General features: G+C 39.4%; 18 protein-coding genes across 26 annotated transcripts; 11 read left to right on the top strand and 7 right to left on the bottom strand.

Annotated features, from left to right (window-relative positions):
- Positions 1–6,117: 6,117 nt before the first annotated feature.
- On the bottom strand, positions 6,118–8,039 carry rps28 (ribosomal protein S28). The gene is made up of 4 exons (XM_030775532.1): positions 7,981–8,039; positions 7,589–7,636; positions 6,737–6,859; positions 6,118–6,242 (listed from the first exon to the last, which is right to left on the bottom strand). Exons 1-3 carry the CDS (start codon positions 8,017–8,019, stop codon positions 6,737–6,739), a joined length of 210 nt encoding a protein of 69 aa, XP_030631392.1. The 5' UTR covers positions 8,020–8,039; the 3' UTR covers positions 6,118–6,242.
- A 2,543-nt stretch (positions 8,040–10,582) lies between these two features.
- Positions 10,583–13,187, top strand: LOC115813238 (potassium voltage-gated channel subfamily V member 2). The gene is made up of 2 exons (XM_030775854.1): positions 10,583–11,899; positions 12,888–13,187. Exons 1-2 carry the CDS (start codon positions 10,583–10,585, stop codon positions 13,185–13,187), a joined length of 1,617 nt encoding a protein of 538 aa, XP_030631714.1.
- Positions 13,188–16,360: 3,173 nt separating this feature from the next.
- Positions 16,361–17,067, top strand: insl3 (insulin-like 3 (Leydig cell)). Its single transcript, XM_030774698.1, has 2 exons — positions 16,361–16,547; positions 16,796–17,067. Exons 1-2 carry the CDS (start codon positions 16,361–16,363, stop codon positions 17,065–17,067), a joined length of 459 nt encoding a protein of 152 aa, XP_030630558.1.
- A 12,288-nt stretch (positions 17,068–29,355) lies between these two features.
- kcnn1a (potassium intermediate/small conductance calcium-activated channel, subfamily N, member 1a) lies at positions 29,356–50,841 on the top strand. Its single transcript, XM_030774697.1, has 9 exons — positions 29,356–30,627; positions 37,567–38,034; positions 40,093–40,188; positions 40,325–40,743; positions 46,915–47,056; positions 47,207–47,317; positions 47,779–47,906; positions 50,014–50,083; positions 50,557–50,841. Exons 1-9 carry the CDS (start codon positions 29,356–29,358, stop codon positions 50,839–50,841), a joined length of 2,991 nt encoding a protein of 996 aa, XP_030630557.1.
- A 6,467-nt stretch (positions 50,842–57,308) lies between these two features.
- LOC115813054 (MARVEL domain-containing protein 2-like) lies at positions 57,309–61,266 on the top strand. Its single transcript, XM_030775644.1, has 6 exons — positions 57,309–57,394; positions 57,849–59,012; positions 59,567–59,766; positions 59,882–60,053; positions 60,496–60,546; positions 60,747–61,266. The coding sequence occupies exons 2-6, from the start codon at positions 57,927–57,929 to the stop codon at positions 60,855–60,857; spliced, it is 1,620 nt and encodes a 539-aa protein (XP_030631504.1). The 5' UTR covers positions 57,309–57,394; positions 57,849–57,926; the 3' UTR covers positions 60,858–61,266.
- Positions 61,267–61,579: 313 nt separating this feature from the next.
- zgc:154006 (occludin) lies at positions 61,580–66,898 on the top strand. Its single transcript, XM_030774072.1, has 8 exons — positions 61,580–61,696; positions 62,500–63,266; positions 63,359–63,523; positions 64,903–65,042; positions 65,147–65,353; positions 65,545–65,716; positions 65,910–65,951; positions 66,138–66,898. The coding sequence occupies exons 2-8, from the start codon at positions 62,520–62,522 to the stop codon at positions 66,237–66,239; spliced, it is 1,575 nt and encodes a 524-aa protein (XP_030629932.1). The 5' UTR covers positions 61,580–61,696; positions 62,500–62,519; the 3' UTR covers positions 66,240–66,898.
- A 582-nt stretch (positions 66,899–67,480) lies between these two features.
- nr2f6a (nuclear receptor subfamily 2, group F, member 6a) lies at positions 67,481–73,963 on the bottom strand. 4 transcript variants are annotated; one of them, XM_030774059.1, is made up of 5 exons: positions 73,876–73,963; positions 72,204–72,845; positions 71,568–71,662; positions 70,284–70,850; positions 67,481–69,719 (listed from the first exon to the last, which is right to left on the bottom strand). In XM_030774059.1, exons 2-5 carry the CDS (start codon positions 72,470–72,472, stop codon positions 69,445–69,447), a joined length of 1,206 nt encoding a protein of 401 aa, XP_030629919.1. In that variant the 5' UTR covers positions 72,473–72,845; positions 73,876–73,963; the 3' UTR covers positions 67,481–69,444. The 4 variants fall into 4 exon arrangements, with proteins under 4 accessions (XP_030629919.1, XP_030629922.1, XP_030629921.1 ...); XM_030774062.1 differs by having other exon boundaries at positions 70,284–70,847; XM_030774061.1 differs by lacking the exon at positions 73,876–73,963 and adding an exon at positions 73,606–73,863.
- A 7,251-nt stretch (positions 73,964–81,214) lies between these two features.
- On the top strand, positions 81,215–85,371 carry plvapa (plasmalemma vesicle associated protein a). Of its 4 annotated transcripts, none has more exons than XM_030774180.1 (5): positions 81,215–81,681; positions 82,151–82,208; positions 82,806–83,509; positions 84,022–84,472; positions 84,577–85,371. In XM_030774180.1, exons 1-5 carry the CDS (start codon positions 81,295–81,297, stop codon positions 84,627–84,629), a joined length of 1,653 nt encoding a protein of 550 aa, XP_030630040.1. In that variant the 5' UTR covers positions 81,215–81,294; the 3' UTR covers positions 84,630–85,371. The 4 variants fall into 4 exon arrangements, with proteins under 4 accessions (XP_030630040.1, XP_030630039.1, XP_030630037.1 ...); XM_030774179.1 differs by having other exon boundaries at positions 82,803–83,509; XM_030774177.1 differs by having other exon boundaries at positions 82,148–82,208.
- Positions 85,372–92,561: 7,190 nt separating this feature from the next.
- ano8a (anoctamin 8a) lies at positions 92,562–98,282 on the top strand. The gene is made up of 16 exons (XM_030774696.1): positions 92,562–92,727; positions 92,946–93,078; positions 93,285–93,423; positions 93,519–93,615; positions 93,899–94,015; positions 94,403–94,530; positions 94,668–94,829; positions 94,955–95,107; positions 95,416–95,542; positions 95,639–95,694; positions 95,803–95,877; positions 95,955–96,587; positions 96,746–96,937; positions 97,079–97,210; positions 97,366–97,476; positions 97,644–98,282. The coding sequence occupies exons 1-16, from the start codon at positions 92,562–92,564 to the stop codon at positions 98,280–98,282; spliced, it is 3,060 nt and encodes a 1,019-aa protein (XP_030630556.1).
- Positions 98,283–99,341: 1,059 nt separating this feature from the next.
- On the bottom strand, positions 99,342–101,932 carry LOC115812903 (DET1- and DDB1-associated protein 1). The gene is made up of 5 exons (XM_030775462.1): positions 101,553–101,932; positions 101,037–101,117; positions 100,617–100,668; positions 100,372–100,433; positions 99,342–100,139 (listed from the first exon to the last, which is right to left on the bottom strand). The coding sequence occupies exons 1-5, from the start codon at positions 101,559–101,561 to the stop codon at positions 100,035–100,037; spliced, it is 309 nt and encodes a 102-aa protein (XP_030631322.1). The 5' UTR covers positions 101,562–101,932; the 3' UTR covers positions 99,342–100,034.
- A 1,035-nt stretch (positions 101,933–102,967) lies between these two features.
- mrpl34 (mitochondrial ribosomal protein L34) lies at positions 102,968–104,311 on the bottom strand. The gene is made up of 2 exons (XM_030775663.1): positions 104,004–104,311; positions 102,968–103,425 (listed from the first exon to the last, which is right to left on the bottom strand). Exons 1-2 carry the CDS (start codon positions 104,057–104,059, stop codon positions 103,107–103,109), a joined length of 375 nt encoding a protein of 124 aa, XP_030631523.1. The 5' UTR covers positions 104,060–104,311; the 3' UTR covers positions 102,968–103,106.
- A 310-nt stretch (positions 104,312–104,621) lies between these two features.
- Positions 104,622–108,911, top strand: trnau1apb (tRNA selenocysteine 1 associated protein 1b). Of its 2 annotated transcripts, none has more exons than XM_030774272.1 (9): positions 104,622–104,845; positions 105,634–105,731; positions 105,978–106,077; positions 106,524–106,576; positions 106,908–107,039; positions 107,518–107,637; positions 107,804–108,038; positions 108,217–108,259; positions 108,516–108,911. In XM_030774272.1, exons 1-9 carry the CDS (start codon positions 104,810–104,812, stop codon positions 108,656–108,658), a joined length of 960 nt encoding a protein of 319 aa, XP_030630132.1. In that variant the 5' UTR covers positions 104,622–104,809; the 3' UTR covers positions 108,659–108,911. The 2 variants fall into 2 exon arrangements, with proteins under 2 accessions (XP_030630132.1, XP_030630131.1); XM_030774271.1 differs by having other exon boundaries at positions 104,623–104,845; positions 108,214–108,259.
- Positions 108,912–109,791: 880 nt separating this feature from the next.
- Positions 109,792–111,329, bottom strand: fitm1l (fat storage inducing transmembrane protein 1, like). The gene is made up of 2 exons (XM_030774695.1): positions 111,148–111,329; positions 109,792–110,479 (listed from the first exon to the last, which is right to left on the bottom strand). Exons 1-2 carry the CDS (start codon positions 111,324–111,326, stop codon positions 109,792–109,794), a joined length of 867 nt encoding a protein of 288 aa, XP_030630555.1. The 5' UTR covers positions 111,327–111,329.
- A 7,397-nt stretch (positions 111,330–118,726) lies between these two features.
- myh7l (myosin heavy chain 7-like) lies at positions 118,727–129,911 on the top strand. The gene is made up of 37 exons (XM_030775824.1): positions 118,727–118,927; positions 119,448–119,591; positions 119,680–119,836; positions 119,946–119,973; positions 120,283–120,388; positions 120,536–120,628; positions 120,719–120,782; positions 120,904–121,002; positions 121,137–121,240; positions 121,366–121,504; positions 121,620–121,738; positions 122,001–122,150; positions 122,289–122,459; positions 122,726–123,035; positions 123,183–123,262; positions 123,390–123,595; positions 123,763–123,886; positions 123,975–124,111; positions 124,210–124,465; positions 124,548–124,790; positions 124,876–125,052; positions 125,152–125,297; positions 125,453–125,543; positions 125,625–126,014; positions 126,240–126,366; positions 126,460–126,578; positions 126,666–126,862; positions 127,021–127,204; positions 127,287–127,452; positions 127,572–127,696; positions 127,785–128,093; positions 128,186–128,389; positions 128,493–128,789; positions 128,911–129,015; positions 129,099–129,194; positions 129,292–129,426; positions 129,785–129,911. Exons 1-37 carry the CDS (start codon positions 118,727–118,729, stop codon positions 129,803–129,805), a joined length of 5,820 nt encoding a protein of 1,939 aa, XP_030631684.1. The 3' UTR covers positions 129,806–129,911.
- A 4,561-nt stretch (positions 129,912–134,472) lies between these two features.
- LOC115813209 (myosin-7) lies at positions 134,473–146,870 on the top strand. Of its 2 annotated transcripts, none has more exons than XM_030775823.1 (37): positions 134,473–134,673; positions 135,164–135,307; positions 135,389–135,545; positions 135,695–135,722; positions 135,990–136,098; positions 136,218–136,310; positions 136,716–136,779; positions 136,888–136,986; positions 137,083–137,186; positions 137,277–137,415; positions 137,555–137,673; positions 137,764–137,913; positions 137,998–138,168; positions 138,275–138,584; positions 138,712–138,782; positions 138,901–139,106; positions 139,201–139,324; positions 139,565–139,701; positions 139,834–140,089; positions 140,209–140,451; positions 140,536–140,712; positions 140,824–140,969; positions 141,072–141,162; positions 141,257–141,646; positions 141,735–141,861; positions 141,957–142,075; positions 142,169–142,365; positions 142,612–142,795; positions 143,326–143,491; positions 143,581–143,705; positions 143,887–144,195; positions 144,437–144,640; positions 144,792–145,088; positions 145,171–145,275; positions 145,403–145,498; positions 145,589–145,723; positions 146,850–146,870. In XM_030775823.1, the coding sequence occupies exons 1-37, from the start codon at positions 134,473–134,475 to the stop codon at positions 146,868–146,870; spliced, it is 5,814 nt and encodes a 1,937-aa protein (XP_030631683.1). The 2 variants fall into 2 exon arrangements, with proteins under 2 accessions (XP_030631683.1, XP_030631682.1); XM_030775822.1 differs by having other exon boundaries at positions 138,697–138,782.
- A 6,075-nt stretch (positions 146,871–152,945) lies between these two features.
- On the bottom strand, positions 152,946–186,339 carry map4l (microtubule associated protein 4 like). The gene is made up of 17 exons (XM_030773090.1): positions 186,274–186,339; positions 179,896–180,079; positions 174,576–174,686; positions 174,302–174,391; positions 173,637–173,849; positions 169,840–171,285; positions 160,478–161,175; positions 159,973–160,167; positions 159,363–159,495; positions 159,046–159,105; positions 158,361–158,617; positions 157,450–157,521; positions 155,546–155,638; positions 155,017–155,098; positions 154,817–154,923; positions 153,399–153,576; positions 152,946–153,042 (listed from the first exon to the last, which is right to left on the bottom strand). Exons 2-17 carry the CDS (start codon positions 180,074–180,076, stop codon positions 153,038–153,040), a joined length of 3,921 nt encoding a protein of 1,306 aa, XP_030628950.1. The 5' UTR covers positions 180,077–180,079; positions 186,274–186,339; the 3' UTR covers positions 152,946–153,037.
- Positions 186,340–188,385: 2,046 nt separating this feature from the next.
- On the bottom strand, positions 188,386–219,498 carry kcnh2a (potassium voltage-gated channel, subfamily H (eag-related), member 2a). Its single transcript, XM_030774694.1, has 15 exons — positions 219,423–219,498; positions 218,031–218,261; positions 208,904–209,071; positions 208,236–208,670; positions 207,684–207,895; positions 193,575–193,997; positions 193,023–193,413; positions 192,671–192,870; positions 192,152–192,404; positions 190,590–190,783; positions 190,298–190,403; positions 189,864–190,091; positions 189,456–189,654; positions 189,022–189,214; positions 188,386–188,760 (listed from the first exon to the last, which is right to left on the bottom strand). Exons 1-15 carry the CDS (start codon positions 219,496–219,498, stop codon positions 188,386–188,388), a joined length of 3,684 nt encoding a protein of 1,227 aa, XP_030630554.1.
- A 3,900-nt stretch (positions 219,499–223,398) lies between these two features.
- LOC115811225 (solute carrier family 12 member 7-like) lies at positions 223,399–240,445 on the top strand. The gene is made up of 26 exons (XM_030773341.1): positions 223,399–223,584; positions 228,686–228,789; positions 228,979–229,110; positions 229,814–229,960; positions 230,164–230,218; positions 230,339–230,469; positions 230,652–230,869; positions 231,008–231,219; positions 231,415–231,582; positions 232,197–232,295; positions 232,417–232,474; positions 232,826–233,000; positions 233,273–233,391; positions 233,518–233,616; positions 233,957–234,076; positions 234,221–234,325; positions 234,504–234,672; positions 235,400–235,595; positions 235,980–236,149; positions 236,308–236,439; positions 236,565–236,672; positions 236,987–237,100; positions 238,035–238,204; positions 238,353–238,367; positions 239,850–239,983; positions 240,122–240,445. The coding sequence occupies exons 1-26, from the start codon at positions 223,479–223,481 to the stop codon at positions 240,211–240,213; spliced, it is 3,348 nt and encodes a 1,115-aa protein (XP_030629201.1). The 5' UTR covers positions 223,399–223,478; the 3' UTR covers positions 240,214–240,445.
- The last annotated feature ends 16,125 nt before the right edge of the window (positions 240,446–256,570 follow it).

The raw sequence follows: 256,570 nt of genomic DNA, 5'->3' as shown, positions 1-256,570 counted from the left end.
ACCTTGAATCCGATAACAAAACGTCCTTTTATGGACCTTTGTCAGTCATAAGGTGGGACGTGTTTGTCAGTGTTTGAACAAAACTCTGTTAATGTATATGTACTGTGTTTTTTTACAAATGGGTATTTTATGATTTGAGCACTCTTACAGTACAAACTGATTACAGTCTCACTTCTATGAGAGGATCGAAAGATTTTTAACAAATAAGGCCTCTCACTGTGCCACTTAAACATTTTTTTCACATTCTGTCATTAGCTGTAGGTCTAGAACATGTCATCCTCAGAAAACGATTATAAAAAATAACTAGAAAATATTTGCAAAATAAGAAGCAATTGTGTCTCTGGAGCATATTGATTAGTTAAGATACGGGTGTCAAAATCCAGTCCTGGAGGGCCATGGTCCTGCTGTTTTTCTTGTAGACCAACTAAATAGAATCCCTGATTGGCTGGAGAGTGTCCACACCTGTTTTCAAGGTGAAAATCAACAGGTAACTAAGAGGTGAAAACAAAAATCAGCAGGACCCTGGCCCTCCAGGACCGGATTTTGACACTCCTGAGTTAAGGAATGTGTTTATTTTTGTGATCTCAAAAGCACAAAGTACCATTTCTGTGACTTAGCCCTGCTAAATTTATTTTGACAACACTTTTAACATTACTTGCCTTGTTTTTACACACTGTCATGATAATCATAACGGGTCATTTTATTTATTTCATCAACTTTTATGTACATAACCCTCACGTTCAAAAGTGCCTGTACATACTTTTTGTGAAACGAGAGATTTAATAAATCTCTATATATTTTATTATATACATTCTGTATATTTAGTTTTTCAATACAAAACGAAACGAAACAAAACAAAACAAAAACACTTGAAAAACAAGTGTCAAAAAAACACTTGATCATAACATTAGCATTTGATTGAGCCATTTATGTTTAGTGAAACCTGAGTTTCAGAATACGCATTCATTTTGAATTTTAAGCATGATAAAATGAATGTTTCACATGATCTTGTGGTAATTGTTCCAGACCCAAAATTGGAGACTCGTTTCAAATGCAAAATCTTCCAAACTGAGAAATAATTGTCTTTAACATTATTTATTTTTTTTTAAACGGAACATAAATAAAACCAGGCTCATATTCAGCCAAAAATATCCATGCGCTCTGGAGAATCACCCAAAAACAGGTTAACAGCTCCTTTGGGATATCTCATCTCACTTCTGGAAAACTAGACCAAAAATCTCAGATGCATGTTAATGTAGTCTGCGTAAAAGATCATGCCTCGAACAATAAATACCTCAAATCCTCGAAGGTCAAGTTGTTTACAACCAAAGCAAATGACTTCCCACATAGCAAATGAACACTGTGCCAGATCTGTTCCAAATGTAGCGGCAAATCCGGCCCAGATACGTAGAACAGATATGGCCCATTATCCTTTTGCACGGCAGGCCAACACTGGCAGGGGTCCGTTTGATTATCAGCTGTTCACATCTGTAGCATCAGCTGGTCACATCTGTAAATCTGTTCACATCTGTCCCAAATATGGCACAAACTCATTTTTTTCCACACTGACACAGACCCCCCCTCTGCCCTAGACACCGCCATAGACACTGCTGCCTTAGGCCTCTGCACCTTGCATTAAAAAACAGGGAGGGCACAGTCTCCTACGTGTTTCCTCTAGAATATATGGAGGCAACTGCCACTTGTTTTCATCATGAAACCCAGACGCATGCAGACATTCAACTATGCCCCTCAGATCTGCTCGCCACTAATCTGGTCACAACCAACCAATGGGAGTGACACAGTAACAATCCCCAGCTGACTTCTCACCCACCAACATCATCAGTCTCGTTTGTGTGGATGCCCAGCCAAGCCAGAAGCACTACAGAGACTTGGATTCAAAACCCAGACCCCTGCGGTTGTGAGTTAGCGCTTTTTCCACTGCGCCATCCAACCACCCTTACTTGCTTGCTCACAAACTACAAAGCAACTCACAACCCGAACACATGTGTGATGGATTCACTGTAGGCTCCTTCTACAATTGGCATGAATGCAGTCTGGGGAGCCAGAGCACATGTGTTCCACAATTGGCACGAACTCGCTCTGCGGGGCTGGCACGCATTTGTTCCGCGGTCAGCAGAGATGCACTCTGTGGAGCCGATCGAACGCGTACGTGAGTGGAGGTGTGAGGAGTGAACGCGCTCTGGTTCCACAGAGTGATCCACGTTATGACTGCGTGGACCAGCTCTGGCCCAAATCCAAAGCATGGGTGTGACCGTCACCCGGATTTGCAGAGACAAAAACGGATCAGGCGCAGAGTCGGCCGCTCTGTGGACGTCCGGATGCGCTTTAGAGCCCGTGTATCGTGTTTCTTTCTTTGCAATTTTTTTAAAAATTTCTTTCTTTTTAGATGTCCATCTATCTTGCAGGGAGTTATTAAACCAGGATTGTGTGGTAATACATGTACAAAACCAGGCCTTAAAATGAGATGCTCTCTTCAGTTCATCAGTCAGCGAAAGACCTATAGTAACCTCGGATTGGTTATTTCTGTTGAATGTGCCCGCAGGGACTCCATAATTTATCATGAGCACTGTAAGGAGGGGTCAGTTACAAGGCCAGGGGGCTGTAAATCACAGTGGTCTTCCTCAGTGTGCTACCATTACAATCTAACTCCCACCGGTGGAGTGGATCCTGGGGAAGGTCAAACCCCTAATAACCCTTTGTGCAGAATGAACTAAATGATCCAACAGCACGGCGTCCTAATTCAGCGGATGTGGAGTGTTGGCACAGCTGGCCTTCTTTATCCAAACAACGGGTGGGCGACATGATGTAACAAGGAGAGCAAGAGTCGCCCTTAAGGAAGAAATCGTCTTATGTTAGACTATTCTGTTTCGGACGTATACAATCACTGACTAAAAATATCAAATAAAAACACGTGAGAATTTGACTTTTAATGCAGTTTCACAGTTTTGTGCATTTACTCTGGTCTTAACCAAGAAATGCATTTTTTACATCAAAACCTACGAGGCACTGAATGACAGAAGAGTTCTATATGGTTTAATTTTCAAAATGTCGTAATATTTTCGAGAGATAATTAAACTCATCCTTTGAATGCCTATTCCTGTAACCCACTCAGTGTTGTAAAAATAGAAGTTTCATGGGGCTATTTCAGGAGGGCCCCTGCTTTTGCTCTCGAAAACTATGTCACACTATTTCTATCACTTAACAGCCTGTGGTGTGTCAGACGTGGCTATATGATACAGTTATACAATGAATAAAATGATTGAGAAAAGCACATACCTGTTTTTTTTTTATTATTGGCAACAACAAGACACAAATACTCTGTTTATCGCTGCCTACACATTTTTTATTACATGGGCTAAACAACAATCATTTCACATAGTTTCCTAAAAATATCACAAAATTTTGGATTTACAACTAAAAATGTATCTACCTTTAATACTCGTAAAGACTGTTTTGCACCCTAGCATGTGGCTGATTACAGATAAAACACACTCGGTTGAGCCTTCCTGAAAGTCACCCCTGCTGTTTTTCCCTCACCGTAAGAGGAGACCTTGAAGGCTTGCAGACTGGGGGGAGGAGAATTACAGTGAGAGATACTCTATCTCTGTAAACATGTATGCTGTTCACTTATCTGCACTGAAGGAACTAGATTGTTCTAGACACCAGATAACATCTGATATTAAAATGAACAAACAGGGTATTGTTCAAATACCACCGTGAGACCCGCCTTTCTCTCCCACTTGTTTTTATGTGTTGTTAAGATGGAGGTTTGGCACTTGTTTGTCAGGAATCTTGTTGTTTAGAGTCAGGTGCCAACCTCCTCCCCCTTCACCAGCATAGTGTGGCAGTCAGTCAGCAGCAGTGTTGTTGTGCTGAGGGGTGGAAATTTGAGAATTTATTTTTACAAGAATATGTTTCCTGGTTTACAACTATACACACTTAAAATTAATACATCGATTGGGTATTTGGGCATACCACACTTTCTACAAATTTTATGTATGTGTACGTCATCAATAAGTATAGTATTGATCGAAGTCTGAACATACCATATTTAGGTATTAAATGTTATGTACACTTTATATCTTCTTCAAATATTTACTGAGCATATAATGGTTTGGATAGGAGATATCACGCAGTAAATCAACTGCTTAATTCAGTAAAAAACATGTCTAAGTACCTTTGACAAGGAGCAAACCAGTTTAACGCCAAGGCCACTGTTAGGACTTGCCCTACTTTCAGTCAGCCAGAAATTTCTTGGCAATGGAAATCTATGAAAGTGCTGAGTGTAAGGAAGGATTTGTTTACTTCTAGTAAACATACAATGAGTGGAGGGCGACCTAAAGATTATTTTATCAAGCTCCCCAGTGTTCAGTGTTTGTGTGCAAGTGAGTAAGCCTATTAAATGATTCAAAGTTTTGGGACAACTTAATTTGTAGGTCTGTATAATGTTTAAAACAAGATTTTGCAATAGCACCTGAAAGCAAATTGCCAGACTTGTAATTGAAAAACAAGAACTTTTCTTAGACCAATAGCGCCCTCTCATGGATCTTAAGCATACAGCCAGGTGTTATGTAGTTACATTCACTTATTCATGAGTGGAGCATTCAGACACGTTAACATTATTTCAGAAAAAAAAAGAAAAAAAATCAACTGAGGCATCGCTTACATCTCTGCAACCAGCATTAAATTTGGATTGGAACATCACAACTGAATTAAAACTCACTTTGTTTTATGCCACATTATATTTCACTAAACTGATGTTAACTAGTGAAGCTATTGCCTTTAACAATGTTTCATGTCCACAGGGCATCTATACTATCACACAGTGGTCTGCGACAGGTATGACTCACTCTATCTTTCAGGAAGAAAAATAGCTAGAACACGTGCTCATTTCCACACTTCACCTAACACCAAAATAACAATTTGCCTCCAAAACTTTGTTAACTATCATGACATCAGTATTTTTCCAGTCAGTGGATGTTTATGTGTGCAAAGGTGTCAACACTATAAACCAGGGAACAATCCTTCCAATTTGTGTGGTTCACTTAAACATGCTGTTCTCTACACTGTTAAACAGCTTCATACTTATTCATTTATTAGCCTTTCACTCTTTCTTTTTCATTACAGTTGATCAAACGTAGGAATTGGAACTTATGGAAATGAGAGGTCAGTAATGTAAAAGCAATTGCATTAAAATCCTTTTGGAAGTGACATCCTTATATGACAATCAGTACATGTCAGTATATCTATGGATTTTAGATCAATATAATGTGATTTACATAGATGAAAGTAGAAAATTGTTTGTCCCGCTGATTTCAACTTTCTTACATACTGGAGAAAACACAGAGTGTGTCAACAGTGATGTGCTTGGCTTGTCCAAGTTATATTACATTTCAGTGATCCTCTACGGTTTTGTTAAAGAGTTAAAAAAAACCCTGGTTTCATTAAAATGCTGTCATTAACTAGATTAACATTGTTACCACACATACATTTTTAATGGCTTTTCAAATTGCTAAGACACTTTGGACCAATACTGGGTCTGTAGATGGTTTATTACCTTCCTGTTTTACCAGGGAAAACATTCTCATCCTTCATGATAACAGAAGCTTTGAAAGTGACAAGCACAAGGAAGGTCAAACATTGGATTAAAACCACCTAAATCTCCAGAAAACCTTCAGTCATCACTACATTGCATCTCAGCCTATGTTTAAATGTTACAAACAGCAAGGTAACCATAGCAAGACTACACAAAATATTAAACGATTGGTTTTAAATTTGCTAAACACTTAAGCAATTCATTAGGCTGAAATCTGACCCAATTTTTATTCTTGTTCAGGTACTCAAACTGTATAATTTCCAATAATTTTCATGGAATAGATTCAGTAGAGAAGTTCTTTGTAGTTAAAATTTGACACAAACTAAATTATATCAAATTATAAACCGGACTACCTTATATCAGTCCTGTACAAAAATGTCTTATTCTGAAACTATTTCCAAATGTAAATATTTATGGTGATGTCACACCAACTGAAGGCTTGTGTCAACTATAAAAGAGTTTCATCTTTCAACAATACATCTCAGAACCCACGCAGACAATGACATGTAATGTCAAAAGGATTTTATTTGAAACAGAACATGTGTCATTGAATGATCATGTTATGCATGAGCTGTTGTTATTTGCTCCACGAGAACTGGTTTGGCATCCGATTTTCACAAATCCACTGCAAAAAGAGAAAAAAAAAATTCATATTATTTTGAGATATAACATTCATGATGTCATATCCCTACAAGAATTTACATAAGAAACACAGGGGCGCACGTAACATTTAGTAAGATCTGTTAGGCCCCCACCTTTATCAATCGCATTCAAAGAAATTCTTTAACCTCACTTGAACTTCAGGAGAGAAATCTGTTTTTCACTTCAGTAGCAACAAAACTATGCTCAAACCACATCATGAACATCAATACTGTGCTAACAATAAGTAACCATACAAATCTTGCACAATACAGTTGCACCCCACTCCAAATTTGGCCAGTACATGAAAGACACAGGTTGGACATGACCTAGCCACGGTAACCCTCTGTGCACAACAGCCACAAAGGTCAGGACCATGAGTTAAAAATGGCTATGATCTATTTCACAAAACTGATCAAGTCTAAACATTCATTAGCTGTGCGTTAACGCTCTTAGAGAGCATCTCTTTTGTTTCCTTACCTAGCGAAGCCTCCTGGCCTCTCTTTCAGACTCTAGCAGTGTCAGTACATCGCCTTCCCTCACAGGGCCCTTCACGTTCCTGATGATGGAGCGATTGCTGTCGTCCATGAACTCAACTCGCACCTGGGGGGGGTGGGAATCAGAAATCATTCATCTTGTTCTAAACAACTTAAGGACTGTTGCAGGTTCTACCATTTTCATTCTAAAAATCTGGGACATGAGAGACTTTGCTACATCCAGTGCTTTCTTGGGATCCCTGGATCAGTACTTTCTCAGTTGATCCCAAAAATCCTGTAAATTTTCACTGTATCATGTTGTGGATACTTCATTACCATAATGCTAAAAATCATTCCTGTCTGCATGGAGCAATATACATCTCATTTTTCTTCAAACCAAGCCTGAAAATGCAACATCCACATTGCTGCCTGTATTCTCATAATATTGCTAAAATAACATTTGAAAATAAATTAATTCATTTAATGCCAAGTTGATAAAATCATTCATCAATTCCTCATGCTGCTGACCAATAAGTTTGAATCACCAGAATGAATTCTAGGTTTTATAAAGTATGGAAGCCAGATATACTATGGTCATGTTTGTGGCTGACTATAGTCTGCCTATATGTGTATACATATGCGTATTTACACGCGCACACACACTATGTATTAAGAGGTAGAGAACAAAAGCAATTATTTGATTAATTTCGGCGTTTGAAGGCTTGAATATAGTATAAAGATACTTGGGGTGCTGTCGAAGCATCAATCAAATTTTAAACGAAGAAAACGTAATTGGATAGATTTCATATCAGCCCATGTTAAAAAATAAAGAACTATAACCGCATTTCAATCTTACTTGAGTACACTGTCCCTGGGATCCAGTTCTTCCCAGCACCTTGGTTACCTAAAATGACACAAACACGGATAGAAGTAAGATACTTAAGTTTCAAACAAGGGTTTAAGTCAGAACCACTGGCAATGGTGTTAATACAGCAAATTGTTTACAACGTTACACGTTATGGAGCGAAGCCAAATGTGCTAACATAGTGAAGGGAGAAAGCTGTCTCGCTAACAGATAAGGTTCCATGCTTGTTTGTCGTGTTAGCGATTTGAAAATTTCACCCTTAACTACGACAGTAAACTTAGATCAAAAACACCAGAAGGGAAGCTATAATATTAAGTATCCCGTAATCAAACATTTTAGAGAAACATCTGGCAATTAAACTCGACAATTAATTGTTTTCTTACTCTTGCTAGCTTGATGGGTTGCACGCGGCTGGCGTCCATGATGGCAGCTTGATTCGGAAAGGAAGTCACGTGGTTTCGGAGGCGTTTTATATACGTTTTCCAAATCTATGTTATATTTAATTTTGCATATTTTTGAAGTTATAAATGTTACATTTTATTCATATTCCACTGTCGCACACTAAATTTATTGATAAAAGAATCATTTTAATATTCTGTTTCCGTAGTATTTCCGGTTCCGGTTTCAGTCCTTATAGATGTTCCGCTCTTTATGCGCTTCTCGGGGCGGCTTATCCACTGAAATTCTACCTTCACTGTCGAAATGTAGAGGCAAAGGCAAACCCGATATGAAACGAGGGTAACGGGGTAACTTGTTCCAAGTTCAACAGGACGTGACTAGGTGATCAATGACTGTTGTGAAACTGATTGACTATCAACTTTGATATCAATGTCTCCCAACCTTTCTTAAACTTCACAATCAAAAGCAACAGATTGCCGATGAGAGGGCTTTTCTTCAGGAGGAATTTTTCAGTTAGATTTCTCGCTGGACAAGAAAAGCTTGACTGTACAATAAGAATCTTCCAACGTCTGCTCAGTCTTGACTTTTAATTCAATCCAGCCAGCTGATTAAATATACCCTTAGTATACCCTTGATTTAATTCTAGCGTGCGCGTAAAGAAATACTTCCAGATAACCACAGGGCGGCAGCACAGTGCAGTGTTGTGCAATCAAATAAGATAAACGCTGTACTCTGATAAACCTGACTGGATGTGTTGCGTTAATGAACTATGGGACTCATGGAGTTCGAAACTTCATTTGTCATCTGGAAACAGCCTGTGTGTTACTTCCAGTGAGAAAACCTATGTCAGACTGCATCCCATAATCTAATCATAGCTATAATGAAGACATTTTCTGGGTAGTATTGACAGGCCTTCATAAAATGGAGGAGTTTCAAGAATGTGTGGTCAGTATGACACAGTGGGATTTTTGATACTACTTGCCATTTCTCTTGGAAAATTCCGCTCACAAAATAACAATGACAAATATGTACATGTCTTGGCATAACGATCACATGCTTATTAAATGTTGAAAATGCTTAATTACTAAATGGTGAAATACTTAAAAAAAATTCACACTTTTCTTTGATGTTGGAAAATGCTCCTCATGTTTATTACCTCTGTGAACTTTACCAATTAATTTTCATTTTTAAAAAGAGAGTTTTAGTTATGAGAACATGCCTTCATTACTGGCATGGATGTGCAATCAATTTCGGCCCTTAGTATAAATAGGGGAACATTTGAAATTGCATCTCACAATATGAACTATTGAGAAATTTATAGAACTTTTAAATAATAAATATTACTTTTCACCAGAAGCATAATAGTATTATTGTAAATATTATTATATTTAGGTTACAGTTACCTGAATGTAACTGTAATCACAATATATAAGTCACTGAGCCTTGAGTAACTAGTTTGAAGAGCATAAGGTGATTAGCCACTTTGTTGAAGCACAAAGCCAAAGTTCTCTTGCCTGTCCCACTTCCTTTTCTCTGTGGGATTATGCCAGGTTTGATTTGGGATCCTGAAATTCTTAGTCATCTCATTTTTTAATATTTGTGCTCAGAATCACTTTCACCTTTCCCCAGTGTACACTTATAGTAACCTTGGAACAGCCAACTCAGAACCTATTAATGATAGACAATGCGATCCATAGTGTAGTGATTTTACAGACGCACTTCTTGTGTGATTATAACAGCCTTCCAAAAAATGTGCTTGTATAATTGTATAATTCTCATAACTTGTATAATTCTCATGTCCTTGTGTCCTTTCTGATGTATTCTGATTGAGTTCTGTCATTACCATCATATCATTTTCTTGGATTTATACAGTGGGAAAGAGCGTTTGAAAATATTAGTGTACTTTATTGCCTTTGCAGATTTTATCTTTGAGTAAATGGAATTAAAAGGAAAAAAAAGGAGGCATGCTGTTTAAGATTGAGTCACTCCAGGATTAAAGGATGACAGTACAGGTCTTTGAAAGTAATTTGTTTACATTCGTCAGATTAGACAACAGATGGGATTCATAGCTATCCTAGAGTCAACATAAACTAAAGTCTCCTGGAAAATTTCTGATGACTTGGTCACAAGCCCATAACTACTGCTTCCACTTTGCCATTCCTCCTCCAAGGACCCAATCCTTAAATCACAACACTAATCTCCATGACAGTATTTTTAACTCTGTTCAGACAGAAAGAACAGCAATGAGATTAAGACAAGAGTGAGGTGGGGTGAAATCCCCAGCTCATGCTCTTGATCTTCCCGGGAAGCTGAAACAAATACACTTGCTTTTTCTCTCCCCCTTGTTAACTAATGTGTCTGTAAAATACTACCAGGGAAAGGAAAAGAGGCTGATTTTAGTTCATTTGTACTTCGTTTGGACTACAAACAGGGAAACAACTCCAAGGAAAATGGAACAAGAACACTTGAGATACAGAATTGACTTTTTTCCAGTGTTCAGATACTGACACGGCTTACTGCAGACCGATATAGTCTAAGGAGGGATGTCCTAACGCTTAATTAATTTTTCTTTGAGGAACTACAATAATGGATCCCCCAAGAGAACATCTCAAAAAGCTGAAGAAAAGGCGCTCAAGCCTTTTTGCCAGTATTAAAATTGGAAGCTTTTCGCAGAGCATTGACGAAGAGGAAAGTGCCTTTCCTTTTTCACAAGACAGTTCTGTGAAACCATGGACGTCCATGGACAACTTGGACAGCCCAGCAAACAAATTAGAGGGATCGCAAAATGCGGAAAATGAGAAAAACAAGGAGAGAGAAAAACCAAAGTTTCCCAACAGACACTCGCGCACTATCAACATTAATGTAGGTGGTAAGGTCTTTAATATTCCGAAGCATCTTGCTATCCGATATCCTAAAACCAGGATAGGCTCCTTAGCTTTATGTACTGATCCTGTCAAGCAGCTGACACTTTGCGATGACTACTGTGTGCTTACCAATGAGTTTTTCTTTGACCGGGACCCCACCTTCTTTCATTACATCTTTCACTTCTACTATAGCAATGCACTTTGGGTTATGGAGAGTCTGTGCCCTATCAATTTTGAGGAAGAGATGGAGTTCTGGGGCCTGAGTTTGAAGGATACTCCGCGCTGCTGCCGCATTCTCTATGAGGAGAAAGTGGATGAACTGAGGGAACAGTTGAAAGTGAATAGGGAGCTGATGGCTGAAATAGAGCCCATGCACAATGAGGAACGTTTCAAGACCATGTTTTTAGGTGGCCTCCGGAAGTCTCTCTGGGACCTGATGGAGAACCCATACTCTTCACTGTCAGCCAAGGCCTTTGCTGTATTCTCCAGCCTCTTTGTCCTAATCTCTATTGTGGCAATGACTCTCAACACTGTAAGCGAGTTGAAAACCTACAAAATCTATGGTAGAACCTACATGGAATGTATAGAGATCACTTCGATTCTTTTCTTTACCTTCGAGTACTTCCTCCGTCTCTTGACCACATGTGATATTTTGCATTTTCTGAAGAGTGCACTTAACTTTGTAGACTTAGTGGCTGTCATGCCCTATTTCATCCAACTGATATTTGAGGCTTTTGCCGACCAGGAAGACCTCAACGTCCAAGATGACCTCAAGACAATGGCCAGAGTCAGTAAGGTCAGCAAAGTGCTCAAAGTCGTTAAACTCATGAGAATCTTTCGAATCCTGAAGCTGGCAAGGCATTCGACAGGCATGCGGGCATTTGGATTCACTCTACGGCAATGTTTTGAGCAAGTGTGCTGCCTTTTCCTCTTTATCACTATGGGTATCTTCACATTCTCTGCCCTGATGCATTCTGTGGAGCATGACGTAGCTGGCACTCCCTTCAGCAGTATACCTGATGCCTGGTGGTGGGCTGCGGTGAGTGAATATGATTTCATTTAATGTAATTTTTTTTTCATTATTACAGACAGTATCAAAGGCATTCTTGCTGGTGAAATTTGCAGAATTTTCACTCATTTGTTTTAGTTTAAATAAAATAAAGTAAAATAACTAGGATCCCATAAATATTTTCTGTGATGATTAGACATAAACAAACAAATAAGCTGTGTTTAGATATCTTCTTTGATCCCTTTTAACCTCAGGTTTAGCTTTGTATAATAGTATTTTAAATTCATACAAATCTGATCTCAATGTATTTTGTCCGTGTTTATTTACTTGTGTGCTACTGTGCATTTTGAACTTGATGTGTGAAGGCATTTAGCTTCCATTTCCATTTTAGGAAATTTAGACTTCATCCTCTGGCAGCTGTGTTTAATCTTCTGTAATGCCACATAATGCCTTTCAGTTGAAGGCGTCTACATTAACTGGGAAAGTTAGATTATTTCTCAGATTCCTGGAGATTTGTTAAAATCCCAAGACATGTTATCAAATACTTGAAAATTCATTGTTGTAATTAATGACAGAAATGAACATATTTCTTACAGTTGTCTAATATTTGTTTTCTCCCAGGTTTCAGCCAGGTTTATACTTGCCAGCATGATAATTATTTTCTATGTAATATATAGCTTGTGTTAATGACTACATGGCATAAGAAACATGTTAAAATTTGTTGAATAGGTTTATGAACAACTGAGCACTTTTCTCAGTGTCTTTCTCAGTCCAAGTTTAAATTCAAAGTATTGAATTTAGTATTAAAAAATCCGAGACACACATACCCCTCTACATATCCTTGCTGATTTCTTAGAATACTCTGTAGATTTCAATGACATCAGTATAGATTTCTGAGATAGATAACATATTCCATGAGACTGAAAACAGATAAATTGAAGATTTTGATCTTTATTCTGACAGAGCAAACGCTCCTAACTCTAAACCAAGCAATCATATGTTTTTTGCCCCCTTATAGGTAAGCATCTCAACTGTTGGCTACGGCGATGTGGTGCCTATCTCCTACCTTGGTCGTATTGTTGCATTTGGCTGCATTTCATTTGGGATCATTTTGAATGGCATGCCTATTTCTATTCTCTTTAACAAGTTCTCTGACTATTATGCCAAGCTGAAGGCCCAGGAGTGCACACACACCAATGTCCAGCGAACCCTGCAGCTTAAGAAACGCCTCCGACGGAAGTTTGAAAATTGCTTTGAACCCACTGCTGAGGACTCTGATGAGGAAAATGGACACCGTACACGCCAGTGTCAGCACTGAGCGCCAGAGACGTCCCCCTCGCCTTGTTAAGATGGCTTTTCTTCCCTTGCTGCGATGAATTAAATAGGGCATCAAGAGGCACTGCTAACAAGAGACAAGCAAACCTTCCGCCCGGATAAGGGAAGTTAAGTCATTAGCTTTAATCTAGCTTACAAATGGCACATCGTCAATGATCCCCGTTGGATTGATCTCTAAAAATAAACGCTAAGACAGCATGCATGGACTGAATAATTCACTCACGCCGGGAACCTTGACCGCTAACTGTCAAGGCACGTGAACCTTGGCTGTCATGATGTAGGCCTGTCTACAACTCTAAAGAAACCTTCAGACAACCTTTGAAATCTTTCATCACAACGGTGAAACAACAGTCTGCCCAACAGACAGTAACAACAGTAAAGGAAGATGGAAGTCAGACATTTCTTAATAAAGTGTTGACATTTTGTTCCTCAGGCCCCAGCTTGCAGTTATAAGAATTCAAGGTCTTAATATTTTGATTGATGCTGTAGAGAAAAATGAACCCTTGTGTGGCCTTTCAAAACCATATAAAGACTGGACCTAATCATGTTGCGGTTGGATTCTCATTGATCAACCTGAAAGTGATGACACTTGCAAGATTTTCTGATATTCTTTTTTTTTGTTTTTAATGGGACACATCCTTTAATATAGAGAACATTTTAATTAGTTGAAAAACCTGTACAGTACATTTGCACAGGCCTGAAAGCAATAGTGACTTCAAGAAGGTTTCAAACACTTGCATTTAAAATTACATGGCAACTCAGAGGATCACAATTATTTGATTATCTTTCTCTTCTATACTTTTATCAATCACTGGACAAATTATTACTTCAAAGGACAAACAACAAGACATTCTCTTTACAGGTACAACAATCTGGAATGCATTGATTGAGAACTATCTAAGATTGTCATAGGATGTAATGTAGATTTAAAGAACTGAAAAAAAGTTTCAGGGTGCATGTTTTCCATATTGTACATATTTACTGCACACGAAATCATGTCTAACACCTTAGGAAAGACCCAGCAACACACTTAATAAAATCCTCCAAAAGTCTTCCAAGACTGGAGCAGTAATTTTGCATAGAATTAAATGATATTGCTATTTGGTTAATGAATTAATTCATTCATTTATCATGTTCAGGGTTTACAAGTCTTACAGGTCCTTTATGGTATGTCTTTTCACCTTATATGTCAGACTGTAGAGGCTTTTTCACAGCAGCCAATGTGTAACAGTACATATAAACACAAAGTATACCTTTCAAATCTCAGAAACATTTGTTTTTCTGAGATGTTTTATTTACATGTTGCTATACTGTAGCTGTTTGAAAAAAAAGGGTCCATCACATCCTTTGTGAGAGTCCTTTCTGTCAGTGCAAATAATTAATCCTAAAATCGTCTTTACCGGCATAAAATACATCATTGTGTAAAATGCATTGTATTTGTATGAGCAGTTAATCAGAGAGGAGATTAAGTCTTGTATCTGTAATATAAACATGTCCGTTACATAAATATTCTTTAAATACTGTCATGTGCATGAAAGTCAGTGTGGGATGTGACGGAAGTCTAGCGATCCGACTTAATGTCTAATAGGATTTAAGGATAAGAAAGCTCCAGGACACTTGTGTCTTGGATAGTGAGTTCAACATCAATTAAATACATGGGCCATAGGGACGTGAACTCCTGACAGTTGCGTGCTGTTGGATTCTGACTCGTTTAAAACGCAGCCTCAGCCTCATGGCATTAACAGCAGGGAATCAGGAGTTGGGATTTCATGACAGATACGACTGCAATCATTTCACAGCTGGATTTACGCAGTAGCTCAACTTCTTATTTCGCTGAGACAATCTGTTTGTTTATGTTTCCCTCAAGGAAGTACAGTTTTAGAATTCAGAAATTGACATAAACATCGTAATTAATGTGAAGTGATGAGACATGGTGTGGTGACATGATTCAGGTTTTGCATTACAGTACCCAGGAGTAAAGATAGCAGCACTTTTGAAACAACAGCCATGACTGTGCAGCGTTACAGCATCCGTCACTAAATTTTTAAAATTCTACATTCAGTGTCCTGATCACTTTTTAGATGTATGAAACTGAAAAGGAGTGCATCTGTGCATGGTCAAATGCCACCGATCTTAACTGATAATCCAGTCATTATCGTACATGACTTGAAATTTCTCGAGTTGGTAGACAGCACTTGTTACGATGTATTTAAAATGATCAGTTGAAAGCCTTTTCAGAGAGGGTTATAGCTTTGTCTCACTAAATGTGCATATCATGTCTTGATATCTGTGTTTACGACTTTGTCAAAATGCCTTAAATTGTGAAACTATGAAACAAAGCCAGTTCAGAATTTCAGTTTTTACGAGCTTTTGAAACAGTCAACTGTCAGTCATAACTGTGCACCGTCACTTTCTCCGTCTGAATGCTACGTAAAGTGTCCTGGTCATATTTTAGACGTATGAGAATCTGAGAGGATTGCGTCAGTGCATGCGCAAATCTTTACCCTTGAACGTAATGATTATACAATGATTATACAACATTCAGCTACTATTGCATTTGTGAGGATAAATTATGGCATAGCTGCAACAAAGGGTTATTATTACTGAGAATACTAACCAAAGAAAAGTTGTCCAGCGTCCTAAAAATTCAGCATTGGTTTAACAAAGAGAACATTAATAAACAGACAAAGTACATAACTGTGATTTATTCATAATAAACATAAAGATGTAAATGAATCCCAAAAGATATGGAACTACAGAGTCAGCCAAACACATTGACAGCTTCTCATTCACCACTGCTTTATGAAACCCCCCTTTATAAATAAGAAAGAAATAAGTTTTAGATTGTCAAACTTTCCTTGACCTCGCTCCATGCAGTATATCACCATTTGACATGTCTTTATCTGAAGAGAGTTCCAACCTTGAGGGGGTCTGTGACATTCTGAGATCAGAACGTGTTTTTCTATACTCAAGGCCTTTCTGGATCTTCACAGATATCTTTGCCAAGGCCCAGTGTCCGCCATCAGATACTATACATGTATGAAGGGGTATATAAACTCTCCACAGGTAGTATGAGGCATCTTAGGACACGACCACAGAGTGTATTCAGCAAGGCATCTGCTTGGATTATTTTAGTTTCTCTTCAGATAACACAACATGAACTCAAAATGGCTTGTGCCTCTCACAATTCTTCTTATCTTTGAGAATTATGAGACTCACGGTCAGAACGTGAGGGTCAAGCTGTGTGGTCGAGAGTTCATTCGAATGATGGTCGCGTCGTGTGGCAGTTCCAGACTGAGGCGTCACGCACCTCAGTTTGTGGAACCTCAGATCAACCATAACAGTAAGTGCAATTTCTACAGGCCTTTGACAAACATTGGGTTTATCCTCACTTAATACAGTCTACAATCATCTCTGCTTGCTGTTTACTACAGATACAGGCAGCAAAAAGCACCTGAATTTTGACAGTGGTTTTGACAGATAGTTATCTGTCTATACTGCTTGTTACTGTAAACTGTAACAGTACACTATAGTACTTCTTGTTGTGCACTGTAACAGTACACTGTAATGCTTGTTGTTGTTGTTCTGCAGATGAGCTGTTGGGTTGGTTCAACAGTGTCCCCTCTGACCACCTGAGAGGCACAGAGAGAAGTGAGAACGAACCACACCTGGACCAAGTGGTAGCTTGGATGAGCGTGACAGAGAATTCAGCCTCTAATCATCACAGGCTTAAAGATGAGATGGAGCATTCAACCGCCTCAGAGGGGCTCAGTGCCTCCCCTCGATCCCGACGAGATGTGGGACCTGCTGGGGTATGCTGCCGATCGGGGTGTACCATGAGTGAACTGATACAGTATTGCTAAACGTCCACTCTCTCAACCACTGGGAGAGCTTATGTAGCTCCAACCACCACTTCTGTGAATGGATTGACCACAGTTGGATTTAATATCCAAATATTTAAATTATTTCTGCTTAAATTATTAAAAATGTACATCACTCTTATTCACTCCTAGGTTAACTGAATTATGCTTTTAGCCGCAGAAAAATCAGCAGTTTGGATTAATGTAAGACTATTTATTTATGATTAAGTATTTGTAATGGAGATAGTGTTCATTCTCCCTGACGTAATAAAAACTTGCTGTAAGCATGTTTGAGTGATTAGTGGTCATGCTTGAGTGATAACTGGAGGGAAATTAATCTTCTATGGATGCAAGAGGACAAAAGAACCAATTTTACAGGAGATCGTTCATAAAAATATTAATCAGATCAATTCACTGATTACTGATTAATAATAATTAATGCTTTTTTGAAAAATAAGATAAATTTGGTCTTTTTAATTACTTTAACAGAAATATTTGCCTTGGAGATTACAGATATTGTTTATTTAAGGAAGACATATCGATTGTACTGAGAACTTCAGCAGATTGTTTTGCAGAGCAAAGTTTTAGCTCATGATCACAGCAAAGAAACTTCATCACATTAAGTGAGTTCAGAGCAGTGAGTATAGAGACAAGTTTCTTAAAACACCATATCTGTGGGTTCTGTGGAAAATCCAGGAGCCATTCAAGGTTCAGATACAAACATCATCCTATAGTACTTTCACACAATTGCCTTTGTTCAGATACCTTAACTGAGCATTGTCAAAGTAAATGGTTATCATTATGGTTTACATTTTAGCCAAATGTTATGTGGAGAGGAAAGATCACTGAGATCAAATATAAGAGATCTCTGTGAGAGATCAAATACCAAATATGGTTCACAACAGTTTTACAGCAGTCACAGTGGGTTTCAGAGACATTTTTTATTCAGATTCTCAGATTCTCTTACAAGATATATTATTGAAACTTCAATCTAAAATTCACTGATGTCAGTTTTAAAATGTTGGAGACTAAAATACCATGCAATACAAGGCCAGTTTTTAAGACTGTGTCTGGGATCTATCAGAATGTGTCTGTGTTTGGGGTTTATAAAAATAGAAAAGTCTTCTTGACATGCAATGCTGGTAATGAACAGCTATAATCAGTGGATGGTGCTGGTGGGCCGAAAAGCAAAAACTTTTAGGGTGCAATTCTATTTTTATACCACTAGAGGGAGATAGATAAGTATTTTCTTTTTTGAGCTAATGCAAAGATTACACAGTATGGTATGTGCATGGGCTTGTGTGTATGCGTGGAGTAGACAGAGAGAGAGAGAGAAAAAAAACCCATATATATATATATATATATACACATAGATAGATAGATAGATAGACAGACAGACAAACAGACAGACAGACAGACAGATAGATAGATAGATAGATAGATAGATAGATAGATAGATAGATAGATAGATAGATAGATAGAGAGAGGGAGAGAGAGAGATGGAAATTAAGTTCAATCACAGAAAAGACTGGCTTGTGATTGCCAGAATATGATGCTACTATATAATAAATTCTTAATTTGCAGTAAGTACCAGAGCAGCTGCTATCTGCAACTAAATTAAAACTTGGACTGTGTATTGACAGTAACAGAATTTTCTTATGTCTTTGTCCTGTCACCGTGATAATGCCACACATATCTTTTTTTTTTTTTGCATAGACATCAGTTTATCAGCCTTGAAGATTACTGTTATAAGGTAGTTGTTCAGTGTGTGTTTATAGCCGGCTGTTGAAGTTGATTAGAATGGGCATGTATACCTGTTCCTGTGTCTGGGCTGGGATCTCTAGGCTGTGTTCAGGAGATACCTATTTTCCACACACACAAACAAATACACACACATATGCATGCACACACGCACGTACGTGCACACACACACACACACACACACACACACACACATAAACACACACACACATACACACACACACAAAGTGTATTCAGGCCTTAGACACATAATTATAGCAGCTGCGAACCCCAGCTGCTCCAGACGACTCGTCTATGTCTCCATTGTGTGAGTATGTGCTGCCTGCTGCCACATATTGTACACACTCACTGCTCTTGGGTGTAAGACACCACAAACAACATTATTTACATTTACAAAAAACTGCAAAGGGAATATAGTGTATCCATGTGTGATCTCCTACAGATCCTACCTTTTCATGTCACTGATTGTACAGACTGGTTATCAGATAACTTGCATAGGGAATGAGAGAAAACAACTATGTGCATGTTTTTTGCATCAGTGCAATTAACATTGGCGATGAATCATGACTTCAAGACTGTCATGGTGATTATTGATCACTAGCTTTTTTAGGTCAGCATATTGATTTTAACTGAAATGTTTGAGCCTAGTATAGTGGAAATCATAATGATGGTAATAATAATGATGTTGTCAAGGGTGTAGTGAATGGCTGCACTGTTGTTATAGTTCCTTTGAACCTAGAGTTGAAAATAACTATCTGTAATTATGCCCATTTTGAGCATATATATGGCATTTTGAACTGAAATCTGAGCTGCCATATGTGGGCACACAACAGATCAAAGAGAGCTGTATTTTGATTAGTCTTCTTCAGGTTAAAAAAAAAAAATCTGTCTGATCTTCACCACAAAAATGTTATGTCATTGAACTCTCACACTTGCAGGGTACAAATCCAGATGCCCTTCCTTAAGAGTGGCGCTCTTACCTCATCATTAGTTTTCTGAATCACATGTGACATCAAAGCCTGAACAAGAGGATGAGACTGAATAAACTTGAGGGACAACCGCTAAATTCGCCAGAGGCAGATTTCAAAACCATCAGCTCTGATTAACCAATCAGTTATCATCTAAGTCTCTTCCTTGTGTCCCAGCTCAGTTTAAGAGGGATAGAGCATTTTGGAGAGATCTGCTGGTTTCTGTGAAAGTCTCTCAGCGTCGATCTTCTCTGAGAGACATAAACAATCTTCACCCTCACCTCCTCTACTCCTCTTCTCTAGTTTCCCCTGCCCCTGCACTTCCCCAGTGAATGCGTGGGTGTTCTCACTACAGCTGCCATGCATAATTAAGACTGCAGTGGAGGTGTTTCTGCAGTGGTGCTGAGCTGCAACACCGTTCCGGGGCCCCTGCAACGCCTGCTGGTCAAAAGCCTGTGCTAAACGGTATGCCCCCTTGCCGGAGATTCCCGTTACACACACCAGATCCAAGCTTTACTTTTCAGCTCACGAATAGAAGACACCAGAGAAGGGATCTACGTATTGAGGTACACGGTGAGAAAGAACTGAGAGGCGCAAAACCTAATATATCTAAGTAGCTCAATGCTTTTTAAAGTTCATCAGCTGTTGTAAATAAAGCTTTTTTTTTTTTTTTCCTGTGTTCATGTTGTATGATAGTTCTGTTGCTGCAAGCTTATCTACCAGTGATGAATTATCTGTCATACCAAGTCAGTATATGTCCATGACATATTCAGAAAGATTGCTCCACCTCACAATTATTCAGTGTTCACACTGTGAAGGATATCTTGGTAGGAGATCTCATACTAGGTGGTGCCACGCTGCTGAGACTGGATCACCACATGTGGTCCCTTAGGGCAATCTGAAGAGAACAATCAATTAATATTAATTGGATCCTGAGAGACATGCATATGCTACACTCACTGCACCGGGTTACATTAATTCTAGACGTAACCTAATGTTTGTCTTCAATGTAAGACTATGCCCTGCTCACTCTCAGTGAACTACGCTGTCATCCCATAAGAAGCTGAACTCTTCCCTGACAGGCCTGGTGGATATCACCTTCTTTGGAAGTGGGCATATCAAACAATAATTCTTCTTATTGTAATTTTCACTTGGTAAAAATTACAGTAAATTATTAATTGTTGTTGTGTATAGTGACAAAGAGACCATGTAATTTCACTGGCTTCGAATCAAAGATTTTATCAGCAATGCAGCTATTTTAAAGGCACAGATAGTCTTCAAAACAAAGCCTGGGAAGCACTAGAACTCTGTTATAGTTTTGGCAGGGATGAGTTACATTTTTGTTTGCGGTGAGTAGCTCAATATGGAGCCATTCTGCATCTTTTCCAAAAAGGCTGTCCATCTACAGGAAATGTGTCCTTAAAATTTATAAGTGATCACGGCTTAAAGAACAAAATGACATAAACCATAAAATGGACTTTGTTTAAAATTGTTTGATTTACTTGGCAATCCTCATGAGATGAGCAGAGAACAGAGGTCACGTGTAAGCTATATAACATCATAAGCTGAAGTTTATGAATCAGTAAATGTATTTGCTGTCAGAGAACAATAAATATCACTGAGCATTTTGAACTGGGGAGAAGATGTACAGTAGCTGAAATCAATAAACAAGGATTCAGTCACACACATACATCAGCCTTCAATAACTGATTGACTCACAATTCACACCCTTTTACCTGCCAATGGAATGTATTTAGCTATTGCTACAAACCATAACCTCATGCTTCAACTTTTCCTGGCCAAAGGCCCAGATCCAAACAACCTGTTACTGTTCCTGAAAATTATTATTATTATTATTATTATTATTAAAATTTAGTTGAAATTGCTGTTCCTTGAGCAAATAACCTGTATAAAAGAAGAAACTAACATAATTTTATTTCTTTGACTGATGAGATCACTGTGAGATTGGATGATGGTGCTACACACTCATTTTTTTCTAATATAGGAATAAATATTCGTAATGTATTACTATATTTAGCATTGGTTTGACTGATTGAGGCCTAATGTGGATTTTGAGTTGAGTGACTCTCTCACTGCCCTTCATGTTTGCAGTGAAAGTCAGTCACTCATTAGATGAGCTTAATAAGGGCAGATCAAAGCCCCAACAGAATGCATGGACTAATGTACTGTGAAATCATATTTCACTCCTGAAGAACGAAGATAGACACCAAAATGTTGACATTGACTTTTCAAAATTAATCTAGAGTTAAGATAAGAGCATAAATTAGCATGAGAAAAAAGCAAAAATAATTATGGCTATTATGCACTAGTTCACAATAGTTTCATTTTATGTTATAACCTCATTAACAGCAAAAAAGCAGTACCATTATTCTTTATTACAGCTCGGTTTGAAGAGTTTTCCTTTTCAAAGAAAATAAGCATGGAAGACAGAGGCATCCTAAGAAGATGAAATCTAAACTTGAATTACAATATTATCAACCTGGACATCAGCAGATCTCTCTCTCTTTCTCTGTCTCTCTCTCTCTCTCTCTCTCTCTCTGTCTCTCTCTCTCTGTCTCTCTCTCTCTCTCTGTCTCTCTCTCTGTGTCTCTCTCTGAGTCTTATCCATTTCAGAGTCAGACAACTCTTCTCTTTTTCACTGTTTCTCTTGCCTTACTATGACCTTCAGTAGCAGAAACAATAAAATTTAATCAGAACAAGTTTAGCTCATATACTTGAACATCAAAATATGGTCCCTAAGCTTAAGACTGATGCACAAAATCCCACAATGTTAAGAAACGTTGTTGGATATGAAACGAACAGTTGTCTCCTAACATTGATTCAGCAGTCATCACTGTATCCTGTCAGTACCAATCACTGCATAACATGACCTGACAAACTGTCCTCACAGGAATGTACCTCATCCCATGTCCTACACTTAACTACGTATCCTCAGTCAAATCAAATATAGTGATATGTAACTAACTATACAAATTTTGGGCACGACTTGCCTATAAAGGACACCTTGTTTCCATTTTGTAATTCTGATCTGTAGGCTTTTTTTCTTTTAACTCTGTCAAGGACCACGTGTATTGACAATGACAAAACAGCAGAAACTATTCACTACAGTCACCTTGGACAGCAGATGGACCTATTCGGGAGTGACCTTGACTTGATGAAACCCTTGATAGATTATTACAATGGTTGTCTCTGAGAAGAATGACCACCATACAAACTATTTACTGATCTGGGTAAGTCAGCTGAATTCATTAATCACTCTGAGCTGTCCACGTGCCTAAATGCCTATTGTTAACTTGGTGGATGCTTTCTTATGCATGTCTTTCTAGATTTTGCACCTGGCAAGCTTTCTGTGCCATATTCCTCTTGATTGCACATTTCCCCAGTCTCCTGTATGAAAAATAGAGCAAAACCATCATGAATATTGAATGTTGTCTGTTCTCTTTCTGTCTCATGGTGTCTGTCTATTTCTCGTCTTTGTCCTTGACCAGTCAGCTTACATAACTGAAGCGTATCAACAAGCTGTACTTTGGCGATACTTCTTGTACCTGTCAAAAATTTCTGTCCTGTGATTGAGGCATAGAGCCAACACAGATGAAAAAAAGCATGCAGACCACCTGAGCTTGTACAAACATTAATTAGGAACAGTTGAGGCAGCAAATTGCTGGTTCCAAGAATGACTCTCACATGTTTTGGACAAGAGCTTTCAGATACCCTTATACCCTTGCTCCCAACAGCCAGACGGCACCAGCCTAGCTCCATGCTTTACACTTGAGTCTCATCCCTTGGGTTTAGGAGTGATTCCAAGCTCAATTGAAAATGTTCTGCTTAATCCCCGCACAGGTTTCACAATGGTATGATGATAAGATGCAATGAGACTAATCCAAGTTACAAATTACAATTACAAATGATTGGGACATCCTTTATCAATTCATTACCTTCCTGTAGGATGTCAGTCAATATGTTCTTTTTCATCCCATAAGCAAATGTGTTTTTGGTGTAAAATAAAATAATGATAATAAAAATAATAATAAAAATAATAATAATAAAGCCATTTTCACACTGAAGAGCTGACGGTGGTGATTGCTCAAACAGTCATTTCCAGAGAGGGTAAGAGCTGTAATTACCTTTATGAAGTGGCATGTGGGGCCGCCATCACAGATCCTTGAAACACTCTTTCCGCATGAGGATACACACACTGGTGCATCCTCTGCAGGAGGAGATTCTTAAGGAGCTCTCATGCTCTCTTATGTGTCCTCTACAGAATGAGAACCTCCTTCAACACAGTGACCTGTTATTAATTTCTAGGTTGTGAAACATACAAGGACACTATGTCCAAGAAAAGGATACAGTTTAAAACTATCAGAATTCAGCTATTGTGCGTGATATCATGTCACATGACAAGGAAAACAGTAAGCAGTTGGTTCTTTTTAATTTTTTCTGCTTATAACTGTGCTCTACCAGCAGTTTTAGCTCATGCATAAACTAACCAAATAAATGAAATCGCAGGATTGCAGACAGTACTCTTGGGTGCGACAGACTAAGGTAATAGGTCTAATAAAAGACGCAGGGATGTGCTTCACCTATATTTGGTTAAGCTTACCAAAGCAAAAACACAAGACCCCTTCAGAGCCAGCGTCCCAAAAATTTCATACATGAAAAAACGTTTGCTGAACGTCTGTATTTTTATTTCGTTATGGATGTTTATTGTCTGCGTTGGAAAAATTGCTTTTTAATCTTGCATAAATCGCTGATTGTATTGTCTGCATAACGCTTGTCTTTATGTTATACGTTGGTTATGTTTCATCAGCCTAGTTTTACGCAAAGAAGCAAAGTAACGCATATAACACAACGATTGCAATCTATAATTTTCTATGGCAACACAAAGGTGGTGGTTGACTGATAGACTGCAAATTGTCTATATTGCTATATATGATATACAGCCTGAACCTTTAAAGTAAACGACCGTGATTGTTTGAGCACGATTAGTTTTTGCTGCAGCTGAAGGATGCACGGGAACCCCCGAGCCCCCACCCTTTTCATCCACCCCCGCTAGTCTCACGACAACCAAGATCTAAAAATAGAAAAGGAATCCCCCCATCAATTTAGAACACGTCACAAGGTCATATACTCCTCCTCTCTCAATCCTCGATCAATACTCCAGCGGCAGGTATTGTGTGGATCATATAGCTACCGCAACTCACCAATTGAATTCTCACACTGAAACCTCGCATGTTAAAACCGTTAAAATAATGCGAGCAGTAGCCAACATTAGCCAATGCCGTTCGATGTCTTACCCTACTATTATCCATGCAGTTTTTCACAAGCTGTATCTTAGTAATATTTGACATCTGGATATTATAGTCAAAGAAGACAGCTACAGAAGCTTGAAGCGGTATCACCCACAAGCACATTCACGCGCCGGAGGGCATGTCCGTCCCTTGGACCGCGGAAAACCTCACCCCTCAGACCAGTCCAGGATTTCTGGTGAATTTCGATTTTGCTCAAAGAACTCCACTAGAACTCTGCCAGATTCTTTTCGATTTCTGTCAACACTCACGACTCGATCTTTTGACAAGCTCAGTTTTCTAATTTTTATTGGACTTGTATTTATTTGTTCTTCAAAGGAGGACTGCAGAAATTTCAGAGTTAAAGGTAAGAAAGTATTGATGTATTTGTAAATATCGCTAACTTTTCTGAACAATTAGGCCCACTTTATTCCCAATTATGTGTTATATTTCCCTTTGAATCTGGTGTTTTGTTTCGTCCTAAAACGTTGTCTCCCTGAAGGATCTTTGATGTTATAGATATACATTATGATGTAATGTAGCAGAAAGGCTGTAGGTGTATGGGCACAACATGTACCACAGTTGTCCATATTAAGGAGAAGGTTGACAAGTGCGTCCCTCCTTTTGTGCTACTCTGTAAACTATCCAATGGCAGAGCAGAGGTGATGAAAGAGGCTATTTCTGGGCCTTTGAACCGTTTCTCTGTGATGTTTTATTCTAACCTCTTATCTTTCAGTGCAACTAGCATTCAGGTCGACTCACTCGGTTTCTGCAGATGTGAGACGGCTAATGCGGTTTGTCATTCGCTGAGTATATATCAAGCCTTTGACACGTTCGTGTCTGGCACTGGCAAAATTGTAACCCCTGGCATCAGTTTTTCCTGCAAATATGCAATCTTTCAAATAAGCAAAAAATACATGTTTTGTGCATTTGAAGATATTAAATGAATTAATGAAATGTTTGCCTGAAAGAAAGAAAGAAAGAAAGAAAGAAAGAAAGAAAGAAAGTACATATGCTGGTATAGTGTCGCGTCAGCAGTCCATTCTCCGCGCGCCCCCGTGTTGGCTTCTTCTCATGTCGGATCTCCATTCATAGCAAATTACATTTAGTCCTTAAATTCCAGTTTGTCTATTCCTTGACAACATAGCGCTGCACCTTTTTATGGGCAAATTTTGTTAGGACTAGCACATTACGCAAATAAAGAAACAAAGACGATGTAGGCCTACGCAGGTCTGCCCACACCCCCATGGTTCAATATTGCTGTGGTTCTTCGTGTTATAATCGAGATCTATACGGTAGTTTGGTTGAGTTTGATGTCAAGCGTCAAACGCGCCTGACAAGACTAGTTAACCAGTGTTTTGTTGTTTCAGTAGGTGTGCATGGTGTGCTGCAGGCAGAATAAAACACGTAGGCCTATGCCCATTGTTCTCTTATACGTCCGACGTGTTTGGTGGTTTAGGGATGTGTAAATGATGTCGTAGAACAAGGAACAAAATATATGCTGCCAGTATCCTACAAAACGTTTTAACCTAAGTTGCATCATTGTTAACGCTGAATATTAGACTACTGACGCAGACACCTCATTGCCTCAGACATAAAGATATACCCATCAGAGCGCTAGTTTGTAACTTAACAAGCGATTTTTTTTTGCTATGTGTTGTTACCTATTTGCGAGTCTATCTATCTATCTAACCTCGAACCCCTACATATAGCTCAGAGATTAGACCTATAAATGCAATGTGGGCACCCAATTAAATTCAGTAATATTAATCAGATTTTGTCTGTCTCTGATTTTTTGCATGATCACATTCTTAAATGGTGTCAAATCACAATGTTATCATTTGTGAAGTGCTTGAACACAATTTAGTCCCTATGGAACATTGACTCACTTAACAGATGCTCTTTTCCATATCAGTTAGCAAAAGGTGTGCACACTGGGTTCGGCACTTGTGCAAGATGTCTCCTTATTATCATATTTGTCCAAAATAGTTTGGACATATTTTTTCTCTGTCATCCACTGAAACTAGTGGTAAAGAAATGATTGGAGGCTGTAGCATCACACCTATGTGATATATATCTTTTGAAAATTTTAACTCCCGAGTTGTCTGTCCACTAGGCGTATATAACCGTAACACCACACATGACCTCAGTCATCTTCAGAATTTCTGCTTAAGGCTGCCTACAGTTTTTTTTTAAACTCATTTACTCAGCTAACCAAAGTAACTCCATAAAGACAGATAAAAAAAATGATGATTTTTTCATGCTGTGTTACAAACAAATTTAATTTTACTGTCTTAATGCAGTACTCATACTAGTCGATACTGATAAAGGACATATCAGATAACTGAGACCCTAGAATCACTTTCATTTGGTGAGATATTTCCATGGCAATCATTTATTGTCTTTGGCTTTGACTGATATTTGTTCATCTTGCTATAGTGGTACATGCCTTACATGTTTTTGCTCAGCTGTCCTCACTCACCATTAACCTTGCATGTACTATTTTGTCTGCAGGAAAATGAATGGAAAATACAATCAGAAATATGATGAAAGCTTGGTGTTGGAACAGTTACTTATTGTTTTGGACAGCTAAATTAATGTGTCTAGGTAATAATTAGGAGGAATTTAACAGTGCAACCCTTCAGTAACTGGATATACAACCCAGGAAAGAGAGGGTAACAGATACCGAGTGTGGTTAGTGTGTGTTAAGGTTGTAAACTCAGATTCAATTATTGATGTAACATTGCTGTCCAAACCAGCAAAGGAAACTTCATCTTGTTGAGGGCCCACTCAGTACACAGGAGCAAATTAATTCATTAAAATATCAGATTAACATTGTCATTGCATCTAGTGGGAAAATTCCTACACTTCATCAGTAACTTTTAAGAATACCCATAAAATCGTAATGGTTAGAATTTTTTCATTTATGGATATACTTGCAATGCACGCAGCTATGAAAATACACTGTAGAAACAGTGTCTTTCCTTTTTTGATGTAGGAAATGTTTGTGTTTGTGTGTATGCACGTACGTCATGGAACTGTTTATGACAGTCGTGAAAGTTTGCATGTCATTATTAAGACATCCCCAGAGATTCAACGAGATACATTTGAACGGGTCGTTGGGTCCATTTCGGACATTTTTCTTTCACGACCCTGTACCATGCTCTCTCTCTCTCTCGCTTGCTCTCTCTCTCTCTCGCTCGTCAGTGAATTGGGCGTTGGGTCCATTTCGGATTTTTTTCTTTTACGACCCCGTGCCTTACTCTCTCTCTCTCTCGTCAGTCTTTTGCCTCTTTTCAGGACCATGGAGAGATCGCTGATTAATTCATTCATTTTGCTTGCTTTCTTTGCACTCCGCTCAGTTCCTTTGTGCGTTAAAATCTGCGTAGAATCAACCAGCTGTTTCAATATTACTTGCTATTATTAGTGTTCGCATTGGGGACAGTGTTATATTTAGAGTTAAATGCATCCTGAGGTAGGAGATCGCTTTAAATGTTTGCCTTGGTAACTCAAAACCTCGTCTACATGTGATGAAATATTTAAGTATCACCCTCAAGTCAAATAAACACTACTGGCGGCCAAACATCTTGCCAATGGTGCGACACGTTGAGGCAACAACTGATAGGCTTAATTTCCTTAATGTATTGTCCACCTCACGTCTTTTATTAGACGACTCACGGATGTTTTTATTGCTGCTGTCATTTCTTCGGCTATAATTACAGCAATCAGAAACCCTCAAACAAATGCAAATCCACTGAGCAAATCATTCTTTAAATCGTATTATTATACAGCTTGTTCCCAGAAAGCTTTGGTTTATTAAATTATCCTTTTTCACGAGCTTTATCTTAACACCCCCCCCCCCCAGCTGCTGCTCATTTTCGTCGTCCTGCAGATCTCTATTTTGCCACCTGTGTTCAAGGCTACACAAGTGGAATAGTTTTGCCTTTATCTTCCTTTACATTCCTGTTTCTTCTTGAACTACAGACTACCTCTATCGTTTCCCCAGGTACTTTCAACTTCTGGAGACTTATTGTTTAATGGGCTTAAATCTGTAATGTAATGAAAAATGGGGAATGTATTTAAAAACAGAGTGGACTGTAAATTATTATTAGTTACTATCTCACACTCCATTAAAAACATCAGACTCCGTATTTGATCCAGTTTATTAGCTGTATTTGCATGACAAGTTCAGGGTAACCTGTAAACATGAGGAGAAATGTTCACACGAGGGCGGTGTTCAGCCTGACAGTGACGTTATGAGGCTGGTCCTAATCAAACCTACCAATGAGACGAGTCGGCTCGATTCTTCTGGGGCTGATCGCAATGAATGGGTGTCGGTGCTTTACAACGCAAAGGAGCAGCCACAACAAGACACGGCTATTGAGGGGATGCGGCATCGATACGCGGGAGCTGTCTGCCAGCACCAAATCCCTGACGCGGAACATCGCAAAACTCAGAGCATTTCAACGCGTATTCAGAAAGGAGAGCAGAGTCCAGTCGCTCCACTCTTTAGTTTACCGCCCCCACCTCCATCGCTGAAGGAGCGTTTCACCGCCTCATATCATCAGAGCCACCGTGAACTGCCTTGTCCGGACCGCGCTAAGAAAGGTGTCCATGACTGTCAGTCGCAACACAGCAAGCCCCCACCTTTGACAAACCACGGCATAGTCCAGCGACCTTTACACCAGGACTGCCAATCTGGTAACCAACAGTTACATCAAAAGGAGATTGTTGGGCCCTCAACCGGCTGTCAGTCTGAGTCGGAGGTGTTCTCTCAGAGCCGCCACTGCAGTTTTTTTACGGAGGCGAACCATTCTCCTCAGCACAAACTCTTCATTTACCCGCAGCCCTCCCCATCTGAGCTGCTGCCGCCGCCTCTGTCTTCGCAGATTTCCAATCGGGGGGATAATTTCCAAAAGAGTGCTAATTATCGACAAGACATTGTGCAACGGTGCAGTGGAGAAGGCGGGCGTCGAGACCAAAACCAGTTGCTGCAGCAACACTGTTATAATAAAATAAGGCTTCAACAAAAGAACCCCTCTTCGAAGTCAGCTCTATCAAACTCCCGTCAAGGACAGATAAATGATTGTGTGGAAATCGAAGAGGGACGGAGATTAATTGAGTCTCAGGCTCAATTACCACAATTGCGGGCTCAACGACAATTACTTGTGGGGAGCAGCCTGCCTATCAACTACTGCACCAACGGATCAGGAGAGCTGTGTAGGAATAACCAGGCTCTGCTGCTGCATCAGCGTCGAGAGCAAGACGCACACGGGCACAGCCTCCAGTGGCAGCAACAAGGTCCGCAGCAGGGTGACCGAGACAGTGGTAAACTAGGGAGGAAAAACATATGTGATCAGCAGCAGCAGCGCGATATAAAAAACGATATAAAACATGTACGCCCTTTAGTGAGAAATCCTTCGGTCTCCAGCAGCGACAATAGCAGCCCCCCTTACGGCTCCAGCAACCAACTGTGGCCAGAAACCCACGACCAGGAAGCAAAGCGGATTCGAACTAACAAACATAAGGTAAACTTATCCATTTTCAGTAAGCCTTAAATGTGATTTCACGGGGAACCATATTAAATGTGGTATGCTGCAATCCATTAATGACCACGCCTGTCACATGGTTTTATTCTGTTTCTTAACAATGCGCTGTGTTGGCTCCATAAATTGACCCAGTCTCTATCATATGACAGCACTACGCACACAGTGTTTTGGAACATCAGTTAATGAAATCGTTTATTCGTGAACCCCATAAAGCATCATGACACCAACCATATGCATACCACGCAGGCACACGCACACAAGCACGCACATACAAATCCTGTTTCCTTCATACTGAGGTGCGCGCTCTCTCTCTCTCTCTCTCTCTCTCGCTCCCTCGTTCTGTCGTTATATATATATATGGATAGATAGATATGTAGATAGATAGATAGTTAGAAATAGATACGCACCATTAAGATATATATGCAGTTTTTTTTAATTATAATTTGCAAAATGAAAATTTATATTTCTTCTGACAAGCAAGAAATACCCTTTTCCTACCATTTGAGGACTCTCTGTCTGTTTCAAGATGTGAAAGAAGTGATGGTGCCATGGTCTCTGTTTACGTTACAGATGTTTGCCCAATTGACTAAACAGTTAAATAAGGGATCATTGTTGTATCACTTGCAAAACAATATCATATTTATCATATGTAGCCTAAGCTCTTCAAATGTTTAATAGATTTGTTCTGTTAGTTTATTTAGTCAAAAAATGGTTGCAGTGTAACAACATTACTTCAGCAAAAGATATGAAATTGCAGAATTTGTCACCTTTGTTACTATGAAAAAAGGGAGAAAAATGCACAATTTTCCTTCACTGAAGTTACACACTAATTGCTAAATTAAAAAGAGGATGGCAAGAAATCATGTACAGTAAGGATCTGAGACACACACACACACACACACACACACACACACAATTTATATATGTGGGTAGGCATACGCAAGTGCAACTTTTTCAAACAATTTGTGTTCTCTTCTAGCAAATAACTTTTCTGTTAGTCACTGGTTTAGACATAATATATACCTTATGTGAACTGTTCATTATATCAACATTCATTATCCTTTGTAGTGGGCAGTTTGACATTTATTGTGCTGCCAAACAAATCTTCTTGCCAAAATGGCCCTTAGACTGCGTTTAAATGCTTGTCTCAATGTCCTTAGTTTTGTTCTTATGCAGATGACTTTGACCTTGGTTTTAGCTTTTACTGCATGAATGAGAACAGTTGGCAAGGGTATATCTTTTTAGATAGCTCTCCTTCACCAAAGGCAATACATAAAAGTAATATCCTGAATTACACTGTACTCTTGTTGCATTGCTTATGTGTGTATCTTCACATCCTTATCAGTGTCCTCTGAGACCCCATCATGTATCACTCCTCACACAAACAGGCAGACACACAGACACACACACACACAGACACACACACACACACACACACACACATGCGCGCGGACACACACACACGCACACACAAAAAGCACACACACTGAAAGTCAGGATCTTGATGAATTTCAACAAGTTCCATCAGTCTCTTTTTCTTTTTCGCCCTGTTAGAGCACTTGCTCTATTTTTCACTGTCCCTAGACATTTTGTCCTGGTACAGACACCAGTGCACAACCTCTTTGAGACAGCTCCTCATTAGAATTCTGGTCATGCTATCTTTGAATGGTGCCTCTAAGTTCTATAGCATTACAGGGCTTTGGATAATGTCATAATAGAATTGATTTTTGATCAGCCTGACTGCCTGTGCTGGTTCAACACCACACTTCTGTTTTGGTGTAGAGTGTCCCTTTCTCTCAGTCACATGCACTGGTATTGACAAGGAGTTCACAGTGAAGTGAAGGCATACAGATAATGATATCAATTCACCATCAGTTTACATTATTTCTCCAAAATGTGTCTCTCTACTTGCTCCTATGCACGGAATTCTGTCTAAATATCCCAAAGTCAAAAGCCAGTACAAGACCAGCTTTTTTAGCGTCTTCCACTTATTGACCTTGAGCTGATTCTCTAGGGAACATAACCTATTGCCTCTGACAAGCTTGTCATTTCACCAACTTCAACACGATGAAAATAGCTTCAGTAATATTTGTATAGCATTTGATTTTCCAAAAGACATTGTTTCAGAGAAATCCAGGGCACAATTTGCTTGAGAGCAACTGTGACAGGAAAACTTGGCTAGGAGGGGAAAAAACTGACCTTTTCCCTGAAAAAGCAAAAAGAGAAAAGCCCAGCTTTTAATGGCAGGTACTGGGCAGTCTTAATGGAATGGGAGGGGTGATTACAATGGTGGGCAGTCAACGGAAAGGAGACAATGGGCCAAGGAGTCTTATCAGTTGGGCGGTTAGTCAGTACACTGAGTAGAGTCAGTGACATTTTTGCCCTTAAGAAAACTTATTGTGCTAAATTGGTAAAAGGGACCTCTGTGGGTTGTAAGACTGATGTTTCTGAATCTTGTGTGTTAGCTGTTTTGGTAGGATTCAGGCCCTTAATAACTGCCTCAGAGGCAATGGAGGGGGCAATGAGATTCAGAGAATAATGAGACATTGTATTTCTGAAAGCAAGTGACCCTTTGGGTTTATTATTAGCACAAAAAAGGTTAGATTCTTGTCTTCTTTTGAAACAAACCATCAAACTGTGTGGTATGTTACCTGAATTTATAGGTATATTTTCACTCATTATTGTTTATAAATGTTTATGGCGTACTCTTGTCTTCTATAATATTTTTGACAATATCATGCGTTACAGTTTGAAAACTATAGGTAGATACAATTCAGTTACTATATTCATGTTTCTCTTCTCTTTGCATACGAAGGACACTTCATGTAGACTGGAGTCACAAGATTGTTCATGTTTGTTATTTTAGCATGATCTCACCTTAACCTGTGCATAGTTAGTGTTGGTTTAAACACCAGAGTAGTGAACAAGTTCTAAACTACACTCATTCAGTTATTATTAAACATGATTTTCTTTCTTTTAGTTCTGGTGAAAATCTACTTACAAAGTGTGTTTTCTTTTTTTTCTTTTCAGTGCCCAGCTCTGTTAAAACTTTTGAAGAAACACATCTATTTTTATCAGTATACAGATTTTTTTTTTTTTTTACTTACAGAAATGCCTGTTAAAGATGAACATTTCTATTGTTCCATATTTTGCCATTTTATGTAATTTTCAGATTGTACAGTGACATATATAATTGTTAACTGTTAACCATATCCTAACAGAAACAATGCTAATTTATTTAATAGCTGAGAACTTCTTAAGGTATTTCATATACCATTACAATACAATGAATTCAAACAGTGTCTTACTAAAAATAGTAACTATGAGATGGAGAAGGCATTGTTATTCAGTCTTTGTCCTGTCTAATAGATCATTTTTCTTCCAGGTTGGTATGTGATCTTGGCAGAGTCTCTTAGCAGGTTAAGCATGCACTCAGTACACTGTGCACTGACTTTTCTCATCCACTGAAACCGACTCTGATTAAAAACACAGGGGCATGTGACACTTGTTTGCTTTACGGTGAGCAAATCAATTTCAAACTATTTTCACATTCAGTTTTATTTATATACATCGGTTTCAGCTAATGGTAATTGCATTGATCTAAGCAAATGTATCAACATGAGACCAATGTAGTGTATATTATTACAGTGTCCTATGACACAGCTAGAAACTTGATAGTGCTTGAGGATTCTTGGGCTGTGTGGTAATGTGTCCTGCCACAGGAACATGGTGCTGTGAAAGGTACATTGCTGATGCCATTGTGATTCACATGTAAATACTCTTTAATTCTACCCACTTGCTGGTAGAGATCTTTCCGTTCTCTTGTAACTGACTGTCATCGCCCTCTTTACTGACAGCTCTCACAGTGGAATGCTTGGAAAGAGCGTTGTCACAATAAGAGTGACAGAAGTTTTTTCTCATCTCTTTGAATTCCTCCTGAGAGGTTAAACACTGGCTGAGCAAGGTCTAGGCATTACCACAGATACCAATATAAACAATGTATTTTTTTTCTACAAGCATAGAAAATAATTGACCAGTGTATTCAATGATATTGCTTTAATGTTCAGTGCATTCTTTTAACATACCGTAGTATTGCCTTCACTGCATTCTTTTAACATAGTTGCTTCTTTTTTGACTTTACTTGAAATGAAATATTGCTGTAGCAGAGATAGGTTTACACAATTTAAACACAGAATATGCCAAAGCATGTTTTCCTAGCACAGGGAAGATATATACTGATATAAGAGTTCAAACAATTTTACTTAACTCCGCATTAGATTTAAAATGACTGTTACCAGTCCTGACAAGAGCATATGTGTGTATGTACAGTTATTTACGTTACAGTAGAAATGGTAATAACAGTTTCATGAATATCACTTACTTCATGTAGTGTTTGTATTAGTTCAAAAACATTCAGTGTAGATTCTCAAGATGAGCCTTATTTCTCAACAATTAGGTCAGAGCAGCATATAGTTGTGGTCACTGGTCACTGGTCAAAGGCCCTGAGGGCTCAGTGCTACTTTGACAGTATGTCAATACATGGAGACTACTCTGCCAAGTAACACAAGGCATGATGTCATTATCATTCATCTTTAACCCTTTGTATTTTTTTTATCCTTCATGCACTTCTGCTTTTTCTTTCTCTCCTTGGGTACCTCATTTCCTCTCAGGGAGAGAGGCCTATTCAAATAACATCAGTTTTCTCTAAAGACCCCTCTGAGGACATTCAACACAGCATTTCATCTTCGAGAAAACGATCAGACACACAAACTGTATCTGGGGGCTATAAGCGTATTCTCCACTGCTTCTTTATTGTGGGACATGGTAAAGCCAGGCATCAGATAATATGGTTATGCTATGGAACAAGCTATAACGGTGCCATTACTCATAGGTCAATGAACACGCAACATGAGATCAGCGAGAGTACGGTCATCTTTGTGTTTTAATTGTTCGCTCATACTAAGGCCTTCAATCACAATGAATTGTGAAAAAGCACGAGATAGGTCAGCGAGAAGGCATGTTACGCAAGACGTTTCTTCAATAAAATGTAGGAGAAATCAAGATGTGGACATATGAGAATGAATTAACATGTTTTGTTAACTTGAAATATTACTACTGCCATTTCTTTGAATAATTTATTGATCTAATGGGACATGGTTGTGGTAAAGGTGGTAAATGTGGTACATGTAGAGACACTTGTTTAATGCGGTTATGAAATCAAGAAACGGTGGGAAATGAATGAGATACAACACAACTTTGATTTGCATTTGTACTCCCCTGAACTTGATTATTAATCTATCTGTTGGGTGCATGATCTTTTGTACTGAAGACTGCTTTTAAAGCAGAGCCTACATGGGAAGGAAACCAATAGAGGTTGTAGGACCAGTGGGGAAAATGTGTTTGTGTTTACGTGTGTCTATATTCTTCCATCCAGATATGTTTTCTTTGTGTGTTGGCTATTGATTCATCATACAGAAAAGAAAAGACAGAGAAAGACAGTGGGTTTTTTTTGTATGATTCAATAGAAGTAGAGAATGGAGTCTGATTACTTTGCACCGCATTCTAAATATTAGTTCCTGTAATAAGATTAAAATGTCATCGTGCATGGCCTTTGTGCAGGATCTGACTCAAAGGATCCTGTGCATCCTTTCCATATCCCTGCATCCTTTGTTCCTTTTCAAATCTGCTGTTGCAGTCCATCTCGCTTGTGCTTACTTGTACTGTACTACATGATATATTCCTCTGAAAAATGTTAAAATCAGAATATGAAGAACAAATGAAACAGCTTGTTTGCTTAGGGTTATTTAGTCTGATAGGACACAATTTCACGTACTTGTACGAGTGTAGCAAATAGTAAAGTTGCCTTAGTCATGGATGATTTTGTTTTTAGTAGGAGACTGTTTCTACATTTCCTTCTATAGAAAGGATAAAGTCTCCAAGATGCACCTGAACCATCTCCATCAACTCTTGGTTTTGTCTTTGCTGTTTAGTAACCCTCACCTGATATATTTCCATAGCCATTGTTAATGGTTTGAATTATCTGTTTATTTAACACAGTGAAGGGATTATAGCACTATGGTGACCTCTAATCCTGAACCTTTAGTATCATTCTTACCAAACAACTCAGTGTCAGGTGATTCCTTATGTTGGCTCTTGAAATTTCTGGTATGGCGTTGCATTTAAAAACTAAATAATGTCTTTCCAACACAGTTTTACTCTGATAAACAATATCTCTTTTTCAGACCAGCCTGTTCTGTGTGGTCAGATTTTGCATCGTCATACTATCACCATTTTGAGTTTAAACTTGTGCTGCATTGCTGAACTGTGACAGTGTTGCTCCCCAAGCTATTACCAAAGATAGTGCACAGACTTGTCTGCAGCTATTTCCAAAGCTCTGCTACATTTCTCTGATAAAAAACAACAAAACAACAACAATAAAAACAACAGCAACAACAAAAATAAAATAGTGGCACATGTTTAAGAAAAATGCAGTGACAATGACCATATTTTTAGGTTTCAGAGTAACCAATCTGAGAATGTTGTGTTTAGTACAGGGCGTTCAGAAGCCATTGTCTCTGCCCCAGCTGTGTGCCAGGCCTCTTATACTAAGCAAGTGGAATATTCCCTTTTTTCTAATTTTCTCCTCAGTAATATTGGCATGACTAACAGGATACAATTTGCCAAAGCTGAATAAAGAGCAATCAGGTTATACTATTAGATCTTGTCAAGATATTACATAGGATATATTAATATGTTACATATGGTATATACTTCATGCACTAGTGTATTGAAATAGAGCATGAATTTTATGTTTCTCGGTAGAGCGCATGGCCGGTCATGTTTTCAAAGAAAATAGCTTTAATTTCTAAGAATGCACATGAATCTTACACTTCTTCTCTCTGTGTTTTTTGTTGAAAGGCCCATGCTGAGCAGACAAAGCTGAGCCATGCTGGATCCAAGCCCTGCCTCTCCGAGAGCAGTCACTCACTCCCTGAGATAGCCATGAACAGCTGCAAGTTCAATGGGGGAGTGGTAAGACCACTGGGCAGCCTGGCGGCATCACGACGCAACCTAGCAGAGCATGACTCTGAGACACAGCCACTCCAGACCCTACAGAGCTCAGGCCTGGAGGTGGTGGTCTCCAAGGGCAACGGAGAAGACCCCAGCAAGGCGTCCAATGAGAGCCTGGTCAGGGAAGGCAGCGGTGGTGGCGGCGGCAGTGCTGCGCCACATAAAAAGAACAAAGATATTGGCTACAAGTTGGGCCACAGGAGGGCCCTGTTTGAGAAACGCAAGCGGCTCAGCGACTATGCCTTGATATTTGGTATGTTTGGGATTGTCGTCATGGTGACTGAGACTGAACTCTCCTGGGGGGTTTACACTAAGGTAGGTGTGTCTGCTCTTTTCCCAAGTGTATCATGGTATAATATTAGTAATGGGCTAAAGCACGTATATGTTTGCTTCATGAGTTTGTTGTGAACATCTTGACTTAGCATTTTAGGATAGTCTGAAACTCTGAGAACAAGTACTCAATTTGATATAGATTTGAATTCTTTATTATTATGATGTTTTCTGAAAGTTGAACATTTGAGTGGATATTTTTAGAATTTATGAGTGAGGTATGGCATTAACATTACAGTCTAATGGACAACTCTATCATCTATGTGATTTAAATACTTTATTTACTGTTAAATTGCCCTTTGGGTCTCACACAAATTGTATAAAAACAGAGAAATGTATGTAGGAAAGTGCTTTTCAAATTTTCAGTCTGTTGGGCATAATCATACACAGAAATGGGTACATTAAGATTTCCGTTGCACATGAGCATTCCAGATGTGATGATATAAATTAACACATTGACATTTAGGAAAGCAGCCTTCAGAGTAATGACAGGTACATTAATTAGTTTACTCATTATGATGTCACAGGGGATTCTCAAAACAATTTCAGAAATAATTTTGACTAGAAAGGCCTTCTGCGCCTGTGGGAAGAGTTAGAGGGGCGAAAGCAATCTAATTTCATTATTAAAATACATTTTAATTGGTTTACTGTTACTATATAAGGACCCCTCTGAATTTACTCATTTATTTGCCTGATAGCCCATTTTACTGAGAAAGTTCTAGTTTTCACTGCTTATACTTTCAAACTTCAAACAGTGTGAAATTTAATTATATAGCTAGTGTCACCATGGAGCAATGCAGTGGTGTGAGGGTATTTGAATGGAAGATGCTTAAATCAGCTTATACCAGTTGTGATTGCTATGAATCGACAACCATCCATATATGACAACTAATATGTGCTGTATTGTCAAAAACAGTTATACATGGAACAGTTGTGACACCTTTCTCAATTTTCATTTTGGCATCATAATGTTTTGGAACACTATAACAATTCACAGTTGTAATTTTGTCTGTTTGGTTTAAACCACATTAGTTTCCAATGGTTTAGCCTCCAGAGAATTCCCTTATTTTTTCCCAAATGGAATATTTCTAAAATCATTCCCTATAATCAAATATTTGTGTGCATGAAATTTTATTGTTATGTGTGCATCAAGAATACAGTGTGCAAATCCAAGCTAGTCTCATATTTAAAAATCACCTCTTAGTATGATAATTATGCAGCTTGATGAGTTTGGCTAATATTGGTACAATGGCTTTAGACACATTTTTTTCCCTCTGTTATTACTTCAGAGTTCTAAACTAAACTTTAAACTAACTCTAAGCTATAACAACCGTTTTGTCCTGGTCCCACCTCCACAGCCCACACATTGCTCAACTGCACTGACATATTAACCAACTGTTTTATCACATCTGCCATCTGTCACCAGGAGTGGTATGCAGATTTTATTAAGATAACAGGCTAGAGGTGGCGAAACTATGTGTACATTCTGAATTTGTGGTTTATTACCACACATTACCGTTGTTCTCAGTTCTACAAGATACGTAACATTTTTACTCAAACCAATTTTTACCTTATCTTCGAAAATGAATAACATACATTCAGCATTTTTTAAAAATAGTTTAGGCATTATATTTTTGTAATTACAGATCATGAGAGGGTTCTTTTTTTTTTTGTTCGTTTTGGCTGCTTGTATGAAACCCAAATGGTTCATGTTGTTCTGTTGCTATGGGGAAGACGGTGGACAGTAGGCCAATGTCTAGCCACAGTAGGGCTCTCAGGCTCCTTTACCCTGAGTGAGTGCTGAGCAGAGTACTGCAGATGGTTTAGACAGCATGCATTCAATTTTACAAAATGTATCATTTATTGAATGTCTCACCCAAACATAAGACAAACCCTATTATAGAACGATGATCTAATATGAATGCGTAATCATAGAATTATGGAAGCATGGAATTGCTGTAAAAAGTCAAGACATTCTAACTTGAACTGTGCAAACTCTAAATATTTTTGTCTGTTTTTCTTTTTTTTTTTGTCACATTGCAGGAATCTTCATATTCATTTGCACTGAAATGCCTTATCAGCCTTTCCACTGTTATTTTGCTTGGTCTTATAATAATGTACCATGCCCGGGAAATCCAGGTGAGACTCAACAACAGCGGAAAGACCACTACTTAAAAAATGATGAGATAATGAAATAATAGTGCGTTTTAATGAAAATTGCGCTGTGGAACATGTTTGTCAAGGAACTCAACTTTGCCCTCTTCTCTTGTTTTAGCTGTTCATGGTCGACAATGGAGCAGATGACTGGAGGATAGCCATGACATATGAGCGGATCTTCTTCATTGTGCTGGAGCTTCTGGTGTGTGCCATCCACCCAATCCCGGGCCACTATGTCTTCACCTGGACTGCGCGGCTGGCCTTCACCTATGTGCCGTCGGTGGCAGATGCTGATGTGGACATCATCTTGTCCATCCCCATGTTCCTACGCCTCTATCTGATCGGCCGAGTCATGCTGTTACACAGCAAGCTCTTCACCGACGCCTCCTCGCGCAGTATAGGTGCCCTCAACAAGATAAACTTCAACACGCGCTTTGTCATGAAGACTCTCATGACCATCTGCCCTGGCACTGTGCTGCTGGTTTTCAGTATCTCCTCCTGGATCATCGCTGCCTGGACCGTGCGCGTCTGTGAGAGGTAGGCCCAAGCATAGTACCTACCATCCTGACCACAGCTCCATCACACTCCCTCTCTCTTTCTCTCTCTTCCTCTTTCTCTCCCTCTCTTTCCCATTCCTCTTGTCTCTGCTCTGCATCAAGTCTTGCTCACTCCCTATGCCCCGAGGAACAGTCACAAGGAGATTCCGATGCATCAGCCCTTGCGATTGCATCACAAATCCCAGTCCGTATTTGCGTGCTGTATTAGCAGTCTTTAAATAATTCATGGTTTTCTAATTGTTTGTTTGCTGAATGGTTTGTTTGGGTAATGCTGAGAAGCCCCTAGGATGCCCACATCTCAAAAACCGCATCATATTGCCTCATCCCAAGGGGCACTGCAGATTTTTAACATATTTTAGCACTGTTGACAAAGGAAACAGATCTACACTTTTCACCCTGAACACTGCCTTGCATGGTACCTAAAGAGTGGTTCTTAAACTGTGTATATTTAGACTGCTACAGTGTTAGCTCCTCAAGAGTATAATACATGAATATTTAAGTAACTATCTAGTACTGTTTGTTCATTTATTTTTTTTTCCATTTGTCTTTTCCTCAGTCTTGCCTGCTTTAACTCCTCTTGTTCACCGTCACATTTCCAGCTCCTCAAGATTTGACACACTCCTCTTAAAACCCCACAGGCCACCACATACAAGCTTCTCTCAGGACCTTCCACAGCAAATGTTGCATTAGAATTAGGTCTACACCATTTTCCTTTTGATGTAAAATTAAACTGTAATGTCTTATAATAGAACGTAGGGCACAAAGAGATGCACAAGTCCTCATAGTTTTCTCATTCTTGTGGCACACTGAGGGGTTCACCCTCAAAAAATGTACATGTTGTCACGTAAATGTATGACATCGTAAGCAGAGTTGGCTTTACTGCTATCATGAAGGAGGCTGGTTTTCAGGACGGGTTTTCAGGTTAGGTATTGTCCTGGGTGGTCTTGCTATTATGAAGACACAGTGTACTCTTTGTGTGAACCTGTGCTACTATGCACTCTTTGTTCTCAGCATGGCTTAAAAGAATCTGAGTTTAACAGGGAGTAGTGCAATAAATATGAGAGGAATGTTTGGAGTGGTGAGTGAGATGAGGTTTTATAGTACACTCTGTCCACCATACACTCTGCACCCAAGTTTCATCATTTGCAGTGCACGATACGATTCCGCCCACCCCTGGTTTAATTGCGTGAACAGTTTTTGTTAGTGTGCGTGTGAATGTGGGCTAGAGAGAGTGAGAGAGAGAGAGAGAGAGAGGGAGGGAGGGAGAGAGAGAGAGAAAAGAGAGAGTGTTTTGTGTATGTATGGCTGTGTGAGTGATGATAATTCACTGTTGTACTTTCTATTTTCCCTCTATGCTGCTCCATAGGGATGCCATGTGAGTCCTCGTTCTCTAGCCGTGGAAAGCCTATCATTGTTCATTGAGCTGGTGCCACTGCTGCTCTGATGGGGGGGGGGGGGGGAGTGGGCGTGGGCAGCTCTGACCGCCAAAAAAAGAAAAAAAAAACCACACATATACTCACACATGCACAACCTTGTGTCAATGTGGCACCATCCTCAAAAAGAGAAAGATGTCAACAGATAAATCCACAAATGGTTTCGGTCGCTTTGAGCATAAGGCAAACCTATGATTTGAGCAGCACTGCGAATCACGCGTCTCTTTCAGAACTGTGGTGGAGTAGGAGTAGGAGGAGGAGTTTGTGCTAAAATGGAGCAGCTCCTTCAAATCACCTTCACAAGCAGGCCTGAGGGCAACTCTTTTTCTCTATTATTCGTCTTCACCAGCACTTATAGAACTCTGAAATACCTTTTCTAACAAAAAAACAAAAAAAATCTTCTTCAAGAACCAAAAGGCTCTCAATCTTTTGCCAGATGCCACATAATGTCCCCCCTCATTCTGCTTCCATTTAGGACTGATTAGAGGTATTGGGTAAGACTGTTGCTTTTTGTAGTTTCTCACAAAAGATTTAAACTCCTGATCTATGACGAAAAAAAAGTTCATTTGAACTCGAACCAGTGCAACTTGCCATTGACATAGAATTTTATATGGAGAGTTATGTTTACAATGCGAGGGTATTGCTGTCCATTCTAGCACAGTCTCTTAAAAAGGAAAAGCATTCAACCCTGCGTTAGAGGTTGGAAGATAAACTTGGTGCCCACTGATGGTAAACAATGAAACAGCATGGTAGTCTTCATGTTTACTGCTCTCTCATCATTTTAAAGAGGCGCCTGTTTCTCAAAGTGCTGTAGAATTGGGTACTTACGAATGCATCATAAGCACACTGGCCAGCCCAAAGGGCAGAACGGTGTGAGACTGGACGAGCACGGAGTCCATCTGGAAAATGGCTGAAGGGTGGGAGGGTGAAAGATGGAAATGGGGAGGAGGGGGTGGGGGGGTGTTTGGTAGTGCCCTGACTCTAGTCACTAAACTACCCTTTGTATTTCACACCTGAGTTCATAGCCCCCACCTTTCAGTAGCTCTGACCCTCTGAACTCCTCCCATTTCATTACACCTCAAGGCAAAACAAAAGAAAAAAAGAAAGTCGCATGCTTCTGACATTTTTCGTGGTTCCCTTTTTTTCCAGACTACCTGTACCAGCTAGTTCACATCCACCCACCCCTTCTCCTAGCACACACCATTTTGTCCATCTGTTTGACTTGCTTACAACAAATGATAATGTTTTTTTTTCTTCGACTTAGCTCACAATGGGCTAAGAGTTTTAGGTTTTGCCACTTAAAAATCTTTTCGCTGCTTCAAATGGTAGGATAGTAGAGACAAACGTGTAACGGTGTACAATGTTCGTCAGAGTATGACATTCCAAGGTTCCTATTTGCTATTCTTGAACTCCCCCACAGACATGGTCAGTGATAAAGTGTTACATATATTGTGTTTTTCACTGTCAAATTCATTCATTTGGGAGGAACAGCCAGCAGAGTGAGTGAATTGAGAATGTAGTGCCCTGCAGGATGAAGCCCTTTCACCCTCAATATTCAGACATAGAGATATCACATAGGAGGTGGTGCCCCGTGTTAGCTTGGGGGAGTTAGATTTTAGTACTTATACACAATTGTGCAGCTGTTGCAGAAAAAAAGCGAGGCCTTGGAAGGTAATTCCACTCTGGGTAGTTTGCTTTGTTGTGATTTTTTTTTTGTTTTGTCAAATTACCATGCATTTTTCTTTTAATTTTCTTGTTCACACACAAAAAAGGTTTTAGTATTTGGAACACTTTTCAGCCTATGCAAAAGTGGCAGTGTGAACAGTCAACAATCAGAATTTTTTCAATGTCATCTTTATAGGTTATGGTATTATTTTTACTCAGGTATACCATTGGGGGGAAAATGAATTTGACCCAGAGTGTGAGGAGATGAGAAAGCAGGCTGACTGAAGGAATGGCAAGGGTTAAAAGCCTGCATGAGCCTCAAATAATTAATCTGGACTCAAGTAGGCAACTGTCGCTCTTTTAGGGGATACATCAATTCATCAATTAAAATCTGTCAGAGGTATTCTCTCTGCGGCTGAGTATGGATGCCTGTGGTCCTACTGAATGGTAGCAAGAAATTTTGAAATATTTTAACAGAATAAATCTTTCATCATTGCATCCTAAAACCATGCTTCTCAGGGTTGTTATTTGGGTTAATGTTATTAGGGAATCGTCATTTCTGGGTCGTCTTGAATAGATTTGCTAACAACAAATGTGAGATAACAGAGGTTTCAAGGCAACGCCTTGAGCAGAGCAGATTTGGGGATATATTCTTGCTTTAGATAGATTCCTTGATCTAAGTTGAAGGTGGTGCCAGCTCTTCTCCATTTTATGCCAGTACTGCATACAGTATATTGAGAGCTTCAAAATGCCAACATACAGTACAGCTCTTATGCTATAGATTTGTTATGGGGAAATGCCATTTTTAAATGTGTGTGGGTTCAACTATGTCTAGCATTCCAGGCAAGCTCATGGCCAGCTGTAGTAAGAGTCTTAATATCATGACAGATTACAGTTTTGATCTACTCTGTAACATTTTCCAGTACCATCATTAAATACACCCTCTTTGGGCATGCAGACATACTAATGTCTTACCATGATGGGTTACATAACCTTGGATTCGTAGACTCATTGTTAATCGACAGCCTTGTATGATGTGAACACTCAGGACGTCGCCTTGATTACTGTAATTGGCTCTTTAGAGAATCTTTATGATTGTAACAGTTCCAGTATGTAAACCTGAAATGGAAGAGGTTGACGAAAAGAGCTCATTATCAGAATCTTATGATCCATCCAGCAATTAACAGGAGGGAAACACGTTTCACCTTTGAGATCTGACACCAGCTTCAAACAGATCAGTAGAAAATGACTGAATTGCTGTATGGTATGTGTGGGAGCACTGTGCTTTGAGTGTTGTTCCACAGTGGTGATACATGAAGAGATGTTGCTCATTGGGGACAAGTTCTCCATAGCCCCATACATTTTCTAATAACAAGCCTTACATCAATAACTAACTCACCCAAATAACCACAAACAATACCTAACATGGTGATGTAAAGATTAACTGCTTAGTTTATCTTGTTTTTCCATTACTGATATTTTATTCAGATTCATGTGCAAATTGAAGGCTTCTACTATCACTTATTTTAAATAGATAACACTTGGACCCTGCTGAAAATGGCTAACAGTTTGACCCATATTTTAAACCGCTAACACTTTGAGTTTGTCCTTTCTTTATCTGCTCTCAATATACTGGCTTATATCTCAGCATGCAGGATATGAACATCTTTTTTTCAATGCCTGCATGGTATCTACTGCTTTTTCGCATGATTAAACAGGGCTTTCCCACCACTCTCTGTACTGATAAGGACAATGAGACTTGTTCCTGCTCCCAGAGCATGATCACAGACTTGGATTCGATCAGAAACAGACAGGTGCACCTTATGGTGACATGATATCACTTGTGATTAGAGGTAAGCTGTCTTGGAGGTATAGTTTTTCAGGGACAATTCTTCAACTTTTAATGCAAACCATCTGTTCCAGGTGCTCCTAGCACCATTTCACACTTCATTAAATTCAATTTGGTGGACAATTCTAATTTACATGAGGGGTCACTGATGGTCATCCTGACCACCAAAAAGCCATGGCTTATCAACTTACTGGCAAACATCTCAAAAATTTTGGTTTGAAATTCCTCCTCCACGTTCACAATACAATCATATTGCCCATAAATTGTGCCTGTTCTATACTTCTTTACGTCGTTAAATGACCAAAAGTGACCTTTTATCGCTCCTTTGCTCCTCCTTGACAGATAATTTAAAAAAAACAAAAAACAGACCCCTTCCACCCATGAGGAGGGGATGATAGGGGCAGAGTTGCCTGTCTGTCTCTATCTTGGGCCTTCTTCACTTTTTCACCTTAATTTTGTTAGTATTTTCTTCCGTTCTGATGCCCAACAAAGAGAGATCATTATAAACTTTGTTTGGCTGATATGAGTATTTTGGGGAAATTTTGGGGGGATGTATTCAAACTGAAGGTGACCCTCATATCTTACCGTGTCAGTAGTGCTGATCTTAAAATGATTTAGGAATCATACTGTAGGTTTGAGGAGTAGACACTGTCCTTTTGATTAGGTATTATTTTAATAATAAAGGCACCTCCATCTTGTTCTATTCAAAATGTAAAAGCAATTAAAATGTGAATGTGAATATGGTAGAAGAACATATTTTGCTAAGGAAAAGGTTAGATACCTGCATATCTTTTGGGAAAAGCATTCCCACAACACAAAGTCCAATGTCCAGTCCATTATTTGATAATCATGTTGATACAAGGATTATTGAATTGTAGCTGTATTTCAATGAATTTTAATTTCTGTGCAAACTTTTGTTTATTTGTTTTTTTTCATTGATTTATTTAGGTTGCCATGACAAGCACATTTTATATATTCTGTTTTGTCTGGTATTCTGTTTTGTCTGGTATATAGCAGATATGTCTTTTACCACAGATGTTGGTGGCAAATTAGTCTTTTTTTTTTTGTTTTACAGAAACACTGTTTTGGATTCTGCTTTACCAAATTGTTCAAAATTGAGTCCTTAAATGCCCAGTCACTGCTAGCACAGTCTGATCAGAGATTTTTTTTTTTTTTTTTTTTGCATATTTTCTCATCATTTTAGGTACCATGACAAACAGGAAGTCACTAGTAACTTCCTGGGAGCTATGTGGCTTATATCCATAACTTTCCTGTCTATTGGCTATGGAGATATGGTCCCTCACACATATTGTGGGAAAGGCGTCTGTCTGCTCACAGGGATCATGGTATGTTTCACCTCTAGACCTGTGCATTGTCTTTTTTTGACAGAGCTACAATGTAATTGCAAACAACCAAATATATTTTCCTTGTGTGTCTTTCATTGCAATTCATGTGTTCTCATAATTCTTTCAATTTGGCTGCCCCTTCATTCATAGGGAGCTGGCTGCACTGCACTTGTAGTTGCTGTGGTGGCCAGAAAGCTAGAGCTGACCAAGGCTGAGAAGCATGTCCACAACTTCATGATGGACACACAACTCTGCAAACGAGTAAGTTGCTCCTGCATGTAAATGCCTCTAGAGCTCTCCCTTACCTGAAATGCAGTCAAACCCTTGGTTACTGGCTCTGCTCATTTGAAATAACTTAGCTGCAACTTCTGATCAGTTACTGACCAGTTCTTTAAAAAATGTGCTCTGTTTTAACATTTTACTTGACCTTTTGGCAATAACCATGGCAACAATGTAATAACAACATTATTTGAGGGACATCTGAAAGCACAGTGCTAAAGGAACACAGTATAGTGTTTCATGTCAGATATCATGAAATTGTTCATAAGTTCATGCTCGCTCATCATAGGGTTAGTGCTGTTTTGCAGTCTTATGGCATTGTAACATTAACCTGCTTCATTAAAATTGTGCCTCGATTTATTCTTTTTTCCCCCAGATTTAATATTGCCATTCTCTGTGGCTACTGCCTAAATCTTAATTAGCTTCTCTGGTTTTCATTCTAGGTAAAGAACACAGCTGCCAATGTACTCAGGGAAACATGGCTTATCTACAAACACACAAAGCTAGTGAAGAAGATTGATCATGCCAAAGTGCGCAAACACCAGCGCAAGTTCCTACAGGCCATTCATCAGTAAGTACAGTGTGTTTGAAGTCTGTGTATGGCTTTAGATGGCAATGATAGTAACCTACTAAGTAATATTGACATAATATAAATGACACAAAATTTTCTTGGAATCCAAAGAACAGTGAAAGTTATCATACATTAATATTTTTCAACAACTTAATAGGTAGGTAGGGACCCTATATTTACTATATTGTAGGAACAGTTACCAGCTTGTTCTGTTTTGTTGTTGTGTTTTGTTTATTTGTTTACCTGTATTTATTTACGTCAGAAAACACTGTAGAAAAAGTGATATGATGAAACAGCGCTCTTCCGGGTCTGCATGATGTTTCCCGCACATTTTAACGAGTGAAACGCCAGAAGTAATGTAACATGTTCAGTGTTGCTGTGTTGTCCCATTCACAGATGAACAAAATAATACACTCTCTTCCTTCATTCAGCTAGAAAGCCTGATTGTCAGCTATGCTGTTTGACTGCCAGCTTTCGCTTTCAAAATGTAATTGCTAATAGTTAAAATTAGGCTTTTACAGATTCTCCTAGCAGGTTCTTATTGTAATCCAGCATGAACAACATCCTGTTTTATTCAATGTGATGTGATAATTGTCCTTTTCCCCTTCCCCCCTCCCCAATTCCTGACCTCGTGCTGATAGTGTAATGGTTCACATGTTGTGTGAATGTTGTGGGTTCTAAACTTGAACTGTGTTTTGTCTTCGTTTTGCTCTATCACCGCAGAGCTCAGAAGTAAGTTGTGTCCTTAGTGTTGTTCATGACCCTCCCCCCTCACCCCCAACATTCTCCTTGTCTATGTTACACATGCATGACTTTTGAAGCTGAATGCTGATTTTGGTTACAAATATCTTGCTTTTTTCCATTCTCAGTATGGAATGAAAAAGCCACGACATTACTACTGCTGTATGGTTATACATTACCTTATGAAAGAGAAGCATCTTTGGAACTATTGATTTGTTCATTTGCACCGAATCCATTTATCAGTGAAGTTGCCACAATCTCTGTATTAACTTGCATTACAGCCCCACCATCAGTGTTCTCAATCGACTAGATCACCAGTGTTATTCAAGGTTTTTTTTTTAATGGTGGCATGCTTTTCTCGAAATGGACGGAAACCCATCAAAGAAATTAAAGCAGCAAATCAGCACAAAGCAAATTATCTCACTTTTTCACTGACACAAATGCTTTTGTTGATTTGCTTCATGCAATGTTCAAATGTACAAGCTGCATTTAAAATTAGATATTGTGGAATATTGCAGTAGTAGATGCAACCCTTGTTGGGTAGAATACGTCTGATTTGAGATAAAGCCTCACGACAAGAGATCTTTAGGATCAGACAGGGGTTTGATGCAAGGTGATATGGAGTTTCTGGATTTGAAAGAATGCTGACCATGTCCTGCATCTCAAAATTTTTGCCCATTATACGATCTAATGGATGTCTTGGGTACAAGCCTATATCTGTGATGGAAAAAATACGGATGTCGTTAAATAAGCTAATCAGGAGATTAGAGCGATGGAGCGATTCAGGTTCACTTCTGTAGATTTGCTTCTGTTAAAGAACATGCATGAGTTTCATGAGAGTACGCAAAAGGCAGGATATCAAGGCAGCCTTTCTCACAAATTCTCTTCATGGTTAGTCCATCCCTGTTCTCTTTCATAGTTGCTCTGGCACAATGAAAAGACATTAACACGTTTTCTTTAAATATTCTGTTCAGAACCAAGCCCTCCGCAAGCAATGCCATTCTCACAAGCATTTTCCTCCTCCGGTCTCACATATACCTCTACCTCAGCTGTTTGCCACATTGACCTCATCCACAAACGAGGCTCTCGGATGGCTTTTTTTGTGAATGGTTGGCGCGTGCCTGCAGGGCCAAAGGGAGATGTGTCATTTTTGAACGTAAAGTTAAGCGTTTTTCTTCTTTACATTTCATAGATTGGGTTTGCATGTTTGGTATGGCAAACAGGTCTGTGAATGCTTGCATGCAGGCCACTCTCTCTCTCTCTCCTCTGTCCTCTTAGAGCCCTCCTCCTGACTGGAATGTGTTACTCTTCCCCAATGCCCCTCCCCTCCAACCCCCTGCCCCTTCACTCCCCTACCTCCTACCAGGCTACGCAGTGTGAAAATGGAGCAGAGGAAACTCAATGACCAGGCTAACACACTCGTGGACTTGGCCAAGGTAGAGACACAGTCAGAAGATTCCATTGCTGAATTGTTACAACTCTGCATATTTCATTGTGCACTTTTAAGACTGTTGATTTGGCTCCTTGTTACTATTCAAGTTCTAGGCAAAAACTATGGTTGTGGATGATTATTTTGTCTATATCAGACATTTTCTGGATTCCTCTTATTATAATTTCTCATAGAATGTATAATTAAAAGTAGCTGAGAACTGATAATTGACCATTGATATTTAGTGTAATGTATTGATGGAGTACCCGCTCTCTGTATATGATATCAGCTCTTGATGTTACTGTGTGGTTCAAAATATTTTGAGGTTTTTTTTACTGCTGTGCAGCTCATTACCACTGATCAGTTTTTGCTGTCTTTTCTGTCAGACCCAGAGGCTAATTTGATATGAATTTCAGTTCAAGCAGATGTCAGAGTTTTGATGTTCAGATTGCTATAACCTGTCTCTGTTTCCTCTTTCAGACACAAAATGTGATGTATGACCTGGTGTCGGAGCTTCAGGAGCGGAGCGAGGAACTGGACAAGCGCATTGGCACACTGGAAGACAAACTGGATGCTGTGACAGGCAGCTTGCAAGCTCTGCCTTGTCTCATATCCCAAGCCATAACACAGCAGCAGCAGGACCTCCTGGACGGCTTTGTGCACCGCTTTCGGCCCGGCTCGTTGGGCTCTGAGCGTTCCTGGACCCCCTCCAGACGGCGGCGCTCTCCTTCCACTGCACCACACACCTCCTCCGACAGTGGCTAGCCTTCACCCCAGCATGGCTCAGCCTGGCCCAGCCCACCGGCCCCCCAAAGCGCTCCCTGCTGTGACTCCACCTCCACCACCATAGACTCAGCTGAGTTGATCAAGCAAAGATTTCAAGACTTGCTCGAAAAAAAAAAAAAAAATAGAGATGAATTATCAAAAATAGTAGATATATGGTTTATGTTTAGCCATTGTATGGCTGTTCAAGTTAGCTTTTTTGTAAAGCCCTCGTATACTTAAAAGACTGAGTCTGGGATGCCGGGGTGAGACAAGCCACAGCGCCGGGGAGTCCCTCAAAGCGGAGAGCATGAAGTCCATGGAAGCTTATGTCCAAGCTACACCTGCCAGAGAGGATCTCCCAATTTAACAGAGAGAAGAAAACCTGCCTACAGCATGGAAAGAAAGAACTGTGCATGTGAGACTTTACCCCCTTGCCAAGGGGACAGCTGGGAGGGCCTCGGAAAGCTCTGAAATCACTTCAGTGTCGAGCTGGAGAGGAGGGGGAGCACATGACATTACTACTGAGTAGAATATTTTACAGGAATGCCAACTTTAAGGATTCAGTTCCCTTCTTCTTTTTAAGGGAAATTGGGTGCAACTAACCTTTTTTAGTTACATATTTGGCATGTTATTTTTTCAGTGCCTGAATGTATAGATTGTTGAGGGTTGTTCATTTACAAATTTTGGAGCGGGTTTTTTTGTACAATGTTAATACAAACATTGCATTCCTTTTTCAGATACATTCCTCTTCAGAATATTTTAAGTAATCTGTCTAAAAATAACGAATACCATTACCTCCATCACTGTTTCCTCTTATGTTTTGAAACTTTTTGTACTTAAACAAATAATTAACATATAAAATATCCCCTATAGAAAGAAAGAGGGACAGAAAGAAAGCAAGAAAGATAGAAAGAAAGGGGTAACATAATATTTTTGAGATAAAGCGCTACTCAAACTAGGATATTACGCTTTTTCATTCTAACAAATCAGAGCTTCCATAGGTCTTCAGATAATGGGAAGGTCGCATTTTCATGTGGAGGTGACAGCACAGAGTGCTTAACCTTGTAGTTGGCACAAGTGAATGACAGAACTGAGAGACAAACCCCACCCTCTTGCATGTTTCATTGCAAAATGTGATGAATGGCTTTTGGATGGTTTTTGAAATGTATGTGTTAATTTTCTTTAATTTATTTGTTTTATACAGAGATTCCTTTTTTAAACGTTAGGTAGGATTTTTAGGGTTGCAAATCTAGAGGTGCAGTAATGTGATGATGTTTGTTCAATGCATTCCTTGTTCTACCTACCTTCTGAAATTAACAAGTGGAAAATTCAGAGAATATACAAGTAGTAAAATATACCAACAAAATAATTCCATGGTTATAGAAAGTAAACCGAAGGCCTACTGTAAGTCTGAGTATCTTTTTATAGAGTATACGTAGATGTTCATAGACATTATTCTGACTCACATTTGCACTTTTAAGACGTTTGAAGTAAAGAGGCAGCTTAGTTCAGTAAGTTTAATGTAACATGGGAGGTAAAAGCTGTTTGTTCAACTACACCCTTTGTCCAGTACTTTCTCTTTACCAAATACCACTCCAGTATTTTGGTGACATTTCAATATCACATGGTTTTCAGATCTTTATCCATTTTGTGGTGTTTGGGTGACTCTGTAATGTAACTGGAGCAGAATGTAATTCAGGTTGCAAATAGCCCACCTGTTTACTGAGGCTGGTGTCTCACAATTGTTACTCATCTCACTTTAGCCACAAATTATCATCAGTCATTTTGGACATGCTTTTCCTATGGGTCTGAACAAAACTCAAATCTGAAAGCTAAAACTTGGCAGGCCATATCATGGTGGCTGAGGACTAAGGTTTTTTTTTTAATCAGTGCTTTTGAAACAGGCAAAATATCATAGACAAAATAATGACAACAGCCTCACTGTTTCTCTCTGCATCACATCACAAAAACGTACAAGTGAAGATCCTCTTTTTAATCATTCAGCTGTAAAATACCATCAGAAATCTAAAAATGCCTATGAGGATATGACACTGACTAAAGCAAAAATGACTGTCGCTTTAACCTTAGACATAGATATTGTTCTTGTTCATCTACAGACATTCAGCCATACATATTCCATCATGAACATTCTCATTACATTGCTACTTCAATTATCATACATCAACAGAAGGTTGTATCTTGTAAGTGAAATATCAGGATAATTGCTCTGACCTCCAAAAAGGTGTTAATGCATGACTTCTAAATTACACAGATTAATGCTGAAAGAGGCATAGCTTGTTGCTTTACTTTAAAAGGCCCTGTTCACCACTCAGCATAACGAGACACAAGAATTTTCTGCCTTGGAAGTAGTACACATGATGTTAGTATTTTTACTTCACCATGTTTGGACTTGAGAGATAAAACTGGGTGACAGTTCAGAGACAGTGTGAACGTTATAATATACTGGATAAATCATTCCCAGCAATTTCTGGGTTTTACTGTTACTGTTCACTGCTTTAAATATTATCATTTTATATATCAATTATCAGTTAAATTATTTTGTGGTAATACCGGTGTACAGAATGCTGGTCCCATTAAATTTAGCCAAAAATGCACACATTCAGAAATTCAATCTATTGTGATAGAAAAAGAACAGTGGATGTACCCACCAACGGCAATGTACTTGTGAGGTTAGGATGTATTTGTTGACAGACCTGAATTAGTAGAGAGGCCCATGAAATGAAAATGTGTAGGAAAAAAAATGTCAAAGTTGTATTGTTGTTCATTTCACATTTTGATAAAGAGTGGTGTCACAACCAGACTCCTGACGACCCAGACTGTGATCAATACCAGATCTTAAACTGAATCCTGGCCCTGATAAAGACTAAGCTCAAGACCGTGCTTATGTGATCCTGAGGGATCGGATGACTAAGACCACTATATAGGTAACTCCCATATTTCTACAAAATAGGTCATTTTGGAATTAACAGCTATTTGGATCAATCCACTTCCACAACCTTTCTCTATTACAGACTAATTCATTTTAGCTTTCGAAGCTAATTCATTTGAGACATGAAGTAACTGAATTTACAGCAGCCGTTCATATGCCATCAAAACATCAAAATTCTCCTTAGATCAGCTATTGCTGTGCATTCGCATTGCCATGAGCACATTTGTGATCATTTAAATGCTGCCCATAGAGTTATAGAGTTACCTATTATACTGTAATATGGTGACCCAGAGTTTACAATGGAGGATAAATGGGACTCAAGAAACAACTAAATACTTCAACAATGGATACCAAATTATTAGAGAATGTTTAATGGCCTGTGTTGCTCAATATATTTTTATTTTTTGATCAACCATATTTGTGACATTCCTATGAATGAATCTAAAAAGTGGTAAGGAGAGTTTGCATTTTGTATTTTCCCAGGGTGACTGTATATAATGGCATGGGTTCTTGTGCTAGGGTCTCATATCTTGAGATCTTAGAATTTTGTTTACATGGAAATAGTTTGCCCAAGGAGCTCCTGTGTGGAAAAAAAAAAAAACTTGCCCATGTTTCAAGAAAATGAATATAAATAAAAAAAAAATATGAATATATGAATATACAACTATGATTTTGTGAAATTCTGAATGAAAAACAGTTTTCATACCCAAGATTTTTTTTTTTTTTTTTTGGTGGTGTTGGTGGTGGTGGTGGTAGTGTGTGTGTGTGTGTGTGTGTGGGGGGGGGGGGGGGGGGGGCTCTTATATAAACACTTAGTTATTATTTTTGCACTTACTTATTATTTTCACCACTGTTCAGCATCTCGTGTGTCCGTAATTACAGCTGACAAAGTGAGTAATAAATGAATGGATGTATGAATGAACGAATGAGTGAATAAATAAATAAAATAGCAATGCTTTAAGCAGGTAGAATCTGTTACTGCCAGAGGGTTTTTAGAAAGCCGTGCCATGATCGGACTTAATAGTGCTCGCAGCACTGCTTAAGACACAATCCCGAAAAGTCCCTGAACCAAAAAGAGATGCCCGTAGTAAGAGCTGCAGAGAGCATGGGGGAAAAAACATTCACTAAGCTGCACACTGCTGCCAAGGCACTTTCTGTCCTCTCTAATCAAATATATAGCTCTTTTAATGCCCAACCGTTACAGTGCTGAGACCAGAACATATACGCCTGATGAATGATGGCTAAGGAATTCAATTACAACAAAGAGGTTCTTGTGTAGATTAAAACAGACATAGTGTCTGAATAGCATCATTAGACTGTATTTTAAACGGAACACTATCAATGAATCATTCAACTGAAATGTATTACTGCAGTTTTGTGTATGCACTGGAATAAATTGACTTCAATAGATGGATCAGTTTGGCTTACCTATCTGTATTTTGGTTGTATCCTTGTTCTTATTTTGTGTTACCATGTAAAATATATAACCTTATCGTATATTCACAAATAATTCAGATAATGCCACTGCACTGATACATATGGCAAAATTGTGGTCTTGGCAAAGATATTACCTTGTTTGCAAGATTCTGATCAGAGCACTCAGTTCAGTCACCCAGAAACCTGTTATGGCAAGTACAGCTGGCGAAAATCTATAGCCAGTCTACTAAATGATTATAAGTCGGCAGGACGTCAGTTGTGTTTTGATCAGTAATGTTTGTGCTTTCATGATAAAAATGGAATTTTCCATAACAAGAAGGAAAGCATCTTTTGGGGAAAAAGAAAACACTCATGCTTGTACTTCATGAAATCATTTATCAAAGAGATGATTTTTGACACCTTTACTCTGTTGTCCCCATGAAATTGACAAGAAATACAGATAATTTACAGATAACTAAGGCATCCTTAATATTTTTGATCATTTTGAAGCAACAGACCTACATCCTGATGTATAAGATGTTCACAGTTCTTACCCAGGAGAGATATCTTTGAGTGAATCTCAAAGGACTAGCAAAAGTGGAACACATCAATGGATGGTGACAGCATTTGAGAGTTAGACATATGCCCATAAAGGCACACAGAGGAGCAAGCCTCATAAACATTTAATTGAGAGAGAATTAAGATAAACCAAGACCAGTCCATCGGGGGACAGACAGAGCCTTGGGCTTCTTTCCAAGGTGAATCTCAGCACTCATGCGGGCTAAGGATAACATGAACTGAGGCTTATTATAACACCTGTGCACCAGTTAATGGCTAAGTTATTTATTTTTTTCACACCAATGTGGGCCAGCTAATTACACAGGAAGGAAACCACGGGGGAGGGGCTGAAATGAAATGACCCCTCTCCCTGTGCGCTACAAACCTGCAGCCTGGTCATGCTGGCACTTGATACATAAAAGCTTCCAAGGGGACAGCATAGCTCAGGGGGAATGGCCATTTATTAAATTACGTGCACACAGTGCCCAGAAGAGTGCTACTAGAGGCAATAGCATAATGGCCTTCCAATCACTTCCTAATAACATTGCTGAGCACTCTCCTGGTAATACTAATGAAGATCATATTGGATCTCTGTCTTCTGTAAGAAATCAAGACGAAGATCCAAAAAAGCGTGAGTTTGTCAATAATTCATTCTGTAGTTATTACAGAGCTCAGTATGTGTCAGATCATGTTCCTATTGTTTAATCCTTGATTTGCTGTAGTGAAATGAACTGTACATATATATCTTTTTTTAACCTATCTTCCTTTGAGAAAATGTAAATCAAAAGAGGGGCAAAGTGACAAACTTTGTCGTGGACACCACCGCATGAACTCTTGGAGTTGAGACTCTCTTCTCTCACTGTCCCGCATCAGTGGAGAGAGAGGAAACTGACTAGAGAGTGCTTATGTATTTATCCATGCACAGTTCAGAATGGAGAAACCGAGACAATTTTTTTTACACTCGTGTAAGACTACACGGGCGAACATGGCGGCTGGACTGTTCACACAGAGGTGAAAAGGAGACAATAATGAGGTTGAGGGGGAAACATAAGACAAAAATTTATGGTGGATGTCTGCTGCCCTCTAGTGAAAATGCCCTTAAAACATGAATTCCTTGGAAATCTGTTTTAATCCAGTTAAGTTAAACACTAGCATATTCAGAGCTCTTTACATAACTTTTACAAATTCTTGAACCGTAAATGTTACCAAACAAACAACTCCTTTGTGGAATTAAAATGTTGAATGTGATGGATTTCAAGTTGAAAAAGAGATTTTTTAAAGATATTTGATAAAACACAATAGGTACATGAGCTTAAGAACCAAAAACTAAGCAAAGCAGATTCCTCTGGTTTGTGATAAGTAGTCCTGGGAAGTGAGAGCTGAAACCCTGCCAATGAACATAAACACACACTGAAACTACTCCACAGATATGCCAGGCAGTGACTGTCACCAACAGCACCAGAACAAGCGGCCTGAAGGTTTAATGTTTAAACCACGTTTCAGCTTCCTGTTATAACGCCTGTGAGTCACCTGAGAGGGGTTTGTCTGGCCTGTGGACAGTGCACCCATTTTGAGTTCCGGGTCTTTTAAGCTCACAACTAAACAGCAACTATCCAAACTGGCAACCAGGTAAAAAGATTTGAGAATCCATTTTTCCTTGTCAGTCCACTGTTTTTTGATATAATTGTTAGCATGATTACCTCGCTAGTATTTTTAGCTCTTGCTGGGATGGGCTTAAAAGAGCAAAGTCCAAATCAGTTTCTCTCCGAAACGGACAGAAACTCTGAGCACCCAATGATTTGTTTTTATCAGAATACTCCACAAGGGAACAAAAACTGTGTTTATTCAAAACCTAACAGTTTTCTAAATTGTGAAAAAGATAAACAACTAAATAGTTTGCTTGTTTTATATCTAAATATTTATTCAATAGCTCACCATCGTCACAGCAGTCAAATGTTTATCACAGTTATTGACAGGAATTTAATATGGTCGTATCTGTTGTTTTTTTTGTTGTTGTTGTTATTGTTGTTGTTATTATTTATGGTTAAAATCTTAATCATTTTCCTTTTTCTTGTATTTTCAGTGTTTGTGATCACAGTAATCATCAACATGAACATCATTATCATAGACTAGCTTTTGAATTCCTGCATCACAGATCAATATGAAAGGCTGGAACAAGAAAGCATCCAGAGAAGAAGCCTATGATGACGATGGTATATCCTCACGCAGTGGAGATCTGAACACTGACCACAGTCAGAGGCATTCCCTCGAGTCCCAAGGCAACGATGACCCTGGAAATTTAAACGACTGTGTTTATTTATCAAGCAGTACTCCAGCCAAGGCCAATGACAGTGAGGAGGATGAGGAAGAACAACCGCTACGGAAAAAAACTCTCCTTCCAACGTCATGGAGAAGTATGTTCAAAAAATGGCAGAGGAGGAGTGATTCTAATTCTCCACCTCCTTCCTCAGGAATTAAAATTTTGCCAAATGGAACCAGAGTTAGTCCACCTGTGAGTCCGTTATTGAATAGGAGGTACTTGGACTCTCACGACTCACTGAAATCTGATAGGCCCCTTTTTAATACTGGCTCCTATGATGTTCTTGAAGGGTCAGAACTGACTAGTATCCATCCAACTGAGTATTATGCTGAGAAAGTGGAGGTCTATAAGCTTAAATACTCTTACCTGAAATCATGGCCCGGACTACTGAGGCTACTGGCTGGTCTCCAGCTTCTGTTTGGGGGAATGGTGTTTGCATGTGTTTGTGCCTACATTCAGAAGGACAGTGAATGGTCCAACTTGTATAATTACCAGTTTGGCGGATATGACACATCAGGATATTATTACAATGGTCCCATGACACCCTTTGTGTTGGCTGTGATTGGCCTTGCGTGGATTGTGACTGTCATTCTCTTGGTTTTGGGGATGACCATGTATTATAGAACAATTCTTCTGGATTCCCAGTGGTGGCCTGTAACAGAGGCCATTATGAATTTGGTCATGTTCCTGCTTTACATGTCAGCAGGTATTGTCTACATCAATGACCTCAATCGAGGTGGGCTCTGCTACATGACGATAGGCTTCAGTCCCATCATGTCCAGACTGTGCCGTGTCGATGGGGGCCAAATGGCTGGAACAGCCTTCATCTTCATCAATACGGTCATGTACCTTGTGAGCTTTCTCGTGTGTCTGAGGATGTGGAGGCATGAGGCTGCCCGCAGAGCAAGGGAAGTTCTTGAGAGTCAGGTGTGACTTTTTAACTGTCTGCTACCATAGGTTGTTACAGCTGAGATGAGAAGCAGTGACAACTATCAAAATGTTATGAAAGAGCTTGAAATGTCCCTTTTCTAGGAAGGTGTAACTTTTTTACAAAGGACTTCATAAATATTTAGGAATATCTCTCAATAATTAGTCTTCTAGTTCATTATGTGAGAATTGTTTTGTATTTGTGAAAACAACCATTGCTGCTCATAGCCAGCAGGGCAGCGGGCTGGTATTGGCAAGGTTACTACTTATGCCATCTTACTAGCTTACATAAAGTTTAAAATAAATTATTTAATGTGGAGTAAGATCTGTAAGTAGTTGTAGCAAACACAAAAAATAATAATAACATTATTTTACCAGTGTTGCAAAATAACTAATTTCGCCATTTGACATATCTGTACTATTGGCTACAGTCACTTCAACTTTAAATCAACCTATTTTTACTGGGCCTATGGCTTTGGGCTAGTGTGTTTGTTCAGATAATGCAAAACATAATCAGAGAGTTCTGGGTGGGTTTTCTCCCTCTTTGAATCCAGGCTCCTCCACCTCCCCCGGCCATTGGCATGGCTCCCATCAAATCCAAGAAAATAGCCTTTAGAGATGAACAGGATCACCAACCTATCAGGGAGCACAAGCTGACCAGTAAGTCAGAGGCAGCTGAGGGACCAGTGACCCTGACCGGGGCTATTCCTACTGGGCACATACCTAAACCAAGAGTCATTCCAGATTATGTTCTGTAAGTGTCAGCTTGTTATACTTATACCATAGATGATAACATACACCCATAATCTGTCTAAAAGGCCTTCATAACAACATTAACAGTGATGAAAATTCTGGCTGTGTGTCTATAGGAAGTATCCAGAAATCTACTCAGTGGAGGACAGAGAGCAATACAAAGCTGTTTTTAATGATCAGTATCAGGAATACAAGGAACTTCACAAAGACATCAGCGACACACTGAAGAAGTTCTACGAGTTAGAAGTTATGATGAACAAACTCCTCAAAGACGTCAACAACCCAGAGGTGAGGCAGAACATTAGTGCCTTTAGCATATGCAGTATCTGTCTGTTGTGCCATTTCATCATGATTAATGCATTTCTTTTATGTGGCCTAGCATGCAGAGTTTGTTGACTTTCCTGAGGTTTCTGTGTGTGTTGCAATGACTGAATCATGATGAATTATACTACCTGTGTATCATAGCAGGAAAAAGACTTTAAAATGAAGAAAACATTTTGTTCAAAATTATGCACCTAAAACTGTAATATGGCATCATGTAACACAATTCTGATTGTCACCATGATTTAAAGTCAGGATCTAACATCGTTCCAAGGTCAAACTATATAAAGTCAAGGCATAAAATGCAATCTGGACAGCAGAACCTCTGAAAGCTCATTCACAGAAACTCATTCTGACTTCCATGCCTTACCGCTGAACCTGTTTTTATGTATGTTATCTCCATAATTAGGAGAAAAAGAGAATTAATCAAATGCTGAAGCAGTATGAGAAAAAAAAGAACGTAAGTATCTCATAGATTTCCTTGTCTTTTTTTCGTATCCCTCAGGCAAGTTAATAGAGAAAAGTTTTTAATAGAAAAATATTACTGTTGATGTGACTGCAGAATAATGTGGACCACTGAAAGATTATATTACAGTTGGTGCTGTTCTTGGATCCTTCATTGTAAGTGGTCCTGATTCCTTGTCATGTGTGTTTCCACAGGATCCCACGTTTTTAGAGAGAAAGGAACGTTGTGAATACTTGAAGGGTAAACTAAGTCACATCAAAATGAGGATTCGGAATTTTGACCAAAGCAATCAAGCAAAGGGATAAGCGTGAATTCAAGAAAAGCCTTTGTAACCCAAAATTAAAGTACGAGTTGTTTTTCTTTTTATTATATCAAGTTATAAATGGCTGTCAAATATTCTCTAGGGGTTCACCTGATGGGTTTTGTGAACATATTCCGACATAATTCTCTTTTGTATGTTAATTCTATTGCACCAAACTTTGCAAACTGTATAGTACCTGCATAGCCTGTTTTAAGTCTTAATTTGTTCAATGCTGTTGCTTTAATTGTGGCATTATTGTAAGGTTGATGCTGATTCGCATATATTGATGCTATTATTGTGATTCCTGTATCTGAGACAAAATGACTGAACAGCTGCACTGACTGGCTAACTTCGAGCCCTTCTCATAAGCACTCATTCAATATTCAGTCCCCCTGTAACGAAGCGTTGTCCATTTTATGAAGGAAATAAACTACTTTAATCTTATGTTGGTTGTAAAAGTCTCTTTTTTTTGTCTACATCATAACCATTTCATATGTACAGGAGTTCTTTAAAAAGAACGGATGACACCAACAAGCTGTAAAGAATGAATAATCATTAACTGCAGTATTCTCGGTAACATACACTCCTCATCCCTGCGCACACAAGCATGCGGTCACCTGCTAGTCATAGATATCGAGCAGGCTCGAAGCACTTTCAGAAAACAGGGCCCGGCCTTTGGGTCGAAACTTTATACACGTGTCTACATGGGTATAACAAGGTTCTGGCACCTGACTGTCTCAATGGAATAGCTAAAAAAACCGTGATTTATTCTTGGAATTAAGTCATTTTCACGAGCCTACGGAAAAACATTCGAAAACTGATCGTGCGGTTTTTTGGGGATAGGTAAGTTGACGGGTTCTTCCTGTTATACCTTGTAACATAGAGCTTCAGAACATATTCATATTGTGGTAAATGTGGAATAAGGATGAGGGGCTTTCAGTATTAAATATGTAGGCTAAATTAGAAGGCCGTGTTGTAATTGTAATTTAGTGACTCTTTGGAATAATTTAGTGTTATCGTAATATAACTGTGTTCGATCTAATCAGGTTTAGGTAAATGCAAAACTAAATAAATAAAGCAAAAAACCGTTTACCATAAGCTGGGTAGCTCGACATTAACAGTGACAGTTTAGTTTTCATTCCTTCATCGATCAAGAATTGAATCCTTAAAATAACGAATTTTTTATGCTCTCATGTACTAATCATATTAGGTTTAGAGCAATGCAGATGTTTGATACAATGTAACAAATATCTAAATGAGAATTCTGTGACAGGCTTTCTGTTGTACTGTCCTATCTACCAGTGAAAATAGTGGGTATTCAGGGCTGTATAGAATGACTGCATCTACTCAGATGACTGTGTCTGCTGGTTTTCAGTTGCCTTTAATTATTTAGAATAATTGGTTTGAGATGTAGTAGAGTGATGAGAGCTAAACCAAAGCGTCAGACTGAAAGGTTACCTTCTATCTCTCACTGAGCTTTTTCATATTTTAGAATCATTTAATAATATACACTGCTATACATTTACACAGAGCTTCATAGGCTGAAGTACTGGTAAAAAAAAAAAATCCTGCATTGATTGATTTCAGCCTCAGTCCTTCAACATGAAATTGTCTTACACATGCATCATCCTGATTGTCGTGTACAGGTTTCCTTCGTGTTTGAACCATGTATGAGCCAAGACACTATGATAGGCCTCCCACATACAGTGCACATTACACTGCTCCATCAAATGTGTACCCATCCAGAAGTTACTACTCTCAACGGAGTGAATATGGTCCTTCCTCACCTGTTCCTCAAGATTTTTACACGAATGGAACCCCCCAGAACTTCTACAGGTTACTCTCTCCTCCAGGAATAGTGAAATCAATGGAGGGCCTAGTTGTGTTGCTATGTTTCGTGATTTTTGCTTGTGTCGCCTCCACGTTAGTTTGGGACATGCATGGCTTTGATGCCAACATTAGTGGTTATTTATCAGCATCTGGAAGCTTTGGTGCGGGTGTAGGCTCAGGCTATTACGGAGGAAGCTACGGATACCAGACCTCATACATGACCCCGTACTCTGCGAAGTCTGCAATGATCTCAATGGCTGCCATAAACTTCATAATATCCTTAGGTTTCCTTGTGGCCAGTTTCTCCAAGGCCCGGGGACTGCGTGGCCGCAGGTTCTACCTGACTGTGTTGGTGGCAGACATTATCCTAAGCATCCTTCAGGGCATAATTGACATTATATTTGTTATCGGTGTCAATCCCATGGCCCAGAGCTCCCAAAGCATGCTGTATAATCCTATACTAATGATGTGCCAGACTTATCAAGGAACCACCATCAGTGGTGGAGTAGGAACTGGTTTTCCAGGCGCATACCCAATGTTCACCCAGTACCTCTATCACTACTGCTACATGGACCCTGAGGAGGTTAGTGGAACATAATTCCGTGTCCTGTCAGTTGAAATAAAATTTTTTCATTGATATGAATATTTGCTTCAAATATTCTTTCTTGATTTCAGGCTGTGGCACTGGTGTGTGGCATCTTTGTGGTGATCGCTCTTGCTGTTGCTGCTTATTTTTCTTACAAGACTCGGAGTAAGATATGGCGTCATGGCAAACATAATATTTACTGGGAGGAACCTCCACTACTCAATAGTTCTCGAAGTCAAGATTTGCAGGACTGGGTATGTAAACATAAGCCATTTTCTATCTTTCGTCTGTATTGAAATTGAACTGAAATGCATGTCGGGAGGTGATGTGTTATTCGGTCAGTTATTAATGCTGTCTCGGTGACACACCTAGTTTCAGTCTGTATAATCATTGATCAGGGAAGTTGAAAGTGTTTTCAGTCACTGGTTGGCTGTAAATATAATGGCAGCATAACTTATTGTCTGGCTGAAAATATATCACTCCAACTTTACTGTAACACCAGTTGTGTCACAATCATTTTAGGGCCAGTTGTGAAAGTTTCTATTGTGTTCCTTTGCAACATATGACACTCTGCCACCTCTCGTGATAACACATTACCTTATTGTAAAGCATGCTTTGTATTTAAAAGACATTTTAAGGTTTTTTTTTTCCACTGGAGTATGCCAGTGAGCTATCAACAAATTACAATCTTTCAAAATACTGGTTAGTTTCTTTGAAAAACTGATCCAGTTCTCTCAGACACAATTTACCTCAAACTCAGTTATCATAGAAATTTTTGGAAGGCATACACAGCTAAAAATAGATGTTCCTGGAAATCAATCCTAAATGTTGTAATCTGTTGTCAGAATGCTGTTTGATGGTGAAAAAAGAAGAGAAAGGCCCCTGTTTGGATTGAATTTGTCTTGCTGATTGCCCTACGTGGTGCTTTTATAGTTGTTTATATATAAAGGAGCTCCCTGAGAACTGAGCCTCGTGTGAATTGATTTCAGGCTCTGTTTTTATGAATACTGACCAGAATTAAAATAGTCCAGAACTACTGTGGAATTTTTGAACACAGGATGTAGCGAATATATAACTCCCGATGCCAGTAACATCCACTAGAAGGCAGCTGCCAAATAGTTGGTGTACGTGCTCCAAAGACGTCGTCCTTTTGTCATCTCACACACTGAACACTCAGGTTCAGGAAAAGGGGATTTCAATTGGAAGTTTCCGAATGCTATTCACTATTAAAAACATTTCCTGTACTTTGCTTAGGCAGGCAAAAGAAAGGTCAAGAGGAAATTCACTTATCTTTGATGACAGGTGCTGGAACAGTGGCTAACGTCAAGCTTCTCTTTTTTCCCCACTGAGGGATACACCATGACTCCAGTTGAAATAATTCATTATGTACCGATCACTCAAGAATGTGTTGGTACAGAGGACATTTCCAAACTGCTGACTTTGATTGTCTTTGCTCCAGGATGCTCTCACAGATAAAGAGTTCAGATGAGGCCTAAAAGTTATCTGGGCTGTTGAAGAATGCAGAAGTGTTTTGCTGTCTATTTCACTGTCTCACTCCAAAACAATGTGCTTTAAGGTGTCTTTACTGGACTCTCAATTAACACCCAGCATTGCTGCTCTTGGTTTGTTTCAGACGAGCAATTTAAGAAGCACTCATATGACCTCAACTCTGGTTCTGTCAGAAAAAGCTGCTCCGGATTTAAGAGGGGAGAACAGTGTCCTCTCTTACCCTGTTGGAACTGTGAGCGTTGTCAGTCGGGGAACTTACAACGAGTGAGTTACAAAGAGCTAAGACCGTCAAATGATGTTCTGGCATTTTCCAAATGAATGTTTTCAGTTCATAGAGCAGTCTTTCTCTCACTTCTCTTTACTTGAAGATATCGTGAAAATGTGAAGAGAGGTCCTCCTGAGCCTCTGTACCGGGACAACTCGGACAGCTCCAGCATTGTGGAGGAGATTGAAGTCCAGAGTGCATCGCTAGAGCAAGAGAAGAACAGGGGCCAGGTTGAGGAATCCCAATATGAGACAGGGTATACCACTGGTGCTGAGACTAGTGCTGAACTGGATATTGACAAACTGGAAGAGTACGTACCATAAGTAAATTATCCTCCCATGTAGAATGTGGTTAAACTCAAGATTATGACACGCTCAGCTCTCTGAACTGGACTCTGAGATTATTATGTCAATCTATTACATAACAATCTGTCTGTATATTTTTGGGGTGTATATTAAAGGTTCACACATTTTTTTTTTTCCAAAAAAAATGTTTTATCAGCCTATACCCAGAAATTACTTCAGATGCACAGCGTCACGAGTATAAGAGAGATTTTGACCTCAGTCTCTCCGAGTATAAGCAACTGTGTGCGGAAATGGACGACATCAATGACCAAATGAACAAACTTAGCCGAGAGCTTGACACACTAGAGGAGGGATCCATGAAGTTTCAGGTGAGAACAGGAAAGAAATACGGGCGAGAAAGAAAAAGGAAATAATGTTAAACATTATCGTTTGTTTGAATTGCCTGGAAATGAGGCTTTAGTGGTTGCACTTGATTTCATGATCATATTAGGAACTTTGTTCATTTTGGTTCACGTGATTCGCATGACCATAATGTTCACTGTTTTGTCCCGTTTATTTCAGGCTGTTGCTGATGAATACAATCGACTGAAGGATATCAAACAGGTATATTGATTTTTGAGTCAGAATTACTGCAACTCTTGGATTTCCAATCATAGCTTAACAGTTACATAGTATACAATGTGTGCAATGTATAACTGAACTTTACTTGTCTTCAAATTACCCCCCCCCCCCTTTTTTTTAAATTGTTGTGGGTGTGTCTTACAGTGGTTTTCTCTTTTTCCTCTTTAGACCCCTGACTACAAGACCAAAAAGTTGCAGTGCAAAGAGATACGACAAAAACTTTTTCACATCAAGAGATTAGTTAAGAGCTATGACAGAGGTTACTCGTAGACAAAGAGCTCTTTGCGCTTTCTGCAGGACTGCCTCTGAAGTCATGCCCTCAGTGTGGTTAGTATGTGACAAACTGCCAACTTTTCAGGAAACAAAATGTTATCGCCTTTACATGTTTGATATCTTATATCAGTTTTGAATTCTCAGACTTAAAATGTATTTGAAGCTTTGTATTTAGCATCGAGGAAGCTAGCTCTAGTGTGGACAGACAGAGCTAGTTGCATTTGGTTAATAGACATCAAAACTTATTCTCTATCAGTTGAAATTTAAAACTTTCAGAAATAATGTTTTTAGGTCTTTTTCTCCCATTAGTGATTACTGTAGGTTTACATGACATATTAGTCAGCTTGCATGTGTGTGTGCTATCACAGTTCAACCATGTCAGTACCTGAAGTAAAATGGCATTATCCTCCTAAGTTTGAACTTTTTCTGGTTATTCTAATGTAACAGAGGCGATAGTCAGTTTCAGATGTTTTCAGAAGCACCTTCCAGTGCTATATGAGTGGGCCTTTTGAATATTGATACTGTGTTTAAACCCAACGCTTAATCAAACTGTATTACATACCACGACTACCATACCAAACAAATCAAAAGGGCGGTAAAACAACATCAACAAAAAAAATTCAAATTCTGTTGTACCAAAACTGCTCTTCTCATTTGAAGCTTTTGAGGAAGGCATTTTTGCAATGCAAAAATAAAATATTTTAAAATTTGATTCAAGATAACTAAACTATTTTGTCTGTTTTGTTTTTACTCTGAATTACCATGTCCAGAGGTAATTCTTCTTGACTGTGGTAGAATGTGATAGTCTTCCGTGCTAAACAGTAGTGTGACAGTAAATATCCATTCAGTAAGAAACTGAAAGAAAAGCACTTTATTTTAGAACACTTACTAGCTCATCTTATCCTGTTAGCACACTACTTTGCTCCAGTTATGCCATGTTCCGCCAACACAAAGCGCAACTTCCTCAAATAATTTTTTTCTGATCCTTCCTCACCTTAGGGTATAGTACATATATTTGTGGGCAAACTAGAGAGACATTCTCTCTCTTACCGGTGAGAAACGTCAACATCTTGTACGGAACAGTAGGATATTTCAAAGCTGATGCAGTGTTTCTCTTCCCTTGACAAGCACAGCAATGTAGCAGTGTTCTGTTTTTGAGTGGTGCTGTGACCCTCTTTGGTTTCATACAGAACGTCAGTGCAACAAAAAGAAAATAATTCGACAGAAATGCTGAAAAGCACACTTGTGTTTAATTATGCTGTCATACACAAGAATTTAGAAAGACAAAGATATTAAAATGAAAACTGTACATGTTTAAGTAGAATTCAGATATGATTCTGTGTGAGAGTTAGACCATCCAACATCTCTGACAGTCTAGACATGAGGTAATTTTAAGTCATTCATAAGATGTATGGTAAGGCTAGGCAGAAACAAAAATACACTGCACAAAAACAAGCCTTAGGGTATCACAAGCCCTCTTGTGTAGAACACCAAGTCCAGGACAGTTTAATCTCACATAGATGACAACGGTAGTGTAGGAGTTTTGCTGCTATTCTCCATGAGCATTAGCTCTCTTTCCCTGTCATTCTCTCTCTCTCTCTCACACACACACACGCACAAACATACGGACACACAGACACACAAACCAAGGCAAACCCAGATAAATTCATTTTAGTGTAAAGCAAACAGCTGGGCTGAGTTGGTATGATACAGCTGAGGATGACTGAGTTAGTTCATTTGTGTCTCAAAGGACAAAGGAGGTATTTTGGTCATCAGCAAAGTAATGAGCAACCAACATTAACAAAAGTTAACTAGTTAGAAAATTTTTTATAACACACTGAGCAGGCGGAAACCATACTTAAAACTATATAACACAAGTCACACTAGTGCATGCTCTCTTTTTATGTGTAGCCAGACATTTCAGTGTCAAAACAGTTGTTCAGAATCTAAGTAGCACTTTTTTCCCCTTCAAAACAGATGTCCATGTATATAATATCAAATTAAACACATAAGACTACATCTAATTCCTTGCATCACCATTTTACAGTACCTGTAATGTACCATGTGTTTGATATTGGAGAGAAAATGCTGAATGTGGTAGAAGGTGATTTTATGGCAGATGATACTGATCACATATACAGTATGTGATTTTTAGATACAGATTTTGGTGTACAAATATATTTAGACAATACGCAAACATTTTGAGCACGTGTTCTCAAAATGATAATATAAAAAGTACTTTTTCCAGTTTTTCATATTCATGGGAGTTGTTGTCTTTCTATACCTGAAAAATATTGTTATGGAGAGCAAATATTTCAGCATGTCAAGAACTTAAGGAACAAGTACCAAAACAAATGTATATTACTGTGGCACAAAGATCAACATCTGAAATGTGAAACCCAACCATGTCCTCATACATATGAGCAGCAGGAAATAGTTCATCAGAGAAAAACAATGTGTGCCTTAGTTCCATTTGGCAGATCAATGGCAGGAATAAGGACAAAGTTCCGATCTTTATTCAGTATTCGGCATAACTAATTATTAAAGGGCAGATGTTTAAAAGATTTAATTTTGTGAAGGCCAATTAAAATACTGAAGGTAGTATGATTCTACTGCACTGATTTTCCCACATTATTCTAATATAACTAAGGTGACAAAATCGATTACAGATAAATAACTAGAGCTTTGAAAAGCACCTTCTGCCATTACATGACTGCGCTTTTTTAGTATTCATATTTCCTTTAAACAAAATGGTTAACTACACTTTATGACATATCTTGGATATAATTCCAAATGCGTCAACTACGGCAGAAAGAAAAAAAGAAAGAAAGAAAAGGGAAAAAAAATAATAAACAGTACCTAGCCTCTTCCCATTACCTTTGGCTAAAACAGTTTTCAAATAATTAATGTTACTCTTCCTTGCATTATACTGCACGCTTTAGTGGGAGGGCAGATATTTGGTTCATAACATTTCTCTTTCCTTGTGTGCATCAAACCATCTGATGGAAATTCGCAGAATAATCCAAGAAACACACACATTCTTCTGCAGCTGTTGAGTCACCATAGCCAATATCAGACCTGAAAACATTACTGCAGACGATGAATTCAAGATCCAGACATCTCCAGTGTCTAGCCAAACACAAGACTGGTGCCTGGCCAGCACTGTGATCACCTCATATGATGGAGAAGCAGCACCCTTATATTACTGTCCAGGGGCGTAGGGCCAGCTGATGGAGTTGCCGGAGAGCTGCATGTCACGGATGAGTGTTTCAATGGGCGTCTTCCCAATGAGCCGCATAAAGAAGAGCTGAGAGATGAGGGAAGCAGGGACCGCCCTGAGAGCGGGCAGTCGGAGCAGCAGCCGGCCGAAGCGCTGAGGCTGCCCGGGGTACTGCATGCGCTCATACTCAGTCAGTGCCACCTGGGCCTTCTCCTGCAGGCTCTCCACATGTGCCGGGTCTGTCAGACCGCATGCATCTGAAGACAAAAACAGAACACGTCAGCTGTCACACTCCCTTAAATATACAGTGAATTCAAACAGGAGTGTTCCTAAATCCCAATCTTAAGAAAAAGAATGGCTTACTACTTACAACTGTACTATGATGGCAGTAATATAAAAAAAAAATATTCTGACAAGATCCAAGATCTTCATTTTATGCACTGACACCACTTGAATGGTCGAGAAAAAGAAATCCACTGCAGGTGTTCTACAAATACATCATTAATGCCACTATACACTTCAGAACTATCCAGCCTCAGTTTCAGAATTGTATTTTCCTGGACACTCGTGCTATGTGCTTAAAAAAACAGTAGTGTGCTATACGTAGTTCAGTCTTGTTTTATCAGTCCAGCAGAGGGAGCAGTAGTACAGTCAAGTGTGACATTTCTAGAAAATGCTTTGACAATAGGTTATACCTTTCTGCTGGCAGTATGGATCTATATGACTATGCTGGGGAAAATCAATTCTGCAACATAGAGAGTGTTAGACAGAAAGAATTAAATGCAGAATTAGAAGCCTTTCCAGCGGAATGGGTTTCTCACCAGGTGAAAAGAGGGCAATGGCTTTGAGGCAACTGTATTCAGCAGAATCCACCTGTAGGCGGGTCAGCTTGTCCACTTGGTCCTGGAAGACCCGCACTTGGTCCATGAAGGAGACTACACGGTCTGCAGACATGGGGGAAGAGTGGAAGCCGGCAGCAGCCAGGAGCGGAGCAGTGTGGAGAGGCAAAGCAGACTGGGCAGCGTTCAGGATGAAAAGTTCACTCCAGCTGAGTCGCAGAAGGGCCACCTGCTCAGACACAGGCAGCTCTGGGAAATAGGGGATGCTGCGGGTCCATTCAATGATGCTGAAGAGGAGTCTGGCTGCCAGCTCACATATGTTATCAATGCCCATGGCAGTTCCACTGCCTCCCTGCATCTGCTGGCTGTACTGGTGGCTATAACGGCTGTTGGGATAGGGTTCGGCCCGCAAAAGCTGTGAGATGAGCTCCGATACGGGCTGCCCATTGTAGAACTCACCCACCCCTCCTGCTGTGTTGCCACCACCCACCGGAGTGGATGTGGGACTGATACTAGCATGAGATGGAGGGATTCGTCCACGCTGAACTGCTGGAGTTGGCAAAGGAAATGGAAATATGTGGTTGTAAGTGCAGAGCAGATGGGGAGGCGTTTTGTTTTAGTTACTGTACTTGTTTTGTGTTTGTTATTCTATGAACAGAAAAACATAAGTTGATGAAGAGGGCTGCTCTCAAAACGAAAGATTTGCCAGAATTTCAGCAGCGTGAACAAACAGCGGAGAAATATCTAATTCCAGATTGTTCCATGTGGCATAAATGTCTAGACAATTTCAACACAAACAAATAAAGATTCTGTGTTCTGGCCAGCGCAATGAGAGTCAGGCTGTCTCCAGAAGAGACAACATGAAACACACTTATTACAAACAGCTCCTCAATAAAGCATTACTGGTAGTTGCCTGAACACTGGGGCTCAGACATACATTCGATCTTATCAGACCTCATATGACCATCCTTTTCATGGGCACGAGTACAGCTACTTATGGAGGAGCATGATGAAACCACAGTTCTCTGTTACACACTCAGACTTGTAGTAGGTTTGTTTACTGATATAGTACTATATGTCTATTCTGTTTACTTAAGAAATCTTAATTCAAGGGACACAGACTTAACTGAGATGAGCATATTCAAGGAATCCTCAGATTCACGAGAAGTTAGTGCTAATTGGATCAGTTCACGGAAATGGAAACCGTACCATAATATCTAAGACTCATATTAATGGCATAGTTTATGGGCTAGGATAAATGATTACCTTCTTTACGCATTCCCACTCTAAAGCACTTCTTTAAACGGCAGTATTGGCACTGGTTACGGTGATGTTGGTCAATCTGGCAGTCACGGTTTGACCTGAAAAATCAGAAACAGTCCACAAACAATCTCCAACTATGACCAAACCTCCTCCATCCCATCTAAACTGTGATTAAGAGGCTCTATCTATCCTGTAAGAATGTAGGTTCACTGAATATAATTCCCTGACAAAAGAAAACTTATGTTGTGCATTACATTTTCACACTATAAATACGTGACACACTATCACCGTGAATCCTACTTACCCTTTTCAGACAAATCATAAAGGCACTGGTTTGTTGTTAAGTGGATGAATTTACTAAAGCTCTGTGAACTCAGGAAACCCCCTACATATTCATGTTCTAAGGCACTAAAAAGATCTAGGCATTCATATGATCATATTGGAGAATGGTCTCTGATTGGCTGAAGAGCACAGTCCTGTTTTCCAAGTAAAAAATCAGCATCTAATTAAGAGGTGAAAGCAAAGAAGCAGACGGAATCTCACTGTCCAGGACTGGATTTGTGTACCTCTGATCTAGAGTCAACTATGCAGTTAGCACGGTGCACGCTGAGGTCTTTCTCAGGTGATTTGAGTCATTACCTGCAGGTGTAATTCAGGTTGCGACGGATACTTCTCTTGAAGAAGCTCTTGCAGCCTTCACAGGTGAACACACCATAATGTTTTCCACTTGATTTGTCTCCACACACTACGCAGTCCACCACACAGCCTTTGTCATCATCTCCAGCCTCCATGTCACTGCCTCCTGCTTGGGGTGAGCCATCCTCCTCTTCGCCCCTCAGGTAACTCTTGTCCCCTAATCCATTTGTATCCCCATTGGGGTCTCCCCAGCCCCCTCTCACCATGGCCATTGCTTAGTTATGAATCCAACCGAAGAAAGAATGTGGTACCAATCCTTCTGCTATTGGCACACACGGATGGCCTGCTGTTGACAGTCCTTTGGCTTCAGAGAGTTCTAAATTGACATGTTGTGTAAGAATTAAGACTCCTAAACTGTTCACAGTCTCATCTGAGACATCAATGCTCTTCAAATTCAGCGTTCTTGGGAAGTGAAGTCAGTTGCTTTGCTTTTGTTTTGTCTATGGTTAGATGAAATATGTGTGTTTCTTGCTCCTCTTCCTATCATAATCACTCCTTTACTTTTTTCTGTTGTTATTTTCCAGAGAGGACTGCCTTTTCACATACTCCTTATTTCAAAGGTTCGTTCACAATTCGACTGAAGACCTTTGACAGAGAACAAGTTAATATAAACACAGTGAAATACAAACACCTCTCCCCCTTGACATGCTTGGACAGTTTTCACCCAAACGAGTTCTTCCAGATTCTGTAAGACCTTAATACTCATAGGATAACTTTCTGTAAGACAAATAACGTTTGAACATCAAACAAACATGGGTGCTCTATAATATGTCATACGTAACTGAAAATGTGCACCCACATACGAATAACATTTTACATATAAATGCATACGAATGAACACTTTTACATAAGTTCTCAGGTTGGTTGTTATTCTTACTGTAACGTAACTAACGTTAACTTAGCATTAGCTGTAAGTACTCGTTCGATACAGCTGAAAAACAAAACCTATCAAACGTACGCAAACATGTACCTATCATAGGAATGTCTTTCTCAATAACATCAATGTTAGCTACAAACTGGCTGACAAATGGTGTAACACAATCACCCCAAAACAACCTTAAAACTGGTGTCAGTAGTGCTTTAGCAATAGCACGAAACTTTCCATACCAAGACAGTACTGTAGTTAGTCGTGGTCAGTTTTTTCCTAAATATTTTCAGTTACAAGCTGCCTTTTCCTTGAAAATGTTATTAGCTCGAGAAAATTTGTTCTTCCCTTGTTGTGAAATAAGGCCAGGCTGTGGTATTCTGTCTTGGCAGGCCTCTTGGCAGTGGAACAAAATCGAACAATACGTCAAAAGTATCAACAACCTACATTTGGATTTTCAGAAGTTTATTTTTTACACACCCTCGGTGGCTACGTCGTTCAATTCTTTTGTCAAGGTTCGCCTGGCTCGAGCTAACGACATGCGGCCTAACCTCAGCTCCACTCCCGTAAAGCAAGCAGGGGGAGGGGTGGAGCTCCACTCCATAGACTTCAGACACCAGAAACTGATTTAGCCTAGCTCATATTTAAAAGGTAGTATTTCTTAAAACTTTGAATGCTATTCACAGCTGCCCTCAACTCTAAACACATGTTCATTATCCAAGTTCATTAATAGTTATTTTCTCTGCCTACCTGCATTTGGGAGGAATGTGAAAATAAGGCGCCATAAAAGAAGAGCAAGAAACCGCGTTAGCGACTGTCCATAGTGGAGCGCGCGTCGCATGCCTGCGAGGGAGGGGGAGATATGAGTGTGTGTGGGTGCTGGGGTTGCCATGGTACTCCAAGCCTTATAAGGACATAGAAGTCAAAGAGCAGGGAAGGTTGCTGAGTTTAGTGTGGTTAAAAGAATGTAGTGTTTCTCTGCCTTTGAGAACCCTGACCCCGGGCTTGCCTTAAAGCATGCTGCAGGTTAACCCTATTAATGCCAAACTCCTTGAGTGATATTGACGAGTTATTAACAGCCACCCTCACGTGTGTATTGTTTTGCACCGTGTGTACGTTGGAAGAGTGGCAGCTCATAATACTCTTACGTGTGCATATTGTTCGTTACATTACATGACTGCCGACTGCACTTTCTATCCGGGTGTGAGAGGACGCAGTATTTTTGAAAAGATTTAATTTTATGTCAGGTCCGTGTGTTGGCGCTGTTTGCACTGTCTACTCACTGCATCAAGCCGTATCTGTATACAAGACAACTAACTCGTTATTGTTAACATTTAAACATACAAGTTGTTGAGAGCTCACATAGTTCTGTAGGGGTTGGCTTTGGGTGAATATGGTCTATTTTGCTACACATCTTCAAAGCCTTTATGAAAACAAAATATCACAAAGATATTGAGCACCATTCATGTCTGCAGAAAATGGGTCATGAACATTTCAAACATTAAACATTATATCCAAAGTTTCTCTCAGATCCAGCTTTGTTAGAATTGCTCCTTGTGTTTGTCTTTTCTGGGATGGGGTGTGATCAGAAGTGTTGGTGAGACATCCAGTCTGTCCCCTTAGACCTGTACTGTTGATTGAGTAAAGCATTTCGAATAATGCCGTCTGTGTAAACATCGATTGAGGGATGAGGTATTGAGAGCTGCAGTCAAGACACTGTTTTTGGGAAAATCCTCTTGTAAGAAGAGCTTTATTTAGAAGCAAAGCACTTTATTTGTCTTGGAGTGTTCTCTCCTTTTTATTGCTTACCCTTTTCTTTCCTTCACGACTGCCTTCACTACTGCCTTACATAGTGCAGTTATTTTAGGCTGTAGAGTGCAGTGATAAATCACATTAACTAGACTAATTGGTAATAATAATAATAATAATAATAATAATAATAAGACAAGTTTATTTAGAGCCCACTATCACTATTTATAGTCTCAAATGGCTTTACGTGTCCATAACAAAGTCAAATCAAAATTATACTATCCATAAGTTAGACAAAATAGATAAGTCTTTAGTTTGGCTTTAAAAGTATGAAGGGAGTTTGCCTCCCTAATTTCTATAGGTAAACCATTCCAGAGGAAGGGAGAGTGGTAGGAAAAGGCTCGGTTGCCAGTGGACTTCTTTTTAACTCTTGGACCAACTAATAGTCCAGAATCTTGAGAGTGCAGGGTGCGAGGGGGGTTACAGGGTGTAATTATGTCAGACAGGTAGGCTGGCGCAAGCCCATGTAAAATTTTATTAATAAGAGGACCTCAAAACCTGCCCTTGCATCAATTTGGAGCCAATGAGAGGAATCCAGGACAGGTGTAATGTGGTCAAACTTCCTTGTTCTAGTCAGGCTTCTGGCAGCAGCATTCTGGACCAGCTGAAGACTTTTGGTAATAGGTGCAGGCAGGCCAGAGTATAGAACATTGCAGTAATCAAGGTGAGACATGACAAATGTTTGAACAATGGTTTCTGCAATTAGATATATGAAAAATGTTTGCAGTGCAAAAAACCCAAACTATGCGGTAGCTGCCATTAGATTCAAGATTCAAGATTCAAGAGATTCAAGAGTTTTATTGTCATGTGCACAGCAGAACAGGCAGTTACACTGTACAATGAAATTCTTACTTTGCTAATCCTCCGTTGCCAGACAATATATAAATAAGTAGAAAAAATTCTTAAATGGGAAGATCTTATATGGAGACATATAAATAGCAAGTGAACTTATACAAAAAAAGAGAGAGGTGAGGTAGATTGAATGTGCAAATGTCGCAGTACAAGCGCAGTATGTGCAAGTGAGGTAGATTGAGTGTGCAAATGTCACAGTACATGTGCAGTATGTGCAAGGGGGCAGAGAGCAGCAGTCATAAAGTGCATTGTGCAGTATTGCATGATGACAGTGGTGGGACAGCAGCACTAACAGCTGTCTTGTGTCTACAGAGTTTACAGAGTTTAGTGTTCGTTAAGTAGTGTGTGTTGCAGTCATTGGTCCTCCAGTCAGAGAGGTTGGAAGGGGCCATGTGTGAAAGAGTCATTCACAAGCCTGATTGCCTGTGGATAGAAGCTGTTTGTCAGTCAGTTTGTCATTAGTTATACCATTAGCAAAATAAAGTGGTATCAGCTACTTTTGATGTAATGGGATGACTCTCTGCCGTAAGGAATCTCTTTCACAGGGAAATTTGTGGCAACAGTGGAGCAGTGTAGTTGCGATCCTTAAAAAAGGGTTAAAAAAACCTTTTCCACCGCACAAACCAGAACCAACACTGTGAAAATGGCAAATGTCCATTTTAGAAACTGCTTGCTTTCGAAGAATATTTGCAGTTGACCATAAATCATGTTATAACCTTTTTTGTTTCTTGTTAATTATGCTGGACTTCCCAAACCAGGTTTGGCTCACAATTTTGACTAATTTTTGGTTGTTACAGATATGTTCTGTACTTTCACTTCTTGTTCAAACCAGTCTGGGCAAAATTCATCCATATTGCATGTATTCAAGATTATTATTATTATCAGTATGAACATAGTGTGTCTCTTTAAGCCATTTTCAAAGCTGAGAGGCTATTTCAACTAGAAAAATAGAAAATGGTTAAACCATTTGATCTCATGGTGGCAATAAATCTGCCAGCAGGCACAATGGAGCTATGCCATGTTAATGGTGCTCTGCCAAGATTTTTGTTGTGTATTCATTTCTCAGTATTTCCAGGAATACTGTTGGGTTATGCATAGTTTTAGAAATGTAATGCGGTTGGCTAATCATAAGTCTGAACTGGACTGTTGTAACCTTCCATTAATGATCCTGTAGCTTCCATGAATTAATATGCCTCAGTGTGTGCCAGTACCCTGGTCCCAATGTTTGCACTAATGGTCAGTGGAGTCCCTCTGTCATCTGTCACGACACAGCAGCAGCACAGCTAATGTCAGCCAAGACCTACTAAAACGGGATCTGGCTTCGAGTTACGGATTAAATAAGACTTGGACACCCCCAAAACGGGTAAAAACAACAGTTTGGTGGGGTCAAAACATTTACATATCCTATACTATATAGCCCTGGAGAAAAGTTCAGCCTCTGACTGTCATTGTATAATTCACACTCTGAATGAGACTGACAGAAAATTGTGAATAAAAAGCACATAATTGCACCCAAAGGAATTTTATACAGACTACAGTCAAAGCCCTGAGAGAAACATTATAATATTTCAGTAACTAGCAACATGAATGGAGCAACTGGGATGCCACACATTAAGAGGAACAAATCAATTGTGTATCCTTAAAGTCATCTTCAGTTAAAAAAAAAAAAAAAAAACACCAAAAAACCCCCCCCAAAAAACCTAAGATGTGAATCTGGACTGGGAATATTCAGACTTAAAGATATTTTATGAATAGAAGGAGATAGAGAATTCACAGCCTGTCAGTTCATTTCCTCAAAATTAATATGATGTTAAAAGGGTAAATATATGCATATACTTTGCACTTCTTGTAGAACCTTTGTACTATCATGCTCACTGTTATCTTTTGGCCAAGCAGGCACAAGCAGGCACGGGCACAGATAGATGCTGGTGCTCTAGCACCTGCCCATTTGACCTCTGACTAGATAAGTGCCCCTTTGGCAAGACATTTTTTTCTATTTCTTTTTCTAATTGTATATTTTAATTTTTAAATTAGGCCCATGGCATCAGTTCTTAGTTAAAAGCGTATTGTAATACCCGACAACTGCATTTGAGTTCTAATTCTGCGTGACTGCACGTGCCCCTGCCCTCCCCTTACCCAACATTCCTTGTCAAAGCTACCACAGCTAAGGCACGCAAATCGTGCGCTTTGCAGAACAGCATTCACGTCTCCCTGGCCGGCCTTCATTGATGACAGCCAGATAACGACAGTGTTTGCTTTAGGCCTCATTGTTTCTCACTACTGTGAAATTAACCCACTATTAAAACATCTCAATACAGCCAGCCTTACTTAGGCAATAGCCCACCATTTAGCTTAACAAGAAAGCTAGTCTGGTGTTAAATAGCGTCGTCAATGAAAACGAGTGAACTGAACTCCGGTTCCTTTGTCAGGTGATTGAAACAGATAAATGTTGCGTGGTAAATAGTCTAAGCAATCATGTTTGGATATCAGGAACGTTATAGCCGACCTGTCACCCGTCACAAGAAAATGTGCAAATATATGATGCCTCCACTGTGTACATGCTCATACTGATTAGCAAAAGCTTTAAGATATAGCTTAGTAAATTATCGATTCTAAAAGAAGCCCAAAGGCCTTTACAAGCTCAGATTTGAACGCTTAATTGCTCATCTAATTTTACTGAAATCTCATTATAGGCCCACAGTTTATTTTAACTACACAAAGTGGTTTGGTGATTCTTAATGAGACATGAAGCTGAATATTAGTATTTTGTCAGCATTATAGTTGAACTAACCTTATATAAGTTAGGTCTATATTACAACACCTGCAGTAATCTATATTACGTATTTAACTTAAATATTGTTAAAACATTGCCGAATGACAAATAGCCCAGTAAAATTTGTCTGCAGAAAAAGTAGTCATGTGGTAGGGTACTTGAAGTTGGGCCACTGACAGTTAAGAGTCTGGTGAGGCTTACTGTTGTAATGCATTGGCTCTGTCACCGAGCAGTCTTACCCAAATAGACATCATATTGTATTGCTGGTCTTTTTTTGGGAGATTAACCCTGAATTATCATGCACAACATTGATTTTGCTCATTTACCAATTGCAGCCTAGTGCCAACAAAGGACAGGCTAAGAAAACAGAGAGAAAGGGAGCTACAGCAGACAGCCCAGGGCATCTAGCACTAAGGAGGATGAGGAAGATGTATTGCCACCTGAGTGTGTGGATATTGAAATAAATAAATACATAAGTAAGTAAAAGTTGTGCTACTGTAAGTTGTAAGTAACTCCATATATGTGTATGTATTGTGTGTATATATATATATATATATATACACGCATATGGCACCATGGCACATGTACCTGTATATATCCATACATATATACAAACACACACACACACACACACATATATGTGTGTGTGTGTGTGTGTGTGCGTGTGTATAGGTATATGTATAATTGAGAGGTGTGGCCCTTTTTTCGCTTACGCACCTGCTCCCCAAAATGTCTGTGCACGGTCCTAGGTTCAAGTCTTAATTAGGGGGGTCAGACCCCCCCAGTTCCCCTCATAATTTGAACCATGTGTTAGAGAATATTTATCAGCACTGGTTTTGAAAGTGTTCTTTGCTGAAAAAGAGGTCCTCTGACATAAATAAATTGATAACAGTCTTATCAGATGATTTTCCATGTATGTATGTATGTATGTATGTATGTATATGTCTGTCTGTCTGTCAGTCTGTCCGTCTGTACGTCATGACTGCATAAAAATCTTGTTATGTTCATGATTCTTTCTTCCAGAGCATATTACTAAAAGTGTATTCACACAAATCATGATAACAAAATGAATATATGAATATGATAACTGAAAATGTGCTGGAATGTGCTACTGTTATCTTGTCATGCCTTGTTCAAACTGAGATAATGTAGTCTGTCTCTATTCCATATATCAGTTCATATCAGTAACACAATACTCCACTTGAGTAAATACAACATCTTAGATGACGCTGATGATCCATTTCAACACAACCATGTGTTCTGGATACAGATAAACAGGATGGCACGTCCTTGATAATGTCAACAAACATGCATAAGACTTTGTTTATTAGTGATTTCCTTCATTTGTTCTTAAGTTTACTTAAAATTTATCCTGACGCTAACTTTGTCTTTATCAGTATAAAACAGAGACATGAATTACTGCTTCCTCTGAAGACATGTTGGCACATCAACAATGTTTTGGAGGAAAAGCCATGACTTTCATAGTGTTCCTGTCCTTCCAAGAAGGGGCAACTTCGAGCGTCACAGAGTCCAGCATCAACATTGGTGCCCACCCACAACACACTCATTACAATGTTTTTAAACAGGTTCTGGAACAATGGCATGTTCCAATTACATTAATTACAGTGTCCTGTCTAGCCAATAGTTCTCCCCCCTGAATAGGTAATACCATCACTTCAGTGCAGTAACACAATGCGGTATACCCTTCAACATCGAACCGTTGTTTGGTTTAGTATGATTCTAATTTCCACTCTCGGTCTTTCCCTGGTTGTGTTTCCTGAGGGACACAGTTCAAAATAGTATAGTTGCTGTAGTGCATTGAAGACAAAGAGCAATGAGTGATGCAAGCCTGTGTATACATGAACAATAGCCCATTTGACTTAACAATAAATTAAAGGATAAGTATTTTTAGAGATTTGTGTTTGGTGGCTTTGAGGACATTCAGAGCAAAAACCACAGCATGCATTGGCAGATTAATAAAATGGTTTATTCTCACTGAAGTGGTGTGAAGCATAGAACGTGCATTTATCAGGCTAAATAAGTTTATTGTAATGATCAACTTTTGTCTTCTATTTAACAAACCAAATGGGCTCAATTCAGTTCCTGGTTTTCTCACAAGTAGATTTAAGGGAGATATATTTGACCAAATTCTCAACAAAAAAAATGCAGTAAACATCTTTAAAAAGTACCAGTTTAAAAAAATATGAGATTTAGTCTATGTGTGTAGCATATCAGCATTTTTCAGATGATTTTTTATGTACTGTATATATATATATATATATATATATATATATATATATATATATATATATATATATGCCATTGCCAAAGATAAAAGCAAAGTGTCGTCAAACTGAACATTGTTGAACAGCATATGTATCTATGTGCTATATCACATACATTGACATGTTGTCAAACAAAAGAAATCAGTCTATTCAGTGAGGAAAAGCTGGAACAATAAGATGGTTTGTACCGCCCCACAACAGCCGGTGATGTTATTGTATAACCTCTGGGATGATGGCCAGAGATGGGTGGAGTGAACCAGGAAAGCATCACAGAATGGGTGGTCTGGAATGATGATATAAACTGCCAGTATTTAGAAATTCAATGTTTTATTATTTTGGCTAATTATAAGATATAAGACATTGCAATTGCTATTAGTGGATGGTTCTCCATACCAACCGCAGGGAAGAGATCATTATTTTGACTGGCTGCACCACAGTTTCTCCACAGAAATGTATAACGGTGTGTACTCAAAAGCCAACTTAAGTCCAGCATCCACAAGGATACATAAGGCAAAGAGCAAGAGCTGTGGCTACTATATGAAAATAGTGTTCTTCTTCTCATCACTGATCCAGTCTCTGATCATTGTCAGCCTGGTGCTCTTTGTGGTCTATGGACAGCCTCAAGACACAGTGACGGAGCAGAGGCTGAAAGACCTGGAGCAAAGCTTCAGCAAACTCTCGATAGAGAACATTCAGCTCCAGGCGCAAAAGAAGAACCTCTCCCAGGTGCTGAATGTCACGCTTATTGCAAAACAGACCTGCGAGAGAAACAGAACAGACTTACGGAGACTGTTAAACACTTCATCTGCCACAATCAAGAGTATTTTTGAGCGACTGGTGAGAGATGAAACTGCTTTTTACCTTTTACCATCCTTTTATCAACCTTACCAACAGAAAAACATATTGTGAAGCACTTTTGTGAAATTGGGGATCAAGTTTACAACTGCCTTGTAAGAAAATGTATATAATATGATAGGAGTATAGGATCAGAAAGGCAAAAAATGGAATGATGCATATTATTGACACAGTTTATCTGAGAGGTTGCTTTGACAGAGTGTTGTTTTAATTGTCAATTTTTTGGTTTGACTTTGCTTGAAGTTACACACAGACAGCCCTGATTAATTGAATCTCACTATACCACTTTAATGATCTCTTTCACTTTCTTGTAAATGATAAACCACTGAGACACTGGTTAGTTTGCGCATATTTATCTGAAGTCCAGGTTTAATCTTATGAATGCTCAGCTAAGGTTCTGTTTTATGCTTAATAAACCAAAAATTAATGATGCCTGTTTACTCCCAAGCAGAGTCAGTGTCCAAGGGTTCCATTACTTATGCCGTGTCGCCCTACTCCTTGTGCATGTGGTAAGGCAACTGAAATGTCAGATCACTTTATGTGCTGAATTATATTGCTTTTTTTTACCCATGTTTGAAACATCATGCTAAAACAGGGCCTAAAAATCTCATGTAAGAAAAGTTAATGTTTTGAGCAGTTCTTCCACAACACCTATTTTTTCAATTCAGTCACATACCCATGAACACAAAGGTGTGATTAAACTGAAGCTGACTGAATTGAGAGAATTGTATATATTAACCAATCATGAACTCATGATAGAAATTGATCTTAATAAGATTATTACTGCCTTGTGACCATGATGTACTTTGTTTCCAGTGCAGAGAATATTATGAAATACCCTTGAAGGGAATATTTTGTCAATTCCATAATCTCAATCAGATTTTTAGATCATTGTTTGAAAGATTGTTTAAGATCATTTCTTAAATCATTTCCAGTGTTTTAAGTCTTATCTATATTTAAAAAATATCTTAGCTAAGTATATTAAGCAGTTTACTGTTTGAACAACTGGATTATGCATTTAGAGGACAGTCGAAAAGTGCTCTGCTGTTCTAGAAGAGACAAATACTTCTGACTGACGTTTCAACAATTTTTCTTTCTCAAAGCAGACACTAAATGTCCACAGCTAAAATTTTCGCAAGACTTGCTTCAGCATGTGAAGAATAACTTTACTGAGACAGTTCGAATCATGCAAATTGATTTTGAGACCTGTAAAAAAGAGAGGAACCAATATCACCTGGAGGCCATTGAACTACGGCGGGACAAAGCTCTCAGTGAGGAAAAAATAAAGTTGTATGGCAAGAAGTGCAAGGAAGATTTTGCTGCATCTTTTCAAGGAATGACAGCGGTTACCAGCGCATTCCTGATCAAGATTGATACCTTGTTCCCAAAAATATTTCCCTTTAAACTGACCTGTGAGAAACAACGTGACCAGCTTGATGAAATTCGGAACAACTGCAGCAGCCTTTCCAGAGAGATGGAGGACAAGCTCCAGAAATATCTAGACAGCTTGGCAACCCAGGTCGAAAGTACCGCTAGGTTGCAAAGCAACTACGAAATTCAGAACAAGCGTCTAACAGAGGATATCCAAATGTGCAAAGGGAATCGCACTGCCATGGCTGAGCAGAATGCCAAGGTTCTCCAGGAGATCCAGGTGAAGCATGACGAGAAGGTGCAACAACTACTACTAGAAGGCAAGAAACTAAATGAAGCCAAACAGCTGTCAGACTCACTACTCAAGCTAAAAGAAGATGAAATCAAACAGCTCTCAAATACCATCGACCATCTCAATAACACTCTTGGTATTTGCAAGGTAAGAGTATAACAGTAAAACCTATGTAGACATGAAAACATATGTGTCAGTAACGCAAATTTGCACTGAAGTGTTTCGAGGGTCATTCATTCAGTACTGAAGAAAGTCATCCAGTGAGGTGTTAAGGTGTTACCTTAACTGGCATAGGTAGTATTTTATTTTGCATAGGCAGTATGATATGCTAACAACAGTGCTGGTAACTCCACAGTGTACCTGTGCTAACATTTTGTGTCTTCACCTAGATATGATGAGGTTGCACTGGGTGTAGGCTCGTAATGTTAACCACAACATACATTATCATGTAGATATTAAAGTCATTAATTGCAGTTATAGAACAACATCCTACCGGAGGCATTGTGATATGTTGGTGCCATTGTAATTACCACATTGTAGGGGCTAGAGGAAAGTTTTAATCAAATAAATCTATTTTGTATTAATATGTTAATTATCTTCATTTTAAATATTTCAGTAACAGTGTGAGATTCTACAGTCTCTCTATAATGTTTTTTCAGCTTTTACGAGGCTCTTCATCATATTCTGCCGGAGCATCAAATCCTCTCAATTTACCATACAAAAGTATCTCAAAGGGATCATTAAATATTGTGTCAGGTCCCACAGGAGCAGGCACTAGTGGAGTGAATACACTTACGTTTGGCAGACCAGACTTGGGAAATCCAGCAGTTGGACCAGGTTCTTTAGGACATAATAGTCCACTATTTACAGATACAAGCAAAACACCATTGGTTCCAGGTTTAACGGGCAATTTGGGTCCAAACGGGGTAGGACCAGGTATTCTGGGGTTAGGAGCATCAGTGAACGGAGTGGCTGGACCAGGTATGACAGGACTGGGTAGAACAGGAGTTAACCAGGGATCCACTGCAAGTGGAGGGAGTGTGACAGGAATGGGTCCACCATCGTTTGGTGGAGGCAGAACCACAAGCGCTCAAGACACCATGTTCACAGGCAAGACACCATGTTGATTTTGATGCTTACAGCAGAGCATATCACATGTTGATGTTCTTTTTTTTAATAACTTATATTATTTTTCAATTATTTTTGTTCCACAGCTCAAATTACCCAACATTTGAGGGAGCTTCACCAGTTTTTAAAACCAGAGTGACTGCGGGCAAACTTTGCATATAAGAATATGCCTAAATATCTTCGTAATGTCTAGACGAGATATCTGTTCAAAAGTATTGTGCACTAATGCTTAAAGCTATAAACTATGCCATGCCGTACCTAAGACATAAGCTTGTATTATGACACCTAGGATGAATGGTTGGAGTTCTGTTGCACTTTAATGTCATGTAAGCTTGTACAGAAAAAAACTGATGATGATCTTGTGATTGGCAGAGTTGGGGTCAATTCATGGATGAATTTTAAGCACAATTTTGAATTTTGAGAAGAAAGTGTGGAAAACACTGTTCAAATATATCTGAGTACAGCTTCCAGAAAGCAATCTCTACTAAAATGCAAATGAATTTTTTTGCACAGCAATATGTTCTTTGTGAAAAATTAACTCAGTTTAAAATAGTTTTTAACAGAAAGAATGAAATGTATTTTCTTCTATTTCATGGCGTATTACTTAATGTGACATATTTAATAATTACAGATAACACTGCTGTATGTTATGGAGTTTAATGGAATTCTATTTAATATATTCTGTTTTCTGTACATTCTTCTAATTCAGCTCCAACTGTTCAAGACCTATCGACTCCTACTTAAATTTCAAGAATGGTTTTGGAACCAGCGACCAGTTCTTATTTTAGTTCTTTTTATCAGTTCAGACTTTGGCCAAATTCTGAGCTGTGTTTGAATTACAGACATTTAATGTATATTCAATTCATAAATAAAAGATAGAAATTGGAGCTGCTGTAGGTTCTCAGTTTGAAATTTATTTCTTACCAAAAGCATGTGTGAACATATGTACAATTAATGGATTTTCCTCTTTATGAACATGCATTCGTGTTTCGTTAACCCAAATAAACTCATAATTAATTGATATTAATTGACTGATTTTAACTGATAATTAGATGATAACCTCATCATATGTAATCAGTTCACCAAAATATTTTGTAAATTCACATTTAAGTACAAGATATTTCCATATTCCTTAAATGTTGCATGTCATACCAGCTCTGGATGCAGGACAAATAATGGTGTTTTCATTGTTTACAGTTTAGATGCAAAAGTGTATTGACACTTTTTGAGGAGAGAAGGTTATAGATGTCAGTCAAATCTCCAGCAGTTCTGACCAAATAGGTCTGGCCACTTAATAATGTATTGTGATTGTTTTGCGTCAAGAGGAAGTGCTATTTAAAACAGATCCCTTCAAAACGCAGGAAATTTCATCTGCATTAATCAGCCTTTCGTTTATTCCCAATACCCAAAGGTGATACAACAACGCTGACAGAGAAGTTTAAATCTGAAAATGTATAGTTATGTGTTGTGAGGTGTAGCACGATAATCACTGTTCACTTAATCTACAGGAACACAATGTAAAACAATTTCAGTGTTTTCCCATGTTGAAGAGTTTCTAGCACGAGGAATTCCAAAGTAATAAACTCAGGCTTCAAACACACACACACAAACACACACACACACACACAAAACAGAGGACAAAAAAACCCCTCAGACACAGAGACAGGGCGCCAATTAATAAATAGTGGAGGCCAACAAAAGAACCCTCTTTCCTGTTTAGAGGATATCCTTTGTTACTCTTAAATGATTTTTCACAAAGTACTGTTTGGTAAGAGAAATCTACAATTTGGGGACATACTCTGTAGCATGCTGATGACATTTACTACAACAAAATTTTTCTTCACTCAAAGACATGGAATCATTAATGTGATTTTTTTTCTGCTGTGTTGGTTATTAGTTTGACAATTGTAAAATGGCATGGGTAAAAATGTCTTTCCTCAATGGCATTCCTTTAATGAGATTAAGTCAATTCAAAACAAGAACTGTTTGGGACAGAGGTTATAATAGATGATAATGCCCATGTGCACAAACTATAACAGAACATCTGTTCTATTAATTTACATTACATTTAAATGTAATCAAAATGAAAGCTGTCCATGGTAGTAAAGGAAATGTATGATATTTTAAAGTCCGTTAGAGCAATAAGCTTAAGATACTGTGAGATACTTCTCAGCTTCACTTCTCAGTTTCACTGCTTTTTTTTTTTCTCTCTTTTCTTAACGCTGTTGTGAAACATGGCTTAAGGTACATTTCACTGCTCCACCCTTTTACAGGAAAAGAATGGGTGCTTATTATTGCTACCTCCTTCCTACCTGGGTCATGAAACTCTGACCCCTTTTGTCTGTTGTCGCTACCATTCCTGCTCTCATCCGCAAGCGCTAATTGTGCTTCCTATTTGCTTGCCCCTTTTTATGTCCCTGTGCTGCCAGTCTGGTAAAGACATTTGAGGGTAAAACTTTTCCCTGTTTATTCGTACCCAGATGATAACGCAACAGGCAGCTGGGTGGGATGGTCTCCTGGTCAACAGAACCTAAAGCCTTTTGGTAGAGAGGATTACGCAACTGGGCAGATTTTTTTTTTTTTTTAAGTCAAGCTAATTTAATCTGAGACTGCAATCTTAAAATACATTAATTTGTTCAAATCACATCAAATTATCCAAAGCTGATGAGAGTGTACCACTTAGAAAGTTCAGGGTTCTCTTGCACCTGCCTCACGGCACAAATTAAAGAACAACATCCACATCGTGAGAGCAAGAGTGAGAATGGGCTGTTTTCTAATGTTATTAAACATTATTCCATTACTAAAACATGAGCTGGGCTGAAGCTGTGCTTGATATATTTGAACATTTAAATGCTGATTAAAAACTGATTACTACAGAAAGAGAAAAAAATTCTGTGACAGGCCAGTAGAGGGAGTGTGTGACCATCAGGTCTATGTCTGACAATTTTTTTTTCTTCCCCTTCAAACGCTTCAAACACTAACTCCTCCAGCCCCGACTGAATAAATCACACAAGGACTGAGCAGCGTTGCAGTGAGAGACTTTGGATTACAGTCAATTTTAACCTTACAATAATCCCTAAGAGACTGCACTGCACAACAAAAAATTTTAAGCCCCTTTAAAGTTAGCAAGGCACTTAATGGATATATTGAAGCAAAGAAGTGCATTTCTTACCAAACTTTTTACATCTCATTTTGTACAGGTGTCGCTTCCCACCCATTTTGTTTAAAGATTCTTTACTGCTCACAGCTGCGCCATGAGTTCAGTCCTAAGATGTGATGTGGTTGCCAGTGATGCATTGTCTCTCATGACAACATTCTGGATATCATCTAAAATGTTAGCTGTTAAAAACTCAATCATCAGACATTCTCTCTGGTCTACACTACTGTCTATACCAACAACATAGACAGGCGTTTCATAAGGTGAAAGGACCTACCAAACGAAGTATTATGGCAGATTAACATAGGATGTTCAAAGATTTGTCACCACTACAGGACTGTCAGTACCGACACATTCTGTTTCAATAATGAGACCATTATACTGACACACTTTTGGGCCTTTGTTGGACCACTCATGGGGTGAGTGGGTGATGCAGTGGTTAGTGCTGTTGCCTCACAGCAAGAGGGTCCCGGGTTTGATTCCTGGCAGGGCGGCCAGGGTCCTTTCTGTATGGAGTTTGCATATTCTCCCCGTGTTTTACATGGGCTTCCTCCAGGAGGTTTGGTGTCCTCCCACAGTCCAAAGACATGTAGGTCAGGCAAATTAGAGATACTAAATTGCCCCTAAGTGTGAATGTGTTTGTCTGCCCTGCGATGGACTGGTGACCTGTCCAAGGTGTTTCCCTGCCTTTCGCCTAATGAATGCTGGGATAGGCTCCAGCACCCCCCGTGACCCTACTTAGGATAATCAGCTTAGATAATGAGTGAGTGAGTGGACAACTCACACATATTTGTGTGTTTTCTCCCATTCCAGCATCAAAAGAACCTACATTACAACTGGTGTGCAGCAAGGTGAACCTTTGATTATAATGATCCATTCTCTTGCCTTACTTAACAAAAAAAAAGAAAAAGAAAAAGAAAAAGAAAAGAAATTGATATAACTTACCTCCATGACTGATTCTTAAAGACAAGTCAGTGAGCTAAAAAAAACAAAACAAAACAAGACAGGACAAACAAAAAAATGTGATAATTTGTTGTTAATTGCTTTGGTAGTCACACCAGTCACACTAGTCATACTAGTCTGCCTGTTTAATGATCCCTTTGTAGTTTTATTCGCCACTTCCTTCTTGGTCAGGGTTCACTTGAAAAAGAGAAAGAAATCACTGTATGACTACTCTGATCAGACAAAGAAAAGAGAACCAAAAAACCAGGACTTTCTGATTGTCTTTAAAGTTATAGCAAAATGCTGTAATATTGAAATTATTTAGCTGTAAATGGGCTGATGTGCCATGCATGCATATGGAAGGCAAAATACTTTTCAGTGAAACTTAAAGACTGGGACTTTAATGGAATCAAAACATCTTTAAATCAGAGGCCACTAATATAATTGCATTTGTTAATGTCAGGAATCCTTGGGATTAGTATTTTATCTGTTTGCATCTGAGCAAATGAGCATCAATATGGCAATAATTTTAGAAAGCTCAACTCGTGTTATGTGCTTTGGAAATTGCAAAAAAAGGAAAATAACACCTGCAGTGTCACTAAGTTACAGCCATATACAGAATTACAACAGTTTTCAGATGTTGACTTTGTGGATGGCGTTCGAAGCTAATGTCTAAAAGAGAAATCTCTGGGCGATTAACAAATACAAAATCTTTTATGCTCATGACACATCTTAATGGATACTGCCAGTGATGTTATAGATTCTAAAGTCAATAATGTCCAAATGTTCTCATAAAAAGAAATTTGGCCTTTTCCTAAAACTCTAAGAGAATGCAGGTAAGACACAGAAAACAAAAATGAAAAATGATGTAGGTAATATGATGTTGTCACTTACAAAACATAAATATTGCTAGTTTAAAGGGCACTTACTTTCTCCAGTATCTTATTGTCTATTGCTGGTCTGTAGTGGGGACAGCTGCTAAAGGAACCTTTTGTTTTTCAGCTATGAAAACACAAATACTAATGCAATGGCTAAATCAGGTCTCTAAGATAGTGGATACTACAGTACAGCTTCCTGCTTTATCGTGTTGCAAGAAAAAACAAAACAAAACAAAACAAAGGAAAAAAGCAGATCACTGGTATGTCTGAAAATGATGGCAGCCCATTTCTTCAACTTGAAAAAAAAAAAAAATCAAGTCACATAATATGTCATAATAATGATAATGTATCTCATAATTATGACTTCATATCATAATTATGACTTACTATCACATATATGACTTACTATCTCATAGAACGTATCTTGTAATTATGACTTAGTATCTCAGAGATACAAAGTCATAATTACGAGATACGTTCTCATTATTATGACATACTATGTGACTTGATTTTTTTTTTTAAGTGGCGGAAACGGCCTTCCCTAGAACATTCTCTCCATACCGAAAGTTAAAACCGCTGGATAATTTTAATTGACTCGACGCATAGCGTTTATCGTTCATTCTAAGCATTCTCCATTCTAGTGCGGGGAGACATCAATCAATTATGCATGCCACGTTACATAAAGCCCCACCACACAACCAAGGACAGTGCCTGAGCAGAACTACCATCCAAACATGCACTGGGAGTAAGCAGACCACTTGATGCATTAAAAACGTTCTAAAAAGGGTCAATTCACGTCGAGTAATACCTGACCATTCAGTCATGTTATGGCGGAAATTTTAAGGGTTGGTATCAGGTACGATAGCCTACACTACCGCATAACAACTAGCATATGACCCTCTGTTTTCGACAAGCTATGTGCTCTAAATTCTTTATATCCTGCTGGTGTTGTGTGCACCTGTTTGCACCAACAGAAGGTTCTCTGTGCTGGTGGAACATCCGGTCTGCCTGAAGCTATAACACCGCAGTTTCAGCACCACAGAAGACGGAGTGAAGAAATGTGAAGAACGAGTGCTCGTTGAACACTGTATACGAGAACGATGTCTTCGGGAGTGATAGGTGGGTATTTGTTACCATCATATTAGAGTGAATTTATTCTCGCTGATATCATAAATCTTATATGTGCATTTAAGAAATGCGATCAAATCCACTGGGTTTTCCACTGGAATGTCTTTCTGTATAAATCGACCCTTTGCTTATCAACATGATTCAAACCATTTGAGACAAGTGCTGCGCTTTTAGACGAGATTTCCACGAGCGCATTTTATTTTACTTCATCATATTTGAACTCGCAGTTGTAGTTTGTCCTCGGCAGAAAACAGGATTTCCATATCAAATGTAGCTTAAACAGATGTGGTCGTGCGACCCGGTTATTGCATATAAAACACCTGTATTCAAACATACCCGTTTTATGTCTCGATATGACCATTACAGGTATTTATGTAAGATCTTATTAAATCTTTTTTTATCGTAATTGTGAACAAATTTGAAACGTTTTTGAAAAAATATCTCGGTCTCATTTCTTGTCATTTTATTGAATTGGTGTCCCAAAAATAGTCTACTGTGTAAGTCCCGCTGTGAGTCCATGGTCTTTTTGGCCTTTCATATGGTGGACCTGCTGAAAATTCAACACCATCTAAATTGATGCGTAAAACTGTTATAAAGGATTATCAGTTTGAATGTATTTGAGATTACCAGACGTTCACCAAAGGCTTGAGAGGTGAACTTTTAGTAATAACGATATGGTGCATTTGTACATGAATTTGTGAAAGAGCAAGTTAGTGATTAAGGGGTATAATATTAAGTTTTGAAATGCTGCAAGGGGCATTATATAGTAATTTTACTTTATTTAAAGACTCCTAACTTCTTATACAGTCATGCTTCGTAGTAATACAGTAATTTTTTTCTCCCAGTTTGTTCTTTGTTAAAGTGCTCAATGGGTGCTAAATCATCAGAAAACACAGACCATATCACACATTTATGGAGAAGTTCTTCTAGTGATCCAAACTCAGCGCTTGAGTTTTGCAAGCTTTGTGTAAACCAGCAAAGTGTGAAATATTTTCTGTTCTGTCATTTGCAGCATTGTTACATCACTTCACATATATAATATTTTTTCTGAATAGCGAGAACTGTACTGTTAAGTGTGGAGTGGAGGAAGGGGGTTAGTCCAAGCCACTTTCTCCGTTCTTGACAGTGTGCAATCAATCATACACCGATTCAATTGGAATTCCCAGAATGAGGAAGATAACACAGAGGCAACAGCAATGGAAAGTACCATCAGATAATGGATGCCTTTAGGCAATCAAGAATGCTACAGTGCAGAAGAGCATGTCTGAATCTTGAAATGTGAAGGAGCTGAAAGAATTTTATTGTGATTATTAACTGAAATGTCAGGGTGAGCGGGGCTGAGTAGGACACTGGAGAATACAAGGATTGACATTTTGATTTACTAGATATGCAGTGATGCTTCTAATCAGAAAAGGCTATGGAGACATGAAAAATTACAGTGTCCCAGCAGTCACATGACTGGAATTGGCTGTGATTACTGTAGCACTTGGGATGGGGAGAAAAGTGCGAGATAGTGGGAATATTTTTTTCTTTTATTCAGTTGTTTCCTCAATGAGAGATACACGTGTCTTTGCTTCAATGGCACTTCTGTCAATGTGTCACTTTCATTTGACCTGGATAAGATGAGAACTCGAATGTAAACTTAGTAGTAAGCTTGTTTGAGATTTTGTTTGAGGTTTCAGCAGGCTCAATTTGAATGTGAAACAACATTAGTCATTTACTCAGTTCTCTGGTCTCATTAATTTGCCATTCATAGTTAAGATAACTTACTTTGGCAGTAAATAAGGTATTGTTATCAGTACGGTAACCATGATGGGCTATACTTACAGTAAAAAAAGTATTTAATGCATGTCTGACTGAGAAATATAGGACCATTTTCTTTTTCCTGTATCTTCATTAAGAGGCTAACGACAGTTTAATATACTGGAACAGACCATTTGTGTAAAGGGAATGAATCAATTATGCAATGGTTCTATCACTGACAAAGTATTCTACCTCTCTATCCTCCTTCCAATGGGTGATAAATCTGCTAGGACATCACCTCTTACAGGCAGGGCAGTACATCATGAACCATAAATCCAGGATGAAGATGGTGCCCATTGAAAACTGTGATGTTGTCATGACATTTGCAGGTAAGGTGAATCAGAATGAATTATTGTTCATCCTGTCCAACAACTATATTAAAATCAAAATGTGTGTGTGTGTGTTTGTTTTTTTTTATTTTCAGTGAAACCTTTGACTGATTTTTGCTTTCCTGCTGTCAGTTGCTATTTTGATCTAAGGGATTACTAAAAGATAGACTTTAGATGTTTAAGATTTTGGTGTAATGTGTAATTTTCTCCCTTCACAGACACTACAGATGACCACACTTTGTTGTGGCTACTTAATCAAATCCGACTAGGAATACCCCAAATAGTAATCCAGATTCGACAACATAATCATAATCATGAATACGCTTTCTTCATAACTTCAACTTTTGAAAAGTAAGACACTGTGAATATGCTAATTTCACACTAGTTTACGGTGCATGCTACAGATGTTTAAAAATGCTTTGCCAGCTATTTTCAATTTCTACTTTTTTTCCTTAACTTTGCCGCAGGATCATTTTGACTTGATCAATTTAAATATACATTTTCTTAGCGAAACTCTGTTTGTTGAACTTGTGCTGTGTGTCCTTCTCTCCTCTCAGCTTGCTATGTGGTGCAGAGCAAATGGGCATGCAAAAAACTGTGAAACCACAATTTGGAGGTGGAACTCGCAGATTTTCATGTGCACAAGATGACATCTATGAGAACATAGAGAGTGAGCTGTGTTTTTTCACATCACAGGTCAGCCTCTAATCCCTAGGCTGCCGACGTACTGTATGTAAAACCTTTTTGTTTGATGTGCTGATTTATAAGGTGACTTTCCACTGTCTTCCCAGGAGCGACAGAACATTATAAGGTACTGGCTGGATAACTTGAGGGCCAAACAGGGTGACATCCTTCACAATATCAGTTTCCTGGAAGGACAGCCAATCAGTAAACACTCTAAACCCCCCCCAATTTTTTTTTTTTTTTTTTTGGATAATTCATGACATGTTATGATTTTTCAATACGTTTTTGTGGTCATACCAGTGCTGTGATTTGACATCTCTAAAACACTTGTACATTGTCTGTTTTTACATACTCTAATCGTACTTTATATACTTTAACTGTATTTATCAGCCACTTAATTTGTGTTTTTGTAGAGACTGTATAAAATATACAGAATAAACACTGGAATTCGTATGCAGTGCCATATTCAACACAGTGTCCTTTTCAGTACCAGAGTTAAAAGCAAGAGGAGTAATTATTCAACTGTTTCCTCTGCATGAGCAAAGAATTCTCAGTCAGCTGATGACCTCCTGGGTCCAGGCAGTCTGTGAAAGACAACCACTGGGTGAGAAACATTCCCAAAATATGACTTTCTAACACAAATGCAACAGTTTACATGAAAGTATATGCTTTGGTTTAACTATATATCTGTATCTTTGTTGGACTGCATGAAGAATGTGAGAAAAAGCATTTAAAGTTTTGAAATGTGCATTTATCTTGCCTATGGCTCTTGTATAAGCTTATGAGGTGGCACAACTAAATATCCCTGGTTTTTAGACTTTCTCATTTGTTCTGAGCATGGATACAGAAATTGAGTCAAATGATTCCATAGAAAGCACAATATAAAAATTAAAAATCACATGGTCTAGAAGCTGTGAAAATTAGTCTAGCAATTGCACATCCAACGGACCTGATTTGTTCACATATCTTTGTGTTCTCCTGCTACTGGTAGATGATATCTGTGATTATTTTGGGGTTAAGATTGCCATGTACTTCGCCTGGTTGGGTTTCTACACCAACTCTATGCTGTATCCTGCAGTGGTTGGCTTTTTGCTATGGATACTCTCTGAAAATGATCAGGTAAGTGATTAAACTGAAACTCTTACTTATCTTTTTTCATATGATTTATATTCTTGAGAAGAAATACCCACACATTTCTATCTTTTAACCACTGAATAATGGTGTAAACTCACTGGCTGCATTTCTACATAAAACAGACAAGTCAGGATGTGTGCTGTGTGGTATTTGCCCTCTTTAACGTGGTGTGGGCAACGCTATTCCTGGAAAGATGGAAACGGAGGGAGGCTGAATTAGCATACAAGTGGGGCACTCTCGATACTCCTGCTGAACCTCTGGAAGAGCCTCGGCCACAGTTTCGGGTAAAGCAAAATGACGTATTGCTCCTTCTGGCTTGAATATCAAAACCATGATGAGATACATATTTCTACTGTTTTCAGTCCTTACATTATATATGGCATGAGATGTTGTGCTGTGTCTGAATCAGGGTGTGAAACGCCGCAGTCCTGTGACAGGGTGTGAGGAGTTTTACTATCCACCCTGGAAGAGAAGAGCCTTCTGCTGGCTGGTCAGCCTTCCCATCTGCATCCTTTGTCTGTGCTTTGTCTGTCTGGCTATGTTCATTTGCCTGGAGCTCCAAGTAAGAACAACGGTCTCAATTACAAAAGGCAGAAATGTTCATTCATAAATAATTTAAAAAAAAGATCTCAATTATTCAGTGCAGTCTGTATCCTGAACTGAACTTCATATGCGTATGTCAGTCATTTTCATGCAAATGTCCACCATCCATCAAGGAAGATTCTGGACTGAAGTCTGATGTATGAGCAAGAATGATGCATCAGAAAAAAAAAAAAAATCCCAAAGTGCAGTTAGATGGAATAGGCTGAATATCAGAATAACTCCCAACTGTCATGACTTTTGTTAATGTGTTGCTTTACTATTTAACAGGAATTTGTTACTGAAATGAAAGGATTACCCAGTGTGACACGATTTATTCCAAAAATCCTGCTGGCCATAACTGTGTCCACATGTGATGAAGTGTACAAGAAAATTGCAGTCTGGCTCAATGATATGGGTAAAGCAATGCTGACATTACTTGTATTTAAGACAAATATGTATGAAAGAAATATTTATTCACAGAAGTTCTTCCTTCACCTCCTTTTTCTTTCAGAAAACTACAGACTACAGAGTACTTATGAAAATAATCTCATCATAAAGACTGTTTTTGTAAGTTCTTCCATTCTATACATCATTTTCTCTCTCTATATATATTTTATTTCTTTTTGCCTCACCATCAGCAACATGTCTATAACTAGTGTCTTCCTCATTTTAAAGTTTCAGTTTATAAATTCTTACCTCAGCCTTTTCTACATTGGGTTCTACCTGAAAGATATGGAGCGACTGAGAGAGGTAAGAGCCAAAGTACATATTTTTAATAATTACATAATGAAGAATATGCAGGACAACTAAAGCTGCTCTACTTACAGATGCTGGCCACCTTACTGATCTTCCGTCAATTCTTACAAAATATCAAAGAAGTTCTACATCCATATCTATACGAGCACCACAAGCTCGGTGTTTTCAGAACACTGTGGGACCTTATGCACACTTTGCTTTTTAAGTATGGTAATCTAGCTGTAGAAAAGGCTCAAATGACTTACCAGACCATAAAGGACCTGAAGAAACCTGGCAACCAACCTGTGCAGACAGAGAAAATACAGAGGACAAGTCTTATCGCTGGTGACAGAACAATAAGAGCTGAAGATTGTGATGATGATGTGGGTCTAAAACAAAGGAAGGTCAGTTTCACAGAGAAAGTGGAATGCAAAACCATGTCAACACAAATTCATGGCATCTTCTTGGATGATGGCAGTCCAACACTGGTGGAGGAAGGAATGGACTTTGAGATATGTGATGATGAGGAGATTGAGGCTTGTGACATCTCAGGTAACCTCGAAGGGCCCCAAAGTAATGCTGATTTTCTCAAGAGAAGAAAGACACAATCCAAAGAAACTGAACACACTGAGAACAAAAAAATATCTTGGATTGACCCTCCAGAGGAGGTTGAATCCACAGTCCTAACTCAACCTGAGATTGAGAGCTGCATGCTTACCTATGAGGTACGTCTTCTTTTGGGCCTACACCCTTAAACATCTTTTGAACAGTGGAAAATATCAGATTATTCAGTCAACCACCCAAATTTGACTTCAAATTTGAAGAGAATGAGACGGAATGACCAGGCAGATATCGTTTTAAGTTGGTTTGCGTTGTTTTGCAGGATACCCTCCAGGATTACCAAGAAATGTTCATTCAGTTTGGCTACGTCGTGCTTTTCTCCTCTGCCTTTCCTCTGGCAGCCATGTGTGCCCTTATCAACAACATAATTGAGATCCGTAGTGATGCCTTAAAACTTTGCACAGGTCTTCAAAGACCCTTTGGCCAAAGGGTGGAGAACATTGGACATTGGCAGGTAAGGGGTGTCAAGCCCTCCGGATTTACATGTAATATTGATATTGTGGTGACAAAAAGTGAAATGAATGCAGTTGTAACTACTGCACAGAGTATGCCGTAAACCACAAAAGCAACATATTTTAAATTCCTGTTTACGCAGACAGCAATGGAAGCCATGGGTCTGATTGCCATTATAGTGAACTGTTACCTCATCGGTCAGTGTGGCCAGCTACAGCGTCTGTTCCCCTGGCTAAGCCCAGAGATGACCATAGTCTCTATAGTGATACTAGAGGTAAACACAAACAAGTCAATTATACTGAAGGCTACAAAAACTACTTAAGGAGCATGCAATATGGACCCAATACCAACACTAACTGAAATGCATTTTAGCACAATATATTCTTGTCATTAAATATATTCTGTCTCTGTTTCTCCTATCATTTCAAGCACTTTGCTATTCTCCTGAAGTACATCATTCATATGGCGATCCCTGACATCCCAGAGTGGGTGGTGAACGAGATGGCCAAACTTGAGTACCGACGTCGGGAGGCTCTTAAGGTAGCAAGGCCGGTTGACCTAGCATGTTCATCCTCAGCCAGAAAAACAACTGCGGCAAATCCATATCTGCTGTAAAATGCTGAAACCAATAAACAAATCTTGGGGGGGGGGGGGATGGAGTGTAGTTGTGTTTGTGTGCTAAGCTTTGCTCTGTTTACCTCTCTCAGAGACATGAAAGGCTGGCTCAGCAGCAGCACCAACAGCAGCAGAAGAGAAGACGTGAGGAGGAGGAGCATCAGAGGCTAGCAAGACAAAACAGCCAATCAGATAAGCCTGGACCTGGGGGCGCTGGGGACTACCAACAAGAAAAAAGTTCTATAACAAAGACCAGCTCTGGAGGGTCTGTGGGAGACAAGCCGAAGAGACCCAGTTCCCTGCTGGGCAACAACAACGTGATGAAGCTGAAACAAATCATCCCACTGCAGAGTAAATTTACCTCAAGCACTTCCCCCACAAGCAACGAGCCAAAACATCAAGCGTTTCTAAGTTTTAAGTTCCTCAAGTCCCCTGAGGGAAAAAAGGACGCTTCCACAGGGGTGTCAGCATCGGCGTTGTCATCAACAGCTGCCTCCGCCGGCCAAGAGAAATCCCAGTCCTTTAACCCAGGTAAACTTTTTAACTTTGCTAAAGCAGAAGGGGCAAGCTGTGTCAGTGGAGAACAGCTGCCCAAACAAGGAGATGTGGTGAGGGCATCAAATACACAGCATACAAACGATAACCAGACTGGGGCACAAGAAGAGATGCTTGTTCCTAAGGAAGATAAAGAGAGCACAGACTCAGGTTCAAATACAAAGAAAAAACAATGAGTATGAAAAGTGACACAAGAAATATTCTTCACACTCTCAGAAGCAAATAATTGAATGCATATACTATTACTGAATTTAAGAAGTGTCTCAATACCAAGTGTACATTAATACTGTGTTGTTATTTGCTGCTTGGGTGAAGCATAACCAACCACAAAGCAGAGGAGGTTGCATGTAAAAGAATGCTGAAGCATTTTTGGGATTTAGTTGGTATTTTTTTTCTCTGAGCTTTTCCATCATCATTTCACAGAGAAAGCATGCTGCAATACAACCTGCTGAATAAGACTCGTGGTTTATGATTTGGAGACATCTTGAGTCTATAACATAGCAACTGTGATTCACATTTTTCTTTTCATTAATGGTGTAAAGATACTATATTTTTCTTATTTCTTCTTTTGTATGTATTTTTTTAATATAAACCAACAAATCAACAACAAAATTATAATCTGATTGGTTAAATAAACTACTTTAAACCTTTGTTGTGCCAGTATTCCATATGAACTTAAAACTGAAAGTCTTATTCAGTCATTACTGCACAACGCTCTGATCACTGGGCCTCACAAAGTTCATCCGAACCCCACTTTTGCTTTGATCTGACAACCTCTTTTCAACCCTGAGTGCTGCTTAGTCTGTCTAGAAAGTGTCAAAATATTTTGGTATAAGAAACATTTCGTTTAATGAGGTGAGGAAGTAATTACGTGTGCACCGCACTTGAATTTGAATCACAACATTTGATTTGCAATGAAAAATCATTATAATTACCTGAGTACCATGATAAAACATTCCATCTTGCAACTGTTTTATGTGTTACCAGCAGAATACACAAGAGGGCACTCCAATCACTACATCATCAACATTCACCTTCTTCGTTTGTTGCAGTGGTCTATCACCACACAAGTTGCTGTTTTGATGTCCTTGTGCAACAGAGGTGGTTCAGATCTTTCACTCACATTAACAAAACCTAATCCAACGCTAATTCCATGTGGCATCCTAATTTAAGAATCCCCAAAAAAATCAAAACACATTCTTGAAAAAGTGTACCAAATACTGTACATTTATATTGAAACAAAAACTGTGTTAACAAATTCTTAACAAGGTATACTTTTCACAACACATGCAAATGTGAGCATAGCAACAAATCCGCATAATTGCTATGTAGCATATACATCCTCCTTCAGATAACAGTATATGCTGGAGAAGCTACCTGAAACAAAGTGTGCTTGGAGTATTAATACAACAGAGCCAGGCCTTTTGACAGCATATTTCAAGAGAACATGAAACTTAAAAATTTAATATAACCATCCAGGTGACTGATTTTGATCATTCAAGTCATTATTATTGTCACTGAATATGCAAGACTACTGTTTAGTGAGCACATTATTCAAATAGATTCCAAGCTCTGTTTATGTACTGAAGTAAAGAAACGGAACCAAAACTCTGTGGGAGATATCACCAGATTCTCAAGCACAATACAGAACAATTTTGAAGAGTTAACAGGCAAATTCAACAAAGGAGGAAGACTTTACTATTGTACCACATTGGATTAGCTGTGAACCTATAAATAGGATCAAATGAGAAAAGTGTTAAATGAAGAGTAGTTACGTGGGATAATCTAGGAAAACAAAAAGACTCTGAAAGTCAGCCCGAAAATATTTTGACCGCCTTCAGAATTTGTATCCGTCAGCATTGATATCATCCCTCTGTGCTTATTGAGCGAGCACCCTCCATCGAGAAAACATCTCCATACAAGTCTTATTAAGAGTCCTCAGTCAGCTCTCGACTGCCTGTTCGAGCTATTTTCCGGGGAGGTGCTGGACTCTCTCCCTCTGCTTGTTCTTGTTCTCGCTTCTTGGCTGCATTCTGTTGAGGTAAATTGTGAGAAAAAGGCTACTTTAATGCATCCTGACTGATATTCATCTACCTATATCTATAAAGACAGGCTGACGAACAGACATACAGATAGATAGACAGATAGAATACAAGCATATATGTTCCAGTGTACCAAATGTTACCACATATGACACTCACCAATGTTTAAGGGGAAAATTAATAAGTTATATTTCTTTTCAAATGTTATGAGCAGACATCATACCTTTTTATCCCATTGCTGATGAAGGTATCGTAACAGAATATTTGTCTTTTCCGTGACAATAACTGAGGATTAAGAAAAAAAATGAAAGCCATGAAAACCTACACAACAGATATGGAAAGGAGTGTCCAAACGTGGATGCCACACTACATTTTATAAAACAACAGTAGCTTAACACTGTAAAACAAATAATTCCACGTGAGAAGCATAAACATAACATATGCAATGGGTTATTGCAACTGACTCACTCTGCTCAGAGGGATATTCACGTGTTGGAAGGTATACAGAAGGTCTTCTGTTCTGCAATAAAATGTACAATAGATTTCTACATGAAAACAGATATAGACAGAACAAGCTAAGGCATAAGGGAGAGTGGGATGGTAACATATAGGAATGATCTTGTCTCTTGTTGGTCTTCCATGAATTTTGTAAACAACCTGGACAGTATTATTTACTATATAAAGGACTGACTCATCATATTAACAACAGAATTTTACATTTACAACAATTTCCTAAAGTGATTCTGTTCATGAGGAGAATATGTGGGCAGCCACTTAAACTTACAGACTTTATTTCCTCTCAGAACCGGTAACAGTGTCAGCACACCTTATGACACAGTATATCTGAGTAACTCTCACTTCATCCTTAATTGTTATCCATGTACTTACCGAAGCTTTACAGACAGAATCTGCATGGAACTTGCTGAAATTGCTTTTGTTATAAACTGGTAATCCTTTCAAAAAATCGGCCTAGAAAGAAAAATACATACATATACACACTGTCATTATCTAATTAAATGAAATATTAATTGCCCATTTTTGGGACAAAATCAACGCGTCTCCCAGTGATTAACAGTGCACGACGGCCGGCCTCGTAAGGTGACAGCTAGCTTAGCCAGCTAACTGGAAATATTGCGTTCTTTTGGAGGCTACTTCAGTCAGTAATTTTAGTAGCACCTTCTGTTTGCAAAACAGCGCATTTCTCGTGTGAGCAACATAATTTAAACTGTGACTTCAGCATAACGGGCTTCAAAAATAATACCTACATAGACCAAATAAACGAAGCGCATAACTTGCATGGTTGCTCTCATTAGCTAGTAAGCGAACTATGTTTGCGCAAGTAACGCTAGGTTAGTTGACAGATGAAGCTGCACATCCAATGCAAATCCACGAAGAAATGATTACCTTATCCATGATTTGTTGCTCCACGCTGAGTAAACTCCTAAAAGCTGTAAACTTGAAGCATAACACCCCATTAGCTAATAAGCTCACTTGCTGGCTTTATCTGTAATTCACTGAAAACATAGAGCTAACATATGCGCAGCTAAGAGATACTAGCTTTCAAATAGTCAGTTGCGAGGCTTGCAAGCCTTGCGCAATTGCTAGCTTACACGGGTTTAACAACAAACACTTGCTTTTGCTAACAATTTGACGGAACTTCGATCACCCATTGCATAGCGAAGTGAGTTGTACTCGGTCAGCGGTTTTAAACGAAAACTAATACTTCTGATACTCAACTAGACGGTAAGGGCATCATCTGCTAGTCAGTAGATTACCTCGACGACAGTAAACAGCTGCAAGTCATCTTTTACTGTGGTGTGCGACACACCAATCAGTGATCTCGGTGCATATGACGTGCATTTAAATGATATACAATATAGCCTAGATATGTCCAAAGTTTTCAACGTACTATTTTTTCTCCACTAAATATCACATCCGCTTTCAGTTTAGGTCATTACAGGCAGGTAAAGAGATATCTTCTTAGACGAATTTAAAATGAGAGGTTTGTTCATCTTGTCCTCATTTTGTTCCTAGAATAAAAACATTGTTTTAAATTATCTGTTGATGCACATTTGACTGTAAATTACTCTCTACTTTCTGACATTTTCCCATTTGTATTCAAAACTGCAACTGATAAATCTCTTAAAAGCAGAGTGACTTCTCAATCCTTACTAAGTTTAAGCAAACAGATGAACTGTGATGTGACAAACAATATATATCTAAGAACTCTTTATGACCTCAGGGCCGCTATCACAAACCTGCAGAAAATGAATGTTGGTATGGCTTTTGCAGAAATGCAAGCTTTGATCTCTAGTAGATTATTAGTTGGCATTGGCATCTTAGGTATTGTAGTACTTTTTCACCCTCCTCAAAATTTGAGGACAGTGTTATTTCATAAATCTGAAACTGTTCTTCTAAATGCACCCCCTTTAGTGATGCCATAACATGCTTATGCTACTTAAAACTAAGGGTTTCTTTCCATAAAAAGGAAAAACCTAAAATGTTGAGAGCTAACTCTAAATACCTGTTTGCATTTTTTAGACTTCTTCCCAAATGTATCTCCATTTTTTCCATTTTGCTTTGTATTTTTAATTTTGCATTGATTCATGTCTTGTCAAATTGTTTTTTTTGTGGTTGTTGCTCTTTCTATAACATAGTTTAGTTGCCTTCCATAACATATTTCAAATTTCCCTGGAGGTTTTCATTTTTATGTTCTTCTTGTCTGCTTTTCTCTTCAAATATAATTAATAAATTTCAGTTGTTGCAAAGGTTGAAGATGTCTTTGCCAGTTACCTTCTGAAATAAGACACATGATCCAATCACTTCAAAGTCTTTATTCCTTACATATTAATTTCTGAATCAGTTTGTAGTTCAATTGAACACGCTCTATGATAAGCGCCCCCCCCCCCCCCACCAAACAAACAAACAAACAAACAAACAAAGTCCAACTTTAGATTCTCAGTGTGTAAGGGATTTTCGTCCTTTAAGCATTCTGCGTAGAATCACCTCAATTCCACCTCGTGTGCTAATTCTCTTAATCCAGCCATGGGTCCTTTTCCGCTTGATGTTACTAGGCTGGTACTCAGTACCCCGTTTCCCAGTTCGAACCTGTTGGTAATGCCACGGTAGCTGCTGAAAAATACCGAGTCCCTCTGCACTTGTGGTCAGCGTTCCGTGCCGCAGAGTGAGGTGTCCTGCATTGAAAGCTGACAGAGCTGAAGAACTGATGGCTCGCGTTTGATTCCCCTTGGATATGAGGTGCTGTGTCACATGACCCCTGTGGGATTCGAATAACAATCATAAATAAGTTGAAACAGTTGCCTCTGCGTTTTATGCGTTTGTTCAGAACATCTGGTTATGACGACAACACATTTAATCAATCTATCCATCTATCTATCTATATATGCATTGGTGCTAATTCTTGGACCAAGCCAACAAGTCTTCTAAGGTCGGACCATTAACTCTCATTCCAGGGACACAGAACTGATATTTGTTTTAAAGAAAAATACTTAAGAATTCTGAGTGTTCACATGACATCATGCACCGATTTTACATGGAAACAATTTCAGATTTCCGATCGACTAGAACGACAAAACCATGCATGGTTGCACTGAAGAACAGCGAGAAGGAAATGGAGGTTGCGTTTACGTCACCCAGACCAAGGGAGAGCTGTATATTTCTGTATCTTTGTGTAATCTTATGTATTAATTCCAACCCAAGATCAGATGGTTTTGAATGTGAACCCGAATTGCTAGCTTATTTCGCTAACTGCTTACCTAATTTAGCTATCTAAGCTACAGAATATATGCGAACTAACAATTTGCTTTTCTGGTGGAAATGATTAATAAGGCTTACCAGCATTGACTCCTTGTTCCCAGTAAATGTGGAATTATATATTTTATTGTGTTCATTACGGTAGACTTAAGTTGACAATGCCTGCAATATCACACCAAAGTCATCACAGCGTGGAAAGGTTTCTACGCTTCTTCGGTCGTGTTTTTCTGAGGAAAGGTTTGGTCATGATACGTATTGCTGCCCCCTATCGTACAATGTGAAATATTTAATAGCATGGCTATGTTTGTCACTGTTCGTCCTTCTCAGCCTAACTTTGATTTCGTTGTTGTACACATTGTTGTCGGGTGGTAAATGAAAAGATCCCATGGTATCATAAAACAGTCTGGGACCATGTCGAATTGTTGTAAATTACTGGTCACTGTACGCCTAACTGTTATTACTCAAATAGACACTACGGGTACATTATTTAAAAAAAAACATTGTGGATGCAGTAAATTTAAGTAAGGAATGAAACAGAATTTAGTAGGCAATTACAGAAGTGATTCGATATCTGCTGAGACGTACCCCGTGACCGTTTCAAAACCAATAGCGTTCAATTTAAGTAGGCCTAGATGAAACTGAAAAGTAAAACGTGAAACGTAACCTTTACGGTCTCGCCATAGCAGTTTCTATCGAATCTGTCAGAGGAAGGCGAAAACTACTGCGCAAGTGTGTTACGTGTAACAAGGAAGTGGCCATTATCTCACTATATACACAGGAACGCTCGAAAGCAAGATACGCAGGCGACGTGCGATTGCTGTTTTAAGCTTCTTAGATCTGAACATTAAATCAGTTGCTTGTTTAGGTGGTAACATTTTATCGTCAATATGTTTAATCGAATGACAAGCCTGTGGATGGGTGACGTAAGTTTTCAAATAATCTGTGAAATGATGAACATTTGTTGTGGCGCTAGGACATGTGGAAGTTGTTCGCTAGCATAGCTAACAAACTTAACACTAGCTTGCGTGAACATTAGCTAACTAGCGTTAGCTCTCCAAGCTACTACCATTTTGTATTTTAACTACGTGATTATAGTTTCAGAGCTAGAAAGTGCACTTCATATACATGATATACGGCGCGCGGAAACACATTTGTTTTACTTGGCAACGTTTTCGGTATTTAATGATAAGTCGATCGCTAGAGTTGGCTAATATCTAGCTAGGTTATAGTAGTTCTTTACGAACTCAGCGATAGGTGGCACGGTCATTTCCCAACTCGGTCGTTAGCTAGGCGAGCAAATTGATGGCTTAGCCAACTTTAGGTATCAAAGTTCTCGAGTGGACTCCCCTGGCCTCAGTACTTTGCAATAAATGCCAACGTTATTGCAACTTCATGTGCCCTCGCCCGGGACCGTTGGTTTAGGGTTGATTTAAACTCGTACTTTGTTAAGACTACAGTTTTCGGGTTTTGTCAGCTAGATGGCACACAGTGCACTCCGACGAAGTCTAGAGTTCACTTCTATCTAAAAACGAAATGATACAATGCATTAGTTGTTTTTATATCATGCTTACGGGTTTGCAAATGTAGTTGTCAGAAGTTTGCGTCATTCTTTGACCATGACCGATGTCATACTTGAATAGGATGCATTTACAGTTTCCTGGTACAGTGTGTGATTCTCCTAATAATAAGCCAATGGCTATTTGTCTTACAGCTGGACCCATATATGGACGAAAATTTCATCAAGCAAGCTTTCAGCACCATGGGGGAGACGGCATATGGTGTTAAAATTATAAATCATCGGCTATCAGGGTAGGACAGCAGAGATGTACTGAAAATAGTTGTTAACCTTAACAGTCTTTCTTAGCTACACTGCTAAAGTCATAACCCTGTGTGTGACTCTTTTGGGAGTACATTACTGCACTGAGCTTTCTATACATTTATTTATTTAGTTGGTTGTGGTGTTCACTGCAACACTCACAGTTTTTAGTCCAATTACAAATGGGGATTTTTCTCTTTTGTGTTAAAATTTATACTATTTTATCATCTTACTTTCAGAGGATCTGCTGGATATTGCTTTGTGGAGTTGGCAGACGAGGCCAGCGTTGATCGTTGTGTTCATAGACTGAATGGGAAGCTGGTCCCGGGATCAAATCCAGTGAGTGATCATTATTAATTTTTCTGTGAATTCTAACGTAAATAGATGTAAAATACATCTATATTTGGACTCAGTTATTGATTTTATTTGCGTACAGATATTTATGGCAGAGCTTAATCAGCATGGCCACCACCTTGTAGTTATAGATTATTATTGCAATAGCCTCACTACCCATTACAAGTGACGGGCACGTTATCGAGCTCCATTTTTTCCCTAATGAAGGTGGTTGAGGCTGTTTGTAAAATGACTTTGTTTGAAGTTGGTGAATAAACTCTGTTAGGAACTAGCTGACGAATGGGATAAAGCCTGTACTGAGTGGTGGAGGTATGTAAACATATAAATGTTTCCCTACCTAATTATACAGTTCACTTTCTAGCGATTTTTGACCTTACTACATGCAAAGTTTAGCTCAAGGTTCTTAAGGGTTTTCTTTCTTTCATTTACAGCCGAGGAAGTTCAAGCTGAATTATGCAACGTATGGGAAAAGGCCGGAGAGTGGGTGAGTGTAACAGTCTAATTCAGGAAGGTACCATGCTTAGAAGGTTACTGAGAAAAATGCATACAAGGCCCTGGCTATTGGTCCATTTGATTGGAAATCTAATTGGTTTGTGGTATGATTTGTGACCAATCCAAGTTATGAAGTTAAGTTATGAACATTGTATTTAATTGTATAGTCTGTAATGGTTTCTTAAAGGTTTTTTTTTATAATGGTCAAGCGGTCTTCCACCTGGTTGCGTAGAAATAAGATGTATGCATTTTACATGCTATTTATGCGTCGCTATCTTGTGTGTGTGTAATTTACTGTCATACTTTCCCCTCTCTCCCTTTAGGCCCGAGTTCTCTGTCTTTGTCGGAGATCTTACTTCAGAAGTGGACGACTATCAGCTCCATCAGTTCTTCTTGAAAAAATACCCTTCATGCAAAGGGGCCAAAGTGGTCACAGATCCATATGGGAACTCAAAGTATGAATATACTTCCCTGTTGCCAGTGTCTTCCTTTGTTGAGCCTTTTCTGATTCCTTACACATTTCTTGCTGCTCAGAGTTAGGTGGCGTGACTAAACGGGACACCATAAGAGATCTTGGATTTTCTTCTCCTAAAATTGTCATTTGGCATGCATTTTTTTTTTCAATTTGGTTTTAGCCATCTCTTACTTTTACCCCTCTCTCTATAAGAAGCCAGGAGAATTACATGGATGTGGTATACCTCTGTTACCGTTATGACAAATCTGCTAAAACTATTGTTTTCCCCATATAGGGTAAGCAAGAGCAACTCACAATTGAAGTGATGCTACTTCATATTAAAAGTAAAAAAAAAGTTTCAGTTCTACCATCAAAATAATTTTTATTTTTTCGAATTCTGTATTTATACTGCATGATAAAAACACACGAGGAGTGAGAATGTTCCTGCTTACTTTTCAGTGTTTTGTTTCATGACACAGAGGTTACGGCTTCGTGAAGTTTGGTGATGAAAGTGAACAGAAGAAAGCCCTGGAAGAGTTTCAGAATGCCTCAGGCCTAGGAGGAAAACCCATCAGAATTAGCATCGCCATAAACAAGAGGTATAGACCCAGTGTTTCACAGCACCACGCAATGCAGTCTATGGCCATTTGTTCTCTATATATCTTAAGACTGTCCTGAAGTGTCTACATGTTTTTTTTTAGTTACTGTAATGGTGTAGCGTTTAAATTAAATTTGAATTGACAATTACTTTTCTTTGGGTTACAGCAACAAAACTAACAATTACCACAACCAGAACCACAACTACAACAACTACCAACAGCAATACTACCAGCAATCCTACAACAACTACTACCCTCAGTGGGGTTATGATCAGTACAACAATTACAACTATGGCTATAACCCCTACACTACACCACCTCCAGTTCCACATGGGATGATGGGACCACCTCCACCTATGGGTATGCCTCCCATGCCCTCTGACATGCAGATGTCCACAGAGGTAAGATGTTGTTCTGTATGTACTGCAGAACTACTTAGATCCATTCAAGTGTACCGATGGCTTTAAATGAATGCAGTAGGACCTTGTTCACTCCTTGACGTTATGCGGTTGTCACAAACAATTTAAGAGGACTTTCACTCCCAACATTATACTCACACTGTCTTTGGTGTTGTAGCAGCCACAGGAATCCACGGAGGAAGCAGAAGAGGAGAACGTAGAAGGTACTTGCAGTTTCCTCCCTCATTCATTTCCCCCCGTACTACTTGGAAGGTTATCCTTCCATTCGGTTGATTTGCGCACATTAGAATTTTATAACAGAAAAACCCATCATGGACGTCAAGGAGCATTTGCTCATATTCAACTCAAAAATGCACTTTGATGGCCATTTGTTCAGCACCTCAGTAAAATTTTAGCAGTAGCCCTAATGTTTAGAAAAGCGCCTGTCTGTTGACTCTCTGCTTGCCGTTGCTCTTTCAGACCCAAACCCCCCCGTTGACGTGGAAGCACTGAATAAGCAGTACATGGAGAGGAGTGAGGAGCTGTATGATTCACTTATGAGTTGCCACTGGCAGCCATTGGATAGCGTCACATCTGAAATACCAGCAGTGAATGGCTCATGATTACCTTGTATCAAACCCAGTCCCCTTAACAACACCCCCATCCTCTCTGAAACATGCCTTTTTAGTACAACCGTTAACAGCTTCTCAGATAGTTGTTTTCATTTTCTTTTTTAACCAGTCAATTCTCTTGGATTTGCAAATTTGCTTGTTTATAGACTTACCGATGTTTATACTGTCCTCTGCCTTCCTCAGGAGGCAGGAGCACACATGTTGATTTTTGTGGTACAAATTAAAGCTTTATTTTAAAAGGCAACAAACTATTTTGTCCCACTTCCATTTGCTGTTTTTACAGAATTATTATTATTATTATTTTTTTGCAGTACTCCAGCCTTACAAAATTGGTTGAAATCTTTTTGAAATATATTTACACATTATAGATTTGAACATGATATGAGGCATGTGTTATGTGTACTCATATACATCATACTCCTTTCAGGTGTTTTCTTTTGCTCTCTGTCTACATCCTGTGTGTATGTGTGGTTTTTTGTTTTTGTTTTTTTTACATCTATGTCATGGCACCACTGGTGCTTTTAAGCCCATTGCTAAGAAATGTCAGTGTCAGGCAATGCACAGGCCACTATCACTCTGGTCTAAACAGGAGTGACTGTACATAGACCGAAACTTCATGTCTAAGGTTGTAATTCTGCATGGCCAGGTCCTCAGAAAGCTTTTGTGATCGTTCATTTGTCATCTTGGAAGGTGTGCTTACTTAACCAAGACATTATTTAAATGTCAATCTTTTTTGGATGTTTCTGGAAATATTTTTGTAATAAAGTAATGTGGGATGATCAGTGATTAAAAGAATAAGCGAATCTTAAGTCTCTTGCTTTTTTGTCTTAATGTTTGTTGATAGACATTAAGAAATGGAAGAGTTGTCTGTGGAAATGGAACTTTTTCAAAGCACCGAGTCGCATGCTGTCTTGTCACACAGGCATTCTTTATAGTGATATGAAATAACAACAAAAAAAAAATCAAACATTATTTGTGTGATACAAAATGGTCATGAGTTACACAAACACTTTTGCCAGACTTAAGTGATAATATTTTGAGTAATCAGTGACTGTGCTGTAGAGTACAGTGATGTGCAACGACGTTTGATTAATTTTTATTTTTACAGGCAGTCCTATGAAATATTAATTGAATGCTCTTTCATGTGTTCCGGAGTTTTCCCCATCCTTTTTCCCTTGAGTGGTAAGAATGCCCATCCCAGGCCTGCCAGGGCAATACCAGCAGGGTCTTAATCGATACCAGCCCTGGTACAGTGCCCTCCAGCTCAGGCAGCCGAGAGCACCTCCCAACAGCTGTGTGGGAAACTGGGGGAAGTAAGAGAGAAGACATAGCAGGAGGAACAGCCAGAGTGCCAGCAGCAGGACGCAAAACAGGAAGAGAAGTCGCAGAGGGCCCCCTGATGGTCCACCCAGGGTCAGGTAAGGCCCAAACACAGCTGTCTCCTCGGCCAACAGCAGGCAGCACAGGCACAGCAGGAAAGTGTCTTCTGAGATCTCATACCCACGCCACAGCATGCCAGAGTTCAGGCACGCAGCCTTACTCTCACCTTCCCGCAGCAGCAGCAGGGGATGTCCTACCCCGTTGGCCAGCTGACCCTCTGGAGGGGCACTAAGACGTTCATAGCAGCTCCCTGTGGCGTTCTCCAACAGGCCAAACAATTTGCGAAAGCCCAGCCACAGCCCACCTGCCACAGCTAGGCGAGAAAGGTGCCGCAGCGAAAGCAGAAGTGAACGACGCACAGAGAAGGACAGGACGAAGACAAAGGAGCCCACAAAGATGCAGGTCCAGCCCCAGCCTGAGCGCAGGAAAACTCTGAAAGAATATCATTTTCAGAACACATTAGTACCGAAAAAGGTGCGTGTTAATTACAGAGGTATTCAGTATATTGCCCCTAATCGACTTATCCTGCATTCTGTCCAGATGCAGGGCGTGGACCTTAGATCACCCGCTATTGCATGAACCGCAAATATTTGATCAAACCGTGGAATCTGAGCACTCGTTGATTGTAGTAATACTTAGAGTACATTTCTGTCACCTACAATTATAACATGAGGATTACAGAAATATTTCCTTTGCTCTCTGAGTTTGCTAGACTGCAGTTCCATAAACACAAAAAATGTTCATAAAATGTCATTTTCAAATTGTGACTTTTTGGTACAACTCAAGTAAAATGGTCGAAATATGTGCCATTTCCCCAGCATGTTCCCCAGCCGTTTTCCCAGCATGAGCAAAACATGTAATGCCCACAGACCAGAGCGGTATACTGTCTGTGTTTTGTGTGTGATTTATCTGTGTTTAAAATATGTGAAGTCAACTATATAGACAATCCATGTTTCCAATGAGGCAATGATCATGTTTTGGGACCAATCTGGCGGAACTGCCTTTCAACACTGCAAATTCCTTATTAGTATCCCTTGTAGTAAAACACTCTTATTTGTGAAATGAAATAGCAATTCCACTGCATTTAGTGAAGTCCTCACCTGTATAGGAAATGACTCTTTTTAGCAAAGACGCTGTACTGGGAGACCCAAAGGCTCAAGGCGGGTCCAAAAGTCACTAGGCCTGACAGGAGCAAATGAAAATGGCGTCGAAATGAAGAATTACCCAGCAATCCAGCAGCCAGGTTTGTTACAACCACAAGAAAAGTGTTCAGAAACATTTGTGAAACTTCTGCCAAAGCACAAAATTGGAGTTCACTGATGCTGAGTTCGGCCCGTTAGATAATAGGATGTAAACCTTCAAATGGGTGGACTGTGCAATGTTTGAATAATATTCCCGTTGCCAAAATCAGAAATTTGTAAGAAGTCTTCATGTAGATACTTCAAATAAAGTATTTTTTTCTGTAGATATCAGTGTTTATGCCACTGACATGCAATAGTTCCTGAACAGTTTGTCAACACACAGACTTCTGATTGGGTAAGCAGTGTTCCACTGACCACATTTCAATGCCATCAAAAGGGGATGTATTCATTCATTCAAACAATGAGCATACTAGTGCCCTATTCACACTGTGTATCTTCCATTATCAGCTTTTTTTTTTTGGTATTTTATGTGGTGTTGAAAGCTCAAGTCTTCTTACTTGTCCTTAAGTTCATCAAGTTTCAATGCGATCTATAAAGGTACCACTTCAGAACCTTGTTGTGTTCTAGGTTGTTCTCTGACCTTCAGCAGCTTTCCATACCGTGTCTTGCTTATATCCGGTATCTTTCCTGTTCACGGATAGCACAGCCTTTTGTACCCGCTGCCAAAAATCGTCCTGTCACGTCTTCTGTCCAACCACTAGAAAAAAAAATCTGTCAAATGTGCATATTCTTTGTGTCTTTGAGCTTTCTCCATTCGGAACACACTCACATCCAAATGTGCTATCAGAAGAGATCTCTTCCCCCCACTAACATACTTCTCTCTCTCTCTCTCCACCCCCTTTCATAGGCAGTAACAGAAAAAGACATGTGTTCTCACCCTGTGTATATCCCTATTCCAGGTTTCACATTCCCATTAGAAAGTTCAGGGTTTAAATGCAAGGTAATCATGACATTGCTAATGTGTCAAATATGAGAACATTACCATCCTGACACAGTCCCTGCTCTGGATACCGTGTCTATCACTACACAAATTATTAATGGATAAAGATGGGTTCAATGCAACATCAAGCTTTACAGTAAAATGCCACAAAAGTTAAGTGCCTCAACAATTGCCCATATCAGCTGAATTATACTTGATATGTTATCAGTGTCAGTGTGGTGTGTGAATGTAAGTTGAATACTACATACAGTAAATAGAGCTTGGCCCAACTATATTTAGCTGTAACCTCTGTACTGTATCTCTGTCTTCCTCCCTCCCACACGGCTGCTCTGTCCATTCTTAGATTTCAGCTGTTGGTGTCAATGCTTGTCTCTGTCAGTCAGAGTCTCTGCTCTTTCCCAGTTTCTTTACAGCATTCTCTCTGCAAACAACTCCCCTCTTTCATATCTCTTTTCACAAAACCCCTTAGTAATACTTTTACTCGCACGTGTCAAACTTGTGTTTGGTGTGTAAGAATCCTGTTTTTTGGATCTATAATCTATCTTGTTTTCCTCTCTTTTACTCACCTTTTGTTCTGTGAGAGGACTATGCTAACCCTCTCATAGCAAATGAATTTGAAAAGGCTTAAAAATCATTCATTCAATCTCTAGGTGCTTATCCTAATTAGGGTTGTGGGGACTTAAAAATCAACAGTAGTATAATGTATAGTGCACTTACAAATGCAAGACATAATTCTAGTGGTGCACCTCTCTCTAAAGCTTCCTTTCACGTGTCCTTACAACCACAAGAGTCTCTGTGTGTGATAACTGCAGGACTCTGTCTATCAGGACTCTAAATAGATTTCTAACAAGTACAGCATTACATATCTACACATGTATGAGTATTAGCTTCAAAAGATCAGAAATAAGCTTGAAAGGACCAACAGTTAAACTGAGACATACTGAATTTTGGAACTACAGATTTAGGACATAATATTGATCCTCAGGTTATAATTTCAACCTGTACTATGTTGGTTCACAGGTTACAGCTGTAAAGCGAGTCTCTCCCATCGTTTTTTCTCCACAAATCTTCAGCTATTGTAATCTTAGCATGCTGCTGCCATCCAGAGGACATGTTGTGTAAGACCACTTGAAGTTTTACGAAGGGAACTGAGCTCTTATGACCTGTGATTAGTTAAAGGCCAGAATAGCACAGCTGTGTCATTCTCCTATGGTAATCGCAAGTAGATTTGGAATTAACCAGAGAATGACAATAGGAGTTATCTGACTGTGATAACTGCTAAATCTCAGTGCAGAATGTGTAACAAGTGTGTAATTCTTATACATTTGTATACAATTTCTAGTCCAAGTTATGGACTAATTCTCGTAACACAGAGTATATTAAACCTTGAGTCCCTTCATCAGAGTTTCTGAATTAAAAAAACAAAAAGATTTATTTCAGCAGGAAATGTGAATTTTGAGCCTTTGAAATTTTGAACAAACTCTCTTGATTCAGAGTTTGTTTGTTTTTAACTATATTTTCATTATTTAATGACTGTTTCACTATGTGAATATCAGATTCAAAAGCATTTGCAATCAAAGTGTTTGGAACCAAGTAGCACACCAGGCATCAAAGCATTTAGATGCCCAACAAAGAAAGATTTAAAAAAAAAAATGTAATCTTAGGATTCGGTAACAGTTAAGGTAACAGTTCTGCCAGAAGCAACAGAGCTGACAGAACCAAAAGTTGTATTAATCCAATGCAATGTAGCTTAAATTTAAAATCATTTGGGTTGAATGGCTGATTCAGTGTCATTAGCCCACTGTTATCCAGCTGACCTATGCAAGGGACAGGTTTGCTGGTAACAGTATTAACAGTTTTTAAGCAGATAATTTAGGTCCACATGGAGGCAGTATATCCTAACTGTATAGCATTCTGCCACAGAAGGTATAACAGGGAACAATGGACTAAAAAAAATTAAAAGAGGCGCAAACTTAATGCTCTACTCATGGTGAACAGATCAGAGGCCTGGCTACTTATTAAAATTGTTATTTTGTGACAGAATGCAGTATGCAGAATACTGGGAAACACACACAGCAATAAGGATAATTTCCTCTTCACACTTAATGGTCACTGTTGTGATAAATTATCTGAATGAACAACTTTTTCTCATGTCAGGTCTTTATCTTGTATATCTGGTTAAGAGGCCCATAATAGAAGGATCAACAATATATTTACAATGTCTGTTTCATCTGCAGAAATTTACATTTTCTTGTCACCTTCAGTGCCTGTAAACCTCTGAAACAGTTGCTCATCACAGTTCTATTTTAATGGTCTCTTTCACAGCACACGGCAAGTCTGTAAAACACAAGAATTTCTGGCAGCAACCTTCTGAACCTGCTGAGGTCTTTTAATCCCGCAACACTGGTTGTTGTACATTAAAGATCATTTTGGAATGTTCCCCCACCCTTTCATGGGCATACCTGAATTCAGTGCAGAGAGGAAAAAGGCTGTTGTTGCTATAATACTTTAAAAATGGAACAGATAATGAGAGTGGGCATTGTTTTGCCAGAGGTTACATGTTTCCATATGAAGAGGACAAATGTGAGTGGCAATAGTCATTGTGTCAGCCTCATAGAATGGTTAGAATGCTCTGGGTTTCTCAGCTGCTATTGTGTCTTAAAATATCCACAGCCTTTTACAGCCTCAGCCCGTCCCTCTGCACACAGTGTCTGTCACCATTGGCACTCATTCTGTCCGGTTTGTAGCTACAAACTCCCGTTCGATTATTATTTTGTTGGCCTCACTTCCTTCTTTCCAGCTATATGTGAAAATCTTCTAATTAATGTACATAGTTTTGGATGTTAACGTGACCATATGTAGGCCCAAAACTTCATATTTAATAATACTATATAACTACTTTTGCAAAAGGAGCTGTTGTTTGTGTCAAAAACAAATTGGACAAATGGGACAGAAGCTCAAACATCCTACTCACTGAATATAAAAAGTGTATTTACATCAAACTTTCAAAAACCAATGTTCAAACAGTAATTCAAATTCAGAACAATTAGAACAAATTAGGAGCATGTATGACATGTAGCGAAGCCTACTTCACACTTTTTACACATGTTGCACATGTCCAAAGACAGAGACATTACCAAAGTCTGTAGATAGAAATAATTTGTTTGCTTGAAACATATTCTATTAACTATGCATTGTAATTACGCCTATGCATAACCTCCTTTTGCAGACATTACACAGAAATGTTTATTTTATTGATGAAGAATACTGAAATACATTACCACTCAACCTAGATTTCAGAAATATAATAAATTAGCAGATGGCAATAAAATGCAAGCTTCCACTAAAAATCTCAGTGTCCCACAGATGTTCCGCACTTTCAGATTTCTGAATTAGTTCTTTTTTTTAAAGGCTTACATTGCAAATATAATACACAATAATTCAGAATTTCATTTCTAAATTTCCCCCCACAGTGTATCAAGTCTTTCTACACCCTGCTCCTGATGAGGGCTGAACAAAAAGCATTCTATTAGTTCTCTTTCTTAAAAAGGCGCAATCATGCCAGGAACTTATCACTAATCCTCTCCTAAAGGTTTTGATTGACAGCACAAGCCGCTGCAAGGCTGGACAAGCTCCATCCTTCTGTTGTGCTGAAATAGTTGTTAAGTCCAGGAAGCCGAGAGGTGATGCAGACGCACCCATGACATGTGGCACACAGTTACAAACACATGCACACTCAAGACTGCCGAGGCTCAGAGTGCATACAATCATTGCTGTATTACAATTTAATTTGACTATAACGGTTCAATAAAAACATACAAAAATACTATACCTCATCAATAACATTTCAGCAAATGACCAGAGAAATACATGAAGTGCATGGATACAGAAATTAAAGCCATACAAAAACACAAAAAATGAAAGAAAGCTCAAGGTGAAGTTGTTCTGAAAGAGTTTTGAAGCTTGCAAAAACTGTCAAGTCTTTTGATCCAAGTCAAACAGATTTTTAGCTGTCCTATGTTTCTCATATTAATAAGACTTTCTGATGCAGTAAGAGAAAATATACACAAACCTCGAACACATGTAAATTTAGAGTGCTAATGAAAGATATTCACACCTTTTATATATCCCTTGCTGTTTTCCCATGCCAGACCAGTAGGCTAGCATTGTTAGAAAGTCGCCCATTGTTTAAAAGTACTCAGTATGACCACTGGGACGAATACATGCTTGGTGACAACGGGCCCATTTGTTCAGTCCGGAAAGATCTGAGTATTGAGTTCTCGAAGGAATATCAGGAATGCAGAGTAGTCACTCAGCTAGCAGCTGCTAAATGTTTATGACGTTGCCTAAATTTGTCTGTCGCATTGTTAAGCCTGAATTATCTACCTAATTCTGTCAATTACCATTCATCAGCAACATCTTTATCCTTATCCTCTTTAGCAATAACAATCTTAATTACCAGGACTAATTTAAGATGTATTCATGTGACCTACATGCAGAAAAAAAAAGGTCAGAAACCTGAACAGCAGCCCTAACAATTCAACAATAGACACACGTTGTTTTCTCTTCTGACTACAGTTATTTTGATCTTAAAACTGATACTAAAAACTACTTAGAAGCATTTGTTTTGAAGACTTATTTATGAAACCAAACCTCTAACTGCACACAGGACTAATATGGTCAATAGTAAAAAAAAAACAGACAAATATAATCTTAGGACTGAAAAACAAACTTATCTCATGAGCCATAATCAGAAATGTCAGTCATTACCTCCACCCGTTAGCACCAAGCTTGTGACAGGCTGCTGAGAACCCTTGTTACTGGGCAGACAATGTTGGCTCTGACTCCATACGAGTTTTGGCTTCCTCTGATAATGTAGTGAGGACACTTGAAAAGTCCCCATTACAGCAATCTCACTGCTCACCAACAATGACCTTTTATACAGGTTTAATATTTACTGTTCGTGATGGCCAGTAGTTTAAACGCATACCATCATTACCGGCTGTAAAAAATAAAGTAACCCTCGGAGCAAGATGATCTGCTGCTCTGAATAACTATAATGCTAAATGTGCTCTTTTCCTGTGAAAATGATTCTCAATGCATGGTTCAAAATAACTCCAAATGCACTGAAAAGAATAAGCTGAAATCAATCAGAGTGGTTAAAAACAAAAAAAAACATCAGGCAAAGATAACAAAAAAAAAAAACTGTTAAGATATCAGCAGTGCAGAAACGGTAAATGCTTGCAAATGACAAATAAAAGTATATACATTATATTTAAAAAGCTTATACAGTGGTACATATCATTAAGGCAAATGGTGAAAGCTAGATGTATCCCAGGAAGCAACAACCATATTCTATAAGTTATGACTATGTGGACTGTGAGTCTGGTGTGCTATACATGCAGTAATTAAGGAAGTGCTAATTCAAAGCTATGGATAGACCACTTACCCTGTGATTAGGAGAGTGCTGCTCAGATGGAGCTTTACTGTTTAGAAGGAATGAGACACAAAGAATTTTCATCTATTTATAGATAGAAGTAGACTCATGGCATATTGTTAAAAATGATGCTGTGCACAGAAAAGGCATTGCTGTGCCAACAGTGTGACTAAGGCGGTCAAAGTGACCTTGTCCTCTCGGGAGAGCAGAAGAAAACAAATAGATGGCTGGGCATGTGATGGAGACATTGTAGGTAGTCTAGGAGGAGAGGGATGGAGATGAGGAGACTGCAGTGTGAGGCCTAGGTATTCACGTATCCAATACATTATGATGTCTGGTACCGTGATCTTACAGATAACGGGAAGGGATATGAGGAGAAAAGGTAATAATTCAAAGTGAGTGTTAGACACAGAGCCAAAGAATCAGGGCTGGAGAGCATGAATTCATATGACTCACAGGGCAGTTATTCAGCATTCCTGGCTGTCGGCCCGAATGGTCACAAAAAGAGCTAACTCTGGAGCAGAGGGCACACCTCTGAGTGCCAGATCACCTATGGTTGTTGTGTTGGACTCTGTGTGTGTGTGTGTGTGTTTGTGTGTGTGTGTGTGTGTTTCATACTCTGGGGAAGGTTGCTCATTGGGGAACCATGTCCTTGGCCTTATAGGGTTAGGGCAGTAGAGGTTATATATTTGATCTCTGATTTTGCAGGGCTCCTCAGTACGGTATAATACAGTACAGCTGCTGCTTTTGACCTAGGACTGGTGTAAGTTTTCTGAAAACGTATTTGCTGTGCAATGTCACTGGGAGAAAAACTGTGCTTATACACCGATTTATGTGTCTCTATTTCAGGTTTATAAGCAAACTACTGGAGTCTCCATCAGTCTGTGCATTTCATCTGTATTGAAACTATAGGTAAACTGCTCCTGTTATTCAAACTGAACTACCTGGATAAAATATTATATGTCGTAACTCTGGACATTTTTTTCAATAATACCTTAAACCACCTGTTTATGGATTACTTCCATATGAAGTTCACAGTGAATTAATAACTACATACATTTCATAATTATAACTTTTCCTCTAAAATATCTAAGGCGACCATGGGGGATGCTGAGATGGCAGTGTTTGGGGCTGCAGCCTCGTACCTGCGAAAATCAGACAGAGAGCGTCTAGAGGCGCAGACACGTCCATTTGACATGAAGAAGGAATGTTTTGTGCCTGACCCTGTTGAGGAGTTTGTCAAGGGAACCATTGTTAGTCGAGACGGAAGCAATGTGACGGTAGACGCCCAAAATGGGAAGGTCAGTACAGAGGAAGATCTGTATGCTAAATACCATCAACTTATTTGTGCAGTTATACTATAAGTTACCTTTTGACAGATGGAATAATGGTCAACATAACTATACATATATCTCACCATTATCTATCTATCTACAAATCTATATCTACCTATCCTTTTATTAATATTAATATTAATATCTATAGATAACTATTGCTTCAAGGTAGGTCTAGATCTAGTTAAAATTTGCGTCTGTTTATATTTTGATGTGACTACATGATGTACGAACTACCTTTGAATCTTAAAAATAGTTGAGTCGAAATGTTCAGCAATTACCACCATGCCTCTCCAGATATTAAGCTACAGATTAAAACAAAAATAAAAAAGGATGACCGTTCAGATTGAGAGTGAATAAATATTACACTTACAATAAATTCATTCATTTAAATTAATTGTAATTATTGAATTTAAATACCATTGATTTTGCTGCAAAATAACGAAAAGAAAAAAAAACCAAAACCTTGCATCTCTAACCAATTCAGACAGTCACTGTCAAAGACACCCAGATTCTGCAACAGAATCCTCCCAAATTTGACAAGATTGAGGACATGGCCATGCTAACCTTCCTTCATGAGCCTGCTGTGCTGTACAACCTCAAAGAGCGTTATGCAGCATGGATGATCTATGTGAGTATACAAGAACTTCAGCAAAATACCCTAGACAAGCTAAATATCTTTTTTTATTGAGAGATTTGACAACATATATCTTTTACAGACCTACTCTGGGCTGTTCTGTGTCACTGTCAACCCCTATAAGTGGCTGCCAGTGTATAATCAGGAGGTGGTTCTAGCATACAGGGGAAAGAAGAGGAGTGAAGCTCCTCCCCACATCTATTCCATCTCTGACAATGCTTATCAATACATGTTGGCTGGTAAACATAAAATACTTTGCAAATAAATAATAGTGAGGATGAAATTTGTCACAATTGATGTTATCTAATGTTCAATACAATACAACATTGTCATTTTTTTATCCTGCAGACCGTGAGAACCAGTCTATCCTGATCACGTAAGTGGCCCATTCTCCATTCTGTCAGTACCAAAAGTAAAGCACCTGGAATATATCTAGAAACACTTCAGACTGTCACTTCAGTCACCCAGAATAAATCGCTATCAAATAAAGGGGATATGGTCATCCACAATAGCTGGTCTCCAAAAGGCGACAGAGCAAAAAAAAGGTCTACATATCATTCATACCACATTCTTCTTTTAAGTGTACAATATCTAAAGATTAGGAAACTCATAATTTAACCAAACTGTAATTTAACCAAGATGGTCAAATCCTAACACAGTGATCATGTATTCATTACCCCCCTAGTGGAGAATCTGGTGCTGGGAAGACTGTAAACACCAAAAGGGTCATCCAATACTTTGCCAGCATTGCGGCTAGTGGTGGAAAGAAGGAGCTGACTGCTCAAAGCAAGGTGCTTATAACAGTTTTTGTACCCAGATTCAATTAGTTTTGTATGTAGAGTCAATAAATCAAACATATACATATTATTTATAGAAAGGTCCACACCTTCTTGTTTAATAGATACTAATTATTTAAAATTTTTTCACACCTTTTCCAGGGTACTCTAGAGGATCAAATTATCCAGGCTAATCCTGCTCTGGAGGCTTTTGGCAATGCCAAGACCATCAGAAATGACAACTCCTCAAGATTTGTATGTGCTTTGGAGTTTGTTCATCAGTCCAGTGTACTTCTTTCTTCCTAAACTATGCTTGATTATGCTTATCACATATTTCCTCTCCAGGGTAAATTCATCCGAATTCACTTTGATACAAGGGGAAAACTAGCATCAGCTGATATTGAAACATGTAGGTTTTAGTATTTTTTTTTCTTTGGAAAATTAACAGCAATAAAGAACGGAATGGAGTTTTATTTTCACATTACAGGATCATGTTTATTTTCTCCCTTAATATTTTATTTTTTGTCTAGATCTCTTGGAGAAGTCTCGTGTCATTTTTCAGCTCAGAGCTGAAAGAGACTATCACATCTTCTATCAGATACTGTCAAATAAAAAACCTGAGATACTTGGTTAGTAAGAAAAGAATAATCCATGCACCAGCACATGTTAATTCCACACCTGTTCTAAACTCCCAAGTGTTCTCTCTCCCCTTCTAATTCTCTCTCCCTCTCTCCCTCTCTCTCTCTCTGCCTCTCTGTTTCAGAGATGCTGCTGGTAACAAATAACCCCTATGATTATTCATTTATCTCTCAGGGAGAGACCACTGTTCCCTCAATTGATGATGCTGAAGAATTAATGGCAACAGATGTGAGTCTTTCATAATTCCTCTCTGATGAAAAACAGTATGTACTTATTGTGTTATTACTTTATTTGTTCTAGTTGCCAAAGCTACTCTGTTAGCAACATTTCATGTACTGTCTGGATCTCAACAGAATGCATTTGATGTACTGGATTTCACACAAGAAGAAAAAAATTCTGCATACAAGCTAACAGGAGCCATCATGCACTACGGCAACATGAAATTCAAGCAGAAACAGCGTGAGGAACAGGCAGAGGCAGATGGAACTGAGGGTGAGTGCTTGATTAAAACAAATACGCTGAATATGAAATTATCAATGTAGAGGGAAGTCTCAGTCACGCCTCAAGTCACTCTATGCAACATAAACCTTCTTTATGCTTTATCCAGATGCTGATAAAGCAGCCTATTTGATGGGTCTCAATTCTGCTGACCTCATCAAGGGTCTTTGTCACCCCAGGGTCAAAGTAGGAAATGAGTGGGTCACAAAGGGACAGAATGTCCAACAGGTAAAGAAGTATAATATGAGAAAAAGCAAAACTTGGAACAAAAGCCTGTGGTGTATTGCTTTACCCAAAGACCATTTTTTATGCAAAGAAAAGGTTAAATATATTTAATATAGTTATATATAGTTATAAATGCACTGACAAAACACTCACGTTTGGATTACAAACTCAAGATTTCAATGTTTATGATAAGACCATTGGAATGAATCTATAAAATTCTTTCTTTTTTAAACAAAATACTCAAAGATGTCTCTACTGACCTCAGGTGAACTATGCTGTCGGTGCCCTGTCCAAAGCAGTATATGAGAAGATGTTCCTCTGGATGGTGGTGAGAATCAACCAATCCTTGGAGACCAGGCAGCCTCGCCAGTACTTCATAGGTGTACTAGACATTGCTGGTTTTGAGATCTTTGAAGTGAGTGTATAAACTGAAAAATGACAGTAAAAAGCCTTCAATAATTACATTTACTTTTTAAGACCACGTTTTAGTAAATTAAACATGGCAAATAAACATGCATATTAAACATGGTCGACCTTGCATGTTCAATTACAGTTCAACACCTTTGAACAACTCTGTATCAACTTTACCAATGAGAAACTGCAACAGTTTTTCAACCACCACATGTTTGTGCTGGAGCAAGAGGAGTACAAGAAGGAGGGGATTGAATGGGAGTTCATTGACTTTGGCATGGACTTACAGGCTTGCATTGATCTGATTGAGAAGGTAAACTGAAGAGTACTAGGCGTCACTACTGAGCAATTAAAATATGTAGTGCAATAACAGGTCAAAATATTCTCAGATATTTAATTAATTTACACTGTCCCACAGTCACCAGTCTGGGACAATATAAACAACTTAGCGTTAATTTGCCACCACAGAGTTTGCTGTGTATATGATGCTGTGATTACTAGTACTAACATGATTACTACTATACTAATTTCTATTGCTATTTCTTTTTTAAAAATTTGTTTTATGCTTCCCTTCCTTAGCCTATGGGTATCATGTCCATCCTTGAGGAGGAGTGCATGTTCCCAAAAGCCAGTGACACCACCTTCAAAGCAAAGCTTTATGACAACCACCTAGGAAAGTCTGCAAATTTCCAGAAGCCCAGAATTGTTAAGGGAAAACCAGAGGCTCATTTTGCCCTGATGCACTATGCTGGTACTGTGGATTACAACATCAACAACTGGCTGGTGAAGAACAAGGATCCTCTGAATGAGACTGTTGTTGCACTGTATCAGAAGTCCTCACTTAAGTTACTGGCTCTCCTATTTGCAAACTACGCTAGTGCAGAGCAAGGTAGGTTTAATTGCATTGTCTACGTCTTGGTAGACATTTGGCTATATCAAGCTTTTGTGCTAAATACTTTGAATATGTATATCAGAAGCATATGAATCCCACTGAATGTGATATACCAATAAACTACCATATACATTTCCTCATCAGCCATGGCTGACGCTGCCGCTGGAAAAAAAGAAAAGAAGAAAAAGGGATCATCTTTTCAGACAGTGTCTGCTCTCCACAGGGTATTTAAAACTAGTAGATATTTGTAGAACATTGTAAAATCTTGAAGACAGAGGAACAAAATAAATATTAATAATAGTTGAAGATAACTGCATGAGATAATTATGCCTGGTCCTTACTCACGAACAGGAAAACCTCAATAAGCTGATGACAAACTTGAGGTCAACTCACCCTCACTTTGTCCGCTGCATCATCCCCAATGAGACTAAAACTCCAGGAGCTATGGACAATCCCCTGGTCATGCACCAGCTACGCTGTAACGGTGTACTGGAAGGCATCCGAATCTGCAGGAAGGGCTTTCCCAACAGAATCCTGTATGGAGATTTCAGACAAAGGTACTCACTGTTATATGGGTAGAATGATTATCATCTACATACTTGCTAGAGGGAAGAAGAAGAAGATAAATCTCCTTTGGAAAAAGATAAGTGAAACTAATTTCATTAATGCAAATCAATAAACATTAAAAGGAGTTTTTACCAAACTGTCTTGAAATCTTTGGTAGATATCGCATCCTGAATCCTGCTGCAATACCAGACGGTCAGTTCATAGATAGCAGGAAGGGAGCAGAGAAATTGTTGGCATCACTTGACATTGATCACCAGCAGTATAGGTTTGGGCACACCAAGGTAATATTGCTTTAATTAACTTATCGGAGTATATTGCAAAAGACACTTTGAACCAAGAGTGAAAACAAGCGAATGTCTATTTCATCAGGTATTTTTTAAAGCTGGCCTACTGGGTCAACTGGAGGAGATGAGAGATGAGCGTCTGTCTAAAATCATTACTGCAATCCAAGCTAGGTCTCGTGGTCTACTCTCAAGGATTGAGTACCAAAAGATGGTGGAACGAAGGTAAGTTTTGTCTATGAAATTTCATCATCTCAGTTTTTTTCCGGTGCTCTGAATATTTGAACTAAATTAACCCACATTTCTGCGCTTGACTCCCAAAGGGATGCCTTGCTGGTAATCCAGTGGAATGTGCGTGCTTTCATGGGAGTGAAGAACTGGCCTTGGATGAAGTTGTACTTCAAAATAAAGCCATTACTCCGATCTGCTGAAGCAGAGAAGGAAATGGCCAACATGAAAGAAGAGTTCTTGAAATTGAAAGAGGCTTATGCTAAATCTGAAGCACGCAGGAAAGAACTTGAGGAGAAAATGGTCACTCTTCTCCAAGAGAAGAATGATCTTCAGCTTCAAGTACAGACGGTAAGCGTACAACACCCTTAAGGCACATTTGATAATATATTAAAATACAAGCCTAATTTGGATGGGTTTTATTTGTAAACAGGAGCAAGACAACCTCTGTGATGCTGAAGAAAGGTGTGAGGGGCTGATCAAAAGTAAGATCCAACTTGAGGCAAAAGTGAAAGAGATGACAGAGAGACTAGAGGATGAAGAAGAGATGAACGCAGAACTGACTGCTAAGAAAAGGAAACTGGAGGATGAGTGCTCTGAGTTAAAGAAGGACATTGATGATCTGGAACTAACTCTGGCTAAAGTGGAGAAAGAGAAGCATGCCACTGAGAACAAGGTCTGTATCTAAATTATGAAAAATTTTGTCCAATTTATCCAATTGGTAAGTGGAAACATGTACTCTATTTGCTCTGTGCAAACAGGTGAAGAACCTGACAGAGGAAATGGCAGCTCTGGAAGAAATCATTGCCAAACTGACGAAGGAGAAAAAAGCTCTGCAGGAAGCTCACCAGCAAACACTGGATGACCTACAGAGTGAGGAGGACAAAGTCAACACTCTAACCAAGGCCAAAGCCAAACTAGAGCAGCAAGTGGATGATGTGAGTAGAAAAAAAGGACACATTACTTAAGGCATATGCTTTTTTGAGATACTGAAAATATGTTTTTTAGCTTAACTAATCAGTTTATCTGTTTTACAGCTAGAGGGATCTCTAGAGCAAGAGAAAAAAATTCGCATGGATCTTGAAAGGGCAAAAAGGAAGCTGGAGGGTGACTTAAAGTTGACCCAAGAAAACATCATGGACTTGGAAAATGATAAACAGCAGCTGGAGGAAAGACTTAAGAAGTATGACAAAGGCAAAAATATGATTTAAGTACAGAATTAACATTATACGTATTTAATATCTAATTAAAAGTATATTCGCTAATGATAGGGGTGTGACAGGGTTTCTCTCTTATATACTGTACTGGGTTAACTTCAATTAACCTTCTGCTCACCAGGAAGGACTTTGAGATCAGTCAGCTTAACAGTAAGATTGAGGATGAACAAAACATAATTGCCCAGCTCCAAAAGAAACTTAAGGAGCTACAGGTGACTAAAAACATAAACTGTAAAGTCTGATATATATTCTACAGTTTTTGCTCTTCATGAAACAGCTGCTTTTCATCCTAGGCACGTGTAGAGGAGCTGGAGGAAGAGCTTGAGGCAGAAAGAGCTGCCAGAGCTAAGGTGGAGAAACAGAGAGCAGACTTATCTCGGGAGTTGGAGGAAATAAGTGAGAGGCTGGAGGAGGCTGGAGGAGCCACCGCCGCTCAGATTGAGATGAACAAGAAGAGAGAGGCTGAGTTTCAGAAACTTCGTAGAGATCTTGAAGAGGCCACTCTGCAGCATGAGGCCACAGCAGCAACACTGCGGAAGAAACAAGCTGACAGTGTGGCTGATCTGGGAGAGCAGATAGACAACCTGCAGAGAGTCAAACAGAAACTGGAAAAAGAGAAGAGTGAGCTCAGGCTGGAGTTAGATGATGTGGTTTCCAACATGGAACAAATCGTCAAGTCCAAGGTGAGAAGTCATTTCACTGCTAGATTAATAAAACTGTATCCTGTTGTAATTGGACAAATTCAAATGTGTAATTTTAAAAAATAATGACTACAGGACCATTTATGATTTTGATTTGATGTATATTACATTACCTGAAATACTCAAATGAATCTGCCATTCCATTCTGACTTAATCGCTCAGACATAAAATAGAACTGAACTGAATTTATCTGTTCAATTTAAAAAGACAAATCTGGAGAAGCTGAGTAGGACTCTGGAAGACCAGGTCAATGAATACCGCACTAAGGCTGAAGAAAATCAGAGAGCCCTCAATGACTTTGCTACTCAGAAAGCAAAACTTCAGGCGGAGAATGGTAAGTTGTATAAATATACTCAGATGTTTAAGATGAACAGAATAGTACTACATGTATATCCCCAAACAATGAAAAATAATCTATCTTAATAAGATGAGCTTACCAGGCAGTTGGAGGAGAAAGAATCTCTAGTCTCTCAGCTAACAAGGGGCAAGCTCTCCTACAGTCAGCAGCTTGAGGATCTGAAAAGGCAGCTGGAGGAAGAAGTCAAGGTAATATACTCTACAGGTGTTTTCATACTCAATAAATGAAATGATTAGTGGCGCTGACGCTCTGAAACCATTCCCTTGCATGTAAAGGCAAAGAACGCCTTAGCTCATGCAGTACAGTCTGCACGTCATGACTCTGACCTGCTTAGAGAGCAATTTGAGGAGGAGCAGGAGGCTAAGGCAGAGCTGCAGCGCAGTCTCTCCAAGGCAAACTCTGAAGTGGCTCAGTGGAGAACCAAGTATGAAACCGACGCCATTCAGAGGACTGAAGAACTGGAGGAGGCCAAGTGAGACCTAGAATATTTCTCTTTATTTGACAGTTTTCATATACAGAAATATGTGAATTACTGAATTACAATTTAATTAATGAAGAAATGTGATTGTAGTCAAATGTAATAACTGAACTGGATCCTCAAGATTAGCCCTGTTTACTCTTACTTTATAGGAAGAAGTTAGCTCAGCGTTTGCAGGATGCTGAGGAAGCAGTGGAGGCGGTGAATGCTAAATGCTCCTCCTTAGAGAAGACTAAACACAGACTCCAGAATGAGATTGAAGATCTCATGGTAGATGTGGAAAGATCTAATGCAGCTGCTGCAGCTTTGGACAAGAAGCAAAGAAACTTTGACAAGGTAACGCTAATCATATTTACACTAACTTAAAAACAAGTCTAAGGACCAGTCTTTAATGTTGACTTTGAGCTGTTTCCTTTAGGTCCTGGCTGAATGGAAGCAGAAGTATGAAGAGTCTCAGAGTGAGCTGGAGAGCTCCCAGAAGGAGGCCAGGTCTCTGAGCACTGAACTGTTCAAACTGAAGAACTCCTATGAGGAGTCTTTGGATCATCTTGAAACAGTGAAAAGAGAGAACAAGATTCTTCAAGGTATTATTTATTTTCTTACCATATTAATCCTAATGATTACATATTCTAATTCATTATTATCTCATCTCTCCAAATCAAACAAGTTTTTATAGTTCCTAAATTTCATTTCTTTGTTTTAGAGGAAATCACTGACCTGACCGAGCAACTCGGTGAGAGTGGAAAGACAGTCCATGAACTGGAGAAAGTCCGTAAACAGTTGGAACAAGAGAAAACTGAAATCCAAGCCGCTCTGGAGGAGGCAGAGGTAAAGCAATTGGCTGAGTTTTATAAAGTAATGTGAAAAATGGCTATACAGCAACATTTGTGATTCTGTCCTGCTCTGACTTTAATAGGCATCACTTGAGCATGAGGAGGGTAAGATCCTGAGGGCTCAGCTAGAATTTAACCAGGTGAAAGCTGATATTGAGAGAAAGCTTGCTGAGAAAGATGAGGAAATGGAACAATCAAAGAAAAACCTTCAAAGGACTATCGAGACCTTGCATAGTTCTTTGGAAGCTGAAACTCGCAGCAGGAATGAGGCTTTGAGGCTGAAGAAGAAAATGGAGGGAGACCTCAATGAGATGGAGATCCAGCTGAGCCAGGCTAATAGGCAGGCTGCTGAAGCCCAAAAACAACTTAAAGGTCTACATTCTCATCTGAAGGTGAGGCATCTACATATCAGCTAGTTCAATACTTAAGTTTAATACAAGTTAAAAACATCAGGACACTTATGCTCTTGAATCTTTTTACTCAGGATGCCCAACTACAGTTGGATGATGCTCATCGTGCCAATGATGACCTTAAGGAGAACATTGCCATTGTAGAGAGACGCAACAACTTGCTGCAGGCGGAACTGGAGGAGCTAAGGAGTGTCCTCGAACAAACTGAGAGAGGTCGCAAGCTTGCTGAGCAAGAGCTGCTGGATGTCAGTGAACGGGTGCAGTTGCTGCACTCCCAGGTGAGGCTGAAACACTGATTACTGACAAGCCATGTTTGACTCTTGATGCTAAAAAGGTACATTTTTTCTTGAACTGTCCCAATAATAACATCTCTGTCTACAGAACACAAGCCTTCTGAACCAAAAGAAGAAGCTGGACAGTGATATATCCCAGCTTCAGTCTGAGGTGGAGGAGGCTGTGCAAGAGTGCAGAAATGCTGAAGAAAAGGCCAAGAAAGCCATCACTGATGCTGCCATGATGGCAGAGGAGCTGAAGAAGGAGCAGGACACCAGTGCTCACCTGGAGCGTATGAAGAAGAACATGGAGCAGACCATCAAGGACCTGCAGCACCGTCTGGATGAAGCAGAACAAATTGCTATGAAGGGTGGCAAGAAACAGGTGCAGAAACTGGAGGCCAGGGTGAGTGTTCTACATGCCTTTTCAGTCAACATCAATAACCCTCGAAAATCTATATGTAATCTGGATCAACAGATAACACAGGACAGTCAGGAGTATTTTCATTGCACTATGTGCCTTTTAGGTAAGAGAACTGGAAAATGAAATTGAAGTAGAGCAGAAAAGAAGCAGTGAAGCCGTGAAGGGAATCCGTAAATATGAGCGACGCATCAAGGAGCTCACCTACCAGGTATGACTTAACCGGCATATGTCATAATCATAGCATGTCAGGACATGTACCCAAACAAATTACCCATACTCTATGAATTGTAGACTGAGGAGGACCGTAAGAATATGGCCCGTCTTCAAGACTTGGTGGACAAGCTTCAACTGAAAGTTAAATCCTATAAGAGATCTTCAGAGGAGGCTGTGAGTACTACCAGATAATAAGAAGTGTAGTCTTAAAATGCTGAGGCTTTCCTCCAATCAGACAGCTAAAAATATAGTATGTGCTTCTATTTCACAGGAGGAACAGGCCAACACTAATCTAAGCAAGTTCCGCAAGCTCCAGCATGAGTTGGATGAGGCTGAGGAGAGGGCTGATATCGCTGAGTCTCAGGTCAACAAACTGCGTGCCAAGAGTCGTGATGCTGGCAGCAAGGTAAGATGCGTCATGTCCAAAATATAATTCCCTACTTCTGTAGTTTCTGATTAGCTGCCTCTTCTTTTAACAGTAACATCATTTTGCATTTATTAACGAGCACTTTCTTTTGATTTGTTCTAACCCAAAAGAGGTTAGATGAATTAATCTAATGCAATTGCAAGAACAGTGCTGATCTACAGTTTACAATGTACAGTATCTCATGCATGTGCACCCCATATCTTAAAAAAGGCATTAATAAAAGCATTTCCTCCTATTTACTCCCTGAATACTTTTACAAACAAACAATACTGTGGTCAGCATATACATCATACATGTTACAACTTTTTTAACTCCTGTCCACTCCCATTCTTTACAGAAAGGATTTGATGAAGAATGAAGCTCAAGACTATCTCTAATTCATTACCTGCTGTTCACAGCAGACTGTCCTTCATAATCCCTGTACTCTTTCATTTTAATCAATAAAATCACTTCCAGCAGCCAAATTCTTGTTCGTTGTCCTAGGTGTTCTACCAACCTGCTCAACCCCCATGATCTATGGTTATATTTCACCTAATGCATCAGTTTAAAACAGTCCTGATATCAGGTTAATCATAAACAGTTCAATATCCATTAATCTAAGCCAACTAATATCACGTCTGTGAACTTTAAGTTCATTATTAATATTCCTTGTCAAATTAAGTACTGGGATCACCACATAAAGACCATTAGATTCTCATTTTATCCTTCAAACACATGATCAGTGTCACATTATCTCCATTATGCCCAGGATTTCGACATGATTTAATTAAGACTTTGAAAGGTTTTAAAGGTCAAATATTTGATTCTGAATGCACTTGGACCCAAAACTTAGGGTTCGACAAGAATGGCCATGTTAGAGAGGGGGTGGATTTTAAGTGTTTGAGAAGTGATGATAGCAAGAATAGCGAGAGAGATAAAACAAATCCCCCTGTTCTCCAAATAGGGTGGTTAGAAAAAGGAAAGACTTGGAGTGTCAAGGTCACCTAGTAAATCCCTTAGGCCACTCATCATGTGTAATCACTAACAGCTGTAAATAAATCCTAGTGCCACTCAAAGTCACACAGATTCACATTAGTAGGAGCATAGGCTTTAGAAAATAAGAAGGACAGCTCTATCAAAGGCTAACTATTCCTCTAAAAGAATGAATGAATGACACAATATGCCCACAGTCATGCACACAGTCATGCACATTAATGATTCACATTTTCTAATATATGTAATACTATGTATTTGTCTCAGGCTGGATTTAGTTAGAAACATCACCATTAACTTAATGTTCTTCCCTTTTATATATGTAGTTAATGTGCATATAGGCAATAATTCAACGCTTAAGTCAGGGTCTGTTCAACTGAGGCATTAAGCATAAGTTGTATATATCCAAACCAACTTACCATTGTTAATCAATTTTAGTAATGGCATTTCATAGTTTTACCCTAAAAGAAAACATTTCTATCTTTCTGCTTCAATTCAAAGAGTGTTTGCATATAGAGTGGAAAAAAAAAACATGTCTGTTTGTCAAAGAGGCGAACCTGATTTTGAAATATCCCCTCTGAATGAATGCACAAACCTGTTAATGTTTGCTGCCACATTAATTGTTTACTTCACACAAAAAATACTGTAATTTTGTTAGATTTCATAGTGAATTCTAAGACAGCCCTTACTTACCAGGACCTGTAGTCTCTGCATTGAAACCCTAGAGCACTGCCCTTCAGACTGGGTGTCCCTCAGGCCTAGTGACTCTTCCAGTGCTGGGAGGAGGGAGAAGCGCTGGTTACAAATGAAGGACTTGGGATCTCTTATTACAGTTGCATAACATACCTCACATCTCTGCACCTGTGTTTTGGGGAGGTGAAAACAAAGTATTAGTTTTGAATCTTGACATGTTTCTCTCTCTCTCTCTCTCTCTCTTGGTTTTTTCTCTTCGTATCTGACCTATTCTGCCACAAATTAACGTAACTGAAAAATGCTGATAATGTGCACTATCTCAGGTTACACATAGTTATCCATCGTAATGCAGATACCCTATAAAAAGATTAGCAAACTGAAAAGGACAGGAACTGAAATGACTATTCTTTAAAAAAAATCACATTTCCATATGTTATGAGACACTTCTAAACTCAGAGTTTAAACCCAGGTCAGACTGATGCAAACACACTGCCACTCAGTACTAAGACATTTCTGTTAAATTTATAAACACATACCTCTGTTGTCTTTGCCACGTTCCCCAAACTGAGTGCTGAAGTGCCACACTGACTTTAGGCAACAGGAGGGGTCAGCGTTATCTACACGGGGCCATTTCCCAGTTATGGCATTTCCCACTTCCAATTGTCACTTTGACACTGGTGCTTGTTTTAAGATGTGGGGTAGTAGCAGAATGGAAAGACATCTTAACACTTCTCCTAGGCACTTAACCCTTTGTTTATCTCTTGACCTTCCCTGCTCTGTAATTATCAGGGTCATTCACACCCCCTCAAGATTTCATCTATGCATATTACTGACATAACTCAGACTGGTTCTCCTCTTTAGACAGGCAAAAGATTTTGCATTTCATAATTATTCGTTAACAGAGTTATCAGTATGAGAGAATGGAAAAATATAATCACAATAAAAAATTATCCATTTTATGCAAAATCATAACTTTTTTTTTACAGCAAAGTGCTAAATCAAAAGTGGACATAAATATTATACAATGAACAAATGTTTAACACTTAGGAATATATTTTATAATACATGAAAATATAATGAAGAAAACTACTTAATAAATTTTGTATCCATGTTCGCGAAAACAGAATAAAGACTTCAAGGTTTATCTGTCTGATTAACCTTTTATATCGCCATAAGGAAACAGCAAATCATTTCCCAGCACTTGACATATATCAAAACAGTGGCACAAGTACATACATTATTAAACAAACCAACACAGATCAAAGCTGATGACAACCAGCTCTACAGCATCACAAGAATTTTAAATAGATCATAAAATGTTGATGGCTCTCAGAATATATCTGCCACTCTTGCTTTGTTTACATGGACAGAAATCTTTACAAGCAGCTCACACAGATGGCACTTGATCCTACACACTGAAAACACCAAAGGCTAAAAGCTCATGGTGCTACACAGGCTGCCCTCCTCAATCAGTGAGATGCACTGTTTGGGAATTTCACAGGGTTATCTTTGTCTTCAAAGAAACAATGCTTTGTCAACCAGACAGGGTCTAAAGGATATGCTTTTGCTGGTTGGTGAGTGATTACGAAGGCAAGAGTAGCTGTAACCTTGACCTATTACTGAGCCATCCTGGGGACTGTTCATTCTCCCTTCTTTTATTTATTATCATTATCTCCTTCCAGTAAGTCTGAAGTATGTCACCTGTGACAAAGCTCTGTGTGTTTTGCTCCACACTTGCCGCCTAGTTAATCTCAGAGACTTACATTCTTTATTTAGATCTCTACTCGCAGAGCATCTGATGTTATTTGGTCTCCAACAAAGTCTGGTCTGTGATGACAAAACACACTATGTTACCAATGTTGCACATTAACTCTTCTTAAGCTCCCTGGGTAATTGAGACCCCACATGGTGAAAATTTCAACCATATCACCTTTCAGAAATCTAATATGTGCTCCTGGGTATTCTAAACAGTGCCAGACGTTGGTGGGCAAAAAATTTCATCCACTTTCCTTTGTGGTCAGAATTCTGATACCTTCAATATACAACAAACTATTCAGACAGTCTGTAAGAGACAGCCTACCTTACATGTTGAGTATCTGACAAATGCCAAAATGGTGATGCTAGCCAAAGCAAATCCGAGCATTTTATCCTAAACTACCCATGAAATGTGAAACAGAAAGACATAAGACCTCACTGAATGTCTGGAAGAATAGCTGAGGCAAAAAAAAACCCCCCACAAAAAACAAACAAACAAAAACCCATACAAAACCTCTTGCTATTGAAAAAATGTATATGTTTCTTACCAACAATTTAATTAGTGGAGTAACTGAAATATAATATTACATATGTTTCCTTACCATGTTTGCTTCAGTCTTTTTAACCTGTGTAATTTTATATATATATGTATATATGCTATCTCAGGATACATAATTATCTGCTTTTGTATTCTAGATGGCGTTGTGATGACTTTGTGACTCCTTGTTACTAATGATGTCAATGAACAGCAACCTAAGAGAGAGGAAGGTCCTAATAAGGAGCCCTAACAATCTCCTCTGCCAATGAATGTGCCAGAGATAAGACTTCCCCCAACTTCTGTAGTGTTCCTCCTTTAATACCCAAAGTCCTGGTCCCTCGCTGTACCCCAACAGAACTCAGACACAATAGCATTCCTACTTAGTGAGATACCATGTCCAAATTTGGGAGAGTAAGTTCCTTTATAAAGAGAATCCATGGTTGACGTCCAGACAGGTCATCACATTAACTGAAGGTAAGATATGAAGACGATTCAGTTAAATTGCTTGCAAAGAATAACTAAATCACGCATGATACACGTTTAAAACAAATGCATTCTTTACTCTCTTTGTTTTCTCCGTCTATACCCTTGAGCTACCAAGCATTATAGAATTTATCAGGGATTACTAAAATACAAGAGAGTAACAGATGGAGGCTCAAGAAACCATTCAAAATATAATTTATGTCTAAACAGGACACAGAACCAGTCATCTCACCTGGAGCACTGAAGGTAAGAGAGCCATCATCTGATAGTTCGCAAAAATGACTAACAAGCTGTAGCTAATTGGTACAGCAATATTTATGAAATGGAACTGAACAGTTGAAATGCCTCACCATCAGCATGCTTATCTGAGAGATGCTGCGTAACGAGTATATTTCTATTTGGTAATGCAAGGAATACTTGCATATGAGGAGAGGAATTGAATACATATAATAAACTAAAACAAAAATTGAAGTGATCTATCTACTCTATCTTTTGGTATTAATTTTCTTATCTCATTCAACACAATATTATCAAGTATTTTGTCTCACGATTCTTTATCATTTCCAACTCTAGACAAAGAAAACATGGGGGACGCCCACATGGCAGAGTTTGGGGCTGCTGCTCCTTACTTGCGTAAGTCAGAGAGAGAGCGACTGGAGGCACAGACTCGTCCTTTTGACATGAAGAAAGAATGTTTTGTGCCTGACCCAGATGAGGAGTATGTAAAGGCTTCAATCATCAGCCGTGATGGTGACAAAGTCACCGCTGAAACTGAGAAAGGGAAGGTAAGATAAGCAACCATACAGTACAGCAACCCAGAGCATCCAGCACTAATAAGAAGCCTGAGAAAGATACTCTGTTCATGTTAGATAATGAATTTAAGTTCAAACATTAACTTCAGACATTTCATGATTCTGTAAGGTGAAGACTTGACAAAAAGCAAGTAAAAGTTATATGCTATTTATTATGTCCATAATGTATAAAGTTTGTATTGATTTTTATTATATTCATACTATTTAATCAAAAACTAATCTCCTACATGTTTTATTAAGAGTCCACAAACTACAAAAAAAAAATGTTAAAGGTCAAAGAAACACTTGTAAATTCCTCAGAATCTTTGTCAGTAACCTATTGATTTGATGCTGACTACTGGCAAATTACAAAATCACTGCACTTCTTTTGCACTTGAGTAAATTTAAGACATAATTAAATGAGTTGATGGAATCTTGGAACATGTTTGGTTTGATCAATAACCAAAACATCAATTCTTTACAGACTGTCACTGTGAAGGAGGCTGATATTCACCCTCAGAACCCGCCAAAGTTTGATAAAATTGAAGACATGGCGATGTTCACCTTCCTTCATGAGCCTGCTGTGCTGTTCAACCTCAAAGAGCGTTATGCAGCATGGATGATCTATGTGAGAAAGCACACACATATCATCATAATCTTGTGTTGCGGAATCAACAAAAACAGTTTTTAACCTCTTGGCTTTTTGCAGACCTACTCTGGGCTCTTCTGTGTCACTGTCAACCCCTATAAGTGGCTGCCAGTGTACAATCAGGAGGTGGTAATAGCATATAGAGGAAAGAAGAGGAGTGAAGCTCCTCCCCACATCTTCTCCATATCTGACAATGCTTATCAATACATGTTAACAGGTATACACTTTAAGCTATAAACCTTCTATATATTATATATGTAAAGAAAAATACAGCACAAGGAATACAAATATATTAAACTATTTAGCAAATGATCAATCTTGAGCCTGACACAGAAGTTAGTTGCAATGTGCCCCTCTCTCTTTCAGACAGGGAAAATCAGTCAATTCTTATCACGTAAGTCGCATTCCATGCTCTTTTGGATTTGAGTTTGTTCACTGGTCTGTGTTGCTTTGATTAACACTACATAGTTCTGTGTCAGTGATGATACTAAGATAAAAACCAGCTGGACACACAAATGGTATGGGGAAACTGACCCCAAAAGATGGCTTTATTTGACCTATCTAGATCAAGTTTCATTAAATGAGTAGAGCAACAGTAATTCATTTAAAAAGTATATATCCATTTTCATATCACATGACACTGAAATGTATGTTTCAACAGTGGAGAATCTGGTGCTGGAAAGACTGTCAACACTAAGCGAGTCATTCAGTATTTTGCAAGTATTGCTGCTGGCGGCTCATCAAAGAAGGATGGTAGTTCTGAAAAAAAGGTGAATGTCAATACTGAAATAATGTTCATAGAAGATAAACTACTGAACAGACATTTACTTCTTGGTGTTATTTTTTTCATCATCAACATTTATATCTTGAATGAACTTTCTTATCCCAGGGTACCCTGGAGGATCAAATCATCCAGGCTAACCCTGCTCTGGAGGCATTTGGCAATGCCAAGACCATCAGAAATGACAACTCCTCAAGATTTGTGAGTGCCCCTATTAAAGTCATTTTAGCTCTAACTGCAAGACATACACTTTTCATCTAAGCTGACCATATTATCAGACAGTATAAGGACACCATCTGCTGGACATACCATTCAGCTGAATAAGTTATCAGAGTTTGTTCTGATTTCAGTGATGCTCACTGACATTCATATGCATTACTATATATTCATATACAGAAAAACATAATATAAATTTGATATCAAACGGTAAGCCAATCAGCTCAGCCCACATGCCCTATTACACTCTAAAGTCATTTCTGATTATTTAGATCATATATAAAGATAGACATATTGTAAGCTATGCTCTGTGTTTAACTGAGTGACCATGTCAAATTGACAGTCCATATTCGGTGTCTAATTACTTCAGTACTATTTTCTTCATTTTAGGGAAAATTTATCCGAATTCATTTTGGAGCCACTGGAAAGCTGGCCTCAGCTGATATTGAGACATGTAAGCATTACCAGTTAACAATTCTGAGATACTGTCATCATTATTTATATAAGCTCAGTTTTTAAAAGTCATAATGACTGTTCCATATTTTAAATGATAATATCTTAGATCTTCTGGAAAAATCTCGAGTGACTTTCCAGCTCAAAGCAGAGAGAGACTACCATATTTTCTACCAGATCTTGTCACAGAAGAAACCTGAGTTGCTAGGTAAGAAACAAATGGCCAGTCTATTACTTATTCTTTGGTTCTGAATGTCATTTGCATGAAATTCTGGACAACTGAACATTCTTTCATCTATTATAGAGATGCTGCTCATTACCAACAACCCATATGACTACGCCTACATCTCCCAAGGAGAGACCACTGTAGCCTCCATTAATGATGCCGAAGAGCTGCTGGCCACAGATGTATGGAAAAACAACTGTTTTTTCCGTCTTGAATTGATTCATGTTGAACACAGTATTGAAATACGTTTTCTCTTACTGTATTTTCAATAGGAAGCCTTTGATGTGCTAGGCTTCACTCCAGAGGAGAAGAATGGCATCTACAAGCTAACAGGAGCCATCATGCACTATGGCAACATGAAGTTCAAACAGAAACAGCGAGAGGAACAGGCAGAGGCAGATGGAACTGAGGGTTTGTGCCAGTCAAAAATCAAGCACTTTCACTATAAAAAAGCATTATATACAGTGTATAATTACAATTGATCACTTTATAATGATTTACCTTAGTGATCTGAGAATCCACTAAAAAAGGCATTGTTTAAATTCCCTAGATGCTGATAAATCTGCATATCTCATGGGCTTAAATTCTGCTGACCTCATTAAGGGTCTTTGTCACCCAAGAGTCAAAGTAGGAAACGAATGGGTCACCAAAGGACAGAATGTCCAACAGGTGAGAAGAACTGATTAAACAAATTAACAGTGCATAATTCACTCCATATCTAATGTAAAAGACTCATCTTCTGAATTTCTATCTTTAAAGGTGTACTATGCTATTGGTGCACTGTCTAAGTCAGTGTATGAAAAAATGTTCCTTTGGATGGTGGTGAGAATAAACCAGTCTCTGGACACAAAGCAGCCCCGTCAGTACTTCATAGGTGTACTAGACATTGCTGGATTTGAGATCTTTGATGTAAGTTTGGTTTTCTGGTGTTGCTATGGATATGCCTGTGCATAAAACATTCCCCAAAATGCTAACGAAATGGCTTCATTGCAGTTCAACACCTTTGAACAACTCTGCATCAACTTCACCAACGAGAAACTGCAACAGTTTTTCAACCACCACATGTTCGTGCTTGAACAGGAAGAGTACAAGAAGGAGGGGATTGAATGGGAGTTCATTGACTTTGGCATGGATTTGCAGGCTTGCATTGATCTGATTGAAAAGGTTGGTATTAGAGGATTTTAATGCACAGCAAAAAGCTCTGAATTAAGTAGCTTTCATATTCCTTGGTTTTGTCTTATTATGTTCTCTTATTTTTCATTTTCTTTAGCCTATGGGTATCATGTCCATCCTTGAAGAGGAGTGCATGTTCCCAAAAGCCAGTGATGCCACCTTTAAGGCAAAGCTTTATGACAACCATCTGGGGAAATCCAATAATTTTCAGAAACCAAGGTTAATCAAAGGAAAACCTGAGGCCCACTTCTCCTTGGTTCACTATGCTGGTACAGTGGACTACAACATCAACAACTGGTTGGTGAAGAACAAGGATCCTCTAAATGAGACTGTTGTTGGACTGTATCAGAAGTCTACACTCAAGCTGTTGGCAATGCTCTTTGCTAACTATGCTGGAGCAGACTCTTGTAAGTATGGGTCACAACACACTGCTAATACATAATTCATTTTTGCAATTTATAGATTTACAGTTTAACAGTTTATCATGACTCTGTAATATCATAAAACTCCCTCATGAAGCTCAAGAGTCTGGAGGTGGTAAGGGCAAAGGTGGTGGAAGTAAGAAGAAAGGCTCTTCTTTCCAAACTGTGTCTGCTCTGCACAGGGTAATTATGACATGTTTACTCTACAACAACGCATTACAAAAGGCTAAAAAAAACACGTTTTGAAAATACTTGAATGTCTTATTTTTTAAAATGATCTCATTTTCCCTCACATTCACAGGAAAACCTCAATAAGCTGATGACAAATTTGAGGTCAACTCACCCTCACTTTGTCCGCTGCATCATTCCCAATGAGAGTAAAACTCCAGGGGTCATGGAGAATCCTCTAGTCATGCACCAGCTACGCTGTAACGGTGTACTGGAAGGCATCCGAATCTGCAGGAAGGGCTTTCCCAACAGAATCCTGTATGGAGATTTTAAACAAAGGTAGGAGGGAATGTAAGCACAGAAGTGAAACTTCACACAGAAAAACGATGCATATTAAACTAGGTGACTTATCCTGTACTATCACTGCTTGTAGATATCGCATCCTGAACCCTGCAGCAATTCCTGAAGGACAGTTTATAGACAGCAAGAAAGGAGCTGAGAAATTGTTGGGATCTTTGGATATTGACCACAAACAGTACAAGTTTGGACACACCAAGGTAGAAAAGCACCCAGACCCTAATCTTACTGATAACAATATCTGCTCTGAAATCAGTAAACCTTTAAAGGTTATTGCGTGAAAACTGTAAGGTAATCATCACACCACCAACTAATACATAGTCATGTTATATTATTACATACCATGATCATACATTAGTTGCTTGTAGTATGATTATCAAACGTAAGTACTTTCATACTTCACACTGAACTAACCATGTTTGAACGTGATTGTGTCAAAGGTGTTCTTCAAGGCTGGATTACTGGGTCAGCTTGAGGAGATGAGGGATGACAGATTATCTCTCATCATTACTGGAATACAGGCCAGATCGCGAGGACTTCTTGCAAGAGTGGAATTCCAGAAGATTGTTGATCGAAGGCAGGAATACTTAAACATTATGTGCTGTTATGCTACCTGCTATGTAATGACTCAAATATATGCGTGCTCTAAATCATCATTAGCAATAAACAAAGACAGCTTATCTAAACTGCCGTTCATGATGTTTTACAGGGATGCATTGCTTGTCATTCAGTGGAATGTCCGTGCTTTCATGGGGGTTAAGAATTGGCCCTGGATGAAGCTCTTTTTCAAAATCAAACCACTTCTCAAGTCTGCAGAGGCAGAAAAGGAGATGGCTAATATGAAGGAGGAGTTCTTGAAACTGAAAGAGGCTTATGCTAAGTCTGAGACCCGCAGGAAAGAGCTGGAAGAGAAAATGGTCTCTCTTCTCCAAGAGAAGAATGATCTTCAGCTTCAAGTCCAAGCGGTTAGTTTAAGAAGCAGACATATCAACTGCCTGTGTCTTTCAACCAGACATATTACTCTCTCAGCATGCACAGATATGATATTATGTGGTGATGTGAATATGAATTTCTCTTAAAACAGGAGCAAGATAATCTTTGTGATGCTGAAGAAAGGTGTGACCAGCTGATCAAAAACAAAATCCAGATGGAAGCGAAGGCCAAAGAGCTCACAGAGAGACTGGAGGATGAGGAAGAGATGAATGCAGAACTGACTGCTAAGAAAAGGAAGCTGGAGGATGAGTGCTCTGAGTTAAAGAAGGACATTGATGATCTGGAACTAACTCTGGCTAAAGTGGAGAAAGAGAAGCATGCCACCGAAAATAAGGTCTAAGTCTTAAAAACAGTTTTATGATTTTATGATATTTGGCTGGAAGTATCAGTATTTTCAATACTTGTTTTATGTGTGCAGGTGAAGAACCTGACAGAGGAAATGGCAGCTCTGGATGAAATCATTGCCAAACTAACGAAGGAGAAAAAAGCTCTGCAGGAAGCCCACCAGCAAACACTGGATGACCTACAGAGTGAGGAGGACAAAGTCAACACTCTAACCAAGGCCAAAGCCAAACTAGAGCAGCAAGTAGATGATGTGAGTTCCGATCCAGGTTTTTGAAAACTGATAAGCATCCACAATGAGGTGAATTTAATAATTGTTTTAAAAAGGATTCATGAATGAGTAACATGAAGTTCTCTTCACTAGCTCGAGGGCTCTCTTGAACAAGAGAAAAAGGTGCGTATGGACCTGGAAAGAGCCAAAAGGAAGCTTGAAGGAGATTTGAAATTATCCCAGGAAAGCGTTATGGATTTGGAAAATGACAAGCAGCAACAGGAGGAACGTCTTAAAAAGTATAAATAACTAAATAAGTGGACATTTTCTGTGGTTTATGGTATATGGACATGGTACACCCCTGTATGATATATATGTCTTATCTAAACTTTTTACCATAGGAAGGACTTTGAAATCAGCCAACTGAACAGTAAGATTGAGGATGAGCAGGCCATTGGTATTCAGCTGCAGAAAAAAATGAAAGAACTCCAGGTAATTGTAGATTATAAATTATGGGGCAAAATACATGATTTTGTTCAAATAAATTTAGAATTAATTACTGGAAATGTGCAATTTTTATCACAAGGCTCGCATTGAGGAGCTGGAGGAAGAGCTTGAGGCAGAAAGAGCTGCCAGAGCTAAGGTGGAGAAACAGAGAGCAGACTTATCTCGGGAGTTGGAGGAAATAAGTGAGAGGCTGGAGGAGGCTGGAGGAGCCACCGCCGCTCAGATTGAGATGAACAAGAAGAGGGAGGCCGAGTTCCAGAAACTTCGCAGAGACCTTGAAGAGGCCACTCTGCAGCATGAGGCCACAGCAGCAACACTGCGGAAGAAACAAGCTGACAGCGTGGCTGATCTGGGAGAGCAGATAGACAACCTGCAGAGAGTCAAACAGAAACTGGAAAAAGAGAAGAGTGAGCTCAGGCTGGAGTTAGATGATGTGGTTTCCAACATGGAACATATTGTTAAAACAAAGGTACCAGAATTTTTTTTTTTTTTTCAAATTTTGCCCTGAACTTTTTAAACCTTATTTTGTAATCTTTATGACATATCTTGTTCTGTAGGCAAATCTTGAGAAAACCTGTAGAACACTTGAAGACCAAATGAGTGAATACAGGTCTAAATTTGAAGAAAGCCAGCGCAGCATTAATGATTTCACCATGCAAAAAGCTAGGCTACAGACTGAGAATGGTAAGACGGTCCAGTAAACAGTCATTTTTGTTTTTCATTTTTGTTAGGTGACCTTTGAATACACTGATAATAACCATGTAGGATAATCTCCATAGGTGAACTTGGAAGGCAAATGGAAGAGAAGGACTCTCTAATTTCTCAGCTGTCCAGAAGTAAATTATCTTATACTCAACAAATTGAAGACCTTAAAAGACAGCTGGAAGAGGAAGTGAAGGTTGAACTTTCTTATGTATAATAAATAGCTGCATCTTAACTTTTTTCCAGTGTAATGGACATTCTAAATGTTCATACCTAATTAATGTTCCAGGCCAAGAATGCTCTAGCTCATGCAGTGCAGTCCGCACGTCATGACTCTGACCTGCTTAGAGAGCAGTATGAGGAGGAGCAGGAGGCTAAGGCAGAGCTGCAGCGCAGTCTCTCCAAGGCAAACTCTGAGGTGGCTCAGTGGAGAACCAAGTATGAAACCGACGCCATTCAGAGGACTGAAGAACTGGAGGAGGCCAAGTAAGACACTATGAAATCACTCCTTTCCTATTTATTTGTTTAGTGCTGGATCTCTCTCTGATAGGATATATCTCCTCTGCTGACAGATAAACTTTTTGTTAGTGTTATGTTTCATTTAAAATGTAAGACGAACAAAAAGTTTTTCTGTTAGCTGGGCAAACTCCAAATAAAAGGACATAATATGTTGGTTACTTTTTTATGATGGATACACAAAACTCTATGTTTGTTCTTTTCTAACCCATTCAGGAAAAAACTGGCTCAGCGTTTGCAGGATGCTGAGGAAGCAGTGGAGGCGGTGAATGCTAAATGCTCCTCCTTAGAGAAGACTAAACACAGACTCCAGAATGAGATTGAAGATCTCATGGTAGATGTGGAAAGATCTAATGCAGCTGCTGCAGCTTTGGACAAGAAGCAAAGAAACTTTGACAAGGTAACGCTAATCATATTTACACTAACTTAGAAACAAGTCTAAAGGTGACTACAGACTGTAAGATTTCAGCAATCTTATAAGTTTATTGCAAGCCACATCGTGCGACATGGATTTAATAAACTTGGGTACGACATCAAGTTTGATGCATGTAGACTGTACGATGATAACACCTGCTGGATCTAGGCTAAAACGGAAGTCAATACAAGAATAAAACATCATTAGCGTTAGTAGACATAGCGTTAATAGTTGGTTTGTAGACATAGGTTGTAGCAGCAGTCTCATTGTGAAATGGTCATCCCAAATTTCTGACACTGTCAGAATTTTGTCCCAGGCTATCTCTGGTTGCCAGACCAGGACAATGGCCATCTTTGAACCTCTCTCACAGTGCGACGTAGGACCATGGTTTTGAAGCCACGACCAAAGATATCGCCACGTTTTGTCATCTTTTGTCTGGGACAGCCCAAAATTGCACAGTGTATACCTGCCTTACGGACCAGTCTTTAATGTTGGCCATGAACTGCTTCCTTTAGGTCCTGGCTGAATGGAAGCAGAAGTATGAAGAGTCTCAGAGTGAGCTGGAGAGCTCCCAGAAGGAGGCCAGATCTCTGAGCACTGAACTGTTCAAACTGAAGAACTCCTATGAGGAGTCCTTGGATCATCTGGAAACTATGAAAAGAGAGAACAAGAATCTTCAAGGTAAGCTTTAAGTCCTATGTAATCAGAATACAGCATTACCAACGACCAGCATACAAAACTCTAAAGGTAATATGTGTTTTTCAATCTAGAGGAGATCTCTGACCTTACTGAGCAACTTGGTGAGGGAGGTAAGAGCATCCATGAGCTGGAAAAAATAAGGAAGCAGCTGGAGCAAGAAAAAAGTGAGATACAGTCTGCTCTGGAAGAAGCAGAGGTAACTGCTTACTTGGAGTTCAATTTATTTAGCATACTATATACTGCCAGCTTCTCATACACACTGCAAAACAGTTTGTGCACTAAGAGTAATTAGAATGCTAATGCAATCTCAGGACAACTTTTAAATGATGACAGTGCAATGAATATTTATTAACTCTTTACTTTTTGTTATTAAAAAGGCATCACTTGAGCATGAGGAGGGTAAGATCCTGAGAGCTCAACTAGAATTTAACCAGGTGAAAGCTGATATTGAGAGAAAGCTTGCTGAGAAAGATGAGGAAATGGAACAATCAAAGAGAAATCTTCAAAGGACTATCGACACCTTGCAAAGCTCTTTGGAAGCAGAGACTCGCAGCAGGAATGAGGCCCTGAGGCTGAAAAAGAAAATGGAGGGAGACCTCAATGAGATGGAGATCCAGCTGAGCCAGGCTAATAGGCAGGCTGCTGAATCCCAAAAACAACTAAAGATTGTTCAGGCTCATCTAAAGGTGGAGTACACAATCATTTGGCTAGTGATACTATAGCTGTTTCAGATGTAAACACATAACAATATTTTTTTTATTTCTAATTAAATGTGGTTATGAGTATCACAACAACTGTACCAAGTAATCTAACAATGATTTTTGACACATGTTTGGTTGACTGATTGATAAGTGGTACAGTGGAAACTGATTAGAGTTGTTAGAGCGGTTACTGACAGGGCAATATTGTCAATTATGTTTCCTACAGGATGCTCAGCTTCAGTTAGATGACTCTCTGCGAAGTAATGATGACCTTAAGGAGAACATTGCCATTGTGGAGAGGCGCAACAATCTTCTGCAGGCGGAACTAGAGGAGCTAAGAAGTGCTCTGGAGCAAACTGAAAGAGGTCGAAAGCTTGCTGAACAAGAACTAATGGACATCAGTGAGAGAGTGCAGTTGTTGCACTCTCAGGTAAAGAACAGATGTAACTGATAATCAGATATTAACAAAACTATACATCCTATGTGGCTGTTTCCTCAATTTAAACTTAATTACAGAAGGCATGTGCATTCTTTCAAAGTACATTCTTTCTTTACCTTCTACAATAATAACGTGTCTTCAGAACACAAGCCTTCTGAACCAAAAGAAGAAGCTGGACGGCGACATATCCCAGCTTCAGACTGAGGTGGAGGAGGCTGTGCAAGAGTGCAGAAATGCTGAGGAAAAGGCCAAGAAAGCCATCACTGATGCTGCCATGATGGCAGAGGAGCTGAAGAAGGAGCAGGACACCAGTGCTCACCTGGAGCGTATGAAAAAGAACATGGAGCAGACCATCAAGGACCTGCAGCACCGCCTGGATGAAGCAGAACAAATTGCTATGAAGGGTGGCAAGAAACAGGTGCAGAAACTGGAGGCCAGGGTAAGTGTTTGATCATTTACGAAGGCACATTAAAATGTCATTGCTCTTTACACTTCAGTGTTAATATTTTCTGCTCCAATAGGTGAGGGAACTGGAGAATGAAGTGGAATCCGAACAGAAAAAGAGCAGTGAAGCTGTCAAAGGGATTCGTAAATATGAGAGGCGCATCAAGGAGCTCACCTACCAGGTCCTTCAGATTTTTTTCCTTTCCACCAATACAATATATTCATGCTGAAAAGTGGCGGCGAGCGATTTACAATTTAATGGTTGGTTACTAAAAGGTAGATAAACTGTTTTTTTTTCTGTCTCCAAAGACTGAGGAAGACCGTAAAAATATGGCCCGTTTGCAAGACCTTGTGGATAAGCTGCAACTAAAGGTCAAAGCATACAAAAGAGCTGCAGAGGAGGCTGTGAGTAAAGGCAAAAATTTAGGGAGGCACAGTTTATGTGTTACAGTGTGATTTTGAGGTTCTAAAACACATCAACATGTTCCACCACAGGAGGAACAGGCCAATGCTAATCTGGGCAAGTTCCGCAAGCTGCAGCATGAGCTAGATGAGGCTGAGGAGAGAGCTGATATTGCTGAGTCTCAGGTCAACAAACTACGTGCCAAGAGTCGTGACATTGGTTCTAAGGTTAGTAAAACAGTGATATAGCATTTGCCAATCATTCTCCACTGTCAAAGACTGCACTCCAGGGGTTCTAGCTTACATCCATAACAACGTGGCACAAATCGAAATGCAAGTGTCTTTGTTAGTTTCAGACCAATGCAGTTGTCATTTTCCTGTCCAGCACCCACGTTGTTTAAAAAGCAAATGAATTTGCCTCTATCGTGGTGGTTGGTCCCATTGGGCTGTTGGCTGTTGCTATTTTGAATGCAACTGAAAGCGTCTGTGCTTAGACCAACAAAAACCTGGTCTAAAGTCAGGTCGCAGTTGTTTAGTTGGAAAATGGAGTACCTGATTGGACAGAGGATTGGGAGATGGCGGAGGCAGTGAATCGGCGAATTGCTCTTTTCATTCATATGCTAAGTCCACCGTTGTGAGAGCAATCCATAAAGGTGCCAGCACAGGTGGCTTTCAAAGGCCATGTGCTTAGTTCGTTAAAATAGAGCCCTAGATGTTTTTTTTATGGTTTTGTATGGTCTCCGGAGAACATCAACTGTACATACAGCTTTTGCAAGGATTTAACAAGTGAATGGATATGAAACTTACTAAATGACATCTCTGAGAGTGGCAAGTGTATGTTCTGTCTAGGTCGTAAACTATAAATAACACCATGACAACATTTAATCTCTCACACGGTGAAATTTACTAGACAAGTTCATGGCTACCTTCGTTTTCTTGAGCAAGAGTAAATTGTGTGTGCCAAACTTGCCAATGTCTAGGCCATAAATAAAATTCCAATTTTATTTTTTAGATTTATTTTTAGGTGTCACATGCATATATATAAATAGCATAAAATTAATATTAATCCCTAAAATCCTTTATTTAAAGAGAATTTATGTAAGCTGTTCATTTCAGTTATGTCATTTTTTAAATGTTTAGATATAGTGAGAACTCATGATTACTGTGATTATGCAATTGATCTCTTTGAAACCTGCTTCCCATTTGATTTAGTTTATTTGAATCTAAGGTCTGGCATATAGCTAAGATAATTACGCCAAAGGTTTTTGAGAAAATACATTTTTGTTACATCAACCTGAAAAAACTATTTCTAAAACCAATTCTTCCAAAATTTTCTCTATTTCTCCTGTCACAGAAAGGACATGACGAAGAGTGAAGCTTTCGGATTGACTTTCTTGAATGCCTCTTGTATGCTGTGCATTAGTTTCCTCGATTATCTCTCGCTTCAAACTGTAGAATAAAGTTGAAATGCACTGAAACGGTTCTCTTCTGTAATTATGTATGAAATGAATGACATTACCACACAGTACCTCTTTCAGTACAAAGATTCATGGTATCAAGAGTCACATTACAAGTCAAACACAATCAAATTTTCAAACTGTGGTATTGTTGGATCTCAGAGTTCTGGTCCTACCTGTGTCTCTAGCTCCTGCTTTGATCCCCAGCAGTACACACTTGACAGTTGTGTCCATGAGCAGTTACATGGGAAAAACTGTCATTCTCAAAAATAGAACAGTGGTAGTTTCTGCTTAAATGTAGTTTATCAAAGTCTTTACAAAAACCACACTTCGTTCAATACTGCATTGAAAACTAATCCTCAGTGTTGCCTTTAGCTCAGATATATCAGACTAATTTATAAAATTTGGTTCATTACAGCATTAATGTAAGTAATTCTGCAATGATAGACAGGTAATCATAATAATTAAAATAATGTATTGTTTTCAGCTTAAAATCTAAATGAACCACAAAAATATTTTTTCTTTGTACATCTCAGTTGTATACCTCAAATCTCTCCCACTCACTGGTTACTTAAAGGAGAACTGTTGTTCAGAGGTCTTTGTATTCTTTAGCTTCATTAGAGTTTAAAATGTGGCCTAATTGCATGTTGAGACAATCTTTGAGGGGAAACAATCTGAAAATAAAAATAATATTTGCTACAATTAATTTTAAATACCGGATAAAAATGTCACACAAGACAGATATGTTAATTAAAGATTTTGGATTTTTACTAACAAAAATTGGTTCAAAATGCTGGATTAAAGAAAAACTACTCCATGGAAAGTGAAAAAAGAAAAGCAACATTATGGATTAGCAGTATTAGCAGTATTCCATGACAAAATATGTGGTCAGTACGCAAGGCACATTACCACAGAAATATTTCTTTAAAAACTGTGTAAAAATTCTTCCAGTCTATATGTCAAATCACTCAAATATTATTAATAGGTGACATGTACAATTCAGAAATGATTAGTATTTAAAACAAGGTTGAAATGCTCTTACCACATTGAAAAGGCTCAACTTCCCTGATTGCAGAGATATCAGCAGTTGGAGAGAGGAGTTCAATTTATGTAAATATACACTTGTAAATATTCACACATCTCACTCTGATTACATTGAAGCGCAATTTAGGGTCCCCACTGAGTCCTCTCAGGCAGACATTTCCACAGAGTTCACTCTGAAGACGTGATGACAGAGAACCACATTAAATACGAGAGGACCAGTGTTTGACATTGGCACTGTAGTAACTTTGTCCATTCGCTCTTGGTTTGAAGTGAACTGAAATGACAATGTCAATTTTAATCTGTATGAATAATTTATGAAGGTCATTCTCAAAAATTCCAGTCTTCTTTGTCATTTTCTGGGGTGGTGGAGCTGCAGTGAGTAACTCATAAAAGAATTAGAACTGATGAGTATTATAATCTATATTAATTCCAAGTGTCTGTTATAGCAGTGCCAAACAAAACAAAGCAAAACAAAAACAAATAAAAACCTAATGAATGTTAACTCTTAAGAAAGATACAAATTTGCAATTCTGTGGCAATAAAAATATTGCAGTACACCACCATACTTGTGTAATATTCATGATGCTACCACGATGGCAGAGCAGCTGAGGAAAGGGCAGGACACCAGTGCTCCCCTGGAGAATAAAAAGAACACGAGGCAAACTGTAAAACGCCTGCAGCACAGCCTGGATGAAGCAGAACAAATTTCAATGAAGCGTGGTAAGAAACAGGTGAAGAAAATGGAGAACTGTTGTAGTAAGTAGATAAGGAAGAAAGTTTGTATTTTATTTTATTTTGTAGCAACCAAAACACAATAGAAAAATAGCTTTTTTATCCAAACACATAATCGTTAGATCTTGCCCATGACAATCCAGCGGAATCAAAATGTCAGCAGGAAATTTTGGAGCTACTACTGTGACATGGCCTGTCACCAGCATGCACACTGTGAAGTATTAGAATATGTCTACCATTATTTATCTCAAATAAAATTTGTTTCAGGTTCACTTCTGTACTTTGAGAAAAAAAAGAGAAACCAAAAAGTCCACTTCTATGCAATATGACTTGGTAATATGTCTAGATATAACAAAACTTATAAAACACAATCAATTGCTTGTCTTATACATATTACTTTTTAATATATGACTGAAATAAGAAGTAGGCTGTACATTACAAAACTCACTGAAATACCTATTTTCATTTAAAACAAACAAACAAACAAAAACCCCCCAGAATTTAGCTGGTCTGACCTTTAGACATTAATTTATGAATGATTGCAACAAGAAGCGTTAACAAATTCACACCTTCACACAGATGAAAAACACTCAGCAGGAAGTTCACTGGGTTATAATTTCTTTTAAGATAAAGGAAACAATGTGACTGAAACTGAAATGGATGACATAATGGACAAAACCTATGAGTCAACAGATCTTAACAAACAAAAGTAGAGCGTTTTAGTCTGCAGACATTTTTAATCTGTACTTATTGTTCATCTTTGTGTCACAAGACCTCACAGAATGACTAGTATTCATTTTTCACGTGAAATGAAATAAAACACACACATACACTCATGTTTCCATTTGTCTTTTTATTCATGATTAATATTCACATCACTAGTTAACAATTAATCACAATGAACACCTCTTTCATACCAAAAGATTACATCTTAAATCAAAGGGGAGACAATGAATCCAATTTAAGACCCATGACTACAGTCCATTGTCCTCTGCATGCTCTGTGATGCGTTCTATGGCAAATACACAGGTAGTGTGTCCTAATAAAAGACATACACCTAAAAGGCTCCTTGCTGTTTAACTGGAGCATTCTACTACACACATGCCAAATAACAGCTAATATTAGTTTCACACTGAGGTGCAGCATGGACATCTGAACAACATTCAAGGGCTATGTGTCAGGTGCAGCATGTGGGTGGACTCCTTGTTCCAGGGGTTACTGATGATCTTTTAACCTCTCTTCCCACTTTCTGCCTCCTGTTAACAATACACCCCTCTGCTCATAGCTGGAATGACACGGTCTGATGATACAAATGACTCTTATGAGTCCATTTTATTTTATTTCTAAGAAATAAGAGATCTGAGGATATGCAAACGTTGTTGAGTGCAGTAGTTTAAGTTAGAGAAATTTCTCATGCAAATATAACTGTTTAGAACTAAGAGTTGGTGGGCTAAAAGAGGAGAGTGCACTGAGACAAACCATTCATGAGACACTAACATACCTTTGATGCTGGCACTTCATTGTCTCCATACCGACAACAAACACACACACCTCCTCTCAATTAAATTTGTTAAAGTTTGTGACCCAATGTGATTTTAATTAACACAAAACCTTACACATATATATATTCCTTGCATCTTGAATACATTACATTTTAAAAACATTCTTGCTCATCAGCCCTTTTTAAAGAAAAAGGCAGACTCACATAAGAATAAAACACTGTCTGAAGAAAGGTACATGAATGCAAAAGCTTTTCTTGTCTTTTCAGTCCAACCCACTGAAGAACTCTTTTTTTTCCCCCATGTGTTGATAGAAAGAGTGAGATGTGTATTTACAAACAGCTTTGTGAGGATTGGTGGAGGGGTGTGTGTGTGTGGTGGCATAGACCGGAGGAACAAGTGTCATAAATAAGACATCTGACAGACACAAGGAGAATTGACTGCAGGGATGAAAGTGTGTGATCACCGTACCAAGAGCACAACACTGAAGTTTTACGGAAGCAACTCCGCAAATTGCACACTTACTGCCAAATAAACTACAGACAGGACCATGTATACTAGCCTTACACTAGGGAATATTCATTGGCTCTCGTACATAATGTATCTACGGCCCACTCCACATTACATAGGTGTTGCACGCATGGGAACTCTGGGGCCCATCAAGGTCATTGTTGGGGAATGTCTAGGAAAGCGTTCTGTTGGTTACTATTCAAAATGTAACTTTTTTTTTTTTTTTGCACAAAAAACAATCAATAATTAAGGTGCTTTCAAATGATCACTTCTATTATCCAGCATTACTGTCCCTATCCTGTCCCAGATCTTGCTTGTTTTTCAAATACTGAACAGCCTTCTTTGATTTCCCAATGGTGTGTTAACACTGACTAACTCCAAAGAACCAGTACGGATCTGCATGAAGACATTAAAGTTTGGAGAAGACAAATGAATATTTTGGAATAACCTAATAAGTTTCACCCTGTTTTCAAGGCATAATTCTGTGACTTTCACCTCTATGTCACACAGAATCTCTAAATAAAGTGACTTTTTCATACACAGGAATTGTGCTATTATGTCAATCAAGATTCTCCACAAACACTGTGCAAAGTTCCTAACAACCCCCCTTTAGAAAACAAAATTTCCAATTGTGCCATTTACACACTGAATGACACAAATAAGACATGTTCAGAGGGCAAACAAAGCCAACAATATCTGCCGGGAATACCAACAGAATTGATAAAACTGTTGAATAATTTGGGGAACTTTTAACACTGACTGCACATTATTGTATATTTTATCACACAATTATTGTCAAAAACAATTATGACAAACTGAATTTGGCAAACTGGATCTTAAAGCAGACTGGATCATATTCCAATACTTAACACAGTTATAAATTCTGCATATACCTTCAATCACTTCACCATAAACGTATTATTTGCAAATTAATTCAAAACTGAATATTTTAGCTTTTAAACAAATACTCATGGTCTTTTTATACCCACAAGATACACTGTGTAAACACATTCCCATCCTCACATCCTAACATTTAAAATATCCCATGTAAGCATCATTCTTCTTACTTTTTCTTCACCCAACCTTCCTATCTCATCCTATCAGTATGTCGTGCGGTACTTTATGTTTGCCGGTGTGGTTGGGGAGTGTGTGTCCTATCAGCCAAGATCACAATATTGCTTTGAGAGAAACCATACAATAAGAGAAAGTAGTAATCTAATGATGAGACAACATAATGATACAGATAAACTGTTATAGTAACTTACGCAAACACGATACAGAGAGAGAGAGAGAGAGTGAGTGTGTGTGTGAGAGAGAGCAAGAGAGAGAGAGAGAGAGAAAGAGAGAAAGGAAAGATTTTCCAAAGATGTAAATATCCTATTGTTCCAACAGCCTACGAGTTTTTTATAGAGAGAGTGCTGTTTGGGGAGAGGGACCAGTGGTTATAATTCTGTGCATTTATAAAGATGTGGAGGATGGGGCAGAGGGAAGAGCTGAATGGATGGTGGCTGGTTAGTCTTTTTACTTGTTTAAGATTTAAAGACAGCCCCACATGCTCATAATACAGGGTGCTTAACTAATTCTGATAATACGATGTAATAAGCTACATCTCAAGTGAATTCTGGGGTTCCCATTAGGAGGACAAACACGGCCGAACAGTTGGTAGTTTGAGGTATGGTCTCTAAGGTTAGGTCTGTCTTGGGGATAGCGTTGGCTGATATTAAGTTTACAAAGAAACACTGTGGTGCTTAGTAGTAAAATTTTAGTGGTGCTTGTACTAAGGGATAGTGACTGTGACTGTTTAGCAGGAGCAGACAGGATAATTACATTCTGTACTTACGCAATGAACATAATCTTGTCCAGGGGGCCAAACTTTAAACTCAACCTCAAACCTAATCCCATATTCAGACATGTTCAAATCAAGCCAGAGAAATCCCAGACGAGACCTTAAAAACCTTGCCAGAACCTTCTCCCTCTCTGAAAACTGCTGTACGCAGCGTGAGCTGAGGAAAAGAGAGAGCGCTAATGGTGTGGTGAGGTTAAAGCAGGTTTAAAGGATCGGGGCGTGCTAAAATCAGAGTCCTTGTCCTGCGTACGTACTGGTTTGCACCTTTCCCCTGGGTGAGTGGACGGGGCAGGCTGGATTGAGTGAGAGGAGATGGCGGACCCCAGAGAAACACTGAGAGAGGTGCTGCGATGTGGGTGGGGGGTGGCTGCCACTCAGGGAGGACCTGGAGATGATACTGACGCCGTGGTCCGTGCGAGCTCGTGCGTTCTCGCGGAAGCTGAGCTTGTAAGACTCAATCTAGAGAGAAAGAGATAAGACTCACATTACATGAGAGGCGACTAAAACTAGAGGGAGGACGGAAACAAAGGTAAACCAAGGACGTATAAAGGGGCAGAAGAACAAAAGGGGACAAGAGAAAAGAGGTGGGAAGCAAGGTAGAAAAATATAACTTGGATAATATAAATGAAATTCACATTAAAACCGATTACAAATTGAGACGATGGATCAAAAGGCAAAACGGCTCCAGGAGAAACACAACCCTACATAATGGCACTGAACATGGCTAGCACAAATGCCCCTGGTTAAGGCTGGGGGGTCTCTGTGTAGGAGAAGGTGGTATTTTAGGCAGGATATGGTGCCTGAGGATCACTTACTTGTCCCAGGGATGAGTTTGTCCAGGCCCTGGGGGTCCCAGAGTCCCTCTCCAACAGAGGGCATGGGTGCAGGGGCACCCTCCTTTAGCCCATTTTCCTTTGTCCCATTGGTTGCCTGGGTCGGGGGGACACCAGGGGGAGATGGGCTTGTCTGGGATTTCTCCTGTCCCCCCTCAGCCTGGAAACAAAAGTGCAAAAGTAACGGGTCAAAAAAAGGGCTGGGGTGCTGAGAGACAGACTGTGAATTTATGTGTCATAGGACGTGAGAAAAAAAAACTGAACAAAACAGGCGGAACTGGATGTGGGTAAAGGTAGGGATAACATACAATACAGTAAACATTTGTATTTAAATGACTATGGGAAACTCCTTCATTGCACAGTGAGTCTAGGTGAACTGGTGATGGGTGACAATATGTAACAAACTGAAAAAATGAATGTGTGTAAACACAGCTCATGCCACAGAGGTATAAGAGGTGAAAAAAAAATAGGATTCATCAAGTAAACGATTAAATGTTTTCTTCAGGCTTAGCTGACGTAACATGGGACTTCTGCCCTCTTGTGGATAAAATCTAAACCTAAGTCTCTCTCTCATCAAACAAAACAAGCCATCATGCAAATCAAAGAGCATACGTGAGTGTGTGAAGGTCTGTGATCTTCTGTGTGAGTGCAAAATGCAATCTCAGAGAGAAAAAAAACAAAACATGCATGCAGGAGCTGCACAAGCAAAAGAGAGGGTGTGAGTGGTCAGGACTGTAGTGCTTAGACTGTTTCCTCTGGAGAAAAAGCTTCTACAGGCTGAGGGGGTTGAGCAACTGACTGTCCTCTTAATCTGTTGATTGTAATTAGAATGAGATCCACACCCTGCATAGAGTATACAAATTGAGATGTACCTCTACACACCTTCCCCTTGCTCATACCCCTCTAAATGAATGACATCCAGTCACCGTTACCTATGGAGAAACCTGGTGTCCCCTTTAATCTCTGTACTGATTAGGCCCTAGACTGAAACTCACCTGTGGGAGATGTGTTCAAGTCCAGTCAGTGCAGACACTTGGATCATTCAGAAGAATCACATAACAAGTGCCAACCGATGTATAATCCCACGACTACAGTGTCAGTGTGAAGTTTAACAGGTGCAAGTGTGGTTTAAGTGATGTTTCAGAGGTTGATATTGAGCTGTGAACATGTGAAATGCAAAACCTTTATGTTTGACTACAATGCAAATCATTTTTTGCGCATATACAATGTGTAGATTGTGCTGCATATCCATACATGACTGCAACATGTAGGCTCTGTGTACAGTTATCTTGCCTAAACGGCACTATGATAACTGAATATTTCAGATGGGAGATAGATGGAGGAATCTTTATAGAGAATATAGTGAGATGTTATCATAACAAGCGAAAGTAAATGATCACCTTGACATTTCCACCTCCTGGCTCATGACCGACATTGTCCAGTGACCCAACTTTGGACTTGGCCTTGATGTTCACCTTATGCGACTCAATCTTCACATCACCACCCCCTGCAGTAGATCCATGATTACTTTGGGTACAATTAGGCACGCTACAACAGCCCTATGTTTGTCCTCAACACCTGAGCCCTAGACATATCTTACCTGGCTTGTGCTTAATGTTGTCCTTGGAGCCACACTTTGATGTCACCTTGCTCAAGTCGACCTTCTTATTAAGAATCTGAACCTGAAAATCAAATCATGGATGGAATTACCATCAGTCCAGTTAAGTGTATAATAAAAATTCATGGACCAAAGTCATAGTTTCCCCATATAAAACAGGAAAAATAAATAAACACGACCCTTTCCAAAATTTATGGTATTTCTCCATTTGTGTGTGCTGCCTGTATCTGTAGACCTCAATCCAGTCTGACATGTGTTATCAGATGGTAGGTGAAGTGAGGAGCAAGCTCATGCAAGTATAACCAGTACTGTTTTTACAAATGGATACAACTGCTCATGTGAAACTAAGTAAGCCAGGGAGGTGTTTTAGTGTTAGACAAGGCAAAATCAAAAAGCGAACATACACACAAAGACCCACATCCAATCCACAGAGACAGGAGGGTGGCAGAGGGATGTATAGACTGCTCTTTTGTTTGCTAACAAAAGCAATACTAGGACATAGTGCACTTACATTCCCTCCCCCAGGGACATGCTTGATATTGTCCTTGGAACCACAGCGTGAGGTGACATGGCTGAAGTCCAACTTTTTGTGAACTATCTGGACCTAAACACACAGCACAGTGGCAAACATAGGGCATAGGGTCACTGGGGATTCTAGAGTTAGCAAGGAGTCTGTCACAGTGGTTACGAAGAGGAAGAGTGACTACTATCACAGTCATCCTTATCTTTGTGAGAGGGACAGTCTGATGCAAATCATCATGTGACCATACTTGTGCAACATCACAATGCCTTACTTCTCCTCTAATACTATATGTGATATCAAATACATCAGGATGACAATTAAAAAGACAATTAGTAAGAAAAAATTCAGTTTATGTAGCATATGGGCACCACAATATATTTTATATCTGACTGAACTGTTCACTGAATTGGTCCATAGTCAGTGGTCCCAAGCTAATCCTGTTGTTTGTGTCATTATTTTTTGTGAGTTTTGAGTTACTAATTACATACTGTCAGTGTGTGTTTTTCTCATGGTCGGCAGCTCATATATCACTGTAATCACAGGTGCTTGTAGGACTGGCAATATAAAGAAAGCTTTAGTTTCACTTCACACCTGCTGAGTGTGAGAACAGCAGGCAAAACAAACACTTTGTTAAGGTCACTTCAGAGCTCACAGAGGTGCATTGACACAAATCATGATCATGATGATTACTAATTTGTGCTTGAACAATCAAGACATTCTAATAATAACTAAGATGGAAGAAAATAACACACTGTTAATACAGCTTAACTGAAGAAACACACTCACATACTCACACACTCACACAAACAATCACATAAGAAGTGAGCAGGAGACTGTAGGTCTGACCCTTGAGAACTTAGAGCTGAAGACGTGAATTTGGGTATGGAATCAGCATGTTTTTCAAAACCTTTCTGATTTGTAGGTTTAACTTTTTTTCCACATTAGATTTTAATACATGTTTTACTTATGTATGTTTCAATTGTAGCAAGTTTTTTGACAAGAAAAATGGAATTCACAGCATATCACTGTTTTTATAGTACTCTCTAGGGCCAGACACAGACTCCTCTGGTAAAAAGCTGGAAAAAGTGAAATAATTTGTATAGAGTCAGAATATTTAGGGGGTGAGTCAGAATGCTAAACAACTTCTAGTGTGAGGAACCATCTGACATGTCTTTGTCATTTCTGCATTTTCCTAAATGATAAAACGAAAGATATCTTTAATTAATACTACTAATCTGTAACAGTGGCGATATCAAGTGCAAATGTACCATAGAGTTACATCATAATAAACCAGAGAGCCATGCAGTGTTGGTCTGTGCCCTTCTCGAATATTGCAAAGGGCACATGGATCAATCAACGGCCTTAATCAGTTACCCCAAAACGTTCTCCTTGCAAGGATGATCATTTGATGTTCTGTGTGTGAGTCTGTGATAATGTTTTGTGACAGACAGCAGTACATATTGGGGTGACTCAGGTAATTTGATGGACCCAGTATAGTATAGCTTCAGTATAGCTTTGTGCTGCTAAAATATGCAGGTGACAATAAAATGATGCCATACATTTAAATGAAGCAGAATACATTGTTTTTTAAAGAAATTATGCCATAAAGTGTGTTTGTTTGTTTGTGTTTGAGAGAGAGAGATGGAGAGAGACAGAAAGAAAGAGGGAAATACAGGGGCCAGCCAGAGTATTTCAATGAGCTACAGATGTGGGTAAACACTAAAAATTGATGATAACACCTAAAGACATGAGCAGACAGAAACAGAGATTGACAGATAGGGAGAGAGAGAGAGAGAGAGAGAGAGAGAGAGAGAGAGAGAGAGAGAGAGAGAGAGCGCGAGGAGAGCAGAGAATGAAAATGAATGGAAGAGATGGTTGTAGGAAGGACTCACTTTGCCCTGGCTGGTCTCTTTGGAGTGGGAGCCCTTTGCCAGAGCATCAGTCCTGGCCTGGGCTGCAGAGACCTGGGGAGACAAGCACCCCAAGGTCAGTGGGGTGCAGTGAGGAGGGAATGCCCAGGGTTGTGACTCACTGGATGTCAGGGGTGAGTGTGAAAAGAGGATACTACTTGGAATAGTGTGAAAGAGGAGTCATAGTCAGTTATTCTGGATTACAGATTCAGCATAGCTACCATCTATATCTATCTGTGACAGTGCATGTAGGAGCGCTAGTCATTTGAACAGTCCATGGGAATCACTAAAAATAGAATTGGTATGCATGTGTACAGCCCAACAAAGTGAATTCAGCTTTTGTTCCCTGCTGACATTTGACCTTTTGCTGATGAGCACTGTCAGAGCCAGCATCAAGTCAGAAATATGAAATGTTGTGTCCAAATGCAAAGAGAGTTGTTTACTCGACACAGCTGTTTCACAATTCATGTGACAGAACAAATGAAAAAAAAAACGAAGAAAATTACAAAAAAAAAAATCATCTGTGGAAAAGAAAAACATTTTTCCACTGAAAACATATAGAAATGAACGCATGATGGTGATGTTGAACGCTGTGATAGGTGCAACACAAAGGATTTGTCAGACTGGATGTGGTGATCATCTGAAATGCTTAATACAGAACTGGTAAATCGTGTCAGTAAATGGATGTGATTATGAAGTTGCTGCATTCAAGTGAGCAAAACAAGGTATTATTGCATTTATTCTGTGAGGACTCTATTTTAATACACTCACTGGATTCAGTCAAAGAATATATGCTCAACCAGTAACATATAACAAACTTAAACTGGAACCAGGAACGAAAACATCCTCATGTTACCATTTGATTTCTTTTCCAGCTCCCACTTCTTGCTTACCTTTCCTCCTCCAGGTTGGTACTTAATGTTGTCTGTGGAACCAATCTTGGAGCGAACGTTCTTTAAGTCAGGCATGGGTGCACTTGTGGGGCGCACATTACGGGGAGCCCGCGGCACGGGAGGCTTCCTCTCTGGCACGGTCTGCTTCGGTACAGGGGGTTTGGTGATACGAGAGGGACGTGGTGCACCGTTAGTTGCCGGTGCGCTTGAATCAGTGGCAGAAGGGGAGGTGCGGGTTGCCCTTGGAGTGGTTTTTGCTTTTGTTGAGAAAGAGAGAGAGCGCAGAAGAGGGGAAGAGGAACAAGATAAAAGAGGCTGAATCCACTGTCTCAGGAACTGTCTGAGAAAGTCGGTGAGTAAGACTATCTCACACTGTATCAGCACTCTGATTTGATGACTAACATGTGTACGTCGGCTTCAAGGCAGTCGTGATTACTGCCCTCACTTGGGACCTGGCATCATAATCCCTCTCAGTCTAGCTTGTGTGTTATAATAATAATAATAAAAATAATAATAATAACAATAATAATAACAATTATTATCATTATCATCATCGTCATCGTTACTGTCATCCTACATTTCTTTATAAATTGTTTTTTTTATACATTATTAAACCCGAATATAAACAAGCTAAACCAATTTCTTTCTCTTACATGCATCCTGCTACACTGTTAAATGTTCTTACATGCTGTTGTCTTTGTACTAGGCTTTTTTGTCTCCCCTGCTTTGTTCTCAGTCTTTGTGGCTGAAGTAAAGACAACATATAAAACAATATTAGATTAATAAAAGGCAAACTTTTACAAAGAAAATTATCAATGCAAATTCAAGACCTAACCTAAAATATACTGAAGCGATTCTTAGCTTCAGACCTTTGATAACAGAAATGCAGAGCAACAGATCGTCTATAATCATCACAAGAGGGAACGTCTATAGATGATTTCCGTTATTTAGGCGAGTGCTCAGTGCTTCATCTGTGTGTTTGAATATGTGATGAGCCCTCACCAGACGTGCGGCGTAGAGATGGGGCACTGCTTGGGGTGCTTGGTCCATTCTTAGCAGTAGTGGAGCGGGAAGTGGGTACACCATTGGCCTTTGGCACTGGAGGACGGCGTTGGGCAGTGCCATTTTCTGAAGCCTGAGGAAACAAACAGGCTATCTGAGAGGAGCATGAACAATAGTGCTGCCAAGGCTGCACAGACAGGCACTCATCCACTGTGGAAAAAATGACAAACCACTCTCTCACTCATACTCAGGATAATGGAAACAGCAGAGTAAAAAAGAAGTGAGAACACTGAAGAATATGACCATTTATTTAGAGACACTATATTTTGCACAGATTTTCTTTGGGACCAACAAAACAGTCCATAAGTTGAGTGACGCAAAGATGGTGACGAAAGACAGATTAGACATTATACATTATACAGTTTGATCAAATTATGGATAGGCAGACAGGTGAAGCAGATGAGTCATTCAAGGAAAATCTCTCTTTGAATGAGCAGTTTTGGTGTGAGTGAGTTGAGTGTCTCTTGGGAGAAAATGTCACAGTTAGTCAGACTGTTAAGGGGGAGAAGCCAACCACTGAGGACCACAGATGGGGGCAGAACGGACTTACCTTGGCTTTGACCTCACGGGAAGAGTTGGTGACAGGAGCTCCCATGCTACCAGCTGAGGGGGTGGTTGCCTTGGGCACAGGACTTTTTTTATTGGACGTGGGGGTGGGGGGTGTGCGTTTGGAAGGGGTGCCACTGTCCCCAGTGGACAGTGAGTTTGGTCTTGCAGAACTTTGTTTGGTTGACCCAACAGAAGGCTTCGTGTGTGTTTGCAGAATAGAGGCAAAAAAAAGAAAAGCACATGCAACATGTGTGACAATGAAAGCATGACACAGCAGAGCAAAAAATACTAAAAGAAAAAAAAAAACATATTTGTAATTGAATGGGAGAGATTTTGTCTCCCATTTCTCTTAGTCCTCTCTCTCTCTATCTCTCTCTCTCTCTCTCTCTCTCTCTCTCTCTCTCTCTCGCTCTCTCTCTCTCACAGGGAAACAACATAAACACAGCAGCAGTAAGCAGTGACAGAGACGGATAGGAGTTTCTACATCCTGGTGCCACATGACTTACCTTGGCCTTGCTGTCAGGACTGGTCAGTGTTTTGCTCCCACTAGTAGTTGGGGACTTAGCAGGCCCCTTGCCAGTCTTCTCGTTCTTTTCAGCTTTGGTGGTCTTGTCTGTTTTTTCACCACTGTCTTTCTTCTCATCTTTGTCTTCCTTGTTCATCTTTTCAGGCTTGTCCACTTTCTCAAGTTTCTCATTCTTTTCAGCCTTATTGTCTTGTTTCTCCATTTGCTTCTCACCTTTCTCCTCTTCTTTGATGATCTTCTCATTTTTTTGTGTCTTGTCTAAATTGTCGACTTTCTTCAAGTCCTGGTTGTCCACCCTCTTCAAGTCCCCAGTGTCCATCTTCTTCAAGTCCACATTATCCACCTTCTTTGAGTCCATGTTGTCCACCTTCTTTAAGTCCCCACTGTCGACCTTCTTCAAGTCCCCAGTGTCCATCTTCTTCATGGTGTCTTCTTTCTTTTCAAAGAAATCAGTCTTCTCCACCTTTTCAGGTTTGTTGAACATGCCAAAGCTGTCTATCTTTGCAAAAGTATCCACCTTCTCCACCTTGTCCTTCTCCACCTTTTCCTTCTCCACCTTTTCCTTCTCCACCTTGTCCTTCTCCATTTTGTCCTTCTCCATTTTGTCCTTCTCTACTTTGTCCTTCTCCATTTTGTCCTTCTCCACTATGTCCTGTTTGTTAGTCTTCTCTTCTTTCACTTTGAAAAAAAAAAACAGACAGTGGAGTAAAACAAATCAGGCTTTACATTCTCTTGGATTCAACCATTACATAGATCCAAAGTTAAGAAATTTTCATACACATTTCGAAACTGACGTTTGTTAAGTCAGATGGAGGCTGCCTGAATCTAGGAATGCAAAAGTAGCAAAAACATACCTAGCTAAGTCATTTGGGTTTATTACAGTAACAACCTGTTACAGCAGCAAAACGAAATTAGACACTAAACAAAGAGCTCTATAAATTGTTTATGATGTTTGACATGAGACAGTTGTAAAAGATGTGAATTAATTTTACAGCTTCAGAAACACTGGATAGCTAACCCCTCAGCCAGACAAGATGGAGTTTGATGGCAATTTTGATAGTGAGACAGAGAGAAAGAGAATGACAGAGAGAGAAAGATGGGGCCTGAGGAGAGGGTAGTCTGAGAGAGCTTTGAACAAACAGAGAGAAAAGCACATTGTTGGCAATGGGTGCCTTATGTAACCTGGCACCGGGCTCCCCACAACGTGAAAAATCAATGACCAGTGGACAGACCGTGGTATACAACCAAGAGAGAGAAACAGAAGGGGAGAGAGAAACAGAGGAGGAGAAAGAGAGAGAGAGAGAGAGAGAGAGAGAGAGAGAGAGAGAGAGAGAGAGAGAGAGAGAGAGATGACATTCCTGTATAAAATTTAGAAACACTTTTATGCTGAAATGCAGAGAGATCCCCAAGACAGTTTCCCTGGTTTGTGCATACGCAAATATGTGTGTATGAAAACTGTTATGAAGTTGAAATACATAAAAAGGCTTAAAAGGAGGAGATGGCTCAAAAATATCTTAGTTATGGGGTGAACTTTACCCACAAAGCCTTTACATTTCACAACTCATACAGGCCTGATTACATGCACATTTTCTCCCTTTGAGAGTGGTGCCAGTTCAGCATGGTAAAACCGGAGTATGACAAACACAAGGACATACTGAGGTTATGGTGTTGATATTTAGAATGTCCCTGAAGGCATGTACAAATGCACACTCAGCCACACACACACTAGTCTCCATGCATCTCTCCTTAGATTTCTATCTGTCTCTTCAGTTATGGACATCCAGCACCATCCAAAAGAACGTAAACGCATACATAAAAATGTGTACACACACTCACACAAACACACAGACACACAGACACACACACACACACAAACTTCTGAACAGCACACTTATATATATATACCACTTCAGTCAAGTGGTTACTGGGCCGTTCTGACAGTAATACGTTCTGAATAGTAAATACTATTGATGAATACAGATGCAGCTGATCAAATTCTCAGACGTAGCTCATGCTATCTTGAGGCATATAAAAGAACTTTGATTCAAACCACACATAAATCCTCATTAACATACAGCACAGACTACTGAGCACAGTGCTTCAGAGAATGAATATAAGCATTTAACGAGTATTTGGTGAGCTTACATCCTCTATACAGCACAAATAGCCTCAGCATTAATCACTTGTACCATTTTTAAACACATTATGTCCGTCTACAGAGCCAGACCGAGTCTCTCGGCATCCTTCTGGGATGACGCACTGACTGCTTCAAGACTGCACATATCCATTTAACTCTGCCTAGTCTGTTACCCTGCATTTTATTTTTCTGTATCACTTCATCTCTCTTTGATGACTACACACATGACATTCTGCTTTAAAACAAGATCTTTTTTGTGACGAATTATTAACAAAATAATTCTGTGCTATCTGTCCAAGATATCACCAACTATATCTGTCCATTATGAACATTAGCACATAACTCACGTCAATGCAGAGAGAGAGTCACACACAAACAACAGTGAAAAGGATCTTCCTGTCAGAGATGTGCCGGAAATGTGATGCGGCGCCGAGGAAAACACAGACGCTGCCCTGTGTCATCTCACCTACCATGACTGGCAACTTTAGTCAGGGCATCACTGACGACAGCCTGGCTTTTCTCAGCCTGTCTGACCTCCACCTTGCCTGAGTCCCCATTGTCCTTGTGCGGTGACAGTTGGGGAACAGAGAGACTTTCAGGGGGGCTGCGTTGTGTCCCCAGGGACTGCTCTTTCTTTACAGCAGGGGCAGATGAGAGTGGTGTTGATGGAAGAGGTGCTATCTTCCCCTCCAAGGTGAGGGAGAGTTTATCAGTGGGCTGAGGAGAAGGCAGCTCTTTCCCAGGGTACTTATCAGGCAGTTGCATGCTGGCTGGCACAGTAAGGTGGGCACTGCCTGATACCCCACTCTTCACCTCTTTGTGCTGTCTGCTGCCAGCACCTCCTGCTGCACGTGACCTCTCATCATCTTCATCGCTGCCTTCCACGTAGCTTTCATTCACAACACCAATTACGCAGTAGTTCGGGGCGGAGCCTTGAGGTTGTGCTAATTTCACATTTGGTTGTGCTGTTGAAGACACAGGAATCTTGACACTGTCAACTGAAGCTGATTTGGTTGAGCTCTGAGAAGGTGCTCCATTAGGACTCGGCGTCAGACCATTGGCTGAGAGGGGTTTCCCAGGTGACACTGGTGAAGGTGAGGATGAGATGGAGCTTGTTGGACTCTGCCCGGTACTATCCAGAATCCCACTGCCCTTGTCGCCCTGCCGGCCGACTACCTTCTTCTCAGCTTCCAGGCTTCCACTTGCTGGCTGGGTGGCGAGGCCTTGTCTGGCCTCCCCCGCCTGTCTCGGTGCCTGAAGACTGTCCGTCTGTTTCTGATGCCAGTCCCAGTCCTGGGTAGTCGCTGACGATGCCAAGGCCGGCTGTGAGGAGGGCGCTGGGCACAGCTCACTGTACTCAGAGCGCTGGGAAGACATCCTCACAATCCCTCTCACTTTCTTTTTGCCCCTTTTCTAGATTTCTCTGTTCCTTTATCTTTGTAAAACACTAACAGCTTTGCTCAGTAGTCAAGTTCTGAACGAGTGTGAAGTTATGGCGTATGTCTCTCTCTCTCTGCCTCTCTGTGCTCTGATAAACACTGAGACTGAGGTGACTGTGCTCTTCTCTCTCTCTCTTTCTCTCTTGCTCTCTCTCTCAAACTCCTTCCCCTCCCTCTCTCATCCTCTTTCTGACATCACAGCCCTGTCAAAGCCTGAATCACATGACAGCACAAACCACATTTCCATTGGTCACAGCAGATTCATAACCCCTGCTTTCAGCAACCAGCAAGTTTATAAATACACACAACAACATAATGTCATTCAGGCACAGTCCACTACTCTTTCTAGAATCCTCTAGCTTCACTGAACACATGCAAGCACCTTCGAACAAATACACTTCCCTCACCCTACCCCACCCCATTTGCCTTATCCCCTGACGCCGGCAATGAAGATGACAGAACCTCAGCTGTAGTGGATTTCATCACTGCAGTGAGTGCTTGTGTAAGGTGCAGCGCATCACTGGCCTGGACCAATACTCTATAGCATATTAACTTCCTGCCATCTTTACACACTTTAATCAGTAAAGTACACCTGTTGGTTTTTTCATCTCATCTGCTAGCCATCCTATTAGCATGCAGCCCCATGGTTCTCTTTCTTTGTCTCTCTCTGCGTCCCAGATGGAGGCTTATGAAGGACTGTTTCCAGTCAAATGCTCTATTGTTCATTGTGCTCTTGGCTGAGCTCGACACAATGTATTTTGCACGTATCTGAAGACATTTGGCCGTGGACATCGTGACATCATGAGACATGGAGTGAAAATAAATGAGTGATGTAAAAAAGACACTACAGGGCCTGGTGGCTTGGAAAACCTATCATTTGCCCAACAAATTCTGTTGGAATGTATGTCAGTCATTGTGAGATTGACTGTCATGTTTTGGATTTGAAAGTGCCACTCCCTCACAGCTCTGCTTCAACAGATAATAGCAAACACAACGTCTCCCGGAGCACTCATGCATATACACACAAACACACTCTCTCTCTCTCACACACACACATACACACACACACACACACGCACACACGCACACACAGTCCCTTAGCTACATAGATTTGTGGGTTACAGCAATGAGGGCAACAATACTTTTAATGGGGAGTGACTGTGCCTATGGCTTTGCTGCCATGTCATCTGTTTGCTGCTGTCACACAGACAGTGCACAAGCCTTAGGACACTAACGATACAGGACAGGGTTCTGACATGCCATCAGTCCCCCCACTCTGTGTCAGTGAAAAAAAACACCAGCCCTACCCTACAAACACAAACTCTGAACACTGTACTCACCGAACAAACGGTTACAAACAACTCAGTCTGACCATGAATCATTAAAGCACTCAAATGGCATAAATATGCACACACCCACACACATGAATACATACACCCACCCGCATCCCAAAACACATTAAATCCTTTCAAACCCTTACCCAGAGCAGCCTCTGGCACTGTTTGGTTCCTATACTCTTGACAACACCCTCCTGCGTCCTATCATGAGTGTTTATTCAAATGCCACCTCACTCATCCACCATCCAATTCACCACTGCCTGGGTAATGTCATTATTCAGACCAAAAAAAGCTCTCTCATTAAAGAGAAATGAGTGAAGATTATGTAATGTCAAAATAGTCTGTAATGTACAGCCCAGAAGCATGAAAAAGGACTGCAATATGCAAGCATCCACTGAATCCAGCAGAGTGTGGTTGAGAACGAAAAAATGAAAAATGAATAAAGACATTGTTAACCGCTGAGATAATGTCCAACCCTAGGTAATAAGTCACAAACAAATTTGGAATTTGATTGGTTTTTGTTCTTTTCAGTATGTTGCTGGGGAAATGTCCGTGAACGGCCGAGAAGGGTCTGAACACTTTAATGAGGGTGAAATTCACACACACACTACAGTGCATCTGTTACAAAGGAGCCCTATTCCAGTCCAGTGATAGCCAAAAAAAGAGCCCATTCTCTTTTCTTTCATTGCTATAATGGGTCTAATTCATATGAATGGACATTGTTATATAAGTTATATAATATGTCTTATGAATTGAACTGTTTACATTCTTCAAAAACATCAATCCTCCACAACACCCGAACTATGATTCAAATGCGAAGGTGGATACCAACATGTTTCAGAACTCACATAAAATGACATGAACACAAAGTGCTGTCCTTTCTGAATACCAGCTTCTTGTTTTCACAAATTCATTTCAGCCCCGAGTTGGTTTTCACATCTTTATCAAAACAAATCCAAAAGGCAAAAAATGACAACTCTGAAGTTTTAGATAAAAACAGCACTACATTCAGTCTGTCCACCGGGCTCCATTACTGAACAGACCAATGAGAGTTATTTATTTTAGTCACTAGAGTGAAACTCTGATCACAACGGAACCACTAAAGGTTTACGGACAACTTATGAGGCAAAAGGGTGCAATTATGTAGTACACTGGGGGAAGAAATCTGAGGTATGCATACAAAGGCATAAGTATTTAAACCCTTTGACAACCAGCAGGTAATAACTGGCTTAATAATATAATAAATGGTTTAAATAAACTGTTTCAGAAACAAATCAATGGGAGCCAGTTGTGACTGAAGCGTAAACACACGTATACAGTGGATTTGTGGGATGTGTTTGTGTGAGGGAGGAGTACAGTAGGATTAGGGGAGCTTTGTCTGTGAGATTCTATTTCTGGACTATATCTTCCAGTCACACCCCATTTTCTGCCTTGGCAGCCCTCATTTGCGACATCACCAAGGAAACCGCCTCCCATATCCATGGCAACAGGCTCATCGTCAAAGAGCAGCTGAGACTGGGGCTGTGTCGTTTCAGCAGCCCAGAGGAGGGAGCAGAAGAGAGGGAGGAGACAAGGGCAAGGAAAGGACGAGGGAGAAGGTGCGCCACAGCGAGAGGGGTGAGACGAGAGGGACGAGGAGTCTGACAAAAGCTAATGGTGAATTCCAAACCAGAATTTTTAGGGAGGGCAGTCGACAGGAAAACTAAACAGTAGCGAATGAATTACTGAATGTGAAAGACGGACAGTAAATTCAGATACATTCAGTTGGCTTCCTATTTCTGCTGCTATCAATAAAAGCTGTCTGTTGTTAGCCAGACCAAAATGGCAAGGAGCGACAGCAGCTGAGAGGCGACAACAACAACAACAACAACAACAACAATAATAATAATAATAATAATAATAATAATAATAATAATAATAATAATAATAATATTCTCTCCAAAAAGGTAAAAGCTCAATGGCAATTTTAAAGAGGCACTACACATGACAAGATCTCCTCATCCAAAATAAAATAAGCTTTAACCAAACTACAAAACCTTGGCTTATATACTACATGCTTTCTTTGAGTTAAACAGACAGTTGATTATGAGAAATATATACTGATTTGATACAGTATTTGACATTGCTGATTTCAAACGTATGAGAAAATGGATTTGTAACTGAGGACATGACATCAGTTGGCATACAACCAGAATTAAGATTCATCCCAACACTCAATCCCCATGGGTGGCTGATGAGCAGATACTGAGAGGGCAGGAAAACTGGGTGAGTGGAAAGCCAAATATAGTGTCACTCTTAATGAAGTCGCTGAATGATTTAATCCACACATCAGAGTCCACTGGGCCTCTGCTTATCTGCAGATTTCATTGGTTAGATCTAATTTTTTTTGACAAATGATGCCCTCTGAAAAAAAAACTGTATATATACAAATATTCCATACAGCAAAATTTCAAACAGAAAAGCTGGATTGGTCTTTGAGAGCTAAAAAGTGGATGAGCTAACACCTACTGAAAACAGGATGGAAATAAACCAATCCTTTTAACCTAACCTACCCCCTTTCCCTCTGTCTTTATGTTAGTGATATTAATGAATCATCTAGAGCTGAGATGTGCAAAGTAACAATGCAAACAGGTTCATATGCCCCAGTGTCTTTTATGGTAAAATGATACTCATCTGGCAAAACAGAAATCTATCGAGAACTAAAAGCATGGTTAAGTATGTACAGGGAGGCAAACAAAAAGCTTGGTGTTCTGATAAGAGTAGCATCACTGGTGCTCTGAAGCAACATCACTTAATGTTACCTATTCTTCAACTTTACCTGAAGTCAAAATAAAAGCACAGAGAACTTCACTGCTGCTTTACTGCATTACTTATGCATACTTATAACATATTCAACCAGTAACCCTGACTCACTGCAGAAGTACTCAAACACACACACACACACACACAAAACTGATCAGCAGCTATAAAAAGACCAGCTCCGCATGTCTTATGTAAGGGCCTACCCATCAATATTGCATTAGCTGAAGAAGGAGATAGAAGAGCAAGGAGAGTGGGATGGATGAGTGTGTGTGTGTGTGTGTGTGTGTGTGTGTGAGAGAGAGAGAGAGTGAGAGAGAGAGAGAGAGAGAGAGAGAGAGAGAGAAAGAGAGGAGGGTATCTAGAATGGCAGATAAAAAGATGAATACATTTTAACATTAAGTGTGATATTATAATGATAGGCTGTGCATAAAGATGACCAAACAATTTTGATAATTTGTATTTATCGAATTAACCAAACTATCTAAAACATGGACCTTTTTCTAAGCATATGACTGAGATAACAACTGGCACAAAAGACTAGGAATTAAACTTAGTGCTGTGTTCGAAATATCCACTTGTTCACTTACTATATGGTGTTTGGTACATGGAATACTCACTGGGGGGATAAGGGCAGACAGCTGTTGATTCATTTCAGACACTATATGGATGTTACACTGCTATGTAATTTACAGTTAAGATTTCAAACAGCACTACAAAATGGCTGATTCACTATATGGTGCACTATATAGTGGGTGAGTGGACATTTTGAACACAGCTTAGGTATTGGTGAGATCTTCACTTCTAAGAAATGAAGGATGGTTTGCTAGACTTTGTGTAAATATTTTAGTTAGGACAGTGGTATAGAAAACCAACTGAAAAATGAGAGCTTTCCTTACCTGTTTTGTATCCAGAGTTGACCAAATATAGTGAGTATATGGGAAAGTCAAACAGAAAAACAGATTACGTTACTCATATGACAACCTCGATTGTACTGACTGAAGTTCAGTTGTAATTTGAAGGTAGCACTGATAGTGATGCTTATCAAAACTGCAGATGAACTGAAAGACACTGAGCTTTATTTTTTGTAAACACACACACACACACGCTTGTGTTAAGAATTAACAGCCCAAGATGAGAAAAGGACTGCATGAGAATAAAGAAAGTTATTTAGCAAGCTCTAAATAAAGAAATACAGCGTTATACTATCCACCCACTCAGCGTGATTAGTAAACATTATATCCCACACAGATGATGATACAGCTCATGGGATTTCAGAGCTACATATAGCTACAGGATCAGTGCATTCTGGGAGAAAAGAGAGGGAATTGATCTGAGCTCCACTATAGAGTAAGACTCAATTAGCTGCCCAAATGCATAGCAATCAGTGTGTTATGACAGCATTGACAGATGTGTTATTGCATCAGAATTACAGAAAAGACATGCAGGAAGGCTCCAAGCTCTTATGACTGGCACAAAGAGATAAAGACAAATAGAGAAAGAGAGACTGAGTAATTAGTTTCTTAATACAGTCTTTTTAAGCTATAGAAACAGCTAAGCAGAGGAGGGCCCACTCAATTGAGCCATGCATTATGTATATCATCTCGATACAGTCTTCAGTATCACCAACCTTCCAGCAGGGGGGGCTGTGCCAACGGGGGCTCCAGGTGCTCTGTGTGTGAAGGGATGAAAGGCGGGGCCGCAGGGTTAAGGCTCAAGCTCACTGCAGGGCTGGGGGTGGCAGGTGGGGAAATGTGACTGACAGCTGAGGGGCTCTGAGAGACTGGGGTAGGTGTAGCAGTGACCTGAAGGGTGGGGGTGAGATCGGGTGTGCTCTGAGTTGGGGGGCTTGCATCTGCGGTGGCTGTCTGTAAGACAGAATCGAGGAATAGGACAGTCTGGGAGGTTGGGCTGAGGGCAGGGGTGGTCTTATGGTTGGGATCAAAGGATGGATGGGTATCTGATGAGGACAGTTTTGAGGGGAAAGAAATAGAATGATCTGTCGTACCTACATCTACAGTCAATTCAGTGTGTTTAACTTGATTTGACTGGTTGACTTCATGCAAGGTAGTACCGTACAAGGTCTTATCACCATGACGGTAAGGTTCATCCAAAGTAGAGCTTACGCCCTCAGATGATTTGGGAGAGATCTCAGGCTGAAGATCAACACTCTTTTTTTCAGACAAATCTTTGGAAGGGGAAATAACAGGACATGTGTCATTTTTAGGGGTCTCTTTTATGGCAGTAGACTTAGGGATGTCCAGCAAGTGGTCTGTATCCATATCAGTAATACCTGAAAAGGCATCAGTCACAATATGATCTAGAGCTGAGAGACTCTTGTCATCCCTATCAGTCTTGAGGGTGAAGTCTCCAGCATGGGTGGCAGTGGTGAAAGAGGGGGAGCTGTGTGAGTAGCCAGACATCATGGAGGTGTCTACCTGACTATCTGACAGCGGGGAGTAAGGGGTAGCGGTTGTGAGGGAAAAAGGGTTGGGTGTGGAGGAGGGTAATGTTGTCCCTTGCTCTACGCTATGGCCAGAGGGTTTCTGGGTTTCATGCATGTCACTGGTGCTGAACTCTACACCCATCGCAGTTAAGGGACTTGGCTCATGAGGATGGGACGTGACAGAGGTATCTGAAAGTGCGCTCCATTCCTCAGGGAGCTTCTTCCTGCTCTTACTCTTTCTGGCTTTGACCCTTCCTCCACCCCTCTCTTGAATTTCACTCTCCCACATCTCCTCCTCCCTACTGGGTGGCGAAGGGCAGCCGTGATTCGAACTTTCTGAGGGAGTCTCCTCTGACTCTGGAGAGCCAAGGCTTTCCAGGAGGTCATAAACCTCTTCCCTATTCTTTCGTTTCTTCTTCTTCCTCTTCTGCTGCTTTGAGTTGCCACCTTCTTTCTCCCTCTCTTCCCCTGATGCTGCATCTTCACACTGGGATCCAGGGGAGCCCAATGGGTCTGTGGGATTCTGAGGTTCTTGGTCAGCTTGCCTACTGGTTGCCGTGGAGGAGTTGGGGGCATGGGGCAGCTCCACTGTGAGCTTGTCCTCACCTCCCCAAGGGCTCCCCCAAACTTCTTGGTGTACAGAGAGGAAGAGGAAGTGTCACTATCTACCAAACACATCATCTGTCAACACTGTTTGTGCATCTCCAAATCAAAATCTCACAACATATTTTTTCAGCAATTTTAACTGTTCGTATTAACCACTGATCCTTTCTATTATAATGCAATAATTTGTGGTGAAATGTAAACAGACCTTTGAAATCCCCACTGTGAAGATAAACATGATGAAACACCTCACTTCAGGTGATCCTTCTGGGCATTGAAAAGTATATTTCAATGGGGTACATGATTATATGACCCCTACATGGATAAATGAAACAGTAAATGCCTAGACAGGCTAGTTTCCTGTGACTATTTCCGTTACAGACAGGAGCTGATTTCGTGTGACTGTTCAAACTCAGCCTGGGAGAGAATGTGTGGAGACCAGGATGGGTTCACTTAAGAGAAGTAGTGACAGAGCAAATGGGCAGATAAACTCAAAATGAAGTGACAGGCAGACTGGTAAACAACATAAACAAGTCACTGAAACACACACACACACACACAGGAGACAAAGGACACAGAGAGAAATTATATGGCATGAAGTGCCCTGTGTAACACTCTGTACTGAAGACAAAAAATATTTACAATGGACAAAGTATGAGTGACGAAAAAAAGTAATAACACTCTAAAATAAAAAGACACACTACAAACCAAAACAAAATTCAGAACAATTACAACTTTAGACAGAACATTAAAGAAGACTTCAAAAACTGATTTTGTCTCTCTAAGTGATACAGTAATGATTTTAGATTTGGATACTAGTTCACATTTTAGATTTTAGTAATTTAGGTTTTTGGTCTTAGATTTCTACAAATCTAGATTTTAGTTCATCCAACTCTCAATGGACAGCAGGTATAAATAACAAGGATTTAATGTATTGATCTTGGTGTTTCCAACTGGCAAAATGATGCTTCATAGTAAGACTGTGAGTCTGTGCCTCAATGCACTTCATTGATCATAAGACTATAAATAGACACCTGAGGAGGAGGTCCATAGACAGTAGCATCTATATTTCAGGCTATATAGCTGTTTAAAGGTGTAAGTGCATTCTAATTCACGCCCTGGCAGTCTGCCAGGTGCCACATTACTCCCTCAGTCTAACGGCCATTTAACTCGGAGAGCGATATCAGAGAGGGGAAGATGAATCTTTAAAATGTCTCTCCCCTCACAACATACACACATAAGTCCTCAGTGCAGACTCACACTGTTATGATGTACAGATACTTTGGGATGTTTTATTGACCATGTCCAACATTATTCCATCTGACGCGGCATTTTTCGCTATCTACATAAGGGTCTAAACAATATCTAAACATTTAACATCCAATTTCATTAAGGTGGGGGAATGCATGTTACTTCCAACACATTAATTTCATAAAAAACATGAGCAAATAAAAATTTCAGACAGTTTCAGACAAGACATGAATGAATGGTGTTTTGGATGCTGTTGTGTTTAGTATTTCTCGTCATAGTCTCTTAATGTCAAACCTTCTTCCACCAGTTGTAAAGCATGCTTAAATACAAACAATTGTACATTCAACCCATTCATTCAACCAGTAATAAAAGTAAAATTAAACCTTTAAACCCCTACAGTAAGACTGAAGGTGACTGTGCTGAAACGTTTCCCATGGACTGAAATCATGATATACATCCTGGGAGACTGAAATGATCGACGAACAACTAACTGTGTAACTGTGTTTTTTTTTCTTTTTTTGGTGTTGTCCAAACAACCCTAGGTTTAGAGCACAGAACTGTGCTGTATCAGTGCTTAAGACCTTATGTGTGATGTTTTCTATGGAGCATTCCTGAGTTTCTGCTCCACTGAGTCGCCCATCCAATCCGCACTAAACTAGTGATTTCATAACCTCCTACACATTCTGACTTTTAAGGACATGGTCTTTATCTAGGAGACTTAAGAAGCCTGTGTACTGCAGTGAAATAGCCCTCTGGTGCATGGCAGTAGCTATTGCATAAAAGAGACTAAAAAAGATCCTTTAGAACTAGACACTAGTCACAGATTAAATGTGAATACCAACAATGTTACTTGCATTTTATAAGAAGCTTGGAATTTTTTAGAAAAAGACGAACAGCGCAGTATGCAACTGTAGTTTTATCCTGCAGGTATCTTGTCCAATGTCTCACAGAAATATGTGGTCCATATAACACTGCAGAGACGCTTAAGTGTTTGGAAGGTCAAATGTGTCATGGCAAATGCAAGATCCTGCACAGATATTGGCACTGCCTATCTTGAGTGCTGTTAATTTGGGCCTTGCCTGTTTAATAGTGTTTGGTGAAGTGTGACAGAATGGGCTTGATTTTACCTGCAGCGTTGTCTTGGACGTTAAAAGGACTGCTGTCACTTGGTTTAGCAGGTGTCTGGGTTGGTTTGGGTGCTTCAGTGCCAAACAGAGGAGAGGTTTTCAATGGTTCACCCATGCTGGGAGGTTGCGAAGTCTGAAGAGGGGCTGCGCCCACATTCATATTCACATTCATGCTCATATGTGTATTCATGTTCATCCCTGGCTGGGACAAACCTGAGGAGAAATGAGATACTGTCATAGATTTATATGTGACTGTATATATAATATATGTAATATGTAATATTTGCAATATATGTATAATATACTGTATGCATTTGTATTCCGACTGGACTGATAATTTGAAAAAACTGTGTCTTGTGTTTCATCTGATCTTCTGCCACGTGATGCAGAAAACAATCTGAAGAATAATGGTGACGCTATGCAAAACACAGCACTAGAAAAGCACACTGCTAACATCCAAACAAGCACAAACACAACTGAAAACAAACCTACACTCTGCACTTCTTTGGACTGAAGGAAACAGAGGACATTCATTCTATTGTCAACTGTCAAATAAACCAAACCAAACTACCCCCCCCCCCCCCCCCCCAAAAAAAAAAAATCATTTTTGTAATCATCTCCATGACATCATAACCCTTATGGGCTAACATTTTTGCAATAGTAACCTAGAAAGGAATCCATGCTGTGGTCATTCATCTTAGAGCCCATTTGCTGGTTTCCCCACTGATCAGACATGCCCATCAGTGATGTTGGGCCTATGGAGAAAGAAAAGGAGGGAGAGACAGATAATTTCACTTTCATGTATTTTCACATCCACTGCCTATTCAGTAATTCTAATGTGAGATCTATGCATAAATTTCATTCCATTCATTTAAATGAGTTCCTTCTGTGTCAGTTTTAGGGAAAACTGTTGTAACATATACAGGCTTGATGCTTCACCTGACAGAAAATCGGTACGAAAGGCTTGCTGCCCCAGTGGACTGGAACGATGCTCTCCTTGAGGATCCTGGCGCTGACCTCCAATTTGGGCCCCAGACATAAAACCAGAACCTATCATATCAGAGAGAGCAGAAAAACAACAGAGATATATATCATTATAAGTCACATATATCTAGATACATTTCATCTTCTTCTTCTAAAAGGATTATGAACAATAAATTAGAATCCTGGCAGCCAAGACTGGAAGCCACAGTGAACTATGACAGTCTTGAAAAGAAGAACTCACTGTGATATCCATAAACCATAACAACATAATACATGAACTGCAGAGCAAACTGCTCTGTAGTGAACATAATGTTCTTGTCAGCATGATCCGACTCCCCGGAGGACATTGTACATTCCTACTGACTACAGTTGCTTGAAAGTTTATCATGAAATCCAATTGACAGCCCGGCCCAATGCGTTCCTAGTCAATAGCAGAGAAGTGGAGCTTATCCCCATTCATGCCCAGTCTGAGGAGTGACCAATGACAAGTAACAATGACAACAGAAGACAGAACGAGCACTGCGGACATGCTACCATGGTTACACAAACAGCTGAGTCCATCTGATGTTCCTGCAGCGACATATCCTGTCACTGTCGAGAGTGATTGACATGAAAATCCAGCATTAGCTAAGCCTCAGGCAGACAACTGAGCTTTGCTTTCATCCTGAGGTACTGCACATATTAGCATCTAATTATCCTCTGTGTGGTAAAGGACAACATATATGTGTAGATGCCAGGGTGGATCATGGGGAGCCAGTCTATTTGTCAGAGCTGATGAGGAGAGAGCACCAGTTTGTCCTCTGAGGGGTTGGGTGGCACAGTTCCAGCGCTGCATGTTGGTGAGGAGGAGTGCGGCCAGCCTCAGGAGAGCACTAAGGTGCTGAGACTGTTTACGCTTCATGTAATATGCTCAGCCTCCACAATCCTCTCACCCACTCTCTCTCTCTCTCTCTCTCCTCCCTCTCTCTCTGCCCCCCTCTTTCTCTCCTTCTCTTCCAATTCTAAAAATGCTGCTTTAAAAAGCACCAAAATCGGCCATGGCACAGGAGGGGAGCATCACGCGAGACAAGCTCAAAGCTGTTTTGTGCTTATCACAGCTGTGACCATCTGGCGTTACAAAAAAAAATCAAACTAAGGATATGTGTGATTACATTGAAAAGAAATCTATCTCTGTTACATATAAGACAGATGATGTTTATTTTTTGAAGCCCTTTTTACTGATTGGAACTCAATAAATAAACAGAATCAACTGGACACAAATACCCACAAAACAAAGCTGAAAATACACGGACCTCTGGATGACAGGGAAAGACTTGTAATGACTCACGGGGAAACACCCTTAAGAGCATATGAGATGTGTGAAAACCCTCAGTGGAATTTTGTGTTTAAATCCAAATCTGATGACTAATGAAAAGGGATAAAAAATTTAAAAAAAAAAAACAAAAAAAAACAGAGAAGTGAGGGACTGGGTGGTATGAGTTCAGACTGCCAGGTCATTCTAGTGCAGAAGGCGCCCCAGTCCGTGCCAGAGAAGGGGCAATGTCCTTCCCTGTCAGTTACCCATTAGTCATTACATAAGGCAATACTCACAAAGGAGCCCCATCTCCTCAATTTACTCCAAAGAGAGTTCAACCTGAAAGGTTAAAACAGACTTAGTCTAGACTATGTGTCATAGTCTGCATCAATGCTCACATATTTACTCAGCAAACAGGGTTATCAGCAATAAGAAAAAAAAAAAAAGTAAAGGGAGGGATTTGTGTCTTGCTGTACGACACATGAGTTGGCACAGATTTTAAAAGCACAAATGAGGTCAAAATTAATCTGGCTTTAGATGTCCATTACAATAAACAGTACATTATCCAACAAAGAGCTAATGTCCAGAAAGCTCTTGTTGTGAGAGGACCGCTGTACATGAAAAAATGTAATGTTGACCATTTGTTTAATCCAAACCAGAATATGAAGAAAAATCTGGACATTATAATGTAGTGTTTTCTTCAGTACATATGTTTTGGCCTAATGCCTCTGTACCAGATATGATGCATGTCATCACTGCGACAGGCATGTGACCAGTTTTAACCTGTACATTCCAGCATTTATACAGAGGTGAAATAATGTCAAGGAAATTCCAATCTAAATGTCCTCTGAGCCATTTTCACATAATGTATGTAGTTTTAATATTATGATATGTATGGCTCAATCAGGGCACTCTAAAAATACTATGAAATGTACTGCTGAGTTGTGTATACATACTATATCTCCACTCATATATCCAAAGGCAAAGCCCTGGAATAGCTTGACACTGTCCTTGGGTCTGGTAAACTGACTGAAAAAGTAATACTCATCTAGGGTTCATTTAGGGATCTAGGATAGATCTTTCATGGCAAAGTGACTCACTGTGCAATATTCATAGCTTGCACATCAGAACATTTCCTTGTCTGATGAAATGTCATGTTATTTCATTAGAAGGTAGTTGGAGTTGGAGTATGGATTGTGTCCAAAACTGCAAATATATATTTTCATAGAAATTCAAGTAATTGAGTCCCAGACTCAAGGGTACATTTCGTCTACATCAAGGACATAAGCTGTCACTGTAAACTATTTTATCTTTCATGTCTGGTTAACTGTAACTGTGGATTTAAATTAAGATGTGAAAACTCCATATTTTGTGTGAAAAGTAATTGCCTGTTTGGGGTGTTTATTTTAAAATCATCTGTCTTCTGTCAGGATATTCTTTTCCACTGCAGTGTCACACATTACACAGATGCTGTATAAATAACGCAATAAAGTTGCTGTAAATGTTTAAGCAATTCTCATAAAGGTATAATGGATGCTTCATTTTGAGCCCCAAGGCCAAGGTTTTGGACAAGCTTTATATAAAAATGACATAAATCAAGGGTACTGGAAACATTCTGGAGTTCGGACTGACAGATAGCTAGGAGAGGAAGTTATATTAAAGTGGTCTGCAGTCTGTTAATGAATATTTACTGTCTAGACCGAGGGCTGAGACAGGAAAGAAGTAGGTTAATAACAGTAGAAAAGTTTGAGAGGATGAGAGAATGAAAGGGTTTGGTTTTGGAGTAAATCTATGCTATACACCATAATTTGCTCAAAAATTCATTTTAAACATTTAAGCAGCATGCTTGATGAGAGTAGATTGTTACTAAGTTAATTTGAAACATGCCCAAAGGGTACTCCAGCCATAAACCCTATTGATCAATTGTTTAAACACTTCAAGGTACATGCTAACATGCTGTTCAACTGCCAAAACCAGGAATAAATAAATAAACGTTCTTTGTCTCTACTAAATATTACTACCCTTAAATTTTTCCCAGTGAGAACAGATAAGATGATGTCTGAGGAGCCACATCAAACAGACAAAGAGTTACCAAGCTAATTAACATCTACTGTCTTAAAACATCTTTATCACTGATGTCTCTAATTTTTTTCAGATATATTTACCACTGATCACTGACTATTGAGGAACTCAGACCTCAACCTGAGTTTTACTGCATTACTGCAATGTGTCCTTTTATTCTTGAATTCTCAAAACCCCTGACTGTCATTATATAAACAAAAGGTCATGGACTGTTCAGATATGCATTTTCATACATATATGTAGTCATAATATGCTAACAGTGACATAAAGAACATAAAGACATTGTTTATTCCCTGCACCAATGAATGAGGGATATGACATCCTACCTTCTCTCAGAAACTAGAGCCCATAGTTATGTGATATGCTATATAGTTATAAATATCAGTCATACCACATCTGCTGAAATCAGCAGACACACACATGCACACACACACGCGCACACACACACACACACACTCACACACACACACACACACACACACACACACGCACACACACACACACACACACTGTCCATCCTGAGAGCTTCCTGCTGGTATTGCTGTCTACGCATTTTGCATCCAGTCGAAAACGATCATGCTCTAGAGGTCAACATGGCTGACTGCTATCAGCCATGTAGAAAAGCACAAATCTCTATAGATAACTCTAATGACTCTATACATTAAACAATACTGAGATTAAAGAAGACAGAGAGCCAAAGAGAGAGAGAGAAAGAGAGAGAGAGAAAGAGAGAGAGAGAGAGAATGAGATAGAAAGATGAAGACAGTTGAAACGGACATGTGGACACAAAGAATGAAAGTAATAACCTCATTAATCAGACACTCACCATAGTCTGGGGTACTTCATTGTGACTGTATTTGTATGTTAGCAGACATAGTAATAGGTACTGTCTCTCCAAATAAAACATTACCCCTTTTAGCGACTATCTGGGTAAACTGGAACTGAAATGGGGGGCTAAGTACCATTATCATTTGATGGGCATAATGGATGATACAACTCTGAAAATGTATCTGTGTAAATAATAAACAATCATAGTTGAGCATAAACACAGATGACGGTCAAAGCCCACGGAGGGAGAGGCTCCTCATGTTTACGAAAGGAGTTGTGACTTTTCATGGAATGTGAAGCAGTCTCTTGGCGAAAGAACACATATTCCGAAGGCCTTCAGTTAGGTTCATAGATAAAGTTTGGGAAATTTTTCAATTACAGTCACGGAAGCAGCCACCTCAGATCAAGTTCTAGAAGGATTCACAATAGCAGTGCCCTTAAATCATAATAACAACCAAAACAATCACAGGAGGTTCAAAAATGTCTGGTCTTGCTTTGAATGTTTCCATAATGTTTAGCAGAAAAACTGAAGAGGGAAACATAAAAATCATGTTCACATAAACACCTGAACGCAAAGATAAACGTGTGCACATACACGCACAAACACGGGCGAACTGAAAAGTCCTTTAATCAGATTGCAGTCCAGTAAGGAAGGAAGACAGTAAATAACAAATGTGAAACAGGGGGTGGGACTGTTCCTGATCATTGTCCTGCCCAGTTCCTCTGTCCCACAGGATCTTTCAAGCACTTCATTATTCAACACATGTACACACACTGTACTCCGCACTGTGACGCAGACATGGACACTGGTCTCCTAGCATACAGTTGTACAGTGAACAGACATAACGTACAACATTCAAGATACAACTCACCTACATTATAGATCTCAAAGTATATCAATTAAGAGACTAATTGTGCTTCTATTTTAGAGAAGCTTTACATTCACCTTACGTTACGTTCATTCATTTAGCTCTTATCGAAAGCGACTTCCAGCTGCGCTTAATCTGAAAAAAAAAAAAAAAAAAAAAGAAAAAACTTCTCCAAACCACACTATTCTAAATCTGACCTTACCTTCCCTCTTACCATCCATCCCATCCATCAGAGGGCGGAAGTCAGCTTTCCCCACAGTCTCCCCGACTTTGTCGTCAAAGCTCTCTGCCTCCAGTCCAGCCACAAAGTCCCTCTTCAGAACGCTTTCCTGGCCCGGCTTGGGAGCGCCATCTGTGAAAGCGTCACGCAAGCTCAGGTCCATTTTCTGAAACGGGTAGGGACAGATCAAGATTAAACAACCAATCACACTTGAGCCGCTTAGCTATAGAATGATCGGTTTTATCAAAGTACCATTTTATTCAATTATATCATTTATTTTTTTTGTCTCTGCAATAGAATGCAATACGGTGTGTGTCGTTGATTGATTTTATACTGTACTGATTTTACATGAAATAAAACTGATATTTTGGCTATACACCACAGCCTTAATAAAATAACTTTTTATTTCTATGTGGTGGTCTGTTGACATCCTGGTCTCTCACAGATGTCAATGGTGGCTTATAACATGCAGCTCTCAGCAGGAGGCTACACCAGATGTTCAGACATTGCAGATATTTGATCACATGACCATATGCCTTTGCCACTGTCTAAGCCCATGAAACATATATGATGATCAAAAACAGTGATATTTAAAGTCACTTTTTTTGGAAGTAAATTCTTTCATTTTTATCAACACTGTGGTCATACATACACATAGATGGAGTTTTGAATCTTGTTACACAATCAGTTCCACAATTACAAATAGGTTATTTGGCAGTGTTCCTTATGTGGGTACACAAAATCTGTGCTTATTCACAACATTAGAGCATGGACCAGAACATAACACTTACCGGTCTTTGCTTAATGTTGAAAAGATTCATTCAGGTTAATGAATTAATAAATGGGGTCATATTTACAACATTTTTGCACAACCAACATACATATCCTGGGCATCACGCATATTCAAACTATGATTCTGTGATCTACCAGCCATTCACAGTGAAACCAAAAACAGGCAAAAGAGAAAGGTTACCCTATATCCCACAGACAACGTTAAATATAGAGCCTGTATGAGACTTCAAAATCGATGCTAAGAAATTTAGTTCAGTATAGTCCAGAGCTCTACCGGTCTGCTACTATTCAAACTTCCTTTATAGTTTTTTGATTTTCTACATATATACATATATTTCTCAGTATTATAAATATATTTAGTAATTTATCTTGCATTAAGTTGCAGACACAAATTATGTTAGAGTTATGGTAGGATCAATGTTAATTAAATCTGGTCATTTGCTAAATAAGTCCAGTTGTCTTATAAATTATCAGCAACAGGCTGAGATCAAAACATAATGACATGATACATTCGCCATCAACCCACATCCCTGGCAACAATTTCCAACATGTCCCTGACTGCTTACTCATCTGTTATATTCTTTCTATTTCTCATTCCATGAATATTAAGTTTGGCAACTCTGCTGTTCGTCATTTTATATTATTCCTTGGTGAGAAATACCACAGTGCAACAACTCATACCCACTAGAATGAGGGACCAGCTGTAGCCATCATGACACTAAAAAACTATGCTATTTGTTAATCAGAACAAACATGAACGTGCAGAAAATAACACGTTTGCATTCCTTCATGTACGCAGTCATTAGAGTAATAGAAAATCACGTTCAGGAATGAGATTTACTGACGTGACGTTAAAACATACTTGCTAAAACAAGCTAAAACATGCTAAATCACTGTAGATTTCACAGGCAGAATGACAATGTCACAAACAAGCCTTATATGTTTTTTTTTCTCTTGCTTCCCCCTAAATAGACTGTCCAAGTTTCATGACTTCCTTTTCCCCCTACAACACAGGCCAGTGAGAAAGAATGAAACCCGGTAAGTCTGCCCAAACACAAGAGTAAACAGACCAGTCTTTTCATGAAAGAAAGATTAGCACCATCTCAAGCACTTCCAGGTGCTACAGCGGCCATGATTCTGGTCTTTGGCACTGGGCCCGACTCAATCTTCCCATTTCATAAACCTCAAAAAGTGAGGCCTGATGACCTTTTGCAGTCGTTACTTCGCGAGAAAATATCAGAATTCATTGTCGACCAAAAAAAAAAAAAAAAGGAAGAAGGAATGAGGGGCATGATCAAACATATAAAGCGAGGATTTTCCAAATAAAAAACTGTTACTATCATGCTCCCTATACTACATGTGAGGAAAATGACACATGCTTCAACACAGCAGTCATTATAGTTTTTCTCATTTCTAAATCCTCATTCTCTGATCCGTCTACACACTCCACACTCAAACAATTGAGCATTGTCCAATTGCGCACACACAAACAGAGAAAGACGGGGGGATGTGCGGGAGGTGAGGAGGGGCAGAGAGAGAGAGAGAGAGAGAGGGAGAAAGAAAGAGAGAGGGAGAACCATCTCCAAGCTGTCATTGTGCAGCAGCCTAAGAGTGCATGTTTGTTTGGCATGGAAGGAACTGTGTTCCATTGTTTCATGAGTGACCACACTATGTACAGTCAAAGAGCTCCAATTAGCATAATGACACACACTGCACTGTCCTGTAGGAGCCTCAAATCACAGTACACCACACAGAAAAAAAAACAACGACATTAAGGCACACAAATAGAGACGTGCTGTGCAAACAATTATTGAGGGTGACGGAGAGAGGTGAGCTGATAAACCGGTAAATCAGACAAGTCAATCTTTATCCATCCCTGTTTGATGAAAAAGCATTAATATGATTATGCAAGTCTGTTCAGGCCTAAACATAGGATTAAAATGCTACAGCTTCAGAACCAAAACCCCCTCAACTAACGTAAATCTCTCTCTCTCTCTCTCTCTCTCCCTCTCCCTCTCCCTCTCTCGCTGTTGCTCTTTCCTATTCACTTAAACTATTTATCCAGAGCTTTGTCTCTGCATATACATTCTCTCTTTCTTCTCTCCTGCCCCTCCCCCCTCTGAGAAGTGGGCAGACATGGGGCAGTGGCATTGGATGAACGTGTAGTATACTGGGATGCTCTGACTGATGATAAGAGGCTAAAGATCAGCTGGTACAGCACTGTTAGGGATTACTGCTGGAGTGCTTTCCCCTCTGTTTCTGCCCTGGACAATTCCACAATCCCTCTGCCACACAAGCCAACTCTCTCTCTTCTCTGCAGTTGCCCAGTGTGAGGGACTGCCCTGCAAAATAGCGACGAGACGAAATGGCTGATTTCAAAACAAGGCATAGAACACAATGAGCGTAATTTTACAATCTAAAGATAATTTATTCAATTTCTCCTTCTATTCTCTGACACAGCTGTGGAGAGTTCACACACTGTCATTCTAATACAGTCAGGTGTGCATGTCTATGCTATCCCAACCAACATGACATTCAGCTCCTTCAGAAGGGGGAGAAGCAGGCACAGTATAGGCTTATTGAGGAACAGTCGGTTCATCTGTTCTGGTCTGGGTTTGATCTGCAATGTAGGCTGTAGGCTGGCACAGAGGCCCGTGTTGATCAGTCTCAGAGCGGTCCTGTGTGCAGTGAGCGAGTTGCTGGTGATTCAGCAGTTTTTTCTATGTGACGCATGATGCCACTAGTCCTGCTGACATCACCTCACTTCTCTTTTACTGCTTCCCCTCACAAGAGACTGGAGTGAGAGCACTCTCAGTCACTCTCTTCTCGTTTTTCAGTGTGTGTATGAGTGTGTGGAGAGCCATGTCAGCATATCGTGCTTGACTGCATAACACACAATACAACATTATTATTACATTTCAGTCACATCATGAGATACACATCATGATATCTATAAGGACATAAACAGCAACAAAAGATAAGGGACATTAAGAGGAGCTACTGCTCTCTCTAAACTAAGAGTTGTGTCTTTTCAGACATTGCTCGACTGAAACGCTTGACACGGTCAACATGGACCGACGTAAACTAACATTCCTTCCTGTCTTGCTTTAAAGGAGAGTTAAGACTGCAGTACTATTTGAGAGTACTGGGATTCAGCTGGCTTTGGTACCCATTTGTGTTGCTGTGTAAACTCCCTATTCCAGCATTCCTGTATGAATGCACAGGCAACGTGGGATGGAGCTCTGAGTCAATGCATTCCATTGTGATCCAAAGCTACTGACTACGCTGTAGCCGACCACCACTCATTGTCAAAGGGTTTATGTCTCTGTGCCACAGACTGTCTTTCAGTTTCTTTTCTATGCCAAACCATGGGGCACCCCAAAACTTATAAACAGCTGATTAACCCACCCAAACGCACACATGCGGATCGACAGGCTGGAAACTAATAAATAATTCTGGATTTACAAAAAGAATAACTGGGGGCATATATAAGTTTATCACAGAAAGTGTTCATCATTGGATGTGAGTTAAAAAAACGATTCATACAAATATTTCCTCAAGGCTCAGTTTAACTGAAAAAGTTCATACAGTCACAAAAGTTCCAACTAGATGTTTTTGACTGCTTTTTATTGTTTCTTTGCTTCTTACTGTTCCTTTGCTCAACATTTTAAAAGTTGCAATTCCCTTTGTCACTGCTTAGGCCCTTACACTTCCCCAATTTCATGCAGAACATAAGAGCGTCATATTGCTTCCCCTTTGGTCGCTGCGAGACAGAGAAGGGAGGATGTCGTGGTGGATTACGGTCAGCGAGTGTCTCTCGGGGCAATTCAGATTGTGTGTGACAGCAAGCCAGGCATCACAACAGGCCAGCAGGCCCTGACCTGACACCCAAGCAACCAAACACATGAGAGAGCTGTATGCCATCTTCCCCTGCTCCCAACTCCCTTTAACATGTGACATCACTATGCCTTATCCTCCACTGTCGCGCAAACAATTATTAAGTATTATCGTTACTTGAGTGGTTCTTCTTAGAGTCATAAGGTTAGTCCTGTAGGACAAATCTGAATTTTATTATCATTTCTGCTCAGCTCCTCTCTGTCGCAAGGAGAATAAATTAAGGGAAGCAGGGAATTTAAGAGAAGCAGGAGTGCACTCAACAAAAGTGACAATATTTTGCAGTATAGCTGTACCTCAGAACTTTCTGTTAATTCTACCCATGTATTATAATATATTTTCAGCCAACACTTTAGACCTGGTCTTACGGTGAGCACTACACATATCAGTCAGGACACAATGTACACACAAGGTACAAGGGTATATCCCTTTTATTATGAAACACCTGTTCAGCTAGTTTAGCACAAAGCCTAACATGGGTGCAGTTCTGCTCAAAATTAGCCTTGTGGAAAATAACCAATCCAGAACACTCACTATGAATAAAGAGTGCCACCTGAGAAAGAAAAAAAACACAGAGCTGATGGTTACACCATAAAGAAATAGCCCAGCCATTGCTGGGTTAGGGAATAGAAAAAGGGGGTGTGGTAGAGCACACATAAGCAGCAAGTGGAAGTAATTTTTCCTTGGGCTCCCTCTCATGGTCCTCAATTAGACTGTAATCCGAGGAGGATGTGATGCATTTCAGTTTCATCTAGGTATACCCCTAAGGATCAGCTAAAGAGAGATTTAAGGCAAGACAGCAAGGAGGAAGAGGTTCATTTCATAACGCATAAATAATCCAATCCCTACTAATCCATCCATCCCTCCATCCATCCATCCATCCATCCATCCATCAGCTACACTACCTATATAACCAAACGTCATTCAGTGCACAATTTAGCACAATATGATGACGCGTAAAGTGTATATTAAGGTATGCAGGTAAGACGCATTGCAGAGCAAAGACAACATGATAACGCTCATGACAGTTCATGATGCAACCCGTTGTTTGAACAGCGAATATATGGACTGCGGTGCACGGTGCCCACACTGAAAAGAACAATGCGTGCGAATCCATCCAGCAGTTAAAGAAAAAAAAAAGCCTGAAGCGGCTCAATCCACTGTGGCGAATGTAACGGCATGAAAAGCGTCAATCATTTGGGACACTAACAGAGTCCAAAGGGTATGTAAATTCTGGTAAATGGTTAACAACCTAAAAGTGAGCACATTATTACAGTTATGTAACGACAATGACAATGACTGAATGTTTTTGGAGTGCTGCAGCGGACACCTGTCTAAAACCAAAGCATCTAAGCTAAACTGCGGCAATGATGCAACAAAGGAAAATGTCTTTAGTACGGTGTTTATGAATTATATTCTTTTGCACATACAAAATGTCAACTTAGAAATGCACCACATTATTACAATGTCTTAACAGCTTGATCGCATACAGTAATTCCAGCATCTGTCAAGGGACTGCGACTGCACCCAGCATTTTAGCAAGCGTCCATAAAGAGCATACTCTAACACAATTTCGTCATTTTCAAAACTGAGTTATATAGAAGAACTGGAAAAATTGTTTGGCTTCAAGCAACAATAACTGTGGGGAAAGTATGATTTTCTATGACCACTCACCAGTTGTTGTGTTTTTGAAATCGTTTGTCCGTGATAGAAGTGTCTCTGCTCACAATCAGATCCGCCTTCTCGTACAGTGCGCTTCTTTGACCAAGAAAAAAACAACCCGCCCCTTCTCTGGCTGCACCAATCGCGATGAAGGAACACTACTGACAATGCTTTGATCCCTTAAGATCCAGCATTATGGCAATACTCATGCTACCCTGCTATACATTTTGGAGCATCCTTATTACGGAGATGCCTACGGACTGATGAGGGACAGCCGATACGCGCAATGAACATCACTAATTTCTAACCGAGAGGCAATCATTTTGCCCAATCAAAAACCAGAGAACAGTTTGTACCACCATGAATAGCCGAAAGGAATGACATAACATTTGGGCATAAGAATGCTTCGCATTGGATGGTGAAAGGAAACGTTACTATGGCTAACCGATTAAGAATTATTGCAAGCGGTGTTTTATCTTAAAGCAGAAATATTGTGTCCTTTGTCCGTCTTAACCATCGATAATATACTTAAAAATAAAGTTGAAATATTTTATTATTAATGAATAATACAGAGCATGTCTGCAACTCATTTTCAGATGAAAAGCACAGGTTAAAAAGATGTGTGTGACCAGATAACATTGTTATGGATCACTATCTCTATGCTTAAAGCAACCGCTTTTCCGTTTCCGTTTTTTCCCTTTGTGGGCGAGTCTTAAACCCAAATAGTTCTTTATTAAACAGCTGTGTTTATGCAAACAAGCCACTTCTCATTTTGTCTCCGCATACAGTATGTATATATATATATATATAAAAACCGTGCAGATGAAAAAAGACATGTAAGTCATAACTAAGCTCTTTTCTCCCTCGCAATAATCAAGTAAGAAGTTAATGAATGGGGCTAACTAAAGTTCAATCTAATCACACAGTGTCATAGTAGATTTCAGATCAGTGTTTTACATTGTGCATGCTTATAATATTTATTAATCATTACATCACATGATGTGACATTCAAGTCAAACTGTTCACATATCTTTCCCATTTTATGACCTCTGTCTTTTGGGCAAGTTGGTACAAAAATGCATTGCTGTGTGACGTTAAAATTTTCAATCAGTTGAGTATTTTATTTGGTAAGAATAACCAAGCAGTCGGTAATGATCAGAGTTAATAAGCTAATATCTGCACAATAACCCATCTAACTCTAATCAACACATATCTCTAATTAGGGTGTCACATAAATAAGTACCATTAACATTCAAGATGCATTTTAACATTGAAGTTCACACTCTTTATGGGAACCTTATTCCCACCTGAATATTTTAGCACACAAATGTCCTAATAGTGCATATGTATAGGAAGACCCTAAATAAAATATCAAAAATCTTCATAATAAAAATCTAAATGATATGTATGATATAAAGGAAAATCTCCCTGATTTAAAATAAACAGCTTTCACTCCAAGACTTTTTGTTTTACTCAAATGAATAGTTTCTTGACTGAATATTGGAATTGTTCAGATAATGAGAACACCCATCGACCTAAGACTGGTAAATTCATGAGTTCTGTAATATAGTTGAATGTACATTAGTGACAACCAAAGACTGGAGTAGGACAGCCATGAAAAAGAAAAAAAATATGCATTTTGTTTGATTTCAGATTTGTTGACTGAATGTCAGATTTCTTTCATAATAACTATTTACAAAAGAAGATGCATACCCTTTGTTAAACACATCCTCTCTACAAAAGATAATGTCATCATTTTTCAATGCCTCACATAGAATTCATCATGGATATGCTCTCTAGAAGACCTACTTAGAATTTATAACATATTAATTTCATTGTGGTTTTGAGAAATGAACCAGGCTGGTTGCTGAAATATGACATGTTCTTTAAAAGAGCTACTGTTTAATAGCAGGAGGGCACACTCTGCATTGTTAGACCAGCTAACACATACAGTTTCCTCAAATCTATTAGCAAGGTCTGTTGATTAGATAATGTTTTATGGTGTGTTTATATAGCAAAACAGTGGAAGATGGCAGTTTTCTAGGAACCACACTCCCACTTTTATAACAATGAATGCATCTTTCTTTGTATTTTATTTTCCTCTAAGATAATTGGCATAAACACCTAACACCCAGAATTGCAGCTGTGTCCCTCTGGTGTCAAGGAGTCCTCCTCAGTTGGGTGTCTTTCAGGCAATGAGCTTGCTGCAGCCTGTGGATGACTTAGTGGGTCCAGGGACAGTCCATCCTGGCCTGCACCCTGGACTATGGAAGTCTCTGGATGTCCAGTAATGTCTACCAGGTGTCTCTCTGGATACACACTGAAGACAGGAGAGAGACTCCCAAGTGTAAAGCTTGTACTCAGGTGTCCAGATCCAGTCTGATCCTGGGATTGGCCTTCAGCTAGGCTACCTAAGGGAGAATCCAAGAGCTGTAGCTCCAGGGCATCCTGGAAGGATTTACTAGACTTTTTTGGGCATAAGTCCTGTGGATTGAGGATATGAAGAGGAATACAAAAAAGGTGAGAAATGGTTTTTATATTAAAAAAAAGGTTTGGATAAGAACACTAAAATACAATAAAATGCAAAAATAAACTCCTAGTGCAGCACTTAGTTTTTTAATTTAAACTTTGAAGTCTCCTCTTTTAGTAAAACTCTCATTGCAAAATCTACTTTGTCTTTGACTAGGCTCAGCATGGAATACCACAATGCATCACAGTGTATACATTATCAGTAGACAGTCTAGTTTAGTGTCTCAGTACCTCTGACAGTACGGTCAGTGTCTGTGTGTCCAGAGGGTTAACAGGTGGAATTAGTCTCTCCTCAGCTCTCAGTGAGTTTGGAGACGTGTCTTTGGGAGAGGTAACAGAGCTGTAGGCGGGGGGCACCAGGGCCATCTGCCTCTGAAGCAACTGCATAACAGCCCCGATATCCATGGACATGCGAGACTCAAGTCTGGCAACGTGCAGGATTAAAAAAAGCAATATTCGGTGTATAACTGGGATTAAACTTTAAGCCATGAACTACAAGGGATTTCCAGTGTTAATGGGGTAAGGCATGAGAAGGTAACATACAAAATGTATAACTCAACTTTTTTTTGTTTAATGGTTTTACTGTTTAAATAAAATGGGCTATGTTAGCTCTTCATACTTTAATTGAAAACTATTGTGAAGTCATTTGCCCAATGAATTCTGACCTGTGAAGCTGTTTTTGCAACATGTCCAGTCGGTTCTCCACCTCTGCACACTGGCCCTGTGAGATAGTGTGAAGGGGTGCGCTGGGTGGAGGAGGTGGGAGTGATGAAGAGCTCATAGAGTGACTGGGCACTTCTTGGTGTTGATGCCCACTGCTCTCATCCCAGAAACCAAAAATGTTGGATACTCCTGAAAAAGCTCCTGGTTAAATACATGGATGTCAAATTCAGCAAGCCTATTCAGTATGAACAAGAAAACAGTGAAATGTGAACCGCAGTGCTACACTACACAGTTGAAAGAGGGTTGAGCTTTTTTAATGAGGAGCCAGCATATTTAATCACATATATACACAAATAGTAAATCTATTTAGTGAGGATCAGAGATGTAACACGCAGTAATAATGTGTCTACCTGAGAGTGCGTTGCAAGATGTGCTAGTCTCTCCATTTGTATCATTACTTGCACTGAAATGAGACGTGGACTGGCCAGGCCTTGGTAGAAAAGCATCCCTCTCCTCATCACTGCTTGATTGAGAAGGTGGCTGCCCTGAATTCCTTCTGTCTCCGTGGTATTTGTTGTTCTGATCCTGTTGCCAGGGAGTTGTTATCTTCTGTTTGGCCTCCTCATTATCCATGTGATCTGACAAGAAATGCCATAATGTGACATGGAGAACGGAAAATGAGGATGTAGCATAGTTGAGAAGTAACGATGAAGCAAGCTGAGAGGCAAGTGCCACGATATGAAAAGATGTGTGTGTGTGTGTGTGTGTGTGTGTACACTTCATTTTAGCAGTGAGAAAGTACTGCGTAATGTGAATCATGATGTGGGGAACCTGGGGTTGTTACCTTTTTCATCTCTGTGATGGAGGGACAGATTGCTTCTGCGTAGTCGACGGTTGAGGCAAAGACTGTCAGGTTCTTCATTACTCATTGATCTTGGGATCATATTTATCTGTATGGAGAGAAAGAGAGCAAGGTGCTGAACAAACCACTTGATCAGAAACCTTTATGTGCACTTACAAGTATGAACTACCTGTGCAAGTTAAAACTAAAATTGTGTTGAGTGCAGAGAATTATCGTCATTGATCAGTCAATGACCTTCTTACATCATTTTACCATATTAACTCTGCATACTTACATCACGCAGGTTGAATGTAATCTCCAGGTTGCTCCAGAAATGGTCAGAAAATTCCGGATACATGTCCAACACCTCAAGAACATCTTCTCTGTGAATCTTGTGCAGGTCGCAGTAGGTTAGTGCTCTGACATCAGCACTGGACTTCCCAGGACGAGCATACAAATTAATGGGCTCCCCAAAGATGTCATTTTTCCCTGTGGAATAGAACCAGAATTACATATCGCCATAATATGCTTGGTTTTCTGCTGTGTAGGTAAGTGACCGAATACATCACCCTCTGACAAGACAGATGAGACTGGATAAGATCAACTTAATTCATTCCTTTGGGAAACTTCTTTTGTGCTGCATGATATAATATACAATATACAAAACACAGACCCATCTGCAAAGTACAATATACACTATACAATATACCATACATGTTCCAGTATACTCCGTACAATGCAATACGCTTCGATACAGCACTGTAAAGTACAGTACTATACACTGCACAATACAACACACCAGTAATCAGCCAACACTCATAGTATAGAGTATGATAGGGGGCAATACTACAGAAATGAGTAAACTCAGTGATTATTACATTATTTTGTCATTATTTGTCTTTGTATACCAAATTTGAAAAAAAAGGAAGTGCACACCTATGTGTGGTGCATTTCAGTGATGCTACAATTGCATTCTCAGTAGATGGCGCTGTATCCTCAGTGTTCATGTCTAAAACATAACGGCCTAACAGAAAGGTCCATATGACAGTACCACACACAATGGTTGCCAAACAGTATGGCTACAGTCTAAATGTTTCATTTCTATGACAAAGTACACAATAAGTTAATTTCATGTAGTATGTTCACACTTGGATACAGTGCTTGATTTGTAATTTGAGAGGTCCAAGAACTCCAAATGTTTGCAAATCCAGCAAGTCTTGAGAGAGAGAGAGAGAGAGAGAGAGAGAGAGAGAGAGAGAGGTGACAGAACTCACAGGTACAGGCACGCACAGCGTGTCTCACGCTTTCATGATTCTGAAATGAATGGCACAGCCTTGCGTATGCCCTGTAACTCTGTAGAATTTAAGCCAGTCATTGCTGCTTAAGAAGTCAGGCCTGTCACAGAAACACTTCCATAACGTTGCCATGAAAGAAAGTTGCCTAAACCTAAAAAGACATCTTTTTACAGAATAAATCTACAGATATCCATCAGCTCCAGCTGCCCCATGTGCCTCTGTATGTCATGCTGATCAATGAGTTCACATAAGGCTATAACCACATAAGAACAGCGCCACTCTTGGAAGTGGCACATGGGAACGTGCTTTAAATAGGTTATGGCGACTGTTATGCTAATGAAGCCTACATGCACAGACAAATAGAGTTTTTGTGAAATATATTAACATTATATTCGGCTACACACATTGGTGCTCATGTACAGTTTGGTCCAAGGTCAAAAGGTTTCGGGAACAGTTTTTCATGTAATCCAATGCAATAAATCCTGCTGAAAGTTGTTTAGCCCTCTCTCTGCTTTTGGCTAGGCTGCAAGACAGACAACATCTCCTAATCCAGTAAACTTACCTAAGATGGCTAACACCACATCTCCACGCAGGATCTCAATAGATCCACGGGAGATGAAGTACAGGGCAGAGATGACATCCCCTGCATGCACCAGTGTGTCCCCAGGTGGTGCATGGGTAGTTTTAAACTTCATGGCCAGGGCGCGCAGGCAACCTTTAGTAGAGCCCTTGAAGGCCTTGCAGTTCTGGAGCAGAGTGCGGTTCAGGTGCAGGCAGATATCTGCCTGCAGGCATTCTGGGAAACCCTTCAGCACCTGCCCAGGAACAGTGAGGAAGATATTAATAAGTATGCAGGAAACAAAGGGAGATACCTGTTGAGCTCCACCATGTGATTTATAATGTATGGGCTCCTCTGTGTGTGTGTGTGTGTGTGTGTGTGTGTATATGTGTGTGCGCGCGCTCGCATGCGTGCGCTAATGTGTGTGTATGTGTGTGTGTGTGTGTGTGTGTGTGTGTGTGTGTGTGTGTGTGTTCCCGTGTGCATGTGACTGTGTGTGAGAGAGGAATGACAGTGGCTCACAGCATTCATGTCAATGCCATTGGTGTAGGACCAAGCATGTTGAAAGTACTCCTCCAGTCTTTGACGTAGAGGGTTGGGGATCTGATGGAAGCGGATAAACTCTCGCACACGTAGCATCTGAGCATGGTAGCGGGCGGTGCCAGAGTACAGCCTCTGAATGATGGCAGACACATTTCCAAAGATGCTGGCATACATCAGTGCTGTCCAGATAGAAAACAACATTGAGTGCTGATAACTGTTTCAAAAATCTAACCAGATGTAATTCAGGACTCAAGACAGGCATGTTCTGCTCTTATAAAGGGTTACACCACATGTGTCTTGGCAGCATTGAATATCTTTATGGGAAACTCACAGCCAATAAGCATAACACAGATAGAGAAGATCTTCTCAGAGTTGGTGTTGGGAGACACGTTTCCAAAGCCCACACTAGTCAGGCTGCTGAAAGTGAAGTAGAGGGCAGTGACATATTTGTCCTTTATGGAGGGTCCTGAGTCTGACCCATTGTAGGGCTTCCCAAGTTGTTCTCCTAAAGAGTCTAGCCAGCCGATCTTGGAATCGCCGTTCCGCTCCACATTCCCTATGGCATACCATATGCAGGCCAGCCAATGAGCAATCAGTGCAAAAGTACACATGAGTAGAAAGAGCACAGCAGCACCATACTCTGAGTAACGATCCAGTTTACGAGCAACACGGACCAATCGCAGAAGTCGTGCAGTCTTCAGCAGGCCAATCAGAGTCGTTGTCTGAAGTGGGAAGAGCAAATAATTGTAATATAAATTAAGTAAATAAGTATTAGGTAGGTTTGTGGAAAAAATAAGTTACATACACCAAGTCCCAAGTATACGTACTGCTCTATGGTGTTACTTTGTAAATCAAAGACAACAATATCCCTAAGCCACCTCACCTCTTCACCAGAGCGGTAGATGAGTAGGTCAAAAGGAATGGCAGCAACCATGTCAATCAGGAACCAGCCTTTGAAGTAGTGCACAGCGATACGGATGGGGTGACTAACCACCTCGTCATTGCTGTTGACATAAGTGGTACGGAAGTTTATGATGATGTCTATGATGAACATAATGTCTACGATGAGATCGACCACAGTAAGTGGACTACAAGTGTAGCCACACTGCTGCATGGTGGCTTCATCCTCGTCACTCAGCAAAAATGCAGCTGAGTATGGTGTGAAGATCGCTGTGTAGATGACCAGCAGCAAGATAACCCAGTCCCAGACTGCCTTAAAGGGGCTATAGTGCAGGATGGTCCACTTGTGGATGCGGGGAGCCTGTAGCTTATACTCAGGAAGAACGTCTGCCCCCAGAGAGAGGACCTGTATGAGGGAAATGACTATTCTGAGATGCTTTCCTTCACATCAGAATAAGATGGGTGCATTTCATATATATATATATATATATATATATATATATATATATGCACACATGTATACATTTAATTGAAGATTATTGTCAGAGGTTATAGCACAGGGACTGACAGGGACAACAGATGAGCACCGAGACCAGTTTAACAAGTTGTAATACTTTTTGAAATTTGTGACAATTTTCACTGTGGCAGTCCAAAAACAGAAGGTTTTGCATAATAACAATGGCAACTGAATGCAGTTAAGGGTTAGCAGTAGTCCCATGTGATGGTGTTATACTGGAATGAGTGCAGTAGCTGATCATGCAGGAGTTGACTTGCTGAGGCACCGTTTGGAAAACACCAGTACTCATACAGCTATGACTAGTTCAGGGCTCCAGAGACAGGGCTTTAATTACTCAGAGGCAAACTCCATTGCCCAGCCGAGGTCAAGGGCTAGTGGGACTACCCTGAAAAATATGTGTATGCTCATGCCTAAAGACAACATAAATACACACACACACACACACACACACACACACACACACACAAAAAGGCGAACAGTTTTTCTATCGTCTAATCTTACTCTTTGTGTAAGTGAGTGGAAACGTACTGGTAAATAAAGGGTAACAAATCTCCCATATCTGGAAGCAGCCTAAGACTGATATAGAGGAGGCAGAGATACAAAGTCATAATTCATTTATGCTAATCTAATATTTCTCTTGCTCGTTATCCACCAATTACAATGAGAAACTATATCCGCGGCAGAACAGAAACAACAGACCCTCACAATATAATTCATTTATGGAAACCAAAGTCACTGTTTTAAGACATTTTATAACCACAGACAAATATTCTATTTTTGCCACCCCATTAGGTGCATGCTCAGAAGAACAGCTCTTGTTATAGTTTACAAAACCGTAGTTTACCAGTGGATTTGATATGTTTAATTCATGCCCCTATTTCTGTATCTCAGTAACAATTACCATAAAAAATCCTTTGCAGTTTCCATTTCGTCTGTGATGTTTATTTTTTCTCTCAAACAGAAGAACATGAGTAACTTTCCATGTTAAGCAAGCTTATGTTCGCATAAAATTACTTAGCGTGAGGAAAAAAAAAAAACACTCTTGTATCATTTATATTAGACAGAGCAACTATATTCACACTTACATTTTGTTCTAAGTGACTCCATGGCTGTAACCACAATTCAGTTAGTTTAACATTTTACCCATCTTATAAAGGTATCTACTACCCAACCTCATATTTGTCCGTTCAACTTTTCAGCCCCTGAACTCTCAGCTCTTACCTCTCTACCCTCCTGTGGCAGGTGTGGGCTTCTATTTTCCCAGCACCAAAAGGTCTGGGAGCCCAGCTTGGAAGACATGAGTGTTTCAGAAGGAGGAAGACGGAGACGAGGAAAACGAGGATTAGAACGAAGAAGCTTGTTCAGTAACTTAAGCACCAACGTCAGAATCATGGTCCTCAGCACCATCCAGAGGAACTCCAACGGCCACAACCCCACAGAACAATCAGCAGGTTGGGGTGAGAGAAAGGCACTGATGCCTCAGCTCTGGAGTTCAGTACCATCCCCAGGTTTCAGCTGGAACCACAGAACACTCAAAGGGACTGGAGACTGAACCTCATAGGACCCGTTCCACACGCTGTTCCACAGCTCGCCTCTTTTGGTCTTTGACACACTGCTCTTCCTGCTCTGCTGTTATGCTGCTGTCTGAGAGATGTAGTCCACTTATGACCAGTTACACATATCCGATCACCCTACTCTTCCCTCTTCTGCTCAGCTGTGTAAGTTGCTTCATAGATCTCCGAGGTCCTAGTGGCCCATGTGGTAACTAATTCATAAATCATACATACTAAAATTTCAGATTAAATCAGCAGTTTTATGGAAAATACAAATCTGTGATTCACTAAGTCTCTGTTGCTGCTCTAGATAGATATGACACAGAACAGCTGTTGAAGCTTCTTCACACACACACACACACACACACACACACACACACACACACACACACACACACACACAAACACATGTACACATGGTAGGAAGAAAAGGACCAAGAAAGGGAGACAGAGAGATAGATAGTGAGGGAAGCAATGGGAGAGACCGAGTAAGAATTAGACAGCATGCATCTTGAAACAGAACGGTTGCTGTGGCAGATATGTTTGTTATATTATGTAAGGATAGATAAAAGACATCCGCTCAGGAAATGGACACTACTATGATGAAAGGATCATTTAAGACACAGCTACTAAGCAGGTTTTTACTATAATGTCTCCTCAAGTATCTACTGGTAAAGTCTCTCTACACGTTTCAACAACTAAATTGACTTATGCAATCTATCTTCTTGGTCTCAGTCCATTAGACAACCAAAGAAAGAATGTAAGACCTCATGGCATTGTTCTACTGTCCTTGCAAATTTTCCATAGGTGGGAAACATATTAACTGTGAGTGAGGGGAATATGAGGGAGGTGGGGATGGAGCTGAGATGATAAAGAGATGAGAAGGAGAATGAAGCAATTGGCTGTGAGTCTCTAAAGAGCTTTCTGAGACTGAGTTCTAGTAACATGCCAGCAAACCATAAAATACACTGATGCAATCCAGCTTCAATTTCACTGCATTATTATGATATTAAAATGGGCTCAACCAAATTTCCTTACTAGAGAACAGTATAGACCTTAATAGAGTGTGCACTGGTATGCCTGTTTATACTCTATGTTCTTCCCTACCAAATCAGATACTGTAGATATATGTAGTAATGCATTAGTAGTCTTGTAACTTTGTAACAGCAGTCTTTTAAAGCACTCTTTTATATGTACTCTATTGGAGGGCAGGTCCCACAAGCAATATAATCTTTACTCTGCCCATACATACTTACCTAACATAAGAAATCTCCAAGTGTCACACCCAGAACAGACAGGCTAAAGGCCAAAAGACTATCAGGTGGGCCATTACTGATGGAAGTTAATGATTCTATACTGATTAATTAATGAGTCAGGAACACTGACAGTGCCTAACTCAATGTTCCATTCACAAATTCATGACTGCTCGGCCAATGTCTATGGTAAAACATGGCAAGACCTGACAGTGAGAAGATGAAAGGAGGATTGATAGGATACTGTAGGTGAGGAAAATAACTTTACTGCAAAACTGGATTGGGAAGTGGACCAGCCAGGTGAATCATATGAAGTCAGACAGGCACAGCTTGGAGTAAACCTACCATTGAGGGCTGTCATCAATCTTAACAACGTAAAGCCTTGTGGGAAATGCCATAGTACATGATGGGTTCCGTGCCTCACAGATGGTGGCGTGGTACTCAAGGGCATCTTTCTGCTCAGACGGATGTTGAGAACTTGACCCGATCACTGCTCTGAATGGGCGTATGCTCAGAAATGACAGCGCCACTCATTAGGACTAAAAATGTGACTGTGGCCTAGGATACCATGGTACCATTGTAATTTTTGTCTCCCCTGAAGAGTGTTTCATCATATCTAGCAAAAAAAGTGGCAATTGATTTCACTGGTTTAAAATAAGAAGTCACAAACTTGTTCTCACTCATGACTTTAAACACTGTTCTTGATTAATGGCAGGCTAAGAATAAAATTACTGATGAAGACTCTCTCAGTTCCAGAATGATACCATTGGAGAAGTAGCTGTTTACAACATCTGACTGTCAGTCCAGCTATTATGGAAACAGAATGGAAAACTACGATAACCACACTGTGTAGGTGGATGCCACTCATTAAAAATACATTCTTCATTTATCATTCAATAGACCAAGAATGACTTATTCAGTTCAGTCTGTCTTTATTTTATCTGTCATTGGCACTGAATGCTTGACAAAAGACAAACATACTGCAAGCCCAAGGCAAACCATTATACACGCTTCATGGGTTTTTCTGTAAAGATTTTAAAACCCATGTATGTCACACGTAAGTCCTGTATCAACACATACATGACTAAACTAAAGACTGATTTTTGAATACTCATAAAACAGTTTACTCCTTAACTCATATTTGCTCTGTCTGCTGAATTATATAGTTCTAGTTCTAAACCAGCGTGTGCAGAAATGAGTTCACAGATCTGACAACATGAAAGAAAATTAAAAACATTTATATCTTAGCATAATCACAAAGTAATTAAAACACTCCACACTTAATTCTCCAAGTCATTAAGACCACCAGCTACTCTCCTGAATCTTAACTGGCTGAGTAGAGACACCAAAATACATCATAAGCAACACAACATTACACCCACATTTCAGCATGTATTCTATGAATACGTCAGCAACACTTTTTGACTGTGAGTAATCTTACTGCCCTCATTTCTCACCACATTTGTTTTGTAAACAAAAAATTACAACATATTCAGGAGGGTTTTTTTTTTTATTCGTACATCTAAAAGTATAAACATGGATGCTGGCGTCATATTCAAGGCAGTCTCCTTTCCATCCTTCTCTTTCTTTGCCTGTCTTTGGACTAAAGACAACTCACCTCCTGGGCAACGATGCTGGAAATACGGACAACTCTCTTCACCCGGGTGTTCTTCCGCTCGTTACTCACCAGTGCCCCCTCTTGAGGAATACTGCTTCTGCCACTAAGGGACATCTTCCTGTCCCACTGTGTCTCCTCTGTGTCCATTACTCTCCAGAGTTTACCTCATCTTTACGCTACTGCTCACGGGTACAGCTCCTAACCTCCACACTCACCAGTCCAGTTCAGCTTTTGTCCCAGTGCACCTCCATGGCTGATACAGTCACTCTCTCTCTCTCTCTCTCTCTCTGTGTCTTTCTCTCACTAGCTGTGCTTTGCTATTTGATGGAACTCTGTTCCTTCTCACTCTAAGGCTTTTTCAGTTATCTGTCAGCTCTGCAATTCCAGTCTGTCTCATCGCTTTCAGTCCACAGTGTGCAGTTCTCAAAACCAGGTGTGCGCTCTGAGTGTTAGAGGAGTCTCATCTCTCATAAAGCTTGTCATCCACTACTTAGACTTGCAAATTTCTCTTCTCCTAATTTGCCAGAACCAATGGATAGGCAAAGTTGTTGGTCTTCACAGTGAACTCTTCTTCATTCATCCTGACTCCTTTGATTGTAAAATGAGTTCTATTGTGGTGTTGTGATCCACTGACCATTAACAAGAGGAGGAACTTGCGTCTCCGTCCAAACTGCTCACGGCTCCACTTTTTACACACGTTGTGATATCCCTGTTTGAAATCCTCCTCCTACCCTCTCTCCCTCCCTCCCTCCCTCCCTCCCTTTCTCTCTCTCTCTCTCTCTCTCTCTCTCTCTCTCTCTCTCCCTCCCTCCCTTTCTCTCTCTCTCTTTCTCTCTCTCTCTCTCTCTCTCTCTCTCTCTCTCTCTCTCTCTTTCTCTCTCTCACTCTGTTTCTCGCTCTCTCTCTCCCGCTCCCTCCCTTCCTCTCTCTACTCTGTGAAAGCTCCAATCAAGAGAAGCTGCAATTGCAGCTGGCTGTCTGCAGATGCTCCTTCTCCTCCTCTTTGTGTGTCTCTGACCCAGCTACACAATTTGACTGATATCCTATCCTCTCCTCCCCTGACAAACATAAACAGGCTCATATCTGTAGCTCTCTTCCTTGCTCATTTTACTCAAGCCCTCCTGTTGGGCTTAAGGTTTTTTTTTTCATGGTTTTCAAAACTCATGAGACACTTTTTTACCTCACCAAAATATTTCATTTCAAATACATTAAAGGCAATAAAATGAAATGAACACGCCCATAAAACATAAATGCATGCATATGTTTTAGATGAAATCATTTCAAATCAAACAAGCCAAACGTAAATTTCATGGTGACTTCAGTGTTATATACTTTCATAAACTACAACAATGCAGCAAGACCCAAAGGACTGTGACATATGGACGCAGCTGAAGTTTAAGCAATGTCTGGAAGCCCTTGAGCTGCAACTTCATTCACAATATACTGCAGCCTTGAGTGCCTTATTACTGTAATAAAACTACATGATTACCACATATTTAAAACAGTGTCAAGGACACGAGCAGTGAGCCCCCCAATTTATGCCCAGTCATAGACATAATGTTCTCTTGCCTTGAAAAAGCTACGTTTGTTTAAGTTTACTTGCTTTTGTTTTCAATGATATTCTTTACGTCAAGATTACAGGACTTAACGGTTGCACACCATGATTATACACACAACTGGAATACTGTTTTAGCCAATCAGCAATCAGGACAAGAATGATCTATTTTATATGAGTGCGCAAATATTGTAAGAAATGCTGGCAAGAGCATATTTTGGCCAAATACCAAAGAGTCAGGCAAAGTTAACAGTGTTTCAAGATTTACCCACATTTGGAGGATGCTAGAGGAGAATTTCAAGCCCCATTCTCCTGAGTGCACACACACACAGTCTCTCTCTCTCTCTCTCTCTCTCCCTCTCTCTCTTTTTCGTACCTGACACATCTAATCCTAATTTGGGCTTTACTGCCATTTCAACAGCAACACTCACAAACACAACTTCGTGAAAAAGTAATCACAATTTGATTTGCTCGTGAATAAATGGACCCTTCTATTTTTGAATATGGAGCACATGAGACCCTGTCCAACCTTCTCTCATCATCATATCCATTACTTCTCCCAGTCACTGAAGGAACCTTCTCATTCAAGAAAGTATGCAACTGTGAAAATATAACTATGTCAGTCTGCGCAAGCAAGTTCTGGAGTACTTATGCGATTAATTACTCCGTATTCTCATTTACAGAATGCCAAAACAACTCACTAAAATGTATTTAAAACGCATAAATTGCTGTAACCAGCAGCCTTGTTCTTGGAGCTGTGATCTGTGTCCATTTTGAAATATCAATACACTTCTCCAAATAAAAAGGACCTTGGACAGAAAATTGATTTCTCTGAATGAAAAATGACCTACTTGTCTCAAAATGAAAAATAACAACCAAGAACCTAATTACATGCTCATACATGACCCCCCAGGTGGGAGCTTACCTTTCATCTATGTTAATATGGGTCAGTACAGTCTCACCCAAGGATACTATTGGAGTTATTGATTAGGAGGGTCATTCACTATCACTGTATCTGGCTGTGAGACATGTAATTTGTGACAAATTGTCCCCTTAGGAGTGGCTTGCACAAAACTAATAACATGGGCGCATACTGATAATAAATTGGCCTCTCTTTGCAAAGCAATACTCTGACATTATACCTGAGCGTAGCCTTGTGCTAATTTAGTAAACAGGGGTAAACACTGAGCAAAATGTGTATCAGTATGATGTAAAGCTTTAAACAACTTGTGATTTTTTTCTGTCTGTAGGAATGTAGTTATTGCTGAATCTCTTTGAAATAGCGTGATTGAATAAGAAAATCAACAATTATGAATGAATATGAAAGCAATATGAAAATGAAAATGAATGGGAGGCGAAAGAAAAACAGCGTGTTCTTATGGACACCCAAGTGTTTTAGGCAGACAATAAAACAAACATATGTTTTGTACTCCTATGTTACAAGAATAATCATACTTTCCTACCTCGTGATGTATCTGTTCTGAAACAGAGAGATACACATAGTTCTATCTTGTGTGCTTGAAGGTCACATAATAGAGGTTTTTGTACTGAAATTTCACCAGAGAAAACACTATCTCCCGTAGTCCTTAATGCACCACATAACACCATGTGGGCTGATATCTAATGGTTTTGTGGCCATACACTAATTTATCATAATCCTGTTTGAACTAGAAATATAAAATCCTTAGAGAATACTTACCTGAACATAATGACAGAACATGCACATTGTCAGCAAAATCAGCAGTCTGAACATAAAGCCTGAGCATAAGAGTGAACTGTTCTTCAAAAGAACTACAGTGTAATAGTCTATTTAACCACACAACATCAGCACATCAATGCATCTGACACTGACCACATCTACATTACATCTGAAACTGTATGCAAAACATCTGTCATGTTGATTCATTAACAATAATGTAAGTTCAAAATGTATTTAAAAAAATATACATGTTCAGGGCTGAAACACTAAAGTTTGTCTCTTTTTTAATAGCTTTTCAGAATTGTGTAAGTGTTGTAGCTGGGTGGGAGTATTTTGTGTGTAACCATTTTTGAGTCAGAGCCTGAATTCATAGGTCATTCTGTCTGTACAATAATGTGCATGTCTGTGTGTGTGTGTGTGTGTGTGTGTGTGTGTGTGTGAGAGAGAGAGTGTGTGGGGGTTAGTACAGATCTTTGAGCTATTTGATAATAGTCAGTGCGTGGGAGACTGAGATCACCTTGAAAACAGTGATAGGCTTATTCTGTTTTCACAGTGAAAAAAACTCCATATTCTATAGAGAGAGGGGACAGAGTTTATGGACTGAGAGAAGCAAGAGAAGCCAATAACATCCCCATTCCCTTGTCTACCAACAACAGACAAGTGTAAATACACCATAGCAACTGTAAATCTGCAATATGTTGGTCTTATGTAGGCACCATGTCAAAATCTAACAGAACTCATATACTTACTTTATCAAAGTCATCACAGCATGAGTGTGTGTTTGTGTGATAGAGAGCCATGGATAATATTTTATAGTATGCAGCTCCTCTGAAAATGGCAAAAGATAAAAAAAAACAAAAAACTATGAAATTTAAAATTCAGATGTAACAGAGAGATCTCTAGTACAATTGTGTAATCACTCTAGAGTTACGCGTTTCCCCATAGGACACATTAGTGGAAATTCACCTTGCATGGATCACCTATAGCTAAAGGCACAGGTGTCACAATGACTGATTACTCACCCTGTACCTTGATGACAACAGTGGATGGGATGAAGAAACCACTGTGTACGTGAACATGCCCTTATGTATAGTATATAACAGAGAATAACAGATAAGTGTAGAAGAATTCAAGAAGACCTGAATTTTGCTCTTCAACAACATTGATGTTCTGGTTGACCTTAGAGGAAAACCAACATAATAGAAATAAAAATAAAACTGCGAGTTTTTGTGCATACACCTCAATTATACATCCGACTTCTTGCCATGTCTCAGAGTCCTTTCGTGTAGTTTTGCTACTAATGGGCTATCTGGATCCAGTCCAGAGCACTGTAACCAAGTGATGCCAAAAGTCTTGCAGGATAACAACATAACTGCAGAACATCCCAGCAGTCTAAAATGCAAAAACACTACACATAATGGGTATAATAACATAAACATAATGCTTCACTTAGCCTGGGTCTAAATCAACACTGAAAATCCTTTCTTTTAAGTGACCGTACCCATTAAAGACGAGGTATTATGATGTTAGAAATGTAAATGTACACAAGCAGCAGGTCAAGAATAACTCTGCCTCACTATCACCATTAGCCTGCCAATGATCCTACTACTGATGTCACGTACACTGGTACCTCCACATGTGCATCATTTTCACCATGAAAAATGAAAATGTGTAACTGTCTTAACATTATAAAATAAAACTGCATCTTTATTAAGTGTCTCGGGCTTCCATAATCACTCACTTTTAAGAAAATGATTATGGATTCAGGTGTCAGACCATAAATAGTGTGGTTTGTCGGAAAACCTGTTGCAATTTCAAGTTCCAACATGGGGATAAATAGAAAACATGCAGTTTAACATCATTATTTAGCTGAAAATGTTGAAAAGTTTTATGCAGTAATTAGCATTTCAGTTGAAGATGTAAGCACGTAATCTACATTTAAATAACACATCAAAAGCAGAGCCAAGCATGACTGAAGCCACTCACTATGGCCTTTCCGGTTTTATCGCGATGGATAATAAAATTGGGTCCATTTCACATATATGAGATCCTTTAAATAGGCTGCCCAAAATTCATACTGCCTTGCTTTACCTGCACCAGAGAAAACAATGGGAATGTGTCCCACTGCTAATGTAACAGGGTTTCCTCTAGATATGGGCCACTGAGCAGTTCGACCCATAAAACTTCCATAAGGAAAAATGAGTGTTATTTTTATAGACTGGCACTGTTTCCACAGACAGCAAAAACCCGCTGACGTCAAAAATTACTGATAAGATAAGACCCAGCCTAGCTGCTGGATTACATTCAACTCACTGCTACAATGAATGACGTATGGGGTCTCCTGTCTCCTAAATAAAATTATAGAGTCAAAACGATAAGATTACTTCACCCTACGTCATCATGTAGGGTGTTGTACATAAAAATACTAAAAGATTAGTCTCGTTATGGAAAAACTATAAACTATAGACTATTTCTATAATACAGTTTTTCCAGAAACCATGTACCTGTATGGTATGAGCTGAAAGTCAACAAAACAGGGCTTATGTTTATCCATAGTGTAGGAAACATCTATTTGTGTTCTACATCGTCTCTCAGGGGAACACTGTAGGACCAGAGAGGGAGGCACTAGACAAATAACTGTTATGAGTAATCGGGAGAGAGAACTCAACAGTCATCTATAGGTGGAGGAACTGGGGGAAAGGTGAGGAGAAAAATGAATCTCAAGGCAAGCTTGAGAAAATCTGTGCCTCTAACCCAGATTAAACTGGGATTCCTGTACCTGTCAATTTATGATATTCTATCAAACACGCCATTAAAAATTCTCTGACTAAAGCGTTAAGGATTTAATGTGGTAGCCATCTTAGACAGCCTGCTGGCGTGACTAAGCCATGTATGAACACAGTCAGCAATGGCACCTCCTGTGTTCTGTCAGTTATTTGTTTGACAACTTTGTGAATACACTGCATGTCCAACAACACAGCAGAGCGCTGGCCATATGGCTCAGAGCTGGCCTTGTGATATGTTACAGTGCTACAGAGGCAGGAGTCCTTGACCACATAAGCAGCTGTGTGAAGCAATTGTATTGTATTATAAGGGGCAGGTGGTCAGGGGCAGAGAGAGAAAGATAAATCAAGACAGCAGGGGAGTTATCTCTTCACCCCATCAACATACATGCAATACAAACAGTCACTCACACGCATACATACACACACACATACACACACAGACAGAGAGAGAGTTAAACATTCTGCACAAAATGAATTTGATGACAGACTAAATCAGCACCTGGCCACCCCCGTAATGCATAATTGATAGATTTTTGCCTTGCACACCTCCATAACAAAAAAAAGCCTACTTTATGCTCCTTCAATCAAAAATAAAAACAAAAATGACCCACTTACAGAAAACAAGGTTAAAGAAAACAAAATGACAGAAGATGTCAGCAGTTAAATAAACACAGCTGCAGTGACAATGGAATGACCCCAAGCCTGTACGTATTTGCATGCGTATGCGCATGTGCCTGTGTATGTGTGTGTGTGTGTGTGTGTGTGTGTGTTTGCCATGGTACTGTGCCCTTGTGATTAATGAAGTAATGGTTCTTCAACTGGGACGGAACTCTAGAGACAGGGGTATCCTTAAGCTTGGGACAGAGGAGTGAAGGAGAAGGAAAGGGCCCTCTCTCTTTCCCCAGAATCATCAGAGACTCAGTAATACTCAATCAGTTGCTCTGTCAGTTGCTACAATAGCATCTCTCACTGGTTGGTGAGGTGAGGTAGATTAGTAGTGGATGGATCTGGGGAGCACAGAGCACAGGTGAGCAATGGAAAGAAGTGACGCAACTAACGTTACTTGACAGACTTAGCCGCTCCATTTATATACCAAACAATATCCATTGTAATGATAAACAGCTACATCCAAAAAATGTTAGGTAAACATGTTACCACAGTACCTTGCTGCAGGTATTATTTCTCCGTGCTAATGAGCATTGGTTGAGTTTCATGAATAACATTATGCATGTTTATGTATTATAAATGAAATATTGTGGCATGCGGCCAGAATACACACGGGAAAAAGCACCATGCGCAAGTCTGTTAATGGCAAATAACCACATTTCACAGGGCTACCAGCTGCATCTCACCCATGTCATACAGTCATTGTCTAGTATTAGCTCCCAGTAAAACTGCCCTTACACAGTGAAGCTGTAAAACCACTGGAGAATGCATGTGCATACTAAACCTGACACCGACCCTCACCCTTAAACTGACCTTCACAATTACAATAAACCCCAGTTACACCCTGACCCCTGAACCTTAACCTTAACACTAACCCTAAGATGTTTATTTATACAATCCGCAACCTTCTAAGCATCAGATACACTCAGTTTCTCCTCTAGAACCTCTCCTGTGCAAAATAGTAAAAAACAATGTAGCTTACTGATCCCAAATTAACTTCAGTGATGATCAAAACAGTGTTTTCTAACCTACTTGAATTTATGAGTCAGTTTTTATTACATACTGATAGATGTAGCATATATATACAACTTAAATATGGTTCATCCAAAAATAACAGAGCTGCATTTTAGATGATAAAGTTGTGACATGAATGCAGAATGATTCTGATGATTCTGACAGTTACCAGTTAACCTATCAAAAACACAGCTGCAGTTCTCAACGTGGCAAGATATCTGAGTTATCCTGAAAAAGAAGTTAAGAGCTTTGGGTTCACTGTTCAGGGTGCATGGCATGATTGATTCCCACAGCTTTCTACTAAACCAATCAGACTGGCTATTTACTAATTCATATTTGGATAGCAGGTGACAGACTCTCATCACAAAACCAGTGTGATAATGTAACATTCCTAGATATTCCTAAGCTGCAGTCATAAAGTCTATGGAGTCTATGGAGAAACTGAAAACCCACCTCTTCAGAACCCACCTATCCCCTAAGCCTAACCCCCTTCCTTAAAAAACAAAACAAACAAACAAAAAAAAACCTTGTCTTGTATCTATGTTTGTCTAGAATTCCAGGGCGCAATACGAAGGAGTAAGTTGACGCTCAGTCTTTTTAGCGATGTCTGCCTATGAGGTATTAGGAATCCGACTGATGCACTGATTGTAAGTCGCTTTGGCTAAAAGCGTCTGCTAAATACTAAATTGTAAATTGTAAATTGAATCATGGCGGTATGAATCTTTTTGGCATAATGTGCTCTGATTAGTTAGCACAAGCTGATCACCTCCAACAACATTCCTTGAATGACCTCATTTGCTCAGAATGAATGCATTTCTAGAAACTCTCTCTACACTGTGATGCACAGGATGGACACGCTACCGGAGCATGTCTCTGTACACAGCAGAACAGCCCTGATCTCTTAGTTACTAGCCCACCTGAAACAGAGGAGAATCACCAAGGATTTTGAACTGATCAGGCATAGGAGCAACGTATAGAAAACATGGAATCGTTCTCAAGTGCCCATTCATAATGTCAGTCACTCAATACAACTGCTGACGACAGAGGACTACCGTGTGTAGATAATCACGTGAAAAGAAATGCGTACTTTGTTTTCAGAGGTACAGTTAAGTTACAGTAGCAGCGAGCCACATAGAGATAACACTCTGAAGATCTTAGGTTCTTTCTGAAGCACTGATGGCTACAAGTTCTTTCAGAATTGTCTCTGTGTCAGCCCCACAGGATAATGAAATTTAGTTAGTTTTACTGCCCTCCATTGGATAAATGAGACATAACATGCTGAAGTAGCACAGGACAGAGAGAGTTTATTTGTTATCTGTAAATCCATACACCCACTATTATTTGCAATGACCTATTACCTTTTCAGTCAGAGAAATGACCTAAATTTAAAAAGCAACTTCAGCAACAATAAGACGGGCTTTTTCTACTTACCTGTGTGACTTTCTCAGTCACGTTGTGGGTACGGTCTATGAGTTTACAAGGTGCAATGATGTCAATCTCACTAGGTGGCACAGCGATGAGGGGGTCTGGTTTCACGTCGGTAAAGCTGGACGTAATCTGGGGGATGCGACTGAACGAGCGGAAACGGATGAGGTCAGAATCCGAGGTGGAGTTCGGCATGCTTGCTTTATTCATCATAGCACCTGGAGGAGAACGTTTTACATTTAATTAACATCATCAGTTGTCATCACTGAATCATTAACAATACTGAAAAAAACCCCACATTGTTCGGTTGTTCTGGGGTTACATGTGTTTGTTAAATTCAAACAGGAAAATCTTTTCCAGTCTGTTCTTCTCCTGTCTCTTCTGTTGTTGTTTCTACTTGCTTCTCTTCCCCCCATTGTGTTGTCTTGAACATAGCCCTACCACTGTCACATAACATCACATAAAGTTATCCTTACTATCATCCCCTCTAATCTTCTGGGGGGGTCCCCCCCCCCCCCCCCGCCTCTCTAGCCTACATTGCCCAGTGTGTAGGCTGACCTGTGCTGCTGGGCCTGACAGGGAGCTTCCAGGTAAAGTTGCTGGTGGACGGCGAGCGCCTCAGGCTGCACAGACTCTCACATGAACGGCTGTGGCTCAGGCTGCAGCTGGAGGGCGAGGCGTCCAGCCTGAGGCAGTCCAGCCTGGGCGAGGACTGAGAGAAGCCCTGAGAGAGAGGTTGGGGCAGGGGCAGGGGTGGCAGGGAAGCGGGCGGGGACGGCTGGGGCTCTTGCTCAGGTTCAGGTTCATCCCAGAGGAGCATGTGGGGAGACCCCAGCGCTGAGCGCTCTGGCAGGGACAGAAGCTTGTCCAGGGCCACTGACTCATGACCCATAGGGGGCATGTACCCCATCTCCGAATCCTCCTGTATAGACTGTTTACTGCCACTCAGAGACCGCAGCAGGGGCAGTGGCAGTTTAAACCTCCGCCGACGAGCTGACAGAGAGAGGCGTAGGGCCAGAGTAGAGAGTGAGACAGAGGAAAAAATGTGTTAAATACTGTTTTATAAGTTGTAATGCATATCTTCAGTGACTCCAAGAAGGACTGATTGACTGATTTTACACAAAACAGAACTACACAAAATGAAAACTGATAAAGTGGTGCACAGTGTGCTTGAATAAAGTGCTGTGTACTGTACGAGACCAATGACGCCATAGTGGTGTACATACCTATTGAGAGCCAAGGGATGGAGAGTTTGTGGTTGAGCTCTCTGCTTGGTGAGCTCTGCACTGGTCTGTCCTGCTGATCTGCCAACTCAAAGTTTAGGATGAACATGATGACTAATCCATCTTCATTTTTCACTGGAACCACATCCACAAAGCAGGGGAAACACACTCCTGGGTGTGAAGAAGAAAATATACATACACTAATTAGTAGCAATATACAGCAAAGGATAATGAGGTAAAGGCAAATCTTCAACATCAGAAACAATGGTTATAGCCTCACATGAAACATTTCAGACTCTCCACTAGAGGGAGACAAACATTTATTGATCCATCTTCCATCTTTCTCTATCGTTCTTTGAATGAAAGCTGCTACTCTTGCAATAATTAATGACTGTGTGACACAGCATGGCTTGTCAAGCTGACCCAACACCCCGCTGTAATGGACAATGACAATTCATTCCTATGTGGACAGATACAGTGGGGCATGTCCTGGCATTCAAATCATTAATTAATAATACACTGTGCTCTCAAGTTTCATTTTATTACCCCCCAGAGATATGTCTTAAGCTTAGTGATAAGTGTGTTGGCAAGTCTCCTGTTTGATGATCAATTCCCTGCAGACACTGATAACTGGCTTCCAGTGCCAAAGAGTTACAGCGCTATGTACAGCCAATACTTTCAGCCGGGGCCTTTGCCAAAGGGAGAGTAAGAGGTTGAAGACGGCATCATCGTCAAGGACAGAGAGGACAAGCGTGGGACCGGGTACACGGAGCGTTCTCTCCAGGATTAGAGAACACATTACTGTTTTTTTCCTTTTTAAATCACCTCATTCATACCACTGACATCTGCCACTATACAACACAGCCCTGTACAGTGGAACCATCTGCTGCAGAATATCCTCTAACCACATCGGCTCCTGCATCATAATCCACCTGGAGAAGGTGAAAGGAGGTTCACACAGGTAAGAGTATAGTCTGTGCTAGTCTTTTTTTTTTTTTAAATAATATATGAATTCCTATGAAGAAAAACTGACCTGGGTTTCTAATTTGTCACAATGGTTATTGTACACATTATATATGTCTGCTTTAACATGAAAACAAGCGTGAAGAATACTGCAGAGCAAGTGAGAAGTGTGAGAGACCCAAAAAAAGCATCCCATATGTGTGATCACTGAACGTGAAGAAATGGACCCCATTAGCATCGGCCATAACCATTCATGTTAGGAGGATTTTTTTTTTGTTTGTTTCTTCAGTACCAAGGACAGAGACCATTATCAGAGACAGTTCAGTTAATATCCCAGGAGGAAAGGATCAATGTTTTTGTAAGAACATAAGAGCCATATAAACTGAAATTAATAGTGGGATTTAAAACCTCAGACGCCTGCTCCTCCCACGCTTTCCCCTCCCCTCTCCTCATTTGTATTTTTCCTCTCTCTCTCTCTCCCTCTCTTCTCTCCTCTTGTCCTCTAGCTTTGACAATGAACCTCTGAGCAAAATACTGCCATATTAATAATACCACAATTTCGAACTTTGAATTGAACATTAAAATTATAATGAATTGATCTAAATGAAACCAGTCTCCTGCAACATATATTTTAAGAAGTCATATTTTTCTGCGCCAACCATATGAATATAAATGTTGCTAACACTTCATTTGGACATTTCCATGCTGTCTCTATACATAATTCATGTCTTCAGCTGTGTGTTTCTTTGATGGTACATATTTAAGCCTATGTGTCATGTGCCTGTGGAAGTTACTAAGGGAGGTCTCAGATGGCCTCTGTGGTTAGCCCACACAAACACCCTGAGTCTCTGACCTCCAGTTGAAGCACAAAGAGCAGTAGCTGATGAGAGCCCAAGGGAACTACTGAGATATCACCATAACCTGCCAAACCCCCCTCCCCCCTCCTCCCTCTCCCCCTCTCTCCCTATCTCTATCCCCTCCTTTATCCATTCTGTTACAGGGCATTTCCATTGCATGACGAGATGTAATGCTTTCACATTGCCTTAGAGCTCTCTTTCCCTCTCTTTGCATGCACAGACCTGTCATGATTCACTGGAGCTGTCAGTCAAAAACAAAAGTCTTTGCTCGCTTTAGAGTAATTATTTGATACAGATTGGACAAACGGGGGTTCCTTCTCTCCCTCCTCTTATAACCCCCCTTTTCCACACCATCCCGTTCTCCAACGCTCCAGTCCGTCCCTTCCTCCCCTAATCATATTACCAAACCTCTTTGGCCACTTTTTTACTCACTGTTGTTGTCATTCCTGGTCTTTCATTCTTTCTCCTGACCACCTCCTAACTAAATGATTAAATGGTGGATCAACACATGTAAAACATCATTCCAGGAACTGTTTCCTCATCATTCAAGCGCTCGATAAGACATTCTACTAGATCAACCTCTACTCAAGCGTCGCTGTCAGATAGTTTCCTTGGCATGGACCTCAATTTCTGGATTTCTGTTTATCTAACTCTTTCTGTCTCTCAGTGCTCTGACCTTCCCCTCTTCATCTGAATTGCCAAGGGCACTTTAAGCTGGACCAGTTGCCTTCAAGATAAGAGTATAGGAACCACTAGGCTCAGGAGCACAGGAGCCCTCACAGATCTGACTCAGGTCTCCTACAGCAGCACTGCATACAGTAAAGCAGAAAAACAGGGTTACGTCATCATTAACATTGTACAGCTAAATTGCACTTCCACATAAATGGTCCATTTTAAATTAAGTGGGGCCCCTGCTATACTTACTACTTGCTCTATTTAATATACAGTTGATTGCTTTAATCACTTTGAACAGAGAAGACTCCTTGAGTTGTCATTAACAAATTAAATCTGAACTATTCTTTTTTTTTTTTTCTTTTTTTTTTTTTTTTACTAGAGCCCTTGATTGTTTATAATTTGTCTGGAGTTTGCTTCCAAATCCACCAATCATTTTTCTTTAAATGACATGACCCAATCTCTCTTTGGTGGTCTTTGACTTTGTCTCTGTCATTTTCCTTCCTCCCACATTGACTTCCCCTTTGAAGTTCCTCCTGACATTCAAATATCTTCATAAACCAAACGGTATGCAAATTAACACTTCCGCCGAAGGGTTGAGCTGAACTACAGGCATTTCGTGACTGCCCTCTCACTATGACAAACCCACTGAGGATTCAGTATATTGGCAGCTTTAGAACAATGACATGTTAATATTCAGGAAGACTGCAAACCAACCCGATTATGAGCAAAAATGACATCAGTCACTAAGCTGTAAGACAAATGTTTTGGCAAGATCACTCACTCAAATTAAACTGTAGTGAAACCACTTTGAAATATGTCATGTAAACATTAAGAGATTATGAACAGTGCAAGAGCAACAGAGTTTTACAAAAACCCTTTTACCTGGGTTAGGGTTAAAGTGATAAGCACATGCTACTACATCAATTGGTAGACTTAGAACAGTCATTTAGGACTTCAAATAGTATTATTGTGTTTTAACTGATTTCTTTCATATTGCTTTTAGTGAACATATTGAGGTTATAGGTCAAACGTTTTATTGCATTTCCTATCAGCGATGCTTGTTTATCATTTTAGAGCACCCCGCACATAGAGACATCACATAAGCATTCCATTTATACACTCAGATGTATCACAATAAGGTGGAAGCATGATCAAGCCATAAGGTCACACTGGGATACCATGGACTTTATTTACATAAATACCTCTAACAACCACAGTCTATGTTACCTTCATGAATAAAATGAATAAATTAAACTTCACAAAAGGGAGAAAGATGGCACAAAATGTAAACCAGATTTCAAGTCCTGAACAGCATTGTGGTATGCATTCTTTAGGACTTGAGTCATTCTGGGTATGATAGATCTTTGTTGTTTACCCAGTGGTAGAGAAAAGCTGGCTGAATGAGAGTGATTGTTTATGATTTTCAGATTTATGCACAGGATATGTCTGGAATACACTGAGGTAATGGGTGAGGATGAAAACTAATCATTTTAGAAGCTGAATGTAGCAACCTCTTTGAGAATGTCTATTATATCACACAGTGATTGACAACACTCTCAATGTGATAATACTCTAAAATACCCCTATACTCCTATATAGTGTGTCATTCTTTAAGTATGGATGCTTTGTTTAAATTGATACTTCCTACTTCACGGTCCTTTATATCATAGTTTCATGATATCAAGGCTGCATGAAAACTGACTACAAGATCTTTCGTTTTGCACAAATTAAGCTTTAAATTATTTTGCTTAAACCAGACAAGTAGTGCCGTAGCCTTATTTTGTGATTACCTGCCATTAGATCTGCAGGGGTAGAAAATGTTTTAGCATTTTCAGAGACTCAGCATGGTGCATGATATCATTTGTATTCAGTGAAAATAGAACGAGACAAACGAAAACACAGAATTAGAAAAAACACAGTTAGTTTGGAGAATACCTGACTACCTCTGCTCTGTTAGAAAATCAAAACTCCAATGATACATTGACAGATTAGAGTCTTACTCTGACAGTTTGCTGAAAAGAATAAGAAGGGAGTATGTATTTTGTCAATATGTGATACTAAACTCAGTACTGGAGACACCTTAAGGTGTTTTTAGAAACCCTTTAACCTTGCTGTTAATAGGGAAGGAGAAGCAAATAGTCTTTTAATTCATATTCTAACCTCCATCTGGGACACCACATATGCAAAAAAAAAAAAAACCTCCAGAAGGTTTAGTGCTGACTCTAAAAGTTAATGAAGGGTGAAAACAGGCAAGCACAGATATAACAGAAACTAATAAAAATACTGTTTCAGATGGCCCAAGAACTAGATAGACAACAGTGCTGCAACACAGTCTCTGGATCTATATTAAACTTTGCTTAGAAAAGTCTTTGAGTGGCCAGGGATGAAGAACGGACATTTAAATAATTAACTCCCTAAGATGGCTTCACTCATTACTATATCTAATTATAGCTGTGGAAGCCATTACCAGCACATGAAGACAGATGATGGGGGTCATCCTCTCTCTGCAGTACAGCACCTTTCAGTGGGTCTCTCCTTTCTAGTCTAACAGACATCCATGTTACGCACAAGATAAATGTATTTGATTAGTTTGCAGGGAACCCAGTCTACTCAACTCATAAAAATAGACTTTTTGTCATATTCTGTTAAGATGGGCAATTATTCAATTACTTCATGCTTGAAACATGGATATATGTTTTTTTTTCTTAAATGCCAGTAGATGATTTATCACTGACAATTGTGTACTTTTCCCTTTTAATCTCAGTAGACACTTATTGGTCATATACTTTATATTTGGGCAATTGGGGTAAAACCCAGGAATAAAGGAGCAATTAACAAACAGGCACCGTTTTTTTTTTTTTTGGTTTTTTTTTTTTACAAACTGTATTTTCTGAATTGCATGACCGAATAAAGCTTTTAATGAAGCACCACAGAGAGAGAATTATCTTCAGATGTTAATCTGAAAGTAAGCCCCCCGTCTCCAGGGTCATCATTAGGGGCATGGAAACTGGCCTCTCTTTCTCTCTCTCTCTTTTTTTGTATTTCTCCACAGATTGTCTGTAATTCTCTTGTGAGTGTCTAGCAAAATCAGTAGCATGGCTATTCTCTGGTTGAGCTCAATTCACTGCGTTCAGTTAGAGTGGAACCACATCTAACTCACAATGAGTTGTTTCTTTACTCTAATAGCTCAGTCACTGCAACAGAATATTCATGTCCAAATAAGTCATGACATGTCGAACATTTCACTATTTTTCTCACCTCAATTCTCAAAACACCCTGCACAGGCATTCTTAACACTTCCACCAAGTCATGTCCAAATGCACTCCAAATAATGTCTTTTTAGACTGTAGGTCATTTTCACAGGCCATGGAACTTTCCATTCTAGTCTGACAACTTAATTATACTCCATTAGGTAGCATTAAAAAATGATCTCTGTTCTACAGTCACATACAACTTCCAAATGGATCCCCACTTCTCTGCTGCGTATACTCACTACAGTTGTCAAACAAGTGCAGAAATCACAATACTATCATTAAATCAATAAAGCGACAATGAAATGATTATTATCATTTCACTGTATGAATAGATTTGAGAAGAAAAGTGTTTATCATCTGATGTAGTTTCACAAAAATGGAAATGATGGGTGTTTGTCATAGAAGTGTTGTATAAACATTTTGTCATCACTAATAGTAATGTTTAAATGCCAAATGCTCACATAAGTCTTCCCATCCAAATTGACATTAAAATCAAATTCTTACATTACAGTTATTTTTCGATTAAACTCGGCTCTTTAGCATGAAATTTCTAGGTGTAGTCAAGTCTATGTGATCACAGTAAACTGATGCACACCCTACAGCAAGTTCAGTGCTCATATATAATGTAACAGTAATAAAAAATACAATAAACCGCAAAAGATGATCCACAGTGAAAAGAGAGGGAAACGACATAAAATATTCATACAATATTCTGAGTTATATCTGATTTAACACTAATTTTATAGAGAAACGAATATTTCTTTCACAGAAGTTATTGCCCATTGAAATATTGTGGGCGTTATTCACTCATTTTTAATTCAGGTTTTATTGTTTCACGACAAGTTTAATTTGAAGTGCCCTTACGCAGGGCATGCCCTGAACTGGATCAGAAGAGTGACTTTCTCCATTGTTTACTCCCCGTTAATCTTAAATTTGGGACTCCTGCCATGCTATTCTTTACTTCAGATTATCCCAATGGGATACCCTTACCGCTTTGAAGGAGACCACAATATTTGACTGCTTGTCTAATTAGGGATTTTGTTTAAGAGGATTATGTTTTATGGGTGGCAATGCACCACACAGATGGAAAGGAGAAAGTAGCTAATTCATAACAATCAGCTACACTTTATCCTTCTCCTGTAATTACCCAGGATTTCAACGTCATGATGAGGACCTCTAATAAAGAATCTACATAACATTTACTTAACCTTCTTTCTAAGAGCCATTCACTCATGCAAAAAAATAAACATTTTATAGTTTTAAATATCCACTGAGCATAGGCAACAGAAGAAAAACATAAGCTGTCTTCACATGCTCAGCTGTTTCACATGAACCATGATCAGGACCGGGATCTTGAAGCATGAGACACAGGAGATTACATATTTAAGGCTAGTTATGGATGCCCATAAGACATTACGTTTTATAGATAGAAAATGTACAGTTTACTTTACAGATACCATATATTATGTAACAATGTCCATTTGTGGATATCTATAACTCTTTTTAGCCGCCACAAAGCACAGAGGCACAACATGCCCTACTGTGACCAACATACAGTTCAATGGTATTTAGGCATTCCAGGACTGCACACTGCAATGAGATGGCTTTGAGTCTCACATTTCAGAGTGGCTATATCTGGCCCAATCTCACCTGAGAGCTTTAAGTGTTGCTCTTAGAGTTACATAGGGTTACCCTGCAAGGCATCCCTGATATCCAGATCAGTAGAAACACATGCTGTCTCTCATGCCTGTATCTCCCCTGCTCTTAGTTGCATTGTCATCTTGTAAGGGAGAAGTCCTTCACTTGTTTAGGGGGTCATAAATCACCACAACTTTATGTAAATCATGACAAATCATGTCATTTTTCTTTTGTGTTATTATTGTACAATGGCCCTCAGCTATGACCTTGCAATGACGATAAAAATATATTTTCCTACCCTACTGAGAATGCAGAAGTCAAGTGAAAGACACAAGGTTAAAACTAATTTATGTTTGCCTTGTTGGTTGGTAATCATGGTTAATTGTATCACACAATGCTTACCTAATCAAACAGCATTGTTAGATTGAATTGTGAAATTGTATATAAATCAACTAAGATCGCAGAGCCATCTGCACATTGATATTTTGCATTGTTTTCTCACAGTTATTGCTCATGCTTCGAGACAACGGAATGTGTCTGTGTACTACCTCCCCTACCTCTGCTTAGCAGCCTTTCTCACATACAATTTTACGGACTTAATGTTACAGCTTCTTATGCAACCATGGGCAAATCCATGGGTTAGCTACGGGATTTGAGCTGCATAGTGAGTAATCGTCCTTCAAGCAATCACGACGCGGTCTCTTCTACCTCTATTGTTCCAATTCTCTTACTCCCACCTGTCCTGAAAATCAATACATCATCCAGGCCAGCAGTCTCTTTAAATAGGGAAAGACTACACTGGCCATAATTAGGATTGTGCCTGGTTTGTAATCCCTGTGTATCTACAGAGGCTCCACATATGAAACACAGGCTCCAGAGACGGGGGTATCCTCAAAGAAACAGCAACCTAAGCAATCACCATCGGCTCGGTATCTGGACAGAGTACATCATACTATGGCTCATAAAACAGCACCGCAGGGTAAAACAGATGCCTTCTCTGGATTAAATAAGCATTGTACTGTAGAGAATGAAATTTCATTTAACAACAAATAACCCTCTGTCTGCATGTGCTGATGTCAAGAAAAAAAAGTTATGAATAAATAAATTAAAATATTAGTAAATCAAGATGAAATAATACTTGATTTCTGATTACTTTAAGTAAATTCTTTATCTAATATAAGAAATACATGATACTGATCCATTGAAAGAAGGCGATTCCACAGGAATGTTAATGTGCCTACCTAATGCGATGACCCATCGATTAGGAGTTCCGCTGATTGTCACAGAACACCATATTTATGCTATGCATGGGCCAAAGGATCTTGATCAATGAACGTTGAGTCCTTTAGCAATTATCTGAGTAAGTCTGTGGGCCACTGATTCCCGGACAAAGCCAGGAGTATATATATGTGCATTTGAAGTGACCGGCATGCCTGGCCTCAATCAAACTGAAAACATTTTGCAGTTGTTGGAGAATAAGATTAAGGCTAAGTTAAGAAAACCACACCAAGTTCAATTCTTACAGAGGGGCAGAGTATTTGTGTCTAAGATCATTTGGTGGGATAACACAATCTACACATTTGTTACATGAGAAAAACAGCCGAGTGAGTAAAAAAGACAGTCTCTGAAGACAGGTCTGAGTCTTTTACTTGAACATCACTGGATGTCAGATTGTCACAGGCTTACACATATTCAGCAGTCCCACAGACTATCCATTGCTGCATAAGCGCCTAGAGAGCTTACCATCTTTTCTGTAAAGAGAGATCTCCACTTTCCTCTCCTCAGAGCCCAGCAGAGCTTTGGCCATTTGGGCCACAGCCGGTCGCCCGGTGTGCGGCCCATACAGGAAGCTACAGGTGCATGGCTTCTGCATAACCTCTGCCCTTGTGTAGCCACACATGCCACAGAAGCCATCATTGCAGAAGATGATAGCACAGTTCTCCACCCGAGCATTGGCAATGATGAATTTACGGTCTGTTGAGGAAAAGATATGGGGATAAGTGAATAGGGGTTAGAGGGTGGTTTTTGTCGAATCCCTCGACAAATGCACCCAGCTGTGACGTTATGAGCAATGTTGTTCTGCAGGTCTTTTTTTGTTTTGTTTTGTCGGTGGTTTGTGCAACAGTGTAAATAAAATTTCACAACTAAGAGTTAAGAAGAAATAAATGTCTTCTGCAAATCTAATCTCAAACTGGGAGCACAGTGTTCTTAAACCTCAAGATTTCCATTTTGTGTTTGAATTAGCAAGTGTGAGTCCAGGGATCTTAAATCTGGAAAAATTCTGTTAAATAAAATTTATGCTTAAGTTTTGCACGTATGTAAGTATGTTTTCTGCATTGGCTACATGTTTATAGATTTTGATTTTTTTTTTCCTTGAAATTCTGCAACACCAAATTTCATGCCATGCTGAGCTATTGTAATTGCTATAAAATGCCCTTATTTGTGATGTCCATCACATGCACAAACTGATATCGTTTATAGTCATATACAATAGTTCGGTTGTCACACAACAAAGATAGTGACAACATTAAATCTGAGTGGAGGTGGAAGCAAAAATGCAATGCTTTGTGTGACTGAAAATTAGACATATTTCATGGAACTGTTTTACCCTTTTGATTCACTGAATCTGAGGCAAGAAATCTGCCAGCAGTAATCAATCTGATTTTAAGCTACATTTAATTCCTTTTTATGTGAAAAGGTCAGCGCTTTTAATAAAAGAACTTTTAATTAAAGTTATGCATGTTCGATTTCTACGTAGTATGGGAATAAAATAATGTAGACATTGCATTCAGACTATAAAGAATTACATGACATGTATCTAACATTATTCATTAACCATCTCAAATGCACTTTTAAAACTTTTCATTCAGGAACTTAACGAAAATGCTCTAATAAAAAGGCACTGGGTTCTAAACAATTCCAGTTAAAATCGAGCTTTGAATCTGAGGCAAAGCGCGTACTGCAGATCTGCATATAATCTTTCAATCATTAACTGAAACCAATATATTTCGTGCACATTCCATATATTTAAATCTAACCAAAATCAACCAAATCATAGTCACTTGGATAGACGAAAATTTAACTGTGAAATACTTCATTGCAAGTTAAATACAAAATAAGGTATCTACTACTCACTTTGTCCCTCAAATTTTCGTATGATAGTGTCCAGAAAAGTATTCTGAGGCGCAACGTGTCCCCGTCGAACTGGCATTCTGTACTCGTCTTTCTGAGAGTTTTGACAGGTTCAAGAGTCACTCACTTCACTTTGTGTAGGTCTGTCTTGGAGTATTCAAATGTTCACTTCCACTGTGGTGCTTAAACTCCGAAAGTCTGAATGATTTAAACGCAAATGTCGTCGACCTCTGCTCACATGGCTGGATCACAGCTTATTGATGTCGGCTATATTATCACTGTCCTCTCTATAATCGTCGCCTTAAAATAACTCACATACACTGTTCAGCTGATTTGGACGTTGGAGAAGTACTTCTTCAGTCAGGGTCCCGTAGCAGAAAATCGATGTTTGCACTCATGGATGGCATTAGGCATTAGGCTGTGCTGTTCCACATTAAACTGAAGAATGTAATTCAGTAAAACGTGAATTAAAATTCTGCTCTGCCTTTCACTAAGTTGTAAAGTTTTTGGAATGAAAACCCGTGGACGTGTGAGGGGCTCCCAACGATCGGTTCAAAGACAAGTAAAGCGTATGCGAGGGAGGGGGGAGGAGTGGGGAGCTGAGACAGGGAGTACCCATAGGGGACACATATCATCTATTCGGATGTTACAATTTTTTCTCCATATTCTCTTGTATTAGCTTATACTAACAGTCATAGCGTTTTTAGAGATGCGACAGAAGAACCTAAATATTTCGCGTGTACAATTCTTGTCTATCACACGAAAGCTTCACACTCCACCCTAAACGCAATTTTAGGTGCAGTTCTCTCTAGAGGTGTGCATAATCTGTGTGATATATATAATTTCTGTTTATCTGTATGTGTTACTTATCCAGACTCTCAGAAATACACGTGCACAGTGTAAATTTGTTTGAAGCTGTACATATTCTGTGAGACCTGTATAGAATACTCTGTATATACCGCAACCAATAGCACGCATACTTAACCTAGCTCTAAGAAATACATTTGCATATTGTAAATTCTAGAGATTTAGAGATACAGAGATCCTCTATCAACCAGTGCACATTCCTCAGAACCTTATTCATTAGCACACTTGTACTGCTCTTCCTCACTCATAATCACTTCATTAATAATTTTATCATTTTCACAAGTCATACTATATGTTTAACTGTGGCACTGTCAACAACTTGCCAAGTCAGATTCCTTCCATGTGTAAGTTAACCTGTTCCAATAACGTGATTCTGATTATTAATCTGAGAGATGTGAATGTTTGCAAGATCTGAACTTCCATGTGATGTCAGTGTAGCTCTTAATGAAACTTTAAATGTCTTAAGATTACTTAACACCATAGGATACAATAGTCTATCAATACTGAATCTTACCAAACCATTGTAATACTGAATAATGTACTATATTAGTCCACTACACTTTGTGTGCACTGAGTCAGTTCTCAGATGCCCTGCACTTATATATAAATAAAGATGGGAGAATGACATAGCTTTTTTAACTTAATGATATCTTTTCATCTTCAGACGAGAGTATGTAACAAAAAAATCTAAATTTCAAGAATCCAGTTCAGTTGTCTAACAAAAACAAGACATAATATATCCTTACATTTACATTTTTCTTGTCTTTGGGTGGGGGCTCTCTGAAGAAATGACATCTTAAATAGATGTAGAGATAGTGCTGTTTATATCTGTCCTCCTACCTGTAAATGCAATCCATTATCCATCTATGCAATCCATTTGACTGTGTGTGTGTATGTGTGTGTGTGCTGTGTATGTGTGTCAACATATCGAAATAAATATATAAAATATTGTACTGCATCGTCACTTTTGGTTCATACAAATACACAAAAACAGACTGTGTGGATCAGGACAGATCATGGGTCTGCTCTGTTGGGCATCAACCTCCACATTGTGGACAGTAAGCTGTAGACACCAGTTCCTTACAGTAATATTATCGTCTATTTTTAGCTTTTAAATGGCTGTTAAGCACTGACTGAACATCAAGAAGCTGAATGTTTGGAGCTAAAACATCTTCATACCGAGCAGGAGAAAAAATTGGTTCTCGTGATGAAAACTGAAGGTTTAACACTCTGAAGCGGGTTGAAAAGCACGCCATAAGCTTGCGTGGCTTTATTTATTGCTTGTTTTTGTAGCTTTCTCCCATGTTATGGCCTTGGGCTAATTATGATGATTATGATGACACAGTACTCACATAAACGTAGTCTACATAGTCTGTCTGCGGGCTATCTCATAGTCTGCAGCACTGGGTAGCACACCAGATATAATTATCGCCTAACTGCTGACAGTTGTCGTTCATCCAAAATGAATTCCCTCCCCTCAAAATACATTAAACAGTTTCGTTTTAAGCAACTTATCAATGCAGATGCTGAGGGAATTGATATGGTAAAAGGTAGGCTAGCTTAATTTTCATAAATACGTGTGGAAAAATTTTTTGGTTGCTATCCAGCAGCTTCACTTTGTACACTCACAACAAGTTAGGCAATATTTTTAACCCTCATATTTTTACTCTAAATCAGCTCTGTTGATTGAGATTTAATGCGATCCAGTGGATTTGATTTAATGTATCCCACTGGACACATGAGCGCTGTGATTGGCTTAACGAATGGGAGCGCCTTGAAAACAAAAAGTGAAGCAGCTAAATTGAGGGCTCAGGTACCAGCAGCATTCTTAATGTCACAGTGCTGGAACTCAGCTATCAAAGCCAGTCAGATGCAACAAATCACCATGACCAGAGATGTTTCACGTATAGAATATGATGACAACAGTTCCTTTTTCTGCCATGAGGAAATTGAGTTTATTTCTCAGATGACCATTAGGGGGCAATAGAAGACAGCATTTTTGAGGGGAAGAAATCGGCACAGGTTCAGGGAACGCCGGCAAAGTTTAATCTGAGTTAGAGGATTTCCAAACCTGAATTTCCAAACCACAAAAGGTAAAGTAGTCTCATTATAACATCCTAATCACATTCAAATAAACTGCTGCCCACTAAGATTTCTGAATTTACATAAAAATACATCCATATTAAGTGATGGAAATGGCTTGCCCTTTCATTACAAGATAACTGTTCTGAAAAGGTCAGTACCTACTGAAATATGTTTATTTATTAGTTATGGAAACATTAAGCTTTCCAGAATGCAGACTTAACTCACTGGAGATTTTGGTGTGCTTCTACTGCTCTGGTGCATTTTAAACAAGCTTGTTTACACAGGATTTTACTGTTTGCAGGCCTATGGTACATATAGACTGTTCATTTTTCTGTGACTTATTGCAGTATGTGTTGTTCTGGATGAGAAGGGATTTTTTAAGTAATGTTTTAAACTTTTTTAATGTTTAATGTTTTAAACCAACAGACAGTTCACTCACGTAAATCTCTGATGCACTTAATGATTTACTTTTACAAGACCCACCCAAACCTGTTTTTATAACTGTAGGGTGGTCAAATTTGCACATTGCTGAGATGTTAGACTTTCGTCACTTGTGATCATTAAAAATGTGGCTAATCATACATTAGCTTCTTTTGGCTAATCTTCAGAAGACATTAAAGAAAAAAAAAAGTTTCCACACTTGCAACAAACTGAATGGAGTGATTGTTCCACAGGTTGCCCTTAGAGCTGTCAGGAGTGGTTGTGGAGGCTTCCAGCACTACCACAACCTGCTGTCCTTTGTTCTCATTACTTCCATGATTCTCTAATGACTTTGACACCACAGGCAATCAGTCCTCTCTCTCAATGCCCACAGGTTAAGTAGGAAAAGCTGTAAACAAAAAACCAGGAAGTCAACCCCCTTTACAATAGTGTTATGGGAGAAGTAGGCTTCTTTTGCCAAGTGGGAGGAGTTGTGCAATCTTCCTTATTTGGTTAGAGACATCACATGGGTCCAAAGACCTCAAACGATAGTAGCAAGAGAGAGAAAGAGAGAGAGAAAGAGAGAGAGAGAGAGAGAGAGAGGACATCGAACTTTGACAAGGAGTCTTGGGACTGGGAAGAAGGACACACTCACACGTCTTTGGAGCACATGTGCGAGGACTGAAAATGCCCACAAACTTCACAGTGGTGCCGGTGGAGGATAGCACAGACCCACATCAAGACAGTGAAGACAGAGCTGTGAGAGAAGGGGACGAGAGAGAGCTAGGTATATCTCACAGACCACATTCGGGTGAGGGCTTTTTGGGAAACACACCCTTATATTACACTGTGGCTCTGAGGTCTGGCCCAGACATGCTCAGTTCTCTGTGGGAGCTCTTTGTTTTCACCTTGACTCGTACCGCGGACTTGTGTTTAGGTGTTTAGGTTTATGACCCCTTCAAAAAAGAATGACCTCAAGAACCTTTTGATTTTTTTAAATGAGTTTCTTGGAGTTTAAACAAGTGGCTGTTTCCTGAGCTCTCTTTTGCTCTCTTTTGCTCTCTTTTGCTCTCTCTCTCTCTCTCTCTCTCTCTCTCTCTCTCTCTCTCTCTCTCTCTCTCTCTCTCTCTCTCTCTCTCCCTTTCATTCCCTTTTCTGTCTCTTCTCACTTTCATTCTCTTTGTCTCTTGTTTTCAGATGTTTTTCTACTGCTAGCATATATAATATGCTTTAGAAGAGCAGACTTATATCACATTTGTAATGACAACAAAGGTCTAAACTTACTTGACCTCCAGCCTCATTCACCATAACTTCTGTAGCAGTTTTTGGTAATAGATTAGCATGTGTTTATTTGCCACACCCACTCAGGAACAGTAAATGAAGACTGTCCTTTGAAGGCAACACTGGCTCCCTGTTGAGGATGTTTGTGATTCATTTTCTTTCTTTTCTTAAGTGTGACTCTTTAAGTGTCTTTGCTTTGTTAAGGATTGGCTTAGTGTAAAACACAAAGCCTTGCATTTGTTTCCTGAGATCTTGAATTCAGCATCAATAGCATGTTGAACTTAAACAACCCTGAACACATATATATATATAAACCAATGTCATTTGATCTTCATACCTGAGGCAGTTCGTGGTTTTTGTTTTGTTTTGTTTTTAAAAATATTTTAGTCAGTGACACCCAATTCCAGTTGACTTTTCTATCTAAACATTTACATTAGAGCGTTTTACGTTATGTGTTTGTTGTGTGGAGTACACCTATATAGGAGTTTTTTGTTTGTCTGTGTCTCCTGCATTTGTTTCAAATCAGCTGTCTTCCTACATGTCCATATCTTTAATGATTGCCTTGGTTTTTTGGCTTCCCATGGCTAAACTGATTGTTTCCAGATCAACCAAACCTCACACGCTCTCTCATTACAAGGCAACCAGGCTCAGTGATGCTGCTTTCTCTCTGGAACCTAATCTGTGGTGTTTTTTTTTCCCAATTCAAGTAAAAACCTATAGCACTTGCATTACTTCACTGCCTCCTCTCTTTGAGTGGAGGATTTCTCCCTTTAATCTGTCTGAACAGTTTCAGTGAATTCTGTGCATTATTGAAATCGATTCAATGTGTATTTTGAGTTTTCTACACGCAGTTTACAGTCAGAAAATGATGGCACTATGCAGTCACACTGCAAGGAAATGGAAGTACTTTTATCTACTGAGAGAGGGGGATTCATAATAATGGAAAATATTTAAAAACAAAAAAAATCCCAAAAAGCAAATGAGAACTACAGATAGATGCAACTGAAACAAAAAAGCATAAACACAAAACTCTGAAAAAATATATCGCTCATGACATTACATACCCATGACCTACACCCCTGCCTACCCAGCAGTACCTACAGTAGTACTACCAGTATCTACCTTCAGCTCCCCTCACTAAAACTGTCCCTCCCTTTCCCACTTTCCCTGCCTCTCTTTCTCCTCACTGCTGCTCGTTCAGGGCTCAGGTCTTATGTTCATCTTTATGTTGCCTTCTCTACTGAATAATGCTGTATGGTGGTGAACAGATTAGACTGAGAGGAAAAGCTGAGAAGAAAGAAAGAAAGAAAGAAAGAAAGAAAGAAAGAAAGAAAGAAGTAGCAATCAGAAAAGGAAGTGTACATTGATTTGACAAGCAACGTGAGAGAAAAAGAATATAGAGAGAAACTCTGTATGTTTTAATAAATAAAATAATTACAAGTAAGGTGCTCTTTACATTTCTTTCAGAATAAAGCAAAGCCTGAGCATGTGAGAGCAGAGAGAGAAAGAGGCTCCTGTCATGTTGGTAGATTCTTGGATTTATTGCTATGAAATGGTTACTGTTTACATGCACACGAGTACACAGAAAAACAAAAGTGTAAAATGTGTAATATGTTATGTAACACGAACACTTCCTTGCTGGCTAAATCTACTAAGGTAGTAGCACTTGTATCTTGGGATCAACACGAAACAAACATTTTTCAAAGTCAGATTTGTTGTTCTCTATCTGTCACTAGAAAGAGAGAAAGAAATCTCAGGGGTATTTTTGTGTTTATGTTTACATTTCACATGACTCACTCTCTCTTTGCTAGTTTTTCCAAGACAGAAATACAACACTACAGTAAAATCTGTATGCGCATATTTAACAGAGCAAATTTGGTTAAGCTGTAAATGTTTGTAGGCTGCACCAGTTCTATACACTGTAAGCTACCAGTAAAAATACATCTACAGAAGTGTTTGAAAGTAAAGAAAGCGCATGAATGGAGATGGCATGCAGATTCAGCATCTCTCATATCTCAGCTGGCAGTACAGTTGGGTCAAGGACAACAGAGAATCCTGTATTTGTTGTCTGGAGTAACATGCTAATCCCCTGTGAGATTTCATATTCCTTATGACATGCGTTGCACAGGATAGAGAATGGTCTTGACGTAAAAGGAAAGTGTGGAGTACTTTCACATGGAAATAGTTTCCAGGAAAAGGATGTTTGTGATGCCTGTAAAGTTTTTCGTCGCATACCCATTCTGGTTGTTGTGTATTTGCGATGGAAAAAGACCTGGTGTGGCCCTTGGACAGGATTGGCCTAAACAATAACAGTCTGAAGTTACAAGACTGACAGCACTGGTACACTGTCTCGTGTGACTTTGCCCGGCAGCACAACTCATTTCATTCAGGTTCCCAGTCACTGATTTAATTCTGCTTTGTCGTAATCGTGGTTATGGTATGATGTTATTTGGCATGGGCACACTTTCAAAAGCAGAGAAAATTGGGTTCAGCTCTTTTCATGGCTTTGGTGCTGAGTCTGACAGGGAATCAGTGCTGCTGGGCAGATCTCAGTAAATGTGAGATCTGTGTAGGACTGTGTAGGGCTCTCTCTCCCTCTCTCTCCCTCTCTCTCTCTCTCTCTCTCTCTCTCTCTCCCTCTCCCTCTCTGTCTCCCTCTCTCTCTCCCTCTCTCTCTCTCTCTCTCTCTCTCTCTCTCTTTCTCTCTCTCTCTCTCTCTCTCTCTCTCTCTCTCTCTCTCTCTCTCTCTCTTTGTCTCTCTCAGTGTCTGTAAGGTGATCACAACACTGGACTGACAGAATTCCATTCAGCATTCCCTTGACATTGGGATCTTATTCTGAATGTGCTGCATTTTCCATGTATTGATGTGTCACATGTTGGTACATGGAAACTGGTTAAGTTTAATTGTTAGGGTTTTTTTTATTATTAACCTTGCAACGTGGTTTCTGTTCAATAAATACTGTCCAATAAAGATTTCTTAACTTCCTTTGTATGAACAGTTTGGGCAGTTAGAGTGTTTGTACAGTGTATTTGCAACACTGGTACTCCTGGGAAACCTCATAAATGAAAGTTCCTCTGAAAAATAAATGATTTCCCAGGGTCTGACATTTTACCTAATTCTGAATAAGTTTAATTTTACAACTTCTTTCAGATTCAGCTGTTGTCATCCACAGACCACAAACACTTCATAACACGTTGTCTGTCTTTGTTTCCTCTCTCTCTCTGGACAATGTTAACTTCTCTCTCTCTCTCTCTCTCTCTCTCTCTCTCTGTCTCTCTGTGGTTGTGTGTGCATGTATGTTTGTGTGTGTGTTTGTGTGTCTGTCTCGTCCTGGATCTCAGTGGTACACAGGTACATTCAGCTTGCTGGACTGTTGCAACAGTGAGAGATTAAGATCTTATAGCTTGCACTGTCCTTTATTTATATAGAGACTGTAAAACACCACTTTCCCATTAATGAGAATTATGTGATTAGTATATAATTGACAGAGCTGGGAGTCTGGACACTCTTTCAGACTGGACTGAGGTGACAGTCGCAGTCTGAGGCCAAATAAAACAGCATCTGTAATAAAATCATGAATTTTAAAAAGAACCTGGTTGTAAACACGTTTCTTACAATAACACTGTATTTTACTCATTGAGTTTGCATTGCTGTTCTCTCAGCACTGTGTGGCTGTAACTGTGATTTCAGACCAGAATTGCTATGACTCATCAGCACCAGGTTGATAATTGACTCAAGAATGGTTTGGTTTTACAAATTAAAGTATTGATACGGTCACTGTACTTTTACTGCAGCACTCTCTATATTTTTTACAATTAAGCAATAAGCTATGTGTCAATCTGAGGAATGCAATAAACACGGTTAGTAGACAAGGAGTATTTCATAACGATTCTTGTCTGTCTTTGTGTTGGCATGCCTGTGTGAGTGTGTGTGTGTGTGTGTGTGTGTGTGTGTGTGTGTGTGTGTGTGTGTGTGTGTATGTGCACTTACATATGCACAGACATGAGCACAATGCAGAATAGTCTCATCAGCGTTATCAGTGCTGCTATCAGGTGACTTGACTGAGTCAGCAACCTGTGCCCAAACATCCTGGGAGCTGTAAGGACGTTAAAGACTTTATCCTTCAGTCTGTGCTTTTAAATTCACTTGAAGAGAATCTGAAAGTCCTGGATTTTACCGCTGCATTTAAACGTTAATTGATATTTATACATACTGATTTGTATTTTTTAAATGTGAAGCATTTAGTTCTATATTGTTGTGTATTTTTCACCACCATAGCAAGAGATAGCTGTTGTGTGGCAGCATTATGCCATGTCAAAATACAGGCTCTGTTAAATGACTACATGCATCTGATGCAACATAATGGATTTCTATAAACCCTTTCACTGTTTGGTCTTAGGATGCCCCACTGAGTTCAAACGCTTTGAAAACCTGTATAACATGGTGTAATCTGAGAAATGCAGGTTTCTAAATACTGCTGGACTTTTCCATTATTAAAACAGCCTGTCTCATACTCAGTATGAATATGAATGTTTCTGTATGTTTTCTTGATGTGAATTTTAAAACACGTTGGAGATCAATCTGTTTTTTGTGCGTTTCTTCTTTTTATTTAATTTGTCAGGAGATGAATCTCCAACAGTGGACAGTCCATTCATCACAACGTCAGACTATGATACCAGGCATTATTATGATGGAAAGAATATGGCACTCTTTGAGGTATTCTTTATGATATAGATAATTTTTTTCTATATGCATCTATGCTGACATCATCACTGTTTTAAAGGGATCACTTATCTCGAATTATGAGTCAAGTGAGTCAAAAAAAGGAATTAGTTTCTATGCATTTTCTTTGTTGTATCAATGGTGTTTTTCTCACACGATTGTGTTGTATTTCCCAAAACACAGGAAGAGATGGACAGCAATCCTATGGTGGCATCTTTTCTCAGCAAACTGGCAAACTACACCAACCTGACCCAGGGTGTCATCGAGCATGAGGAGGCTGAAAATGAGGATGGAGTGAAGAGGGTTGCCATTCAGGTATGTCATCAAACCAATGGCAGAGGACTCACAGTCAGACCTGCCTGTGGTTACAGAATTTTCATTTGGATTAAAAAAAAAAAAACATGTTTCATATTAGTTAAAAATATGTTCATTTTCACAGAGTAATGAACAAAGTGCAACATGGCACAACCAGTTTTCAGTTAGACATCTTTGATGGGTTCTGTAAGATTGTTATTCTTTGAGATGGGACAAACTGATTTGTGATTTCAGTTAAACTGATGCTCAGTTGGAGCAGATACCTTGGATGTGTGGCCTTAAGTCATATAGTGTTATTGCAACCTTAACAGCTTCATGGAATCCTGGGACTGAACACCACAAAGATAGTAACAGGAAAGATTCCTGCACCTCTCAGCCTTGGGAGGAAGTTGACTCATCAGAAAGAACTAGCTCTTTCTTGTTTGGCTCCACCCTTTACCCTGGACAGACATGGAAATGTTACATTCATAAAACCACATTCATTTCACATGCATTGTTAACAACACTATTGCTTTTCCTTTCTCCTGGCTCAGTCTGACATCTTCACTCCTCCCAGCATCCACTTTCAGTTCATTTCCCCACAGCCTACCTCTGCTGGTGCCCCTGTCTCTATAGTGGTGTTCCCTCATGCAACCCATCTCCATATCTGGCCCTTTGTTTCAGGTAGACTCAGTCCTTTATCTCATTTCCCTTGATTCTACAGGTTCCTCAAATGGGCACCTTCATCGGCGTCTACCTGCCATGCATGCAGAACATCTTGGGTGTCATTCTTTTCCTGCGACTACCCTGGATAGTGGGGACAGCTGGCATCTTGGAGTCCTTTGCCATGGTCTTCATGTGTTGTGCTTGTGTGAGTATCCTGAAGCAGAGATGTTCAAAAATGATTAATTTTGAACATTTAAGATGTATATGCCTGTCATGAATCGAGGGAGAATCATTTTCAGTTATTTCAGAATCATTGCTTTTCTCATCATTCTGGTATGTTTGAGACAAACTAAAATAGTTTGGACTCATTTTCTTATTTTAATTTTATGTCCTTTTTATATGTCATAGACTATGCTTACTGCTATTTCGATGAGTGCCATAGCGACAAATGGAGTAGTGCCAGGTATGTTTTCATTTAGCCTATCAATAAACCCGTTAATTGTTTTACAATTTTCAACATCTTTGGGTGTAAGCAGCAGGGCAGTTTACCTTTTAAATATTTCAAATGCATTTCCTACTCTAGCTGGTGGCTCCTATTACATGATATCCAGGTCCTTGGGTCCAGAATTTGGAGGGGCTGTTGGTTTGTGTTTCTACCTGGGAACCACTTTTGCTGGCTCAATGTACATACTGGGCACCATTGAGATCTTTCTGGTGAGACAATCCCTGTTAGTTTGGGTTGAAAAGTATGTATGTCTGCAGGGGCAAGGGGAAAGACAGTACATTGCACAATCTGATGATGTCTGCTTTTATCACATGTAACCCACCTAAAACATGACAGTGTATCTCTTTGTCCCTTCATCTGTATCTTTTTCTGCCCGGTTTGTGGGTCACAGATATACATAGTGCCGAATGCAGTTTTGTTTGAGGATAATATGCCCAATAACATGCGTGTCTATGGGACCTGCTGCCTGGTTCTCATGGCCCTGGTAGTGTTTGTTGGGGTTAAATATGTCAACAAACTAGCGCTGGTCTTCCTGGCTTGCGTGGTGCTGTCCATCATGGCCATTTACGCTGGTGTCATCAAGACAGTCATCGAACCACCTGATTTCCCGTGAGTCTGCAACATGAATTCCAAACATGCTCTTTCTTACATCCTTTCACTCTGATCTAACATGTCAATACAAAAAGACCTCATAAGGATTCGAAAGGAGTACGGCCCTAAAGGAACGAATTCTGTTTAATCCAACAGAATCTGTCTACTAGGAAACCGAACCTTAAAAAATAAAGACATTGACAAATGTATGAAAACGGAGGATATCGACAACGTGACTTACACCACCAATCTGTGGAGGCTGTTCTGTGATGGTCCGTGGCTTAACGCCACATGTGATGATTACTTTACTCTCAACAATGTGACTGAGATTCTGGGCGTCCCAGGACTGCTAAGTGGAGTCATTTCAGGTAGTTGCTTTTATAAAATGATAGAGAGAACACAAAGTCTTATTAAGGTGATTATATAACATGACTTGAATGGAAAACATCTCATCTAATAAGGGAATATCTGGGACCCAGATCTGTTCATATCTCAGTACTGTTTATACAGATATAAAACTAAGTTTGACTGATTAATAGAGATTGAATGTCTGTGTCGTCCAGATAATTTGTGGGGAGAATATGGACCTAGTGGGATGCTGATAGAGAAGAAGAATCTTACATCAGTCCCTGCACCAGATCTCTCTGAAAATTTCAACACATTTTATGTGTCCAGTGACATGGCCACCTTTTTCACACTGCTGGTGGGCATATACTTCCCTTCAGTCACAGGTGAGAGCAGCTTTGACTGCTAAAGGATTTGTCATGCTTCTGGAATGTCCTCAAACATTGGTGAATGTGCAAAAGGGTTATCTCAAAAACACCCTCCTGATAAGAGGCTAGGCTGAGTACTGAAACTGTTGTGGTTAGATCAGGAAAATTTGGAAAGCGTGTTCTTTTTTCAGTCATACAGCTGAATGAGTTCATGGCCATAATACTGCCCAAAGAACTATTTGTGACATTGCATGCACTCGTGTCTGTATCCAGTCGAGAATTCCAGCAACTGAATGCGCAAACATGCGTATGATAATAACCAAAACATGGATTTTGACAGTATCAGGCAATACACATTAATGACAACAGACTCTTAAAGCAGATTCTGAGTTATAGTCATCAATACCACAAAAAATGGCGCTGACATTTAAGAGCTCATTTCAGACTTATTTTGCATCCCTTACAGTGTTACACTTACTTGCAAAAGGATAATATGAGTGAATTATATAACCTCTCATTATCTGTATTTGTGTAATTAAGTGCAAAGCAACGGGTTCCATTGCTTAAATACAATAATGTTCTATCTGAATCTATAACTTAGTCTTGACCGTCTTCAATCTGTTTTTTTGTAGGAATAATGGCAGGATCCAACCGGTCAGGAGATCTCAGGGATGCTCAGAAGTCGATCCCCACTGGCACCATTCTGGCCATAGCAACCACATCCTTTCTCTGTATCCTTCTCAAAGTCTACCTGGAAAGATAAAATACCACAACGAAAGAGAGCGTATAACATATAATCTCACTTAACACTTTGATATGGTGAAGCATTTCTCCCTGAATCATGACTCACAGACATGACCTGTGTGGTGCTTTTTGGTGCCTGTTTTGAAGGTGTGGTATTGAGAGACAAGTAAGTGTCGTATCTTGACAGTTTAACTGTGTTTTCTCAGTGCATGAAGCACACTTTTATTGTGTTTGTTGTTTGATATGAGCATATCTTATGGAAACTTCACTTGAGAAAATAGACAAGTGAGGTTTCAGTGTCTATATGTAAGGATGTCAATTTACAATCAGTACAATGCAGTTTAAGCATACATCTAAGACAATAAAACATATTTGACATGTTCATTTTATTAAAAGCTTTTGTTTAATTTGCATTATTACAAAAACAAAGTGTCAAAATACAGTGTAACTGTTCTACCTGTGGACATATATACTCAGTGTGGACTTGTATGTTGTGTAAACTCATTTCCCGTGCCAGGTGTGGAGATTCAGTGAAAAACAACTTGGTTATTGGCACACTGGCTTGGCCATCACCCTCGGTAATTGTGATTGGTTCCTTCTTTTCTTGCTGTGGGGCGGGGCTGCAGAGCCTCACTGCCGCTCCTCGGATTCTTCAGGCCATAGCACGTGATCGTATCGCCCCCTTCCTGCGGGTGAGTGCAGACACCGTCACTAGGACCTAACAAGTGATCAATTGATGTACATACTGCAATATAAAACATAACATCAAGATACCAGAAATTCTGCAGAGGCATAAACTTATAACAGTTCTATCTGTATGTCTAGTAATTAATCTGAGTACAGTACGTAACCTTCAAAAACAAAGCAATGAAATGACAATGTCTTACACTCATATGAACATAACGTGTACCAGTAGACAAAGGAATACCACATCCACTGATAGGATTGTGTCTTCCACTGGCAGGTTTTTGGTCATGGGAAATCTAATGGAGAGCCAACATGGGGCTTGCTACTGACTGTAGGAATCTGTGAGATTGGGATTCTTATTGCCTCTTTGGATGATGTTGCTCCGATTTTGTCAATGTGGGTGTGTTTTCCCCACTGCTGCTTCCTTGTTCTGTCTTCACCAATAGAATGTGGTTGATTCCATTACAGTATGCTTTAACTATTTGGTATGAGGTTAATAGTCTCATTGTTTACCTGGTACAGGTTTTTCTTGATGAGCTACCTGTTTGTCAATCTGGCATGTGCAATCCAAACACTGTTACACACTCCCAACTGGAGGCCAAGGTTTAAATTTTATCATTGGTGAGTCATATATTCCATTAATGATTTAATTTTTTAAAATACTGAAATAATAATGGCACCATTGCATATTCTCATGTCACTCCATTACAAAGCCTGGACACTCTTATTATGCCCTAATATTTCATCCTGATATTTCACTACCCTTTCAAAATGGTATCAAAATAACTATCTCATTATTTCACAAACAATAGATTATTCACTGGCTTTAGCTACTCTTGATCTGCAGTGATCACTTTGTTGCAGCCATATTTCGTGATGTGTAATTCTGAAAGATTGCAATCAACAGCTGATATGTAAAGTTTTAGAATATGCGGCAGTGATTTTGGTTCCCTTCCCTCAGGACCCTGTCTTTTCTTGGGATGAGTCTTTGCCTCTCCCTTATGTTCGTCTCATCATGGTACTATGCTCTGGTTGTCATGGTGATTGCTGGATGCCTGTACAAGTACATTGAGTACAGAGGGTAAGATCGTTTTTTTCTGTTTGTTTATTTGTTTGTTTCATCTGATTATAGAGTCATTAAAAATGCATTAGTGCAGCGGGTCGATGGATAAATCAAGATAATTTGAGGCCGTTTGTGATTTTTTTTTTTTTCCCTTGTCTTTAGGGCAGAGAAGGAGTGGGGTGATGGAATCCGTGGTCTGTCCCTTAATGCTGCCCGCTATGCCCTTATTAAACTAGAGGAGGCTCCACTACATACCAAAAATTGGAGGTGAACAAATGTGATGAAGTATTCAAAATTACATGTAATAGTCCTTTGTTGCTTCGCTCAAGAGATCAAATGTAGGAATGGTTATGACTGTAGACTACTCTGAGAGAGACCATTGGAAATTATCCGGTGCTAATGTGGTTTATTTTCTTCCTTTTATCCCCCTGGTCTGTGTCTCTAGGCCCCAGCTGTTGGTGTTTCTGAATCTGGACTCAGACCTGGAGGTGAAGCACCCAAGGCTTCTTACCTTCACCTCACAGCTTAAGGCAGGGAACGGCCTGACCATCATCAGCTCTGTGCTGGAAGGGACCTACATGACCCGTGATGCCGATGCCAAACGCTCTGAAGAGGTGAGAGAGTGAGAGAGAAAGAGAGAGAGAGAGAGAGAGAGAGACAGAGAAAGACAGACAGCGAGACAGAGGCAGAGACAGAGATAGGAACAGAGAGAGCATGTCTTATCTAAAGAAGATTTACCTAAAGAAGTTAGAGAAGCAAACTCTCTCAATACCTTGAAAACAAGACTAAAGACTTATCTATTTTCTCGAACTTATGCATGATATAATTTTGATTTGACTTTGTTATAGATATGTAAAGCCCTTTGAGACTATAAATAGTGATATTGGGCTGTAAATAAATGTTATTATTATTGTTATTATTATTATTATTATTATTATTATTATTATTATTATTATCACTTGCGTTCTTTTTATCGTGCCTGCAACCTCAGTAACTGTTTTCAATAGATCAAATTTTGACGTATAGCATGTCTAATAGTCACAATCAGTGCTTCATTCTGTTTGTTGATTAAAATGTAAATAAGTCAGTTAGTGGCAAGAGCATATTCTCTTATTACTTAATTCTTTTGATCGATCACAGCAGGCATGGGAGTACATTTCCAGAGATCTCTTACAAGTAGATGTCAGTTTCATATTGATTTCTTTAGGACAAAGCATGTAATGATTACTAGGGGTTACATGTATTGAGTTTTATGTGTTAAGGGAACAAATGCTGATTACAATCTCATTGATCTCATTCAAAGAAACATTTCTCTCTCTTTCTCTGTCACGCTCTCTGCAGAACATAAAAGCCTGCATGTCAGCAGAGAAAACCAAAGGATTCTGTCATGTGGTGGTGTCCTCTAACCTGCGGGATGGTTTCTCTCACCTCATTCAGTCAGCTGGGTTGGGGGGTATGAAACACAATGCAGTGCTTATGGCCTGGCCCAGCAACTGGAGACAGACTGAGGACTCCCTCTCCTGGAAGAATTTCATCGGTATGAGCACTGTATGCTCCTCTGGAGCTGACAATCAGATAATCTTCTTAGAGGAGATCCAGATGTTGCCATGTTGGGGGCCGTTAATATGGATAAAAGGGTGTTAAAGGGTGGTTTACAGGTCCTTCTGAGGTTAAATGTTGTTTTTTTTAATTAAGGTGCATTGAATATTTTCACTGAAAAGGAGATAGGAGTGATGAAGGCAGAAGTGTGTAGTTTTCAAAACAACGTCTTCACCTCAGTACAAAAGTAGATTACATGGCTGCAAAATGTTATATATTTGAAGTTTCATATAAAATTGAAAAGTATCACCATTCCCGATAGCTAAGAGGTGTACTCTCAAGTACAGCTTAGTAGGCTGATCCAAGAACCTATATCCTACAGAGACAGTAAGGGAGACCACTGCAGTGCACCAGGCCCTGCTGGTTGCCAAGAACATTGACCATTTTCCACAAAACCAAGAGCGACTGAGTGAAGGCACCATTGATGTGTGGTGGGTGGTCCATGATGGAGGCTTACTTATGCTGCTACCCTTCCTGCTCCGCCAACACAAGGTACGAAAACAGACAGAATGCACCTCCGCATTTGGAGCCTTATTTTGCCACCTTCTTGTATTGTACCACTTTTGTTTGCTTTTGTCCCCATCATTCCTCAGTGACCTCTTACAGTTTTCTCCTGTTCACTGTCTCACTCTTTTTCTCTTCCTGTTCAGGTCTGGAGGAAGTGTAAGATGCGTATCTTCACTGTGGCTCATTTGGATGATAACAGTATCCAGATGAAGAAAGATCTGCAGATGTTCTTGTACCACCTCCGTCTGGATGCTGAAGTAGAGGTGGTGGAGATGGTAGGCCAGCACTCTGCTTCTCAGAAAGGAAAACAGCCCTATGCTATTAGACCCAAATGTTTGATGCTGTGCAGTTATCTTAATACACCACTTGGAATTATGTTGTTTTTGTTCCTCTTGATCAGCATGAGAGTGACATTTCAGCCTTCACCTATGAGAAGACGCTAGTGATGGAACAGCGCTCTCAGATGCTGAAGCAGATGCAGCTATCTAAGACAGAGAGGGAGAGAGAGGTAACAGGTTTTGTCTTGACTTCCTTTGACGATGCATGCATTAAAACAACGTTTAAGCTGATTGGTTTGAGCTGATTGGTGTATATGTGGGGCCACAGTTAAGCCAGTCGGCAGGACTTTCCAGCTTTTAATTTTGTTAGAGCTTGAATTGTGTGAAAAGTAAAGTTAATGGGTATGTATTGTATGTTTGTGTGAGAGGTGATGGAGTGGACTAGAGGTTCCAGTAGACAGAATTTGCTCTGTGTGAAGCATGGCCAAAGTTATGTCCTTTTGATGAACATTATGCGGTTGTGTGCTACATGGGGGTTGTCCAGATTCAGAGCATCACTGATGAATCCCGCAGCTCTATCAAAAGAAAGAAGCCAGCTGGGGGAAGAACCTCCCCCAGCATTCTTCAGGTTCCAGGCATTCTCACTCTGGAGGAAGAGGTAGTTTAGTGATGTCCCGTGAATGCAACTGCCATCCCATATAAACATCCCTTTCATTCATAGCTAACACTCTGAGGTGCCTATTCTATCTCCATATCCCAACCCAAACCTTGCATATCAGACATAACAGAGCCACAGGTGCCTTATAAAATACCTTACAATTCTGAAAAAAAATATATAATATCTTACAGTGGAGTAATGTCCAGGCCTACTGTGCCAAAGCCACTGCATTTTTTCCACAGAGAGTCACAATCCTATCCTAATCAAAACAATGTTATTGATGCCAGCTGTAGTTGTCCAGCTGGCTGTGGTCAAAGTGCTTCTCTCAAGGGTGGATGGAAAGATAGATGGGCAGAGCTCTGATGTAAATAAGCATTACTGTGGCTCTGAAAGTGTTAGTCTTCACCTCATCAGTAAACCTGCCTGCATGTGTTACCATAGAGACCGAGAGAGTTCCTGCTTCAAACCCAAACAAGCCTCAGGTTGTCTAGCTGACCTCAAAAACTTCCCATTTCATCCTGGAATTTTGCTCTGTTGCATCTTGGCCATTAATTTTACTAATCAGAATATTTCTTTTTATTTTCCGCTGTCCCACTTGCATTTGTGGTAAGCACAAGACATACATTCACTGGCCACTTAATTTACAGTGTGTGTATTTAATAAACTTAATGTATGTACAGTTATAACAAACAATCTCAAATTTGACTCTGTATGCACGCTGTGAAGTACAGATGAAATCTGATTTAGATTTAATACAAAGCCATGGTGAGTATGATAAGTGCTTTAAAATGACTTTAAGTGAGTTCATAGTTACTGCTATCCACAGTACTTTTCATTTTGTCCAACACCTAGTGTTGTCTATCATAAGCCTCTCTGACACTGTGTGGTGTGAATTACTAGTCCATGCTAAACAGCTCCTCTCCTGTTCCATCAGGCCCAACTCATCCATGACAGGAATACAAAATCCCATGCCTCTATTAAAGAAAAATCCACATCCAACTCTGACCGTGTCCACATGACCTGGACCAAAGAGAAACTGGTTGCTGAGAGGAACCGAAATCGTGAAGGCAACATGGCAGTACGGGACATGTTCAATATGAAACCGTAAGTGGCCTCAGTACGGGTGTATTTCACATAGTAATTTAAGATGTTGGTAAAGTAAGATGTGTATTTCAGACCTGCAGGGTAGAACATGATTTGAGCTAAAAAATTTTAAGTGTCTACTCACTTTGTTTTGTTCTCTCCTTTTTAGAGAATGGGAGAACCTGTAAGTCATATTTCCTTATTCCCCACTGTAGCATTGTATATATATATATTGTTTGCGTTTGTCCAAACATGTGTGCCTATGAATGTGCCCAAAATGCATGGTGTATGTGTGTGTCTTTATCTTAGTAGAATGTGCATGGTGACTCTGTGTGCTTGTATCGTTGTACCTGTGCTGGTAGAGCATGTCATTGTGGTTTAAGTTTCCGTGAGAGCACTGGGCTACTGACATAAAGTCTTTTTTCTTCTTCCTCCAGCCTCAGCATGTTGTCTAAGCTCTGGAACTTATTTTCAGTGAATGAGCATAGAAGTAGCCTATTCATTTGCATTATTATCACCCAACATACGCTTTCCAGAGGCAGTGCCGCAGGTACTGCTGTAACATTGAGGTTGCATGGAGAAATGCTTTTATTTGTGCTTGTCATGTATGTTTTGCAAGAATGCATTTTTAATTTGGAGAAAATTGCAGAAGAGATGCAAAATAAAAATTATTTAAAAAAAAAAAAAAAGGAAGAGATGCCAAATTTTAATTACTAATTGATTGTTTTGTAAATGTTGTTTATTTTGATACCGTTGGAAAGCGTATGTTTGTGGTGCCTTGCTTGTTCTTACAACTTTCTGTCCAGATGCTTTGCAAATTATCTAGCCATTAGATGATTAGATTATTTTTAGTAGGCTAGTTGTGACGAATTAAAAAGATTGTGAAAAGGGGTCTTAAAATGACCAGCAAGTCACAACTATTCAGCTAATGGCATGCTCCAGAATTTTTCTCTCTGTCAACATAGCCTTTTTTTTCCATTTCCTTCTCAGCATAACCCAGGCTTGAAAAGGACCTGTACTCATATGTTATTGAAGCTATGCATTTTTCTTTTTTTACCGTTCGCATCAGTCACACTAAAGCCACATGTTTTAACACACTGAAATGTTCTTTTTTTTATTGTTTTGCACGATTTTATCCCTTTACGCCCGTTTTTGTAGTAGCCAACTCCCTTGCTGGGGAGGCAATCCCCTGCTGGCTTCCCACCCATAAACACCACTGCTTGCACCTGGGTGGACGCCTAGCCAAGCGGGAAGCAATGCCACCGGGATTCAAACCCATGTCTCTGCGGTGGTGGCCTGGCATCTTTTTCTGCTTGTTTTAAGAGGGACTGCTGTCTGATATGTAATGGTAACATTTCAGACAGCGATGCCCAGAATATTGTATTTACTAGCTGTTATAATATGTAATACATGATACAAAATGCCAAACATCCTTTTTTTTCCAAACTGATTCACACACAGTTCTACACAGTTCTATTTTTTTCTTATCATTATCTTTGAACAATACAAATCTGAATCCTTTTGTCCATCAATTATGGATCTTTTATGTAAGCATGTTTGACCAACATGCCAAATCACAAGTGACTGGTAAGTTTAAAATGAGGTTATTAAAATAGGATTGTAATGGTACAATCTCTCTGTGATTATGAGCACTATATTTCCTCAGGAACCAGACAAATGTGAGAAGAATGCACACTGCTGTCAAACTTAATGAAGCTGTAGTCAGTAAATCTCAAGGGGCACAACTGGTGCTGCTGAACATGCCTGGACCACCCAAAAACAAGGGTGGTGATGAGAACTGTATCCTTTTTTCAACCCAAAACTTCTCAACCCAAGCCAGCTGACTGTCACAATGTGGCATGGTTTATATTGAACAGGTTTTTTAATATGCATTATTGTTGCTGTGCATTTTTTTTTTTCCTGATCATGTCCTCACAGACATGGAGTTTCTGGAGGTTCTGTTGGAGGGTTTGGACCGTGTGCTGCTGGTGCGTGGTAGTGGCAGGGAGGTCGTCACTATTTACTCTTAACCACAGTGTGTGGTCTGGAGAAGCATGCCAAGAGGCTGGACTGGGCATCCACACAGTAGGCACAGTGCCAGCAAAGAAGAGGATCATCCCTCACTGTCTTAGAGAAATGAGAGCAGGCACTTTTATGAAAGTGTGAGACTAGAATGGAATGCCAAACAGAATTTTGTCCTGCACTTTATGCATTATGAACTGTGCATTATGAGTTGTCACTCCTGAGAGAATAGAAGCAATAGAACTGCATCTATTTAATCAATCCTCTTTTTCCTCAGTATACAATACATTTAGCATAGAACCTCTAGGCATACAAGACCTCAACACCAGAGTATATCTCTAGCTTTTTATATGCATATATACTGTAAACCGAACACGTGGTCTGGTCCCAGTTGGTCAGTGGCTGGGTAGATTATGCTGGCTAACCTACAGTGGCCGTGACATCATCTCTGATCTATTTCAATGTTTTAATTACAGCATTTGAATATGTCAGCATGATTTTTTCTTTGATTGAGATTTTAGATAATAAGTGTTTTACCCTTCAGACTACACAGTAATACAGTATTGCTTAAACCAAAGAACATCCATGAGTTGCAATCAAAAGTTAGCATGTTAGAAAGTTTTCTCATCAAGTAACTCAAGCAGTTAAACTTGCTCCTCAGTATTTCTGCAAATTGCACGGAAATACATCAGCCCGTTTGTCTCCCGAGACATCTGATGTTCTGCCTGCATCTGATACATTGCTATTTGAACTAAATCTGATATCACTGTAGGCGCAGTGATCTTCAGACTAACGCACAGCAAACAATCAAGAACATAAGAAATATCTGTAGGGAAATTTAACTTGGGCAAGTAGACTTTGTCTCATTTTAAAGACTGATTGTGTGGAAGAATAAAATGTTTTCCCTAAAAGATGTGATTGAGGTTAGAAGAATGTATTAGCTTGAATTTCAGTGTACCAGCTTCATTTAGTAATGACCAAGGAGTCACACAATACTCTTCACCATTACTTACACCATAAACAAGCACTGTGCAGTACTCTGAAAAAGGAAGCTGCTCGTCCTTCATGTATCTGTAGCTTTTGGTAATCTGAAGCTACTGAGCCTTGGTTTACCTGTTGAATCTTCCAGATGAACTGATCATGAATTTCAGTCAGATCTGTGTGAAAATGTTTCTGTTGTGTACGGTATTGTTTTGGAGGCTTTGGAAAATATGAAAACCACGCTGTTTCACTTACCACAGCAGTTTTTCGAAACATATAATAACCTCATTTAATTACCTGTGGAAATATATCATCATGTCTTCCTGGATGAAAAACAGGTCAACACTGCACAGTTAGGAGAGTCTTTGACATACTCTCCTAACTGTGCAGCGTTTAATGATCAGCACAGCAGATTTTCGAAATTCAGCCTACACTGAGCAAGAGAAAATAGGGAATGTAAGAGATTGTAAGAGAGACCTTTTTATGGAGGATTTTTGGAAATGTTTGGTTGTTGCTTGGAAGCTTTTGTCGTTCTTCATGTAAATGGAATTTTCTTAATGTTAGATGTTGTATTTTTCTTTGAAAAATCTCTCAAACATAGATTTACTGCTGTTAGGTATTTTGCCATATTGTATGAAACATATTCATATTTTAATAAAACTGGATTGATATTGATGTTTAAAATCATCAAGTTTGTTTCACGCATGAGGTCAAGGGTAAATGTTGAAACTGCGGTTTAATGCACAAGGTAGTTCAGCCTTTTCCCAGCAGAGGGCATTAACATCACGCATCCAGAGCATCATGCACTTAGTGTCATCCAAATTGCAATTTCAAGTAGCAAAGCCTCGGTACTTTACAATTCAGAAGAAGCATTGGCATAGCACTCGGCAAGTCAGCAGCCGCTCCCTTCACGGATACCATTGAGTTCCCCCAACCACCTTTATTCTGATTCATGCAGGAATAAGTTAATAAAGAGAAAATATGATATTATCATCTATTTAGAAGCATGCAGGACCTAACCATCTTCCATCTCACACGGTTCATGAGATCTCAGTGTTTCACACAAGCATCTATTTTCAGTTCTTTCTACTGGCAGTGTCTCTTATCATGTGCTTTAGTAACTGATTTCAACAGCTCACAGTTACTGCATTTGTCCCACTCCAGACCAGCACAAAAAGCCACTGTTTAGTGTCAGTGTGGCGTGACTGTGTGTCTGAGCATGCAGTGCTAATGTCTTCTTCAGGTCTGCTCACCCTCTCTCAACCTGTCACTCTTCCCATGACAGAGACTCACTGAGGACTCTTTCTTTCTACCTCTCACAAATGAAACGTGATAGCCTGTGAATTCTGCACCAAAACCCCTCTTTACTTTTTCCTAAACCTTAAGCCATATATATACATACACACACACACACACACACACACACACACACACACACACACACACGTGTGTGTGTGTGTATACATAAACACATGTATGTATGTATATGTGTGTGTGTGTGTGTGTGTGTGTGGATATGATTTGTGCGATCACAAATGAAAGGGTAAATGAAGTTACAAAATAATTATTTTTCATTCACATTGTTCACAAAAACTGATATGCATTTTATCATTTTCTTTGAGATGAAGAAGCTGCAAACTGCTCTTTTCTCTAATCGGCTTTAATAGGATTGTGCATTAAACAGGCTGGTTTGATGGGAGGAGGTCCAAGAACCTCAGACAATAAAAGCATTTTGTTTTCACATTTAGTAGCTTGTGTCTTTGCTTTGTGCCAAACTTTTCGTTGGAAGCTGTAAATGGCTTAATTATTATCATTGCATGATTGGAAATATCTCGACCTACATTTGACACAAAATGACAATTTCGCCATTCAGGCAGTTGGACCAAGCAATTGCTATGAACAAAAGCAAGTCCTTCCAAGTCAAAACAATAGTCTACTGTTTTATCTGATATTTCTGTTATTTTGTATGTCGAAAGAACAGTGATTTTGGATAACTTTCATTTATTCAAAGTATTCTTCTCTTTTAGGCAAACTTGTGCCGAGTACACTTAAGCGGATTTGTCTTTGAGGATATTGCGATACACCTTTGTAATAGTAGTTGTTGGAACCTTATCTTCTGCCATAGCAGTTTTTCCTTTCACCTGAGATCCTTGTAAAGTAGTAAAATATCACAAATGACTGATCTCTTTGTTACCTTACATCACTGATGCTTTGAATAACATAGACTTGGTTCATTTGAATTTGTGAACAGACTGCAACATTTACATAAGTAAGAAAGAACACAAAAAATCTCCCTCATCATTGTGGTCACAGCATTGTTATTTCCCATTCTATGAAACCTGTAGAGCCTCTGCTTTATCCATCACTCAAACAGGCATTTCCCCCCTCCTCCCTCTTTGATCTGTATAAAGAGGAGCAGGGCCATTGTGTAGGTGTCAGCTCAGTGTCTCCCAGGGAGCTCCATAGATTAAAACAGGGTCAATATCCTGGCAGCAACATGAAAGTGCAATTCCCTCCCTGAGGCACCCAGCATACAGTTCCAAAGTTAAGGAGAGGTCATGAACACAGCAGACTGTAGCTGTACAGAGGCCAGGCATGGTGGGAGAGCAGACACTATGAAAAATGATTTTACCTACCTTTTTACTTTCTTTTATTTTAATTTTTATTTTATTTTTGTGACAATGTCACGTTACCCTGCATCCAACTTTGCCACTCAAGTGTAATTTATGAAGGATACCATCAAATGGAAAATGAATGAATAAATTACTAAATAATAAATGACACTAATTACTCTTTTAAGTATTGGTTTAATTGTTCGATTTCACAGTTGGCCTCTGGTGTGTCTGGTTTAGGTTTTACGTAACTCATGTGGACCTCAATACACTCACTAGTTAACGGTTCGCCTAGAAAGGTCACATTGTGGGGACACTTTGCTTGTCTGCACAAGTTTAAAAGCTTTAAATCTGTGTATGTATGTGTACTGAGGGATTTGTGAAGCAGCTTTATGATGAGGCTAGTGATGATTCCCCTTTGACAGATCATTTGTGCTCCCCTGGCTTAACAAGGACAAATTTCAGTGACTTGATTTCCTCTCCATTAGTGGAATTTAAGCTAAGATCAGCCTCCTGGTTACATTTGCATCCAGTAAAAACAAGGACACCTTTGTTATCACTCACTGCATTAGGATAATTAAAGAGATGAGATTAGTTTTTGGTAATGCGTGGCGCATGCTGAGGAGCGTGAGGTTAGCGTTAGCTGTCTGTGCTCTGTGATCAGCTAATGCAAACACATCCCACAAGCTCAAATTCCTCACGAGTCACATTCTGTCAGATCCTCCAGCAATTCTGAATACAGATGCTGTTCCCTGAAGGACCCACTGACTTCTCAACACATATGGCATAAGAATGGTCACCAAAGCAATCGATGATTAGATGATAAACAGTGCAGAGGAATACAGCATGCTATCTGTGTACCGATGTCTCAGTTAAGTTTCACATCTCAGAAATGAAATGGCACTGGCTCAGGAGGTCACCATGCTCATGGAACGAGCTGAATGATTCCTTTATGTTTTTGGATGACGTTGATACGATCTTATGCCAAACCAGTTCAGTACAGTGATGTATGCCTCGCATCTATATGTATTACACAAGTTTAACTAAGTCAACTGGTGTCACCGAAGCATTAACTAAGTGCTGATCACACACAAAAAAGGAATCTTTTGTGATAGCTGTTATACTTTACAGCCCTGCAGAGCTACAGAGTAAGAATAATTGAGTGTCTCAGCCAAAGGATGAATGAATGAATGAGTATTGTAGACTTTGGACTGCACAGTTGTGATTCCATTGCATCAGAGGTGCTTTGGTTCATTGAATGAGAGAGAGGAAATCATGTCACTTTTCCTGGGACTGGTTGTAACGGACTTCATTTCTGTATTTCACCCAGTCTAGACAGTCTTAACCTCTTACTATACCCCTGAAGTTCAGAGTAACCGTGTGTGCTATGCTGGTCAGTGATCATTGCACACAGTATATGTCTGAATGCATCTATGTGTTTATCTCCTTTGCAGCTGCAGACTGTCACTGTGCGTTCCTTCATTCATTTTTCTGTTTATGAGAACTAAACACAGTTATTTTCCCCCCTCTCTCTAAAGTTAGCAAATCTAACTAAGCCTAAGAGACTGCTTTATTGTGACAGATTTCAATGGTGTCTCAGTAAGTCAATAATCTTGATTTTTATAGAATGTGCCCACTTTCAGCTATGAGAAAAGTGTGTATCATTGTTTCACATGTTTGAGTTTAAGAAGATAGCTTTGAAGATGTGAAATTTGATCAAAGAATGTTTAAAGAACATCAGGGGGTTCAATTCAGTTGAGGTCCCAATGGAATCTCTCAGACAACTGAGAGAGGGACTGGGGTGGATATTTTTTCCGTCAGTGTTTATAATTTGGACTCATTTTAAATCAGAGCTCAAGAAAATGAGGATAGAAAAACAGTAACCGTTTCAGAGTTTTTGTTCTTGTTGTTTCTTTTTTTTTCACTGAGAAATTCTCTTTTTGCAAATAAAAGAAGTCAGACATTTAAGAATGAAATTTTGACTCACTATATTTCAGTTGAGCTTTTTTTTTTAAGCTTCAGGAAATGTGAACTTGATCACTTATGCACATAACCCCTATATAAGTGCTAATAAATGGATATACCCTCTACTGGTTCTAAATACTGAAGTATCGTATACTGCGAAGAGCTTCACGACCAATCTAGCATTTCTGCCTTATCCAGAAGACAGCAATTTAAATGTAGGAAGCAGATTGGCATCACATGTTGTCCCCAATCTGAGCCAAATTGTATTCTACGTCACTGCTAAAGGATGCATGCCATTGGCAGCAAAGTTTTGTTGAGGGGGCTTTCCCTGTGAAAACAAAGCCAAACAGCCACAGGGCATACCCACAGTACTTAAGAAAGAAGACAAGAGACAGCTTAAGAGTGAGGGGCTGTATAAACAAAGAAGCCTGCTATTACTTTTATCAGTTCCTTAACTACTTAGCCTTTGGCATGTTTGAAATAAAAGAGCAATAATTCTTTTACTCTAAAGATACCGCTTTCATAGGTTAAGCATATGAACAGGTTTACGAATTTATCTGCACTTCAAATACCATCTGCCCAAACTATATTTCAGACAATTTGACAAAATTTGTCTTTGTACTTCTGGATAACTGTATGTTTTCACTTTCACTTCATGTTTGAAAATTCATCTCAGAGTTTGACAGCTTCAGAAATGAAAGGGTTACAACAATGATCTGATTTCAGAAACGTATGTAATGGTGAGTATTGTTAAAGCTCGTACAGTGCTGGCATAGGTTTGTGTGTCTGTATGGCACCTGCATATCATCCATATTTTGATGCAGCGTTGCATGTAACCATCTGGATGCAATACACTGTAACACTTTTCTTATCTATTATTCTTCTGCTTCACTATGCTTATGGAACCAGTGTATCAGAAATCCCATCAGAGAGTGCGCCACAGTGCTGCTCTAGATCAAGAACTCATCTTAAATGAGTAAAAGTCCAACAATACTGACAATGTCTTTATTTTCACCACTTAAAGATGTTACTTAGCATGGGAATTCAAAGATTTTCATGCAAACTTGGCAGTAAACTGTATATTCATATTTAGTTACAACTGCTTTGTGGTTCATAGATTATTTCCCAATATTATCATCTCTGGAGCATTGTGCTCAACACTGCCTCACACAAATATTGACTATGACACACGGACCTGGAAATCTAGTCAGAGCTTGTACCATTCTGGGACGTGTGGGGTCATTAAACAAGCATGCAATTACCAATTAGGGCTGGACCTTGTCAGGTTGTCTGCATTCTCCAGCATTTCAAAGGCTCTGTAAACTATTTTCCCACAAAACCATTATCGCTTAGAAATCAACTAATTGCAGACTGCTGACATGTGCCAACCATCACTTTGTTGCTTTAGAGAAATTTTTTCTGGTCTGTCTGTTTTCACTAAAGGTTTGAAACATGAGAGTTCATTTTAGCAAAGAAGTCAATGACAGCACAGGAGTAATACTAGTTTAAGGCAGACAAGAACATTTGTTTCAGACTAAAGACTACTGTGGCCTTGTGCTCTGCTTTGTCTGTGTTACACTCTTGGTCCAGAGAGACATTGTTTCTGAGCTTTGGGGCCACTCCTCAGATCCCCAAAGCTATGTATTGATGGGACAGTACACTAAAGGCACCTGGGGTAACAACAGGCCTTTTCCTCTCCGGGTGGTCCTTTTAAACAGTCTTTTCTGCATAACTCTCCCAAGTGTCCTCTAAATCCAAGCTATTTTTGATCCATATTTTTGGGAAAAAAGAAGAGCTTTAGTTTGGGGTGGGTGGGTGGGTTCACTGTTTCACTTTTCATTGTTGCATTACATTCTAAAAGGAGACTAATGATAACCAGATAATATCCCATACCTGATAATATCCCATAATAACAATCCAGATGACCTTTGATTAGAAGCAAATCACATAAATGATCCTAGACAATTCTGCTTGGATCATGATGGTTCATGATATGATTTATTTGATGACATTTCATGGTTCACCATATGCTTGGTTTAAAAATTGTTATATTTTTAAAAACAAGCCTGTCATGAAACATGAAATCAAACACGGTCAAACACTGAGCCTATCAAAATTAACGCTAACTAACGGGAACAACCACTTTTAGGTCTTAAAGTCATAGGTCCTGATCTTTATCCTTGAATGAAGCATGTCAAAGTTTTAGGGATCTTACCAGGAAGTATTCATAACCATGTATATATGTGAGACTTCAATGTACGGTAAATAGGTTACGCATAATTTAGGTTAACCATGACTATGTGTTTGCCAGAGACGGGTCAGGTCTGTCATGAATTTATTCTCCTATGACTTTAATTATTCAATAAACGTCATGGCAAACACGATGACACAACAGACAATCAGGCATACGTCGATTCAAATCAGTAATCGATCTTCGAAAATGGTTAAGTTTGATTGCTTAATCAATTATTGAGAGGAAGAACGAAATTTTAAACATAAATTATACACTGGGGGGAAAAAACATGATGTTGCAGTTGGCAACCGACTGGCCGTTCTGAGGGTGAATGTTGTTGGAATTAGAAAATTTAAAGCGTGACCTCACCGAGGGATTTGCAGGAGTCGGGTTTCAACGCTCGTGGGCCAGTGAGTGCAGCCACTGAAAGACTGAGACAGTCTTTGTTCACTTTGGTACTCCAGAGGCAGAAAGTGAGAGACGGGGAGAGTAAGTGAGGAGGGAAGAATCCAAGGAGGAGAAAGTTGAGGACAGCGTGCGGACGACTCACACATGTTTTTACGAACGTTGTCCGCTTGCGTTTAGGCCTATTCATTCAGTTCGAAGATGGATGTTCAGTAAGTGCATATGTGAACAGTAGCCTACTGAATTTGTAGATGTACAGATGTGCTCCTTTTTGTATATCGTTTGTAACATCACATTTACTTGCAGCTTCCCGTTATGGTTTATTGGTGTGCATCTTGCCATGAGCTACCTATCATCAGCGGTTGAAATTATTGAAGGTATGTGTATACAGTTCATTCCACAAAGGCACGCATCTGAAATCACTGAACAGAGTAAACTAAAGTAGAATAAATAAAGAAGTATATAGGGAAAGCAGAATCCCTAATGAAAATGACAATAAAAGGTGACAAAACGTAAATATTTCATGCCAATTGTGCTGGAGGATTTGACAGACATAACCAGCATTTTAGATTCTTAATTGAATTAAATTGCAGTTGAATTGATGGTTCAGACATTAAGCAAAGTTGACTTTACCTCAGAAGTATAACCAAAAAGAATTCAGCCAAGTACTGTTTAAATGCTGTATAATCTACAAATCTAAACAGTGTGTTCTTGAGGTCATGACATGAGAGGACATGCATTAATTTTTAATGAAAATTACAACACATAGTAACAAAAATGTATATATGTCATGCCAGTTGTGCTGGAGGACCCAGCAAACATAACTAATAATTATGTTCTTTATTAATGTGCATTACAGTTGAATTGACAGTTCATACATTAAGCTAAGCTGACTTGACATCAGTGTTTAAATCTTGTTTAACCTACAAGTTTAAACGGAGTGTTCTTGAGTTCATGAGAGGACATGCATGAATTCAAGCGTCATTAACACTGTCTTTGTAGGTCTCCTCTGGTATAGGAAACATTGTGTACTCTTGCCATATCATAGGTGACTGGGAGACCACCCATGAAAAAGTCTTGATGTCTGACGTACACAGCAGCACTTAAACCAAATAAAACTGTAAAACTGATTAGATTTTGCTTCTGAGCATTTATCCAAGGGCATGACTAAATAGCTTGTTGGATGAACTGATATAGTCATGCATCAGAACAAGGATGTTCATGTGATTCATTTTATTTGAAATTTGGATAGATGACCCAAAGACAAGAGATTACAAGAAAAAAAAAAAAAAGAAAACCAACAGCAGCAGTTGTCCAGGCGTCTCTCTAAAGATAGCACAAAACATAGGATAGATTTTTCACCTCTGTTCTCTCTGCTGCTATTAGATTTTTACTTTAACATGTTTTATAACATAAAACATGTTTAACACTTTCCCTTGATACTCCATAGAAGTGGGTTTGTTTCATTATTCTACACTTTGCTACGTTTGCAGTGTCAGTTTGTGAAGTTAAATGTACACATGCAGATAGCTTTTTTTAATTAATTAATTTGTTTATTTATGCTTTCAGACTCAAGTGAGGTAATGGATGTTTTGAATGTCATTCTTGTCTTCTTCTCTTGTTTGTGTTTTTCTGTTTGGTTTTTGTACTGTTTGTGAACATAGGCGGCTTAGACACCGTAATGATTTTAACACAACACTTTTGCATGAACAGAAAGTGCCACTTTAGAAGTAAATCTTTACTTCTCTTGTCCCAGTGGTGGTGTAAATGCTAAAGGCTTTGTGAGAGTTTGGTATTAAAGAAAGGAAGTCGACAAGTTATGTTCTCATTCCCTGCACAAGAATCAACTGACCATTTAACAGGACTACAAAATGCCTGCATGTCACTTGTTGTCATCAGGTTTAATAGGGCTGCCTGCTGTGGTGCTGAATGACTTTGTGACTCTCTTTGCAAAGTGATAAACTGTAGGATGTCTTAGAAACTCAAAGGAGTCAGCAGATACAATCACTGTCTGGTGCTCCATGTTGAGACAGGCAAGCAACATTTGTATCACATTACCTACTTATTGTATTTATGTCCAGCACTGTCCCACAGTCTCTAATGTTCACTAATGCTAAAGTGCATTATTATTATTATCATTATTTATTATTATCATTATTATTATTATACTCAGCTTTTTCGTGGATCAGCAATTTTGATTACTAACTCCCTGTATCTTCAGTGAAAAAGCCAGCCCTCACACCTGGGGCGCAACACGTTTAAAGCCCTTGCCGTAAAACGCTGATTAGAAATGTTTTGAAGAGAGAATAATGACAAATGTTTTAAATTTTGAATTAAGCTAAGTGTTGTTTGACAGTGAACCGGAGTTCAACAAAATGTGCATCACATTTAATTAAGAATTTGAGCTCATCCCATAAATTAGGCAGAGAGAGAGAGAGAGAGAGAGAGATGGGCTAAATGGGTTGGGTTGGGGGTTGGTGGTGGAGATTGGTGGTGGTTAACAGCTGTAATCTGACAGGGAAAATCGCTGTGCAGAATATGTGAGACTGTAACACAGCCACTCTCGTTCTACTCTGTCTTTTTTTAATGTACTCCGTTAATGTAAAGCCTTTCACAGAGAAGTGAGTTGAGAATTCCCCTTTATGTTCTGGATCAGCTCCCAGTAACCCCTTGGAGCAGATTTATGAGTAATGGGAAACTGTAGGAGGTGCTTCTGCAACAGTTAACTTACGACATGCTTCTGTTAGGACAAATATCTCTCGTTAATTTACAGACGACTAAACTGAAAAATACAAGTCTGAGAAACACAGCTATGGAAAGCGAAATCTGTTTAGCTCTATGGATGAATGCTTGAATGTATGTTTAAATGTTTGTATGAATGTACATTGGTATTTAGTATGATCTCACAAACAGATATCACACTGATACAGATATTAAACAGTGCTCTTCTCACCAAGAAATCTATAAGAAGCACAGGAGTTCCATAGAGATATACTGCATCACTTTCTTCCATCAAACAGATATTTTATTCACCCCTGCTTAGTGACCACTAAATGGTGAAACTTATTTAGCTATGACCACATAATTTTAGGCATAACAGTGTTCAACAGTACCTCACAATGAGGTATGGATGTCACAATGTGCTGCAGTTCAAGTGGGGCTATGGACCCTGTAGTCAAAGACTGGCTTAAAATAGTTGATTTCAATGGCCAGTGACATTTGAAGGGACAGCCCATTGAAAAGGTTAACAACAAATGAAAAGGTAAACTTCAGTTTGACAAGTGAAATCTCTTAGTGAAATCCAAAGGGAAATTTAATTTTAAACATTATGTCAAGAAGATATACGTTAGTAAACTATTGTTATGTCATATGATATCATGAGCATCATGGTGCAGCAGGGTCTGTGGTCTTTGATTCTGTGAGCTTTTTAAATAGCTGTGCTCTTTACTGAACAGACTGAGTAAATGAACACGGTCCAAGGGAGTGGTCCTGTGTGAGTCTCTGCTGTGCAGGAACACTGGCTGTGATGACAGATCTTTGAAACTTTTTTGATGGGCTGTCAGTGGGTGTGTTAGCTGTATTATAGTAGTGTTTTTGGCAGTCTGGATCGTTTCCACCACTCTGTCTGACCTAAGTATGGGATTCAGTACTAGGGTGCATGTTTATGCATTAAGGGCAGTCAGACTATTACTGACCGTGGGATTTGTTTTTTTTTTTTGATGCAGAGTCTGTCAGACTATTACTGACCGCGGGATTTTTTTTTTTTGATGCAGAGTCTGTGAGCTACTCTGTGAATACAAAAGCAGTGACGTTTATTGGCTAGTATAAATTAAACCAAAAATGTGGTTTTCTTAACTTTGCATTAGTCCCTTTGTAACCGGTACAAAAGCAGTCCACTCCTCAGAGTTACAGGGGTTTACAGAGCTCCAGTATGTAGTTCTGTCAAATAATGATGAAAAATCATGTCAGCGATTGGCTTAGCTTTGTATTGTTAATTTTCCTGAGCCTTTCAAGCGAGCTTTTAAAAGAGTGATTATGCTGCCGCTGAGCTGTTGTACTGCTTTTGGGAAAACACACGCCTTTAATGAACCATAAACATGTTTGTAATTGTGACTGATAATGTATAGTGGTTGTCTTGGTCAGGAGGTCATGTCTCAGAGGTCAGAGGGTAGAAAAGCCCTCAGCAGGGTGATCTCACTGTGAGGTCTGTTGCTTTAAACCAAAGAAAAGCCTTTGGCTCTCTCAGACAATCAGTGAAATGCAGTAGTGTTGCTTCAGTTTTACTGATCTCAGTCAGTTGTTATTCTTACCTGCAAAATCAGACAGAGAGAGATACTAAACCAAGAAAATGGTGCTAATTATCATATATTAAATGAGGTACACCTGAAATCAGCAGAAACCCTTCAGGGTGTGTTGATTTTTAACATGCCTGTCAGACTCCTCCTGTTGAGAGCAAGAGATGCTTGAATTTGCATTTGATAAATTTAAAGCTTAGAAGCAGTTATATATTCTCTTTATGCCTATTAACTTCATCTGGAGCATAGTAACACTATGTCATGTAGTTCACAAAAACAGGAAGCAATATAACTCTTTGAAGCACTATTTACTTTAATGAGATATTTGTCATCACCACAGGGGCAATATGTAGTGTTCAGGTCAACACTCTAACAGCCTGGTAAAGTGAGATCAACCATGAGAGACTGGTTTTTAACTACATGTCTGACTTACTTATAACACTACATTTCAGCTCCCTCAGGTTTCAGCAGCAAATATTACAGAATGGAAAAACCACATCAACGTATCAGTCCCCCCTCAGCCCCCACACACATGCCCCTTGCATGTCAGGATATGTATATTTTAATATATTTATATATATATATTTTAATACAGGATCATGTAGGGGTTGGGGTAGACAATTACAGTGGGTTCCTTTTTTGTGTGTGTTATGACCTGGTGGTCCACAAGGTTGAGGCAGTAATTGTCTTTTCATTTGGGCTTAGGGTAAAATGTAAGCATGAATAGATTGGTTTTGTATGCTTGTGGAGGTTTCTTGCAATGATGTAAGTGTGTGAAACCTTATGGAAATTTTAAATGTTCACTGGAGTAAAAAGATGACAAAGCAAATGTATTGTAAATATTGAAAGCTGATTTCTATTTCTATAGCTTTTCCTAAAAGCTTTTATATTAGGCCATATGTGGTTATCAAAGTCCCAGAGGTACTTTATGCAGTTTGTCAGCACCACACAGTGAGTATGCAGTGAATTAGTCCCAATAAAATCTGGCTCCAGTCTGCTACTTAATAGCGTTATCTAATTCGTATGGGCAGTCTGGCCACACACTTTTCTAATCCTGATAATGAGAGGCAATACAAGGGAGACAGTAGAAGGACGAGAGAGAGAGAGTAAGTGTGTGTCTGAGTGGAAGTGGAAGTATGTCAGGGGATCTGCATGTTTTTCTGTGGTTTACCATAAACTAATTTTCCTCCTGTAGCATCCTTAAGCACATTTAACAGAGTTTTTGCTTATAACAACACAACCAACACACACTGCTGTACTCTGTATGTGTAGCACAGAGCTTGTGTGATTCTGTGTAAACTGCTCTTTGATGTTAAAGCTTACAGCATGTGTTAAAAACCTGCTGACTGTCCGACAGTTGAAGGTGGGCACTGTAGCAGCTATTGAAGATGTTTTGGCATGTCAGTCTCCTTTTGGTCATGTTACTTTTTATGGTTCAGTACTTCAATCAGGGTAATTTAGATTATCACCTTGATTCACTTACCACGGTGGTCTTACCGTGCACGCACTACTTTTGAATATGAGTGAACTTTGTATTTGGTGAGAGAACTCAGGCATACTTCATCAGATACTTTTGTGGAGAAACTGCTGTGAAAACTAATTACTTTATTTTTTCTCGTTCTCATTAACAGTGTGGTTGGAATTCGTTACATAATGCATTGCATTGTGATTTCAGGGGTCCTGTGGTGTCCTTTGGAAACATCTCATCACATGGTTACACAAGCACTTTTCCTTTGTCTTTACACTAAAGACGATTCTCATTGTTAATAGCCTATGTACACCCAGAGAAAGTAAGGTCATTTTCAACAAAATGTTTCCCCCAGAACCAAAGGAGGTTCTGAGAAACATGGTACATAGCATCAAATTGTTTTAATCAAGCAGAAACACAGCAACTTGTATTTTGAATATATTTTCCAAAGACAAATCATTTAAAGAATTTAATGTAATAATTTTAGGCGTATGTCTTTGGATGTGTCCACTGGTTATGTTTTAACTCCAGACATACTGGCCTATTCTCAAATATTCCGCCTCTACTTAACCTCCTTCTGTCTGCACTGAGAACACATGCTACCCCTGTGGTGAAAAGTGGGAGAAATCATCAGACTAAACACAGTGTGGAGTTCACTCCTTTTATCCAGTCAACTCTGACCTCCAGGTGGGTGATGGAGTGATTGATTGGGAAGTGTGTGTGGGGGGGAGGCATTCCTGTCATTCTCCTGCTGAGAAAAGCAGCTATCACCTGCCCTTAGGGGATCTGCCTAGTAGGCAGGTCTGGACACCCATTCCTTTGTCTGATATGCTGATTCCTCCTTCACTTATTAGTGACCCTCAACTTTAACTTTCAACTGCCCTCAAATTCAACAGTTGAATCTGACACTGAGTTGAATCTGACATCATAATAGTATATTTAGCAGTCTCTGAATTGTTTGGTTTTGCTGCTATATATATATAGGAGAAAGAGTGCCTTCTGTCTCATATAAGATCTAATACCTCACAATTCCTTATTTAAATCACCTCTCAAAATCAGTATTTTGAAATGGTTTGTTTCATAGCCTTGAGTAAATGTAATAAACATGTTCATTTTAATCTGAACATTAGATATTAGGAGATATTAGGAGATATTAGACTGCCATACAGTATATTGTTGTATTTTTAATCTTTTAAAATCTCATGTGAATGGGAATTTCAAGCTACCACAGGCTAAAAGGAGCCAGGGGCCATTACAAATACATGTAAAGCCAAACATTTCCTACTTAGAGCAGAAAGCCATGCTGACCTGGACATCAATAACAAGAAAAGGAGGGGCGGTGCGGTGTAAAAAAAAAACAAACCTGAAACAGAGGCAGCATTCAGTGTGAATGCAAATGGAGTGAACTCCCTGGTATCATATGAGGGCAGAAATGTGAAAAAGTATAATTACCTAACTCAGAAAGCAGAACAGATGCCCACTGTCTGCCTCTGTGTCAACTCTCCCCTCAATACAGTATGTACATACAGCCATGTCCTAATTGGTTAAAAAGCTTGTCCATCACTTTTGTTAACCACTCCCTCTTCCTACTGATACACATCTTTAAACCATGTACTGTTAAGTGAAGCAATATACAAACTGATATCCAACTCACTAGACACATTGTGACATGTTTATAAAAGAAACAGTTTTCATACTTGCGTGCCTGATACCTTTTGAGTAGTGTTTGGTTTATTGTGACTCACAGTCAAAATCACATTTTACCCAGAGAGTAAAGGTTAATGCTTTCATATAGAGGACGACACAACAGTATGTGCTGAGCATTTTAAAAATGGAATGCAGTTCTCTTCTAGTCTCCATGAATATTTATCTCGCTACATCACCCTGATAAAACAAGACTGCCCCTGATCCACAGCCCAAGCAATAAAAAAAAATCAGTGTAGTGAATATAATCACTGAGTATAATTGCTACTGAAAAGCTTTTCAGCAAGTGATTTTGATTTGGTCTGGCTAAGCTCTGTTTTTGTTCACTCGCAAAGCCTCTATCATTTTGTTAATTGATTATTCCACTGTGCCCTCTGTCAGCTCCTATCATCTCATTTGCTATGATGATAATCTCACAGCACCTGACCTCTTTGACATCACAGTATCCAATCAGTGAGCAGGTCTGCACAAGATTAGAATCAATGGAGTGACGATCTCTTTTGAAGAAGTTAATATCATTCAGTTTGTCTCAGAGAAGGAGTTAATGAGGATCTTTTGTTTTACCCAATGTCTGAGACACAAATAGAATCCTCACTTCCAGGGCTCTTGATAGTGTACTGCTTTGCTGGAAATTACTGACTCTTGACTCACATGTAGATGTACCTCTGAATGAGAGTCTTTCGGTGTAAAAAATACAAGAAA

The sequence above is a fragment of the Chanos chanos genome, chromosome 5 (genome assembly GCF_902362185.1).
Source record: "Chanos chanos chromosome 5, fChaCha1.1, whole genome shotgun sequence".
NCBI classification, from domain to species: domain Eukaryota; kingdom Metazoa; phylum Chordata; class Actinopteri; order Gonorynchiformes; family Chanidae; genus Chanos; species Chanos chanos.
The sequence above is the reverse complement of the archived record's forward strand: the minus strand, read 5'-3'. Positions and strand labels throughout refer to the sequence as shown.

Excerpts from the sequence above, each read along its gene's own strand:
- rps28 (XM_030775532.1), bottom strand. The coding sequence starts at position 8,019 with ATGGACGCCAGCCGCGTGCAACCCATCAAGCTAGCAAGA. Across the intron at positions 7,637-7,980 it reads AACCCATCAAGCTAGCAAGA|GTAACCAAGGTGCTGGGAAG; the intron begins GTAAGAAAACAA and ends GTGTCATTTTAG. Across the intron at positions 6,860-7,588 it reads CCCAGGGACAGTGTACTCAA|GTGCGAGTTGAGTTCATGGA; the intron begins GTAAGATTGAAA and ends CACCCCCCCCAG.
- ano8a (XM_030774696.1), top strand. The coding sequence starts at position 92,562 with ATGGTTCTATCACTGACAAAGTATTCTACCTCTCTATCCTCCTTCCAA. Across the intron at positions 93,424-93,518 it reads TGTGTTTTTTCACATCACAG|GAGCGACAGAACATTATAAG; the intron begins GTCAGCCTCTAA and ends CTGTCTTCCCAG. Across the intron at positions 94,830-94,954 it reads AGCCTCGGCCACAGTTTCGG|GGTGTGAAACGCCGCAGTCC; the intron begins GTAAAGCAAAAT and ends TGTCTGAATCAG.
- nr2f6a (XM_030774059.1), bottom strand. The coding sequence starts at position 72,472 with ATGGCCATGGTGAGAGGGGGCTGGGGAGACCCCAATGGGGATACAAAT. Across the intron at positions 71,663-72,203 it reads AACCTGAATTACACCTGCAG|GTCAAACCGTGACTGCCAGA; the intron begins GTAATGACTCAA and ends CTGATTTTTCAG. Across the intron at positions 69,720-70,283 it reads CATTGCCCTCTTTTCACCTG|ATGCATGCGGTCTGACAGAC; the intron begins GTGAGAAACCCA and ends TTTTGTCTTCAG.
- kcnn1a (XM_030774697.1), top strand. The coding sequence starts at position 29,356 with ATGAGGCTGGTCCTAATCAAACCTACCAATGAGACGAGTCGGCTCGAT. Across the intron at positions 40,744-46,914 it reads ACCGTGCGCGTCTGTGAGAG|GTACCATGACAAACAGGAAG; the intron begins GTAGGCCCAAGC and ends TCATCATTTTAG. Across the intron at positions 50,084-50,556 it reads CACTCGTGGACTTGGCCAAG|ACACAAAATGTGATGTATGA; the intron begins GTAGAGACACAG and ends TTCCTCTTTCAG.
- zgc:154006 (XM_030774072.1), top strand. The coding sequence starts at position 62,520 with ATGTATGAGCCAAGACACTATGATAGGCCTCCCACATACAGTGCACAT. Across the intron at positions 65,354-65,544 it reads GATATTGACAAACTGGAAGA|CCTATACCCAGAAATTACTT; the intron begins GTACGTACCATA and ends ATGTTTTATCAG. Across the intron at positions 65,717-65,909 it reads AGGGATCCATGAAGTTTCAG|GCTGTTGCTGATGAATACAA; the intron begins GTGAGAACAGGA and ends CGTTTATTTCAG.
- mrpl34 (XM_030775663.1), bottom strand. The coding sequence starts at position 104,059 with ATGAACACAATAAAATATATAATTCCACATTTACTGGGAACAAGGAGT. Across the intron at positions 103,426-104,003 it reads GGAACAAGGAGTCAATGCTG|GGGTCATGTGACACAGCACC; the intron begins GTAAGCCTTATT and ends CGAATCCCACAG.
- trnau1apb (XM_030774271.1), top strand. The coding sequence starts at position 104,810 with ATGTTTAATCGAATGACAAGCCTGTGGATGGGTGAC. Across the intron at positions 106,577-106,907 it reads GGGAAAAGGCCGGAGAGTGG|GCCCGAGTTCTCTGTCTTTG; the intron begins GTGAGTGTAACA and ends CTCTCCCTTTAG. Across the intron at positions 108,039-108,213 it reads ACATGCAGATGTCCACAGAG|CAGCCACAGGAATCCACGGA; the intron begins GTAAGATGTTGT and ends TTGGTGTTGTAG.
- LOC115812903 (XM_030775462.1), bottom strand. Across the intron at positions 100,434-100,616 it reads TGAATATCCCTCTGAGCAGA|TTATTGTCACGGAAAAGACA; the intron begins GTGAGTCAGTTG and ends CTTAATCCTCAG. Across the intron at positions 100,140-100,371 it reads ATCAGCAATGGGATAAAAAG|AATGCAGCCAAGAAGCGAGA; the intron begins GTATGATGTCTG and ends TTACCTCAACAG.
- plvapa (XM_030774176.1), top strand. The coding sequence starts at position 81,295 with ATGTATAACGGTGTGTACTCAAAAGCCAACTTAAGTCCAGCATCCACA. Across the intron at positions 82,209-82,802 it reads CCCTACTCCTTGTGCATGTG|CAGACACTAAATGTCCACAG; the intron begins GTAAGGCAACTG and ends TCTTTCTCAAAG. Across the intron at positions 84,473-84,576 it reads TCAAGACACCATGTTCACAG|CTCAAATTACCCAACATTTG; the intron begins GCAAGACACCAT and ends TTTGTTCCACAG.
- LOC115811225 (XM_030773341.1), top strand. The coding sequence starts at position 223,479 with ATGCCCACAAACTTCACAGTGGTGCCGGTGGAGGATAGCACAGACCCA. Across the intron at positions 223,585-228,685 it reads CGAGAGAGAGCTAGGTATAT|ATTTGTCAGGAGATGAATCT; the intron begins CTCACAGACCAC and ends TCTTTTTATTTA. Across the intron at positions 234,077-234,220 it reads AAGTACATTGAGTACAGAGG|GGCAGAGAAGGAGTGGGGTG; the intron begins GTAAGATCGTTT and ends CCTTGTCTTTAG.
- LOC115813209 (XM_030775822.1), top strand. The coding sequence starts at position 134,473 with ATGGGGGACGCCCACATGGCAGAGTTTGGGGCTGCTGCTCCTTACTTG. Across the intron at positions 136,311-136,715 it reads ATGACAACTCCTCAAGATTT|GGAAAATTTATCCGAATTCA; the intron begins GTGAGTGCCCCT and ends TCTTCATTTTAG. Across the intron at positions 140,090-140,208 it reads TTCAGCTTCAAGTCCAAGCG|GAGCAAGATAATCTTTGTGA; the intron begins GTTAGTTTAAGA and ends CTCTTAAAACAG.
- LOC115813054 (XM_030775644.1), top strand. The coding sequence starts at position 57,927 with ATGAAAGGCTGGAACAAGAAAGCATCCAGAGAAGAAGCCTATGATGAC. Across the intron at positions 60,054-60,495 it reads AAGACGTCAACAACCCAGAG|GAGAAAAAGAGAATTAATCA; the intron begins GTGAGGCAGAAC and ends CTCCATAATTAG. Across the intron at positions 60,547-60,746 it reads AGTATGAGAAAAAAAAGAAC|GATCCCACGTTTTTAGAGAG; the intron begins GTAAGTATCTCA and ends GTGTTTCCACAG.
- fitm1l (XM_030774695.1), bottom strand. The coding sequence starts at position 111,326 with ATGTTTCTGAACACTTTTCTTGTGGTTGTAACAAACCTGGCTGCTGGA. Across the intron at positions 110,480-111,147 it reads AAGAGTCATTTCCTATACAG|AGTTTTCCTGCGCTCAGGCT; the intron begins GTGAGGACTTCA and ends ATATTCTTTCAG.
- insl3 (XM_030774698.1), top strand. The coding sequence starts at position 16,361 with ATGAACTCAAAATGGCTTGTGCCTCTCACAATTCTTCTTATCTTTGAG. Across the intron at positions 16,548-16,795 it reads ACCTCAGATCAACCATAACA|ATGAGCTGTTGGGTTGGTTC; the intron begins GTAAGTGCAATT and ends GTTGTTCTGCAG.
- LOC115813238 (XM_030775854.1), top strand. The coding sequence starts at position 10,583 with ATGGATCCCCCAAGAGAACATCTCAAAAAGCTGAAGAAAAGGCGCTCA. Across the intron at positions 11,900-12,887 it reads ATGCCTGGTGGTGGGCTGCG|GTAAGCATCTCAACTGTTGG; the intron begins GTGAGTGAATAT and ends GCCCCCTTATAG.
- kcnh2a (XM_030774694.1), bottom strand. The coding sequence starts at position 219,498 with ATGCCAGTTCGACGGGGACACGTTGCGCCTCAGAATACTTTTCTGGAC. Across the intron at positions 190,404-190,589 it reads TTACATTCAACCTGCGTGAT|ATAAATATGATCCCAAGATC; the intron begins GTAAGTATGCAG and ends CTCTCCATACAG. Across the intron at positions 188,761-189,021 it reads CACTGACCGTACTGTCAGAG|ATCCTCAATCCACAGGACTT; the intron begins GTACTGAGACAC and ends ATTCCTCTTCAT.
- map4l (XM_030773090.1), bottom strand. The coding sequence starts at position 180,076 with ATGGACCTGAGCTTGCGTGACGCTTTCACAGATGGCGCTCCCAAGCCG. Across the intron at positions 159,106-159,362 it reads ATCTCTACGCCGCACGTCTG|CCACAAAGACTGAGAACAAA; the intron begins GTGAGGGCTCAT and ends TCTTTACTTCAG. Across the intron at positions 153,577-154,816 it reads CAGGAGGTGGAAATGTCAAG|GCTGAGGGGGGACAGGAGAA; the intron begins GTGATCATTTAC and ends TTTTGTTTCCAG.
- myh7l (XM_030775824.1), top strand. The coding sequence starts at position 118,727 with ATGGGGGATGCTGAGATGGCAGTGTTTGGGGCTGCAGCCTCGTACCTG. Across the intron at positions 120,629-120,718 it reads ATGACAACTCCTCAAGATTT|GGTAAATTCATCCGAATTCA; the intron begins GTATGTGCTTTG and ends TTTCCTCTCCAG. Across the intron at positions 127,205-127,286 it reads AGCAAAGAAACTTTGACAAG|GTCCTGGCTGAATGGAAGCA; the intron begins GTAACGCTAATC and ends TGTTTCCTTTAG.